This window comes from Heteronotia binoei, chromosome 6, assembly GCF_032191835.1.
Source record: "Heteronotia binoei isolate CCM8104 ecotype False Entrance Well chromosome 6, APGP_CSIRO_Hbin_v1, whole genome shotgun sequence".
Taxonomy (NCBI): Eukaryota; Metazoa; Chordata; class Lepidosauria; order Squamata; family Gekkonidae; genus Heteronotia; species Heteronotia binoei.
In genome coordinates, this window is record NC_083228.1 from 115,836,626 (window position 1) to 116,124,983 (window position 288,358).

The 288,358-nt window shown below is 43.0% G+C and overlaps 1 protein-coding gene and 1 pseudogene across 2 annotated transcripts; both read right to left on the reverse strand.

The window, feature by feature from the left end:
- Positions 1–3,955: 3,955 nt before the first annotated feature.
- On the reverse strand, positions 3,956–233,682 carry PPM1L (protein phosphatase, Mg2+/Mn2+ dependent 1L). 2 transcript variants are annotated; one of them, XM_060242431.1, is made up of 5 exons: positions 233,619–233,682; positions 231,820–232,546; positions 63,006–63,176; positions 13,860–14,021; positions 3,956–4,422 (listed from the first exon to the last, which is right to left on the reverse strand). In XM_060242431.1, the coding sequence occupies exons 2-5, from the start codon at positions 232,220–232,222 to the stop codon at positions 4,076–4,078; spliced, it is 1,083 nt and encodes a 360-aa protein (XP_060098414.1). In that variant the 5' UTR covers positions 232,223–232,546; positions 233,619–233,682; the 3' UTR covers positions 3,956–4,075. The 2 variants fall into 2 exon arrangements, with proteins under 2 accessions (XP_060098414.1, XP_060098413.1); XM_060242430.1 differs by lacking the exon at positions 233,619–233,682 and having other exon boundaries at positions 231,820–232,579.
- LOC132573447 (NADH dehydrogenase [ubiquinone] 1 subunit C2-like) lies at positions 182,768–189,732 on the reverse strand (annotated as a pseudogene).
- Positions 233,683–288,358: the final 54,676 nt, after the last annotated feature.

A 288,358-nucleotide genomic window follows, 5' to 3' on the forward strand; every position in this document is an offset into this window, starting at 1 on the left:
TTGATCCTACTCTCAGGGAAATTGAAGACTGACCTTTCAAGGACCTCTGCTGGAACTTAATGCTTATATCCTTCATGAAATCCAGTCCGTTGTCTAGTGACAGTGTCTTCCTTTCAAATCAATGAGCAATCGTGGCAATTAAAAATTATATGTGAGCCAGCAAGAGCCTTTCATAGTCAAACTCTGAATCTGCTTTGACTACTAGTGATCAAGATTTTTTGGGGGGGGGGGGGGGGCTAACCCTGTTAGTATCTGGATGGCACATGACCAGTCCTCTAAAACAGAGCACCAATCCCTATTGAAACAAAACATTTGAAGCTGCTCCCAGTGGACTGGCTCCTATTGAAATTCCATGCATGGGAACACAAGCTCCCTGTCTATGCTCTCCTACTACAGTCTGAAATGCTGCCTTGATGTTGCTCCTGGGGAATCATTGACCCCCCAGGAGTAGCATGAGGGGGGAGTTGGAGAGTTGCTGTGGAAGGGGTGGAATCACAGAAAATTGCCTCCTCCTTGTGCATGGGGATACAACCCACAATCTTCTATACCTGTCCAGCTTATTTCTTACAATACTAAGCTCATTATGTTTGTACAGTAACCACACAGTAAATACCAAAATCAGCATAGCACTGACTGCTAAGCAGAAAATACATCCCCCACTAGCAATATAATATATATTTAAAAGGACAGTCCTGAAACTCTTATACAACATATTTCACCCTGCTGAAAAACCACAGAATAGGGTTGCCAGCAGTGTTCCCTCTAAGCTAAGTTAGCATGAGCTAGCTCACAGATTTTTAGTCTCCAGCTCACACAATTTTGTCTGGCCCCAGAGTACACTAATTTATTCAGTAGCTCACAGCTTTAATGCCAGTAGCTTATAACTTTACCAGTAGCTCACAAAGTAGAATTTTTGCTCACAAGACTCTGCAGCTTAGAGGGAACATTGGTTGCCAGGTTCTTCCTAGTAACTGGTAGGGGATGGGGAGCACTTACTGGGAGAAAAAGGAAGCCCCAGGCCATGTTGTCAGCATCACACAGGAAGTGATGTCATCATGCTTTCACATACAGGCATCACTCTGGTATCTGGGCAAAAACTCTATAGTAGAAAGAGCTTTGAGATAGAGTTTTTGCCCAAATACCAAAGTGTTACCCAGATGTTGCTGTTATGATGATGTCACTTCAAGTGTGATGCTGGCAACATGGCTTAGGCTGCCTTCTTTTTACTGATAACTCCTCCTGCTGGCCAGCTGATTGGAAGCTGGAGGGCAGGGCCTGCCTCCACGGGTTGGGATCTGTCAACTCTATGGCCGTTTTCGCACTCATGTTTTACTGGCGCCATGACCCTCCTGACGCCAGCGAATCTGCATGGATTTCGCACCAGAAGCGCCGGCGCACCCAGAAGCGCCGGCTACTTCCGTCGCTAAGCCAGCGCAAACGGAAATCGCAAAGATGCAGGAAAACGTTTGCGCTGGCTTAGCGACGGAAGTAGCCGGCGCTTCTGGGTGCGCCGGCGCTTCTGGTGCGAAATGCATGCAGATTCGCCGGCGTGAGGAGGGTCGTGGCGCCAGTAAAACGTGAGTGCGAAAACACCCTATGACATAAAAGATCTGGAAACTTGAAAGACAAAAGCAATTTCTCCCCCCCCCCCAAATGTAGTATTTCCTCTCTGCATTCCAACTTAACTGTAATTAAGAATCCTGTTGCATTATTTTCTTCACCAGAAGAGATGGATCTTTTAATTAAATCTTTCAATTAAAAATCTATTTGGTATTAATATGTGCGTAATAAAATATGGACAGGTGAAGGGACTTTGCACATATACCCTCCCTGGATATCTGAATCTGGATGTTACAAGTCAATTTGTTTTGGAAACATACTCAATATAATTGAGCAGAGGTCACAGACAAGGGCAAGGAAAAGAAATCAGAAGGCTGGGATAACAGCTGACATATACTTAAGTTAGCTAAATCTTTCTCTGTGTTACTTTCAAGTCTGTCCTCTGAGAAATTACAGAACATTTTCCATGCTACCCCTGAGCACACAGCTATAGACAATGAAAACAGAAATTAAGGACTGTGTCCTGAAGCATTAGTCTAGAACACCTCCCCTCTCCACAAAACAAATTAATTAAATTCATTAGCCATGGGCCAATGACTGTGCTGAGACCCATGTGTGCAGGGTCTCCTTTTCTAAGGAAAATGTCTCTTAACAGAATGGATTGTGTGCATTCAAGTTTCCCACTTCACAGACTAGGAAGCTCCTGCAAATGTTGGGCTCCGAATAATGATTTGTAAACTGTTATTCACACCTCATGTGCATACAGACTTTTGTCTTCACTTCCCCAAAGGAAGTACTACAGATGGACAGAGATTGCACCCACAGCATTCTTCTGCCCACAGAAATGTCCATCTAGCTTTGTATGCACATCAGAGCTACTGGCGTAAAAGGCCCCTGTCCTTAAGAGTACCCACTAACCGCCAAAAGTATTTTAGATTCCTCCAAGGACATCCACAAGTCAGATTCTTGGTGAAGGAAAGCTGGCCAAAGGCGCATGTCTTGTGCAATAGCCTAAAATGACTCAGAGGAGCAAATTTAATAAACTACTACTTCTCCTTGCTATCATGATGCTCCACTGGAATACTCTTACCCATTCCTTTGAAGACACCATAAAATAATAAGTGGGGGAAGAGCTTCACAGCCAGGTCACACCTAAATTATGAATACCTAGGGCTTCTTTTGAGCAGGAATGCAATCATGGGTGCACATTCAGGGGGTGTGGCCTAATATGCAAATAAGTTCCTGCTGGGCTTTTTCTAAAAAAAAAAAGCCCTGCAAATACTGAAATCTGAAACTAGTCAGTTTTCTACAGTGCAGCATGCATGACACATAGGTTCCTAATTATAGATCAGTCTTATTGTGACTTTTCATCTCTAATGGACATCTTGGATTAATGACAACATTAACTGTCTAGATTGTCAAAACCATTTCCCCCCAATCTTTTGAACTAACCTTCTATCCTATTGAAACAGTTTTAAAAAAAAAGAAAAAAAGAGACCCAACATAATTAGGCAACTGTTTCATTTCAGATGTGCTTGCAACATTTCTGCCCCCCCATTTGATCCTATGTAAATAATTGAAAACAAAATCTCAATGTTATCTAGTTATCTCTTCTGCTAAAAAAGTGTCGATTTCCCTCATTACTGCACTCTCCAGCCACGAAAACCATCTCTGATAATTATTGAGCATTTACAGCTCTGTCCTGACAACCGGCACATCTAGAAGCAAGAGTTAACGCTGTTAGTGCAATTTCCTAACGAGCAAGAACCCTAGAAAACTATCTGTGGTTGGAGTTAGAAGGCAAGGTGTCATTAAAGGCATGTGTACAGACAGTATAAACACACAGCTATGGAGAAGCTCAATAGCATGGCCCTAATTATGTTTCAGAAAGGGTATGTTTAACTATGAAAAGAGAAAGGAGGATTGCCTGTTTTGCACCAAAAGGCTGCTCTTTTCCATTTGTCTAGGAAAAAGACAGATCAACAATTGCAAAGCCTTCTGCCACCTGCCTTCCTACGGCAGATCAGAAACAAACAAACAAACAAAACATAGCAGTTGCACTGCAGAATGAAGATCGTTACACTGCTGAAAAGCCAATGTCGTTTCCATTGCTTGCGGACTAGCATTCCTGGCTTGCCCCTGCACTGCTCATCCAAACTGTGGATTCCAGCTCTTAGACAGCAAATACTTAGGAAATATTTGAAAGTGGAGAAAATGCAGGTATTCAAAGCGGGAGTTTTCAGCCTTTACAATGGAAAAACGTGGTAAGCTTACACCCTTACGGAGTTGCAAGAAAGAAAACAGTGGTGGGAAGGGAGATTTCTTCCTTAAACATTGCTTTTGAATGGGTTTGCTGCATTGCTGTTTATAAAAAGAGTGATTTTCCTCATTTCAGGTTTTTGTTTTGGAGGTACAGTCTTAATGTGAATATACTTGCTACAGCGGTCTACTGCATTGAAGTGTAAAGGTTTGTTGAAGAAGTTCACCAAGAGAGAGGCAGAGAGACACATGACATTTACTGGTCTTCTGTTTTACCAGTACTCTTGAACTTCACCACCATGACTGTTATGTTGTCGGGGCATCCTCTGTAGAATGACTGGAGGACTATACTCTTGGCTCCGAAGTGGGGTTCATCCAAGCGTTCCTTGATGAACCGAACAGCCTCCTCATTGCTAAAAGCATCCCACAGCCCATCGGATGCCAGGATCATGAACTCTGGCTGGAGCTTGTCCAGATCAAAGGTCAGGATGTCAGGGTCTGGGATGACGACGTTCAGATTTTTCAGTGGATAATCTCCAAGGGAGCGGGACATGGCCAGGATCCCCTGAACACGCCAGGAACCATTGAAACTGATGAAGCCACCTGGGGAGGAAACAAACGACAATGTTGATGTTCTATCAAATGGTTTCTTTATGCAGTAGTTTTCTGAAGTTTCTGTGCCTGTGGGTTAATAAAATTAGTCAGATTCAGATTATTTATTATTATGGTACATAACCAATAAAAACAATTTAAGAAGTCAGTCCATTCAAATCTGATGTACAAAGTCCTCAAACATTTAGGCATGGTTGTTACAGTAGAATAAAAATGTTCAAAAAAGGGAGTTTTGCAAAATTTAAAAAAAATACAAAAAGGATAAAAACGGTAAACTTCAAAGTCCCTCCTTTACAAAATCATCACAAATTTTCCTGGGAGCCACCAGAAATCTGGCGCAATCATACATAAATTGAGGATTAGAGTCTGCTAACAATATATTTCTAGTTTTGGAGTCCAAAAGGTCCCAGCATCTCTCTAGCAAAGGATGAATATACTTGGCACGTATGCTTTTGTACAGTCCACACTCAAGCAAAACATGGCCAATTGTTTCCACTTTATCTGTACAGTAAGGGCAAACCCACTTTGCCACTGGCACCTTTCTATAATGGCCTTCTACGACTGCAGATGGAAAAATATTGCATCGCGCCATAGAAAAGGCCTTTCTGTGAGATGGTATTACTAGATTTGAAAGGTAAGGGGCTAGAATCACAACCTATCTCCTTGGAGGGTGGGGACTGGATAATAAACAAGTCAATGATTATTGGTCTTTGGATTTCTTCTTATACTTTACCAGGGCTTTTCTTGGAGCAGGAACTCCAAGAGCATACAGTAGGCCCTGTAATAAGAGCCCTGTAAGCACTTGGAGGACTGGCTACATCAGGGGTGTTAGTCTAATATGCAAAGAAGTGCCTGCTATAAAAAAAGCCCTGCACTTTCCACCCCAGACACTCCTATTCCACATACCCTGCATCTCATGTACTTGGAAAGTTCTTTTCCATAATGCACCAGTATGATTGTCGCTGAAGTATGTAGTATGATTTTCCTACAAGAAAGGAAAAACTTCACAAGGACACAACTTGGAAAAGGAGAAACTGAGAAGGAACTCTTCTCCTATGGCAAACCATCCCATTGTAACCTGCACTTCAGGGGTGGCCAACGCTAGCTCTCCAGATGTTTTTTGCCTACAACTCCCATCAGCCCCAGCCAGCATGGCCAATGGCTGAGGCTGATTGGAGTTGTAGGCAAAAAACATCTGAAGAGCTACCGTTGGCCACCCCTGCTGTAGGTCTGTGTACGTGTTAAATGTCATCAGGTTGCTCCTGACTTATGGTAACCTTATGAATTAATGTCCGTCAAAACATCCTATCTTTAACAGCTTTTCTAGAGTCAATCCATCTCATGTTTGATCTTCCTCTCTTCCTGCTGCCTTCAGCTTTTCCTAGCATTATTGTATTTCTCAGTGAGTCTTGTCTTCTGATAATGTGACCAAAGTACCATAACCTCAGTTTAGTAATTTCAGCTTCAAGGAAAAGTTCAGATCTAGAACCCACTTATTTGTACTTAATAGCATTCCAGTCTAAGGAACTGCCCCCCCTCAAGAAACTGCAAGAGAGCACAGCCTGTACTGTACCACACTATTAGGCTGGAATTGCACCATGATATGGGGATAACACTCAAAATGGTGCCTCCAAATCATATCTCCCTTTCTTCCTCAGTAAAATGTAGGGATGTTTGACAACTTATAATGTAATCACACTGCGTATTTCTCTCTCCTTTGGCTCCACTTCATTGGCTGCATCCACAAATGCAGAGCAAACATTCCTACAACTTACTTGGGAACAAGAGGGATTACTTGACATAGGGAGGCTATTTTCAGTGGGATCCCAAAGTTGCAGGCAATATAGAGTTCCATCCTAAATGTGCAATCCTCTGCACATTTATATGGAAATAAGTCATGCTAAGCTCAGTATCACTTACTTTGAAGTAACTATGTATAGAAATGGGCTCCACAAAGATGTTTTACAAGCAGAAAAAAAGGTAGTGAAAAGAACTGATGAAGTCAGAGTAAATAGATTGTGAAGACCATCCCTTTACAGCTGTTTTTTTTTTTTTAAACAGATCCACTTGAAAATACATTTCATGCTATGAATCTTGAAATCCATGGTATGCATGAAATCAAGGAAATATCCATACATGGTATTAAAGGAGTAGGACTGAATCAGTATCCCTGCCAATGCTGCTGAAACAGTTGAGTGAGACACAGATCGCTAGAGGCAAGTACATCCTTGTTTTTTCCCCATTTCCCCCCAGTTTGCCAAACATATGACAAACTGCTGAACAGGGAGAAAACCCAGGTTTCACCTCAACAATCTGCCGTACAGAAAACCAACTCTCAGCACTCCCCACTCAAGCCCTCTGTCCTCAGGTTCTAATCAAGCCCTCCGTCTCCCTTTGGTGCCATTCAAAGACAGGCTTGCGCTCATTTACAAAGATTTATGAAGGAGGTGGGATATCAGACACACTCTTCTAAAGACGATAATCTTACTCCAGGGCATTAAGAAAAAGAGAGAACACACATACACAAAGGAAGATCATTCCCTTTTCCATCAAGAGGCCTTGGTTGAGCTGTAACGCTAATGACCCAGAAAAGTCTTGTGGAAACAATCACTCTGTGCTTTGAGTTTCAGAGGAGAAAATACAAAGAAAGATGGGTGGTGGGTGGGGAAATATCCTCGTGCGGCAAGAATAGAATCCTCTCCCTTAAAGCAATGACTACAGCACCTGAGGGAGGGCTAGGAAACTGCTGTCACATTAAAACCCATGAGCAGATTTGGATTCAGTGACTCCCATTCAGCAGAGCATCTGCAGAGCTGGGGGGGTCAGGTCGGGTGGGGTGGGGTGGTTAAGGGATTCACAGTTCTTTTGAAAAGCAGTAGTAGTTTGGCAGAGAAAGGAAACAGAAAGCACTGAATAGGCCCTGCTCCGTGGCTCAAACAGCCATTCTGTGGGATTTCAACCTTCCTTAAAGGGTTCCACCTGCCAATCTCTGCTGTTGGCTCAGGCAGGGGAACAGTATGTGCAACCCCCATCCATTGTGTAGAAGGCTGATTGCTGCATGTACATAATCACATGGAGTTGTGACCTGCTCCGAGTTGTCGAGGCAGCAGGTGCTCTGCTGTATAATATGTATTTTGAACCTGTTTTGTTGGTTGGCTGCTTACCAGCAGATACAGCGTTTATTGAACTGGACAAGGCCTGAAAATCTACCTGTTTACTCCATTCTTTGCTAATCCAACGCACAAGAAGTTCTTCAACCCATTTCTTCCTTCACTGTTAAATTCAAGGAGGTTGTTCCGGAACCCAGTTCCAATCCTGCTTGTGTCTTGGACTGCTTGCGATACTGAGCAATTATAGTATGTAGGAGGAGAATGTGGATAGTTAGGAAATAGCTCTAAAGAGGAGATGCTGGCTCATAATGTAAGGGTTCATTGCCTATTGGGCCTTCCTTTTGAGTGGGTGGTCATGCAGTAATGGGCAGGAGATCATTTACATGCAATATAGATGAACACCCACCACACTGTGCATGGCAGACTAGCCAAAAGAAATATATCATTGCCTCTTATCTCTTCCTTTTGTATGTGTGCTTCTTTGTGAATGTGGATGTAAGCCTTAATTTGCTCTATTCATTCAGCTTTCCAAGACCATATAATATGGTTCTTTAGCCAAGATGAAAAGCCTCAATGTGCAGTGCTGCATTTGAACAATGTGTTCTTCCTTCAAAGAACAGACTAATATCTGCAGGAAGGCTGGTAAAGAAATATTTCACCGGGACCTGAAGATTAGGGGCTCAGAGAATGAGCTCTGATCCGGGAGGCGCCTGAATAAATCCATGTCTCTGGTGGTTGACTCTTATTTATTTATAAAAGGTTCAGGCCCATGGGTGCCTTTCAAAATAAAATAGAAACAAAACATTAGAATTCATTTGTTTATTTTTACAAGAAAGCCACTCTGCTTTAACTTCAGCTTTCTACCTGCCATACGGGGATAAAAAATACTAGCCTACCTTACAGGTCTGTTGGATTACAAGAAGACTCTGTCTGTGAAGTGATTTCAACAATGAGAGCACTTTATAAATACTGAGCATCTTAGCTTTTACATATATATATATATATATATATATATATATATATATATATATATATATATATATATATATATATATATATATATATATATATATATATATATATATATATATATATATTTGGTTGAAATTCTGTGAAAAATTGGAAATGCAGTAGGCAAGAGTAAATGTTTGAGCTCAGCAACCACCTGCAGGAAAAAAAAAATTAAAAGGGTGATATTCATGAGCTCTTTTTCCCCCTTCATCTTCTCCAGGAAAGGAGAGGGCTGATGGAATTGACTTGTGCGATCTGCTTATCGAAGCTTCCGCAGCCAGCGCTTATGCATAGAAAGTGACTTTTCACTGCCTCCGTAACGAAAAGACTGAAATCTTTACATAGCACATGTGGTGTTGCCTGGGGTTGGATGAGAAGTGTTTTCTTACAACTTTTTTCATGGGTTTTTCTTTCAGCACTTTAAGATTCTCATTATGAAATCAAAAACTGCTTTGTTCCAAGTTGTGCTGAAGAGGAAGGTTTGGAGGGTTTCCTTTTTATATATAAAAAAAGCAAAATTATTGGCATTGCGACCTTCTGTTGTCAGAAGAGTGCAAGTCAACAGGATCAAACTACGTTTCTATCAGGAACCTGTATGCAGTTTGTGGCTCTTCAGCTCAACATGATTTACTGTTCACGTGGAGCTTACACACGGCATGGCAGGAATGTAATTTGCACATGTAAATGTACACAGATCCCCACCGGAAAAATCATCTCTATATATGAGTAGGTTCAAAATGACAGCCACAGAGCTTGATGACTAGAAAACACAGAGAAAAGGGACACTAGAAACGCCAAGGGGTTGGAGAAACTTCCTAAAGAGAACAGGCTAAAGCATTACGCATTAGTACTATTACACACTTCTTGAAGTATGAATGTTTTGGTGACAACAAAACATTATATGGGTGACAAAATAATATAAAAAATACCACACAGTTTGGTATGGTAAGAATTAACTTTACTGTAGCGCTATTAAAGCAAAAGGTTCTTCTATTTCCCATTTATGTGCTGTAATCCTTAATAATATTTTCTATGAACGCACTGTTGTCTACTCTGATTAACAACAGATGTTCAGGGATTAGAGTAACACCTGCTATCTGAGTTTCATTTAAATGGATATGCTACAGACTGAACCTGGAGTTTTTGGCATGCAACACTGTAATGCTGTACTATTAAACTACGTACTATGACAGCTAAATGAAACTTCCACATATATCATGGTATCCTTTTGAATGTCAAATGCTGGGGACAGAGAAGGTCTTCTTTCAATGACTGCTAGGTGGCTGATGAACTTAGAAGGAGCTTTGATTTGACATGGAAAGACAATTCTTAAGTTATCTTGTTATGGATTCTAACATGGTCTTTCCAGTGGTGGACTAGTGCGCTTGAAGGTCAGCACTAATGTACCTCAAGAATACTAAAGTACAGACAGATTGTCAACCACATGTTCAGAAGACTCAAGGATGCTGAATTCTGCTGAGCCCCCCTCTCACTGCTGACTCCCACTTTGTCACATATACTGCTCCCAAAGGTCAACTGTCTTCCCCCACCACACAACCCTTTAGAGGAATCAGGGGACTGCAGTGGGAAGAAGGAATTATGCAATTTACTGCCTTAAAAAAAACCCCTTAAAGTCTTTGAAACTGTAAGGTTGGATATAGGCCATTGGCATTGCTATTGGGGGGGGGGGGGGGCTCACAGGGTTGTTTACATGCTTGTTATACCCAAATTAGTATCTTGCTTAATGGAACTGGTTCAAAGCATTATGTGACCCAAAACGGATGGACCCACACTCTTCAAGAGAAGTACCTTTTGCACTGATGTTGCCAGCTCTAGGTTGGGAAATACCTGGAAATTTCAGGGGTACAGCCTGAGAAGGGTGAGGTTTGGAGAGGTGAGAGACTTCAATGGGGTACAATGCCATAGGCTCCACCTTCCAAAGTGGCCATTTTCTCCAGGTGAATTTACCTCTGTCACCCAGATTGTCACGTTCTCAGGGTGCAGGCAGGCAGGAGTCCAAAGCCAGTCCAAGGTCAAAGTCCAGGAAGTCAAGCAGGAGTCAAGTCACCAATGCAGAATCACAAACCAGAATCAGAAGTCAATGTCCAAAAGCCAAAAGGTCAAGGTGCCATGGAAATCAAGCAGGTCAGGAAGGAGTGTGGATGCAAGCCAGAGAATAGACTTGTTGCTTCCACAGGGTTACCAGGTCCTGGGTGGGAGCTATATGGGAGTCTCAATCAGCCTGCTCCCTGGGTGGCAGTGACTCTGCTAGAACTCAGGGCTGAGAGATCTGAAGCATCAGCGTGCCTCATGTCTTCGCTCTGAAAGTTCTTTCCGGAGCCTGCTTTGAACACTTGAGATGGGAGGAGGAGAGCTTGGAGGAGATTGATCGTCAACAGCTGATACTGGTGCCTGGAGAGTGATTGATGGGCCAGCTGCTGTTTGTTCAGCTGAGGAACTGGCTGGCAACACTTCCAGGTCTGTTAACCCTTCCAGCTCCTCCTTGTCAGGGCTCATGACATATCAGTTTTAACCCCAGCAGATCTCTAGACCACCTGGAGGCAGAGTCAGCCCTAGACTGTCTGGCACCCTTAGCAATGCCAACTTCTGGTGCTCCCCCTCCCCGCACTGATAACATCACCAAGTCACATGGGGGTGCCCAATTTGGCACTCCCAGAAGGCTGTTGCCCTAGGCAATTGCCTAGTTTGCCTAGTGGCAGGGCCGGCCCTGCCTGGAGGTTAGTAACCCTACTTTGGATCCTTTGCAATATCCCAGAAGATGCTGGGAAGTAACACTCAGAGAGATGCAAACACATACTAAAAACGTGTCGGACAGCTGCTGACTAGTATGCTCTCTTATCCTTTTCAGCCAGCCAATATGGATAAATCAGAGATAACAGATGTGAATTACTCTGAAAACGACCCCACCCCTGCCAAAGCAACCAAAACACTTCCTATATAATTAAAAGAACAATGAAGCCAATATACCATTTTGAGACAAAATCACATAAAGCTGCATTTCCAGTCAGCAGGGGTGCCTTCTACTGATTATATAGTGAGAATTTCAGAATATTAATCTCCTTTAATGAGGCTTCCACGTCTGGATTACAATATTCAGGTTCAAATGTTAATTGCTAATAGGTGCTATGCTGTTAAAAGACTATTTTTCTCTCCAAGGAAGAAAAAAAAAAATCTACATTTCCCTCCACTCCTTGGTAAACACAGAATTACTGCCTTCTTTGACTATCTCATTATTGCAGGATATAAAGCAGCATTAGAAGCAGAGGTGTCAAGTTTATTCTGAATCTCAGCTTCATTTTTTAGTAAAGTTATCAGGTGTATAAGAGTCAAAACTAAGATGCTAACTGGAAGTTAACAGAGTGAACTGGCCATTGAAAATGTACTAGTTTTACCCTCCAGTTTAACAAAACCAGAATTATATTCATAAAGGCCAAGTTAGATTTGACTATATAGACCTGTCATGGGAATCTCCTCCATTTTTAATAGACTAAAACACCACAGGATAGAAGCTGGGAATTCAGACTGCGGTTGCTGCTCAAGGGTAGGGTGGGGGCCAATCCTTCTCTGCCATGCTGATTTCCCAACCATTTTGAGGGGAGTGGGCATGGCTCAGTGGGCGAACAAATGCTTGATGTGCAGAGGTTCAGGCAAAAGGTGATGTGAAAGTCCTCCACCTGAAATATTGGACAACTGCTGCAGTTTCATGGGTTCATGCATGGGTCCACAGAGCTGCTACTTGCCCAGCAGGGAGAAACAGAGATACCATAACACAACCTGTACATTTCACAGCATGTGATACACAGCAGTTTCTGTGGTGTCAATGAAATCAGGAACATGGTACCTCACAGTCTTGGTCCATATCTGAATATCAGTCAGTGAGTAGTACTGCTTCTTTGTAAACAGCCACCAATATGGAGAATGGAAAATGATAACATTATAGTTTCCATTCTTATAGTGAACTATGCTTGACATGACAGCTGGTGGGTGAGAAACACACCTGGAGAATATTGATCTCCATGGCAAACATGCCCAGGCTGAATTAAAAATTAACAGCAAAGGACTGTAAGTGAGGAATGGAACGGAATATAGTGTTGCTAGCTGTATATTAATAGGCTCTGTAGAAGGCAGCAATTAAAACATTTCATTTAAAGATCTCTGATAATTTTTTTGGCACTTGGAATATTTTCTCTGTTCTTCAGATTACTGGCTCAACCAGTTTTCTCTAGATTATTTCTTTTGTTCCTCTGGATCCTTAAGAGTCTTTGGGTTGAAAAATAAAGACAACACATCAGAATATCCATAATTGGCTGTCCTCAGTGTTTTTAAAAAAGTACATTTCACATCTGATTCAGATCAGGGCTACCTTGGAAGTGGAGAGGGGGCTTAAGCCTGCAACTGCTGCATCATTTCATACACCACACCCAAACACACATGAAGACGCCTTATATTGAACCGGTCCATTGAGATACATACTGCCTGCCAAGGCTTTTTTGTAGCAGGAATTCCTTTGCATATTAGGCTACACTCCCCTATGTAGTCAATCCTCCAAGAGCTTACAGGGCCTACTGTAAGATCTCGGAGGATTGGCTACATCAGGGGGGTGTAGCCTAATATGCAAAGGAGTTCCTGCTACACAAAATGCCCTGCTGTCCACTCTGACTGGCATACTGGCAACAGTTCTCCAGGCTGTCAGGAAGAGGTCTTAACATCATCTTCTACCTGGTCCTTTTAATTAATGATAGCATGAATTGAACTTGGGACCTTCTGCATGCCAAGCAGATGCTCTATCACTCAGTCATGGGCTCTCATTGCCCCAGGCTACCACTCAGTCGTGGTCCCTCCCCTATCAGATCTGTTCCCTCTAATGTTCCTATCTGTTTCAGAAGACAAAAAAAATTGTGGACCCCTCTCTTTTTCTTTCCAAGGTTAATAGAAGCAACAGGGGTGGTTGTGGTGGTCTTGATAGCAAAACCATACAGGGATGGAAGACTTAACCTCCTCCCCTCCCAATCTGAACTTGGACTGCATAACTGTACTTATACAAGAGTCTGGGAAATCCTGATTTCTGTCTTGTCTGGCTTGCTTCTTAGAAACATCAAGTCCCTCTGGTCTCCCCCAATCCTTGATGTTCTTTGTTTACATTCCAGGTCCTCAGAGACACAGGATGGCCTCCCTAAGGAGAGACTTGAGATGATTATATAACCGAATAGCCAAACAAAACCCAAGACTGTTACAATATTCAACCAGAGTGCCCAAGGAAGCAAACATCAAACTTTATAAGCTTACCAGCTCTTTTAATCCTCTTCCTCTCCTTAAGCTGATAGGGCTTGTGATCATGCGACAAAGGAATAGCATTTCCATCCTTATCACATAAGACGCCCCTTGAATCCCCGACGTTGGCCACTGTGAGCTCCTTATCTGACAGTAAGGCAATCAAACATGTTGTACCTGGAAAGGGGAAGCAGGGGGCACAAGACAATTAACTGAAAACCACGACTGCTCACACAACACTCTTCCCTCCACCTTTGTTATCTGAGTCCAGCAGCTAGTGGGAACAGCAGTTACATTTTATCTGAATGAAACATCAAGTGTTTTGATGACAGTATGTTTAAAAGGCCTTGATCAAATCTGGCAGTCAATTTTTTCCCTCCCCATGATATTTTTAGTCTATCTGATTTTTAGGCTGATATGACAGGGGTCAATCCTCCAGCACAGCCTTTCTCCTCTGTCCTGTCATTTTAGGTGTTAATTTTAACACATTGGAAAAAAACTTTTTTTTTTTCAAAAAAACCCAGCATGTACAGAATATCCATCTTTTCTGGACAATTCTAATTATATAACTGATGAATAAAATGCTTGACAAAACACACACAAAGGTAGATACACAAAATATGCAGTAGATTAACGGACTCTAGAAAAAGGCCGCAAATTGCAAGAGGCAGAGGGAAATGTATTTCCAGTGATAACCTGACAGCTGTCTTCCCCCATTGGACAAGGAGAGTAATAAAAGAGAAAATTCCTATTGACATATCGGCCTGTTCATAGGCTCATGAGTGACAGCTACTTCCATTTACAAGGTGTAGGAGGGGAAAAAAACCTACATCTGGGGCAGCTGCAGCCCACAGCTTTACGAGCAAGAACGGAAAGGCAGCTTCCATGCATGTGAATACCTTGAGCTCCATCATTCAATTAAGTAAATTATGAATTCTCTTCACAGATGCACCTGCCTCACGCTTATTCAGGCCATTGGTCTGTCAAGTCCAGAGCTTTCCATTCTAATTGCCAGTGCATCACCAAGGACTCTCAGGCAGAGCTCTCCCCCCGTCCTGTTATGTGAGATGCCATGCACCGAACCTGCAGCCATGTTCTGCTTAAGGCATATAGTGGCACAACAGAACAGGTACAACAGATACAATACTCTTCAAGTTGGTGGTAGAACAGAAAACTTCTCGCTGTTTGTAGTTCAAAAACCAACCAACCAAAAGGCAAATGGTCACTTCTTCAGATACCTGAATGGTCAAGATACTGGGATCTGAAGAAGTGAACAGTGACTTATAGAATAATAGATTCACAGAATCCTAGAGTTGGAAGGGACCTCCAGGGTTATCTAGTCCAACCCCCTGCACAATGCAGGAAACCCACAAATACCTTGATATCCAAAAAGACACCCCTGTACTGATTCCCAAGCCATGCACCCCTGGAATGTGATATTGCAATGTGACCCTAGAATATTAATATGACACAGCAATGGCCATTTGAATTGGAATGGTCTTTCTTGCACAAAAGGGAGAAAAATCCAGTTCCTTCTAGGTCTCAGGCAGGCTGGAATGATATCAAGTCTGGTTCATAGGCTGGACAAACATGGTGGCCAATGCTGAAAGCTTAAGAAGCATCCATCTTTCTGTTCCTGGAAATGAAGAATTCCGGGCCCAGAGAGGGACATATGATGGGCAGAGCTGTAAAAGTTCATTCACTTCTTTTGGCAACCTTTTAAGTCTCGTTATCAAAACATAAAAAAATAAGGGTTACCAGGAACCCTGCAACACAAATAAATGGCTTGTATATATATGTTCTGTTATTCTTCAGGGCAAGACAGCAGAAACATAAAGGCTAAAGGTTAAGTGGCCATCTTGTTGTGAATGTGTGGTATACTTGTAAACTGGTCTCACATTTCTGCCAGGGAACAAAGTTTCTATTTTTCTTTAATTATTGCTAAGGCAATCAAAGTCAACCAGTCTCCTGAACACTTGATGGATGCCTATCCATGTTTGACACTAAGGGAGAAATCTATCACTTTTGGGGAGTTTCAAAAGAATCAGTTTGGAAAAACAGGGCCATAAAAAGTCATTTGGCCAGTGTAATTAAAATTCCTCCATTGGGGTATGGATCTATGACACATTGATCTCTGATTGGATATTCCACATATGACACTCTGATTTTCCATTGGTGTGACACTCTGCTTCCTCATTGGGTAACTGAATCACTTGATGTGACGTAATTTACCCTAGAAAACAGGCAATCCCACCTGTCAAGATTAGAGTCGGAAAAAGAGGGAATTCCTCCATCCTCTCCTCCCTCCATCCCTTCCTACCCTCACCCCCCCTTCTTCTCAAAAGAAATCTCCCTCCAGAGGCCTTACATTTCCTCTGACTGAGCCTACCCTGCAAGATCTAGGTATTGTATAACTTCCCCCCACCATCCATACTTATTCAGCTAACCACTGTATTCCTCTTGTATGCTTGAAATTGTTTGATTGGGATGTAACTATTTGAAAGCCTATACCTATAATAAAATCCATTATTAACCAAAGGATTTTCAGTGGTCTATCTCCGTAAACGTAGACAGAGATCCCTGCTCACCTCACCTCTCGTAGACTCACCATTTTGAGCTAAGAAATATTAATATTCCCCAATAAAAAGTTAGTTGAGGTATAACAACCTACCCCAAATTCACAGGATCTTCATTGCTGTCAGGTGGCCATCTAGCCTCTGTTTAAAAACCTCCAAGAAAGGAGAGTCCACCACCTCCCAAGGAAGCCTGTTCCACTGAGGAATCACTCTAACGGTCAGGAAGTTCTTCCTTATGTTGAGCCGGAGACTCTTTTGATTTAATTTCAACCCACTGGTTCTGGTCCTACCTTCTGGGGCCACAGAAAACAATTCCACACCATTCTCTATATGACAACTCTTCAAGTACTTGAAGATGGTGATCATATCAACTCTCAGCCGCCTCCTCTCCAGGCTAAACATGCCCAGCTCCTCTCCAGGTTAAACATGTCCATACAGACCTCATAGGACTTGGTCTCCAGACCCCTCACCATCTTCACTGCCATCTTATGAAAGCTCATACCCTGCCACCAATTTTGGTTAGTCTTTAAGGTGCTACTAGACTCTTGCTCTTTTCTACTGCTGTAAAACAGACTAACACGGCTACCCATCTTGGTCTATCAAAATGTAAATACAGTTCTTAGATGATTTTGACATCCGCATCATAACAGAGATTTGTTGTGCAGGATGCCTTTGGTGCCCCACTGTTATCTCTGTCTATGGAAGGCCTGCCCTAGAATGGCAGGCATCAAGTTGGGGACTCCTGTTTTAGAGGGACCAAGGATGGCACCAGCACTATTGCTGGCACACCTTCCAGTGGATACATTGGTCACCAGCCCTTTAGCTCTTTGTGATATCATTCCCTTCTGCAACATGGGAATAATGCCACTGTGGTGCTGTGGTGTAGTGAGAGTTTACATAACATTGTCACGGTGCTAGTTTTGTCCCATTCTAATTTATTTGCTGGTGTATTAGATTGTAGGACTAGGCTGTGAAGGCCAAAATGAATCCTTAAAGAGAGGGATTTGGATTTAATGAGTTGAGGGAAAATGTCATACTTTATTTTGAGGTTGGTTTTTTTTAGTTACAGGACTCACAAGTTACAGGACCTCCCTTCCTTCAAATGGGTTTAAAGAACTATTAGAATGAAAGATCCAAATAGGCAGCCATGTTGGTCTGAAGTAGTAGAACAAAATAGGAGTCGATTGCACCTTTAAGACTAAGTTGGTCTTAAAGGTGCAATTAACTCCCATTTTGTATTAGAATGAAAGACCAACAACAAAAATTTCAGGGAAAAAAGATAATTGGTTTATAGCAGTAGTCATCTTACAGTCCTTGCCCAACACAACCTTCAATACCAGAAGATGCTAGCTTACAGAGAAGGGTTAATAAATACACAATGAATTGGTAAAACACCTGAATTGGTAAAACAGTCTGACAAATGATAAAGAAAAACAAATAACACACACCCTTTTCTGTGTTTCCCCCCCAGTAATCAAAATCAGCCTAAATGGTATCTATACTGAAAGGGAACTTGATTATGTGTGGTCTGAGTCAGGCGTCTTTTCCCAAATGACCACCTCCTGAGAATTTCTTTCTTTCTGTTTTTTGCCATCAAATCACAGCAAACTTATGGGGATGCCATAAGGTTTTCAAGGCAAGAGATGTTCAGAGGTTGGTTTGCCATTGTCAGTCTCCATGTCACCAACCCGGTATTCCTTGGTGGTCTCCCATCCAAATTCTGACCAGGGCCAGCCCTGCTTAGCTTCCAAGAGTGACAAGATCAGGCTAGCCTGAGCCATCCCGATCAGGGTGAAGAGTTCTTTTACAAGGACGTAAGAGAAGCAAGGAAACAAGTCCTTTAAAAAGTGGTGTTGAAACATTTCCAGGGAACACAACTTGACATTTAACTTGACTTATCTGAGTATTGCTGAAAATTAATTTATTTTCACATCACTGCAATTCATGTTCCAGTTATCATTTTAATGGTAAATAAAATTAATTTCATGGTTGCTTTCGTTTCCTTTTATGTGGGCCAGAGGAGTGCAAGGTGAATTTTCACCTCGGTTAGTTAATTTACATCTGATTATTCATAAGACTGAGACATCTGTCTTTGCATATAATGGAGACTCAGAAGAGGAAAAATTATCAACTAGGCAGGAGATTGGCTATGAAAAGCACTTCTTTATGTATGCATGAAAAGAAAGGGAATATAAAGGAATATAACAGAAATACACAGCATTCTGTGTACAAGCCTAAAAATTGTGATACCATCCCAGCCTGCAATGTGGAGACAATGTCATTGCAATGACAGTAGAATTACAGAGTTTATGTAGTATTGTTATAATGATGGTGTGTCGGATTTAGGATTAAGGTGTTCAGGACAAGATAGCCCCTTCTAAGAGGGCAAATAACTGGATATGATGTCAAGATCATGAGTCTCCAACATGGTGCCCGTGGGTGCCATAGTACCCTCTGCCACCTTTTTTGGAATCTGCCATGGTGGGGCTTTTGTCTAGCAAGGCTTCTGATTGGCTGTTCAGATTTTTTAAAATGTTGCTTAGGCAGCAGCAGCCACCACAATACAAGCATAGTCGCTGTGTGGTTGAAGGTAAGCGAAGGCAACCATTTTGTAGCTGGCCCCACCTCCTACAGCAGCCATTTTATGCCAGTCATATTGTGGCTGTGCCCACCATGCTTGCAAAGCTTCCAAAGGTGCTTGCAGGCTCAAAAAGCTTGGGGAGCCCTGCTCTAGATGGACCAGTTTGCATGCTTAGCCAGACACTGATCTTCTTCAACCAAAGAGTAATTAGCATGTGGAATTCACTGCTGCAGGAAGTGGTGGTGGCTAAAGCATAGACAATTTCAAGAGGGGACTGGATAAACATATGGAGCAGGGGTCCATCTGCAGCTATTAGCCACAAGGTCTAGACCAGTGTTTCCCATTTGCATGGAAGCCTTACTACTGGGTCACAAGAAAAGTCAAAGCTAGCCCCGCCCCCAGCAAAGTATGACCTCTGCTTGGCTTCCTTCCTTCCCCCCCGTCTCTCTGTTGTGCAGAGAAAAGCTAGCTTTGAAGACTGACACAGGTTGCAAAGCCTGTGCTCCATTTGGCTTCCTTCCTTCCCTTGTCTCTGTGTTGTGCAGAGAGGAGCTGGGCAGCCTCTCCTTCTTTCTCCCCCCCTCCCAGTGTTTAAGAGAAAAGCTGGAGTCCACTGGCACTTTAGACCCATGAAGTGTTCTTCAAGGTATGAGCTTTCATGTGCCTTGCAGTATGCTCTTTTGGGGAGATTTCCCGGGGAGGCCTGGGCGGCAAAGAAGGGTGTGTGTGTTTTTTTCAGCAGGGAGGGGCGGGGAGTGGGCATTCCAGTAGCTATTTTTTTTTTAGCAAATGACCCCTGGGCAGAATTGTTGCTGGCTGGGGTCATCTGATGTTGAGAAAGGCTTTTTCCCCCTTCCCCCCTTCTTTCTTTCCCTGCAAGTGATGCTCTGTCTGTATTCTTGGTGCTGGGAGGGGGGGAAGCAACAGTGGGAGGGTTTCTAGTGCTCTGGCCCTGCTGGTGGACATTCTGGTGCTTTTTGGGCATTGTATGAGAGAAATCTGGACTGGATAGTCCACTGGCCTGATTCAACATAGCTCCTCTTATGTTCTTTCTTTCCAAGTCTTCTTTTCCTCTCCTTCCATTTCATTCTTTCTTTTTTTCTTCCCTTCCATTTTTACTGGATGAAACTTCTGTTCATCACACTGTTGTTGCAGACATAGGAGCTCTGCCAATGAAAAGTTGGCACCCCCAGTTGTAGCTAGCTGGCCTTTCTATGAGATTTCTGTGTGAGTGAGTGAGTGTGAGAGGTGTGGGGCAGAAAGAGATTATTGGAGATTACTGCAGTATATCTCAACAGCAATGGAAGTGATGGTATTATGAACTTCACACCATTTTACTGGTCCTGCTTTTAACAGCTGTCTGACACCAAAATTAAACTCCTCCTGTAGACATTAAAACGGATGAAAGAAGTTCACTGGCTAAATATCTGCAAAACAGGTTGCTTTTAAAGGCTTGGGAAACACAGCCAGTAAAAAGCTGCAGGCCCCTCATAAATATTCTTTTTGGGATAACACAGAAAAGCTTGTATGAACTTCATATAACTGGAAATTAATCCATTAATTGCAGTACAATTCTCTTTTATAGCAATTTCCCAGTGTTTCAGCCAAAGAAAGGTATGGAAAATAGCTGTCGAAAGATTTTCTTGAAACCAAGCAAGCTTGGTTGTAGCTTGAGGCAGGGTTCCAGTACTAGCAGCTGAAGGAAGGGTCTACTAAATGTGTCTGCATATTTTGAGGTAGAACAGCAGCCAGGCCCCAGTGTGAGTGGTACAGAGTGGTGGCATCCCTGATGGCAATGGCAAAAGTGCTGTTGAGGAAGGGATGTGTAGGTGGTACAGGCAATTGAACATGGCATTAGGAGTACTTGCAAGCTGGAGAAGAACACACAAACAGATAGGTGGCATGCAGGTGTTGGAGTGGAAAGAGAGGACTGCCCACTTCCCACCCCCATTTTGGCTCAGCAGGAATTTCAGAGAGATTTTTCTGAAAATGAAGCTACACCAAAAGAAGAGGCAGGTTTGGGGGAGTGCCCTGGAAGTGACATCACAGGAAAAGGTGGAGTTTTGGTTCAGTGTGCCTCAGAAGTGACATCACTTGGCCCTTGACACCACAGGAAATGACATAATGCCTGTCTTCCGGCTCCACCTCCAAAGTCTCTGGGCTTCACCCCCAAATTTTAAGTGGGCCATGAAGGAGAAGTGTAAAAATAACGGCCACAGGAAAGAAAAGTTTGGGAAACCCTGGTCTGGACGGAAAACTATGTCTGGGGCAGTGATGCTCTATATTCTTGGTGCTTGGAGGATAACAGTGGGAGGGCTTCTGGATAGGGTTGCTAGTCCCCAGTTGGAGATGGGAGATACCCCAGTTTGTAGCCTCTCCCCTGGTTCAGGGCTATCAGAAACTGGATGAAATTACTCCCACAAACATGCAAGAAACTGAAAGCAAACACGATGTGCCTATGACACCCAGAAGTGACACAGGCATGTTGGTGATGTCAGGGGGTGAGACTGCTCTGGTTTCTAGGTAAAACTCTATGATTCAAAGCTAATTCTACCACAGAGTTTTGCCCACAAACCAGAGTGTTGCCTCTGATGTCCTTGGTGTGCCTATGTCACCCGGAAGTGATATAGGCATGAGTATATTTCCTGCTTATTTCTCCCTTCCAGTGAGTGCACCCGCCCATCCTCTGCCCGCTTGGCTGAGGGACCTGCCAACCCTGCTTCTGGAGTTCTGGCCTCACTGATGGACTTCCTGCTGGCACTTGTGACATAGAGTATTGGACAGGATGGGTCACTGGCCTGTTCTAGCATGGCTTCTCTTATGTTCTTCTGGGACATCGCATCATGTAGTGCAGCACCAACTCAGATTTTCACGGTTTCAATTTACATATAATTCCTCCAACTTTATGAAGAAGGAAAACAGAGTAAATCAGGTCTCAGTGTGGAGTGTCCAAGTCACATGTTACATAATGTGGCAGTGAGCATTGATGGGAACAATGTACTTGTTCACTCCTCCACTAAAGGACATAGATTGTTGGCAGAAGAATCAAGCCTAAAGAGGCAGGTATAGCTATAAAGATTTAAGTTGAAGAATTATACTCCACGACTATTCTGCTTGTGTTCATCAACCCAACCAGAAAATCAAGACAAAACCAGATTGTTCAAGATAATGCTCACTCTCTCTCTTTCTCTCTCCTACACACACACGAATCCTCAAAACATAATCTTTGACCATGGTTCTTTATTTGAACATTTCTACCTTGCTTTTCTCTCCAATGGGGACTGGAAAACATTTGGTTGTTCTCCATTTTGTCTTCACAACAATTTTGTGAGGGGGGCTAAGCTGAGATAATGTGACTGGCCCAAGGTTACCCAGCCAGCTTCCGTGCCACAAATGGGGATTTGAACCTGGGTCTTCCAGATCCTAGTCCAACACTCTAATCACTATTGGTTGCATTTGAAAAGACTGCCTTTTACACTATCATTAGAATAGAAGATGAAGAGAGGAAGAAGAAATTGGTTCTTCATTACTTGCAGGAGTCTCAGAGCGGTTTACAATCTCCTTTCCCTTCCCTTCTCCACAGAAGACACCCTGTGAGATAGGTGGGGCTGAGAGAGCTCTGAGAGAACTGCTCTTGAGAGGAACAGCTCTGCAGGAACCTGTGAGTGACTCAAGGTCCCACCAGTGGCTACATGTGGAGGAGTGGAGAATCAAACCTGGTTCTCCCAGATTAAAGTTCACACTCCTAACCACTAAATCAAACTGGCTCTCTGAATTGGTTTCATGTGATTTCATTTCAGAGTACAGTGGATATGTTCCAGAACCCAAACAAGGCATGGATGTAAAAAGGGAAAAATCACAAGTGCTAGCTGAAAAGTCAAACATGAAAAAAGTACATCTCTAGCCCTTTTTGTTGTAAAGATATACATTTTCCTTTATGTCTTTGCAAGGGGAAGGGCTAGAGCAGACCTGTCAAACATATGGCCTAGGGAATGGAACTGGCCCATCCATAGCTCTTATCTGGCCCATGAGCAACTGGGAGAAAACCAGTCCAACTGAAGACTAGAAGGGTCCATATTAGGGTATTATACCCCTGCTGAGGTTCCTCCCTTCCCCAAACTCAGGTATTCCCCAGTGTCTTCCCCCAGATCTTCAGGGAATGCCCAATACCAGATTTGGCAACTGTAAGGGGCATGGAAGAGCAGTTTGGCCCTGAGCTCTGCTGAGGAAGAGTATGGGTCACAGTCAGTGGTAAAATATCTCTGTACCTGACATTACATTTTACGGCACATACAGCCTGGCCTGTCAGATTTATGTCAGATCCAGCCCTTGTAACAAATGAGTTCAATACCTCTGGGCTTGTGACTTACTTAAAAAAAGAAAAGAAAGAAAGCTGGGAAATTCACAGAACCTGTTATGTCTACTGTTACAACAGTGTATTGATTTAACAATATACTAGTGCTATTATTCTAACCATTGAAATTATTTAAAAAATAAGACCTTTAGTTGTTCCTTTCCTTGTAATAGTTCCGGAAGGTGGGTTAGTTATTTGAGAGATGATGGCTTCCTCAGGGTCACTTGTGCTCATGGCAGAAGTCGAATTTAAAACCTGAATGTCTCGACTGAAGCTAATTTCAGAGGGTAGCTGCGTTGATCTGCAGTAGAACAGCTAGATTTGAGCCAAGTAGCAGCTTAGAGATCAACAAAGCTCCCTTTGTCAGATACATGATGAAGGGAGTTTGGACCCCGCCTCCCCCCAACAATAATCTTGTTGATCTCTAACCCGCTGGTGGACTCGAATCTAGTGGGCTTAGCATCAATGCTCCCTCCAAGCTGTGCAGTCTTGTGAGAAAAAAAATTCTACTTCATGAGTTACTGGCATTAAAGTTGTCAGCTACTGCATAAATTTAGTTTGCTTTGGGGCCATTTTTCTTGAGCGAAGACAACAGCTAAAAAACTGTGAGGTAGCTCACACTAACCCAGCTTAGAGGGAACACTGCCAGTAGCTCCCTTTTCCTATTTTAGTGACATACTTGCATGATTTACTGTAAGAAAAGGTTTACCAAATAGTAATGAAAATATTTTAAGCCATGTTCTGGAAAAATACTATACAGAATATTTAACGTAGTATTAGAGAAGTATGGATTTCCTGACTTCTGTGTTTTTGCTGTTCCAAAATCGTGCTCTGCTCTGCATTTTCTCAAATTTCAGTATAACTAGGAGAAATCTCTAAAATCCATTCCAGAACTTATTCCAGCATGTAAGTTCAGTTTATTTAGCTCCCGTTCCCTTCTACATTACCAATGTGTACATGTGGATTGACAGAACTTTACAAAAGAGCAACTTGGATGTGATTGCATCAAGATCCTTTGTGTGTAGTGGTAGGGAGATATGTTTTGGTCACCGATTTAAAGACTGTCCTAAAAGAATCTTGATAAAACAATAATGGCACCTAGATTGCTCTTTTGCAGTATTTTATCATTGCTTCAATGCACACTGGTTATGTAAAGGGAATAAAAATGTACATGGTCAACAGGAACTGAAAGCAGTGAGAAACAGAACATATACAGAGTTCTGTAAAAAGGAAGTTGGGTGGGGAAAAAAAACCCTGGGAAAATTGAGAGTTTGTTATTTTATGGTTCCAGTTAAGAATCAACATTAGGTAATTTGGAAATCCAGACAGTAAGAATTTCAGAAGCATTTCTAGCATGTCTAGTATGTTTGCTCTTGGGGAAGTATGCATTTATTTTCCTTTCCCCCACCACATGTATGAGAAGGGATAGGGGAAGCATCAGCAGAATGGTAATTTTCAGTGTGATTTATAGAAGTCCCTTTTCCATCTTCAGCTACAGGGTTGATGGACAGCAGGGTTAGCAACAAGCCCTTGACCCTACATGGCAGGCTGCTGTCACAAGGAAACCCATTTCACTTTGTTTTCCTTTCCCTCTGTTGTTATTTCATTCGCTTAACCTTGTATAGTATGACTTAGCTCTGCACTCTTCTCAGTTGCCTCCAAATTTAATGTAATTGTCCAATGGAAAATTCCTAACACAAAGGGTCCAAAATTGACAACACATGTTGTGCATTAGTCCCCAGGCAGCCTGCTGTGCAGTTTGAAAGGAAAAGAAGTCACCAGAAAATTTAAAAGTGAAGTTGATGCTAAAGTGTAGCTTTCCCTGCGTAGCCAAGAGAGCCTGAAAATAATAAAAAGATTAAAAGGAAACATGGCAATGTTATAGGTCAAGCTGACATCTCTTGAGTTTGTATGGGCTTAAAGAAAAGTTATGCCCCGCTTCCCTGATCTTGCTGCATCACTCACTTCATATTCATCAGGATTTATATAAGAAGCTACAGTTGTTCAGTGAGGACTGGCCAGGGTGTCAGCTTGCCCAGGGCTTTTTGGTAGTAAAAGCCCAGCAGGAACTCATTTGCACATTAGGCCACACCCCCTGACATCACCATTGTTGCACATAGAGCAGAGACTCATTTGCCTATTAGGCCACATTCTCTGACACCAAGTCAGCCGGAACTGCGTTCCTGTGCATTCCTGCTCAAAAAAAGCCTTGAACTTGCCCAATGGCAAGTGGGCCCTGCGGCTCCCTGATGAAGTGGGCCCCCTTAAACAATAGACAATATGTTAAAAGTTAATGACCTTTTAGTAGCTTGAAAATATAATAGAAGTTCCAGTATTATTACTGTAATGCAACTAAAATGTATGTTGTATTTAGGGTTGCCAGCCTTTAGGTGGGGCCTGGGGAAATCCCACTTTTACAACTGATCTCCAACTGGCAGAGATCAGCTCCCCTGGAGAAAATGCAATCTGTATTTACATTTAGTATTTACTGTATACTGCCAGTAATATGTACAATATATGCACACTGTAATTACTAAAATATATTTATTTCTCAAAAGTTTTAATGGTACCTTTTTTCTACTTACGTATTTTTTTGAAAATTTTATTTATTTCTTTCAGAAATTAAATGATAGCCTTATAGTTGTGGGTGGGCCCTCTATGTCTCCTGACAACCGATATTTTTAGACTCAGTCTGCAACTGCAGTTGTCTAACAGGTATCGGTACTGCCTCTGGTTCTGTTCCTTCCTGCAGGATTGTGAGAGAAGCCACAGCCCAGTTGTGGGTGTCTGCAGTAGTAATTCCAGTTTTGTAGAATACTACTGGAAATTGTGAGGAAGCTATCTACCCTCAAACCCTGACCTGGATGGACAGCCCAAGCAAGCTTTATCTTGTCAAATATTGGAAGCTTTGCAGAGTCAGAAGATAGAATTCAGTGAGATCTGAACACACTGGAAAAGTGGGTGGATGTGAACAAGATGCAATTTAACAAAGATAAGTGCCGAGTTCTACATCTGGGTAACAAAAATGAGCAACGCACATACTAGATGGGGGATATAATTCTGGGTAACAGTGTGTGTCGACAAGATCTTGGGGTATGGGTGGACAGTAAGTTAAAGATGAGAAGTCCATGTGATGCAGCAACAAAAAAGGCTAATGTGGTCTTGGGGTGTGTCAACAGAGGCATAACATCCAAACTGCAAGATGTCATAGTCTTGCAATGCACTGCATTGATCAGGCTGCACCTGGAGTATTGTGTGCAGTTCTGGAGGCCTCACCTCAAAAAAGGATGTGGACAGAATGGAGCAGGTGCAGAGGAGAGCGATGAAGATGATCAGGGGCCTAGAGACCAAGTGCTATGAGGAAAGGCTGAGGGACTTTGGAATGTTCAGTCTGGATGTCACGAGCTGGGTGCAGGTGTGAGCAAAGTCCAAGTCCAGTCTGAGGTCAAGCCAAAAGTTCAAACAAAAGCTGAGCCAAAAAGCCAAGTCAGAGAGTGGAAAGCGAGGTTGTCTAGAACTGGGAGTCAGAAGCCGAAGAGTCTAAGTGAGAGTGCAAGAGCCAAGTTGGACGTGCGTCGTGCCAAAGCGACTTGTTGCTTCTATGGAGAGCCCAGCTCTGAGCAGGGGGCTAAATGGGTCTCTGGTGGTGCTCCAATTAACAGCAGGAAGCTCCTGCTAATACTTAGCAACTGCCTTCCCATAGGCGTGCGTCCCTCCACTGGGCTGCTAAGTCACAGCGTAGTCAGTACCTCAACTGCACTACTCACGGGGGGGGGGGGGGGGAGGGGTGGTGAGTCAGGTGGACTCCCTGCTTGCAGCTGCGCCTCCTCCTCCTCCTCTGCTGCTGGGTCAGGTGTGGGGACTGCTGGCAGTCAACCTCAGGAGCACTAGAGGGGTCAGCTACAGACTCAGAAGCACGCTGGAGAAGAGAAGGTTGACATGATTGCTCTCTTTAAGTATTTGAAGAGCTGTCAGAGGAGGGCAGAGAGCTGTTCCTGTTGGCAGCAGAGGAGAGGACCCACAATAATTGCTTTAAATTAAGGGTGGGAAGGTACCAGCTGGGTAGTAGGAATTTTTTTTTTTATGGTAAGAGTTGTTCAACAGTGGAATCAGCAATCTAGGGAGATGGTGAGCTCCCCTTCACTGGCACTCTGATTTGTTCTGTCATTATTGGTTTGAATATCAACAGCTGAATAACCAGTGGCCCTGTGCGCAGTTACATGGTGCTAAATTCATTATTTTGTAAAATAATACTAAAAATAATACAAACAAACCTCAAAACCGCTAACATGGTGTGTTAAACATCCCATGTAATTTCTGCTAGCAAATGAAGACCTTCAGTTTACAGAAATTACACTGGTATTTCCTCTACCCCCTTTCCCTCCAGAAAAATCCCACTAAACTGACCTCACTAACACCCTAAAAACTGTACTTCATCGTTATGGCAACTAATGCTTCATAAATTACTATGATCAAGAAAAATACCTCCGGTCTTCAATTATGAGAAAGGCTTTCCCAGTTTGGGTTCTATTTTCTATACTGCTGTACTGAACTGTCTTTTTAATTAGCAAGAGTGCAAAATGGGGCAGAAGAAAAGGAGGAGATGGTGGTATTTCTCAGTGGAAGTAAGTAAAAAGAAGAAAGGGGGGTGGTGGTATTACTCAGTGGAAGTGGAAGTAAGCAAAAAGAAGAAAATGAAAGCATACATAAAGCAATCACTGCAGGGCTGTCCAAAACAGCTACATTTAAAAAAACCACAATTTTTATTTTATTTATCTTCCATCACTCAGTTTACTCTTTTTAAAAAAGTAATCCATGTTAATGGCTATTAGTAGAAGTGAATTCCATAATTAACGGCTACAAGCACAGATGCCTTTAAAAATGGGATTAGACAGATTCATGGAAGACAGGCCCATCAATGGCTACTAAACATGATGACTAAAAGGAAACTTCCATATTCAGAAGAACAGACATCAGGAGAAGGCTTTGCCCTCTATGTTCTCGTGGCCATCCAGTGCAGACAGTTGGCTAATGTGAGAAATGCAAGATTGGACTAGATGGACCAAGTCTGATGCGGCAGGGTTCCTCTTGTGTTCTTATGATACTAGCCATGTCTATGTCTGAGATCCTGAGCTTACATAGACACTTATGCCAACTACAGCATCTGAAGGTGTGGCAAGGAGAAGACTGATACTGCACAGGATTTAATAATTTTTGTTAAAATTCAGTTTCTTACATACTGAGATGTGTTTGAATGAGAACTTTGCTTTGGTATATGTTGTATGGACAATTCACATATGAATATCAAAGTAGAATTATCTTGACTGCCATTCACCAGTGACAGTCTTTTATCATCCAGTACTTGTTTCTAGAAAAATCACCACCACTTAGTCTTCATTCTTTTTGCCTTTGGGAAAGTATTCATTAATATATTTAATGGGAATTGCTAAACTATCATTCCTCAGGATTCAATGCCCTGTCAAAATCCATAGAAATTACATTTTGCATAATCTCTAGTGCCACTGCATGTACATAAACTCTAAGTTGCCACACAGAGCACAGCTTGCCATGCTGTATACTGCCACTGCTGCAATATACTTCAAACTGCTCATAACCTGTAGGAAGACTGCTGTGTTTTCCTAGTATATATTGAACCAATAGGGTTGCCAGCCCTCAGGTCCCAGCAGAGGATCCCCTGGTTTTACAGGTGGATCCGGGAGAGGGCAGGGTTCGGGAGGGGAGGGGCCTCAGCACGGTACAATGCCATAGAGTCTACCCTTTAAAGCAGCCATTTTCTCCAGGGGAGCTGATCTCTGCCAGTTAGAGGTCAGTTGTAAAAGTGGGAGATCTCCAGGTAATAGATATTAGTTCACCTGGAGAAAATGGCTGCTTTGAAAGGTGGATTCTATGGTATTATACCCCATTTAAGTCCATCCCCTTCCCAAACCATGTCCTCCTCGGGCTCCACCTCAAAAATCTTCAGGTACTTCCCAACCCAGAGCTGGCAGCCCTTCTGCAGAATGAATGAATGAACACAGTATCTTTCAGAGTAGAACCTTCAGCAATGTGTCAAAATGTGTGGACAGACAGTGATCTATTATATGAGAATCTCTGTGTTAGAAGCTGTGGTAAAGAGTACATTAAAGGATTATACAGTTAATAAAGATTTTACTGTGTTTAAGTGTGGCCATCTGCCTCAGGGTTCAGGGGGGTGTTCTGAGGAGAAGAATCAGCAACAAATACTGGAAGGAATGGTTGCAGTTGGACCTATAGCCCCAAGCTGTATAAGATGTTGAGTTCTTTCATAAGAGGCTGGACTAATTTTTTTGTGGGACCTTTCTAAGTTTCATTACCTCAGATGCATGTACCTAGTTTTGTCTGGGAAATGCTGAAGGGTACGATCTTTTGATTTTGTAAAAAAAGACCAGTGTCAGGGGCTTTAGAAGAGGGCAGTGACTTTTACAGGAACAGACTGTATCAACTCTCTGTCCTATCTCAGCAAGTGCCTCTGTATGTTATTTCTTTAAATTAAAAAAATGTTCAGTCCACTCAGATTTCTGAGCTCTGATAACTTATGAGACACAGAAGCACTTTACTGTGTCAAATTTCAAATGTGTTTAGAAGAACAAACCCCTTGACACTCCCGTGACATTTGAAAAACCTGGACTCATCCCTTCTGAGATCTTTTTCGAATGCAAGGTTTCTGCTCACTTGCCCTTTATTGCCTCTTCATTTGAGAGCGCCTGCAGGCTGAGAGAGGTAGCATGGTAATTACTTTTATTCCATTGATTGCCAAATCAGAATATTAATTACCACTGTTAACAATGAGAGCAGCACTTCCCGCTACATTGCCACTTCTTATGCTTCCCTATAGCTCTGACGTACCCAAACACCCATGAATATGTTGCATGATTCATCCCCTCTATTTGACTACTCAACACTGCAAATTAGAAGCTAATATAAAGTAAATCTGTGCCACGCTCTAATTCTGTCCCTTTAAAGGTATCATGGAATTTTTAGCGTTTGCGTTGGAAATCATGCAGAAATACTCATCAGCCTTGACATTTTGGACTCTGATATTACGGCAGGAACAAATCCAGGACTATGGAAGAGCTTCTAGGCTCTGTCTCACTGGACACAAGTCATTCTCCAAATAGAAGACAGACAAATAATTCAGCTTGCGATGGTGCCTCAAAGATATTTAGAAGTTCAATAATGAGCTGAAGAAGGAAGACAATGCATTGCTGAGTGGCCCATTATTAGAAATTTCAGGGTAAAACACAACACATTATAATGGCTAGCTTATGATTCAGTCAAGATAAGCTGTGGGAAGAAATAAGCATCAAGTCCATCAAGTCATTTTTTACTCAAATTTTATTTCAAACATTTTCCAGTCAACTTTACACCCAACTTAAGTTTTGTAAGAAACAAGAATTCCTACAATGGTATTTTAAAGTGCAGTCCCCCCGCCCTTGTGGTGTGTGCCTTGGTTTTAGTAAGTACTAATTCATTATTTTGAATGCTCTGAGGTTATTTTCGCCTCCAAAGAGTAGGATAATTCATATTGCAAGCCATTCTTGAGGGCTTTTTTTTTAAAAAAAAACAAAAAACAGTGGGATAGAAATGTTTAAATGAATTAAGCAAGGCCTTTGTATGCGACTCTGTTTTTTCCCTAACTCTGAGGTGACAGCAGCAGGACTCCTTTAATTTATCTTATTTATTTACTGTACTTTATTCTGCATCTTGGCAAAGAAGCTTAAGGAGGCCCCCTTCCTTTTATCCTCATAATCTTTTGAGGTAAATTAGATGACTGACTCAAAGTCAAAGTGAGTTTCACGGTGACTGACCCAAGGTCACCCAGTACCATTTGACAGCTCAACAGGATTTCCAGCACTCAGTATTCCTGACTCATGAAACAGATGTTAAATATTCTTGGTAGAAAGTACATGAAAAGGACCTTAACTCTTGGCCAGACTGCCTGTTGGTCCTCAAAATGTTTTTGTTAGAACAGTGCAGGGCTTTTTTTCAAAAAGCAGGAACACAGTTCCAGCTGGCTTGGTGTCAGTGGGTGTGGCCTAACATGCAAATGAGTTCTTGCTAGTCTTAAAAAAAAGTCCTGTGTGAAACAATGGTGACATCAGGGGATGTAGCCTAATATGCACATGAGTTCATGCTAGGCTTTTTTCTATGTCATCTTCCCTTTCCTTTTATGTTTACATCTTCAGAGCTCACATGCATAATTGGTAGACGTTACTGTTTACTGTTAATTTTGTGTTTTGTATTTAAATATACATTACTATTGAAAAGGGGAAGCCATAAGGCCATCAGGACTGGAGATCTACCTAACTTACACCACTGGGTGCACAAGAAATTAGTACCCTCTCCTGCCATCTGGCAAATGCCACCCTACCTCTCCATTGTCTCAGCAATGTTTCCCAGTATAGCATCTAGCCTGCCCTAAGAGTCAGCCAGCTGTTCTTTGAAATGAAGTTGTCTTTAATTAATTGAGCCTGATTAATCTCCTCTTCTCTGTTCTGCATTCCTCATCTCGCTCTTTGTTGTTGTGTTCAGTTCTTGTTCTGATTCTTTTCCCCTCATGATGCACCTGTTCTGAGAGCATCATTAAATTCCCTGCTTGCTTCTCCAGAGGCCTAAGTGGGCAAGTTGTTTGGAGATCCACAACTGGATCTTCTCAGGGTTTTAAAAAAGCAAATTTCAGTTGCATGACGCTCCAATTCTGTTTGGGGATGCAGTATGCTTTTGTCTGTCAAAACTGAACCACTAGATAGAAAAACAACATGCCTGCTCACTTGATCTTAATCCAGCTCCATAATCAAACTTTGTTCATAAGTATAGGAAGACTGTAATACAAATGGGCAAAGGTGGAATTCTAACAGGAGTTCCTTTGCATATTAGGCCACACACCCCTGATGTAGCTAATCCTCCTGGAGCTTACAGTAGGCCCTGTCCTAAGACCCCTGTAAGCTCTTGAAGGATTGGTTATATCAGGGGTGTGTGGCCTAATATACAAAGGAGCTCATGCTAGAATTCCACTCTTGCAAATAGGATAGCATAAGAATAGCTGAACTGCTTTACTGGATCAGCCCAAAGCTCTATAACGGGGTACCCAACAATGGTGTCTGCCAACACTTTTTCTGGCACCCATCAAATATTTTATTTTATAAAGTGGGCAGGCCCAGTAAGGCTTTTGATTGGATATTCAGATTGTTTCAAAAAATGCTGCTTTGGTATCAGCTGCTATCACAGCACAGTGGTATTCACTGTGTGACTGAAAGTAAGCTGGGGCAACCATTTTGTAGCTGGCTCCACCTCCTGTAACAGCCATTTTGTAGGTGGCTCCTGTAGCAGCTATTTCTGGCTGCACCCACCATGTTGTGTCAGAATTCCCAAAATGTCCAAAGGCTCAAAAAGTTCAGGGACCCCTGGTCCATAACATAATCCTTCTGGGAAGCCCACATGCAAAACATGGCATCAATAGTCCTCCTCTGCTTTAGCCCCCTCACTCCCCACAACTGGTATTCAGAGATAATCTGCCCCAGAACCTGGAAGTTCTACTGAGCTACTAAATCTACTAATTTCTGATAAATCTACCTTCTGCTAATTTGGCAAATCAGACAAAATTTGCTCTAAGTGGAAAAAAAATCAGCAAAATCTGAGGCACATTCAAATTGCTGGCGTCCCAGTAAAACCTAATATTTGATAGCAAACCTAATATTTGACATGTGCTCTTTAGTAGGGGACACAAACTCTCGTTTCTCTGTACGCTGTGGGCTAGGATGCACACACCGAGGGAGGAGCAGGGCTATGAACAGATACCACTGCTCTGTGCAGAAAGTAGGAGTGCTTCAAAATTATGATTCTGTGAATCCTCCCCCTCCCCCCCCCCTCCGAACTGGATTCTGTCCTTACTTTGGCTATGGGCCTTGTGTAATGATAGGTAAAACCAGGTACAGTTTTAATTTTAAAACCCTGTAACAGATTTGGAGATTAAAAGAGCTCCAGAGGACCAGAGCTATCAAGATTAAGCAGCATGCAAAAACTAGCTGAAGAGGCAGCCCTAGAGAAAAACAGATGCTTACCTGAACAATATGGAGTGTACCGAGGCAAAAAGATGATTACAAGCTAGGCAGAATTCCCCCTCAACCAAATCAGGGATGGGCTGGGAGGGGGGGGGGGGAGGGGAGGAAGAGGCCTACTGGCAAGCACAGTCAGGTAGTTCTTTGTGCAATCATGAAACAATAAAGAGAAAGCAATCTAGGTAAACAAATCTGCTAAAGAAAGATTAGGGATGGGGAAACAAAACACATGCCTGTGCCAGCTCAACGAAAGGGGGAAAACAGACTGCTTGGCAAGGACTACGTATGCCACCTCTCGTAGCAGAAACTCATGCACATGCAAAGCTCATGCTTCATACACTAATTTGTGTAAATGTACGTGTGTCTATTGGTTATCATGGGTGGGGGCAAATGGCTAAGCTGCAGAAAAAAAAGTAGTGAGATTGCAAACCTGCAGCTATATGTGTACAGCTGCCTACTGGCAGGTTGACTGCTCATCAGATGTACACCTGAACAGCACAGTCATCACTGCAAACAGGTGCAACTTTAGTATTAGTAGCTACACTGCGTCGTACTGGGTTGTCCCACGCTGTACTAAAACAGGCATATTATGTCCTGGGACAGTACATTCTGCAAAACTATGCAAGCCAGTTTTACAGCCCCAGCACAAAAACTGGGGCTATTACAGACTGCAGTTTTCAGCTGGGACTCCTCAAAAACAAGACTCTATTCTCATAACATTTACATACAGTGCTGAAAAGCTAGATTCCAACAATTCCCTGCTGGCTATTTGGATTCAATAGGCTCCCACCCACTATACACACAGTAAATTTTATCTCTTGGAAATATACCAACACATAACAACAAGATGCCATGCTATTGATTTTACATTTGGGTAGTTCCCCAGAATGAAATGTAGGGCTGCCAGCCTCCAGATAGGGCCTGCAGATATCCCGCTTTTATAACTAGCAGAGATCAGCTCTCCAGCTAGCAGAGATCAGCTCCCCTGGAGAAAATGGCTGCTTTGAAGGATGGCCCCTCCCTTACCCAAACCCCACCCTCTCCTGGATCCACCCCCAAAGTCTCCCAGGTATTTTCCAACACAGACCTGGTAATCCTAGTGAAACAAAATTAGAATTTGTTAGCAGTTCACTTCAGCCTGACTCTGATGAGACAAATAGCAATTTATATGAAGTTAATTTCCCAAATCATAAATGCCTTGGAAGCATAAGGTGCTATGCGAGTCCTGCATTTTTTCTGTCCATATGGAATAATCCTATCCCGCTCAGGAAATATGGGACAACACTGAGTTATATCTGGGCAAAATTTGATTTAAAAGCAGGCCAGGGCCATGCTTTTTTTCAGCACTTCTGCCTTTCGTGTACATGTGTGGAAAAGCAAAAAACTAAACAGAAAGATGTTCTAAATGAGCTTACACTAGGCTTCTGAATCAATCAATGGCCATGCATGAATTGAATCTATCGATGGCCGTGATTTAAAAGAAAATATCAACCTTCCAGCAACCTTGCCTGCATGTGTACTTTGCTCTTTTAATTTCTACATACATGTTATCCAATTTATAGTTACAGTATAGGTCAGATCAGTGGACTGTTTGGGTGAATCAGTGCTTTTAAGAGCTATTTGCTAATCCACTTAAATCAGCTAGTCAAACAATTTTAGCTCTCCTCTGTCAAATCCCCGGACTTCCAAGACGACATTGGATTGGATTTATATTCCGCCCTCCACTCAGAGTGGCTCACAATCTCCTTTATCTTCCTCCCACACAACACACACCCTGTGAGGTGGGTGGGGCTGAGAGGACTCTCACAGCAGCTGCCCTTTCAAGGACAACCTCTGCCAGAGCTATGGCTGATCCAAGGCCATTCCAGCAGGTGCAAGTGGAGGAGTGGGGAATCAAACCTGGTTCTCCCAGATAAGAGTCTGCGCACTTAAGCACTACACCAAACTGGCTCCAGTTAATAACACACTCTTGAATTTAGCAAGATTTGTTTATTGATGAACTGGAGATGCAAGGCAAGACGGGCCTTACAAAAACTGACAATGTGAGGTTGCACCCCTTCTTATACCTTAGTTTGATTAATACATTTCAAAGCTATAAGCACCAACCATTTTGACCCTCTCCCCAGAGTCCCATTCCCATGCTTTGTTGCAGCTGCAGACTACATCCGTGGGAAACAGACACCATCCTTGAGCTGCCCAGGAACTAGGCGGAGAGATACCTGTGCTTGTTACAAAGGAGAGATAGCGTTTGGCAGGCAAACAAGGATGATAGCAAAACAATGCATGAAGTTACTACAGTGCATACACTAGACCATCAGCCATGGCAAGAGACCCTCTTGACATCCTCCATGAACTGACAGTTAGTTCTGTAATATAAAAACAAGGCTGACCAAAGATATTTGGGTACCAGGTTTGGCCATCCAAGTGGTAATTCCTTTCCCAGCACATGGTACAAATGCAATGGCAAATTTGGGACGTACATTTGGCACCCGAAAATGCCATCTAATTGCAACCAACCAATGGCAATCCAGTTGAGTTTTCAAGGCAAGAGACGGCTTGTTGTTGTCTGCCTCTGTGCAGCAACCCTGGACTTCCCTCATGGTTGCCCATCCACGAACTAACCAAGGCTGATCCTGTTTAGCTTCTGATATCTGATGCGACTGGGCTAGCCTGGGCCATCTAGGTAAGGACTGCCACCTTTTAGTGGCACAGAAAATCTGCCACATGGTGCGGGCAGTCTATCTAAGATGCAGTCCTTTTACCATGGAAGAAGGGGGAAAAGCCATAACCAAACATTAAAGCTATCTGTAAACCTACCATTTGTAAAGGCATATATCACATTTTTGATTAATTTTTAAGGAAATTTACCTGGCTGGCAGTTCTTGGTACTCTATCATGTCAAAATATCAAACAAAAGGTGAGAAACATAAAATGTGGTGGTTATTCACGTAGTGGACTTAACATTAATAACCCTCCAATTTTTCTTCCCACTGTTGTTCAAGCTTGAATTCACACCATAATTAAGCAAGACCTAATACTTGCAAGCTTCAGTAATCTAAAGATCATGCAATTATTTGCAGCAACTCAAGGGAATGGTGGTGGTGGTGGTGGGGGAAGGCGAACAAATTTATTAGCATTTATTAGCTGGTAATACCCATTCCAATTATGAGCCACACATTTCCATTTAGTTTGGAGAAATTTTAGAAAGCTATTACAATGTATTACACACATGTTCTAGATCCAGATCCAACCCTATTATACCACTTATCTCTGTCTGTCTCTGAATTGCATATTAGGCCTGTATCCATGCAGTGGGCTGAAATAGTATAAGTATGCACAAAACTCCTGTGTGGATGTTTGGTTGCTAGGGTGCATTCACAGTGGCAGTGACGGGGAATGGAAAATTCATGCCATGCACATGGTGCCTAGAAGAATCACTGGTCTGATCTTGAATTGATGCTTTTGTGTTATGATGACGACAATGTAAGGTTACCAGGTCTGACTCAGGAAATATCTGGGAACTTTGGGGGTAGAGCCAGGAGCAAGGTTGTGGCAAGCATGACTGAACTTCAAAAGGAGTTCTGCCATCACATTTAAAGGGACAGCACTCCTTTTAAATGCCTTTCTTCTACTGAAATTAATGGATGAAAGCACTTTCTTTTCGGGCTCATATAACTGGTCCAAACTTTTTGAGACTTGGTGGGATTTTTTTTAAGAGAGACACCAGATGCTATGGTGAAAATGTGGAGCCTCTACCTAAAAATCAGCCCCCCCCCCCAACCTAGAGCTCCAGATACAGATCGATTCTCCATTATACTCTATGGGGACCCAGTCTCCATAGGGCATGATGGAGTTCTCAGCAGACATTCCCTCTCCCCACTTTCTGATAACCCTGAAGCGGGAGGAGGCCCTCCAAACCAGGGCATACCCTGCCCTCAACTGGGGATTGGTAGCCCTATGGCGATGTCACATTCTCTCTCTCCTTTGCATTCTCTCTCCACAAAACAAGTGTTTCTCAAACTTTGGAACTGGGGTCCCCTTCAGAACTTACACAGCTTCTCTGCATTCCCCTTCCCAACAGCAACTACACATTCCACATTCCTCCTGCCAAAGCCCAGAAACTACCATAAGAAAAAGTTAAACATCTCAAAGGAAATGGGGCAGGAAAGGGTAATGGGAGGGTAGATGCCTTCACAAATCTAGTTTGGATCATGGAGTGTCCTCTGCCAGGGGACATTCAGTCCTCTCACATCTTGCTTGATGAAGACATGATTGTTCTTCCTTTACCTCAGGATTGAATTCCTTCCTGGAACTTCCTATTCTCACCTTTCCAGTGCCTCATGCCCCCAAGGGGGACCACCCCGTAAGAAGCCACAAAGGATCATGGTATCATTTCACTCCAGTTGTAATTTATCACATACTGTTTTTTTGTTGTGTCAAAATGAAAGAATGTTCCGGAAATGCTCATTCCTGAACATGGCCTGATGTGACATATTGTCCTATGGTGCCAAAACCTTTATGCTCAGCACAGGAGCATCCGAAAGTAGCCAGTAGCATTTTTAAAGAATTAAACTGTTGTTATGAAATTGATATTCAGCAGACAGAAGGCAGTGCAATTGCCTAAATTCACTTATTAGATTATTAGAACACTTTTTTCCCCTTCACACATCAGGTAGAATTCACATTAATCCTTTTCACCTTCTGTGGTTATGAAAGAATTCTAGAAATGTTTACGGACTGGAAGATTTAAGGACTGACGGAATGTGTTTCTATAGCTTAGGATCTGTTCTTCTGATAAAGGAAATATGGATGCTCCTCCACTCCACAAGTGAGGTGGAGAGGAAAAGCTAGCAACTAACAAATCTTTTGGGTGACATTAGGTTTTATGTATCAAAGCAGGGAAAGTTAATCACTGAAAAATGGAACCACTTTCCAGCAGCCTTTCCATCTTCTGGACTGTTCGCTGCACTAGCTCATGAATATAAGGCAGCTTTTGGCACAAAAATGGATGGCCGTACAGCCCCAACATCTTCACACCAGACAAAAGGAGGGTGATTAATTACCTTTCCATTTCTCAAAAAAAGATAATACAAGAGAGCAACTGTAAATTCAGAGATGTTGATCTTTCCACTACACAGAGGGTGAAACGACATACCAGATGTAGTTTTGTAACCACTCTCTCCTTTTCTTTTATCAAGTTGCAAGCAGCTTGAGGTTCAATGCAGAAATTGCAAGGAGGGAAAACCTGCTTAAACCCTTCCCGTCATTTATTCACTCAAAATCATACCTCTCCCAGCTTCTTTTCTTCCCAAGAGGCAAAATAGATGGGGATTGGTATGAATTATACCTTCCACAAAGGAAAACAATTGTGGATGTTGACCATTGTGGGTGCCTGCTTAATTCAGCGCCACAACAGCTTCTCAAAGGATAAAACTTCATTCTAGTCTGAAAGCTACCTCAGGAGAAATGGAAAAGAAATCTCCTTTGTTTGGAAGTCTGTCTTCAATAACTTGCCACTACTTATATAACTTTTGGAATCTCCTCGGCCTTTTTGTCTGAGGCCTGGCATACACATTCAGCAGAACAAGGTGGAAATGAGGTGTTTCCATGGATTGTCACTTTAGACTCCAGGAGAGGGATAAGGCCCCCCTGCCCCAGTTATCCTAAGATGAATAATTCCCTGTAAATAGAAAGCTAGCAAAACATTAGGAGGTTGGACTAGATGATCCTGGGGATCCCTTCCACCTCTATGATTCTATGATCTGACAGGCTAGGCCACAGCCTTTCTCCCTGATCTGTTATTTGCAGGGAGTTTTTGAGAGAAAATGCTGAAGATGTGACCTTCTCCCACCTTCATTCTGAAAGGGTCTGGTCCATTTTGTTACCTGAGAACTCTACCACCTCTTTCCGCTGCAGGCACAGACAGAGCTTGAGTATGCCTTTCAGGTGATCCGTGCTGCAGATTTCTGTGGGGATTTGGAACAAATCTCTACTGTCTTTCCTCAGTTTTCAACCTTCTCTGGAGGGATTTTATTTCTACTGACTACCTATCTGGCTCTGAAGTTCTTGGCATGTCCCTCAACCTGCTTATCATCACCACAGCTTTTTATTTTTTTTAAAAAACATTTTATTTAAAAATCAGAAGTGAATATTTTCATTATTATCAAAAATCATTACACACACACAAACAAACTAACATACATATGGTGTAATCCTACTGCTTTTAAAATAACACCCGCCTGCCAAGTACAGCCATCTAGACCACTGATGAAGAGGATTATTGGGCAACAGTCACATTTGCTTTTCTGAGACCTCTATTTTGTATCTCCCATTCCTAGAAAAAGGATTAACATTTGCATTGGTTTTATATCATTAGCTACTGCTAAAGAACCAGAAGTGGCAGCCGTGAGGTGCTGGTGGTAGGAGTATATCAAGTGTGGCTGTTCTACATTTTTAATCTCCTGGATGTACTCCTACATGGAGTATGTGCTGTCTGTGGAAATCTGCACATTGTTCAAATTATTCCAATTATAATGCTTTCAGAAGCACAAATACATGCACTGCTGTAGGCAATATGGCAAAGAAGGGATTGCTTTATATATACCAGATATGTGTCATTCCCACTTAGAAGTTCATGCCCATAATGATCTGCCATTGGCTGTTAAAATAATCCAGCTCCCTAAAATCTCAAAACTTGTGACAATTTATGTTGTAACAAGATGACTGCTCAAGCTTTCAAGTGATAATGGCCCTCCACAACATTGAGAGTTTTTTCTCCTTGAGACTTTACTTCTCTTCCTAATTATTTTGGACAATTTGGGGATGCTTATACAAATCTGGTCTGCAATAATGAAGGTTTCCACCCTCACCTATAAGGTTGCCAACTCTGAGTGGGGAAATTCATGGAGATATGGGATGGAGGGAAAGGACTTCAGCAGGGTCCCATCTGGGATTAGGACATCTATTAAATGCATGTATGCTCTATTGCTCCTAAGAGGCTTTAGACGTAAACTACCAAAAGACTAAAGTTATGATATTTTGTAAAAGTGTTCCATCTTATCATTACTCATGGAATATGGGTGACCATTTTACTGAGTAGGTTAATAATTTTCAGTACCTAGGTGTCCTTTTCTCTTACAATATGTCATGGACAGGCAATATGACTGATAAGAGTTGCCAGCCTCCAGGTGAAGCCTGGCGATTTCCCGCTTTTAAAACTGATTTCCAGCTGTCAGAGATCAGCTCCCCTGGAGAAAATGGCTGCTTTGAAGGGTGGACTTGATGGCACTGTACCCTGCTGAGGCCCCACCCCTCCCCAAACGCCACCCTCTCCTAGGTCCATCCCCAAAGTCTCCAGGTATATTTCAACAAAGACCTGGCAACCCTAGATGGCTACCATGAAGTTAGCATCTGTACATTCAGCAGCCCTCCTGAGAGTCTTTTGGACTTCAGGAGGCAACTACTTACTATCTGCCATCCAGGCATTAAAGGTCAAGATAGTCCCACTATTACTATTTGGGGTACCTCTAACACTATTGCCAAAGTAAATGAGTAATAAGATTCCTGTTTAATGCTCCATTTCTTGTTTACCAAAGTATATTGGTCCAGCTATCTGTTTGGAATTTGCAGAACCATCATTAAAAACTAAAGCTTGGATTGCAGCGTTTATTTTTAAGTTATTATTATTAACATAAGAGAAGCCATGTTGGATCAGGCCAATGGCCCATCCAGTCCAACACTCTGTGTCACACAGTGGCCCCCCCAAAATTATATATATACACACACACACACACACACACACACACACTGTGGCTAATAGCCACTGATGGACCTCTGCTCCATATTTTTATCTAAACCCCTCTTGAAGGTGGCTATGCTTGTGGCCGCCACCACCTCCTGTGGCAGTGAATTCCACATGTTAATCACCCTTTGGGCGAAGAAGTACTTCCTTTTATCCGTTTTAACCTGTCTGCTCAGCAATTTCATCGAATGCCCACGAGTTCTTGTATTGTGAGAAAGGGAGAAAAGTACTTCTTTCTCTACTTTCTCCATCCTATGCATTATCTTGTAAACCTCTATCATGTCACCCCGCAGTCGACGTTTCTCCAAGCTAAAGAGTCCCAAGCGTTTCAACCTTTCTTCATAGGGAAAGTGTTCCAGCCCTTTAATCATTCCAGTTGCCCTTTTCTGGACTTTCTCCAATGCTATAATATCCTTTTTGAGGTGCGGTGACCAGAACTGCACACAGCACTCCAAATGAGACCGCACCATCGATTTATACAGGGGCATTATGATACTGGCTGATTTGTTTTCAGTTCCCTTCCTAATAATTCCCAGCATGGCGTTGGCCTTTTTTATTGCAAACGCACACTGTCTTGTTATTATTTATACTTCAGAGGAGAGCTATTTACATTTACTTGTTAGAGATGGCTTTCAGCGTTCTTGGAAAAAATTAGTCAATGATAGATTTGTTTTGTTTGGTAGTTTACAGAGTTTGTCTTTTCAGAGTTTACAACAAATGGAACACTCCTCTGCAAGTAAACTGATCAAATCCAGTGTTCCACTTTGATAAATGGAGCATCAACTGTAGAGCATATAGGGTCTCCTTATTTCAAGGTCTCTGCCTGCATACTGCAAATTTTTAACTGTCTTCAAATATAAAATATTCTTTACTAGATTAAATATTTTACTACTAGGGGAGTTAGCAGGCAGGTTCCTAGGGATTCCTTTTTCAGAACAATTTTGTGACTGCACATCAGGGAATCTGGATACTACTTGGTACCTTTTCATTGACTGTAAGAAGCATGAATTTGCCAGAGACAAATGGATCACAGAATACATTCAGAAGGGGGAATGTGTCTTGGAACAAGAAGTATTTGCAAAACTTTTGATTGATACTGATCCATTTTGCTATGGCAAAATTTAATGACCTTTTTTCTTAATCACATATTTTATATTTTGTATTGAATATCTCTGGTTATTTGGTTATCTTTTATATTAATGGATTGTATTATTCTGTATCTTTAAATTACTGAATTTGTCTACTTATATGACCTGTTTGTCTGTGAGCACAAAGTATAAAATAAAGGAAGGGACCAGGGAAGCTACAGAGTCCAGTTTCCAAAGCAGTCATTTTCTCTAGGGGGATTGATCTCTGCAGTCTGGAGATCAACTAATTCCAGGAGATCTCCAGGTCCCACCTGGAGTTTGGCAACTCTGCTCACTGAGGGAAGCAAGTGCTCCAACATGATGGCTACTGTAGGCCACTCTTTTCAGTCTGTGAAGGAAAAAAACCCAACTATACAGAGCTGCTTAGGAGTTCTTAGTGTGATGAAATTAATAACTGCAAATCTGTCCAGATGAGTCACTGGAAGAGAATGGCTAGAGAGCTGTAGGATGATTAGAAAGATATGCGCCTGAATGCCCATTAATTATGAGCCACACTGAAAGACCTTTGGATTGTCACAATTTCAGCCTAACCTGTCCTTTAGATTGCCACTCTCCAGATCAACTCCAGGTGATCAAAATCACTTCCCCTGGAGAAAATGGCTGCTTTGGTGGATGGATTCTATGGCATTATATCCTGCTAGGGACCCTCATCTCCCCAAACCTTGCCCTCCCCAGGTTCCATCCCCAAAATCTCCAGGTACTTCCCAACTCAGACCTGGCAACCCTATTTATTGCATAGGATACTTGTAAGGATGAAACAGAGGACTGGAGAAATCATGTATACCATCCTGAGTCCTTTAGGAATTTGTGTTGAGTTTCTGTTCTTTGTTGATTGGAAGTTTTCTAAAGGGAATAATATAGATTTAGGAGGGATCCCCCCCCCAAAACATTCACTGTCAAACCATGGTTTAGATTTTTTACCATAAAGTGGATTATGACTCTTGACATAAAATATTACTCAGCTCTTGAGCAAAATTATTATAAAATACAATTGGATTCATTGCTGAGTTAGGATTCTGACAAGCTCTAATAAAATCTTGAGAGTTCTGTGCAGTGATCACTTCTATAAATTTAACCTGTGGCTACATTGACCAAGCAGATTTGCAGATTTCATGGCACAAGACTTTTTCAGATAAAAGACCAGGGGAGGAACTAAAAAGCTTCACAGCCTTCAAAATGGTACATTTTAGGCATCTTTACCAAACTGATCCTAATGAGAGTGAGTGAAGCTTGGTATTAGTCAGGCCTTATTGTTTGAGAAAATGAAATAGTTATCTTTTTTAAAAAGATACTAAAGTTGGCTTACAATATTAAAATGCATAGAAAGAATGAAAAATAGATAGCAGCCACTAAAAACTTACAAGCATTCAGGGCAACATTTAACTTAAAAAGCCTTCTGGAAGAAAAAAAGGGAAAGTTTTCAGTTGATGTCTGAAACCTTCTAAAGAAGGAACCATCCACAGTGCTTATCTTTGCTTTTAATGGTATTCTAAAAACAGTCAAACTGAGCCACTGTGAAAAATAGTTTCCATATTTTCTTGATCACAAACTAGTGGGGAATTTTCTACTGATTAAATGCTGAAACCACACCACAGGGACTCAAACAATCCAAAACATGTTGTAATGGAAAGTGATTGATTCCAGTTTGCAGAAACTATTAGACGCAGAAAATTAGGAATAGGATTCAGGAATCTTATCACTCAGCACAGGGCATTTTTTGTAGAAAAAGCCCAGCAGGAACTTATTTGCATATTAGACCACACCCCCTGATGTCACCATTGTTTCACACAGGGTTTTTTTTTAGAAAAAGCCCAGCAGGAACTTGTTTGCATATTAGGCCACACCCTCTGATGCCAAGCCAGCCAGAACTGTGTTCCTGTGTATTCCTGCTCAAAAAAAGCCCCGACTGTGATTAGGGTTAATGGATTAAGCACAGAACCTGGGCTAGTAACTTTGCAAAATAACAAACATAGGATGTAACTGAAATGTTTAGGAAGTGAAATTAAGTAAACTCGGATAGTGTTTGCAGTGCAACACAACCAGATAACCATAACATAAGTCTAAGGATTACTCCAAAAAGGGCACAGCGACACTGACAATCTATATCTGAATCAGTTTAACTATCATGGCTTCCTTTGAAGAATCTTGGAAATAGCAGTTTGAGGATGCTGTATTGCACATCCCCACCCCTCCCCCTCCCCATGGCCTCAGAAAAATTCTGTTCTCAGATGTACCAGGCATGAGAGAATGGTCTTCAGGTAGTTTTATGGCATGGATATGTCTAAGTAATACCAGGGCTAGTTCATATGATCAGGTATGTATTCTCACAATGTAGTATTAGTATTGCTACTTTTTTGACCATATGAAATAGCTCTAAGGTTTCTTGACAAATGTCATATGCACATATTCTCCTATCATCACATTCCCTGATGTAAGCTGCCCTGAGCCCTATTCTTACGGAAGGGTGGCCAACAAATCAAATTAATTAAGTAATTTTTAAAACTTGGTTTTAGAGTTTCTCTCTGTTTTGTTTTGCTGAAGGGTTAGTACTGCATAATCATTATAAGCAATGTGGAAAAAAAATAGATCTGGGTCTAAGTTTTTATCTTTCTCATGACACTTCTGCCAGAAAGAAGTATTATTATACCATAAATGTTAACATGTTATATTACAGTTCTTTTATAGTACCCAAGGAGGTTTCAAATCACTAGACTCGTATAAAATGGTCTTAGTTCATGTCAGTGAATCTCCATAGCCTGCCACATAAAAATAAACATATGCAGGAGATTATTTAATAATTCTTCCAGTAAGAGAAACAAAACTTTTAGCTAGTATGCATGGGTAGTAGCCATCATGCATTTAATTTGTGAAAACCCCTGTTCCAACTCCAATGTTTTAACTGTATACATAATGCATTAAAATGCTCAAATACTGCAGAGTGACAAATGGACCAATGTTTATTGTTGTCGCTTGGGAGGTCTGGATGCTTCAGCTAGAAAAGCCAAAATATCCCCCTTGTTCAAAATGATTTATGACACTGTTTGTATGGTCTTTTAAAAGTAATATGGGGGAAAAAATCTTGCTAATTGTTCTCAGTTCCAAAAATCTAGTGAAATATATATCAGATTGAAGCGCTGAGTTAGTTATGTCGCTCTGATTACAAGAACACAAACCAGAGGAGGATAACAGAAATTAATGCAGTGGTAAACCAACACATCAAACATTTTATGCAGTTTTCACTTGACCAAAAGCCAAAGCTTGTGCTGCCTTCCAGAGATTGTGCTGCTTTCCAAAGGCTAGAAAAGCAGAGTATATCTATGTTCCAAAAAATCCAGTGATCCTCTAACAAAATCTAACATTGCAAGAACTTGCTATGTCTTAATATGCTTCTGTTAACTCTTCTATCTTAATCCAGAAGCAATTCAGTGATTTTTTAAAATTATTTTGCTATGCAAAACATTCTTGAAATGGCTTCACTGACCATATGAGATATCTGTTCCTTGTTATTCATTATGTCTGCCAATTTTAAACTGTGCATCTGGATGTCACGTTTCTACTCAATCAAATTCAGAAATGGAATTAGAATCATAGCTCTTACAATCGGGGGGAAAAATCCATTGCAGAGATTCTTCTGCCCAGGGATTTCAATCCTGCTGAAGCCCACCATTAAGATGTGGCTATATCTGGCCTTATCCTATCACAGCCTTTTATGGCAGACAGTCAGGGATTTCTGAACATACATGAAGCTGCCTTAGACTGAATCAGACTATGGGTGTTTCAAGGACAGCATTGTCTACAGACTAGTAGCAGCTCTCCAGGGTCTCAGGCAAAGGTCTTTCACATCACCTGCAACTGGAGCCTTTTAACTGGCAGTGCCAGGGGTTAAAGCTGGGATCTTCTGCATGCCAAACAGATGCTGTATCACTGAGCCATGGCCCCTCCCCTATTACTGTCTGCAAGGGAGAAATGTTCCAGATGTGAGCAGGAATTTTGTAACTCAAGTACTAAGTATCTCTCTCCAATCAGAGAAAAGGGAAAGCACTTGTGTGCACGAAAGTGTGTAGGGAAATCCTTGTTGACAGGAGAGCTCCATGTATGCCTAAGAGTTTTGAGATGCACTGAAAAGGAAAAATCTGGTCAGATGTATACATCAGGAAAAAGATATGAAATGGAAAAAATTATATTTTTATAAATTGATTCCACATACAGAAGCACACATGCACAGTGTCTTGTGTTACCTCATGCTATACTAGTTAAAACTGATCCACTTAATTGACTGAATTATAGGGCTACCTTACCAGATATCCTCTTTTTAGGGGATATGTCCCCCTTTTTTGTGTCTGTCCTCTTTTGGGTTATTTTTAAAACTTGTAAAAATTTTCTCTTTTGAGGTTGGAAGATCAGGAATATTCCTAGTTAGTAGAATTATCACAGCTCAAATGGCAAGAGCATTTAAAATGATCACTTGTTTGAAGTAGTCAGTTGAGAAATGTGTCCTTTTCATTTCAAAATATGGTAGCCCTAACATATTAGAAACAAGAAACAAACAAAAATTAGAAGAGGAATCTCTCCCATATTGTTCCAGCATTGCCTGTGGGAATTGCCTGGAAGCAATCCCACAAAATTCCTGGTGAAGAATATTTCAGCGGCACTAAGCTAAATCCTAACAACTCATTAAACAAAGAACACTGTGATGGTAATAATAATTTTTTAAAAAACAAAACAAAATTGTGTGGGATGTTATGGGTGGAAAATGTAGCATGCATACAGCCAAAAATTTCTCTAAGGATTTTTTAAATAATAAGCCAAGTATGAAAATATCCCAAATTTGAAAGGAGAGTTGGCAGAGTTCATCGTGATCCACTGGAATTTCCATTAGTGTTTTTAGACAAATAGCAGAGCCCCTCTCAGTGCCAAAAACATTTCAAGATTTGTATCTGTAGAACTCTTTTGCTTTCAAGAAGCAGAATCACAACCTGCAGCAGGAACATATTTGTGTTTTCAGCAGTGCTGATGAATGCCAAAGGAGATACAGAATGACACTTCTGTTACTCTGAGCGCTGATATGAAGGCCTACAATTTCCAGGGCAGAAAAAACATGCCTAGGGCCAAATCCTGAGCTTCAGTGTTCTGATATGTTTGTTCCTTCAATAATGATTTTGACTATAGAAACTGGTATGCTGCCTAGTTTTGTGATTTTAAAGCATTTGATTGGAATTATGCAGGAAAATAGACATCTGTGGATAAATGCAAGAGACTTATACTCAAATCCAGCCAGAGAATGCAGGAAATTAAGATGCAAGCAAAATGGGACTAAAGTACTCCAAATTAAATATGCTCCAAGGTTTACTCATTACAGTAGAAAAGCTATTATTTTAAGATTTTTTGTCAAGTGGCCTCCAATTTACATCATTAAGGGAGCAATTATGGACTTTGGTCCATGCCTAACTTCTAGAAGTATCAGTCTTTCCTGGTTTGGGAAGCCAACCTCATCTCCAAGATTCATATTACACAGAAATTAGAATTGGTGACTTGACATGTCAAAGAAGCTTTGATCTATTATTGAGAGGATACGTTTAATTATTTGAAGAGCTATCATTTAGAGGGCAGGGATTGTGAATTTTTTCAGTTAGTAGTAGAGGACAGGACTGGGTTCAAGTTATAGGTGGAGAGATATTGGCAGGATATCATAAAAATCATAACATAAGAACAGTCCTATTGGATCAGACAATTAGTCCATCTAATCCAGCATCCTGTCTCACTCAGTGGCCAATCAGTTCCACTTTTGCCCTTTTAACAATAAGCACAGTTCAGAGGTGTTTAAACAGAGATTAGACCATTATTTGTTAGGGATAATTTAGGTCAGGGGTGTAAAACATGCGGCCCGGGGGCCAAAGCAACCCCCTGAGCAACCGGTTGTCGTCTGCTTCCTTCTCCCTCTCTCTTGTTTCCTTCTGCACAACAGCTTGCTTTGTGAGGCTTGCTCAATTGCAAAGAAACAACAGAGCAAAACCTCTATTTTCTCCTTTGGCTGAGGCTCCTCCCTTGGGAGGACAGGGTGAAGGCAGAGCTTGCTTTGCCAGGCTCAATCAATCACACTGCAGAGCTACCAAGCTATTGGCTGAGGCTCCTCCCCCTCTTGCCTTAAGGGGAAGGAAGGAAAGAGTCAGAGCTTCCTTTGCACAGTTCCTGGATCCCATGGGAGAAATACAGAGAAATCACCTAGAAGAAGAAGAAATTGGATTTATATTCTGCCCTCCACTCAGAGTCTCAGAGTGGCTCACAATCACCTTTATCTTCCTCCCCCACAACAAACACCCTGTGAGGTAGGTGAGCCTAGAGAGCTCTCACAGTTCTGTGATAGCTATGGCTGACCCAAGGCCATTCCAGCAGCTGCAAGTGGAGGAGTGGGGAATCAATCCTGGTTCTCCCAGATAAGAGTCCACACACTTAACCACTACACCAAACTGACTCTAGACCAATGAATGCTAATGTTTTAAGCATGTTTTATTTTAAAGGGTTTTTTTAAAAAAATCTTTAATTGTGTTTGTCTATGTCCTTCATAAAGTTTATATCTCTGCTCCCTAATCTTAAACAGGTACTCACATGGCCTGGCCCAACATGGTCTCATTTATGTCAGATCTGGCCCTCATAACAAATGAATTTGACACCCCTGTTTTAGGTCATCTTGCATGGTGTAGGGGGTTGGACTGGATGGTCTTTAGGCCCCTTCCAAGTTTTTAATACTATGATTCAAATATTTAAGGCACTTTTAAAAAAAGCAGCAGCAGTAATTGTCAACATATTTGACAGTTATATGAATAATGCCCCCCTTCCCCTGTATCTCCCCCACCCCAATTGCTACTTCTGAGGGACAAAGGGCCCTTGAGAGCAGAGAGGGACATAATGTGGATGGCCATAGCAAGAAGGGCAAAACAAACAAAATCTCCCCTTCATTTTTTTTTTTCATGGAAAAACTCTAACACAAGGGGTGATTTCTGCTAATTCCCCATTGAGCTGGGTGGAGCTGTAGGGAGAAGGCAGAAGGAGGAGAGAGCTGTTCCGTGAAGCTCTTCTATTCATGGTTCACTGGATCCAACCAAAATAAATTAAAACTTCTAATAGTTCATTATGTTTTTTTTTAATTTTTAAAACAGGTTCTATAAATACAACTGCTCCACTGAACACCTCTTCTTGGCTATTATCGTGGAACACCAGGGTGAGACTAGAGTTTTAAAATAAAAAATATAATTTAAAACAAGAAAAGTACTAGTTATTATTAAAAACAAAAGTCAATTGCAGCCATCCATCTTTTCCAGTCTGGACTTACTTTGCAGTAGCATTCTGAACTTCATGAAATATTCTACAATATTTGCCTATAGTCCAATAATAGATGGTTGGCCTCTCATCTGAACAGCAAGTCAAACCTAATGCAAAAGCACCCACTTGAAAAGCCACTTTGGGAAAGGCTGATTAAGCAGAGAAGTGACAGGGAAGGGGGTGCTTGACCTTTTCTTCCGTGCCTCATTCCAAGTTTCCCCCAAGAGGCATCACCCCATGACATGTCCATCTATTAAGTCAAACAGGTTGACCAGTGGCAGGTGAACTATTTGGAGCAGTTAAATGGTGGTCCAAGAAAGGTTTAAATGCTTTCCTCATTCCTTGCTCCTTCCTCAAGCAGCTTTTTAAGGTGGAAAGAGAAGGTGGGTAACAGGACACCTTGAAATATTGTGCTTCAGAGGGTAGCTGTGTCGGTCTGTATAGAAGAGTTAGATTTGAGTCCAGTAGCATCTTAAGATTTTCAGGGTATAAGCATTCCAGACTCAATGAAGGGAGATTTGACCCCCAAAAGATTATCCTCCCCATAATCTTTTTGGACTCTAAGGTGCTACTGGACTTGAACATAACTCATTTGTGTGTCACGAGCTTTCTCTCTCTTTCTCCCTTTCCTTCTTTCTCCCCTTCCTTCCTTCCTTCCTTCCTTCCTTCCCCTCTTTCTTTCTTTCTTTCTTTCTTTCTTTCTTTCTTTCTTTCTTTCTTTCTTTCTTTCTTTCTTTCTTTCTTTCTTTCTTTCTTTCTTTCTTCCTCTTCTGCATAACAGCCCCCCCTGCCCCTAATGGGATATGGGAAATCACTTTTGAGTTGAGGGGAATTCCAAGGTAGATTATAATTCAATGGAGGGGAGGCGTGCTTCAAAGGATGGGGGAACACCCTCCCCCCCAAAAAATGCTGGGTTTGTTTGAGCAATATGACAACCTGAAAGTAACCCTTTGGATATGTTACTATTTCAGTGTTCTTAAGTAATATATCAAATTACACCAGTATGCTGAAAGAAAAAAAAGAGACTATAACACATGTTGAAGCAAATGTTACATCTTCTTAAGTCATTGACTAATGAAGAAGAAGATGATGATATTGGATAATAATAATAATAATAATAATAATAATAATAATAATAATAATAATAATAATAATAATAATAATAATAATAAGTTGTTTTTATTTATATCCCGCCCTCCCCGCCGGGGCAGGCTCAGGGCGGCTTACAAAAACATGATGTGGTATCATGATATAACAATACAGATAAAATCAATTCACAGTATAAATACAAATACAAATATAAATATAAATTAATGTTAAAAAGCTAAAACAATACGGTGGTGCTACAGTCTCTGAATCTCAGAGTCTCTGAATCTCAGAGCAGTCACAATCTCCTTTACCTTCCCCCACCCCCTACAACAGACACCGTGTGAGGTGGGTGGGGCTGAGAGAGCTCTTGCAGCAGCTGCCCTTTCAAGGACAACTTCTACGAGAGCTATGGCTGACCAAGGCCATTCCAGCAGGTGCAAGTGGAGGAATGGGGAATCAAACCTGGTTCTACCAGATAAGAGTCAGCGCACTTAACCACTACAACAAACTGGAGTCATGATACCCTTCCAACAGAAGGCTGCACCCATGACTGTTATGATAATGAGGTTCATTTTTTCCACAGATACTCTGAAAAGCTCTCATCCAGGTACCAAAACAAGAATGATTTCAGGGAGTGTTTCTGGATTTGCTCTATAATACTAATTACACTGAGCAGGATTTTTAAAGGATTAAACAAGTCAACTGCTTGTGCTGGGGGGTACTTGGGCCACATGCCTCTGTTGGGGTTGTGCTATTGCTGGGTCTTTCCAGCCTGTCTGCGGTCTCTTCAGGCAGCTGGGGGGAGGGGAGGAAACAGACCAGCGTTACTGCTTTTGTTTTGGAGACTGCGACAGCAGTTTGCAGGATTGCACTGTTGAAGTATTAACTTCTTTAAAATACCAGAAAGATAGGTTTGATAGCTATGCTAATTACCAAATCACATTAGTTAATTGTTTTAATTACCACTGTGAGAAAATGAAATTAATTTTGAGACAATTGACTTTAACTCAGAATGTCTGAGTGCTTCAGGGGGGCAATCAACCCTCATGGATATCCTTACAAACAAATCACTTCATAATGTAAATTAAAAAGGTAAACTAACACCCTCACAGTGAATTCCTTGAATATTTGATTGTATTAAAACAATAGCTGGGAAATATCCCAGCATTTCGTTGGCATGTTAACTGTACTATTACATTTTTATCCTGCTTTTCTTCTAAGGAGTGGGCATGAATTTCTTTTCTACATTTTATCTGCTCAACAAGCCTGTGACCTAGGTTAGGCTGACAAAAACTGACTGGTACAAGGTCACCCAGAGAGCTAGATAGCAATTCGGCATTTGACCCTGGGTCATTTAGTCTTACACTTTCAGTAACAAGCCATACTGGCTGTTGTCTACACCCACTTTCTAGCTGAGATGTGTGGAAATTCACACTGGATGTTCAGGGTTGAAGCAGTAACATGGTTCAAATGTAACCTCATCTTTATTTACTTCTGTTCATGGACTGAATCCTGATATTGAAGATAGCTTTGAATTGAGCTCCATTTGAACCCTGGCTTAGTTTGAGGTCTTTATACAATCTGAAATGTCTGGAAACACTAAATGAGCCAGGAGAAGCCCGTGATGTGCACATCTTCCCTCTTAGTTTCCAATAAGCATCCGTCTTAAGCAAGGTCCCAGCTGGTAAATCAACTCAAGGGATTTAATTAGCAGATCCATCACAAGCCATATAAATAATGACTAGTTTGTAGATGCCGCAGACATCTCGCTTAGCGAGTACCAACGTTAACAGGACACATCTGCTGGAAAATCCCCTTCAGGATTGGATATTGTATTTGACAAATTGTTTCAACTACAGCCACATTATCCCTAGGCTCTGGCAATCAGGTTTTATGAAGGACTTACACACATCAGTAGCACCACCATATATCAGATAAGCAGCTAATTTCATCAAGGCAGCCATAAATAACTGTCCATTCTCCGGCTGGCTTCACGGCACTTTCCTATAATGATTGCTTACATGGAACCCTTAGCCATAACAGCAAAGCAACCTATTAGCACACGTGTATTTAAAAGTTATTTATTTAGCACCAAAAGTGGTCTCTAGAGGAACTGAAGGAAATATGGATTGTGCAGTATAATTTGAGAAAGAGCAGAAACAGGACAGGATAAGGCAAGGGGAACCTGGGTTATGGTAAAAGCAGTATAATTGCTTTTTTATTATGCTCTTGGGCTATGTCTACACTGCTGGTTTTGCTTGGGATGTTTCAATATTGGCTTGAGGCCAATCTGCTACTTAATTGCAAGCTCTGCAGCATGTCATGAACTGAATAGCTGTATTGACCTACAGAAAAACGTAGCTGGGTTTGGCCCTACCTTACTTACCTTAAAAATCCTGAATCTCCCATTGTGATAAAAAAGTTGATCAAGATAGACTTCTTAGCTGTAACCATCCATATGCAAAAACCATATAATGCCAGTTGTACTAGCAGTAGCTTTCATGATTATTGAATTCCACTAACAGGATGGAAGCCCATTTTCTGTAGGTGACTTTTTTGTTCAGCCTTTAATAGATGACTTCTAATATTTAATATTTCTAGTTTATTTCCCCCCTCCAAATGTACAGCCCACCATTCTGTCCCTAAGCAAGCTCCTAAATAACTGGCAATATATAATTTGAAATATTTATATCCTATTTTATCCAACCTCCAAGCAATTTACCTGAATATTTTATATGTTAATGGGAATCTACTGTAATTTTTCCATGTTACACATTAGGCTCCTGGGATGGGGATGGTACCAATCTAAACAATAAATAAATATCAAAAAGAAATATAGAGCACATTGCAAGCAGAGGCAGCCCGTACATGGCCAATATACCTGCTGTTCATGACTAGCTATTTTTCCAGTTTAGTTGCAAAACAATCATTTTGGATTTAAGTCACAATTGTCACTCAAAGCAAAGCATTAACTATTCCCTTGCCCTACTGAAATAAAAGCCAGAGACAATAATTCCCACAGTTTGAAGCAAAATTTCAAAGCTAATTAATTTTATTTTATGGATGGGGCAGAGTACCAAACATTGAATATTGCTTAATGTATATCTTTTTTACACTCTCTCCAGGAAAACCACCAAATGCTAAAACTGTATAAACTCAAATACATAATAATGCATCCAAAGAAATGAACAGAGGAAAGTGTAATACTGACATGATGCGACATGTATAATGTCTTTCAGTCTTTTTATATGCATTTACTAGTTAAACTGGGTGAAACCCAAGTTTATTTTAAAATATAAACATATGGAGCAGAGGTCCATCAGTGGCTATTAGCCACAGTGTATTGCTGGAACTCTCTGTCTGGGGCAGTGATGCTCTGTATTCTTGGTGCTTGGGGGCACAGTGGGAGGGCTTCTAGTGTCCTGGCCCCACTGATGGACCTCCTGATGGCACCTGGGTTTTTTGGCCACCGTGTGGTACAGAGTGTTGGACTGTATGTGCCATTGACCTGATCCAACATAGCTTTTCTTATGTTCTTATATAAAATAGCAAATTTTAGCACTTTGATTCTGTAGCTATGATCAGTTGGATAGCAAGCAGAGCAGCTTACACAGTCATAACAATAGGGACAACAACAGGCTGTCCCTATGCTCTGTGTCAGTTTGGTGTAGTGGTTAAGTGTGCAGACTCTTATCTGGGAGAACCGGGTTTGATTCCCCACTCCTCCACTTGCACCTGCTAGCATGGCTTTGGGTCAGCCATAGCTCTGGCAGAAGTTGTCCTTGAAAGGGCAGCTGCTGTGAGAGCCCTCTCCAGCCCCACCCACCTCACAGGGTGTCTGTTGTGGGGGAGGAAGGTAAAGGAGATTGTGAGCCGCTCTGACACTCTTTGGAGTGGAGGGCGGGATATAAATCCAATATCATCATCATCATCATCATCATCATCATCATCATCATCATCATCATCATCATCATCATCATCATCATCATCATCATCATCATCATCATCTTCTTCTTCTTCTTCTTCTTCTTCTTCTTCTTCTTCTTCTTCTTCTTCTTCTTCTTCTTCTTCTTCTTCTTCTTCTTCTTCTTCTTCTTCTTCTTCTTCTTCCTCCTCCTCCTCCTCCTCCTCCTCCTCCTCCTCCTCCTCCTCCTCCTCCAAAATCTCAGTAGGATATGATGGCCAATATAAGGCTTGTGAAGTTGTGTTAGCAGAGCTGGTGTTATGGTACACAAAATGTCTTTCGGATGTCATATATGAGAGTCACAGCCTGTCTTAGGTCATTATCAATCTTCTCTGAATGACAGTCCGGATCAGTTTGCAACTCCAATGCTGTTCCATGGGTCATGACATTAGAGTCAGCATTCCTCATTTCATACACCTTCATTTGACAGGACTGGGCTACTAGGCTATTTTTCATACTGTCTATCCTTTATAGATTTCAGAATGAGCACATCAGCACATGACTCTCTGACTTATACCAAGTGAGATCACTGAGTCATCTAACCTCAGAACAGTCTACTCTGACCGGCGGTGGCTCTTTAGGATGTCAGGAATAGTAAGGGTTTCCCAACACTTGCGACTTGAGATCTAGAACTGGAAAAGCCAAGAATTAATCTGAGTACAAAATATGCACTCTGCTACTGAGCCACATCCCCCACTCATGTTGAAGTCACAATGGAATGCAAGGGCAACTCTGCAACAGTGTTGGACAAGACTGGAGGCTGCAGGCCTTTGTTATGGTGCCACTTCTCAGAATTGCTTTATGATGTGCTTTAATCTAATGCATGTGAACAGCATTTATGATGTGAGAATTGTCAGGCAGTCCCTTCATTAGGCAGCAAATCACAAATTAAAGTTATCATCATACAGGACTGGAAAAAGCAGTTACACTTGTTAATATTTTTGCTTCTAATATCTACATGAATATTTTAGTTTCCAGGCTCATTTGCAACTATTAATTTATCATCTTTCTGATCTTATGAACAAATGTAGCAGAACTGAAAAATGCCATTTCATGCATGAACTTCAGGGAACAGTTTAACATTAAGTAACAGAATCTGTACCTTTTCTTTGTTTTCATCCTAGGGATTTTAATTACACACACACGCGCAGCACACACACAATCATCCACGATCTGTTTTTGAGAGAGAGATGAATTTACTGACCTACACAACTGACATTTAATCTTGCTTGTTTTCGTCTCCAGTTATTTTAGCCACAAACTTGCAGTGCCTTCATAAATACCCAAGGGATGAGATCCAGCTAGGCTGTCATCAGTTTCCAAGGCTGCATCCAGTAACATTTAGTCATTCTAAATCTGAGTTTGAATCAGGTTTGAGGGTTAAAAATAGGTGGGCAAGAAAGACTCGATCTTTTGCAGATAGCTAAATGGACTAACCAGTTGCCCTCGAGTTCATCAAACAAAGCAGAGAGGCCAAGCCCTTCCTAGCACCAGGTTTCAGAGGCTTACTGCTCTGAATATTATTTATTTATTTAGTAGCCTTATATTCCACCCTTTCCTGTAAATGGGTTCAGGGTGGATCACAACATAAGTAATAACATTAAAAACCTACAATTCAGAGTTAAAAAAATGCATTAAAATTAAACAATTAAGAACAATAAAACAATAAATAAAGTGCATCGCAGGCAGGAATGGCACATCACACAGGATAAGCAATTATCAGCCCAAAATAAAATGATGGTAGTAATAGCATTATAGTAAGACATGATGTCGCTACAAGAGAGGCCAACTGATGGAATAATAGCTGAAACAGGATGCCCGCTGCCTCAACCAAAAGCCCAGTGGAATAGCTGTCTTGCAGGCCCGACGAAATGGCTGTAATTCAGGTAGGACCCAGATCTCCACAGGGAGCTGATTCCACCAGGCAGGGGCCAGGGCTGAAAAAGCCCTGGCCCTGGTCGAGGCAAATCGGATGTCCTTCGGGCCAGGGGTGGTCAGAAGGTGTTGTGTAGCAGATCGCAACAATCTTTGGGGCAAATATGAGGAAAGGCATATATTGAGGTTCCCTTTACTAACCATGGCTAGTAGCCAATGATGAACATATCCACGGATCTGTCTAACTCCACCTTTTATAGCCATCTATGTTCGTGGCTATAAAACAACTATGTTCGTGGCTATATAAACAACTGATTGGTTTAGAATAGGAAAAGGAGTTCGACAAGAATGTATATTGTCACCCTGCTTATTTAATTTATATGCAGAATACATCATGCGTAATGTTGGCCTGGATGAAGCAGACGCCAGAATTAAGATTGCTGGGGAAAACATCAACAACCTCAGATATGCAGATGATACCACTCTAATGGCAGAAAGTAAGGAGGACCTAAAGAACCCCTTGTTGAGGGTGAAAGAGGAGAGCACAAAAGTAGGCTTGAAACTCAACATCAAAAAAACTAAGATCATGGCATCCGGCCCCACCACTCCTTGACAAATAGAAGAGGAAGACATGGAAGTAGTGACAGACTTTACATTTCTGGGATCCAAGATCACTGCGGATGGTGACTGTAGCCATGAAATTAAAAGGCGTTGCTCCTTGGGAGGACAGCTATGGTGAATAAAAAGTAGAGACATCAGCCTGCCAACAAAAGTCCGTGTAGTCAAAGTGATGGTATTCCCAGTAGTAATGTATGGCTGTGAGAGCTGGACCATAAGGAAGGCCGAGCGCAGAAGAATAGATGCTTTTGAGATATGGTGCTGAAGAAGAATCTTGAGAGTCCCTTGGACTGCAAGAAGATCCAGTCAGTTAGTCCTAAGGGAAATCAACCCAGACTGTTCCCTGGAAGGTCAGATGCTGAAGCTGAAGCTCAAATTGATGCCATTAAATCAAATTATTTCAACCACTGCATGTTAAGGATGACTTTTAAAATAGGATTTAAACATACATACTGAGTGCTAGGTTATACCCAGACAGCCATTTCATTCGGGGTGCGGTTAGCTTTGGGCCCAGCCTGGACTTGCTTCATTTTGCAAAGCTTTCTTTGTTAAACTTTACTGGAAGTCTTGTAAACAAAACATATTTGAGCTAATTTTGCTTGGCATGCCAACTTTCTAATGGGAAAGATTTACAGGGAAGATGTTAACAATATATAGTCTGTTAAAGACACGGTACAGTTTGATGGCCAAATTAACATAATGTAAGTCATTAAATTTTCAAAGATGGAGGAGAAGCATAAATGACAGTGAAAAGTGTATTATTACACAAGTTTTGAATTATGTCTGAAGATTCTATTAGTTTATAGCATCTGCCATCAAAGATATTGGGCTTGTCTATATTAATAGCATCACATGAAGAAAACAGGCAGGGATTTCTGTTCATTGCTCTTAACATAATTTGGACATAATCAATGTCAGCTTCTTTCTGGTACATACATACTGAATACTGGGTTCTACCCAGACAGCTTTTTCACTCGGGATGCCATCAGACTACAGGCTTGGCTGCACCTCTAATTTCTCTGGAACTATTTGTTCAGGAGAAATGTGATCACACACATCACCCTAATCCTGCCTCACCCTGTGGCTAAGTGATCAGACTGCTTCTGTGCAGTCACCAGAGACAGGGTGGGTGGTCAGCTTTTTTTTTAAAAAAGCCTGCTTTGTGCACAATCACTTACTCACCCCATTGGGTGAATATGCGGTTATGCACACATCGCTAACAGAAAAAAAAAAGGCCAGGGAGCAGAAGTCAGACATCCTAAAGGGCTGTAGTGCGCTACAAAGATCAGACATTGGATGTACACAGTGAGACTGGCTCAAGCAAGAAACAGCAGACTACTTCTGGTGTTAGGGAAGTTGGGATGAAGATGGGTGGCCGACAAGTGGAGAATGGAGCACAGACGTGGCTGTATGGACAAGTACTTTAAATCCATTGGGGAGAAGCAATGACAACGGATCAAAGTGCTTGTCTGACTGTACCCCCAGTCTTGCCCCGTTCATATCTTTACTATAGGTCCTATCCCTGTAGCATCCCTATGGACATGACTTTTGTCCATGCAGGTCCAATATTTCCAGGATAGCCTTTTTTTGATGGTCAAAGGGACTTCCCTTACTTTTTTTCAAGCTGAAAAGCTGGTTGGATCCAACTCATTATGTGGAGATTTCTTCCTGCATATAGAACATTTTCAGTGGCCTGAACATGATGCCTGGCTAGCTAACAAAACCAGATTAAGTACTGCAAAAATGAATGATTTTAACTACCTTTGTATTAATTAGGCAAATACACATTGATATCATAATACATTTCTAGATGGAGTACTCAATTGTGTCTTGCAGTAGTAATCTCTCCCCACATGTTCCCCAGAGAGCACTGAGGTCAGGAACACAAAATCTCCTCACTATCCCCGGGCCAAAAGAAGCCCGTCTGAAAGCCACCAGGGAAAGGGCTTTCTCCGTTATGGCCCCCGTATGGTGGAATCAGCTGCCGGAAGAGGTGAGGGCCCTGCGGGACTTGGCGCAGTTCTGCAGGGCCTGTAAGACGACCCTCTTCCGGCTAGCCTATACCTAGCCTACATTTATCTAGGATAACAACTTGAGGAAACTGGCCAGCCATCTGTTTACAGGAAACTGAATTACTTTGTTTTAATGTTTTAACTGTTTAACTATTTAACTGTTTTATATTTGAAATTGTTTAATTTTAAGTTTGTTTAACTGTTGGAAGCCGCCCTGAGCCATTCGTGGGAAGGGCGGGATATAAATCCCAAATAAATAAATAAATAAATAAAAATAATCATGGAACCAGTCAGAAGAGAGGTAATCAATGTTATGAGGTAAGTATTCTTAAAGCCAGTGATTTCTAACCTTTTTCATTTGGTGATCCCTAAATCCAAATTTACCTGCTATGGTGACTCATCCAGGGCTGGCCCAAGGTTTTTCTCTTTTTGTGCCCTAGACAAACAATGACCTTGGTACTCATCCAGTTCATCATTCTGTCTTCCACAGTGGCAAACCAGCTGTTTTTTGAGAAACCAACAAACATTGCACAGTGGGTTTCACTGCCTCTACTGTGAACCCCATGAAAGTTCCCCAGCCTTTGCATATGGAGGTTGCATTTCAGCCTTTGACCACCCTCTCCTTCTCCATTACTCCCTCTATTCCCCCTTGAGATTCTAAGAAACTCACTCTAGTAACCATCAAGACATACTTTACTTGACCAATCAATAGGTATCTGCAGTGAAGAAGAAATTTCAAGTAATGTGTGACATGGAAGATACTTTTTCCGGGGACATTGGGAGAGTTGGCCTAAAACCCACTTTCAGAGGCTTCACAATCCATATTTGTGTCCCAACCACAGGTTGGGAACATAAGAACTTAAGAGAAACATTTGTTAAGAACATAAGATAAGACATGTTGGATCAGGCCAATGACCCATCCAATCCAACACTGTGTCACATAGTGGCCCAAACCCAGATGCCATCAGGAGGTCCACCAGCAGAATCAGAACTCTAAAAGCCCTCCCAATGTTGCTCCCAAGCACCAAGAATAGAGTCTGTGGCTGCCTATGAGCTGCGAGCCAGAAAGCACTCAGTTCAAATCTAATCTCAACTACACATAATGGTTGAAATGGCCTAAGAAACCTACAAACTGTACCAAAGAACTTTGGGAGCTGTACCTCTATTCTAAATGAACTAGTAGCAAAATGTGTTTATGAGCTAGATTTGAATCCAGCTGTACCTCAAAGACCAATGAGATTTTGTGGGTATAAGTTTTTGAGAGTCAAAGCTCTCTTTGTCATCTCAAAAGCTTATATCCCCCAAATGTTGTTAGTCTTGAAGGCGCAACTGGACTTAAATCTACCTCTTCTGCTGAAGACTGCTACCCTCAGAAACTACCTTATATATTTATTGATTTCAGTGCTCCCAAGGACAGGGCCCCATCATAGGCAATGTCCACGGTAGAATTTTCAAAATGTCAGATGTCTCAGATATTTAATTCCATGCTAGAACTCTGGCTGGCACTTAAGATAACTCCAGCTGTTTGTGATTATAGATGTTAAGCACTTGAGAGGAAGCCAGAGGATATGGATTTGTTGCCATCCTGCTGATGTACACAGAGCCTGTTATACTTCCACCTGAAATGGTTATAATTTGCTCCACTTTAAAAGTACCTTCTCTTCCCCGCTTCCCCAAGAGCCCGCCTACCGGCATACTAAGTAAGAACTGGAAATAGTTTGACCTTCTCATTAAAATGAAAGGAGTTTGACAAAGCGCTGAAGTCTGTCATGACTGGAGAATACGTGACCCTAAGAAATGTCGTGCAACTTGAATGGCTGGAGGATTCAGAACTGCGAACATCTGCTGCAATTATTATTATTTTTTTTTTAAAAAAAGAGCATACATTTTGCACAGTAGTAGTAATCAGGCCTTGCTTCAGAACAGGTAGCACCATTACTTCTCTTGTACCAAACAAGAGACTTGATTAGAATGCTAAAGCAGTGTCTTTTCCTCATTATGGGCTTAAATATGGGACTTTTGTTTGTGGTGTGTGCTTTTCTGAGGGTATATTCTTTTTTTAAAAATTGCACTACACAAAAGACTTTTATTCTAGACTTGCTTATGCAGCTCTTCACTCAAGCATGATTGCTTGTTTTAACATTAAAATTCCCAAATATTTGCTTTGAGACATGTCACATTTCCTTTCCTTTGTGCAAGCATGTATTCTCCCTCCCCCCCAAAAAAGGAGGTAGGTGGGTGTTTTTTCTTTCTTTCATGTATCTATAATTTCCTTCCAATTACCTTTTCTCTCAAAGGATTACCAATGTATCAAAATGTCTAATGCTGAATAGAGACAGACACTCAACCCATCCTGCACAGGATTTTAAAAAATACCTTTCTCCCTTTTTCCCTATCTCAAAAAAGTATAAACAGAAATGCTTTTTGCAGGTGTTTGCTGTCGCACTGGTCATGTGTCCTGCTCTTTGCTTATATAAAACTGAATTATAGCCCTTGATTATGTTACATCTATAGCCCAGATGAATAAAGACACAGATATTACAGACTGGATGGCTGGAAGAGAAAGGGGTTCAGCCATGTAAGTCAAAACGAACAGGAGAGAGACTGTAGGATCAGGCCTAGATTCATACAACAGGGGAAAAACAACTCGTAGACTGATGAAGTGGATAAGTACTCTTCAAAATATCATTTTTAGAGGGACATGCAAGAACTCATTTGCATATTAGGTCACACCCCCTGATGCCAAACCAGCCAAAACTCCAGTGAATTGCTGCTAAAAAAAAAAAAAAGTTCTGGACATGTATATTGTTGTAAGTCTGGAATCTGGTTGCTTTGAACAGGGCCTATTATATGAGCTTGGCCTAAAGGAGCAGGTCTGGAAAAAGCCAGGACTTTAATAAGAGTGCTGACTTTCTTAATAATTACAGATATATCCACAGTGGGATTTAGTTGTTCAGCAGTGGCTCTCTCCATTCAGGTTTGCAGCGGGAGACCTTTCAGCTGCACAGCTGAAGAGGGGTGAGATGTGTGTTTGTGCATGTGAAACAAAAGTAGTTTAGATTCTGGATGAGAAAGAGAGAGAGGGGGGAGAAGACAAGGCACTTCTGGTAGTTAGCTGAAGCACCCTAGGAATATAGGATCTCTCGAATCTACCCACTGCCTCCAACACAGTTCTGCTTGTAAAATAAAGCAAATATTACAAAAATGTGTATGTCTCAAAGTTCCCTGCTGTAAAAGGAACTGACTCAGGTAAGCACTGCCCCCTAAACTTCTTGCTGCTTGGAGAAGCAGGAAGTGCATAAAAATATATATAAGGATAGTCACTTGTGCAGCACTTGTAAGAAATGACAATTCTGAGCAGAAAGAAATGCAAAGTACACCTGGATATTCACAAGTTGAAAGATACTCTGTTGACTGGGTATACACATTATGAGGCTATCAAAAATGGTTAGTTTGGAAAGTTAAGAAATGCAGAGGTAAGATGGTCGGTATTGTCTGTTCTCACAGGAAGTGGCTTCCTGGGGTCTTACACATCACCTATTTGATCCTTTTAATTGGAGATGGCAGGGATTGTACCCAGGACCTTCTGCCTGCCAAACAGATGCTCTATCACTGAGTCACACCCCCTCCCACAATCCCACTTTACTATTGGAAGGAGTGACAGAAAACTGAGGAGAGCTGGAAGATGGTAGTCGGAATTTTTCAATTATTTTTTTTCCCACATACCTGCTTCATCATATGATAGAGTCAACTTTTCCAGCATTTCCCTGTCAATTGACAGAATCTGTTGTTCCAAGATGGTCTGATAAGATAATACGCTGTTCTCCTTATCTTTCTCATAGTCTTGCAGGTGCTGTTTTAGGACTTCAGGTAAGTGGGACTTCACATATTCTGCTGCTGCCTAAAGAAAAAAAAAGGTCGGTTAGTTATTTGTAATACATTACATTATTTTGGACATATGGTCATGTACTAAGGATGGGCACAAACTGGTTCAAGAGTCAAAATTTGGCACAAATTTGGCCCAGTTTGTTGTCCCTGAACATTTACCAGACTTTTGTCTGGTTCAGCTGTTTAGGTCACTTAAGAAGAATAAGAAGAGAAGAGATTGGATTTATACCCCACCCTTCACCACACGAATGAATCTCAGAGGGGCTTACAATCTCCTTTCCCTCCCCCCCCCAAAAGACACCCTGTGAGTTAGGTGAGGCTGAGAGAACTTTTTTGAGAACTGCTCTTTGAACAGAACAGTTCTGAGAGTTATGACTGACCCAAGGTCATTCCAGCAGTTGCATGTGGAGGAGTGGGGAATCAAACCCGGTTCTCCCAGATAAGAGTCCACACACTTAACCACTACACCAAACTGGAGCTCTAACCCTAACAGCTGATGGGTGCACCTACTTGGAAGAGGGGGTAAGTAAAACCAACCAGTGAAATGGCTGACAGCCATTTAAATCTAACAGCAGGGCAGGCCCACCTGTCAGCTGTTAGGTTTAAATGGCTATGAGCTATTAAAGCCTTTCTAGATGATTTCCCCACCTTTCTGGTCAGTTTGGGACATTTTTGGCTCAGTTCAGGGTTCAGTTCAGAAACTGCTCTGAACCCCAAACTGGAATTTTTAGGTACATGCCCATTTCTATCATGTACTTTTTTGCATTTCCACTTATACAAAAAAGATTGGGTAAAAAACCCCCATTAAGGTGACATTTTCACAAAATCAAAAACATTAACATGGGTGGAAATCCAGCCTCATATTTCAATGTTCTACTTTTTAATTGAATTACTCTTAATTTCTGAACTATATTTGCCTAGTTAAGAACTCAGTGTCAGACTAAAGTATTATCAGCATTTACCTACATTTCAAACAAAACACAAAACACTAGAATTTGGGGAGAGGGATAGCAAATATCTATTTCCTCATGAGGTTGGCCAATTTAAACAAGAAATTGTTTATTTGAGGCTGACTTTACGATTAGGCAAAGTTAAGTAGCCCACCTCAGATGAGAACTTTTGTGGCACCATTACAAAGTTAAAAATTGTCATTTATTTACATTCACACTTTACACAGCAGTTATGTTTATTACCTGTTTATCAGCTGAGAGCCAGTTTGGTGTAGTGGCTAAGTGTGTGGACTCTTATCTGGGAGAACCAGGTTTGATTTCTCACTCCTCCACATATACCTGCTGATGTGACCCTGGGTAAGCCATAAGTTCTCTCAAGGCAGTTCTGCTCAAGAGCAGTACTAGGAGAGCTCTCTCAGCCCCACCTACCTCACAGGGTGTCTGTTGCGGGGAGAGAAAGGGAAAGGAGATTTGTAAGCTGCTCTGAGATTTCTTTGGCTAGCGAAGGGTGGAGTACAAATCCAAACTCCTCCTCCTCCTTCAGGTCAACATTTATAGCAACTTACAACACCATTCTTTACACCTTTATTTTATCCTCCCAATAACAATCATGTGCTGTACGTTAGGCTGAGAGGGAATGAGTGGCCCATGGTTACCCAGCAAATTTCCATGGCACAGTGGGAATTTAAACCCGTATTCCCCAAATCCTGGTTTAACACCCTAATTACTATAGAACATTGGCTTCTCACAATGTTTTGCTGCCCTTTAAGTATGAAATTTAGATGTGCGCTGTGGGAATATCCACTATACTGTGGCCAACAGTGATCACCCAGTGCACATCCTTTTCATCTTCCTTTAGTTAAATTCATCTCTATTTCATGCTTTTAGCACAGAGACAGCATACATGACTGTTACAAAAGTACAAAGTGGCCCTCAAAGTAGGGTTGCTAGCTCAAAGTTGAGAAATACCTGAACATGGAGCCCAAGGAAGGTGGAATTTGGGGAAACATAATTAGTGGGGTATAATGCCATAGAATCTGCCTTCAAAAGTGGCCATTTTCTCCAAGTGTACTGTCACCTGGAGATCAGATGTAATAGTGGGAGATATCCACCCACCACCTGGTGTTTGGCAACCCTGCCTCCAAGAGAGCTTGAAGTAAACAGAAGATGCCACTCAAAATGCTATTGAGTGCTTTGTCATCACTTTGCTTTTGTGTAAACAAAAATGTACTTTCTATTTATATTGTCATGTCCTATTGCTATTCTGCAGTCCACATGTGGTAAATGAGTCTCAAATGCCCACTGAATCAATGGAGTACTGAGATGACCCTGGCACTTCACTAGGTTCAAAATTCTCAGTGTGTGTGTTGGGGGGGGGGGGTGGAACTCCAAAGTACTGCTTGTTTGCTTTCAGTAATTTAGGTACAGTTCATCCAATTAGACATTGTTTGATCCAGTTATTCAGAATGTCTACAGAAAATTGGACACTTTAGCAACAAACAAACTGTCGTTCAGTCACTCTAGTTATTAGTAATACAAAGCAGTGCTACTTGTATAAATGGCCTGGGAAGCATCCAGAGCATGCAGATAATTAAAAGGCAATTCAGATGGGTGGGCCAAATTGTCTAGATTTTGTGACAAAAAGTATAAGCAGGGATTAGAATGGTAAAATGCAGTTCAGCAAGCATGATCTGAACACGATGGGCTCAAAATACGATTCTGAGTTTTGATTTGTACGTACAGAACATCTTGAACATATCTGGCGAAACACGTAAAAGAGAAGAATAGTGAGGGCAGGGAATGAATATAAGCTAATGATATCTAATGACCTAATGCAATAATGGCTCTTGTACATTTGGCAGTGTACATCCCTGAGGCAGGGAAACAACACACTGAATCTTCTCCTGCTGCTGCAAAAGTCAAAGAGTTCACCTTGTGGCACAGGTTTTGCCACGTTAATTAAATACTAAAGTGGCAAAACTGAAAATGCTTGCCTTACCAGGAAAGGTTCAGTAAAACAGGAACAGAACAGTTCTCAGTATGTAAAGTATGCCATTGTCAGGATCAACTAAGTATCAGTCAAACAAACTTCTCTGATGAAACCATAACTAAAGTTTATCAGTACTAAAATGCCAGTGCTAATCTATACATGACCATTATTGCCAGGAATGAGTATTAACAGCTACAATGCGGTTCATAATAGGGCGGTTGAGCAGGTAAATTCAGGCGCCATTCCTCCTGCCTCCAAGACATTCAAACATATTCCTACTGCTCTCAACATATCAGTCCAAGGTTGCTATAGCCAGGAGGATATCTCTAGAAGGCCCAGACGCTGGTTGCCTTAGTAATGAGACAGCTTAGCAAGTGTGGGATAAAAAGGTAAAGGTAGTCCCCTGTGCAAGCACCAGTCGTTTCCGACTCTGGGGTGACGCTGCTTTCACAACGTTGTCACAGCAGACTTTTTTAACGGGTCGTTTGCCATTGCCTTCCCCAGTCACATCTACACTCCCCCCCCCCCCAGCAAGTTGGATATTCATTTTACCAACCTTGGAAGGATGGAAGGCTGAGTTAACCTGGAGCCGGCTACCTGAACCCAGCTTCTGCAGGGATCGAACTCAGGTCGTGAGCAGAGCTTACGACTGCAGTACTGCAGCTTTACCACTCTGTGCCACGGGGCTCTTAAAGGTAGTCCCCTGTGCAAGCACGACTCTGGGGTAATGTTGCTTCCACAACGTTTTCATGGCAGACTTTTTATGGGGTGGTTTGCCACTGCCTTCCCCAGTCATCTACACTTTCCCATCAGCAAGTTGGGTACACATTTTACTGACCTTGGAAGGATGGAAGGCTGAGTTAACCTGGTGCTGGCTACCTGAACCTAGCTTCTGCAGGGATCGAACTCAGGTCGTGAGCAGAGCTTACGACTGCAGTACTTCTGCTTTACCACTCTGCGCCACGGGGCTCTAAGTGTGGGATACACCAGAGTTAACAGCCAAAGTGACAGTACAGAAGTTCCTGATCTCCCCCACCCCCGAGTTCCACCCTCCTCCCAACAGATATTGATTTAACCAACAGTATAGATCATGGCAGTATGGAACAACCAGTATGGATCATGGCAGGCACACCTGACAACCATCGAGTCACAGTTGACTCATGACGACCCCATCTCATGGGGTTTTCAAGGCAAAAAAAGATCAGAGGAGGTCTGCCATTGTCTTTCTTGCCATTGCAGCTCTAGTCTTCTTCAGTGGTCCTCCATCAAAATATCAACCCTCCTTAGCTTTTGAGTTCTGATGGGATCAGGCTAGTCAGGGCTATGAGAGCTGCTATTAGGGCTTCAGAAATTACACTTGATTATACTCTGTTAAAATTGTGTTATGTTGAACATGAAAACCTTCAGTTAATCATAAACTGGGCATAACACTCTATGTGACATGGGTGCCAAGGATTTGGAAGGCATGGATTCCCAGGTTCAGGGGTTTTTCAAAAAATTGTACAAAGGTATATAGCAAAATTCAGTATCAGCCAAAATAATGTAATGTAGTGAGCAAACACTCCAGTGCTCCAGAATTCCTTATCAGGCTGGATGTTAGTAAAAAAATAGGAAAGAGTGGGGGGAAATCTCTCAGCATGCCCTTAAAGTCTCTGTGTCAACATCATGTGATGTCAGCATCTTTGGCATTCTTAAGGAGTTGTTCATCATGCTTCATATACCACAGCAACAGCTTTGGGAAACACAATTTTAAAATACAAACAAAACCAAACTGATTTACAGGGATTCCAGATAATGAGTTTCAGTTTTTTGGGATGTGTGTCTCTAAGATACCTTACACTATGTTAATAGCCTTTATCCAAACTGTGGAAGAATGTGCCTGCTCTTGCCTGCATGCCCTATTCTGTCCTGCCCTTCTAGGTGTTTCTCTACTCCTGGAGGGTATTTTCTTTCACTCTCAGGTTAGCTCACTGCCACCGCCTGACCTTTTTATTTATTTATTTATTTATATTGGGATTTATACCCCGCCCTTCGCACCGAAGTGTCTCAGGGCGGCTTACAACATGATAATTCAAATACTACAATTTAAAACACTTACAAGTAAAATTAAAACCATAAATTAATAAAAGCAAGATAGATAAAAACCGGCGGTCTCCAGATGCATTTTGTTCCATCCAATTTTGCCAGAATTGCCCACTGGGAGGGTCAGGACTCCCAGCTTCTCTACCAAGTTCTGAGGCCTTGCCGCTGTGTATCCTGCTGCCCAGCTCCTGGTTATCACAGGGACAATTTATTGCCTTTCATGTGCCTGGAGGAGTAGTCACTTGCCAACTGCCTGCCTTTCCCCTGATGCTCCTTTTAAAATAGTGAGTCTGAGATGGTGGAGGTCTATGTGGTACAGAGAACCACTCCTAGCATCCAAAGTTATAAAGTGTTTATTGGGAAAAAATGTTTACAATCAAATTGAGCAAGGGATACCAAAAGAAATGGGAAAAATGAAAATCCACTGTCCCTTTCTCTATACACGCCCTATCAATTGTTAAAATAGGACTGGCCCCCTTTGCTTAGGATGTTACAAATCTCTACAGAGTAGCCCTTACTCTTTGAAGCTTCTGCCAGCCCTTGAGGTGAGTACATAGTCAATATCTGCCTTGCCAGTGGACTGTGTGCTCTCTTGCACACAGCACCCAAGGAAAAGAGACCTCCTTCTTGTTGCAAGGAGATTTTATCATATCTGTTTCTCCATCTGCTGACCAGGTCAGAGAAGTGTTTCCTGCCACTTCTTCCTGGTGATTATCTAGGATTCTATCCTTTCAAATCTCTGTTCTCCGCTAGGAGAAAGGGGGAGATTTTGACCCAGCCATTATATCTCCTGTTGGATCTATTTGCATTTGAGTGAAGGTGTGCCGAGGTATGTCTGGAAAGCAATTGCACAGCAAACAGGACAAACCCTACGCCAAAGGAAAAATGGACACAAATCTGACATCAGGAATTACAGAACTGAGAAACCTGTCGGAGAACACTTTAACCTTCCTGAGCATTCAATGGGTGACCTCAAAGCAGGTGTTTTACTGCAAAGGAACTTCAAGAACAGAATGGAGAAATTGCTGAATTACAAATTATTATGAAACTTGAAACAAACACCTCCCCAGGACTGAACAGGGATATTGGTTTTTTTTATCTTATTACATATGCTAACCAACTCTCACACAGTATTTCAATGTATTTCTTTTTTAGAACAGTGTATCAGAATAATTTTTTTTCTATTGACATATTCAAATAAGGGATATGGGCTGTTTATCTCATTACATATACTAACCCACCTTCCACTATATTTTAATGTACCCTGTTTTTCTAATGGCTAATATATATTTCTCTTTTAGAACAGTGTATCAGAATATTGGGGGGTTTTTTGTATTGACATACTCAAATAAGAGATATTGGCTGTCTTATTACATATACTAACCCATCCTCCGCTGTATTTTAATGTATTTCTTTTTTTCTAATGGCAAACTATAGTGATGTTATAACCTCTTGAGTAACTATGCCCTCTATTTAAACTCAAAATTAACAAAGCCAGAATGTTACCCAGATTTATGGCACTTCACACCTACAACACCAATCTGCTTTTTATCACCCTCCAATGTTTTTTCAGCCCAGTTAACAACATTCACTAACAAACACAGACCCCAATTTGTGCTTATTTTAATCTGCTAAAAACATCCCCATGATTCTACATACTAACTCACTGCCCACTTATATTAAAAACTGCTGCCTGCCATTCCAATTTCATCTGATGAAGTCTGCTTAGAGCATATGAAAGCTTACATTCTGAATAAACCTTAGTTGGTCTTAAAGGTGCACTTGTCTACTGCTTTGTTCCTTCTCAACCTGTTCTCTACTCAAAGGGGGAAAAACCCTTTTAAAGCACACAGTGGAGGCTTTGCTCATCTGAAACCTCCCAGGAGAAAAACTGCATTCCTTCACACCAAACACAAAACATTTAACCCAAATGTCCCAAAGGAATCAAAACACATGAATGTCTCATGGGAAAGTGAGGGATTCTTAAAATAGAATACACCAGTTTTGTATGACAGAGATTAGAACCAAATGCCATAGTGCATCAGAGCTGTGGCAGAAAGTAACACAAGGTGGCATAGCTGAGTTAAGTCAAACAGCCCCAAGCTAAAATTAGGAGCACTGCCACAATCTGCCACCTGCAAAGCATCCAGATCACTGAAGTCATTCTCTGCCATGAAACAAAGGACAACTTCCAACTTCATGACGTGTAGATTGGCTTTATTTCCTTGCCTGACAACTTTCACACCCCAAGTTAGCTCCACCTTTTTTTTAAAAAAAAGTAAATAGCCATTATGCAATCGTTTTTCAGATCAACACAGATCAAACTTTCTATGCTTTCTGCCCTCTTGGGAAATCCTTTGAGTTCCACCAATATGCAGCCAGAATGGCAGAGACTACCAAAGAACTAAACAACTATTTCCCCAGATATGGCTAAGAATCCTGATGCTAACATTAATCCTCTACTGAGAAAACTGTTTTGAGAACTTTTCAAGTTGAAAAGCAACTAATAACTGTACTAAATCAATACATTTCAAACAAATGACATTCAGATGTCTGATTTGGCTCTTAGTCACAAGACAGGACATGCTGATAAATGTCTTTCAGCCTACATCTATGCATACATTCATTGCATCTTCAGCTTTTTGAAGGAAATCAAATGAACAATACTCAGAGGGAGTCTGAAATTTCCATTCCCTACATTGCAGTAAACACATGGGTGGATATACTAATAGTCATTCTTCACTGATGCATGCACGTTGATAAACATGTTGATACCTTCTGATTAAGAAATTAATGTGTTTTGGTATTGTCGCTATCATTATTTTGAAGTTTTTCATTTTGTTCTCTTTGATCTGTCTTTAGCAGACCATTCTGCATCAGTTAAAATGTAAATTCTAACAGTCTATTACTTTTTCCTCTTATAAAGCTTCCACCCCAACATCAAAAGCCCTCCAGATCAGATACTTATTACAGCTCTGTGTTTTCTTCCTCGCTGGTGATGAATCATCAAACCTTTTCATATATGACCTGATATATATTTCTACTATTGCCCCATCCTTGTGTCTACCTTTGCAGTAGCACACTATGTACACAGCATATTAACCTCAGTTCTCATGTGGGCCTCAGCAGAAAAGTGAACCACAACCAGTCTTCATGAAGATAACGGTTTGCTAGACTACATTAAAATATTATAAATACAAAGTAATACAAACAGAGCTTTTTTTGTAGAAAAAACCCAGCAGGAACTCTTTTGCATATTAGGTCGCATCCCCTGACATCGCCATTGTTTCACAAAGGGGTTTTTTTTGTAGAAAAAGCCCAGCAGGGACTCATTTGCATATTAGGCCACACATCCCAACAGCAAGCTAGCCGGAACTCTGTTTCTGCTCAAAAAAAGCCGTGAATACAAATAATGTGCGTGTGTGTGTGTAAAGTGCTGTCAAATTTCAGCCGACTTATGGTGACCCCAGTAAGGGGCTCCCAAGGTAAGTGAGAAGAAGAGGTGGTTTGCCATTGGCTTCCTCTGCAGTCTTCCTTGGTGGTCATCCACCCAAGCATTCATCCTGCTTAGCTTCTGAGATCTGACAATATTCTGCCTTTCCTCCCAACACAAATAATACAGAGTGATAAACACAAAGAACAATACTGCTACATCTCTGTTCTATAAAATAATTCTTATAGGTTCAACATTTAAAGGGTTTCCCCTCCATACATAACAAATAATGAAAAGGCTAATATTCTGAATACTTGTATCCCAACAATCAATCAATAAAAATAGATTTTCTATGAATACGAGAAGCTGATTCATTTTTGCTAACTGTTAAAGTACGTCAATTTAGACATAAGAGTAGTTGACCTAACTCACATAAGCCAGTCTTTCAGAGGAAGAGGATCTACTTTTTCTCCAAGAGAAGATGATACAATAGATCATATCAGTAGAAAACACAGTCATCACTAATACCCAATTATCGATAGTTAAGACTTTTTCAGATAACTGCACTGACTTAGTTATTTAATTACTAAGGGTTGTCTGCCCACAGCCCTTTCGACCTTGGGCATTCTTATAGACCTCAGTCATCGGGATTTGCCAATTGTATTGTAGAACTGTTTTATTGTTTTATCCTATTTATTATGTTTTAAACTTCTTGTGAGCCTCCTTGAGCCCTGTGTACAGGGAAGGGTGGGATATAAATTTAAACAATAAATAAATAATTGAGAAAGATCACTTTGGGGTTAAAAGACAAATCATCATTTCACTGTGGGCAGCCATGGATACACTGGTTGGTGGTGGTGGGGGTCACAGTATTTTCTATGGGCTCTACATCCATAACTAGGTTTGTACTCCCACACTGCCTGGGGCCACTATGAACCTTCATGTCTGCCCCTGCCAGCAGAATTCAGCTTGCCATTTGGTATCAGCACGGTAGCTGGATGGCCAATTTTCTTTCTGTTGCAGAAGGAAAACATGTAGAGAGTGTGTAGGTGGTAGTTGAGCAATTACCATGCTGCAACAACAAGAAAGTGCTCAGTAATGTGCAATTCTCAGCTCTATGCTTTCACAAGTGAATACAGGATGCATGTTGCCATTGTTTCTGGCTTTCATGTCCACTGTAATGATTTAAAGCAGAAGCTCTGTGTCCTTCTCCTATAGTACAGTTCAGAAGTACTTGGAACATTTGGCAGTGACTTTCCTGTTTCCAAGGAAAATGGGCTATATACAGCTATTCTATTTGTGTGAGTTGGCCATAACTTATCTCCTGTAAAGCAAGGCTTGTATGCTTTGCAATTTTATATTCAGTCTCCCAAACTCTACAGATAATTGTATTAGGAAACCTAAAATACTGCTGAAAGTTGCATTCAATTTGTCTGGAAGCCAGGCAATGCAGAACAAATGAAATTATTCCGTCAAATGCAAATTAACTCGCAACACAAGCACAAGATATTTAAAACTAGGTTTTAAATAGTCATTCGCTTCCAGCACTGGAAGGGAGAAGATAGACTAAAACAATTACTACATAGCCTACTATCAGCATGCCTGTTGTCAAGTTTCAGGGTTTCCTTGCAAAAGTACTTGCAATATCTAGAGGTGTTTTGTATAATTTGGACCAAATAGGATTTCCATCTAAGCACCTTTGCCTCTTCAGCCTAGTACGATATGCAGCGCTGAACAACCCAATGCATTGTACTTTTTATAGTTTTCATTTCTTGGTCACAAATATGATAAATGCAAGTTAGCTGAATGTTATCAGTGTGTCAAATTAGAATTGAGATGGGCTAAAGTTCAAAGAAATAAATGTGAGGTTTTATAGGGAAAGTCGCACCCAAATCTGATCCTGGTGAGGCTATGGAGACCTTTGGAATAGTGAGAATAGGGAAGAATATGAGATTAGATCTATACCCTGCCTTTCCCAGAGTCTCAGAGGGGCTTACAATCTTCTTCCCTTCCTCTCACCGTAACAGACACCATGTGAGGTAGGTGGGGCTGAGAGAACAGCTCTGAGAGAACTGTGGCGGCCCAAGGTCACCCAGCAGCTGCATGCGGGGGACTGGGGAATCAAACCTGGTTCTCCAGATAAGAGACTGCTACTCTTAACTGCTACACCAAGTGGGCACCATGAGGCACAACCATAAAATGCCTGCCATGGGGGCTAGGGCTAATAATCAAAAGTCTTCCACAGGTTGCAGCAATCAGTCACAAAATGCAATCCTCCTAGGGTGCAGGCAGCTGTTTCTGAATGGGTGCTCCTTGCAGTGTCTCTGAGTTCTTCTGAAGTGCCTCCTGCTTCAGTGGGTAGAGAAAACTCAGAATTTGTTATTTGCTTTAGGATGAAATATTTTGAGGGAAGAGCAAATGGGTTTCTGGAAACCCATTGGTGGACCCCATGGGTGCCATGTTGAGGATTAGAAGACAGAATAAACATAAAAAATGCCATTGCTCTATTCATGCTGCTAGTAACTTTCTTTAAGCCCTGTTAATATTGCATTTTAACAGTGAAGTCTATGAGCACAGGCAACCCAAAGTAAAGTACTTTTAAAACGTTCCTTTAAGGATGTCTGAATTTCTCCAACAGATATAAAAAGAAAGTGTCAAAGTGTCTTTTTTCCTCTCCCATTTTTTTCTCTGGGTGTCCTTCCCTCTCATTTTCCCCATTTCTGTGGCATTTTAAGCATATGCTAAGAAACCATTATCTATTAAAACTTTAAGAAGAATCCAAGTTGTTCTTTGGAATCCATGAAGAGCAGACAGATGGCAGCCAGTTGTAAAATATGTTGTCACAAACATATGGAAGACATCGAACATGATTAAATTTAACATCTATAAAGTTGCTTCCATGCGAGCCAGAATGGCAAGAAACCAGCAAAAGCCCCACAGGCTCCTGAGGTACTTCTGTAGGCCCTTCTTTGCAATAAACATTAGACTAGACTGTGATGTGTAGCAGCACTAGAGAGAGAACTCAAAGGTAACAGGCTGTGTGAATGGTTAAAACCTAAGAACATAAGATGAACCCTATGAAATCAGATTAATGGTCCAGTATCTTGCCAATCCCCAGGTCCCAGTGAGGGTTCTCCCGCTTTCCCAGGCTCCTTCCCGCTCCCAGTCAGCTGGCTAGTGGGGGGAAGTCCCACCCCCACAGCCACCATGCCCCGTTCCAACTCTGGAGGCTTCCTCTTGGGATGGTTTGTCTGTCTTGAAGACTGAACGGGGGCGGGGGGGGGAGTAGGCAGAAGAACATGGCTGTTCCTAGTGGCTATGAAAGCTGCACAGACCCTCCGTTGGTTGCATAAGCTTTTCAGAGGCCGTTTGCATAGGAAAGGTAAACTTGAACCTTTGGTTGCTCTGTGTTACTTTGAAGTAGTTGTAAGTTCAGCAACTTGTGAGTAGAGATGCCAATCCCCAGGTGAGAACAGGCCCTCCCCCGCTTCAGAGTCATCAGAATTGGGGGGGGGGGAGGGAAATGTCTGCTGGGCACTTCATTATTCCCTATGAAGATCGATTCTCATAGGGTATATAATGGAGAATTGATCTGGGGGTATCTGGGGCTCTGGAGGGGCTGTTTTTTGAGGTAGAGGCACCACATTTTCAACATATCATCTGATGACTCACTTCAAAATGCTCATTTAAAAGGTGTGTGGTTCCTTTAAATGTGATGGCCAGAACTCCCTTTGTAGCTCAATTGTGCTTGTCACAATTTTGCTTATGGCTTCACCCCCAATGTCGCCTGGCTCCACCCCCAAAGTCCCCAGATATTTCTTGAATCGGACTTGGCAAACCTACCCCAGAGTGATCAAAATTGTTCATCCCCAACAACTACTGTTTAGCAGGGCCACATTAATGACTTTCAAGGGCTCTAGACACTTTTGCATTTGTGGGCTCCTCCCACCATAATAATACCAATATTAAAATTATTTTATATAGCTTTAAATACTTCATTTTTTTCTGTTCTGGGTAAAATTTAATAGATTTCCATGAGCACTAAAATTTATTTTTTTTTCTCATGTGAGAAAAAAATTAAAATATTTTCTTTGATCCTAAAAGTTCTTTCCCCCCCTCTTCTGATTTAAAAAAAAAATTCAAACACTTTTGTGGCTCCCTAAAGTACCAGGAGCACTAAGCATTGTGCCTACTGTGCCTAATGGATAAGTTGGCCCTGCTGTTTAGAGGTAGGGTTGCCTGGTCCAACCCTGAACGCAGTCTGGGAGTCTTTTACCATGCATGCAACGTCCCAGACATGATGATGTCACTCAGAAGTGATGTCATCGCATCACTGACATCACACACAACACTCCAGGTTTGGGGCAAAAACTCTATGGGATTTTTTTTTGCTACAAAACCATAAAAAGCGTTGTCCCCAAAGCATTGTCATGTGACTTGATGTCATCACTTCCAAATGATGTTATTGCATCAGGGACATCACTTGACGACATATCTGTTTGGGGGTGGGGATCCCGCTGCCAGTCAGCTGGGGCCAGTGGTTTGGAGCCCTGAAGATTGGGGGATCTCCTAGCCAGACTGGGGTTCTGGCAATCCTATTTAGAGAAATAACACCTTTGAAGATGAAGGATCCATTTAGTTATCATAGCTAAACAGCCCAAAATGTATCTGTCTTTAATAATTTTGTCTACTTCCTTCTTAGTCAAAAGTGCCATCCAGCTGCAGCTAACTTATGTTCCCTCTAAGCTGCAGAGTCTTGTGAACAAAAATTCTGCTTTGTGGGCTACTGGCATTAAACTTGTGAGCTACTGCATACATTAGTGTGCTCTGGGGTCATCCTTCCTGAGCGAAGACAAAAATGTGTAAGCTGAAGGCTAAAAATCTGTGAGCTACTCATGCTAACTCAGTTTAGAGGGAACATTGATGCTGACCCCATAGGATTTCAAGGCAAGAGATGAAGAGAGGTGGTTTGCCACTGTCTGTCTCCACCTAGTAACCCTGGATTTCCTTGGTGGTCTCCCATTCAAACAGTATCCAGAGCCAGGAGATCTGAATCACAGAATCAGAGAATCATAGAGTTGGAAGGGGCCATACTGGCCATACAGTCCAACCCCCTGCTCAATGCAGGATCAGCATACAGCATCCCTGACAAGTGTTCATCCAGCCACTGCTTTAAGATTGGAGGGGAGCTCACCATCTCTCTTGGTAGCTGATTCCACTGCTGAACAACTCTTACTGTAAACAAGTTTTTCCTAATCAGTCAATACCTTCCCACCCTTAATGTAAACCCATTATTATGAATCCTCTCCTCTGCTGACAACAGGAACAGCTCCATGCCCTCCTCTAAGTGACAGCCCTTGAAATATTTAAGTTGTCCCCCCTCAACCTCCTCTTCTCCATTCTGAACATTCCCAAGTTCCTCAGCCTTTCCTCATAGGGCTTGGTCTCTAGGCCTCTGATCATCCTCACTGTTCTCCTCTGCACTTGGTCCATTCTGTACACATCTTTCTTGAAGTGAGGCCTCCAGATCTGCACACAATACTCCAGGTGTGGCCTGAGGAGATCCAGCCAGCTTGGGCCATCCAGCTCAGGGAACTCCCTTCTTAGAGTCACCTATACTAATGGCCATCACCACATCCCATGACAGTGAGTTTCACAGTCTGACATTCTGTGAAGTACTTTCTTTTGTCAGTCCTAAATCTTCTGCCCATCAACTTCATTGGTTGCCCCCAAGTCCCTATCACTATTCAGGGTAGGAAGAAAGCACTCTCCCTGTCTCTTTCTAAACTAATGACTAATGAAATTCTTTTAATCTTAGTTTAGAGATGTTTATGTTTAATGTTTATGTTTAATTTGATTTATACCCCGGCCTCCCCACCAAGGCGGGCTCAGGGCGGTTTACATCAGATCACAGAACAATGATCGCAATCATAAAATCAATAAAATCATTAAACCATATAAATTAAAAACAGTATGCAGTTAGTGCTAGATTAGATGTTACTCATTCTCAATAAGATAGTTGTTCCAGGATTCTTCCAGGATTCTCCTACAGTCAACTGAAGGCTTTCTGGAAGAGAATGCTCTTACAGGCCTTGAGGAACTGAACAATGTCCTGCAAGGCCCTAACCTCTTTCGGCAATTGGTTCCACCAGGAGGGGGCTGTCACTGAAAAGGCCCGATCCCTGGTGGTCGCCTCCTTCAACCCGGGGATCACTAGGAGATGCTGAGATCCAGAACTCAGCACTCTCTGGGGAACGTGTGGGGACAGACGGTCCCTTAGGTAAATGGGTCCTCGGCCATATAGGGCTTTAAAGCTAATAACCAGCACTTTGTAACAAATCCGGTACACTATTGGTAGCCAGTGCAGTTCCTGCAGCGCTAGCTGTATGTGCTCCCACTTGGGCCGCCCCAGTAGCAACCTCCCAGCTGTGTTCTGCACTAGCTGAAGTTTCCGGGTTCGCGACAAAGACAGCCCCAAGTAGAGGACATTACAGTAGTCCAGTCTTGAGGTGACCTTTGCATGAATCACAGTTGCCAGGTCGCCATGGTCAAGGAAAGGAACCAACTGTTTCGCCAACCTAAGGTGAAAGAAGGCAGATTTCACAGTTGCTGCTATCTGGACCTCCATCGTCAGGGAGGCCTCTAATAGCCCCCCCAAACTTCTGACCTTGGACGCCATTGTCAATGGCTCCCTGTCAAAAGTTGGCAGGGGGATTTCCCTGCCCAGGCCGCCACGACTCAGGCAAAGGACCTCTGTCTTCACCAGGTTCAGCTTCAGTCGGCTCAGCTTTAGCCAACCAGCCACGGCTTTCAGTGCCTGATCTAGGCTTTCTGAGACATTGTCAGGTCAGCCATCCATCAGAAGGTAGAGCTGGGTGTCATCAGCATACTGATGAGAACCCAGCCCATACCTCTGGACAATCTGTGCAAGGGGTCGCATGTAGGTATTAAACAACATTGGGGATAGAATCGCCCCCCGAGCCACACTGCAATTAAGCGGGTGTCTCCGGGACGACTCTTCCCCAATTGACACCCTTTGTCCCTGACCGCAAAGGAAAGAGGAAAGCCACTGTAAGGCTAGCCCCTGAATCCCTGCATCAGCGAGGCGGTGGGCTAGTAACTGATGGTTGACCGTGTCGAACACAGCCGACAGGTCTAACAGCATCAGTACTGCTGAGCCACCTCGATCCAGATGTCGCTGAAGGTCTCCATCAGGGCGACCAAAACTATCTTCGTCCCATGGCCTGGGCGGAAGCCAGACTGGTGGGAATCTAGGACAGAAGTGTCCTCCAGAAAACTGTAGCGCTACTGCCCTCTCAATAATTTCCCCCCAAAAGGGTAAATTCAAGGCTGGTCGATAGTGTGCCAATTTGGCCGGGTCTAAAGTAGACTTTTTCAGGAGAGGGCAGATCACTGCCTCTTTAAGAGACGTTGGAAAAAGCCCTTCCAGGAGAGATCTATTTACAATATCCCATATGGGATATGAGATTGTGATGTACCAAGATGACTATAGACCAAGAGTCAGTTTGCCTGTCTGTTTTTCCTACTAGCCAGGAACACAAAACGCAAATAAAAGTGTGTCAAACATCTAGCTGGTCATGGCACCTGCTAGTGGGCTGTATTTATTCTCTCTGCAGCTCAGATGTGTAATACCATCAACTTTTACTGGCAGAGATACATAAAACTAAGATTTATGAAGTTCTTGGTTTGGTTATTATCATGTGCAAGAGGAAAACAGTACATGTAATATGGGTTTCCATTGAAACAGTTCAGTTTATTTTAGTATACTACCTCATCAATTATCCTAGATATGCTTCTATGTTATTATTAAGTGTACTTCAACATCACCATTTTTTCTCAACTAGATCAGTACAGCTCAAGAGTTTACTCAAGGCAAATAGACCTCTGCTGAAAAATAATATGGTACTGTAGGTAGAAAAAAAATAAATTGTTGGAACAAAAAAGGCCTTTTTCTAGAAAAAAAAATCGAGACATACAAAACATCTTGAAGTTTGTCTCATTCTGCCTCCAAGGAAGTTTGTGCTCTTTTCAAATTCTCTCTTTCTTGCCTTCTCTCACTGCCCAGTCCCCTTGCCTAACATGACATTTCTCATTACATTGGAGGATAGACAAGGTTTGGTTGTCCTTGCCGAATGCCTGGCAATCATGCCACTTGGGCCATAACGATATAAACAGCTGCTGAAGTACTAACTTGAATTCAGATCTACCTTTAAAATTCCTCTTACAGTGAATATATCATTAACTTCTGACATCTGGTCTTTGGCTTTGTGGAAAAACAACATTAAGATGAACACAACAGCCAAAAAGAGAGGAATGGTAAAGTATTCAACTGAAGAACATCAAGATCTGTGGTGGAGTTATCATCTACAATTGACTGACTTGCATTATTAATGTGAACTTATTTGCATGCGTTAAGATTATAATGATTTCCCCCCTTGATTTTATAATCTAATCAGAACTATGTTTATAGTCTTCAGATTCCATAGTTACAGGACGGGGAAAAACATGAGCCAAACCTCACAATTTTTACAAGTCTGAATCAACTTTTTAAGGCATAAAGTAATGGCTGACACATAATGTTTGAATGTTTTTAACTGGCAACTGAACCCCTTATTTAAAGAAGGATGGGCTATTTTATTGGCCTTATGACTTTTAAAAGTGATATTGATGAAAAACAGAGACAGAGTAAGAACACTAGCAGGAACGAGCTGAAATGCCGTTCGGATGGTTCTGCAGATGTGCTCAGTCTTAAAACAAGTGAAAATCATGGCAGTAAGTTACAGTATATTAACAATAATATCAAATCAATGGAAATTATATCCTGAGGGGGGAATATTGTGGGAAACTCATACTCCAGCGATGTTCAGTCATTTAATTGGAAATGACATTTTATTATTTCAGTGGACAGAAAAATCAAATGTGACCATATAAACTGCCCAACTATCAATTTTTTTCAGATACAACATTAAATGGTATGTCTCATTTGAAAATGTGGATTTGTAAGAGAACTGTATGCACTGCAATTGAAAATACTCTTAATACAAGAATGTACTAGCCAGGAGGATTGTATCAGATATTTCTTCAGAAATACAAAGTTTTGCTAAATGAACAGGCAGAGTCCTGTATTCTCCAATTCCCTTTCATTGGGTTTGGTGGTATACATCATATCAACTTCCATCTTTTAACTCAAAGAAGAGCTTTGTTAAGACCTATTAACATAACCTCACATAGGCTAAAACACATCTATCATGTAGATCACACTGAAGATGTAGGGGAAAATTGGGTTGATTTTTCTGCATGAATTTTGTAAATGCAATACAATATTTTCTGGAATGTATAACTGTTCCATCTTTAAGCAGGTAACTGCTGCTCAATTCCAGCTACCACTTTATTAAGTAATCTCAAAATACTGTAGAGAAAAAACAACAGCTCATACTCAATTTGTTAATTTAAGTGATGTTATTACTTTATGGGGAAATATATTTTGTTTGCAATATCAGATATGGAACACAGGAATATTCACTATGTTTTAGAGGGTTGAGTTCAAAATGCAAAGTCCTATGCTTTGTTTTCTTTGGACCCAAAACTTATGTTCTACGCTTGCCTTTCTACATTAAGTTTGATTTTTCTTAAGTATAAAATATAACAAACAAAGGAATTTTTTTACAGGTTGGAAATATATACAAGGATTCACCCTTCAGCTGCAACATCTTACATGCACTCAATCTATTCAACATATACAATTCCTACTATTCTCAAACATTAGATTACACAGAGAAGCCACTGAAATCCATAAACACAAACACAATTTCAACAGGAAGGAACAAAGTTTAAAAATGAATAGGGAATGGCTTCCAGTCCTGAAAAACACAAAATGTCCTACAACTTACAACAGCACTACAGATAAGATTAGAATGACAATAGCCAATCCATATACAAAAGAACCTCCTCAGGTAAGCTCCTCCATTAGCATGTCACAGCCCAGGAAGCACCCACAAGATAATGACTCAGCCCTACCTAGGGTTGCCAAGTCCAATTCAAGAAATACCTGGGGACTTTGGGGGTGGAGCTAGGAGACATTGGGGTGGAGTCATGAGCAAGGTTGGAACAAGTACAACTGAACTCCAAAGGGAGTTCTGGCCATCACACTGAAAGGGACTGCACACCTTTTCAATGCCTTCCATCCATTAGAAATAATGAAGGATAGGAGCACCTTCTTTGGGGGCTCATAGAATTGGTCTCCCTGGTCCAATACTTTTGAAACTTGGAGGATGTTTTGAGGAAAGGCATCAGATGCTATGTGGCAAATTTGGTGCCTCTACCTCAAAGAACATCCCCCCCCCCCAGAGCCCCAGATGCTTGCAGATCAATTCCCCATTATTCCCTATGGGAATCATTCTCCATAGGGAATAATAGAATGCCCAGTAGACATTTCCCTCCCCCCGCCACTTTCTAAAGCAGGGGGAGGGCCTCCAAGCCAGGGAATCCATGCCCCCTCCCTCCCTCTCACACACACACTTACTGAGTTTGGTTCCTCCACAACTTTACTTGCTCTGAAAACGAAAGCAAAACAAATGGAAGGTCTGTGCTCTGACGAAACTGCTGCTGACCCTTCCCCATGAAGCGCTTCCTGTTTCCTGCTCAACTTTAAAGGCACACATTTTAAAAACGGACCTGTTTACAGGTTTCTAAACCTGCTGGAGCTCTAGAGGTACATGGTGACTGTGGGGCCGGGGCAGGGGGAAGCCTGTAAAACTGGGGGATCTCCTGCTGGGACCTGGGGATTGGGAAGCCTAGCCCTACCCCACCTGTCCGAGTAGATATAAATTACCTGCCTACCAACTTCTTCTCAATTTGACCCAGAGAGAACTCCAGTTTTCTGGGTTACATCTCTGAGGATGCCAGTCACACTGGCTGGCGAAACATCAGGTCTCACAATGCCAAGACCACGGCCACACAGCCTGGAAAATCTACAACAACCAATGTTTTTACAATGTGTTAATCTCTTGTATGTTTTTAATTATGTTTTTACTGTAATTATTCTACTGTAATTGTTTTAAATATGTTGTAAATCACCCAGAGCCCTGCACATTTAAAAATGTGGATTTGTAAGAAAACTGTATGCACTGCAATTGAAAATTTAATCAATAAATCATCAGTCATTACATAAGATGAAGATGACTAGATGGCCATGACAGCAATGAAGATCCTGTGAATTTAGGGGGAGGTACATGTGAGTTTCCTTCATTGTGCAGGGGGTTAGACTAGATGACCCTGGAGGTCCCTTCCAACTCTATGATTCTATGACTGTAGATTTATACCCTGCCCTTCTTTCTGAATCAGAGTCTCAGAGTGGCTTACAATCTCCTTTATCTTCTTTTCCTACAACAGACACCCTGTGAGGTAGGTGGGGCTGAGAGAGCTCTCACAGAAGCTGCCCTTTCAAGGATAAACTCTGCGAGAGCTATGGCTAACCCAAGGCCATTCCAGCAGCTGCAAGTGAAGCAATGGGGATTCAAACCCGGTTCTCCCAGATAAGAGTCTGTGCACTTGACCACTACACCAAACTGGCTCTCATACATACACACTGCCCCAGTCACAAATCTGTACAGTTGATTGTTGCTGTCTCCTTACTCCTCTGCACATGCTTTCCACCCCAAATAGTTTGTTTCTTCCTTAGGTCTTTGTGCTGACACTTCTATTCCTTACTGGTTACAATGTTTGTGAATATTCTATGACTCCACAGTTTCTCAGTCAAGAGAGGGGGAAGTTTCAAAGAAGCCTGCCTGCATTTACAACCACTACTGTCATTTTAAACTATTTTTTCAGCACATTTATGCACACAATTTTTGATTAAATCAAAGGAAATGGATTCCTGAATTACAGTTAATAGTTTCATAAGAGTCTCTCTAGTGGGACAGCAATCCTGGCACCGCTCATAATGCCTGCAGCATGAACAGTCTATGTTGGGCAATTACAATGATTCAGGGCGGTCTTTTTCAAATTCATTATGGATGCAACTGCAGTTTGTAGATCAGAAAAGTTCTTTTGCTTCTTATATATAACATGGTACAACTCTCACCATCACAGAATTGTATCAATTATTTGTCTTGCCTTTAGCCAAGCAAATAGATCAGCAGAAAGACCAACGGGGGTGATTTAGTTTCATTTAACACCATCATAGTTTTTTAGTGAAGCTAAAGAACTTTATGCAGGCTGTCTGTTAGGCTTACCAGGTGCCCACTAATGGCGGGCAAACTCCTGGTAATTGTTGCAGATGCCCACCGATGCTCATCTGATTGGCAACCAGAAGCAGGTTGGAAAAATGGAGAGGGGATCTTTGCCGCTATGCAATGTTGTCACTTTTGATGTGACCTAGAAGTTGTCAACATTGCATTGGGACACAGAGTTTGGGGCTAGTGCTAGACTGTTACCCAGTGTGAGTTTGGTGTGGTGGTAAAGTGCGTGAACTCTTATCTGGGAGAACCAGGTTTGATTCTCCACTCCTCCACTTGCAACTGCTGGAATGGCCTTGAGTCAGCCATAGCTATCGCAGGAGCTGTCCTTGAAAGGGCAGCTGCAGTCAGATCCCTTTCAGTCCCACCCACCTCACAGGGTGTCCGTTGTGGGGGATGAAGGTAAAGGAGAATGTGAGCTGCTCTGAGACTCTGAGATTTGAAGTGGAAGGTTTGATATAAATCCAATATCATCTTCTTCCCAGTCACACCAAAAGACTACTGCCTCTCCAATGAGTACTCATCTTCTCACTTCTCCCATGTCTGGCAACCCTGTTGCCTGTGCTTGGAAAGCTAGCTGGGAGGGACTAACGATTATTTTACTTAATGTGCATTTTTACCAACAGGGTAGTTCCAGTCATTCAGTAGTGTGTGTGTGTGTGTGTGGGAATGGCCTGAGAAACAGTCTTTCTACATATGTATGTGTCAAGCTGCAACTGATTTGCGGCAACCTCAGTAAGGGGCTTTCAAGGCAAGTGAGAAGCAGAGGTGATTTGCTGCAGAGGAAGACAATGGTTTTCCTCTCCAGAGCCTTCCTTGGCTGTCTCCCATCCAAGCACTGACCCTGCTTAGCTTCCAAGATCTGATGAGACTGGGTTATGCCATGCTGCCTTCTGTCTGACATTCCTTCTAGCAAACAGAGGCTAGATGGCCATCTGACAGCAATGAAGATCCTGTGAATTTAGGGGGAGGTGTTTGTGAGTTTCCTGCATTTTGCAGGGGGTTGGACTAGATGACCCTGGAGGTCCCTTCCAACTCTATGATTCTATGAAGAGACAATGAAAGGAGTTCACTACCACAAGGCATGCTCAATGGTAACTATGTTCAGTGACCTTTAAACAGGATTAGAAGAAAAGCATGAACAGTGTGCACACAGGGGCTATTAGTCATGTTCGATGGTGGTGTATCTCTGAGTACTAGATGCTGGGGACCGGTAAAAGGAAACACCTATTATGCCTTGCTCATGAGCATGCAATGACAGTTGGCTGCACACTGTTGAGAAAACAGAATGCTAGTCTAGATGTGTCCCTTTAGCCTGCTGCAGAAGAGCAATACTGATGTTCTTATGACAGATGACTATTTCACATCAGTGCCCAGAGAGATAGCATTTGACCCAAAGCCACACAAACTGATAAAAGATGTATATATTTCAGATGTGTGTGTTCTTACAGTTCGTGACGTGTATTCCAGAGCAGCACTGTACCTTGTTAAAGCAGAACTGAGAAAAGAAATCCTTTGTGAAAAGGTTCTGCTTTGGGAAATATCTGAGGCATGTGTGACAGATCACTCTGGTTCATGGCTGCTTGTAAAACGTTAACAGATTTTTAAAATGAAGCCGGAAAGTGACTGAGCTTTTTACAGATGTGTCTGGTGATGTGTGAAGAGTATCTGCTTTTCTTTTTCATTCCATATTCCACTGTACAGTGATCCAGTGCTGAGCACTGAAGACGTTTCTCTTTATTACACAGACAGGAAAACTGGAAAAAAATGAGACTGGTTACTATAAAAATGCAATTATGTTTGGGGAAAAACCCAGATGAAAACACAGCAAGTCAATCTTCTTTGGAGATGTGGCCCTGGAGAAACTCATACTCAGGTTTAATACTGTTCAAGGAAACATATCTGTAGTTCAGCCAAACAAAACCCACTTTAAACAGCCTTGGTTCTTACAGCTGTATCAATGAACCTTACTCTGGCTTCCCATTACATAGAAAAAAAATCTATTTTATAACTTCTGCAAAATCAGACACATCTTTTTGGTTGTTCTGTGACAAAAGGAGTCCCACCGACTAGACTGAGTCAAACCAATTTTGAATCCTAGTCCCAAAACCCGCACAGAGAGATTTTTTAAATGCCTGAATGGGAATGAAAACTGAACCTAAAATCTCTTGGTTGCTATGGCCAGGTTCAACAGATTTTAGGGTTTATTATTGGGGAAAATGTATCTGAACATTTTTAATGCAAAGACTGACATTCTGAAACTGTTTTTTAATTAAAAAATATATATCTGCTACGGTTATCACTCAGTAGTGGTAAATGGCAATTTAAACTAATAGAGAATATATGACCAAACCCCACTGGGTAAAAATGTAATTACAAGCTTAATACAGAAGTAGAAAAACTGAACCAGATCATTTAAAGATTATTTTTGTAAGCAAAGTCCATTAGTGTGCAAAGCACTAAACCACAATTAACCAAAATACATTACAAGTCACTGCAGCCCTAGCCAGAGACGGCTCTCCTCTTGGATTAGCCATTGCGACAACAGTGTAGTAAGCCACTAAAGAATGTTACAGCTGTTTCTGAAAGTTGGGCATTTGACTGGATGATATTGGTGTCTGACCATTCCACATGTCAGCTGCGACCTCAAGGAGGCATGGAGCCAAGAGGAAGTATTGCTCACTAAATTACACATTTCTCCTTAGTAATTTCAAATCAACCTGTTATAAAAGCCTCACAGGGACATCCTGTAATACTTGCACTTGTAATAGTCTCCATCTGAAAGGTAATTAAGTGTCCTTCAGCTACAGTCTATTTTCCTACATCATGTCTTTTTGCTTAATGAAAAATCTATAGTCAAACCAAAGGAGCTTTAAAATCCATATTAATTCATTGCTGAAGATCAGTACGCTTTGTGCAGGGAAGCAACGGCAGGGCTTAGAGTGACTCACACCTCCCCCGTATATCTATTTGGGAAGACTAATGGGGTGACGGAAAGTGGCACATCTATGTTAATGGTGTGTGTTCTGGCAGCATGGACTGCAAGAATGGTCTTTTGTTAGCAATAATTTACAAAGCATTTTTCAATAATTTACAAAGCAAAGTTTTTCACAGATTTTTGCCATGTCTACCTTCGCAGGTAGGTTACTTTTTTAATCTTACAGGAGGAATACTAAGGATAAAAGACAGCGATGGACCCAAGACCACCATGGAGATTTGAGAAAAATTCTGTCTATCGAGGCTTACCATTAGCGAGCTGGAAGGACCCTCATAAACCATAGAGCCTGTGGTAGAACAGTCCTGCTTTGACCAGCAAGCCATATTCCACTGTTCCCTCCAGAGGCTGCCCAAGGTCTTCATCTGACACAAGTCACCCACTTGATCTTCCCAGCACCTGAAGGTTTTGCTTAGTTCAAATCTCCAAAGAACAATGCATTTCTTCACAAAGTCCAAACCCTTGCTCAGTGTAGGAAATTCAAATCTAGAGCAATCCCAACAGATGGCTGTTCAGCCTACCCATCCCCTAGGAAGATGGCAGTGTTGATAAACTACTCACAACATTAGAAAGTTTCTCCAAATGCTGAACCAAAATCCACCTTCCTGTGATTTTAGTCCATTAGACCTAGGACCAATTTAGACAACACTTAGTTTCCAAGACTGTTATGGGAACACAGTGCCATTAAAAACAAACAAACTAATATGGAGGCCCCAGTCCTTCTGGGGACTATGGTACAGGGGATATCATCTACTTTGTTCCTTACTTTGCCCCCCTCTGACACAGCAAACAACAAATCTTTGCCTTCTGTGCAACAGACCTTCAGATATCTACCTTTCAGATGCTCTCAGGATAGAACCTGAGCAATCCTCAACAGATCCAGGTATGGGAAGCCAGGCCACTACCCAACAGCAGTGAAGTGGAAAGGAGGGGGGATACGATATGCAGTAGATAGTAGGAGGGGATGCTTAATCTACCCCCCCTCTCAGCACTTTTCTCTCACCACTTTCTCTTCCTATTTCCCCTCCTCCAGCTAAGGTTCTGGATATGTTTCTCACATCATGGGAAACCAGTGGGAGGAGAAGGATCAGGTATCCCCACACCAAAAAAGTCATTTCTCTGGATCAAAAATACATCTTCCCCTTACAGTTTTGCAGCTTCCTGGCTGCACCTTAGGTTCCCAGAGCAATCTGATTTGGCTCAAAGTTACTAACATTCAAAGAGCAATTTAGCTATTACTTCAATCTGGAAAGTAAACGTCCATTCACCTTTAAATACACAGGTCATCTCTGTCATGTAGCTTTCTAAAACATACTGTAGCAGAGGGGCAGGAAGGAAAGGGCATCCCTCTGTAGCAGAAAGGCTAATATTGAACGTTTCTACCTTTTTCTAGTTCTTTTGGTGTTGCTACTGGTTTGTTTGCTTCCTCACCATTTGCCCTGCTCACTCAACGTCTCAAGAGACAGCGACAAGTATGTCTTCAAAGAAGATGGCATGTAGAAGATGATTGGGTTCTGAAAGGCTGATTTCTGTGTATAGCGTTATTATCCACTGCCTCCACCTCCAAGCCACAAGTAAAACAACACTGCAGAGAAAGCAACTTAAATTACATAGGCTTATTGGTGATATCTGCACATGATACACAGATCTCAAGTGTACATTCAGTAAGACCCTTGTGCTTGATGGCTACCAGCTAGGGATAGGCACGGACCAGGCAAATGTAGCATCTCTGTTCAAATGCAGGTTTATTGGTGATATATGTATATGATACACAGTTCTCAAGCATATGTTCAAGACCCTTCTGCCTGATGGCGACCAATTAGGGATGGGCACAAACCAGGAAAATGCAGTTCATTTAAGTTTGTGGTTCACTATGTGCCCAGCTCATGAGCCACAAACTGTCACAAACTTTTAGGCGACAATTGAACTGGTTCAGTTTGTGAGGTTCGTGATGCAGTAGAACAGCCCGCAGCATGCTAGAGATACCAAATGCACAGGATATTGGTGAGGATTGGATTTACAGGGTCTGAGTTACAGCACCTCCCCACCCAGATGGTGCCCCATAAGAAAGTGTTTTCTGAGGAAATTAAAGGTGCAGGTTTAGGAGTGTATACAACAGAACCTATGGACGTTAGAGACAACATATTCAGAGTAGACCTCCCCCTGGTGCTCATCTGCATGACCTCTAAGTTATGTGCAAATTAGAGAGTCCAAGTTATGGCCCGTAAAAGAAGATGCCCCCTGGAAAGTGCTTTTGGGGGAAATGTCAGGCACAGGTTCAAAAGTGTATAGAATGGATCCCCTGCAAGCCACACATTCCAAACACACAGGGAACATCACCCCGGCATCTGCTCCTCTACAGTCTCTCAAAGTTGGGGGCAGACTACATTTCTGGAGTCCCAGTTACAGCTCCCCCCCCCCTCCCCGGTCTCCTCAGTGCTCTCTCTGGAAAAGCTAGCTGCAGTAATAGAAGTCTACGGAATGGCTCAGGAAAAAGTCAGGGATACCAAACTCACAGGGAAACTTCACCTGGACAGACCACCCCCACCCCCAGCCAGCCACTGGAAGCAAGGCAAGCAACCACCCTACACCTGCAGCTCCCCCAAAGGAAGGTTCTGAAGGACAGAAAGGCAGACATCCCCAGAGTTCTGACAGGGGCTCCTCAAAGTAATCCCATGGCAGCTTGGTAGGCATTCTAGTTACACCCCACAATAGAGGGAAGCATGCTCACAGCCCCACCCCTCTGGGCTGAAACACACAGGTCCAGAGCACACCTATCAATTGGGGTATATTCTTCTATGCAGCAAAGGAATGGAAATGCATGTTGAGCTGGCAGGACCACCCCCAAGTCTCCAAAAGTCTGAGGGACACAAAGGCAGACATCTCCAGAGTTTCAAAGCAACCCCACGACAGCAGACCATTTGCAAGCACCAGAATGCAAGCACTAGATGATATCTTCTGTAAATGGACTATCATGGCATAGGTGGACTACCAGAGGATGGGTAAGTCCAGGCTTATTCCCCATTCCCTGCCTCTTGCACACAGACTTGATGCTGCACAAGAAGTAGTTATCCAGGTGCCAGCAGGTCTTGAGCAAGGACTGCATCTTGAGGGTGGCAGCATTCCAGACGGTCTTAACAGTGCTCCCCAGCCCCGCAGCATCCTTCACCGCCAGGTGAAACATGTACACCAGGCAGATGATGTCCTTGAGGTGCACAACATTCATTACTGCCAACATGTTGGCGTCTGTGACCATGTAGTTAAGGGCAATGTTGCTGCTGCTCACCCACTGCCTCTGGCTACTCTGTATCACCATGGCAATGTTTTGCACTATGTGGTTTGCATCCATTCCCTATGCATGAAGCAGAACCACTCTGTACCTGGAGCCTGGACTGTCCCCTCCTGTGGCCTGGGCAATGCCCTGGCAGTCCAGACAGAGTGGTCCTCTGGTTGCCATCAGTGGGCAGTGAGGGAGTGTTGCTGGCTGCTCCAGAGGTGCACCATTCTACCTTGCATTCTGGAGAGCTGAGCCTTGACCATTGCCACTGTGGAGCAGTAGATGGGAGGAAAAAGTTATCAGCTCATAGTTCTCTACAAGGAGACAGAGTACCAGGGAGCCTTGTGTTGCAGCATCCTTCCTGGGTCATTCTCATAGCCCTTTTGATTGACAATGTCAGCATCCCTGGAGGAATGACTTCTTGGGGAGTGGCCTGCCTTGATGTCCCACTCACAGCACCCCGAGTATGGGAAGCCTTTCTTGGAGGGGCCTCCTGCTCCCCCTCTGCTTTTCCCTGCTGAGAGGGAATGGGCCTCTTCTTTCACCCACTGGCTGCCACTCTTTCAGCGGCAATATACTGGAGTGCACTCTTTGCAGGTGCCTGCAGAGGATGGAGAAGGACAAGTGTTGGCAATTTGCACCTCTCTGGATATGGGTGTGGCATACCTGGCACTCTGCAACACAGGAGTCACTGGGGAGAGTGCAGAAATATGTCCAAATTCTGGGCTGCAAATGGGGTTGCAGGATTAGGAAAGATGGGAGGCACGGCTGCTTTCTGGTGCTGGGCTAGGAGGGGCCATGAAGGGGTGTAATCAAGGCGGGAACAGCAACAGAGGGTTGGGATGTGGAATCATTGCTGTCAGAGTCCTCTTGCCCAAAGACTGTTAACAACTGCTGGTGTCTGGGCAGTGCTAACAACTCTTTTGCCTCTGTGGATACCCCAGGAACAGAACTGGGTAATGAGGCTCTGAGACCACTGGTGACGCCCTGCTAGGGCTGAGCTCTAGTGGGGTTTGCAGGATAGGTCTGATGCCCAGGAATGGGGGTCTGTGGTATGCAAGGAGGAGAGGACTTCTTCCTCCCATGATGAGCACCCCTTGCACGCACTTTCACTCTTATGGTACACAGAAGTGTTCACAATCAGGAGGGGTGAGAAGGTATAAATGCGGGTCCTCAGCCAAGGCACCTAGTAGCTAAGCCCCTTTGTTTGGTGTGAGCAGAGATGGGGTTGCTCACAGCCCTGAGTCCACATAACATCCAAACCCCACCAGGGAAGAGATGTTCACAATCAGGAGGGGCGGGAGTATAAAATGTGGGTCCTCAGCCAATACACCCAATAGCTACACCCCTCAGCTTGGTGTAAGAAGAAAGACAAGGTGGCTCAGAGTCCTGAGTCCACCTGACACCCAAACCCCACTAAGGGAATGTTGTTCACAATCAGGAATAAATGAATTGCTCTGCTTTTAACAAGTTCCCTGACCTTCTGTCTAGCTGCCAACACCCAACAGAGGAGACCCGAGCTGAGAGTATATATAACATTCTGACCCCATAGTGCAGACTGGGAACTCTGTTATTGGCAGCCAGTTGTGCCTGTTAAGCTTTGGAGAACCTGTACTGATGTTTCCAAGGCTGGAGAATCCCACCCCCCCCCCCATGCTTTGAAGCTTGGTAAACATTTTGCTTAAATGGAGACAGTCTGTCTAGAAATGTATCCATTCACAAACTGCCATAAACATCTTGAAAGTTTGTGGAAAAGTTGTGTCAGCTGACCTGTCACAAACTTCAGTTCACGAACCATGAATCACTCAAAATTCGTGCTCATCCCTACTACTAGCTGTTTGTGCCCATCTCTGCTACCAACTGTTATATTAGGTTTGATTCCTCTTCACTGCGTGCTATTTTTAAAGGCCTCAAGGAGAAATATAGGGATTTTATCTTCAGAGCTGAGTAAGCAGTATAAAACAACTGACAGAAGTCATTGCAGCTGGGGAGAATGGGCTGTCTAAAATTCCAAATGCCTCCCATTCGTCCCCCAAAGATTTGTAGATCAACCATTGTGGGATGCAAGGCTCCATTGAGGAATCCTTAGCGCAAGCTGTTTGCTTGTCCATTTGTGCACAGCACATTACCCTTTTTCTGTATAACAATCTAGAATCACCAATCTGTTAGGAATTCACAGACTTCTTTTGGGTGGAGAAGGAAAGAGGTAAAATGTTCCTAACACACAGTATAGTTGCAAATGCCTGACCAGCAGCTTCTCTGAATCATTAAAGCAGTAATATACTCAAACTATGTCCTAAGGCGCAGGACAGAGCTCTACGGGAGCTGAAATAAATAAACATGCAAAGGCTCCTGGGAGACCAGAGTACAACAGAGACTAGAGTACCTTGTCTCTGCATAAATCACTGTTCTTGTTCTGAACACCTATCAACTAGCTTCTGTTTGGGATGGATAATTCTATTATACTTCTGCACTGGATGTAATTGGATCATTCAATCAATCCTAATGTAAAACAATCAGTCAATCCTGATGCAAAACCACTCCCTTCTCCAAGAGGATGCTACTTTTGTGTCTCTGACTGAGGGACTTTTTCACCTTTAGCTGGTTCCAGTCAACCTCTGTAGTTACATCTGTGTATTATATGTAATTGGATCATTCCATCAAGTGATAAAAAGGCTCAGCAAAATTACCTGACCCCCAGGGGCCACCTTTGTGTTCACTTAAGTGACTACTGTAGCCTTGTCTCCCGTCCAAATTCCAATCAACCTCTGGTGGGAATGGGCAATTCTTCTGCATCTCTGCATCCCATTGATCACATTACAAAGATGCAGTAAGATTACTTACATACAAAGGAGGCTGCTTTCGTGTCTCTGCTTAAGTAACTGCTTTGTCCTTCTCCTTCCAAAGGCACATAAAGATTAGTGACTCATATAGGAGTGTTTAACTTCTGAGGGCAAATACATCATTTTTACACATGCTAAAAATAAACCTGGTTGGGTAAAAGAATGAAGAATGTCTCCAATTTTAAATTAGAAAAAAGAGAACCAGTTATCAGCATTCTGGGCAACACTACACTAAATGGTGTATAACAGGATAGAAGCTGACCTGTCATAAACCTTCATGAATTGAACACGGTATAGGGATCTAATAATAAAAATATCCTTTTTAATCACTCCCCATTCCTACCGGGTAACAGCTGGTGAGTTACCGTGAAGTGTAAATGCTGGCTACACAACGTAATTAGGAAGGAAGGAGTATATTATTAATGTCACCTACAAAAATGTCTATGCATGGCTGACAGGGGCAGGAGAGCTAATTTTAGAGAAAACTGATGCATCCTGCTTCCTTTCTGATATAAACAACAGAAACAAATACATGATTACAAGAAGGATGCTAAACTGTTTCAATTTTCCAGCCTACATAAATAACTCCCAAAACACAGAGGTTACACAGGAATAAACAAATCTATCAAGACTCTGGTGTTGCGTGTGTGCATGCTGATTCTTTGTGTTCACAGACATACACTCATCATATATACATACACACGTGCAAGTGCATCATTTTTTAACTGCTGCAGGAAACCTTTACAGTAAGATAAGATTGATGTTACATAAAGTACCTGAAGGCACTAATTAGAAGGAAGATGGGTCATGTTTTCTAAAACAGATTTTCCTGAATCAGAAATGGGCAATGCAGTTATTCCCATTCCGACAGCCCTCACACCAAATTGTGAAGATTATTTTACAAACCACCCTGCCCACCCAGTGACTGTGTCCTGCAAATGAGTGAATTAATTACACATCATTAATCCAGATGCTTAAAAAAACATGCTTTTCTTGGTTGAAATTACCATTTCTTTTTTCATCTTTCATTCCTATTCTGAGCAGCATATTCCATCTCCCCGCCTGCTCCCCACAGCTTTACTTAGTTGCTATTCTGAGGGGTTCATAATGGGAAATATTCACTATATTCATGTTTCTATCTTGACCAGGCCTATAAATATTGATGAGTCACAAGCTCACCTGATTGATACTGGGAGAAAAATACTGAGTTGGATCTGACCAACTTTGCTGTTGGTGAAAAAGGGGCACCCTCTACAAAGAAGGTTATGCTGGGAACTGTGGGATCAGCATGGGCAACAGCTGCAGTGAGGAGGAGAACTGGGCTAGATTGTCTTATAAGTTGGTTAGTTGCGACCCTATGTATATTTTACACCTAGGCAACGGTATTTGCAAGAATTGGGGCATGTTTCAAAAATATTTATAAGGTAGGTAAGTGCCTACCATTAGCAAGGCATCAGGGCTTTTTTTGTAGAAAAAGCCCAGCAGGAACTCATTTGCATATTAGGTCACACCCTTTGACATGTAGCCTGCCAGAACTGCATTCTTGTGCATTCCTGCTTTTTTAAAAAAGCCCTGTTAGGCATTAAAAACATTACCTGGGCATTTTCATTAACAGAGATATAGCAAAGAAATTTTTTAAAAATACATTTCATAATAATATCAAAATTAAGGTCATAGTTTGTGAAGCTGTGCTAAGACAATGTCTATAAAAACAGTTGTTTCTGTGAACAGAGGAGAAGGGATGAATGGGGCCTATGAGAAATTAACAGCAATTATTTCTTTTCTGATTTTTTTCATTTCTTGTCTAGTTTTCCAGATAATTAATTATAAGTAAGCACTGTCAAGCCACAACTGACTTATGTTGACCTCCTCATGGGGTTTTAAAGAGATAAGCAGAGGTGGTTTGCCTTCCTCTGCAGAGCCTTCCTTGGTGGTCTCCCATCCAAGCTGATGATGGCCAAGCCTGCTTAGCTTCCAAGCTCTTAACAAACTCAGGCTAAATTACTCTACTTAGGCTCCTACCTTGTGGAGGGATGGAGGAGGAATAGCTTGCTTTGACAGGCTCTCTCAATCGCACAGTAGAGTTACTGAGCCAAGTCTCTTTTCCTTCTATTGGCTGAGGCTCCTCCCCTCCTGGTCCCCTGGGGAAGGAAGGAAAAAGCCAGAGCTTCCTTTGCCCAGTTCCCTGGATCCCATGGGAGAGATATAAAGAAAGCACCTTTAAGACAACAAGTGCTGTATAAATCGATGGTGCGGTTTCATTTGGAATACTGTGTACAATTCTAGTCACCGCATCTCAAAAGGATATTATAGCACTGGAGAAAGTCCAGAAAAGGGCAACTAGAATGATTAAAGGTTTGGAACACTTTCCCTATGAAGAAAGGTTAAAACGCTTGGGGATCTTTAGCTTGGAGAAATGTCGACTGCGGGGTGACATGATAAGAGGTTTACAAGATTATGCATGGGATGGAGAAAGTAGAGAAAGAAGTACTTTTCTCCCTCTCTCACAATACAAGAACTTGTGGCCATTCAATGAAATTGCTGTGCAGTCGGGTTAGAACAGATAATAGGAAGTACTTCTTCACCAAAAGGGTGATTAACATGTGGAATTCACTGCCACAGGAGGTGGTGGCGGCTACAAGCATAGTAAGCTTCAAGAGGGGATTGGATAAAAATATGGAGAAGAGGTCCATCAGTGGCTATTAGCCACAGCATATTATTGGAACTGTCTGGGGCAGTGATGCTCTGTATTCTTGGTACTTGGGGTGGAGAGAAGTGGAAGGGCTTCTAGCCCCACTTGTGCACCTCCTGATGGCACTTGGGTTTTGGTTTTTTTTGACCACTGTGTTGTTGAAAATAATTAAGGCCAAAGTCTGGCTCACTCAGAAGAAAGCCCCAAATGCAAAACCGCTGTGTATGTTACTCATAATTGCTCCTATGTATTGGAATTGCTTGTATATTGCTTATCTGTAGGTGTTTTTTTTAAGCCAAAGATGGGAGTGGAGTTGCCTTGGAAACCGTTAGGTTAAAAGTGCAACAATGCAAGGGAGGGGGAGGTTTGCTGGGACGGGACGCTTTAGGATGCTTTTGAGCATGCGTATCTAATTGCTAGACAGATTGTGAAGGGGCCCCACCAATTAGTGGGTTCCACAGGAAGAGAAACCTTAGAGTTAACCAATTAGTGTGGAATTTGACTCACTCAGGAGAGATGAGGTAATGAAGTAATACGTATCTGTGAAGTGCTGTTTTGCGGCCAGGAGTAGTTAGATTGTGCACCTTGTGCCGACAGGGGGAGAGAGGGGGTGTGTGTGCGTCGGGAATGCTTAAAACAACAGCTTGGGCGGAAAACGGCAGAGAGACAGCCTCTAGTCGTCGCGTCTCTCTCTCACAATTGCAATGTGATATTTTACAAATAAACCTTTTGGATTTTGAGCAAGAAGTCTCAGCCTGGTAAATTGTTTTGGGTTTTAGGGCCATGGCCCAAAACTGGTTAACAGTGTGACACAGAATGTTGGACTGTATGGGCCATTGGCCTGATCCAACATGGTTTCTCTTCTGTTTTAAGTTGGCTTATTTTACATTTTTAAAAAATCTTTGTGTTTGTGTCCTTTATAAAGTTTATATCTGCAACTTGGCATTACATTTTATGACACACAAGGCCTGGCCCAACAAGGTCTCATTTATATCAGATTCGGCCCTCATGAGTTCGATACCCCTGGGCTATACCCCTGGATGCTCTAGGCCAGGGGTCCTCAAACTACGGCCCGCGGGCCAGATGCGGCCCGCTGAGGACGTTTATGTGGCCCGCCAGGTTATGGCAAAATCAGACCAGAAGTGACGTTCGACCTAAACTCGCGTTAGCAACGCACACTTCCGGCACTGGGCTGAGGCGGCGGAGACAAAGTGTGAGGCGATACCGAGGTGAAGTGAGTTCCCAGGCCGGGGTGTGTGGTGTGGGGAAGGGAGAGAGATGCAGAAGACGGAGAACTGACAGCCCGCGGCCTTGTACACTGACGGCAGTCCGGCCCTCCAACAGTCTGAGGGACAGTGAACTGGCCCCCTTTTTAAAAAGTTTGAGGACCCCTGCTCTAGGCTGATCCTGCACTGAGCAGGGGGTTGGACTAGATGGCCTGTATGGCCCCTTCCATCTCTGTGATTCTATTTGGTTAAAGAGAGATAAGTTCTCAATGAAACTCAATTTTTCAGAGGCTTCTGTACCACCACTTTCTGATATTTTTTCTCTAGCAAGTTGGGCTATAAGCTATTTTTTACCCTTTCTGTGAATAAATGTGTCATAGTGTTTTGAGGGAGAGGTGAAAAGGTCAACTGAATCAGGTCAAAAGGACAACAGAAGGCATGCAACTGCTGAGAAGCAATGAAAGCCCTGCATGCTCCTCTCAGGAAGATCCGTATCCTTCTAAGTACAGAAATGCACCACGGATTTAAGAGCTGTGTATATATACAGCATACCCAATTTGTCTTAAAATCATGTCACATTCTAAAGGAAAATACATTTCATAGAAGTTTTTTTTCCAGTACTCCCCAAATTTCCGATTTTTCCATTGGAAAAATGAAAAAAGTGTGTGGCAGGTGGAAATGGGAAAAACTTATCCCCCACTTTTCCATTCTTTCCCTGGGCCTTCACATCTCTGTTTCCTCCCTTCAAGGCAGGACACTAAACTGAGATTAATCCAAGATTTTGAAGCCTGGTTTCTGGGAAGGAAAAAGTTTTCATTGACACAGGTACCTGAATTTGAACATCATGCTGAATTGGACCATTATTTGAGGCTATCTAAACCCAGAAGTTTACAATTATGCTCTGTGTATGAGGTTATGCCTAAAGAGCCAGGGGTCAGCATGTGACCACAGCAAATGTATCTGCATGTGACCATAGCAATGTGTGTTTGCACCAGTCATAAAAATCCCCTTCATATGGTCTGTTTAACCCAGTTTGGATTCTCAAGGCAACTGGATTTTTTTAAAGGTTTCACCACAATAACAACAACAAAAACTGGAGCAAACCAGGTTTTAGAAAAGCTGGATTAAAGTGTCACTAACTGTGGGAGAACAGTGTTTTATTCTTAAGTGTATGACAATATAAAAGAAATCTGTCTGTCTTCAGAAACCAAAGTGGGTTAAAGAGCCCCCATGAAAGGAACCAAGCAAACACTGGCTGAGATCCAGACTATAATTTCTGTGGGCACGAAGATTTTTGCCTTTGCAATATGATTTCTCCTCTTCCCCTTCAAGATGCACCCAGTTCCTGGAAAGGATGTCAGGGGGCATTCCAAGCTGTCAAGGGGGGTGGGAGAGCCAATGGACTTCAGAAATATATATATCCAATTTGAATTTCTTTCAGAAGGAGCTGAGCATTTGAATTCGCAGCAGACTGAATCTGCCGTGAGGCAATTACAGGTCAGTGTTGCTCCTTCACAGGAAAAAGTCAATTGAAGTTAATGGAATTACACTGGAGCAAACCTCCTGTGAATTGAAAAGAAGAGCAGGCTCTTGGTAATACTTTTGAAGGCAAAACCCTAAAATATTAAAAACAAAACAAAGCAGTACACCCTTTGGAAGAAAGTAAAATCACTAGGGAAGACATTAAGGAGAGGCTGCAAGGAATGTTTGTGCTTCAAAGGAAAGGTTTAAAAATAGTTATGTGGGGGGGGGGAACTTTCAGTAAGAGCACTCCCTTGATGCAACATTTATTTAGCATATTTGGTATGATGTCTAGAAAGGAAGATGTATTTTCTGCAGTTCAGCTACTTGTCCTGTTTTTCCATAAACAAGAAAGTCCACTGGTTGAGGGTGTTGTTTGAAATCCCTCTTGGAACAGCCTCCACAGCAAAAGGCCATGACCTCAAAGCCACAGCTCAGAAATTCTCTCTACAGGCCTTCCCAAGATTTAGGGTCATTGTACACTGATCCTATAAGAGCCCACACGCTGACTTTCCCCAGTCTTTATTTTGATCTGAAATCATGGGGAAAAATGAATCTGGTTCCAATGAGACGTATAAAATCTGAATTAGTATTCATGCTGAAGTGTCAAGGATATATTAAATCCATAATTACAGTAATCCACAGCTGCTTCAGTTGTAGAAAATAATGAATTGACCAATGAGAACTGGTGTCCATGAAATGGAAAGAAAAGGCCATCTGGTGTAGGACAGTGCTCTGGCTTTATGCTTTGAACATGGAGGGCTTGATCTTCCTCGACGCAGGCCATTTGTGGATTTATAACTATTAGCATTTCCAGATAATACCACTGTAATGCCCAACTGTAAGGCAAAACAGAATGAAGTGGATGGAAATGCTGATGGTCATATGTCCACAATTCCACTTGTCAATCTTTCTTTGAAATGGCTCTTTTATTTATTTAAGGCATTAGCATAATTAGAATGATGAAGGCTAGCTATTCTGCTTTTTTATCCTTACATGAGTCATAAACATAGTAGCGGAAAATGCATCCAAGCTATTTGTGAGCAGGATAATGGAATGGATCCAACCAGGTTTTCCACTGATGAAAACAGGAGGAAGGGTAGGAGGATGAAGTCCTGTCAAAAAGGCTGTGTTGGGGATCATGGGATGTACCTGAACAAAAGTCAAGTGAGACTGGGGCTGTAATTTGGTAAAATGTGAGCTCAAACTAATTAGACATACCAGGTTGCGGTTCTTCTGCCCTTCCTCACAGTCAGAGGGCAGCTGTGAGGAACTTATTTTCCCAAGTACCACAGGGCATGATTTGGATGAGGACACAGTGCAGCAGGGCTCCACCTTTCCCTATGTGCCATCTTCTCATACTCAGCCTCAGGGACATTATTCTCTACAAGGTCCTGTCCATGTACTGAGTGAAAAAGCAGACTGACCGCAACCCTGGACATACATCACTTCCAGTAAAAGTAAATCCCAAAGGATTACTACACCATACTGGAACTCTCTTGAGCAATGCCTATGACTGTATAGACAAATTAAAAGTGTCCAAATGGAAGCATTGATCATAAATTTTTACAGTGAAAATAGTAATTTCCTCCTGATTTAACCCCTTCACCATCAAAAGTCTTTTGTACTGGGATGATTTGGCATACTTGGTTGGCCTATGACACTGGCAGGCACTGAAAGGATCAGGAAGGAAGTCTGAACCTTTCTCTACAATTTTCTGAAGCTCCCTCAAGAGGCCTGCTTCTCATCTTGAGAGTGGTTGGGTACAGGAGAATTTGCTAACAGGAGACAGAAAGAATAAAAGGATACAACAGTTAACAGAACAGCTGTTGTGACTTCACCAGACTTTTAAAGCAATAAGGTGAAATTGTTCTGCAAAGTAATGGATTCACATGGTTGTTTACAATGAAATGTTCCCATGTGGTGTAGTGGTTAAGTGTGCGGAATCTTTTCTGGAGAACCAAGTTTGATTCCTCACTCCTCCACTTGCACCTGCTGCAATGGCCTTGGGTTAGCCATAGCTATCGCAGGAGTTGTCCTTGAAAGGGCAGCTGCTGTGAGAGCCCTCTCAGCCTCACCTACCTCACAGGGTGTCTGTTGTGGGGGGAGAAGATATAGGAGATTGTAAGCCACTCTGAGTCTCTGATTCAGAGAGAAGGGCAGGGTATAAATCTGCAGTCTTTTTCTTCTTATATGGCAGCGCTGTAAAAGATCGGTATAAGCCAGTTTGGTGTGGTTAAGTGTGCGGACTCTTATCTGGGAGAACTGGGCTTGATTCCCCACTCCTTCTCTTGCAGCTGCTGGAATGGCCTTGGGTCAGCCATAGCTATCACAGAGCTGTCCTTGAAAGGGCAGCTTCTGGGAGCGCTCTTTCAGTCCCACCTACCTGTCTGTTGTGTGTGGGGGAAGGTAAAGGAGACTGTAAGCTGCTCCGAGACTCTGAAATTCAGAGTATAGGGCAGGGTATAAATCCAATATCTTCATCTTCTTCTTAATTGTGCCATCAGATAGACCCCAATGTGGATATTAAGAAAATGCCAATAAATCCTCTGAAATTATTAAGGAAGTGAAGGCTGAAATATTGTAACCTTGTCAATGTGCAAATCTAGAAAGAGTGATAAATTTATTTAGAATTCACAAACACATGACATGATTTGATTTCTGAATCAGAAGATGTAATGGCACCACTGAGAATAGATATGCATCAGTGGAATGAAGTGTGGCCCACACTGGATCAGTGTATGATGAAAAAGGAGGACAGGAGAAGAAAACAAATGATATATCATCATGAAACGGCTAATAAAGTCTCCTTAATCCTTGTTAGGGAACTGGGCTCTATACTCTGCAATGGCTAGCATAACCAAAACATGGATGTTACTGAATGAAGTGGAAAACAAAATGCTGGTTAATAATATGCATACATAATTAGCATTATTTGAACAAGTCATTGAGGCAAGAAACGCAGTTTTCTAAAAAAAGAATAGAAAAAAATTATACAAATGCTATATGAGCACCATGAAATGAAGGATCTAAATAGAGCCACATAGGTGAGACAGAAGCACAGCAAACATTTTCATAACTAGGAAGCTTTCACCGAACCTATAAAACAATTCTAGAAATACACTTTATCATTTGCAGTGGAAGGACACTGTTATTATCTTTTTTTAAATTGTGATTATATTGCAGTCCTAGGTGACTGGTACTATCCCTTACACATTAATAGAAGTGATAAAATCTGTTTGTTTAGTGCCTACAGTTTTGGCCTTTAGGACAAGAGAGCAGTGCAGAAATTACACTTTGCACTACAGACATCTTTAAATTGTATGAACTAAGGGCACCATCTCCCCAAAAGTTTTCCTGTGGAAATCCTAATTAACTGGAAGTTCTGCCAAGTTCTCCTATAGTCTTGTGGATGGAGCCTTTGAGATAGTCTCTGCATGTGGTTTTTACAAAGGGAACCAAGCATACTCACAGGACTAGATCTAGTACTTGCATTATAGACTTCCTCTGAGCTCAGCTTTTGCAGTCCTCAGCTGTGTATACAAGGGCAATGGCCAGTAAGTTATGGGTTCCGCTGAGATACTTTATCATTTGTTGCTGACTCTGTCTTTATTAGTTTCAAACTGCCGTACAATGCTTCAGAAGCCATATTCATGGTGAGAAAGTCAGAAATACAAATATGAAATAAATTAAAGGGAAGGTTCTTACGCTGTAAAGGTAAAGGTAGTCCCCCTGTGCAAGCACCAGTCATTTCCAACTCTGGGGTGATGTCGCCTCATGATGTTTTCACGGCAGACTTTTTATGTAGTGGTTTGCCATTGCCCTCCCCAGCCATCTACACTTTACACCCAGCAAGTTGGGTAATCATTTTACTGACCTCGGAAGGATGGGAGGCTGAGTCAACTTTGAGCCGGATACCTGAACTCAGCTTCTGCCACGATCAAACTCAGGTTGTGAGCAGAGTTTGGAGTGCAATCAGGGCTAGCCCTGCCACTAGGCAAACTAGGCAACTGCCTAGGGTGCTGGCCTTGTGGGAGCACCAAATTGGGTGCCCTTCATGTGACTTGGTGATGTTATCAGTGCCGGAGGGGGTGGGGGGACCAGAAGTTAAGCATTGCCTAGGGTGCCGGATAGTCTAGGGCCGGCCCTGACTGCAGTTCTGCAGCTTACTACTCCGTGCCGCTTATGCTATAGGTTATATCTATTAACACCATTTCCTAGAGCTTCCAGATTAATAGAGTCAATTTGTAAGGACTAAACACTCCCATATAGATATGCTCAAAGATTATTCTAGGCTCTGAATGTGAAGCTGAGGTACACAACGGCAGCACAAAAAAGGCCAGTCTAGCTCCACCCTGCCCAAAGAAATGTATAATTAACCTACAGAACTCATTGCTGAAGGATTATTGGACAGTTGAGGACATGTGACTTTAAAACTGATGGTGGCTGGCTTTTAGGATCACTACTTTCAGACATTAGGAACTGGTTTTGCACCTTCCCACAGGGGTTACAGCTTGCTTTCATCTGTGTGCAAGTTCTCTCTGCCCTAATACAGTAGATGGGGGGCCAGGACAAGGTTTGTAGCACCAACATTTCCAGAGAGCATCAGCTACCAGTGACGAAAATGCATTAGATAAATTATGAAGAACTGGCCTATTACTGGTTATGAACTACAATAACTAGCAATGAGACTTCTAACTATTCAGTTAAGCAGAATGCTGAACAAAAACTTTTAATATGGATCAACCTGGCAATTATTACAATATTTTTGTATTAACAAGAAAACTTTTTACGAGCTGTTCATTTCTTCATCTACACTCCAGCTCCTATCCATTCTCCACTCAAAACACAGCTAAATGTTAAAATAAAAATGTTACATTTTTAATATATATAAGCACAGAGGGTGGAGGGAAGGAGACGGAGACGGGTAGACAGTTTAAGAATTTGTGCCTGGGACAAGACTACCATATGTTGCTGACTCTTACAAAATGTTGTCTCATATTTGACTAACAGCATTTATCAGCAAAGCTTCTTGAACAGCAGATGGTGATAGCAATTAAGGCTTATATAGATTTGTCCAATAGATGGAGATAGGCAAATGTTGGACATGGAAGCTTCTGAATTACAAATTACTCAAAGGGATATGAGTGTTTAAAAAAAGGAGGAAAACCCCCACTTGCAGTGGCTGCTTTTGAATTTCGTATTTTAGTTTAGGAGAAAGAGTATTTACTAGCTGGAGAAACAAAAGAAAGTGCAGATATCAAGGACATTGTAAACTATTTTTTAGTTGACTCTGTTTTTTAAAAATTTAACTATGAAAGTTTCCTGTTTCTAAAGTCCTTAAGATAAGGGCCTGTGCAATGTTTTGTTACAAGAAAAAAGACAATGAATGGCCAAGGAACCTAATAAAGAAGAGCCGACTGTTCTTTCTTTGAGTAGCTCATGCTGACTCATGAACCCAGGAGCAGAAGAAGAGCCTGGTTGGATCAACCCAATGGTCCAATTAGGCCAGCAGCATCCTGTTTCCCATGATGTCCAACCAGTTGTCCCAGAAGGCCACAAACAGGAAGACTAAAGCCTCCCCTGCCTTTGCTTACCACCATCTGACATTCAGAGATACACTATTTCTGAACTTGGCAATTAAATTTAGCCCTCATGAATAACAGCCAAGGATGGAACTACCCTCCATAATTGTAGTCTAAGCCCTCTGAAAGTCAGCTGATTTGCCAACTGATTTAAGGGACCAAACGGAATCACTACAAGAGTAGTACTTCTGGCAATGCTTCAGGAAAAGAGGTCATACTGAGGAAAGTTCTGAATTTAGCTGAGCTGTCTTTGTTTTCCGAGTGTTCAGTGATGAATAGCATTTAAAGATAGGAGTGAGGTGACATTTTACAAAGCCAAAGCAATAAGCTTCAAATGTATTAAAACTAGGGTTTAGGGTTGCCAAGTCCAATTCAAGAAATATCTGGGGACTTTGGGGGTGGAGCCTGGAGACTTTGGGGGTGGGGCCAGGAGACATTAGGGGTAGAGCCAAGATCAAGGCTGTGACAAGCATCATTGAACTCCAAAGGGAGTTCTGGCCATCACATTTAAAGGGACGGCACACCTTTTCAATGCCTTCCTTCCGTAGGAAATAATGAAGGATAGGGGCACCTTCTTTTGGGGCTCATAGAATTGGACTCCCAGGGGAAATATGGGGCTAATTGGAAAAAATGGGGGCGCTCCGGCCAGGGTTACTGGGCAGAACTTGCCCAGGGAAGCCCCAGAGCTGCAGTCTTCGCTCCCAGACCCGTGTGCACATGTGAATGTGACATCGCTGGCGCTGGCCCGGGCCGGAGGCGAAAGCAGTGGGAAGAGGCGCCTCGAGGAGGGGGGGAGCTGGTACCTGCTTGGGGGGCATGCAGAAGGGGGGTGGGTTGCAGGTGCAGTCCCCGGCAGCAGCAGGCGACAAGAGCAAGAGACCCTCCCTCCCTTCCTCGCAGCAGCAGCAGCCCAAGCTCCAACCCTGGCTCAGAAGGCGCGGCAAAGCAGCCCCGCGCAAGGGGCTTCTTCCAAGCCCCTGCCGCCTCCTGGCCCAGCCGCCGCCTGCTGCTCCTCCCCAACCCCCCAGGGCCCGGGCGGGCACCCCAGCAGCAGCAGGCCGCGCAAGGCCCTCCTCCTCCTGGCCGCCGGGCACCTTTGCGCGCCTGGTCGGGAAAGCAGCAGCAGCAGCGGCTGCATCGTCCCGTCGCCCCCGCGGCCCTGCTCGGCCTCTCCCTGCCTGCCTGCCTGCAAGCGGTGAGTAGCGGGGCGGCACAGACAGAGCGGGTGACAAGGAGGGTGGAGGCAGGCCAGGAGCGTGGCGAGCTGCGAGTCTGGGTCCTAGAAGGACCCAGATTTGTGGCTCGCCATGCTCCTGGCCTGCCTGAAGCCTCCCCTTCTCTGATTTTAACATCAGAGGCGGAGCGGGCGACGCCGCTGCGCTGCCGCCTCTTCTCCGTAGCTGCTTCTGAGCCCATCTCGGAGGAGCAGCTACGGAGAAGAGGTGGCAGCTGCGCAGCGGCTTCACCCGCTCCGAGAAGGGGGGGCTCGCCACGCTCCTTGGCGCCGTTCCCCCCTCCCCCGCTTCCATTTTTGGGGGGAGCGGGGGTAGAGGCTGGAAAACCTGGGGTCCCCCGCCAGGGCGGGAGGGTTGGGACCCCTACTAGGGTTGCCAAGTCTAACTCAGTAAATATCTTGGGACTTTGGGGGTGGAGCCGGATTTTGAAATTCCCTAAAATAAATAAATAAAAATGCAACAGTGCAGTTCCCCTGAATAGTCTCCATTTCCTCATTCCTGAGCAGTTGCACATCCCCCCTCTCTCTAACACACACGCACACACACAGTCCGTGACCACACTTCTGTGATCTTACTAGGGCAATTTACTCATAGAGTTGTTGAATGCAACCATCTGCTATATATTCAACCAAGTCTTTCAGATTAACATAGGGAAACCAAAGGTTCTAGTTTACTCTTTATTCTCTATTTTACTGTGCAAATTACTTCGGAAAGGAATGTAAAGCAACCTCTCAATTCGTTGTGTTGGTTTCACTTACCTTCTAGCAATTCACTGGGAGCAGCCATGCTCGCCCTGCCCCCCATTCAGCTTGGCTCCTCCAGATTTAAAGACACATACACCTTCTAAAAAAGCAAGCAGCTTCCAAGCTTCTTCTAGCCTTCCGAAGTGGAAAGGCACATGGTGACTGTTGGGGGCTTTTCCCTGCCGGCTGGCTGACTGGGGGTGGGAAGGAGCCTGCAAAACCAGAGGATCTTCTGCTTGGACCTGGGGATTGGGAAGCCTAATTAAAACCATAAATGCAAAAATGCCAGTCTCACAGACAGATATGAAAGGCACGGGGTGTACTAAAGGAGCCAAGAAAAGCATACAGCTGAAGTTTGTAACAAGCAAGAAAACACCATTTTAAGAGCTGAAAAGATTAAATGTTTTTGCTATCACTTGATGTATGGTTCACCACAGACAAACAATTATAACAATATTATTAGATGGGAGTTTCATTTGTCTCTCAGATTAGATCTAGGACAGATTTCTGCCTTTATTGCAAACATGGGTTACATGGTTATAAGACATGGAAAGCGTACAAAAAAACTAGTATCAAAGCAAAAGTTGTAATATTGCAATTAGCTGGCCCATTAAAAACGTCATGTTTAAGTTTTTTTCTTCATCTGGGGTGGTTTTTCATAATGGACAACAAATGGGCAGATTGAGGATTAAGGCATGGACTGCACATGACCCTCGCTCCTTCCCTGTTTAGCAGTGCCATCCTTCCTAAGCAGTTCTACTTAGAATACTACCCAGGTCTATTCACCGGGACTTACTCCCAGGAAAGTGTTCTTAGGACTATAAAAGATTAAAATAGACAATATGTTGGAGATCTCTAATCAGAATAGGGGAGAAGGGATATTGGATCATAATTGGGTCATGTCACTGGGAAGGTAAAGGGAAATCTCCCCATGTCATTTTCCTGATGTCAACCACCCTTCATACTCCCAAGCTGCTATTTGTCCCCTCCCCCCGCCCGGATAAACCTTGTGGGTATCTGAAATGTTTTACTCGGTACAACAAAAAGCCCCTTGTACAATAGGATGGGTTACAATGGGAAAAAACACTGGGTTAACTCAGATCTTAATGCCCATTCAATGTCCTATTCAGCCCCCTTGTGGCTGTTTGTAAATTCAATTTAGAGGTGAAAGATTTAATTATGGATCTTCTTCTCCAGTTTGGCCCAATTCTGAATCAAATTGGTTTCTCAAGTTAGTTTAGGAGTATGTCTAGATTCACATCTGAATTAACAAGAGGAACGCAGGAAGATTCCCCCCCCCCCGGGCGAGGGACATTTGCAGAGAGAAAGTACCCACAATTCTGGAGCTTTCTCCATATACCTAAAGTCCAGTGAACAGTACATTTGTGTTAGAACAAAACTCTATAAAACCTCAAAGCGAAGGCCAAACATTCTACTATATCATCATTTTAAATGGAGACGATGCATTGTAACAACTGTGTGAGTGGTTTTTTTGTTTTTGTTTTTAAAATCACCTTTATGGAATTACCAGATGTTCCTTATTATAAGGAAATGTCTTTCACTCCAGAATTACACAGCTCATCTTTGCAATAAAAGCACAGAAATTAAAACCAAAAATTTCATCTCTCCTTCTGTGCTCTTCCTAAATTTTCTAGCAAGGTGACTCCAGATAAGAAACCCTGACTAGGCTTATTAGAGACGGCCCTTGTGCCATCATTACCATCAAACTGAAAACAATCTGTTTGAGCAGCTCAATAAATTCTGTATGTGTCACATGAAAACGTATGTCTGCAATTTTTAAAACAGTAAAGATAAAATGTTGTTAATGCAGACGCACAGTGGAACTTAAAACTACCTCACACTGGCAGATCATTGGTTCGTCTCAATACTGTCTTCTGCAATTGGAAGTGGTTCTCAAGGATCTCAAGCAGGGAAAGATCTTTTCCCAGTGACTGCTACCTCAGATGTCAGTGATTAAACCTGGGAATCTTCTGCATGCAAAATCATGTCCTTCAACATGTAGCCCCAATCTCATTCTCAATCCATTTCAGGATTTAAGACATGCCAGGATCCACAGAATCATTAAATTAGTGGCACATAACCAAGATTGAATTGGACTCTATGAGCGAACATAAGAGAAGCCATGTTGGATCAGGCTAATGACCCATCCAATCCAACACACTGTGTCACACAGTGGCCAAAACCCATGTACTTCATAATGCCTCATTTTGTGTGTGTGTGTTTTTAAAAAGAGAGTTTTAAAATAAAGCATTGAAGTGTGTTGTTTAAAAAGAAATTAAAAGTTAGAAACTGCTGTGAGTGAGCACAGATTGCTGAGAGTTCATTTAAAGCAGTTTTTTGCTTCTGAGCTTTAGGATATGGAAAACCTGCAGGTGAAATACAGAATAGTTAATTTTTTTCCCTCTTCATGTCCATTTCTAGAATGCAAGAAATTTATAAATATGAGACTCCTGCTGGACAAAGTGCAGTTTGTACCTGTCTTCAAGCTTGAAGACCCCCTACGGTCTGCAGTAGCTGTGCCTATCGCTTGCCAAGAATGATCAAGGAAAAAATTTCCAACAACTGGGTTTTGAAAGGAATATAGCACAGCAGCTAGATGACATTTCCCTTTAGCGGCGTACATGTAAATTAAATATTGTGCTGGTAATAACTTTTCTGATTCACTGAGTTCTGCTTCATCATAATTACGGCTCCTTCCTTGATGCTCATTCTTCCTTGCAGATTCTTTCCTTCCCGAAGGCCAGAACATTGACCTGTGCTATCAAGAACAAAGAAGCTCTTTCATGGGGAGAAAAATTGCTGCTTTGGTCTTTTTATCCAAGGGCAGGTGCAAACCACACACCAACCAAGTGAAAGCAAAGCCATTGACACTGAAAGGCAAGACTTCAATGGCCTCGTCAATCACTTTCCAAATCAACGAACAGCTATCTCTGGGTTCAGAGGGCACTGTAGCTGCAGATGCGATGGGACCCAATGCCAGCATAGGTGGGAATGACACCATGATTGGTTTGAGCTGGAGCTGTTTGTCACATGACCCATTGAACTCGCTACTGCCAATGCAAAAGACCAACAAACATATAGGACTGAGACATCCTACATTAGATTCAGATGGGTAGCCATGTTGGTCCAAAGCAATAGAACAAAGTTTGAGCCCTGTGGCACCTTTAGACCAACAAAGATTATTTCTGGGTGTAAGCTTTTGTGTGCTACCCAGAACTAAACTCTATTGATCTTAAAGGTGCCACTGGACTAAAACATCCTACATTACTCTGTGTCTACTAGTTACAGTATTTTGTGCATACTGTTAATATATAGCGGGAAGATTTTAGAATGGTGGGATTTCCGATTTGTTTGTTTCCTCTTCCCATGATTCCCTCACTCCTCCCCCCCTCCCCTCATGTTGAAACCAGTAATAACTAAGTTCAGGAATACAACACATTTATAGAAGCCAAGTTTTAGCTGTGACACTCCAGCTTCCCCTTCTTCCTTCCCTAGAGAAGCTTAAAACCTTGCACAGATGGTTTGATGTCACTGGAAAAAAGCCATTTTAAGAGTGGGATCACTTTGTCCAACCCAGCAGAACAATCAGCATCTCTGAAATGAAGCTTGCAGCACGAACAAACTATTAGCCAAGGTCCATCACAATCTTGCTACACACTGAGTGCAATAATGGCCACATGCTGTGAACTCAGCGGTAATACCATTACAGTATGAGTTATAACCACCACATTTCATAGTGGAGGTATCACTGTATCTCTCAGCTCCCCAATGAACAATGAACAACTCCCACCCCCAAAATTTCATCCGTGTCACTCTGGCAGCAACTGCAGCATGATCAAATTTATTTCACACCTATACCAAAGCAACTCACTCTAAACGTAAGAGAGTTGAACTATTCGGCAGAATACATCTTCTGCAATTTTTTGCTTCAGTTTAATGGTTTCTAGCTATTTCAGAGAGCAGCAATAATGTGCATTTAATAGCCATGATATCGTGGCAGAGAACTTCAAAGACTCGATGGGAAGTTGTGCTGCCTTTTCCGCAAGATCCTCCTTGAAAGAGCTCCTGCTCTGATGAGATAACAGCACCACTTTGATTTCAAGCCTTTTGTATCACTCTCTGTGTTCGTGTATTTTAACCTGGCACAGCCTGAAGTTTTCATATTTCACAGCAAGCCCTGAGATTACAGAACGCGTGTACCTTTATCAGAAACATGTAACAAGGCAACTGTTGGCAAAAGAGCTTAACATTTTGGAAAGTTACCAAAGATATTTCACCTTCCCCTCTTCTCACAAAGTTTGAAGAATTTAAATAGGGTTGAGCCAACATGAAAAATAGATGGCAGATGTCGACAGCTGCAATGAAGCACAAAGCCTAGATGGTAGAATGCTTAAGTGGCTCAAAAGTGTACAGCCTTTCCAGTGAAGGAATCCAAGCACTGATGTTGCAATAGATCATTTTTGAGTCTATGGAGTTCAGACGTCCAAAATAGAAAATAAATAAATTGTATTCTTGTGGTGACCCTGGATTTCTAACAGAAAGGGGTTGGAGGGCCACATTCCCCACCTAACAGTCACTCAAAGTGCCTATGCCCATTATTTCTTTCACTGCAAACTATCAGTTCCTTCTCAAACAGAGATTGCATTGGAAAATTTAGATTTTCGCCCCTTGCACGTGTGTCAACATATCTGCTTTTAAAAGATTGATGCTTGGAAATCCATCCCCTTTTTTATCAATACCATTAGCTTCCTAGACTTGAAGATGGACTGTTTTAGTGAGATATAATCAGAGGTGCTGCAGGCTGTACTGGGTACTTCTAAAAAACCCAATAAAACCTCTGGGTCTTCTATTTGATATCTCAGTTATGAACATTGTCTACTGTGCACAGAGATCATGAAGGTATACACTCTGCTCAAAGGGATACCCAAATATTTTAGACTATTTTATTAATCTGGGATGGAAGGTGAGGGGGATGGTCCAGGAACAAGGTTGGAGCTGCAAACAAGAGGGAAAAGCTAGGCTTTGCTTAAGATATGATCTTGAAGAAAGACATGAAGGAGGAGAGAGAAGCAGCCTAATAATGTTCAGCCAGGAGAGCTGTTGCTGACATATGGAGTATCATGGGAGTAAGCAAAAGGCAAGAAATGAGAAAAGAAGACAAGGGTGGCAGATGAATGAGTGTATTTACAACCTCAACAGATGAAGGACAAGAACCTTAATCACTCTTGAGAGTACAAATGGAAAGACTCAAGCAAAGTAGCTTGCTCTGAATGCACAATGGAACAGCTGGAACAACTTAGTTTGCTTGCAGTTTTTCACCCCAGCATATCACAAGACAATTCATTTCCCCAGAATATTGCAAATGGAGGCAACAAAATGGGGACCCACAAGAAATCATGAAAGAAGGTAACAATTTAGAAATTTTTGCTCTCAACATTATATCCATTCTAGAATGTGTTTAGTTCTCATAAAGCTGTTTTATGAGCATAAGAAGCTGCTTTTTGCTGAATTAGACCCTTGGTCCATCAAAATCAGTTTTGTCTACTCAGACTGACAGTGGTTCTCTTCTCCAGGGTCTTGGGAAGAGGACTTTCAAATCGCCTCCGACATGATCCTTTTAACTGAAGATACCAGAGACTGAATCTGGGACCTTCTGCATGCCAAGCAGATGATCTTCTACTAAGCCATGGGCCTCCTCCCTGAAAGGGCTTTGTGGAGGGTTAATTTACAAATGAATAGTTTTTATGCATACCCAAGGATTTCCCTGCGTAGACAGAGACTGACATCTTGTCTTTTGCTAGCTCCATCACGTGACTTTCATCTCAGAGACTGAGCATTTTAATATTAGATATAGTCATGTATGGATGTTGATTGTGTTGGGAAATTAACTCTCAGTTGGCCAAGGAGGTTAAATTCCTCAACAGTTGCTCATTGTGTACACTGACTTACACAGACATGATACTGTTGATCACTTAACCATAGGCTGGGGGGTGGACTGTGGGACCTAATACTCGCTCCTCCACCCTTCTCCAATGAACCATATCACCACCCTTTCAAGTCTTAACCATGATTTAATATAATATTTGCAAAGTTAAAGCCAGCAAGGCAAGGCTGTCCTTGAACACAGGCAAGGGCAGAATATGCAATGGTCTTCCATTTGGTTTCGGGACTGGCAATGATAAGCCTGTACTACATATGACTTTTTTATTTCAAAATTCATCAGTCATTTATAATGGTACTTAAAAAAATAACTCCAGATCTCATTCTTACAGTCTTTGGGAAGTGAGAAAAACAAAACAATTTCCCCTCCCCCATAATCATTCTTGACAAGCACCTTGCACAGGAGTGGCAACTGATCTCGTACTGCTAGTTCTGCATTTTCTATTTTGAGGAAAGTGCATAATTCGACCTTCCTCTGGGCCTGAACACAGGTGCACAGACACCGAAAGATACAGCATTTCTCAGATTCCTATCACACATAGTAACAAAGTGCAATAAATTTCTTCCCTGTGAGTGAGATTAATGAAAGCACCAAGTAATTGAGCATACGGTTTCCATTTTCTAAAAGCTGATTGAAATAACAATCCCATGTGAATGAATTACTGTTGTTTCCATGATCCCACTCCCATTAAACCAGTCAAAAGCTCCACTTTAAATATTCTCTGCTTTAAATATTCTCAAATACACAAGACGGTGGCAAATCTAAAAAAAGATCTTCTCCTTAGCAGCAAAGATTAGAGGCAGGTTCTCCAGGGTGACTGATACTACACACTTTGGCCTGTTTTTTTCATTCATACCCCAATGAGAATCCATGTGTTAATGCATTTATGGTGCAGTCCTAAAGAGAGTTAAGCAGATTGCACCATTAATCTTGACCGAGACACATTAGTCTCTCTCTCTCCGTTATGTTTTACATGAGTTTGGCATGGAGATTTATAGCCCATACTGCGTGGCTCTGAGTTTCTGGTGGCAATTCCATCAGGCTACACAGGACTGATTTGGATTGGGGCAAAATGGCTTGGGGGGTTATTTGCCCTGCTAGGGACTGCATGTGCACTATCTGTTTCAGTTTTAGAAAATGACATGGGGGTCAGGGGCCCTTCCACCAGCACTGCAGTCCTAAACCAAATTGTGCTTCTGCAGCACTCTTACACAGAATTACCACTGGAGAGTCACAGTGCAATACATAAATTCTATATATGTAGATATAAACAATATGCTTGTTAATTTCTAAAATCAAAAGAGCAAAACCTGAACACTCTATGCAGTATATAGTCTATGAAATACTTAACAGCAATCTACATACTGGAAAATGATTGATGAGATTACACCCCACCACTGCTTTTCCAATAGAATGTCAAATAAAAACAGCAAAAAGTCAGTTAATAAAAATACAACCCCCAACCCCCCCCCCCCAAAAAAGATACCTCCCTCCCTGGAATATCCCCCCTTTTGTAAACTGCTTTGACCTTGACCTGGATGGCCCAAGTTAGTTCAATTTCGTCAGGACTCGGAAGCAAGTTTGGTGTAGTGGTTATCTGGGAGAATCAGGTTTGATTCCCCACTCCTCCACTTGCAACTGCTGCAATGGCCTTGAGTTAGCCATAGCTATCGCAGGAGTTGTCCTTGAAGGGCAGCTGCTATGAGAGCTCTCTCAGCCCCACCCACCTCACAGGGTGTCTGTTGTGGGGGGAGAATATAGGACTAAATCATCAGTATACAGAAGCATTGGTAGAGGTTGGATTGCTAAATATGGTACAAGAGCATTATTTTGAAGATTTGGGAAGCTATATAAAAACTGAATAAGTATGGAGCTAAGGGACATCCTTGCCATGCACCTTTTTCAATTCTTATCGATCTCAGAGATATATTCATATTGAAAGTTTTTAACTGTAGAACATTCCCAATATATAAATTCTTAATTAGGGCCAACACCAGTTCAGGAATAGAGGTGGAGTTCAACTTTCTCCGTAGATGAATATGGGATACTGAATCAAAAATTTCTTGGTCAGTAAAGGCAGCAAATATAGATTCTTCATTCACATTAATATATTTGATATTTATTGAGTTGATTATTTATTGAGCTGATTATTTATTGAATTGAGAGTTGATGGGATCAAAGAGTTCTGTATACATTTACAGCCTTTCTGAAAGTCAAACTGTCACTGAAAAATTTTATTGTATTCTTCTACCCAGTCTTTTAATTTATTCGTTAAAAGGCATCATACATTTTGTTCAATACAGGAAGTAGGCTAATTGGCCTATAATTGGTGAGATCCATTCTTATCCTCTTTTTGTAAATAGGGGAACTTAATGACAATTTCCAGGTTTCAGTTTGGTTGATTTCTGTAAATAGAGGGGCTAATAATTCTGCACACCATATTAGGTCAAAGAGTTCAACTGGAAGAAAGTCATGCCCAGGAGCCTTTCTAATTTTCATTTGTTTAACAATTGCTAGAACTTCTCTAGAGGACACTGCAGGCCGATCAGGTAACTGTGAGATGTCCATGTTGAAAGAAGAGGTCAAACCTCTCACAGTTTCTTTAAACATATCTTCAGAATAATGTTCCCAGGTGGACAGTGGGATAGCAGATGCTAAATTGTCACCTCACTGAAAAGATCTAAGTACTTGCCAAATGGCTCCCTCGTTCTTCTCTTTAAGTAATTTAAGAAGCCTGGAGAGACCTACTTCTGCATGCTTCCTCTTTTTTTGCTTGAATAAGTTCTTATAACAACATTTTGAGAGAAGGAATAACCTTCTTTAATTATCCACAGATGGGGGCCATGGATGGCTAACTGTATACAGACAAGTGGGGACCTGCAAGAAACTTGAGGAGAGGGGGCATTCCCCTTCTTTGTCCCCCCTTCTCCACAGCAAATTCTTTCCTAACCTCCCCACTGCTCTCTGTGGCTTGTCTGGAGGTGCCAGGACTTTCAAAGGTTAGTGTGTTGTTTGCATGTGAAGACAACACTCTTTTTATTTGGGGAAGGGTTTGAGAACTCACCAATTTCAAAAAAATCATCAGGTCTTGCTGCAAACTTAAGAAGTCTCCCAAGTTTGCTGAATAGTTGTTTAGAGCAAGCATGTCCCCTATCTGCAGATAGGGGATATGCTTGGGATGGGAATCGGCTATATAGTTAAGTCAACCACGCTCTCTTGTTCAAAGGATGCACTGCACCTAGACTTTTTGCTGCTTAAGGGCTAACACTATTCATACAGCTTCTCATCTGGAATGAGTTTGAAGATCAGATGTTAACAGTGCTGACAGCATAATTGGCTTCCAAGTTGTTTTCTGCAGGCAAATCCATAGATTATTGAGATTATTCATTGTCCTATTATACATTAGGGCACATAAGAAGACAGTGATTCCTTTATAGCAGAAATTAACTAACCCCTTTTGAAAGAACCAATTTTTGTGGCAATGGCTTTTTTTCAGAGCTTTTTTTCTGGAAGAAGAGGAGCCAGAACTCTCAAGAGGGAAATGAAGGAGTAACACATGGGTGCCCCTCATAAACTTTTTAATGTTTTTTTTGAGAATTTTCTTTCCATGAAGAGATTCAAGAACTCTGTTGCACAGTGTTCCCCCGGAAGAAAAGCTCTGGATTCTTTTGTGGGTATCAGCAGTGGCAAGCAAAACTAGACTTTTGGAAGTAAACATGGGAACTAGCAACATAAGCATAGATATTTGCTCACAGAAACAACTTCCTCTACTTAGTCAGGCTTATAATGTCAATGATTGCTCAGTACAGGAAAGCCAGATTCATTTGCCTAGTCTTGGCCTTCTAATCAAACCATGAGTACTGTTAATCTATCCTGGTACAAAACAAACTCTCTTGACATCTTGCCAAATAAATATTGAGCTTGCATGATTTTCATCTGCAGATTTAAAAATGAATTTTAATGGAAAAATCCAGAGAGGAAAAAAAATAAAATATTAACTAACCAAATTAGTGAGATGTACTGCACTTAATTCAAGCATTGTTTCCCACCTTCAAAAATAGTTCTTTAAAGCAACATTTAATTTCATTTTCCACTTAACATGCTCCACAACAAATTAAAAGAAAAGCCTGGGAAATTTTAATCAACTCCTTGCTTCTGAAGTTCTAATTTCAGTGTATGTTCATCTGCAGAGACTGCTTGTTAAAGCACAGACAAGCAACCAGGAAGAACAGAGAATTTTTGGAAATGGAAAAGCCAAATTTACTGAAGAAGGGATGTAGAAATGATTTAAAACACAACAACCCCCCCCCCATTTTCCAATTTTCATACCCACAGGCAGTGAAAACTATAGCATACACATTTTTAATGGCAGATGCTTTTGTTGTCTTTTTAAGAAATTGTATCTCACTGAAATTGCTAGGATCTATGTTAAAAATCATAGACAGTGACTGAACAGTATCAAGATCTCAGAAAATAAAATTATGGTGATAAACAAGAAAATATAAAAAGAGCAAGAGATCTGATTTTATGCTACCAGACAATAGTTCATAAAATGTTCATAATTTTTAGCTCCCATCATGGCTGGATTTGTTCCTATAAAAGGATCATCATTTCCATTGCTTACTTCTTATTTCCCACTTTCAGATAATAAACCAAGACAGCATCAAATTTTCAATCTTTGTGTTTATGCTGCCATATCTTAATGTCATCATTCAACCTTCATCCTATTTCTTAGAAATTATCCTTTTAAAAAACAACAAAAAACCCCACCCTCAGTTTCATACTAATTTCCCCCTCTGGCACATCTCTTTCAGATATTATCTCTATTACTGAATTACTTTGCAGTGAATGCATGGAGATGCCTGATATTGAAGTTGCTTCATCGGCAACTCAGTGGCTCTTCAAGGTCTTGGATTCCCTGCTACCTCTAGGGTTGCCAATCTCCAGGTGCCACCTAGAGATCTTCCAGAATTACAACTGATCTCCAGACTATAGAGATCAGTCCCCCTGGAGAAAACAGGTGCTTTAGAGAGTGGACTCTATATAGCATTATAGCCTCTCCTCAGAAGAACATAAGAGAAGCCATGTTGGATCAGGTCCATGGCCCATCCAGTCCAACACTCTGTGTCACACAGTGGCCAAAAAAACAAAGTGCCACCAGGAGGTCCACCAGTGGAGTCAGGACACTAGAAGCCCTCCCACTGTGCCCTGCCCCACCAAGCATACAGAGCATCACTGCCCCAGACAACGATAAACTGTGGCTACTAGCCACTGATGGACCTCTGCTCCATATGCTTATCCAATCCCATCTTGAAGCTGTCTATGCTTGTAGCCGCCACCACTTCCTGTGGCAGTGGATTCCATGTGTTAATCGTCCTTTGAATGAAGAAGTACTTCCTTTTATCTGTTCTAACCCAACTGCTTGGCAATTTCATTGAGTGTCCACGAATTGTTGTATTGTGAGAAAGGGAGAAAAGTATTTCTTGCTCTACCTTCTCTATCCCATGCATAATCTTGTTAATCTCTATCATGTTGCCCCTCAGTTGATGTTTCTCCAAGCTAAGAGCCCCAAGTGTTTTAACCTTTCTTCATAGGGAAAGTGTTCCAACCATTTAAACATTCTAGTTGCCCTTTTCTGCACTTTTTCCAATGCTGTAATATCTTTTTTGAGGTGCGGTTATGTTTGTTAGTTTGGCTCACTGACAGCCAAACTAACATTAGCTAGCCCTTGTAGCTACGCCATCTCTCTTGCCAGACACACTGTAGGAGTTTAGTGCTTGGAATTTAATTCCACGGTTTGTGGACTTGATTTGGTTTTACTCAAAACAAACAAGGTTTTACTCAAAATGTGTAGTAGGACATTTTAATTGTCAGACAATCTACTGCATTAGATAACAACAATTCCTGTTTATTGTGCATATATACATAGTTTATAGTGCATATATACATAGTTTTCAAGAATATCTTTGTTTAAATGTAAATAATTTTGGTATCCATTTATGTTTATATTTCATAATACATTATTAAATAATTCATTGATTTGAATGTTATAAAATTTAGCTTGATACCCAAATATACTGATATACCTATCTATTGTGACTGTATGAGTGTTTCTACTAAAATAATACATTATTTTGTTTTCTACATAATCTGTTTTCTACTTTTAATGCTGTTCAATTGGTAAAAGAAGTTTAGGCTTGTTAAGAAAGTAAGAATTGCATATATTTCAATTTTCCTCCAAATTCCCCTTCCCCCAATCCCCCCCAAAAGCGTTTTTCCCTCTGCGGCTTCAAAATTGCTGGAAATTCTACATCTCTAAATGAGAGTGACATGCTCGAGTCTGCTAGAGAGAACAACCTGAATGTAAGACAAGTACTGACAGTGCCAGGACAACTCTACCTCCTAGACTGCTTTGTTCCTTACTTTCATTTTTTCTGTGTTAGTTTGAAAAAGTTGGTTGAAACACAGACTGTTACATTCAGGAACTCTGTGAGTATATTGCCCCAGTGAGATCACAAAAGTATGGGCTTGCAAACTGCATTTATTTTGGCTGCTTTGTGTGTGTGTGTGTCTTAATAAAGCCATGGCAAGGGACTTGTGGGGGTATGACAAATTTCACTTTTGTTTAGTGGAAGTGCAGCTGCTAGGGAAGCCTTTGAAGGTAAAAAAAGAGGATAAGCCAATGAAGACTGTATTCAGGGGAACTACACAGCTGCATTTTTTGGGGGGATGAGAAAGTCTTCTGGTTCCACCTCCAAAGTCTCCAGGGTCCATCTCCCAAATCCTGAGGTATTTCCTGAGTTGGACTTGCAACCCTAATTTGAACTCAAACTTTCCTAATGTTCAACACCCTACTTCTCTTACTACACAGGCTCTCTGTTGAATTACAGGCCTTAGCTTGAAGATATCAAGTCTCAAGGATGAAAGAGACCAACACGCATCACTTTTCCAAGTAATAAATATTCATTCAGTAATATATCTTCAAAGTAGAAATATGGCTTGGAACTTCGAATAGGTTGTTTTTCATAATGGCCAGTTTTCAGTGGCTGGTTTCTTTCTCGCATTTCAAGTGTTGTTTTTTAAAGTTAACTCTAGCAATTTACATTTCCATAAAACATCCATTTTGTTGTCAAGGAGAAGGAAACTAAAACCCTCTCTCAGTAATTATTCTGTTTAATGTCTCTATGTTCCACAGACACCTACTGATTTCAGCCCCTCTATCAACTTTGTTTAAATAGAAAATTATGAATTAATATATGCAAAAACTCTTACAGGCTGGGCCAAGTTTCCAGGGGCTTTATAGCTAAGCTAAAGACTTGCTGTTAGAATGAATAGAAATGGCAGAACGGAATATCTCGGCCCTTAAGAATGGTAATGAGGCGCCTTTCCATTGACTTCAAGCAATGAGATTTAAATAAATCTACTAACATTAGAACAACAAAAATTTTCTATACCTTGATTTATAGAAGCCATTTTGTATACCAAGTAGGTGATTAGTCTGCAGCACTGACTCGCCCTTTAATTAAAAAGCAATCCCAAACTGGCTGTTTCTTTTTTTCCTCACTCTAAGGACAAGCAAAGGTCTTCACGGAGCTGATTTCAGCAGATGGTTCAGTTGTCAGCTCTTTACAGGGTTTCCAATCCCTCCATTTCAGTAAAAAGAAGGATCTGAAAAGTCTGCAGATCTGGGACACCTAAAGGAAATATGCTGTTGGGCTTGCATATCCCACTAAGATTGCAATATTTCCTTTCTAGAACTGAAGGAGCATTTGCCCAGACCAGGGAATATTTGGAAATATGGGCTGTGCAAAGAAAGCAGGAAATATTGTTGAGTCTAGTCCTTATGCAATGGAACCCCGTCATACCAGGAAGATGTGTTTGCGGTGCATAAATATAATAGACATTGAAATTGCATCAGGATTTAGTGGGAATGGCATACACACACAACCACCACTACCACAACTATAACCCCTTGACTTGACTCCACTTTGTTTGGCTGCTGTTTAAGGTTCAGTGAACATTGTGATGGCCATGAGTATAGATGGTTTGGGGCAGCAGGGGGATAGACAGATTCATGAGGAGATGTCTATCAGTGCTTTCGAGTTATGGTGCTGGAGAAGACTCTTGAAAGTCTCTTGGTCTGCAAGAAAATCAAATTAGTCAGTCCTAAGGGATATCAATCCTGATTGTTCCCTGGAAGGTCAGATGCTGAAGCTGAAGCTCAAATACTTTGGCCACCAAATGAGAAGGAAGCACTCACTGGAGAAGACCCTGATGCTGGGAAAGACAGAAGGCAAAAGAAGAAGAAAACGGCAAAAGATGCGATGGCTGGACTTCGTTACTGATATAACCAACATGAATTTGAGGAGACTTTGAAGGATGGTGGAAGACTTTGTCCATGGGGTTGCAAAGATTCGAACTCAACTGTGCAACTGAACACCAACATCTATCAGTGACTACTAACCATGGTGAGTAAAGGAAACCTCAATACACAGAGGCAGCAAGCCTCTGCCTACAAGTGCTAGGAGGCAGCATTGGGATGGGCCACAGGTGTGGTCCAGCAGGCTCTGCTTATGTTCTTTTACCATATTAAGAGAGCAATCCTGAACAGAACAATGTCCAGTGGCACCTTTAAGACCAACAAAGTTTAATTCTGGATATAAACTTGAATGTGCATACACACTTCAGATATTTTGAGTTCAAATAGAGTTACACTCGTCAAAGCACATCAAAGGATTAGAGGGGTGTAACTCTCCTCAGGTTTGCATTGGAAATTACATACATAGACCAGCCACACTGGATTCTTTGCAGTGTGAAAGTTCAGAGTTCACAGTTCATAGCTGTACAACTCCTCACCCCTTCTAGAGAATGTTCTATAACTACTTTATGGTCACATTAAACAATAAAAATTGCCAATGGTTCCTCAGTTTGTCATGATCATTTCTGCCTTGTTTTGGATGAGGTATGTTGAAAACTTGAGTTTTAAGACTATTCTTATTGTTGTCCAAATTTCTCATCAAGAGATTTTCCCTTTCAACAAATATGAATCTATGGGCAAACATGGAAATTCATGATTGGCAGGTTTGTACCCCTCCTGTAAATTCAGGTAATCAGATGGTTTTTCAGTGGATTTTTTTTTTTTAAAAAAATGAATTTCACTGTTTTCTGCATTATTTTCGATACTACTGAATATCTGCAGAAAATCTTTGATTTTCCAAAAATTGCAGGTATTCTACCCTCAAACATAGCAAGCAGTATACTATACTACTTAGTATTACAGATGACGACAGTACTATAAAATTAACTAATAGTAAGCAAAGAACAATTCTGGATAAAAAATATACTAATGGTGTTAATTAAAGAAGACATCATTTTTAGATTGCCAGACAAGCAAAAATAGAATAAAGTTCAGAAAAAAAGTCTCATTTGGAATCTTAATGAGACCAGATCTGCAACCATGAAACCAAATCCATTTCTGCAGCATTCTTTAATAGGGGACAAATATATGTGGACTAATTGCACATCTAAGTACAGTGGGGAAAGGAAGAGATTTACAGCCAAACTCTAGGCATGTTTACTCAGAAAGAAAGTCTCATATATTCAATAAGACCCTCTCCTGAGTATATGTGCAAGAGACTGAAGCATTAATGTGCTGTAAAAGAGGAAAAAATGTACTTTTGGCATATAAAGTCCAACATGTTTCCAAGCTGCACAATAGACATAAAATTAAAGGAGTCTCTTCACATTCAGTTTGTTTGCTCCAGAAAATGGGACATTATGTATTATTTTAGGAAATCAGGTCAGGAATCTATACAATTTACCTGCTCAAAAACAGGCAAACTCTTCACACACCTGCTATATTCTCTTTGCCAACACAGCATAATGGGATGTGTACATAAACTAGAATCCAATTATTCACAGAGACAGCACAGTATCTTACCATCAGAAAACTCTAGGAACATCCATTAAATATCTCCAATGCTACAGTGCTGTGTGTGTGTTCTCTGTACAAGTTTTTATGGACAAGCTTGCACTGTTGTCACTGAACCTTAGCAAATCCTATCCATATTTCTGCTTGGAAGCTTCCTTCCTTCCTTCCTTCCTTCCTTCCTTCCTTCCTTCCTTCCTTCCTTCCTTCCTTCCTAACGGCTTGATGGAATCATTCTCCAGTTTGGAGAATAACCTCAAAGACATCTCAAGCCATTCACCATTTTCTAGCAACAGGAATCCTTCCTCTGAACTTTTAAATAAAGAATCAGGCCAATTTACAGTTCAGTGAATAATGACTAAATAACTACAAAAAGTATTCAAAGACATTCAAGCTAACAATTCAACAAATAACAGAAAAGGACTTAGAATCTCAATCGGTTCTTCATTCAGAATGCAAAACATAAGTGACATAATTCCAGCCCCACTGGGTAATCTGAATAGAAGAGGACCAATTGAAAGGAGTTTGTTGACAGAAAGTCATACGCCAATAGAAGAACACTTGTTTACAAGATCAAGACAGAAGAACTGCAGATAAAAGAATGTGCCAAACTGCAGACATTCTATGATAAAAAGAGAACATTTATTATTCATGGCCAACCAGCTTTGAGACATCCACCAGTCATGTAAAACAACAAAAAAAAGAGTCATTTCCTTTAGTCCATCGGGATAGGAGACAATTTAAAAATCTAGTGACAGCTTTGGTTTAAAACAAAGACACTTCTGGTCAGTGGGACTCCAAAGCAACACTCTGAGCTCCTGTGATGAAAATGCTCATGCGATCTTGCAGATTTGTATAGTGGCCCTCTGTGTGATTGATTCTGTTTCGTAGTTTGCAACAGCATTACAGATTATGCCATTCTGCAACAGAGAGTTAGATCCGTTCTGATAATGGGGTGCTTTGTTCTGGCTCAAGGAGCCCTCCAGAGATACATGAAGATCTTCTGCTGGTGGATGAGCCTCTTGCGTCAGGAGATGGCTCCATGCGCAGGAAGGAAGTGCCACTGTTAGTGGAATGGATCTGTGGAATCAACAGCACAGTGATCCTTCCCTGACAGGAGAAAATGTGCTGTTTTATTCCAGGGATATGGAAGTTACACCCACAACTTTATATAGACAGGAGTGGGCACACCTGTTAGCGTCCATTGGTGACAGTGGGCACAAGCTGAAATACCTGCTCCACCTGCAAAAGAAAGGAATGCAAAAATGCCATAGGCTTGCTCTCTTCTCTGCATAAGAAGCTGCACTGGTATTGTTTGTGGTGGGAAGGCAAATTTGAAATCGTCCACACAGTTTTGTTTTTACTTATTTTGTTGTATCTCTGTGGTTCCTTCCAGCGTGACCCTGACTAATTTCAAGTCCTGCGTTATCATGCATTTCTTATATCAACACTTCAGTGCGTACTCTACACAGGCTTCCGTTCTCTAATTAATGAAACTTCTGCATGTCTTAAGGAGCTTCATTTCCCCTGTCACTGGATTAAAAAAAACCCCACATTAGTCTAGGCTCCCTCCCCCTCAATAAACTTAATAAACACAAGGTAAGGCATGTGCCAAGAGTGCTTGGTATTCCCAAGCCTGACTGTCAAGTGATTTATAACACTTTAAACCTTTTCACATCATCACCACTATCACAAACCAATCACGGGAAGAGTGTATTACTTTGACACCACTCCTCATTAAAAATTAGACAGGAAATTAGGTTTGATTTTTTTAGCACCCTTCTAAGACATTGGTTCCGACCCATCCAATCTTAAAAAGCTCTCCAGGAATTGCTAGTCAGCTGCGTCCTGCAGGTATGAAATGAAATGACAGGACGAGGAGATGCCCAGATCCCAAACCAACTGGAACTTGCCCTATACTGTGGAGAAAGGCAAGCGTCACTGATTGGATGAGAGTGATAAAAGCTGTGTATGCTGAAATGCCTTGCATCTGCTCAGATCTGGCTGCCCACATTCCCTATCCTGCAAAAAAAAAAGAAAGAAAGAAAGGAGAAAAAAGAAGCAGCTGGCTAAAATATCCTGCTCAGAGCACCTCTAAATGTGCCTTACACCTAGTCAGAACACTAGTATGGCTTGCTCATTATGATCTATTCTTTCCCAACACTTGCTAGAGACACCAGGAATGAAACCTGGGAACAGAATCTGTGCTAGTCTTGTGCTCTTCCACAGAACCACAGCCTCAGCCCCTTGCTTTTACCCAATAGTTATTTGTTTTAAAGTTTTGTATTCTGCACCATATTGACTTCTGGCCTCCTGAACCTGCCTGATTTGGTCATTTTTCTGGTTTCCTCTGCAAGACCTTTTTCCCTTTGGCATGCTGCCTGCCCTGAAGTTCTATCTATTTGTTTGCAACCTGCTTATTTTTCATGGGATTGTGCAAATGCTGTTCCAAGCCAGTCTTAACCCGACACATTGATTTTTGTAAGCAAATGCTCCTTTCAGCTCCTGGTATTACAAAAAAAATATAGAGTTGTTTAACCTCATGTTTCTCCTATGACATCTAGTCCTCCCCTTGTTTCTCAAATCGCTCAAGAGCATGAGTTTTACACGTTAGAATATGTTACGAAATGGCAAAGTGCTCTACAGAAATAAAAGAACCCTTCAGAAAGCACTCAAACATACACGAGGTTCTATTTCAACACAGGGGGAAACTATTTGCAGTTTAAGAACTCATCAGGCTAGGAAAAAATGCCTAGCACTACACCAGAATTGTGAAAGTATGTTATGCAGTATTTAAAATTAATTTAGTTGTAAGTAAAAAAATAAAACCAAAAAATGTAATTGAGGTATAACCACAGCTGTTCATTCCAGGTGATCTCATTAAAATAAAGGGGCTTTATTATATCCAAATTTGCTCTATTTGTCAATGGTTTGCAATGAACTTCCTTATGCTGAAAAACTTACTTTGATAGCAACCCCAAGTGTCTGTCAGAACTGCCCAAGGTGCTATGATTTTGTTTTAAACACATCTAACAAAAGAACAAGCAATAAAGAATTACCTTATGACTTTAGGTACAGCGCCATAGTTGACAAGCATACTAAACAATGCACTTTCAAACCTCTTTCAATTACCTTTGTGACTAAGTTTTGCTGTGTGAAACAGCAAAATCCAATTGCAAACCATCACTACAATGCACTGAAAGTGGATTAGTCAGTGTGTCTGAAAGCAGGTGAGAGTGATTCTAACTGAATACATATTGGCACTTTCCACATTACCTGTTTAAGCCAGATGCTATGCATTGTTGGCCCAATTTCAAGTAAAACAATACAGGGATGGGGGTTTCATACAGCAAATTTCCTTATGTTAGTGAGCTGTCTCTGAACTGCTATAGTCATTTCTAACAGTGCCACTTTCCCCACCTACTATTTTTCACTGCACAATCTTCCTCAGACCTCTTTTTAATGTTCTAAGGTGACTACTAAAGCAGTAAATTGCTACAGCACTGAAGTACTATAGCAGCACCGTTAAGTCAATGCAACTCAAGGATGCTGCAGTAGTTTAGCGCTACAGCACGTACCTTAGAACGTAAAAAAAAAAAAGTCAGTGGAAGACCACATGATGCAAAAGGATGGAGGGGAAAGAAGCACTGTAGGAAGCGCTATGGACAAAACAGCTCAACCAATGCTTTGCTAACCCGATGCAAGTGCGTTTGTATGAACAGGTAAGTAAATTCTGCTAGCAGCCAGTCAGGTCTGTCTGAAATGACCAAATAAATCCATTAGTAACCAGTAACTAAAATGGAATACAAAGGCAGTCTGAAAAGGGACATTGTGTTATCTTCAGTTCTTTACTGATAGTGGGGGGAAATGGGTACAAAGTGCAGCTATAAGCAAACAAGTTGGAAAACCTCTTAAAGTGACATTGGCACATTGACATTTGCATGTTTTTGGCACTACTGAATGACATTTGTCCATTATTGACATTACAGGATATTGTAGGAGTGACAGGGTCAAACACAGACATGCTAGGACTCGGGCATGCAATCCAACTAGTGTTGACAACTCCAACTAGACCGACATCAGTCCTCCAGTACTTCACATCTGCATTAAGGCCAAAGAAGCTCCTTTCTCTCCAGCAGAAAGTGATTAGCATCACCGACAAACCCAGTTGCCCCATGAAATATTTTCTCTGACATTTACCTCTGCAAGAGCATCTGTTTACAACTAGCATCTTCCATTATCTCCAGTACAACACTGGTGACAGCCTTCTGTCAGACTGCCAGTGTGATAACTACCTTGATTCCTCCCCCCTCTAGCAGCCTCCTCATGAACAACTAAAGTGCTAATTAATCACAGCAGCTGAGAGGTTTCACTTCAGATATTGTATTACAGAGGATTAAGCATCTTTCCTCTCCCCATCAAAACAAGCTGCAGGGGTTGAGGAAGTGTTTGAAAAGTGAAACACAGAACTACCTCTGACACAAGCACAGCAGCTTTTTTTCCAGTATCTCATCCTTCCAGTGAGATATCACATAATGGTGCATTTTATGTCTTCCTTGGCCTTCTTGGAAAGTGAGACAAGTGCTTGAAGAGCAGTTGGACAAGGGGACACACAAGAAGGACTGGGAAGATGTTTGACTGGGAAACTAGAGTATGGGAGAAGGAAGGAAACGGAGATGGAGGGGAAGGCAAGTAGACTCAAAGAGGTGGGGGGCAAGAAGGGGAGAGAATGGGATGTCACCTTTCATGTCATTTCATTTATTGGATTTGTATCCCACCCTCCCCACAAGGCTGTTACCAGTGTTGTACTGGGAATAATGGGAGATGCCAGTTGTAAACAGACGCTCTTGCAGGGATAAATGTCAAAGAAAATATTTCTGCATGAGTCCTCCTAGGAAAAGGCTTTGGCCTTTATGCTCTGTTTATTTGGCTTTCTGCGGGGAAACAGTATGCTGGACTAGATAGATCACTGGCCTGACCTAGAAAGTTTTACTTCTGCTCTTATCTTGTGATAATATAGAATCATAAGAGTTGAAAGGGACCTCCGGGTCATCTAGTCCAATTCCTGCACAATGCAGGAAACTCACAAATACCTCCCCCCCATGCCCCCAGTGACACCTGCTCCATGCCCAGAAGATGCCCCCCCCCCCCGATCTCTGGCCAAACTGCTTGGAGAAAAATTGCTGCCTGACCTCAGAGTGTCAATCAGCATTTCCCTGGGTGTGTAAGAAAGGGCCATGAGAACTAGGCACTGATGCAACCCATCCTGCCCTTCTGCTCATGATCCGCCTAAATTCACACAAATCAGCATTGCTATCAGATGGCCATCAAGCCTCTGTTTACAAATCTCCAAAGCCCACCACCTCCCGAGGAAGCCTGTTCCACTGAGGAACTATTCTAACTGTCAGGAAGTTCTTCCTAATGCTTAGTTGAAAACTCTTTTAATTTCAACCCACTGGTTCTGGTTCAATCTTCCTTTGCATTTTCTCCGTACCTCCACAGTCAGGGAGATGGAGATTGAGTTCATGTTTGAAACAGGAACACTAGATTGTGTCCTGACCACACACAGGAAGGAAGGAAGGAAGGAAGGAAGGAAGGAAGGAAGGAAGGAAGGAAGGAAGGAAGGAAGGAAGGAAGGAAGGAAGGAAGGAAGGAAGACCATTGATCAGGGTGAGTTAAGCCAAAGGCCTCACTTTTCTATTCCTTTACTGCTATTTGGCTATTAAGATCAAAAGTGCACAATGCAAAGGTCTGCCTGAATGCATCCTGAAAAATGCAAACTATTTCTGTTCCTAGATCCAAATAGGCAGCCGTGTTGGTCTAAAATAGTAGAACAAAATAGGAGTTAATTGCACCTTTAAGACCAACTTAGTTTTATTCAGAACGTAAGCTTTCTCATCTGAAGAAGCGTGCATGCACACAAAAGCTTACGTTCTGAATAAAACTAAGTTGGTCTTAAAAGTGCAATTGACTCCTATTTTGTTCTATTTCTGCTCCTGATTGAAGTATACTACCCAGGAATGAGAAGAATGTCCTCTTTCTAAATCTCCACCTTATCATGAACTAGGTCACTGCAGGGGTAAAGTCTATTCTGATATTTGAATTTAAGGGCTTACTAACAAATGGCCTGATTGTATCTTGAACTTGGCAGAGGAGATTCTTTCATGCCAACCAGGCCCATAAAAGGAAAAAATATGAGCATGCAGTTGTTTGTGTGTTGACAATACAGATCCTGTTTATGTGACTGTGATCTCCATCTCTGGTATAGCTCCAAGTCAAGTAATGAAGGCTTTTTTTTTTCCAGATTTATTTGCGGTGGTGGTTACTGGATACAACCAAGGACAAGCATTGTTATATAGGTAAGAGCAGAACAGTTGACCGAGAACAGTAAGAAAAAAGGAGGACATAACGTGTGTGTGTATACACACACAGGTCATTCTGTAGAAAAATAGGTGGTGGAGCTCATTAGTATAACTCATTAGCATATGTCGCCTCCCCCAGTCAAAAGCAACCCAATGCAAGAAAGGAGAGCTCCGGGCCAATGAGGCCTGCTTGGGCTGGCTAGAGTTCCAGCCAGCCCAAGGAGGCCTCACTCACCTGGGGCTCTCCTTGGCTGCCCCCCCCCCCCAGTCAATAGGCCAGCAAGCCACTGGCCGCCCAAAATCACATAAGAAGTGGAGAAAGGATGGTGTGGGCTTTTCCAGAGCTTAATGAGGGCTGCTGGGGGTGTGGCAAAGCTTGTGGTGGCTGGCTGGCTGCCTGCTCTCCTAATCCAAGGATTGTTATGCAGCTGCACCTACTATTCAATGGAAAAGGTACGTAGGTGTGGAGGAAGAGTGGGCATCAGAAAGGTTCAGGAGCTGTGCTCCTGAGAGCTCCTGCTGAATTCAAGGCCTGTATGTACACATACAGACAGACAGCACCTCAGAATGCTTCCTCTGAGCGCCTAGATACAAAGCAGCGGCTCAGTGCTTGCTTCCCTTTCCCTTGCTTCTTCAGAAAGAACTGTACAGCAAAGGTCAGCTCAGGCACAAACTACACATTATTTTACACCTGAACACCATGAGGACTTGCAAATGTGAGTTCCCTGTTGTGATTCAATTTAGAAACTCTGCAAGGGCTTAATTCAGATTACGGCTCCACCACAAGGGGAGAAGGGGCTTCTGATTTTCCCTGTGCCATATTCTTGACCTGAAGTGGCCCTGGGTGGCATTAATTGCACATGCAAGCATTCAGCACTGCGAGACCCTGTTAGGTCCACATACTAATGTGTAGTTTGGTCCTCAGATATCTGGTGGTTGGCAGTGAGGTCTGTGTCACCAGATAGAGGTCTACCCCTACCAGCAAGAATATTGGCAAGGAGAAGATCAGTGGAGCTTCAGGCACTGGATGGAGACAACATTTGCTGTCAGGAGACAATCTGAGTGTTGTTGTTGCTATCTAGTCACAGGTGACTTATGGCGACCCTGCAGGGTTTTCAAGGCAAGAAATTCAGAAGGGGGTTGCTATTGCCTGCCTCCACATAATGACCCTGGTATTTCTCGGTGGTCTCCTATCCAAATACTTGCCTGGGGCAACCCTGTTAAGCTTCCGAGATCTGACAAGGCAATCCAGGTAGTTAGAAGGGAGTGAATGCAGGCCTGAGGCATAGCCCTAGTTGTGAATCACAATGTTTGATAAGGTCAATATGTCAACAATGCACCTTAACAAAAAGGTACATAACGCCCCCCCCCCCCCCCTTTTCCTAGGATTTTCTACATTACCTTCCATTAAGATGCAGGAGGTGAGGTTTTGTTGTTTTATTTAGCTTACTTTTTTCTTTCTATTTTTTTTAAAGCAAGGCCAGAATCTCTCAAGCTACTCATCTTCTCACCATGCTGAAACACCACACTGCCTCCAGTAAATACTGCCTTACTACATACCTACTGCACATTTTAGGTTACAGTACTGTAACATTATCGCAGGCAGATGTAATAAATAGTGAGTGGACTGGTCTTGCAGGAGATTGCTGTTTTCTAGGTTCTAGGGCCAAACAGGGACAAACCAAAAGGGATTCTGAATCAGTCTTATGGGTTCTTATTCAAGATACTGCATCCAGATGCTTTGATCTACTGATGCAATCTATACACAGTCTGTCCTTGGAAGGGTTCTTTATATAGTATGCAGAACAGCAGCCTTGATTAATATAAAAGGTTTGCCGGTCATTTTTTCCATAGTGCTGGGAAACAAGTTTTAGTTCAGAGCCCAGGTTCCTGCTTCCAGGCAACAGTTCAGTCAATGCCGCCAATTCTGACATCTGATGTATAATCAATCTGCAGAGTTAAATGCTGATGCTTTTCCAGGACTGTACCACTTCAACTTGAAGGTGGGGTTGTATGAACAAGTTTTGCTTGTTTGAGCAGGGACTTCTGGGGACGCTTCCTTACAAATGAGCATGATTGATGACTGACCATACAGGCATACTTTCTGTTATGATCCCCACCTTGTGACATGGAGGTTTCCCACCTTCTGTCTTTCCACAAGCTATGTAAACCAGAATTATTCAGGAGGGCACTTCTATAAAGCTAACAGGTCTATATTACAATGGAAAAGTAAAGGAAGGAACTTTTTACAAAGTATGAAAGCATGGCCAATGGCTGGGGCTAATGGGAGTTGTAGGCAAAAAACATCTGGAGAGCTACCGTTGGCCACCCCTGGACTAAAACACTATACATTAGGTGTTTGCTCTATGTATTATCCTTCTCCCACCACATGTCTTCTACTTAAGTAATACCAAGGGCTTTTTCTTTTGAGCAGGTGTGCACAGGAACACAGTTCTGGCTGGCTTGGTGTCAAGGAGTGTGGCCTAACATGCGAATGAGTTCCTGCAGGGCTTTTTTTTTTTTTTACAAAAAAAGCCCTGGTAATACCATTTCCTGCACTGTAAGATACCATGTTTAATGCTGAATTAAAAGGGCCAGGAAACAGATTATAGGAAAAGCCTTTGCCTGAGACCCTGGAGAGCTGCTACCAGTCTGAGTAGACAATGCTGACTCTGATTGATCAGTGATCTGATTTAGCATCAGGCAGCATCATGAGTTCATGTGGTGTGCGGTCTTTGAAAGTGATGGTTCTGAAAATGAAATGGCTGGCAGTTCATGATTTATTTTAATCTATTCTATTTTTAACTAGTCTGCTTTGAGGGCCCCCATGACAGAAAAGTGGGTACAAATATGTTAATAAATAAAATACAGTTGAAAGGAAGGAAGGAAGGAAGGAAGGAAGGAAGGAAGGAAGGAAGGAAGGAAGGAAGGAAGGAAGGAAGGAAGGAAGAAAGAAAGAAAGAAAGAAAGAAAGAAAGAAAGAAAGAAAGAAAGAAAGAAAGAAAGAAAGAAAGAAAGAAAGAAAGAAAGAAAGAAAGAAAAAATTCCCACTTAATTCAGCAGATGGTACAAACTGTCTTGAAAGGTATGCCTGTGACTGAGGTAAATAAATAAAGCACAAGTAACCAGCGATTAAGCTCTCTCTCCACAATCACATAGCAGGCCATTAAACAAATGAATGAATAATTAAAAAGAACTAGCAGCTTAGAAGTATTAACAGAGAAAAATTAAAGACATTAGAGCTGCAATTCTAAGAACCCTTTTCTTGGGAGTATGTCCTATTGAATAAAATGGGGTCTTTTATGAATGGGACTCACCCTGATGCTAAAATAATACAAGTTTCTTTGCTGGAATAGGAAATCAGATCCCCAGCTGTCCTAGAGGAAAAGATGCGGCATATGATGCATGGCTTGGGAAATATGGGCAGAATCCACTAAGGTATCATGTTCCCTTCGATGGAAGATCAGGCTGCTGCCTTCTAGAGGGAAAGAATCAAACTGTACAAACACCAAAGTAAAGGAAGGAAGGCAAAAAGCTTCTGATCTATAGCTGGGAATATTACTAAGTAATTGGTATGTGACAGGGAATAGAGTGAGCCCCAAAATTGTGACTGGAGGAGGCTCTAGGCTGCAATCTAAGATATAAAGGGAAGGCAAGCATAGGGTTTCCAACTTCCAGATGACGAGGATCACTTTTCCTAGAGAAAATGGTTGCTTAGGAGGATGGACACCAGTGTTCCCTCTGAGTCAGTGTGAGCTAGCTCAGTTTTCTAGCCTCTGGCTCACATGTTTTTGTCTCAGCTCAGGAAAAAATGGCCCAGAGCAAGCTAATTTATGCAGTAGCTCACAACTTTATTGCTGGTAGCTCCCAAAGTAGAATTTTTGCTCACAAGACTCCATAGCTTAGAGAGAGCATTGGTGGACACTATGACATTATATACTGCTGAGGCCCCTCCCCTCCCCAAACCTCACTCTTCTCTAGCTCCACTCCAAAAATCTTCAGATATTTCTCAACTCAGAGGTGGCAATCCTATGGAAGCATGTGCTCCTTTTAAGGTTGCCAGCCTCCAGGTGGTAGCTGGAGATCTCCTGGGGTTACAACTGATCTCTAGGCAATCAAGATCAGTTCATCTGGAGAAAATGACCTCTTTGGAAGGTAGACTTTATGGCATTGAATCCCTCCCCTTCCCAAACCTTGCCCTCCCCCTCAAAAAATCTCCATGTATTTCCCATCCGGAGTTGGCAATCTTAGCTCATTTGCAAGGCAATCAGTCTAGTTTTTAGAAGAAGATATTGGATTTATATCCCGCCCTCCACTCCGAAGAGTCTCAGAGCTGCTCAAAGTCTCCTTTATCTTCCTCCCCCACAACAGACACCCTGTGAGGTAGGTGAGGCTGAGAGGACTCTCACAGCAGCTGCCCTTCCAAGGACAACCTCTGCCAGAGCTATGGCTGACCCAAGGCCATGCAAGCAGGTGCAAGTGGAGGAGTGGGGAATCAAACCCGGTTCTCCCAGATAAGAGTCTGCACATTTAACCACTACACCAAACTGGCTCTCTGGGTCCAGCCCTGAAACCTTGGGGGAATGAACCCCAGTAAACATTTTCAGAGGTGAGGCAGAGACTAACCCCTCTTTCAACACAATAAAGATGGAGGATATTCAGTGGAATGTAAGATAACTCTAGCTAAGAAAAATAATGTCACAACCGACTCATGGAGACCCCAACCACTGGCTGTTCAAGCCTTCTCAATGCCTTTCTTTGCATAGTAACCCTAGCCATTAGCCCCTAAGTTCTGACAAGCTCCAGCTAAGTTGGGCTATTCAGGCTTCTTAATTCCAATTCTCTTATGCTTATTTTTCAATAACCAGCTTCCCTCTATATTTTCATCAGCTGTAAAATATTTCATAACTCTCTGTTCTTTCTGCTTCATTAGACATTTAATAGAATAAGCCTGTTTTTAGAGGGGAGGGACGGTGACAAACTAAAGCTCAGAGCCAGTTAGGGGGGAGGGACGGTGGCTCAGTGGTAGAGCATCTGCTTGGGAAGCAGAAGGTCCCAGGTTCAATCCCTGGCATCTCCCAAAAAGGGTCCAGGCAAATAGGTGTGAAAAACCTCAGCTTGAGACCCTGGAGAGCCGCTGCCAGTCTGAGAAGACAATACTGACTTTGATGGACCAAGGGTCTGATTCGGTATAAGGCAGCTTCATATGTTCATGTTCATATTTTTAATATACAGTTTTTATTTTTAGACAAACAGAAACAAAAACAAAGCACATGAATTTGGGGAGAAAGTGGATTCTTTTGAAAAAACAATTCCAGCCCACCTAAGCCCAAGGGCCATTAAGGCTACACAAAAACACACATCCTAGCAGAAATGCCATCTCTCATGAGATAGACACCTATAAGGGAAGGGAAGGGAAGGGAAGGGAAAGAATGAAATCTGGGAAAAGTGAGCTCCACAGTCTCTCTTTCTCTCTCTCGAGGTGGACCAGAAACCATATCTTATACTATTATACCAAAAAAAAAAGGACTCTGAACATAACAGTGCTATTGGCCCCTTTAGCAAACTTTGATATGAGCCAATCAAAAATTAGATTTTTTTCAGCCCTCCTTCAACACATAACTAGAACAGTCCAGTAGCACCTTTAAGACCAAAAAAAGCTTTATTTAGAATGCAAACTTTTGTATGCATGCATACTTCATCAGGCAATGGAATGGGTTACAGTCAACAGTGCTACATATAGCTGATGGGCAGTGGTTAAGAATGCAAAGTGGTATAAAGTTAGAATCCACTGGCAAAACAGTGAAATCCAGCTGGGTGCAAAGAGCCCACAAATCCCATCAACTTGGTGATTAAGCTCAGGTGCTAAGACAAGGTGGTGGGTGTAAGGGAGTTAGCCAGTGGAGAATGAGGCAGAACTTACTGCGCAGTAGACCTGATAAAGATTAGGGATGGGCACAAACTGCATTTTGGGGGATCAAGAACCACAAACCAACACGAACAGATATGCTCATCCACAAACCAAACCCATACGAGCCATGTAAAGTTTAACCACCTGTTTTCTGCTCTCTGCAAAAGCAGCAGAGAGCAGAAAGCAGGAGTTCAAATGGCCCAGGGTCATTTAAACCCTCCGGTTCTGCTCCCCCTCTCAAAATGGCAGGAAATTGAGAGGGTTTAAATGATTGTGAGCCCTTTAACCCTCTGGTCTGCTCCCCACCACTTCAAAGCAGGAGGAGCAAAACCAGATGGTTAAATATAGCGCTGAACTCCCTCATGAGGGCACTTCACCCCTCCTGTCTGCTGACCATGACCACCAAAAAGTTGGGGGTTAAATGCCGCCACAAAATGGCATTTAACAACCTCCTTTCCTTTACAATCTTCCTTTCTGCTCCCCGCAGCTTTTCATGGGAGGCGGAAAGCAGGATCATTTCTGCTCCCTGGAAAACCTGTGGGGAGCTAAAAGCAGGGCTCTTAAACCACTTTTTTTTGCTTCCTGCAGAAAGCAAGGTTTAATTGGCTCTGAGCTTTAGTTTGTCAGTAGGCTCTGAGCCATTTAAACCAAAAAGCTGAGCAGTGAGGAGCTCCCAGCTATTCAGCTGTTTCTCATGTTTTCTGTTCTTTATAATCAATCATGAGCCACCAAAATTGTTTGGGTTAGGAGTAAGCCAGAATGTGGTCTGGAAATGTACAATATAAACTAAGATGGAGTAGGACCACACAAAATGGATCCTAGCAACAAAGCACAAGTCTGACTTGTTATTCTGGGAGGTGGCTTTAGGGCATCTTCAGGCATTAGGTCCCCACCACCGCTAAAACAAGAGGTATTCTGCATTATGGAGCCCACAGAAAAGGAAAAATCACTCCTTATCACAAAAGTCCAACACCTAGTCCCTTCCTGATTCAATCACCCTTATTGATTAATTGAGTAGCCTTTTCTTTCCAGCAATCTAGGGGGCTGCCAAGTCCCCAGTCCAGGTGGGGAATCCCCCACCTGGGAGGTTCCCAACCCGCCGGTCCATATTGGGCTGGCGGGGGGGGGGGACTCCCTCTACATCACTGGTGCGATGACGTCACCTGGAATTGATGTCATCAAAATGGCGGCACCTGTGCGTTTCTGGGGAAACTATGGTTTTCCTGGATACTCTAACCATTTGGGAGGGAAAACTTTATGGTTTTCTCTATGGCGACGTCATTGTGCCACACACACGAAAGTCCCCCACTCCGGGAAGTTGGGGACTTGGCAACCCTAATCTAGGATCATCAGCAAATATTAGCATGCTTACCTTCTTGGTAAAATTGCATCAAGACATGGTAGCAATTCCTGCTTACACCCAGAAATCCATCCCTGCACATAGATGCAAATATGGCAACCTCTTTGTCATTTTCTGTAAGCCCCACTCAGCATTCCCCAGCACATTGTTTTACTTCTGGTTAATCCCATCAGTACGCTGTTTTAGTGGGCAGGTACATCAGCATGCCCCCAGGTAATGTTTTCGCCTATATCTAGACTAGTACTTCCCATTGTGGGTGTGTCTTGTCTTGCTAGAGACTTGCATTCCAAAACTCTGTTTGGTCCACTTTCCACAGTCACATCCTCTGCTCCATGGACTCCTGGACCTCTGAATGGTAACTATACTCCCCCCAAATCTCTGCTATAATCCCTCTTACCCCTGTATTTTCTGTTGAATTTATGTGTTTGGTATTCTGTGTGCATTTATTCTCTGCAGGTGTGCATTATTTTATTATTTTCTGTTAATAGAACAACCTCCTTTGGTTAAAGCAACAGTCTAGTTAATTCTGAGAGCTTTCTAAGGAAATATATCCTGGCATATAATCTGTGTAAAAATCCCCTGTTAACGCCTCTTGCTAGCCAGAGTCTCCTAAGAGCTAATATTCCCCAAAAATATTAGGAGATCCCCAATTCTGGTAACAGCACCACTACCAGCAAGGAATGTAGTAAGCTTGGATGTTTGGCAGAGAAAAGGGATGCATATTAATAAATAATTTTTATATTGGAAGCAGATGATGAAGACAGAGAGTACAAGAATAAAGACCATCAGGAGGCCAAAGTCATGTAACTACACAATAGGCTCTGATAATCAGAATCCTTGGTTATCATGGTTAGCAATCCTTATTAGCTTAGCGAATAACTGTTCTCCAAATAAAAAAATCAGAACACAGTTTTTAGATGTTAGCTTTCACCAGGGCTCTTTTTGTAGAAAAAGCCCAGCAGGAATTTATTTGCATATTAGGACACCCCCCGCCCCCAACATCAAGGCAGCCAGAACTGCATTCCTGTACATTCCTGCTCAAAAAAAGCTCTGGCTTTCACACTTCTTGATAAATTCACTATCTGCTCACAAAGTTTAAGGCTGTTCACTGGTTCAATTATAGTTACATGTGAGCTATATGTGAAGCTGTGACTTCAATTTTGGCTGTGACTTCAATATTTGCTGTGGCACAAGAAGACTTGCTTAAACTCATACTTACCTCAGATTTATCTGAAACCAGATCCTCTCATGTCTTGAGATGGAGCTCAGCCATAAAATGTAGTTGGCCTGCAGCTGTGTGGAGTACATGCACTCTTTTGTCCACTGGGCTTCCATCTACAGGGAGCCACAAGAAGATCTCTGAGAAACCTACAAGCAACGCACTAAAACTGCTTGATTTGTGTCCTTGAAGATGTCACAGTAGTCAGGTTACTATATATTTTAGCTTAGGCCTCTCATTGTCCTCATGTCTGCCCTTTCAGAAACCATCAATTTCTTTTAGATTGCATGTCAAGAGAGAGTCTGTTTTGCAAGTAACAAATGGACCTGGCAGGAAATAAATTGATGGCACATTTTACCCCTGCTTTGTACCACTGAAGGGTTTGTACAAAAGAATCTAACTACAATTTCTTTTGCAAGGTACGGAAGGGAATTCTATTTTTTTAAAAAAAATACTGCCATAAAAATGCGGCAACTGTTCTTGGTTCTATAACGCTCCTCCAGGCACTGTGTAGGAACTATGCTGCTATGAGGCTGTAGCAAAGAATCCTCTTGTATGAAAAGAAGCAGTTCCTGGTTTCTAAGCATGAATGGAACAACCATTATGAATGTGGCAATCTGTGTACCCATCAGAGCAACACAATCCACACCAGAGCTGCCAGATCATAATGAATGTGCAACAGTCAAGTCCAGCTCGTAAGAGCAACCAGAGTGGTTTCTGGTGGGGTTTGGAGGTGGAACCCAGTGCAGAAACTCCCTACAAAGAGGGTTGCTAGCTTTTGAACTGGTTCCTCTAGTTATCCCTTTAATATCTGCAAGCCAGTAAGTTATTTAACTTCATTTTGAAAAGCTTCAGCTGCTTACTGTCCACCCATAAAACCTCTATTAAATGAGCAAGGCACTTCCCCACCATCCAGCTGACAAGCTTATCTACATACCTAAGGTTATATGGCTTCCAAAAAAAGGGTGAAAAATAGCTTTGCTACCTTTCTGGTAACTGGTCTGTAAATGAAATAAAAATAGAACATTTTTTTCACTGGTTAAGAGCAAAAGAAGTATCCCTTTTTCCCATTGTGGCCAACGAGGGAGGTCAACAAATAGGGCACAGAGGCCTACAACTGGAAACTGAAGTTTCCAGAACAATGACATGGAATTGTTGTGGGTATTTTCTACTAATGACAAACATGTTTGTACCTCCAACAGAACACGAATTCTACAGAATCTAAGGAATATGACTTCTATTCATTTTACTTCTCCCCTTGCAGAGATATATACTGAACTCTTGTTTCAAAGGCAGCTGTCAGTAGGGATCATATCTCACACACTTCCAACTCTCTTCTTTTTCATTCATCTCAGTACTTGACCTCCTCCACAGTCTTTGCTCAAGGTATATTCAACTAGCTTCCAGAGAGCAGAGGTAGACTTTGGTGACTGTGTTCAAAAGAGATGTGCATTAAAAAAAGAAAGACACCTAGCCTTTTGCTCTGAAAGCAATATGCTCCTCATATTATTTTATTTATACAATCTCAAATGAAAAATCTATGTCAAGCTATTTACACAGAATGAGTTATCTGGATCCTCCTATCATCAGCTTTGGACTGAAGTTCCTCACTAGCAACTGAGGCTTGCACAGAGCTGCACTCATTTGGTGGATCTTGGGAATGAGCCCAAGCACTCCTTATAAGTAAGTCCCATTTTCTTCAATGGGACTTCTTCCCAGAAAAGAGTTCACAGGGACACAGCCTCAGCTCTCTAAACAGCTCATCTGCTTAAGGGGACATAGAGGTCATCAGTGTGGAAACTGAAAATACATGAAGTAATAAGACAGAGCATTTTTTGGGATGGATGGAATACATTTCTGCCTTCCCAAATAATCACAGCCAGCCCAGACACCGCTAGAATGAAGGGATAAGGAGGACTAGATTAAATAAATACGAAGGGTATACCAACACACTTCTCTTGAGAAAATGACCAGACATGAAGCTGTCATATACTGACTCATGATCATTGTTATTTCAAATTTGGTACTGTCTGCTGCAGCTTACAGGAGCTCTCCAGAGTCTCAGTTAGAGGTCTTTTCAGTTAGAGATCTTTTCTATCACCTACTACCTGATCCTTCTATAACTGGAGATGCCATGGATTGTACCTAACATTTCTGCATTCCAGGAAGATTATCTACATCCCTCATTTATTGACACACATTTCTTACCTTATGGAATTTGAGCTGTCATTCATGGGGTTGCCAATTATTCTTCCTTCAAGACAATGGCCAGGCCTAGGAAGTTTCAGCAAGGTTGCTGAATCATTCTCCAACCATGCTCTGAACTCTAAGCTTCTTCGATATGATATATTATGTACATTTGCTGTTAACCACCTTGATTTCTTAGATACAGCAACCTCTATCCACAATCTAAAAACATCCTTTTGGCTTTAAGGCACACATAAGTGTTTGCTTATGCAATTAGGACATTTCATTTTCCCTTAACAAAGCAACGCCATGACCTTTATCACAATATTTTTGAAGGTGCCCCAGTTAAGGGTAACAGTTTATGAGGGAGGCTGATGACAGTTAGATGAGGTTCTGAAACTCAACGTATGGACTAGGAACTTTATTTATTGGAAAACTTCTATGTCACCTCTCCAGGGAAACTGCCCAAGGCAGCTTACAAAATTAACAGCATCATAAAACATTGTAAAAGTTACTAAAACTATATTTTGAAAAACAATGGAACACAAAACAACATAAAAACATCAATCAGTTGAAAACTGGTCAGCTTTAAACCTAATAACAGCTGGATAGGCCAATGGGTGATTTCATATTCTGCACCTATGGATTTATAAAAACTCCTCCTTTCCACTTTTGTCAGAGTACTTCCACAGACTTCCAGAGAGAAAATTCTGTTACCTGCACTTGTTAGTTTTGGGTTACTTATACTGGGTTGCTGTGATTGTGAACTTCCTCCAGGGAAGCGGAAACATACTTCTCAGTTAAAGTGCCCTTGCACATTTTGGGACTATCAAAGCATTTTTAAAAAAAATGTCCTAAATGGATCACATCAGTAACTTAACAAACCACCCAACAAACTGAAATATGAAACTAATAAGAAAAATGTGGCAGTACCAGATCATTAAGAGTGTAACAGCGGAACAAAAGAGAGAATAAAAAAAAAAACACAGGCAAAATCAGAGCAAAACCACACTGCCATGGGCAAGGCACAGATTCAAACTGAGCAAGTTCAACTGAGGAAAAAAAACACCCCAAAAACCCCTTTTGTCCACTGTCTTTTTTGCTGGCATTAAGGTTACCAGATGAACCTTGTGAAAAAGGATGTTCCAGAGATGCAGCATTATAACTGAAAAGGTCCTATCACTGATCACAGCCTGCCTCACTTTTGTTAACTAGAATTACCAAGATGATCTTAGCAAAATGAATGGATTCATAGATAAAGAGGCAGTCCTTCAGATAACCTGTCCTCAGACCATTTAAGAATACAAAAGTCAAATCAATGCTTTGAATGGCATCCAGAAAGCGTGGAAGACGAAGAAATTCTTCTGGCACAATAGTAGTATGCCCACCATAGCATGTCTTTGTCAAAACCCCTGCTATAGCATTTTGGACAATCTGGTTTCTGAGAAGTCTTCAAAAGCCCCACAGAGTGCATTACAGTAATCTCACCTTGATGTGACCGGTGCATGGATGCTATTGCAACATAAATAACTATAAAGGGACAATTTGGAGTAGGAAATAGAGTACAATACAGAGTAAAAATAAATCACAACAAAGATGCAAATATAGACAGAGATATAGCTTTAGCAATACAATCCCTCCTTCTTCCATACTGGGATACTTGTATATATTTCCTTTCACACATTTACTGAAACTCATATGTCGTTACTACAGTGAAAGAAACACTGCAAACAAAATTAAATGAAAATGAAAAGTGGAAGACATTCCAACAAAAGCACATCCATAACTTGAAAAAACAAGCTTATTTATCTCTAGCATTGTTTTTAAACAACCAGAAAGGTTACAAATTAATCCAATAAGTATGAAAGAATTTGTTAACTTTAGAAACCATGCAACATTTCCCTTAAATAAACTACAAGCCCACATCATCTACACAGAAACGTAATTTATATTAATGAAGGAACTAACATGCCGGAGGCATTTCTAGAGATTGCTCTGGTACCAATTTTAATGATCTGACTGCACAGAGAGGGTTTTGAACATATTAGTGGTTCAGGATGCTTAAATGAAATAGCTTTTTAATTGTAAAGAATCAACTGAAAATCACATAGCAGATTTACATCTTAAAGCTGGCATGCAGTTCTAGCCACATGGAGCTGATAAGAATTTCAGCTACAGGCTTAGCACAAACACTAATATCTCACTCTGTCAGCTTCATCTGATGAACTTTGTGCTAAGCTTTCCTTAGTCTGTGAACGAACATGTACACTTTTTACCTCAGACACAACCTGTTCCAGGCCTCCCTGGTCTGCTGCATGCAAAATGGCTGCCATTTGGAAGCCATATGGAATGGCTTTATACCTCATGACGATTACTATCATGTAGCTTGCTTTCATGTACCTTACCATTTATCACATGGGTTTAGATTACTGCAATGCTCTCTGTGTGGGGCTGTCAGAGAAGACTGGCCAGAAGTGATAATTGGCACAGAATGCAGCAGCTAGGATCTTGACTGGAGTTAGGGTTGCCGGCTCCAGGTTGGGAAAGACCTGGAGATTTGGGGGTGGAGCCTGGGGAGGGCAGGATTTGGGAAGGAGACTATATGGTAGTATATAATGCCATAGAGTCCCCACTCCAAATCAGCTATTTTCCCTAACTAATCTTGGTTGTATGGAGATCATTTGTAACAGTGGGAGATCTCCAGGTGTCAGCTTATCATAGGGACCAGTACAGTGTTGTTCCAACTATGGTGGCTTCCAAGCTTGCTTACAGGCTCATTCCATGGTGCTAATACTGACCTTTAAAGCCCTAAATGGCTTCAGCCAGAATACCTGAAGATCCACCTTCTCCCATGTGAACATACCTGTCCACTGTGGTCAACTTTGGAGGCCCTATTTTGGGCATTCTGCCATTTCATGCTCGGTGAGAGGCAACCTGAGAAAAAGGCTTCTCTGCTGTGACTCCAACACTCTGAGAAAAATTTTCCTGGGAGAGAGTTTATCTCCCTCTATCATTATTTTTTGCCAGCTGAAGACTTTTTTGTTTTGCTTGGCATACGCTCAATAACTGTTATTGGCCCTCCTCCATGGATGAGTTGTTGTATGTGTTTGTGCGCTTATACATTTATTGAATTGCTTAAATATTTTATACATACTCTCTATTTAAAACGCTGCTTTAATGTTGAAATGTTTTGATGTTTGCTGCCTTGGGAAGAAAGTTAGTGCAGAAATGTTTTAAATAAATAAATACTAGATCCAATGGAGGAATAAGCTTATTATCAAAAACCTGTAAATTAAAAACAAAACATACAAACCCTATTCTGATCATTTTACGATTTACAACCTATTTTGAAAGCCAGTGTAGGACTAATTATTTCACAGAAAACGATTGCCTAATATATCAGGAAGAGAAGAGCCATTAGCAGTATGTAATTGGAGGTGCTTCAAAAGAGGCAAGGGAAGGAAGATCTCAGATCTATTTCAGGCTAACAGGCTAAAATGGATGTAAGCCATTTCAGTGATCCTTCTTGCTCTCTGCTGCCTCCTGGCTTCCCAACATGAATCCCACAAACCTCCTTAAACCGCATGGAAGGTCATAGGAGGGCTGTGGATAGGGATGGGCATGAACCTCCAGTTCACAAACTATGACCCAGGAATGTTTGTCAGGGAATTAGGTCTGTGATGAGGTTCATGCCCATCCCTAATTTATTAAATTACTACTAGTCACATTAAAGCACATATACTGGAATGCAGCTAAACATCCAAACTCTTGTCAGAATCAGAGGGCAGTGAGAAGATAGCAAAGTGGTCTGCAACATGTTTCCTGGTGCCCACCAGCTTCTTCCCCAAAGCCAATCTTTCCTCTTAACCATTGGAGTAGGAAGTGCTTCAAAAGAGGCAAGGGAGCAACTGTTTAGAAACCACTGCCACCATCATACGAGGATGTTTGTTTTGGAATCTCCTAGCCTTTTGTGTGTGTGTGTGTGTGTAACTTCCCAACTTCTTATGACTGAATGCAGCTCCCATGGTGACCATTTTGAGATTGCTCCCACACCTCTGTGGTAAACATTTTGTGTGGCACCCACTGCTGCCTGTTTTCAAAATTCCAAAGAATCCACAGGCTTGGGGACCCCTGTGATAACATACAGAACTAGAGATGTTGCTGAAGTTTGCCATTCCTTGGCTAGAAATATGGTTATCAGTGACTCATGTGCTTATACCACATAGGGAAGAATTACAGCCCAGCATTCTCGTCTGGCTTGGATATTAAACTGAAAAAAGACAATAATTCCTTCCTTCTACCCACTTATCTGGCTGCTACTCTTCTGGATGAGCTTTCTTTCTCAGTTCTTCAACCACCTCCTCCACATTGTCAATGCATGTGGCTACAGCTCTCTTCTCCCTCCCACTTTTTTCCCTTGTGTCTGGCATACTCACAATGACAACATCAGACACCCTGTGAAAATTATATGCTCTATGATTCCTAGCACCTGGAAAAGTAACATAGCAGCATTGCAGGAATGAGACAGAAAGCCCCATCTTCTGGATTTACCAGTGCAGGGCGGAGAAATGAAAACCTAGGGTATGCTGAAGCTAGAACAGTGGTCCAGGGCCATAATCATGTGTGCTCTGTAATACACAGCAAATGATGCTCCATCACCTCTTGCACTCTCTAACTGGTATGCACAAGAGAAAGAAAACACCAGCAACTATTTGCAAGGAACTCACAGTGAACCTTAATACTTAAACCAAGTCTTTTTCTGCAATAAAAATGAAAGCAATGCATAACAAATATTTTGTGGTATCAAACCAAAGCCCATCATGTTAAGGGACCACTGAGCAAGTTCTGGAAAGTCCTTAAAGTACTTTTAACTGCAACAGAAGAAAGTCCCTAAAACTCTGGGAACTACTCCTGTATTTTAGGAGGAAAATTCCAGAGCATGAATGTGGCCATGTTCTCTCGGTATTCATTTTTCTATGTCACTTGCTCAAAACGTAATTCTTTTGTCTCTTGCTCAATACATAACTAAGAATGTTCAAATTATCTTTCACATCCGAGCATTAGGAAAAACGTGTTCAAAAACAACGGTCATGCAATACTTTTCATTAGGACTCATGAAACTTTCACAAAAACCTGGGTTGGGTCTAAGGAGGCACATCCACAGGTGTAACGGAATTTCCACCAGTAGCACAACATTACCACTGTGTGTGTCTGTGTATGTGTGTGTGGTTTTTGCCAATTCCATCCTTCTGCTGCAGACCATGACCTTGCTTCTTCATGTTGTTCATGAGGGTCCCAATTCCTAGGAGCAGAATTCCAGGGGGATCGCTGGGCTTCAGCAGAAGGTTGGAAAATCCCATTATACAAGCTTTGCCCCCTCACAATACTTTGAATCCAACCCACTGAATTTTGTAAAACATTAGGACAGATATTTGGTACACAAATGGGAGGGGAGACAGTGTTTCAGGGCATGATGCCAAGACCCCAAAATGTAGCTTGGAGAGTGTTATAATGGAATAGAATAGGATATGGTGGTGCCAGATACAAAGTAGGTTTCAAACTACACCAAAAGCTGCTGGGACATAGAATATAAATGCCAACAGTTAATCAGTCATTCTGAGACTAATTTCTACAACAGGAGGCCCAGTTCAAATCTGCCAAGAAGCTAAACTTTCTCAAGTCTATACAAGCCCTATGAGGAAAGGTTGAGGGACTTAGGAATCTTCAGTCTGGAGAAGAGGAGGTTTGGGGTGAGGGAGGGAATGACTGCTCTCTTTAAGTATTATGGGAGGGCAAGAAGTTGTTCCTGTTGGCAGCAGGAGACAGAACTCACAATAATGGGTTTAAATTAAGGGTGGGAAGACACCAGCTGGATATTAGGAAAAGCAGCAGCTGGACAAACACTTATCAGGGATGCTCTAGGCTGATCCTACATTAAGCAGGAAGTTGGACTAGATCAGGGGTAGCCAAACTTGCTTAATGTAAGAGTCACATAGAATAAACACCAGATATTTGAGAGATGCAAGATATGAACAAATATTACACACACATCTTTATTAAAACTCTTAATACTTTATACAGAAAGATAAAATGCGTATGTATGCACTTTACAACACAGCCATGCTAGAAGGAGACTTTTAAAAAAACAAAAGCTGGGAATAACAGTCCCCATAAGACCAGCATAGGGAAAGGTTAGGGAATAATTTTTTGGCTCCAGTGGGAAAAGAAAGCATACATGTACCATAGAAATCGCTGACCACCATTTCATAATTATGCATCTCTCTTTGCCTTGACACCACGGTTAGTAAATACAGCTCCTACAAGAGCTATGAAACTAAGGGGGAACCCTGCACCACCCTCTTTAATTCTATCCCTCCTTCAGTGACTCCCTTGGCTCTTGTACGTTCTTTCCCCACTCTAGGTCTTCAGGTGAGGTCTGTGGTGGAGGAGAAGAAACTATGTGTTGCAAGCCTGCCTATTTCCCCCTCCTTCCCCACTTCACACATGGCAGAAATAGCCACCTATCTATGGGTCAACACTCAGAGGTTGACTGAGGTCCTGATGCTAAGCACACTTACTAGAGAGTAAGCCTGCATTAAGTTTCTCCGAGCCACATGTGGCTCCCAAACCACAGTTTGGCCACCCCTGGACTAGATGGCCTGTATGGCCCCTTCCAACTCTGTGATTCTATTATTCTATACATCTCTCAGTTCAGGGCTCATGGTGGTTATACTGCATTTAGAAAAACCAAACATTTTATAGCTCAAAGGCACTTCCATCATTGTTACGACTTCACCAAACTTTAGCCATAATCAAGTCCCCCACACACCAAAAAAGCAACCACCGCAAGTCTAGACACAAGTAATATATGAGACCTTCATTACAAAAACATAATACAATTTCTGAATTCCAATAACTCGAAACAGTGATTAAGCTCTGCACATAAGCAAAAAGTTCCGATAATGAATACCACACATTTCAGAGGTTACCCTGCCCTGGCTGTCATTATTTCCCACGACACATGTTTTATTTTTAGGATGCAATCTGTCATGTACTGCTGCTGTGCAGCCTCCATTCATCAGAGGGCTACTGTAGCATGGTGGCTTACAGGCCCGAGTTTTGAACCAGGAGGATTTTGGTTCACAGCTTATTTCTGATGTGAACTTGGCAAACAGCCGTAAAAAATGCTCTCTTTCAGCTGTAAACCCACCTACCTCATTTTTATATGCAAAAATGGACCTAATTTTCAAGTTGTAAGGATTTTCTGACAGCAAAAATAATAGGGAGGGAATGCAACATGGTATACCTTGGTCCCATTAGATCTCAGAAGTTAAGCAGGGTCAGTACTTGGATGGGAGACCACCATGGAAGAATCTGCAGAAGGCAATGGCAACTTTCTCTGCTTTTCAATTGCTCGGAAAGCCCCTTCCTGAGGTCACTACATATTGGTTGAAACTTGATAGTACTTACGTATGCAGGTACATGTGATCTTTTTAAACTGCATTTTTCAAAATTTTACTGAATGCAGCCACTGGGCCTATGATTAAAGGGATCAGCTCAGCTTATAAAGAGTAGGGTTTTTAAAACACCCACCCCATTAAAATTGAAGACATCTGAAGCAGAGGGGCTTTTTGAAATGTTTCCTCCATGCTGTTTTCTTGCTAAGATGTGCACCCCCTCCTGCTTTTTGGTATAGATTGTCAGCTTTGGGCATGAGAATTCTGGGGAGGAAAAAAATACCCTGCATCCCAATTTTCCCCACTACACTTATGGTGGTTGCAGCTGTCAAGCATGGTAAAATTCCATTGGTAATTGATTGTTTTAGGGTCCTCCATGAAACTGGTCTGTGAAATATCATGGAGGACCAAGGTCTGTTAGCTCTGTTATTCTTTCCCCTCCCCCTTCTCGCTTTATTGCTTGCAAAGTAGAAGCAGAGAGAAACGAAACTAACTTGAGAAAAAGTAATCAGCACCTTCCCATACATTCCTGTTAGGGAGTGCGACACATCTGGGGAAAGCAAGGACGGAGTCCTGATAACGCCATGAGAATGTAGACACTTATGATAGTTTAAGTGTGAGAGCGCACCCCTCGCCCCCACCTTTTGGAATCCTTTTGAAGTTAGCCTTAAAAGTATTGTATCAATGTATCTTTAGCATCACTCTCAAGAATCTGTTACGCTGAAAGTATCGGTCTATCAATAAACGTAGTTTGTATCAAACCCATCTCGTCATTGAAACTGCATGCTTGACAGCAGCTCAATGATACAGCATCTGCCTGGCATGCAGAAGGTCCCAGATTTAGTGCCCAGCATCTCCCCTGAAAAGGATCAGGTAGTTGGTGATGTGAATGACCTCAACCTGAGACCATGGAGAGCTGCTATCAGTCTAAGAAGACAATACTCACCTTAATGGACCAATGATCTGATTTAGTATATAGCAGTTTCATGTGTTCATAGCCCCAACAGGTACGTTTGGTTAAAAAAATGTTTGTTAAAAGGAACATGGAACTACCTGCAAACATATTATTCTACACTAAGATTATGAATGCATCCAGATGTCATGATAAACTGTGATTACATCAAACCCTAATTAGTTACGAAGTCTGAATGTAGACAACTTAATGAACTAGGGTTTGCTGACTGGCAACAATTCGGAATTTCAAACTGGGGTTTGTAAAGACAGGTTGCTTACCTGTAACTGTGGATCTTTGAGTGGTCATCTGTGCATTCACACCCATGGGACAGAGTGCCTGCGCCGATCCCCGAATCGGTATCTGAAAAGCCTGGGATTATTCTGCGCTCGGCGCCAATGGGCATGCGCAGGCGTCCCAGTACGCATGCTCACCGGTGTCAGCACGGGGATCCCGCCAGTTCCTTCCTGACCGCTGGAAGCCCCTACTGGAGGGAGACCGTCAGCAGCAGGGAAAGAGGGCGGGTAGTGTGAATGCACAGATGACCACTCGAAGATCCACAGTTACAGGTAAGCAACCTGTCTATCTTCTTCGTGGTCTCTGTGCTTCACACCCATGGGAGATTAGCAAGCAAGACATACCTGGAGACGGGAAGATGGTCAACCAGAAGAAACAGCTTGCAACACCGCCGTTCCCAACCGAGTCCTCTGCTCAGCATGCACGTCCAGCACGTAGTGCTTCATGAAGGCATGCGGAGAAGACCAGGTGGCAGCCTTGCAGACATCAGAAAGGGACACACCTCTCAGGAACGCCACCGACGTGGCCATCGCTCTTGTGGAGTGTCCACGAACAGGTCCAGGTAACGGCTTCTTTGCCAACAAATAACAGAGTTTAATCATCTCAGTGAGCCATTTTGAGAGCCTCTGAGACGAAATCCTCGGACCTATCTTGGGAGCAGCATACGAAACAAAAAGCTGCTTGTCCTTACAAAAAACTTTTGAACGTTTCAAATAAAACAGCAAAGCACGCTTAACGTCCAGAGCATGCAACCTACGTTCCTCGTCTGAGGAAGGGCTAGGGTAAAAAGTGGGCAACCAAACTTGTAAATTGAGGTGGAACTGAGAGACCACCTTCGGAAGAAAACTAATATCCGGAGCCAGGAAAACCCCAGCCTCTCTAAAAACAAGTTAAGTATAATCACACCACATCGTTGTGAGCTCCCCAACACGACGTACTGATGTGATGGCAACCAAAAATGCAGTCTTCTATGACAAGAGCTGCAAAGAGCACGTGTCCATCGGCTCGAAGGGGCGCCAAGTTAGTTTGTCCAGCACTAAAGTCAAGTCCCACAACTGAGGGGGCGATCTTGACGGTGGGTGCAGCCTAAACAACCCCTTCAAAAATCTTTTGGACTGAGGGTGTGCGAAAACAGAGTACCCCTCCACCGGATCATGGAAGGCAGATAATGCCGCCAAATAAACTTTAATGGAGGAGAAAACCAGGCCCGCATCCACTAGTGACAACAAAAAGTCAAAAATTGCCGCCAATCCCACCCTGCTAGGTGAGACCGAAGGGTCAACTAAAAACTTGGTAAATCTTCGCCACTTCCTGTCATAGGAAGCGCAGGTCGACGGTTTTCTGCTGTTCATAAGAACTTGCTGGACCCTGTCAGAGAACCCTACTGGTCGATGAACCACGCTGTCAGCTTCAGATGGGGCACGTTGTGATGAAATACATGCCTGCCCTGAGCTGACAGAAGGTCCGGTTCTGCCGGGAACTGGTAGAAGGCCCCCCTCAAGAGTTGGAGCAGGATCGAGAACCAGTTCTGGCGAGGCCACCAGGGAGTTACCAGGATGCAGAGTGGTCTCTCCCTTGCTATTTTGTCGACCACCTTCAGAGGCGGGAACATGTAGAGGAACCGGCCCTCCCAAGGAAGCAGGAGCCCATCTCTCAGAGATGCTGGATCTGCTCCCCCTCTGGAACAGAACCTGAAGCATTTCTTGTTCTCGGCCGTGGCGAAGACATCCAGCTGTGGGTACCCCCAAAGCTGGAATACAGGCTTCAGAAAACGCCACTGTAGTTTCCACTCGTGTGGGGAAGCCCCACCACTGCTAAGGGAGTCTGCCTGAATGTTGAGAACGCCCGGAAGATGTGCCGCCTTCACGAAGATATCGTACTGGAGACACTCGAACCAGAGATCCATCGCCAATGCGCAGAGCCGACGAGACACTGTCCCTCCCTGCCTGTTGATGTAGCACAGGGCAGTGGTATTGACCGTAAGCAGCGCTACAGTCTTCCCCGCCACTAAGGGGCGGAAAGAACGTAGGGCAAAGTGAACCGCCAGCAGTTCTAGATAGTTTATGTGGAACTGAGTCAGTTTTGGCGGCCACACACAGGCCTTCCATGTGGGCCCTCCAACCCCACAAGGAAGCATCTGTGGTGATAGTCATAGTAGGAGTTGGAAGTTGGAAGGGAGCTCCCTGGCAGATGTTGTTCTCTGACTCCCACCACTGTAGTGTCTGAAGAGTCCCGGCTGGGATGGTGAACCTCTTTCGAGGTGAGTCTCTGAGTGGGCGAAACTGGTGAAGAAACCACAACTGTAGGCCTCTCATTCTCAGTTTCGCGAAAAGTAGCATGCTTGTCGTCGCCGCCATCAGCCCCAGCATCTGCTGAAGCTGCTGTGCTGTGTCCCACTTTCGCCTCTGAAGCAGTTGTACCAGACCGACAATGTCCTTTGCCCTCTGTGAAGGCAGGTATGCACGATGCTGGTTCGTATCCAGCAAAGCCCCTATGAACTGCACTGTCCTTGACGGAGTAAGGTGAGATTTCTCCAAATTGACCTGCAACCCCAAAGTGTCGAGAAGACATAGAGTGATGGCAATGTGCATTGACAAGCTTTCCCTCGACTTCGCCACAAGGAGCCAGTCATCGATGTATGGAAAAAACGACAACTCCCTGGAGACGGAGAAGGGCAGCCACAATGCTCATCATCTTCGTAAACACCTGAGGTGCAGTGGACAGGCCGAACGAAAGGGCTTTGAACTGGAAGTGCTGGGAACCCACTGCAAACCTGAGGAAACGCCTGAACTCCGGATGGATGCTGATATGGAAGTAGGCATCCTTGAGGTCCAGGGTCGCCATCCAGTCCCTTTGATTGATGAGGGGCAGGATTGTTTGCAGCGTGGCCATTCTGAACTTCTGGTACAGAATACATTTGTTCAGATTCCAAAGATCTATAATTGGTCTTAAGTCCCCGTCCCTCTTGGGGACCAGGAAGTAGCGAGAGTAAAAACCTCCCGTCCTGGCCTCTGCCGGAACTCTCTCTATGGCTTGTTTCTGTAGGAGGTTGTTCACCTCCGCCAGCAGAGGTGGGGAAGGGGGAGTGGTGATCACCACGGATTGGTTCGGAATCTGCACAAACTCTATTTTGTAGCCCTATTCTATGATGGACAGAGCCCACCTGTCTGTAGAAATCAACTCCCAGGCAGGTAGGAAAGGGCGGAGGCGGATAGATGTTGAAGTGGGGGCGATGACGCGTGCTACAAGAAAGTCAAAGGCCCTGCTTTTGAGAGCGAAGACCCTTAGACTTGCCGGTGGCCTGAGAACCAAAGTGGTTCCTGTTGTTGCCTGAGTACAATGGTCTGTCAGGCTGGTGGGAGTGAGGTCGCCATTGCTGTTCGGGCGAAAACTTTTGGTAAGGCTTTTTGGCCCACGGTTTGTGCCACTGCTTCGCCTTAGGAGCCCTGGAGGTGACCTGCACACCCAGGTTCCTGGAGGTCTTGAGGCTCTTATCGATTTCCTGCAGTACACTGTCTGTGGTGGTGCTAAACAGGCCATCCCCCTCGAAGGGCAAGTCCTCGACAAAAGCCCTAGTGTCCTGCTGCAGGGCTCTTGATCGTAGCCAGAAGTGCAGACGAATGCACACAGCGGACGTGATTGCCTTTGCCGACACGTCCACCATGTGCTTTGCTGCAGCCAATTGCTGCTTGGCCACAGCAAAGCCTTCTTTCTGCAGCTTCCTGGCAGCAGCCTTTTTGTCCTCGCTCAGGGAAGAGAGGAGAGGGGTGAGTTGTTCCAATACAGAGTACTGGTATCTAGCCATGCAAGCCGCATAGTTAGATACCTTTACTCCTAGGGCCCCTGCAGAGTAGACCTTTCTTCCCATATTGTCCAGCTTCTTTCCCTCCTTGTCGGGTGGGGATGAGTGGACCTTTCGTGCCTTGGAGGAAGAAGAGACGACCACTAAGTTCGGTTTCGGGTGGGTGAAAAGGAACTCAGCCCCCGTCTCCTGGACCCTGTACATATGGTCCAGCCTTCTGGATGACACTGGAGTCGAAGATGGTTTCTTCCATGGCTCCTTCACTGCCTGCAGAATCACTTTGGTGACCGGCAAAGCGATTGCTATGGATGTGTCCCTCTGCATAATGTCAAAGACACTATCATCCACGACGGGTTGTGGTTGCGTCACAGGCAGGGAGAGGGAGGTTGCCATCCTCTTCACTAAGTCACCATAGGACTTCAGATCCTCCGATGGCGAAATCGGGAGATCTTCGGTCGTCTGGGGCCTTGGCGAAGGCTCCAAAGCACCTTTCTGGGTGTCGGCACCGCTCTCAGAGTTCGATGAAGAATACTCCCGGTGCTCCGAAATGATCGGCGTCGATTCCCGGGTCGGCGAGCGGATCGATGTCGATGGCCGACGATGAGTCTCAGCTGCTGATGTAGTGCACCTCTCCGGAGGGATCGATGCCGATGGTCTTCGAGAATGGTGCGACAGCCTTGACATGCAGGACGCCTCGGACTGTTGATCCCATTCCGCAAACTCCCTCGGTGGATACCACTGATAAGAAGAAGAAGAAGAAGAAGAAGAAGAAGAAGATATTAGATTTATATCCCGCCCTCCACTCCGAAGAGTCTCAGAGCGGCTCACAATCTCCTTTACCTTCCTCCCCCACAACAGACACCCTGTGAGGTGGGTGGGGCTGGAGAGGGCTCTCACAGCAGCTGCCCTTTCAAGGACAACCTCTGCCAGAGCTATGGCTGACCCAAGGCCATGCTAGCAGGTGCAAGTGGAGGAGTGGGGAATCAAACCCGGTTCTCCCAGATAAGAGTCCGCACACTTAACCACTACACCAAACTGGCTCTCCAGGAGGGTATGGATAAGGGTATGGATACGGATAAGAGGGCGGCATTGACGCTGCTCCCACGATGGTAGCGGTGATGCCATGGAGGGCTCTAGCTCCCGTCTGCCTCTGGGTTCCATCGGGGGAGACGGATCCATCGGCACCGAAGCCTCCACTTCCGAGATCGACCCGCTCCTGCTGAGACGCCGCGACTCAGATGACGAGGATCGCTGGGTGAGGTCGATCTCCTGCTCGGACATCGAGAGACGGTGTTGTTGAGTACTACCTCTCGATGCCGATGGGCTGTGGCACGGGGATGCCAGGATCTTCCTCGGCGGGGCCGTTGGTGCCGAAATGTCACATGATGGCGATGGAGTGTGGGGCCTCTTCTGCTTCTCCTTGGCCTTCTTCGGGGCGGATGCTCAGGTCCCCGAGTCATCCCGGCGCTTCTTAGCGGGCATTTCCACTGATCCATCATGGGATTGTTTTGTGGAGGAGCCTCACTCAATCGGCATTTCGGTCACGACTGGGGTCACATCGGTTGATGTGACCGTTGGGGCCGGAGTGTCTGCCATGGTCGATGCCGATTTTTGGGGGCGGAGTGCCGATTCGGTTAGAGCTGCTGAAAGCCGTGCCGCCCGGTTCTTCCTCGTTTGCTTGGAGACACGGAGGCAATGTGGGCAGGACTCCACATGGTGCGCTTCACCCAAGCAGAGAAGACACAGCGAATGGCCGTCTGGGGGGGCAATCTTCTTCCTGCAGGAACGGCAGCGTTTGAAAAAACCCTAGCGACTTTCCATAGACTCCAGTCGCTAAAAACCCGCTCAGAGTCCTCTGAGGGAAAAAAACTTCGGGGGAAAACAAACTGGGGGAAAGCCCCGGAGGGCAGTCCGGCAGACACACACACAAACTTTTTTTTATCTATCTATCTATCTATCTATCTATCTATCTATCTATCTATCTATCTATCTATCTATCTATCTATCTATCTATCTATCTATCTATCTATCCATCCATCCATCCATCCATCCATCCATCCATCCATCCATCCATCCTAAGAAAAACAAACGGGCTATTTACAACGATAAAGGCAAAACCCCCAATATCTCACCGACTGGGGACACAAAAGGCAAACCTCTCCACGCAGCGGTCAGAAAGGAACTGGCGGGATCCTCGCGCTGGCGCTGGTGAGCATGCATACTGGGACGCCTGTGCATGCCCATTGGCGCTGAGCGCGGAAAAATCCCGGGCTTTTCGGATACCGATTCGGGATCGGCGCAGGTGCTCTATCCCATGGGTGTGAAGCACAGAGACCACGAAGAAGATCTGGTTTGTTAGCACAATTTGAATTATGGTTTGTTGTGACGTGAATTCACTAAACTATGGTTTGTTGAGCAGTGCTACCCCTCGCAGCAGCCAGACACAGACATAACATTTGGAGAATGTCCTTTCCACAGGGAGAAAAGAAAGAAGACAGATCTGGGTTTAAGAGCAAATTGATATTTCTTACTTTAAGCTGGTAGTTGTTGCATCAACCACAGTTTAAAGAAGGCATAGTTGCCCATGACATCTGAATCTACAGAAGTCCCTTGAACAGTAAATAGTGTTATAAATACTGAATATTAGCTTCCACTATGTCCTGACCTGGATGGCCCAGGCTAACCTGCTCTTGTCAGATCTTGGAAGATAAGCAGGGCATTGGCCCTGGTTAGCAGTTGGATAGGAAACCACCAAGGAATTTCAGGACCTCTATGCAGAAGAAGGAAATAGCAAACCACCTCTATAAATCTCTTGCCCTGAAAACCCTATGAGGTGGACATAAGTTGGCTATGACTTGACAGCACTTTACCCATATGCTCAGTACTTTTTAAGGCACATTCTGGAAACTGAGAGCCAGTTTGGTGTAGTGGTTAAGTGTACAGATTCTTATCTGGGAGAACCGGGCTTGATTTCCCACTCCTCCACTTGCACATGCTGGAATGGCCTTGGGTCAGCCATAGCTCTGGCAGAGGTTGTCCTTGAAAGGGCAGCTTCTGTGAAAGTCCTCTCAGCCCCACCCACTTCACAGGGTATCTGTTGTGGGGGAGGAAGATAAAGGAGATTGTGAGCCGCTCTGAGACTCTGCGATTCGGCGTGGACGGTGGGATATAAATCCAATATCATTATCATCATCATCATCATCATGGAACACAATGCTGCCATAATGGAGAAAAATTGTATGTGTGCTACAAGATTTCCCATGCCAGCACGACTGGCTACATGTACTTGTATCTGTCATGCAGTCAAACAAAGGAACAAGCTGGCTCAACTGTAGCCATACATCCAGTGTCTCTTGGATGTTCTGAACATGCCACAAAAGTTCACAGAAAAGGATGGATGTTGTTGAGCCAAAACCACCAGACCAACTTTAAGACCAGATCTAATGTGTTTTTTAAAAAAAGATAAAACAGCAGCAAATACCATCAAATATAAATTCTAAATTAAAAGAAACACATAACCAATGTTTCACCGCTGACTGATTCAATATAGCAGAGATAAGTAAATAAAACACTGACTCGCAAGCAATTACCACAGATCCAAAATCCATTAATTTCCTGTCCTTCTCTCCTTATGGCAAAACACACTTCAGTGACATTTACACAGTGCTAAAGGAAATAAAGCTGGCATGCACCTTTTCCTTCCCGGGCACTGAATGAGAGCAACGTATCTGAAATCTCTTGCATACACACACTGCAGAGAATTTAAACAATTGTCCTCCTCTTCACCTTTTTAGAAGGCATAAAATCAAATCACCTTGGGTCTACAAAAAAAACAAAGTGCAGAAGGAAAACATACGCTCCAAAGGTAATGCAAGGTAATATAAACAATGCTGCCAGCTACCTTGCTGCTCAAAGGGTCTGAGCTAAAAAATCTGGAAACTCCCTAAAATCCCCTGCATATTATTTGGCAAAGGAAGGAAGAATTGGAGCCTTACACTCTGTATAAATAGGCCACCGGAACAGTAACAACCACTGAGGTGAGCAACAATCAAAATGTTTAGCCTGCCCACACATATAATTATTTTTTAAAAAGAAGTTCAAAACAATTTGTTTCTCCTTTAGAAATTCTTCATGCTAAAAAATTCCAATTACTTCACAATCACAAGGTCACCCTTTGTTAGTTCTGGTTAAATTGATTTCAACACCAGAGTAAAGGGTAAAATTGTATGCCGGCTTGCTGAAGCTTATGCTGGAAAGGTTCCATTAGAGGAAATATACAAGACCCCCAAAGGCACGGAAGATGAGGAAAGAATATGTGAGGGGGTGGTGGTGAGCGACTGGGGAAAGGTGACTCAGAAGTCATGGATGTGCGAAGTTCGGCACAGCATTAGCAAAGACCTGGTTTGGGTCAATTACACATCAGTAGATTAAAATTTGTTACATGTCATAGGTCCACATCAACACCTTCCAGCATCCAGTTTTTCCTTCTCACCAACAGAGACCTAGGTTTTAACTACCTTACGGTTCAGGTTTTATTGTAAAGGGAAAAACTCTCATATTGCCTTTAAGCATGGATGTTGGGATAATATGTACTTTAGTCACTTTATGATTTTTCCAGACACAAACTCTGCCCATTTCTGGCACCAAAGGCTGCCATTAGTCCTAGTAGAGCAGGGATGCTGAAATCATTTGTTGTGAGGGCTGGATCTGACGAAAATGAGACCTTGTCAGGCCGGGCCATGTTTGTCATAAAATGTAATGCCAGGTAGTAGATATGTAAACTTTATAAAGGACAGAGGCAAAAACAACTAAAGATTTTTTAAAAAGCTTAAAATATGCTTAAAAGATTAGCACTCTTGCAAAATTTGTTTAACAGTTTCTGATAACTGACACCTCATGCTCTGAATTATTGCATCAAAATCTGAAGACAGTGTCTGTGCTGTAGCAATCATGAGAAGACTGTTCAGGTGTGTATCTGTAAGTTGCAAACCTGCTTTTGATTTATTGACATTACAGAAATCTCACAGTCAATGCTTTGAGCCTAAGTCCCAGACGGAAACATGAAATATTTGGGCATTGCAAGCTTTGTACATAAGTTGCTTCGTGTGCTGGTCAGCCAATGGAGAAAATAAGAGCTCTGTAGCTCCTGTGTGACTCAGTAAGCCTGTGATGCAGAAAAAAGCAAGAGAGAGAGAGAAGGAAGCAGATGACAGTGAGTTGCTCACGGGCCTGATAGCAGCCCTCTGGGGGCCTGATCTGGTTTTCAGGCCGCACATTTGACACCCTGTGATCATCTGCTCTGCACTCTTAAGGCTCCATGCTCAGCATCTCCAATTAAAAGAATCGGATGGTAGATGTGTAATCCTCAAGACCCACTGACAGTCAGAGTAGACAATGCTGCCCTTGATAGACCAACAGTCTGAGTCAGCATAAAGCAGCTTCTTGAGTATGAGACTAATGGAACAGAATGTTATGAAGGTGGTATAAATCATTACATGGAGGCCACTGCTAGCATTTTTCATATGAAAAAGCTGGTGAGTATACTGACCCTAAGTATGTAAGCATAAAGGATACAAGGGAAAGCTGCTGAAATCTCGGAATCTTGGGGCTGATTTATGCAACCAAACTGGTACTTGAGGAGGAGTGAGCAGAATCAATAAAACTTGGATCCAGGGTGAAACCATCATTGCTCTCGGCCTATTATTGTGCACATAGGCAAGAGGAAGGAAGAGAGTCTTTTAAGCAAAATGCATTCATGCAGTCAGGCTAGTGAAGTTCTTATTTGGTCATGCATTTCACAGATTAGACATGAAGGCATTTTTAGCAATCAAAAGACCACCTAGGCAAAAAGGACAGCCAGCTTCACTTGCATTTCTGCTGACCTGCTAAAAGCTATTTTTATGCTGTTCCGTTTGATCTTTCATGGGTATCACCTAAAAGTGAAACATACATTGCTCCGGCAGATCTAGAAAAGCTGAATGTAGTGTCAGGAAAGCAAGCTGGAAATGACCTGTAGGCCTGCTACAAATGTGTCCTAAAAATACTGTTCCAATCAGGACAGGTGAGTGGAGATACTGGAGCTAAATAAAGAGACCTGGATTTTTGGTGTTGCTTTTGTATGGACTGCTGATCTATCCTCCACATTCTGCTTTGACCATGCTGACAATACTTCCAAAAATGAAGTGTACGGAGAATCACTGTGAAAGCTCTTGAAGGATTAACAGTACAGTCCTAAAGAGAGTAATACCCTTCTAAGCCCTTTAACTTCAGTTTGGTGCAATGGTTTAGTGCGCGGACTCTTATCTGGGAGAACCGGGTTTGATTCCCACTCTTCCACTTGCACTTGCTGCAATGGCCTTGGGTTAGCCATAGCTCTGGCAGAGGTTGTCCTTGAAAGGGCAGCTGCTGTGAGAGTCCTCTCAGCCCCACCCACCTCACAGGGTGTCTGTTGTGGAGGGAGAAGATATAGGAGATTGTAAACTGCTCTGAGTTTCTGATTCAGAGAGAAGGGCAGGGTATAAATCTGCAGTTCTTCTTCAAGATTTAGAAGGGTGTAACTCTGCCTAGGAGTGCACTGTAATAGTACTTCTGAACCCCCCAGGGACGCCAGCATTTGATCTTGCCCAAAAGATCCTTTGACTTGATCACCAGGAGCCTGGATAAAATATGCAGTTTGATATCAAGATGGCACTCCGGCAGGAATTCCTCTTGGACTCTCCTCGATGGAAGCTGTCCAACTCCTGGAATGTTCCAGAGAGCACACTGATTAAAGGTCTGGAAGGCAAACCATAAGGTACCCCATGGGATGTAAACAGAAAACTATGACTTGTGATAAAGCAGAAGTCTCAAGTCTATTTATTTATTTAATATGTTTGTCTCCTACCCTTGCTCCAAAGAACTCAGGATAGCATAATATAATGCTCCATTCTTTCATCTTATTCTTACAATAGCCCCCTGAGAGTGAGTGGTCCCTAATGACTCAGCAAGCTTCATGACAAGTGGGATTTGAACCTGGGTCCCTGAAGACCCTAGTCTAACAATCATTCTAAGCACTACACCACACTTAATCAATAATGAGATGCAATGTGCTGCAGTAGGAAACGGGACTCAGTTGAGAGGGCCCATTCTTGTGCAACGAGTGTGCTCAAGCATGGAAGAGGAAGGTGATTTTTCATCCCCCCCCCCCCCCTCTGTTCCCAATGCAGTTTCCTTTGTCACATCCAATGGTCCCCAACCCTCAGGAATGGCTTTATAAGGAAAGTGCAAATGGCTTCAGAAAGAAGAGGTGATGGCAAAACCCCCTTTTCTGAGCTCTGATCTGTTTGCAGTAGTCCAGATCCAAATGGAAAGACCCTCCAACTATTTTAAACTACATGGTACCACCACCCACAAAGCCCCATATACTGTCTGGATTTCCTTCTGTTGTTTTGCATGCCAGTCCCTCCAAGTTGTACTTCTGCAAAGGAGGCAGCAGTAGTTTTGTTTTTAAATGCATAGAAAACTAGCATGTGCTTGGATGTGCACAGATCATTTATGTGCTTCACCTCTGCTGGTGTTCTGTTCTCATTCCTTCACTCATTCTGATAAACTCATGTTTAGCATTATACTTGAACTTAATTGTGGCTCAGCTGATTATACAATCCATGTTGAGAAATCTAGCTATTTTAAAAAGGGCGGAATGAGATGCAGGATTCGGCACCTTAACTTGTACATCCCTCCGGTCACGTAAATCACATAGTTGCATCCATTAGTTCAATGTGATTGAAGCAGGTTTGTATTTATAAATGCAGGTCTCCTGCCACAGTTTCCTCTACTTGTGTTTTTATTTTTATTTTAGTATAGTATATGTTGTGCCAAAGCTGTGTTGCTCCCAGGTAAATCTATACCACTTCATCAGGATTAAGCGCTCTAATAATTTTTGAAGATATTGTACTCTATGTGCACTATTTGACAGTTCTGCTCATCCAAGGGTAACTATAGCCAGGTCAGTAACATGGAAGGCTGGCTGGATTCACTGCACTTCACTTTGCTTACAAAGCAGCCCACCTCAGGGGTCACATCACAGTTTCTCAAAACTCCCTACAGATGACTGGTTAATGACCCTTACGTCAATGGTTCATTGAATGTGGATTTCCAAGAAAATAAAGGTGGAAAATTTCCTTTGTTGCTTTAATAACACTGAAGCAGTAAATAACAAGTCGTACATGATGTGAAACTTAATCTATCCTGACCTATGAGTCTCATGAAAGCTTCTCTGTGTTGCTGTATTCACTGTGCATGGGGATTTTTTAAAAATTCCAGTTTATCCACTGAACAAACAACAGGGGCTGTAGCTCAGTGCAAGAGCATCTGTTTTACATTCAGAAGGTTACAGGTTCAATCCCTGCTGTCTCTAATTAAAAGGATTTCAAGCAATAATTTTGTATTTCAGGGAGGAGAACAGTTCAGGCAAAAGACCCAGAGAAATGCTATTTCAGAGAAGCCAATACTGTGTAAGATGGTGCAATGGTCTGGTTGAGTATAATGCAGCTTCACATGAACCAGACCTATCTCTAATAGAAAGAATGTGATAAAGGCTTGCATAATGGACTACTAGAATTAGTGACATACAAATGACCCTGAACTAGGCAGGAATAGGTTTATTTTTTAAAACATTTACCTGACATCTTTAGTATGCTAAATTCATAAAATGCTTACCTGCTTGACTGAAATCTGTGGCTCTTCTTTGGTGTAAACATACCAAGTGTTCAATGTGGTTCTCACTTAGGGAAATTCAACTTGCATTTAAAGAACTATTTGTCACCCCCTCATACACAAATCTGAAGGTTATTCACATGTGTGGCTGGTCTTATACCGTTTATCTGATTGGAATCCCTACATTACCAATCAAGTTGCTAGGTATTTCCTAGCTGCTATGAGGATCTGTGGGTTAGTTATGAATGATCAAGAATAACTGTATCTTTCTTTTATACAAGTTCACAACCATTTATCAGAGTGCTTTCCGGTGTGTACATGTGTGCTAAATGGCTATGCAGTATTTTATATTATTCAGTATTTGTAACAAATGCCTGTGATGATGATGATAATCCATGGGGACGGCGGTGGGGAGAATCAGCACTGATGTTATGCCAGAATCAGTTCTAACTAAACCGTACTATGGTAAAGGTTTGCAAAAGAGAAAAAGCAGGTTCACTTCATAATAAATGGCACAAAAAAACTGTTTAGTTATGCATCAAAGGAATCCTAATTGTCTATGTGCCTAATTTTGGATGTGAGATGCAAGCATGAATGCATTCACATTAATTATTTCTGCATCACTGTGGAAAAGGTTAACCAGGCCAGCAGAGACGGCAGCTTCTGCTGGCCTGTCTGATGCTCAGTATTTCTGCCATCAGAAAGAAATTTAAGGGTCGTCTTTGTGAAAGATTGCTGGAAAACACTGAACATTTAAGAAACAGATGCCTTTTTTATGAAGAAGACTGTATGCATAATTTCACTTATCAACATGGGATAATGACAGACCTTAGAAGCTACTTTCACTCTGTTTGTGCCAACTTCCTGAAAGCTCCAATCACATAACAATCTACCATCCACTGTGCAAGCTATTCTTTGGAGACAAGCTAAAAAAAATATGCTCATCAAGCCAAGCAAACTAAAACAACACTGTATTGGCAGTTTTGGTTCTCCAAAGAACAAAAAAGCTAATGTGACAAAATCAATGAAAAATATAAAATTGCATCCACACAAGAAAAATGGGTTAAAATTTTGTGTTCCTCTCACAACCGGTACAAGTTATTTGATATTTTACCTTCCTCTACCTTCCTCCCCCACAACAGACACCCTGTGAGGTGGGTGGGGCTGGAGAGGGCTCTCACAGCAGCTGCCCTTTCAAGGATAACCTCTGCCAGAGCTACGGCTGACCCAAGGCCATTCCAGCAGCTGCAAGTGGAGGAGTGGGGAATCAAACCCGGTTCTCCCAGATAAGAATTCACACACTTAACCACTACACCAAGCTGGCTCTTGTCCAAACTGCCTCTCTTTCTTTTAAAAGAAAGTTTATTTAATATATTCTCTCTCTCGGCTTGGCTTCGCGAACGAAGATTTAAGAAGGGTGCAATAGTCCACGTTTGCTGCAGGCTCGCTGGTGGCTGACAAGACCAATGTGGGACTATATATCAACCCACAATTTAAAAAATTTGGAAATTTACTGGGCTATAGAGTAAACTTTAAGAGTAAAGTTTGTAAGAGCAGGTACTTATATACAGTCAAGAGAAATATCAACAGAAAATCAGGGCAAGGAAGCTCAATAACATATCTCAAGTCTAATCAGAAAATGGCCCCCACAAAATGGTTTGGAATCTATCCCATTCCAACCCATAAAAGTTTGTTTCTACATATTACCCCACTGGAAAAAAATAGAAATTTACTGGGCTGTTGAGTGAACTTTAAAAGAAATATAGGATGTTTTAATCCCGTGGCACCTTTAAGACCAACAAAGTTTAATTCTGGGTAGCACACGAACGCTTACACCCAGAATTAATCTTTGTTGACCTTAAAGGTGCCACTGGACTCAAACTTTGCTCTGCTGCTTCAGACCAACACGGCTCCCCACCTGAATCTGCAATAAATACATTAACAGTGCAAGGACACTTCCTGAGAGTAAGTCCCATTGAACGGACTGTAGTAGAATTCAGAGCAGACCCTCCTTAGGATTGCTCTCCAACTCTTTAAGATGCTTCAAGACAGTTGCTTTTGTAGCAAAGGACTAACATGACTACCCATCTGGGATAACTGTGGAAGCCAAGAACTAAATTTCAAAGCACATTGCAATTTAATGAGTTTGGGAAATATTATTTTTACAAAAGAAATCTATTCCAGCTCAGCAAACAGCAAGCAAGAGCTCCCAGAGGAAAAAGGAATTTCAGAGTTGTTAAAACAGAAATGTTTTCTGTTAGACCTAATCAACACAATTGTAATGCTTGGTAGTTTGTAATAACATGATAGTTTGTAATGATCATTCCTTTCCTACCATCATAGCAATGCCACTAATAAAAATGTTGTAATTCATATATGAGAAATGTAGATCAAATATTTAAAATCCTGCTAATGTAGAACGGACCTTTGGACTTACAGTGAGGGGTCCTTCTCCTCTGAGCTCAGGAGGACATCTGTTTGGGAATTCCCATCATTCCTCTTGGAAGGCAGGAAACACTTTTTCCCACTTCCCTTTGGCACCCTTGGAATACCCTCCCCTTAGTTCTGGAACTCCAAAAGCAGTAGATGGAACAACAGTCTCTAAAACTAGACTAATGAGAAAAAACTGCATCAAAAATACCAAAACAGGTAGCAATAATAATCTGCAGTAGAAGCATAACAGCAACAGAGAAAGGAAGAAAGCAACACAGAGAATAAAAGGAGAGATGATGAAAGGGAGAACCCAGATGTCCTCCTGAGCTCAGAAGAGAAGGACCCCTTATGGTAAGTTCAAAGGTCCATTCTCCCTCTGAGTCAGAGGACATCTGCTTGGGACCTCCCAGAGCAGTAACCTTTTAGATGGGTGGTTTTCATCTTCCACTGAAGTCACAATGTGTTGCAAAACCTTTCTTCCAAAGGCTGCTTCGGCTGAAGCCAACGTATTGATCTTGTAATGTCTGACAAAAGTAGAAACTGACGACCATGTGGCGGCTCTGCAAACTTCTTCTACAGATGTGCGGTTCAAAAAGGCAGCATTGGTGGCAGCAGTACAAACAGAATGGGCTGTGATACCTTTGGGAACTTCCAGACCCGAAGTCTTGTATGCCTCAACTATACAGGCTTTGAGCATGAAGGTGATTAAATTCTTGGACATTTGCATCCCCAACCTAGGTGGAGAAATATTTATGAACATGGAATCTGTCTTTCTGATCAGTTCAGTTCTGGCAATGTAAATTTTTAGAGCTCTTCTGATGTCCGAGGTATGCCATGCAAATTCTTTGGGGTGTTTAGGTTGCGGACAAAAATTTGGCAAATAGATCTCATGGGATCGATGAAACAAGGAAGATGCCTTAGGAATGAAGGAGGGATCCACTCTCAGCACCACCTTGTCCCTTGTGAAAAATACACAGAGTAGACTTTATGGACAGAGTGTGAAGCTCAGACATTCTGCGCGCTGAAGTCATGGCCACCAGGAATAGGACCTTCATGCGCACCCACTTGAGATCTACCTGTCTAAGAGGCTCAAAGAGAGATTTCATCAGCGCTGTCAAGGCAGTGTTTAAACACCATGTAGGGAAACAGTGTACCTGAGGCGGAGCTCTGAGACCAGCTCCCTGCAAAAAAAAGGAGGATGTGAGGATGTCTAGTTAATTTGTACTCCCCAATCGTTGGAAGTACAGTGGACAATGCTGCAGTCTGTTTCCGGAGTCTTCAACCCCGAATCCAAACCATCTTGAAGGAAGGACAGCACTGAAGATGCAGACAGATGCAATGGGTTCACCTTTTTTCTCATACACCAATGAACAAATGCCTTCCAGGTAGCATTGTATATCCAGATGGTAGATTGATGTCTAGAAGATATCTTGAACCCTGGCAGAATAACCAGTGTCTTGAACCCTGGCAGAATAACCTAGTTGAGGTAGGTATCCTCATTCAGTCTCCAGGCGGTCAAGCATAGCCAGTCTGGGTGGGGGTGTCAAAGGGGACCCTGAATAAGCGTGCCTGGAGTTATTGGAAGTGGTAGAGGAGGTTGAACTGCCAGTTCCTGCAGAGCTGAGAACCACAGCCGATGTGCCTATCTGGGTGCTACTAAAATGACCTCTGCCTTCTGTTCCCTGACATGACAAATAGTCTTGGTAATGAGCAGAATTGGAGGAAAGGCAAAGAGTAGCCCCATTGGCCATGGAGCTGTCAAGGCATCTGTTGCCTCCACTTCAGGATGGAAAAATCTTGTGAAGTACCGACTTAGCTGGCGATTCACCAGGGAAGTGAATAAGTCCACCAGGGGATGTCCCAGATAATGGCAGATGAACTTGAATACCCTTGGATGCAGTGACCACTCGCCTTCACTGACAGTTTCCCTGTTCAGCCAGTCTGTGTGCATGTTCTGGACTCCCTTGATGTGCTCTGCCCTGATGGACTGGGGATTCTTCTCTGCCCAAGAAAAGATTTTCATTGCTTCCTGATGTAACTGATGAGACCTTGAGCCACCCTGATAGTTGCTGTATACCTTTGATGAAATGTTGTCCATCCAAATCAACACATGTTGGTGAGACAGCTGAGGAAGGAAATGATTCAGGGCTAGGCTGATGGCTCTCAGTTCCAGAATGCTCCTTGAGCGACCACAACCCCTGAGCCAGAGTCCTGTGAAGCATAGCTCCCCAGCCCTGGAGGCTGGCATCCATGAATGACTTCTGATATTTGGAAGAGTAGAATACCTTGCCCTGACACAGGTTGTTGGTGCAAGTCCACCACAGGAGGCTGTGTTTGATCGCTGCTGGAACCTTTAGGGTTAGGTCTCTCCTCTCCATAATGGGTATCTGATATGGACGAAGAAAACGTTGAAGAGGTCTTGAATGGAGACGTGCCCATTGAACTGTGTTGAGGCAAGATATCAAAACTCCCATTAACCTGGAAAGGCTCATGAGAGAGGATGATTTGCTTCGAATCACACCTGAGGCTGCCTCCATGATTGTCTTGATGTTCCCGAGGCAGAAACAGAGAGCTGTGGACAGTATCTATGAGAGCCCCCAGGTGCTCTATCCTCTGGGAAGGTTGTAGAGAACTCTTTGTCAGGTTTACTAGAAATCCGTGTTCCTGAAGGCAAAGGAGAGTCTTATTGTCCGTACAGCCTTCAACTGGGAACTGGAATGGATAAGAAGATTGTCCAGATATGGATGGATGTGAATGTCTTGTTTTCACAGATGAACTACTGGATTGATTAGCATCTTTGAAAGAACTCTGGGGGCTGTGGACAGTCCAAAGGATAGAACTCTGTACTGAAAACGACTATTCTGGACAGCAAAGTGGAGAAACAGTCTGTGTGCTGGGTGGATAGGAATATGGTGATAAGCTTCTGTCAAATCTACTGATGTCAAAAAATCAACAGGTTGCATTGTCTCTCTAACAGATTTCAGAGTTTTCACTCAAAAGTGACAAAGCTTGATGTACCTGAGGAAGAATTCAAGGTCCAGGATGGTCCTCCAATCCTTATTTTTCATGGGGATAGTAAATAGAATGGAATAAACCCCATCATTGGTCCTCCACAGGTACCGGTTCTATGGCATGAATGTCCATCAAGTGTTGCAAAGCCTGGTTCATGATCCTTTGCTTGACTTTGGATTTGCAAATTGGAGACTGGACAAATCTCTCTGGGGGTAGGGTTCAAAACTCTATAGTGTAGCCCATGGCCACCACTTCTAAACTCCAGGCATCTGCAAGGGAAGCCTCTCACGCAGGAAGAAAATGTGAGATTTGAGCCCCTACTGGAAGGTTTGCATAGTCGAGCCTGTTTAGACTTAGGGACTCGTTCGCTGCAATCCCCTTTGTTGAAGCCCTGTCTGTTGAACTTTGCTTCAGAATTGGTCCACTTAAAGGAAGACTTGGATGAATCCCAGAACTCTTCTTGGAGTCTTGGCGAAATCTAGGAAGAGTGTGTTGGCTACAAAAGGACTGATTATTCTTTCTATCAGAACGTTGAATGGACTGAGGCATGGCTTTCTTTTTGTCTTGTGTCTCTACTAGGATCTTGTCAAGAGAATCACCAAACAGCCTGTCACCCTGAAGCGGATATCCGGAGACGATAGATTTGGACAGGGTGTCTGCCGGCCAAGCTCAAAGTCACGAAGACGTCTGGAGACTGTTGCAGCCACCAATGCTCTGGAGGCGAAGGTGATGATGTCAAGAGTGGCGTCAGCCAAAAAGGAAGCTGCTTTTAAAATACAACTAGCCCCTTCTAATAGATTGCGGTCATTCTTAGGAACAATATCAATCAGCTTCCATAACCAGACTATGGAAGCTCTATTAGCGATGGATGCTGTAGTAGAAGCTCTTATAGTCATAGCAATTGCCTCATGTACTCTCTTGAGAGTAGACTTCACCTTTTTGTCCAGGGAATCATGTATGGAACCATGTCCATCCTCAGACAGAAGACCTGTCGATTGGAGTGCAGCCACCGGGATGTCCACAGGAGGTACCTGTAATAACTCATTGGCATAGCTGGGTAAAGCATACAGTTTTTTAACCAACTGGGGAAATTGCCTATTGTTAGCTGGCTTGTCCCATTCAACTGTAAGTTGACGTTCAAAGGACTGAGGGAATGACTGCTCTGAAGTCACATTGGAAGGAAAAAATTCTAAATTGCCACTGGCTGGCAATTTAAATTTATGTCCTGAACTCTCAGAATTAGAGTCTTCTGAAAGAGACTCATGAATATCTAGTGCAGCCAGAGCTTTAGATAAAAGGAAATGGTAGTCATCTATTTGCAAGTCCTGTTCAGGGATTTTAGCTTCCTCATCCTCAGATAGGAATTCCCCCTTCTCACACCCCTCCTGTTCAGAGGCTGAAAAACCTTCTTCTTGTATGGATTCTATGCACCTCCTTTTTGAAGGCGGGGGGGGGGGCTTCTTGGAGGCCTTAGTTGGCCAGGAATTCAGATGTTGGGAACCCAGTAGTGAAGGCTAAAGGGAACTCTGGGAGGGCAACCCTACCCTAGCACAAAGGGAAGAAATCCCCTCTTCCATGGCTTGTCTGAAGGCACACATCAGGCTAGCTGTGTCACACGACCCTTGAATGGGTACATTACCCCGGGTTGCAGCCCTGGAATTGCCACTCGGAATGGCTGGTGAAGAACCTCCAAAGCCTCTGGAATCGCTATACAGCTGGTACAGAGTGGGAGCGCCCTCAAAATGGCCACCACCAGTAGACTTCAGCCTGGATGGGCCAGTCTCTTCAAGCAGGCATCATTTCTGAGTGAGCCAGTCCACCGTGGCATCTTCGGTCCTCGGGTGGACGGCTCGCGCAAGCCTCAAAGGCATGCCGGCCCCACTGGAAAATTGTGTGCCCGCCGCCGTAGCAACAGCACAAGGTTCAGACTCCTTGTCTGAAAAAACTTCTGAGCACTCTGCCACTATAATGGCAAAAGAAAAAAGGGTGGGAATGCACCAGACGTCCTCTGGTCTTCACTTCGCGGGCCAAGAGCCAGCTAGAAAGAAGGTAAAAAGAGAAGGGGGTGGAGGACAGAGTAAAGCACGGACTAAAGAAGGGAAGGGAAGAAGAGGAAAATAAATTAGAAGGTAGACAAGGCTAAGCCTATACTACACCCTGCTACTCCGATCAGAGGCAGGAACAGAACTAAGGGGCAGGTCTTCTGAAGGTGCCAAAGGAAAGTGGGAAAAAAGTGATTCCTGCCTCCCAAGAGGAATGATGGGAATACCCAAGCAGATGTCCTATGACTCAGAGGGAGAAAGGCAGTCCATGTATTTCTGTAAACTAATTTCACAGTTAAAACGTTGTGCAAAATAGAAATAGTCTTCTAAAACGGTTTGATCTGGCAGAGAATTTTCCATTTCCATAGCACCATCTTTTTTAGATTAATGTGTTTCATTACAGGTATACCACCCCACAAGATGCTGAGCTGCTTATACAAGAGTTTCAGGCAGTCTCTCATCCAGATGTCTTCAGACTATTCCCAGAGCCATGTCTTTGCAGCCCAAGCCACAAATCAGAAATAAATGTATTTAAACAGATTTTCAGTCCTACTGCAATCAGTCCTAACAGATTTAATCCAAGTACTTAATTATAACCAAACAGTTGCAGATACAATCCAGTGTTGGCTTTCATTCCCCATGCAAAATTGGACAGGTTTTTTTTAAGTACTTCTAGAGATGGTGAAGTTTTTTCTTTTCCCCAGATTACATCTTTATTTATAGCCTGTGCTTAGGAACTGACAAGTGTTCCAGTTAAAATACCCAGCACTTTCAAGTTCAAGTTGTTTTGCCAGCATAATGACCAATCCTCCCACTGCTCGGAGGCAGTATGTCAAGACAATAAAGTAAATTCCTGTCTCAGCCTGGACATTAGCAAGTGTTTGGATAAACTTCACAACTACCTCAGAGGAATCATATTTTGTAGCATGAACAAATGTCTTAATTTTTTTTTAAAATCCCTTTTAAATGAGCAGTGTGCATGCAAAAACTATATTGCCTCGGGAAGTTTGACTGAAATCCTATACAGAGTTTTAAATGTGAAAACGTTACTCATGAAACATCTGTGAGCTCCTAAACTAATGGAACCTATGGGGACCTATATCTGTTGCCTGTTCTTTAATTTTCATAACACAGTTATAAGCCTGACTTGAAAGTAAGGCATAGTGTTTCAATGCAACTGAATTCCAAATAAAGAAAGACTTAATTTTAAGGAATCACCCAAAGTGGGGAAATACACCCACAATGTCCGACTATGAGCTCTGTCAGAAAAGGTATTAACCAATTTCTGGATGAAATCAGCTTCTGAGTCTTGACAATTTTTTCTACTTTTCGTTTGCTGTTACTATCAACATAACCTTTAGCATTTGGATATTCTTAGGCTCAAAACTGAGAAGCTCATGATTATTTCCAAAATCACATCTAGAAAATGGCAGGTAAAGGAAAATCTAGAAAATGGCAGAATATCATTCACCCAAGACAAAGCACCTTTGAATCCCAGTGATTTTAATGGCAGAATAAGCACATGCACTTACACTACTCCCATCAAAATAAATGGAATTTAAGATGCTCAATTTTGGTTGGATCATGCTCCAATTCCAAACAAGTTACGTAGAACTACTGGGGTGTAAGCATATATCTGATCTTTTGTTAAGCACTCACTCCTTCTTACTATTTCCGAGTAGTTCTCAAAAGAGCTCTCTGTCCCACCTACCTCACAGGGTGTCTGTTGTGGGGAAGAGAAGGGAAGGGGAGGGAAGGGGATTGTAATCCGCTGTGAGACTCTGAGTGAAGGGCGGGGTATAAATCCAATCTACTATCACAATCACCAACCACTGGACTCCATTCTCCTTCCCTTTAGGATCCTAGTCTCTACTATGACATTGGCTGCTTACAGACCGCTGGCTCAGGGTGGAATCAAGCCAACCCAGAAGTGAGCTGGCCGGAAAAGGAGCACCCAGGAATGTGCAGACGGCATGTGGCCTGCCCCCGGAACAGGGACTGGTCGCAGGTGCCCTTGTGGAGTATCCAAAGTGCTCATGTGTCTGTCTGCTGCTCCCTGGGTGCTTCCCAGCCATCCAGACAGCCAAGGAGGCACCTTGGAGCTGCCTTAGGTTTTAGGTACCACTTTGGACATGGTACCTTTCTGAGGCTACTCCCAGCCAGACCACAACAGGGTGAGACCAGGACAAGGACAGCAGGCAGATGTGCGTGTTTGGATGCACTTTTTAGATCCACTTGCCTGCCATCCCCGGAGCAGCTTAAACCACCTGTCTGTAACCACACATTGAGTCTATGAACTTATTTATAAAACATGACAGCAATCAAAGCCAGAGTCCATTTTTACCACTTAAACTAGTTAATTTTTGTATCCTAGTTTGGAGACTAGTCCCCTCTATTTTTAATTCCTGGAGGTAGTAGTAATACTTTTAAACACGCCCATCCTGGAACAAAGTCTATAACTGCACTGCAATGGGAGATAACCTGCATCAGTCAAAGCACTGCTGGTTCACTTCATGGATGGAGAATGCCATTTGATTCTGTACTACATTTAAGGGGACAAAAATCACCTACACTTTTTCCTGTAAAAGGAAGCTCACAACAAATTGTACCCATAAAAATTCTTGCTTCCCCACTCACTGCATCCTATTATACCCCCCCCCCCCCCAGGGATTCTGAGAACTGCACTGGGCACAATGAGGATCTGCGAGGGGAGGGGTGGGGGGACAGGTAAAAACTGTGCCTTTTCACTGGCACAAGTGTGCTTCCCCCCAAAAAATGCAAGTATTGGATACAATCCAGTGTTGGCTTTCATTCCCCATGCAAAATTCTAATGAACCAGACACTAAGTCCTTTTTTGGCACCTATGATTTGGCACCCTCTATGATTAAAACTTCACAGTACCATCTTTCCTCTGAGATTAAGTAGAGCAATGAGGCAAAAGGTGTCTCAGTATTCCAGTCGGAATCAGTGAATAGCATTAAAGCATATGATGCTGTTGATTCTTTAACATTAGAATAAAAGGAGGCTTTCACTTTATTTTACATAGCTTTTAAGAATGTTCTGGTTTAAGGAACAATCTAAGTTTAAAGCACAATGTGTTGCACAATGCTACATCAGCCAGAAATTGCCCAAGGATGAATGACAGAGGGAGAAAGAGTAACTGCCAAGTGAAACATCTCATATGCATTATGAAAGCATATACAGTGCATTTATCCATTCATTCAGTTTATATATTCATAAAGGAACATAACGCAACTGAAATACTTCAGATGCAATGATAGATCTGTATTAAATATGAATCAACTGTAGCAGAGATAAGAGTCAAGCCTCTGGAACAAATGCACAGAGATACAAGGGGTGTAATATACCATTCTGAAAAGAATTAACTTCTGAACATTGCTCCAGGAAGAATGAATAACAGCTCCTTTAATAGTCACAACAAAGACAGAACATACTTTATTGTCCTTGAAAGATTCCACCCCCCCCCCACGTAATCCATTGGTCACAGAGGTGACAGTATATTACAATAGAGAATCTCAGAAAAGCTTGTTTTTACAGAAATAATATATAACATCAGGAAAGTGCTCATTAAGGAAGCCTGGACTTCAGAATTACAAGCAGTCCTTCTAGAGTGTCACCTCTTTTCTGGAATGAAACTTAAGGGAGGGGGTAATGAAATATGTGGGCTATATGGAAAAGTGTTAGAAGAAGAAGAGGAGGAGGAGGAAGAAGAGGAGGAGGAAGAAAAAGAATGTAGATTTATACCCCGCTCTTCTCTCTGAATCAGAGTCTCAGAGTGGCTTACAATCTCCTTTATCTTCTTCCCCCACAACAGACACCCTGTGAGGTAGTGAGGCTCAGAGAGCTCTCACAGAAGCTGCCCTTTCAAGGACAAACTCTGTGAGAGTTATGGCTAACCCAAGGCCATTCCAGCAGCTGCAAGTGGGGGAGTGGGGAATCAAACCCAGTTCCCCCAAATAAGAGTCCTCACACTTAAACCACTACACCAAACTGGCTCTCTAGTTGCTTCTAGTTTCTTTCTATTTACATCCTCTCAGGAAGAAACTAATAACACCTCCAATTTCCCATTTCTCAGATACCAAAAACTCAACCAATTCTAAATAATAATTATAATGATAGCACTTAAAGCAGTGATGGGGAGAGGAATAACAATGGGACAGAGTCATAACAGTAGACAAAAATAACTGCCTTAATACAGTTATTACGTTATTAATACAGTTATTAAGTAATAAATTCAAAATGATTTTCCTGGGGGTCAGTAGAAAGTGCTGTCAAATCCCAGCTGACTATGGTAACCCCATAGGGTTTTCAAGGCAAGAGACATTCAGAAGTTGTTTTCCATTGCCTGCTTCTAAGTCATGATCCTGGACCACCTTGGTGGTCTCCCATCCAAACACTAATCTTGGTTGACCCTGCTTCACTTTTGAGATGCTGAGATCAAGCTAACCTGGGCTACACAGGTCAGGTCCTGTGGTTAAACCAAATTAAATGCACCGGGGTAGATTCTGAGTAGACCTGCTTAGGAGTCAGACTGTTTTCTTAGTGTAAACTGAAATACACAGATGATTAGTTCTGGGGAACGGGAAGATGGTGGGACAGTTGCCACACAGAATTTTTAAGACATCTGGGATCTTCCAATTTAAACGCTGGCTATAGGTCAGGCTTGTAAACTTCTCTGTTCACTGGTGGTGAGTAATAATATTTGACTCCAGGTAACTAGTTCAGACTATATGCATTTGTAAAAGAACATTTGTAACAAGAAATCACTCATTTACACATTAATTTGTAGAGTAAAGTGGATTTATACTGTTGGCCACATGTGTATCCCTAATAGTCCATTAAGAAAACGAGGTGACCATACTTATATACTTCTACAACAGCCATGTGATGTAGGTTAAGCTGAAAAATTTACTTCCCCAAGACTACTTGATAAGCTTGATGGTGGACACAATATCCAACTAAAACTAGCACTTTAGCCATTATATCACATTGGCTCTCAACATAAAAAGTGTGGTTTATGAGTAATACTCAGAGTCAACAACACTGTACTCATGGCCAACTACTATGTGGTTGGCCAACTAGCAGGACATTGTTGCCATACACAACATGGATTATTGGGGGGGGGGGGAGTTGTAGCCCATCTTGACAGGAGGAGTCCATAACTGAATCATTATTGGAACTCAAATCTACCCAGTCAAAAAACTATATGACCACAATGGAATCATAGCCATGCATATTTGAACCTTTACTGCCTTTGTGTGCTATGTTGTTGCTTGCTCCCAGGCTCAGAAGGAGTAGGCAACTCCAGCCCAGCATAGGCTAATTTTATATGTACAATAATGTGCATTTAAAAGGTTATCTAGACTATGGCATCACACATTTTCTATCCAATGTGTTTATTTCTCAAATATTAAGCCTCTTTTAAATACAGTAAAAGCAGAATAAGATAAAATGCAAATACAATGTAAAAATAAATTATTACACGAGTAAGTGCCACACAATCATCATGTTTGCTTGTGACACAAGCTTCTTCAGTACAACATGCACCTCTCTATTATTTCTTTGCAGCCTCTCCAGAGTGCTTAGTCCTATTTGTGCTGAATCGTCTGATTGTTCCAGGGAAGAAACAACCTCCAAACCACTAGAAAGTCAGAACAAATTAATTTCACTTGAACTTTGCATGCCACAATTCAAGACCAGTCTAAAAAGGTACAAATCAAGAGCTTTTCAACAATAATGCGCGTAAGGCTTAACATTTGGGCTGTTGTTCATTTCCATTATGGAATATGGTCTTTACTTTTTTATGCATGATGAAAGGAAAACAAAAAAACATAAAACAAAACACCAAGCTGTTATATAGATCTCACAAGGTATTTCCATGCACACTCAAGGAAAAGCAATAGGCTGAATCGATAAAAGTGAATTTCTGTACTTTTTACAACAAACGTTAACATGACTCTAGAAGATCCAAAGGGTTAGTGAATCAATGGAGAAGGGAAAAGAAACCTCATTTTCTTCTTTCTTTAAATGTATCTGCCCAGACTCCTCTCCCACAGTAATTACTTGTAAAGCTCCGAGTGAATTCTTTTAAAAGTTGTTTACTACTGTCAAATTAGAGTGCAGGAACACTGGGTGCTAAATTTGACGGATGGCACAGAAAGAGGCTTGCCTGTATCCCCTTGAACAGTAAGCAGTCTGAACTGTCCTCAGATCTGCCAACAAACTAATCCCAGTTTCAGAATTCAGCTTCTTAAAAATTGGTACTAGAATATATTCCATTTTCTATGTTAATGAGTTAATGAGTGTGAGGCTGGGGAGGACTTGGTGCATGGAAATCACTAAAAACAGAGAAATCTCCCACCCTATACATACACACTCCACTGGTACGGTAAATCCCTGGTCTCCCCAGGCAGCAAAATGATGAGGCAGAATTCTGAGATGGAAGAATGGGCTGTGCTACTTCAGAGTTCCATGGCACAGAGTGGTAAAGCTGCAGTACTGCAGTCCAAGTTCTCTGCTCACAACCTGAGTTTGAACCCAGCAGAAGCTGGGTTCAGGTAGCCAGCTCAAGGTTCACTCTGCCTTCCATCCTTCTGAGGTTGGTAAAATGAGTACCCAGCTTGCTGGGGGGGTGGGGTGGGGAAGTGTAGACAGGGGGAAGGCAATGGCAAACCACCCCATAAAAAGTCTGCTGTGAAAATGTCATGATGTGATGTCACCCCAGAGTCAGAAACAATTAACTGGTGCTTGCACAGGGGACTACCTTTACCTTTTTACTTCATACTGTCACATTTTAATGTTCTTCATATCTAAAATTTACAAGGACTCTTAACTACTGGATGGAGCAGGAAGAGCCCTTGAACATCTTTGATCCTGAAAGGGGGAATTAGGTAAGGGGATGCACTCTTGATAGCACACATCCTCCCCACTCTAATTTCTCCCCACTTGTCCAGCTATTATAAATCATTATAAAATTCCTCCATTTTTGCTGTATCACTCCCCTTCATGGCAAAAGGTTAATATAGTGTGGAAGGAAGGCCGCTTGCCACTGATACCTGTCAAAGGATTATTTTAAGCTGCCAACATTGCACAGTTCTATGCATTGTGCAAAAACTGCCAAGGACAATTTAAGTTGCAAAAGTTAATTTAAATAAAGGTGGCTGATTCCCTTTAATACCTTGATGGTTTGGAGCAGGCAATGCATGTTTGATGGTACACAAGCCCCACCATGTTCTATCACCTCTGATCCCACCCCTCATCCAAAGAGGGTATATCAGGTCTCAACATTTTATCTCCACAATGTGAGGTAGATGAAACTGAAAGAGAACGACTGGTTCAAGGTAAAAGAAGAAGACTGTAGATTTATACCCTGCCCTTCTCTCTGAATCAGAGTCTCAGAGCTGCTTACAATTTTCTTTATCTTCTTCCACCTCAACAGATACCTTGTGAGGTGGGTGGGGCTGAGAGAGCTCTCACAGAAGTTGCCCATTCAAGGACAACTCCTGCAAGAGTTATGGCTGACCTAAGGTCATTCCAGCAGCTGCAAGTGGAGGAGTGGGGAATCAAACCCGGTTCCCCAGATAAGAGTCCACACACTTAACTTGGGGGAGGGACGGTGGCTCAGTGGTAGAGCATCTGCTTGGGAAGCAGAAGACCCCAGGTTCAATCCCCAGCATCTCCAAAAAAGGGTCCAGGCGAATAGGTGTGAAAAACCTCAGCTTGAGACCTTGGAGAGCCACTGCCAGTCTGAGAAGACAATACTGACTTTGATGGACCAAGGGTCTGATTCAGTATAAGGCAGCTTCATATGTTCATATGTTTAACCACTACACCAAACTGGATCTATGTAAACTCTATGGATGAATGTAGATATTTGTACCCTGCTACTGCTCATGACCTGAGTTTGATCCCCAGAGGAAGCTGGGTTTTCAGGTAGCCGGCTCGAGGTTGACTCACCTTTCCATCCTTCCGAGGTCAGTAAAATGAGTACCCAGCTTGCTCGGGGGAAAATGTAGATAACTAGGGAAGGCAATGGCAAACCACCCCATAAAAAGTCTGCCGTGAAAACGTTGTGAAAGCAACGTCACCCCAGAGTCAGAAACGACTGGTGCTTGCACAGGGGACCTTTCCTTTTCTTTTCCTACTCTCCCTAAAGGCAAAGCATCTTACAGCAGATTCCTCTTCTCCATTTTATCCTCACAATGACCCTGCAGGTTAGGCAGAGGGAGTGTGACTGGCTCAAGGTCACACACCAAGTTTCCATGGAATGAGCAGAGATTTGAACCTGGGTCTCCCAGATACTAGTCCAACATTCTTAACCACTGCACCACACTGGCTCTCTGGATATCCCAAACATGCTTTGTCTTCACTAATAACGCCTTGGGGGGGGGTGTCCCCATAAATTTAATAAATATAAATATAATATTTTTACTCATATCTGAGAATTTCCCAATCATGAACACATGCTCCATGACTGATCAACCCACTAGAAGCATCCACTTTACTATATAAGAATGATTTTTAAAAAGGTAAAGGTAGTCCCCTGTGCAAGCACCAGTTGTTTTCGACTCTGGGGTGATGTTGCTTTCACAACGTTTTCATGGAATGATTAGGATAGTCAATAAACAAACTAGAAACATGTTAGGGAGAAAAAAGGCTTATTTATTTCTCTCAGCCTTTGTCCTTGGTACCAATATGCCCATCTCTGTTTAAGAAACGGCTCAGTTCAGTCACCAAGGAGTGGTAAAATACAGCCTTGTCAAACACTGTCATTATGCTATCTTAAGTGAATTCAAAATGACATGCCAGCACCCATGATTTATATCATCGTAACGTGAACACACACACACACACACTGAGCCTAACAAACAGACCTTTATGTAGAAACTGTACTTGTTATGCTTGCAGGCATTACTGGAAGAGCCAGTTTGGTGTAATGGTTAAGTGTGCGGACTCTTATCTGGGAGAACCGGGTTTGATTCCCCACTCCTCCACTTGCACCTGCTAGCATGGCCTTGGGTCCGCCATAGCTCTGGCAGAGGTTGTCCTTGAAAGGGCAGCTGCTGTGAGAGCCCTCTCCAGCCCCACCCACCTCACAGGGTGTCTGTTGTGGGGGAGGAAGGTAAAGGAGATTGTGAGCTGCTCTGAGACTCTTCGGAGTGGAGGGCGGGATAGAAATCCAATATCATCATCTTCTTCTTCTTCTACATGTAAGCGTGACAGCATGGCTCACTCCAGATGATGAGATATAAATTAAGTGTGAAAAATAAGGGCTTTCTAGTAGTTCTCTCTCTCTCCCCCCACCCCCGATCATTATCTTAAATCCTCTTTCTCCAGCATGCAATCATCAAGTCTTTCAGAAGCTGTCTGGTGGAGGCTATGCTCTTCTAAACTGTGGCTGACCAGGCATTTAACATGGAAGAGCAGAAAGCACTTTAAGCAAAACTGAAAACTTGTGCCATTGTGGACATACTGGGTGCGCGGGAGAAATAAGCTTTGACTGTGCAGTCATCTTCCTTGTGCTTGCAAGCCATTGCTTCTACTACTGACTCGCTGGAAACTATTCAGACCTCTTACACTTCAGCTAATAAACATGAGAAGAACTATAAATAAGAGACCAACTGAAGCAGTTGGGTGCCCCTAACCTGCATTGGTCAATTATAGCTACTCACAAAACCTGCAGCCCAGATTGCCCTTACCCACTGAAATTTATAAACCAGGGAATGCCTTTTTATGTTTACCTTTTATGGACCAAGTCAAAATGAAAGACATGAAAGACATTCTTGGTGCCAGCCCTTCAGGGAAATCCAGGTGTTTAGCTTTTTGTGTATTAACTACAAACCACAAGTTTGGTTGCCAAAGACAAATGAGATTGTTTCATAAGTTAGTGTAATTAGGGATATATTACTGCACGGCATAGAACCCTTGGGATGGTAAAGGTTATAAATTAGATATTTCCATTGTTCTCCTCCCTGAGCACTGTTGCAAACAAACACAGCCATGTCTCAGGTCTTAAGTCTTCCCGCAGCGTCCTGCAAGAGCTTTTCCCTGTGTATTTGTGCTTGATGAAGGTAGAATAATTCACTGCATTCTTTAAAAAAAAAAAGCTGGAGTCTTAGAACAGCAAAATGCCTTGGTGAATGCCAGACATGAATAATCTCTTGCCCTTTAAACAGAAGCCAAGGAAGTGGGTTTCGCTATTCCACAAAAGAATGTCAATAAGAACTCCTTGAATGAAACAATTACTTTCTTCAATGGAAGCTTTGCTAAGTGGATTGATTTAATTTTTTTTTTGTTGGGCTGCATATAAAATCTATCATTGTCGTATAGTGTTGTCTCCCCGCCCCCACAACCCTTGTCTCTTGAGCTTAAAGGAGAGATGGTGACTATGGATACTTCGAGAACAGTGATATATTTGTTCAATTATCCACAGATCTACAAGCCTCTTCATCAAATTAGCTGATCTCTATTTATAGCTGATTATTCTGTAGGGGTGAGCTAATGAGAAACCCATGGAGTGATGAAGCACTGCCAGGGTCTTCCCTTTGTTTCTCTCCCCCCCCCGCCCCCCATCCCTCACCAGCATTTGCTCCACATCAAACAGCCTGACTAGGAGGAGTGTGTAACTATAAAGCAGAAGTGTTTGGCTTAACAGCCTGTAAACAAAGAATCTGAAAAGAAACATAACTCCCTTCTGCATGATGAGTGACAAATCTAACTACTCTTCCCTCTTGTATGACTGTACTGCACATCTGCACTGCTTAAGTGATAAAGCAATATTGTAAATCTAATTAGGCACCAAGTAATTACTCTAGCAGTAAGGAAATAAATCAGGGATGAGGAGCATAGCCATGCAAAGGGTGTTGCTATAGATATGTATTGTTAATATATAAACATTAGACCAAGAAATCAGAACACTTGAAGATTCTTCCCCGCCCCCCCCAAGGTTTTTTTTTTTTAAATAAGCCCCAGGAACTAACCTCTTCTATCATGTTTTGCAATTGATTAGGTGCTCATTAGGGCCAAATCCTCATGCTATGACATTGTGACCTTCCCACATAGCTCTGTACGGACAATGCACATATCCTCCCAAAGGCAACTGCAGTCTTAATCAAAAGGCATGCATTACGTTGTCTCATTAATACACTTTTTAAAAGGTTAACGTGTTTTGGATGTGCTTTAACATCTCTCTTGTTCTCTGTGGTCGTTTTTGCACTCACCTCCAGCCGGCGCGACCCCCCTCTTCACCGCGCAGGATCTGCGCGGATTTCGCACTAAATGCCGCGGAGCAGCCTTTTGCGCCGGAAACTCCCAGCGCAAAAGCTGCTCAAACGCCAAACTGCTTTTTGGCGATTTACGTTTGAGCGGCTTTTGCGACGGGAGTTTCCGGCGCAAAAGGCTGCTCCGCGGCATTTAGTGCGAAATCCGCGCAGATCCTGCGCGGTGAAGAGGGGGGTTGCGCCGGCTGGAGGTGAGTGCGAAAACGACCTGTGTAAAAAAAAAAAAGGAGTTAGTAAGTGAAGTTCAACTGTATATATGCTCAAAATATTTGCCCAGGAAACCAATACCAAAGAAGGGACCCTTTTCTCCCCCCTAAAGTATCTGTCATGGGGATCATGGATATTTTCTTTAAACAATGTAATTTGCTTCAGATGTATACAAGTCAGGCTTTCAGATGCTTATATAGCAATCTGAAGGATTACCACTGCGGAGTACAATTGACTAAGGGCTGCATCCTGAATCCTCAACAGAATATATGAAAAGGTTGCTACTGTAGCACTATGCAAGAACATGGCTGTTTAAGGAGCAGGATCTACCTCTTCACGGAACACATGAAGCTACAGGATAGAGTCAGATCACTGGTCGAGTAAGGTCAGTACTGTCAACTTTGACTAGTTTGGCTGTCTGAGTTTTCTTAATTTGAGATGCCAGAAACTGGGACCATCTGCATATAAAGCAAGATGCTCTACCACTAAACCATTTAGCTATGTTGGTTGGTCATTCTCTAGTGTGTCTCAGTCTGTCTCAGTCTAGAACAGGAGTGGCTAAACTTGGCTTGGGAGCCACATGTGGCTCTTTCATACATATTGTGTGGCTTTTAAAGCTCTCACCACCCCACTGTCCAGCTTGGAGAAGAGATCTGTCTCTTTAAATCACTTCTTCAAGCCAAGCCAACCTGGTGGCTTTCTTTCCACCTTTCCCTCCACATCTATTTTCCTTCCTTCCTCCCTCCCTCCAACATCTGATGTTTATTCTATGTGGCTCTAACGTTAAGCAAGTTTGGCTACCCCTGATCTACACTTTATCTCCAGCAAGCTGGGTATGCATTTTTCCAACTTCGGAAGGATGGAAGGTTGAGTCAACCTTGAGCCAGCTACCTGAACCCAGCTTCCATTGGAGTCAAACTCAGTCATGAGCAGAGCTTGGACTACAGTACTACAGCTTACCACTCTGTGTCATGGGGCTCCAAAAAAGATCAAATAACAAGCCCCAAATCCCCACCCCATTAAAACATGTCTGCTGTTCAATCCCACCCCCTCAAAATGAGAAAGCGAACAGGCAGGCATTGTAGTGCCTTCTGAAGATCTCCAGGGAGGGGATCTCTCTTCAGGGAGCCCATTCCATAGAGCTGGAGTCATGATGGAAAAGGCCCAGGCTCTGTTCAATGCCAGACAGGGCACCCTGAACAGTGGGATATCTCACAGACACTGCTGGGGCATCGGTGGCTGATCACACAGACACCTTTCTTTCATCTTTCTGTCTCCTCTGTTTAAATGAGTTTTGTATGTTTTTTTGAAGCACCCAACAAACTCAGAACCTTTCCACTAGAGTTGTTAGAGGGACCTGTGTAAAGATCTCAAAAAAAATTCATGCCTTATCCATGCACCTTCACCAGTTCTCTGAAACCACAACATCTCTATCACAACTAACCTCTCCTAAGGCTTCTTTCTATGACTAAAAATGAATATACTCTCTTCTTCTGCTTAAATACATTCTTAGTGCATTGCTAGAAATGGCTGCAGTCTTTTTGAACCTGATAATTTGTTGCCTGATCTTACTAGCTTGCAATTTTACTATATTACCAGCATAATAAGCAAAATTTACTTATCTGCATCAAAAATTAGTTTTATAAATACACCGCTAGGTTGCAAACTGTATATTGTTCTCACAGACTGTATGTTCCAAGGAGGAAGTTCATAGCAGCATAACAATTATGCCATCTGCTCTTGCAGCCAGATAATTCTTGCCACCATTATATTTTAGTTCTGTTTAACAGCCTTAAATTTGTTATATTTGCAGATGATATTAAATTGGGAGGAGTAGCAAATACAGTAGAAGATCAGGATACAGGACTATCTTGACAGGCTGGAAGACTGTACTAAAATAAATAAAATGAAGTTTAATGGGGATTTTACAAAAATCAAATGCATAACTACAAGATAGGAGAGACTTGTCTTGGCAGTAGTTTGTCCAAAAAGGATCTAGCGATCTTAGTGAACCATACACTGAACATGAGTCAGCAGTCTGATGTGGTAGCTAAAAGGCAACTGTGATTTTGGGTTGTATCAACAGACATATAGGGTCCCCCAGACTACAAGTAGCAATGGTATCTTTTTACTCTGTTCTGGTTAGACCTCACGTATAGTATTATGTTTAGTTTTGGGCACCACAATTTAAGAAGGACACAGACGTGCTGGAATGTGTTAAGAGGAAGGCAACAAAGATGGTGAAGGGTCTGGAGACTAATTCCTATGAGGAAAGGCTGAAGGAGCGCAGTATGTTTAGCCTTAAGAGGAGACAACTAAGAGGTGATATGATCACTATCTTCAAGTACTTTAAGGGGTGTCATATAGAGGATGGTGAAAAGTTGTTTTCTGTTGCTCAAGAAGGTCGAACCAGAACAAACAGGTTGAAATTAAATCAAAAGAGTTTCCAGCTAAACATTAGGAAGAACTTCCTGACACTTAGAGTAGAGCAGACTTCAATGGGAGGTGGTGAGCTCTACTTCCTTGGAGGTTTTTAAACAGAGGCTAGATGGCCATCTGACAACAATGCTGATTCTGTGAACTTAGGCACATCATGAGAAAAAAGGCAGTGTTTAGTTCTCATGGCCCTTTCTTACACACCCAGGGAAATGCTGTCTGCCATTATGGGGTCAGGAAGCAATTTCTTTCCACGCCAGCTGGGCCACAGATCCTGGAGGTTTTTTTTGCCATATTCTGGGCATAGAACAGGGGTCACTGTGTGTGTGTGGGGGGGGGGGAGGGGAGGTATATGCGAATTTCCTGCATTGTGCAGGGGGTTGGACTAGATGACCCTGGGGGTTCCTTCCAACTCTATGATTCTAAAACTGATATCCTGAATTAAAGTAGATAACTTTGTTTACCTCCTTGCTCACATTCTTCCAAGAGCCAACATGGTACAGCTGTGGTGTGGTGTAGCGTAGGGGTTAAGAGCAGCCAACTCTAATCTGAAGAAGTGGGTTTGAATCCTCACTCCTCCACATGAAGCATGCTGAGTGACCTTGGTCCAGTCACAGTTCTCTCAGAACTCTTCCAGGCCCACCTACCTCATAAGGTGCTTGTTGTGGGGAGAGGAAGGGGACTGTAAGCCACTTTGAGACTTCTTAGGACAGAGAAAAGTGGGGTATAAAGATCAACTCTTCTTCTGAACATGATGAAGTCAACGGGGGCCAAAATCACACATGCACTTGAGTTATTACTTTGGAATCTCCCCCTCTTCCGTTAATATTATTTATTTATTTATTTATTGCACTTATATTCTGCCCTCCCCAAACGGGCTCAGGGCAGCTAACACAGTCACAATTCGATGATAAATTCACATTGTAACAATAAAACATTGTTAAAACATTAAAATATTAGAACAATTTAAAATACAGCTCAATTTCAACTCAGATGGTGTTCTGTCTATGTCGAATTAATTTGTCATGATACTATGGGGCAGATGCTACTTCCCCGTAGATGTTAAAAGTACCTCCTTTTAGGTCTTAAAAGCCTGCCATTTTATTGACCCAATGATGGTCTTCATGTTTCAATCAGGTACTCTGCCTGTATGGTGAGATACATTCTCTGCAAATCCACAGGCGGGGGGGGGGGCGGGCATGGGAAAAACTCAGAGAGGGGTGTGGCTGAATGAGTCACTGTAGCTGTTTGCCAAGACTTCAGCGAATGGGTAGAAGTTCTCCAGAACTTCAGCCACGGTTTTCTTTTCCTCGTCCTTAAAATCCTCGGGATACCGCTCGATGTACTCGAACATGTCTCGGTCCCTTTTCGCATGGTAATAAGCAGCTCGCCTTTTCAAATAATGGCCAATGTAAAATCCCACGGAAGCATAAAGGAGCTGTCGGTGGATGCCCGTGGCCAGGATGGGCCTGTGCAGTATGCCGTTGTGGGTCAAGGCCGACGCCCAGCCAATGAAGCCCATCTAGAGGGAGTCGAAGTTGAGGAGCGGCAGGGGCGGCAGCGAGCGGGCTTCGTCCAGCAGTGCCAAATGCAGCTGGTAGCTTATGGCGCCCGGAGTCGGAGGCCTGCAGAGCGGCGCCTGCCCGGAAGAGATACGGAGCTGCACAAGGCCGCTGCGGCTGGAGCCTTAAAAGCCTGTCTGAACAAATACCGGTATGTCTTACAGGCCGCGGAATCGTGACAAATCCTGCAGGGCCCTAGTCTCCTCAGGGAGGGCATTCCAGAGGGCAGGTGCAGCCATGGAAAAGGCTCTTGCCCTTGTAGTGGTCAGACGGGCATCCTTTAGCCCGGGGATCTTTAACAGATTTAACGAGCTTGATTGTAGTGCTCTCTGGGGCTGATGTGGGGAAACGCAGTCCTGAAGGTAGACAGGTCCCAAGCCAGATAGGGCTGTAAAAGTCATAATCATCACTTTGAATTGGGCTCGGAACACTACAGGCAACCAGTGCAGCTCCTCCAGTGCCAGTTGGATATGCACCCATAAAGGCAGCGCCAATACCAACCTGACTGCAGCATTCTGCACCAGCTGCAGTTTCCGGGTTCGAGTCAAGGGCAGCCCCATGAAGAGCGCGTTGCAGTAATCTATTCTCGAGTTATGCCCATCAAAGTTATGCCTTTTCCCAGCTAAGTAGTCTATTCTTGAGTTATGCTTATCAAATTTATGCCTTTTCCCAGCTAAAATGTCACCACATCCCATCCAAGTTAGCACACAAGACTCTCCCCACCAGTAGCCTATCCTGTCAAGTGGGTTGAAATTCTAAAATACAGTGTATTGTAACTCCACCTCACATGGGAGGGCAATCTGGCCGCAACATCTGTCACCCCACTGATCACCAGGGTTGATTCGGCTGATCTGGCTGGCTAGACAGGTGTCCCCTACCTCCCTCACTGCTATATGCGGTCACCTCGATAATAGGCTACTGCAATGCCCTCTACATGGGGCTGCCCTTGACTGTGACTCAGAAACTGCAGCTAGTGCAGAACGCTGCAGTGCGGTTGTTAATTGGACTCCCTCTATGGGAGCACATTCAACCAATACTAAAAGAGCTGCACTGGCTGCCTATTGTGTACTGAGTCCGTTTCAAAGTGCTGGTATTGACCTTTAAAGACCTACATGGCCAAGGACCTGCCTATCTATGGGACTGCCTTTCCCCATATCTTCCCCAGAGAGCACTGCATTCGGAAACTCAAATTCTGCTATCCATCCCCAAACTCTACGTGGGCCAGGGCCTTCTCAGCGGCAGCACCAATGCTGTGGAATGCTCTCCCAGAGGCCATAAGAGCCCTGTGGGATCTCTCCCAATTCCATAGGGCCTGTAAAACTGAACTTTTTCAACAGGCTTATAATAACTAAGTGGGAGAAGGTTGCCACATCTATGCTGCTGAGCAATACCATCAGAAGGACCACTAACAGATAATCAGAAGAACTGTGACATCAAAAATAATCCGATCCGCCTATGTCAAAATTCTTGTATAGCACCAAATATTGAGTTTTGAATTGTTAAGTTTTATTGTTTTAAAATTGAAACTGTAATTGTTGTTTTAACATGACTGTTCGCCACCCTGAGTCTGCTTGTGGAGTGGGCGGCATATAGATCGAAGGTAAATAAATAAAATAAAATATGTGCGTCCCCACCAAAGCTCTGCGCTTGGCGGAAGAGGATGACCATCCTTGATTTGGACCGAACATTCTGGAGTAAAATTCAGGGTTTGATGGTCTATGTTGAGAAACAGTGTAGTGCCAGACTAGGATCTGGGAATCCCAGGCTAGAATCCACACTCTGCCATGGAAGGTTGCTGGCTGAACTTGGGCCAGTCACACACTTGTAGTCTGACCTACCTCACAAAGTGAGCATAACATGGAGGAAAGGAAAAATTTATACAAGCTGCTTTGGATCATTTCAGAGAAAGGCAGGGAGCAATGAAACAACTAAATAAATGTTGTGCTGTACAATGGAATACTGAAGGGAAGTAGGTGGGGATAAGGATTAGGCCTTTTGGGAGGGTATGTGGAAAACTATTGGAAAACACAAGGTAATGAAACTAAAGGCAGTTATGTTCTGACAATGGAAACAAAGAGGAGGCAATAACAAGGAACAATAGAGTATGTGTGGTTGTAGTTTTGGAAGACGTCTTGCTTGTGGCTTGCATTCATAGTGATATGGATAAACCTGTAAACATTTTATCACATTTGAAATGACCCTCATAATACCACATAGAATACAAAATACAGACTGGATGGAAAGAAAGATTAGTTCTACTTACTTTAAAACTTTCCCATCTGTTTTCTTTCCCAACCTGGTAACAATATGTTCTATTTATTCAGGATTTTCCAAATGGCTCCTCCTTTAGTTTCAAGGTTACAGTAAATTCAGAATTATGTATGAACTGCAACATTCACATGGAACTCCTGAAATGGGCAAGCTTGCCTGCTCCCTTCAATAGATCTGCCTGCTCTTGGGAGTAACCCCTGTAGGGTTTACATATCAGAGCATCTGCACATCAGTCATTTTCTTCTTGTTTAAAATCATGTACTGTGATGAAACCTTTTAAACCTTAAAAAAGATATTCCTGCAGGCCAGCAGGTGATTAGACAATTAACCTGTTAACTGTATTGTGTGACAACTGTATCCCTCAGAAAACATTAAGAGTTAAAGAAGAATTATGTTATGAGACTTGAAGGATCACTAATCAGCTGGAAATATTCCAGATCTTAGCCAAAGGGCTATTACCCCATTTAAGAAGGGAAACTGTAGCAACTGGCATACTCCACCCTTAATTCATTCTTCAGTTCATACCCAAAGGGGACAAAAATAAACTTTACTGACTTTTTAATCAAAGTGAGAGACTTCAGAATATATAGAGAACATGTGGTTATTAAAACAGATTACAGAGGACACCAGGTATCATGAAATAGTCTGTTCTTCCATTTCACACTCCATTCATCTGACTTGCTGGCTAGATTTTACTTGGAACTTGTTCCCTCTCACTCATTGTTCTGTCCAGCAAGTATTTTGCATTCTTCCCTAAACAAGGAAGGATTCTCCAGTAATCTAAAATGCCCACTTTGGACAAGGCCTGCCTGCATGGCCTTGCTGAAATGCTACACCTGTGAGAGCAGACCTGCTTTAGCAGACCAAAGGGTCCATCTACTCCAACATTCTGTAGTCATCCAAACATCTGCGCCATTCTCACAAGCAGCAAACAGAAGTCCCATTTATGTCAACAGATCTACAAAATGGATGTGGCTACTTTTAAGAGCCATGTGGTCTTCGCCACATCCTGCAGTGGTGAATTCCTGTAATATCATGAAGAAGTATTTTCATTTGTCCTGAACCTGCCAGTCAGTTATACTGTGCAAAACAAAATGTGTTAACTTTTGTTTGCAGAAAGCAGACATCGGCAAATGCATATAGAGTAATATGGTAGTTCATAAATTGCAACTGGTCTCCTTATCTTTTATAACATATTTTTATGTAGACTGTGAACTTACTAGCAGGGATCTCATTTACTTTTAAATATGTGCAGCTATTAGTATGTTTTGGGTGCTTTAAGCAAGCATCAAGTACTAGAGATTACAATGATGCCCAAGCAGGTGAATAAATTGTTTCAAATGCTGATCATTGCAATAGAAAAGAGTAAGAGTCTAGTAGTACCTTAAATACTAACAAAATTTGTGATAGGGTATGAGCTTTCGTACTTCTTCAACTGTGACTCATGACAGCTCACACCCTACCACAAATTTTGCTAGTCTCTAAAGTGCTATTGGACTCTTTTTTACTGCTACTGACAGTCTAACACAGCTACCCAAATTGAGCAATTATCACAGTCTTTGGAAGACCAATGGTTTAATTCAGTAGTTTGGTCTGCCAGATCAGCCTGCCATCTTGTTTTGAAGGAAAAGTGCAAAGCATGGGCTGGGACCCAACACTGTGTTTTCTGGCATACAGAATGATGTCCACTCATGAAGCATAATTTGCTCACCTCCTCCCTCTGGCTGTTGCTCAAAATGCCCCTCCAACACCATTCTTGAGAACAGGGGACCCTCAATGTACTAGTATTTGAGGATATTTTGGGCTGCAATGGGGGCGGGAGAAAGACATGTCTCACAGAAGAAATCATTCTGTCCATAGAAGCACTCACTGGATTCAAGTCATGGCTTGCCAGTTTAGATACAGTTGCCAAACAACTCCAGACTCAAATGTTTGAACCAACTTAATATAAAATAGAACATTTTTCTTTAATCTAGATCAGGGGTGGGGAACCTTTTTTCTGTCAAGGGCCATATGGATATTTATAACATCATTCGTGGGGCCTTTAAAATTATCAACTTAAAAAACAGTGCTCCGCCGAGGGAGAATGATTAAGGTCAGCCAAATTAATGCAAATAATTGTTTTTCTATATGAAGTAATGCAGGGAGAGCCTAATCTGGCCCACACACACACACGGCTCGCCGCCCTAGGCAAATGCATACATCCAGGGCTTCTTTGTAGAAAAAGCCCAGCAGGAACTCAGTAGCATATTAGACCACATCCTCTAATATTAGCATATTAGGTCACACACTCATTAGCATATTAGGCCACACCATCTGGGATAATCAAGTGCAAACTGAACTGTGACAGAAACTTTTCCAGGCACTGCAGCAATTCTGGCCATCCAGCCAGGCCCCAGTAGAGTTGCCAAGTCCAAATCAAGAAATTTCTGGGGACTTTGGGGGTGGAGCCAGGAGACTTTGAGGGTGGGGCCAGAAGCAAGGTTGTCACAAGCACAACTGAACTGCAAAGGGAACGCTGGCTGTCCCATTCAAAGGGACCGCACACCTTTTCAATGCCTTCCCTCCACTGGAAATCATGAAGGATAGGGGCACCTCCTTTGGGGGCTCACAGAATTGGACTAGCCCCAGGCACTACCCCCCAAATCTCCCAGCATTTGTTGAAACAGTGTTGGGAACCCCAGTCTTATGCCTGGTCCAATCCTTTGGAAAATTATAGGCTGTTTTGAGGGGAGGTCCAATGCCTGGTCCAATCCTTTGGAAATTTATAGGCTGTTTTGAGGGGAGGCATCGGATGCTGTGCTGAAGATTTGGTGCCTCTACCTCAAAAAACAGCCCACCCCCCAGAGCCCCAGATACCTGCATATCAATTCTCTATTATACCCTATGGGAATCGTTCTCCATAGGGAACAACGGAGTGCCTAGCAGATATATCCCTCCCCCCCCCCGCTTTTTGGAAGCAGGAGGAGGGCCTCCAAACTGGGGGATCCCCTGCCCCCCTGGGGATTGGCAACCCTGGGTCCCAGGGAGGCTGCCACACCGTACATCTGGGCCCTGTGATTCCTGCCTGGCCCTGGGGAGGCTGCTGCACAGCGAAGCTGGGTCCCACGATCCTTGCTGGCCATCCAGGCCCCAGGAAGGCTGCCACATGGCTCAGTTTGGTCTAGCAATCCCCGAGGGCCACACCTTTTTTACTTCTTTGCTGTGACTACGGTGCTTTCAAGACCTCATTTTAACCAACACAAAAGAAAAACCCGAACATTCAGCATCTCTAGAACCAGGGCTTTTTTTGTTGCAGGAACTCCTCTGCATAGTAGGCCACACCCACCTGATGTAGCCAATCCTCCAAGAGCTTACAAGGCTCTTCTTACAGGGCCTACTGTAAGCTCTTGGAGGACTGGCTACATCAGGGAGGTGTGGCCTAATATGCAAAGGAGTTCCTGCTACAAAAAAGCCCTGTCTAGAACTAAGATGATGATGAAATAATATGAAATTCATACATATATTACAAAGTTATTTTACTCTACAGTCACCACTGATATGGAGAAGATTCTGCTACAATGCTTGAGAATATCGTTGTGTGCATGACGCATGGGTGCAGGGCAGGTATTTCTATGCGTGCAGATGGAATTAGTAATACTGTTACAAACAGCTTTGGGGAAGACCTGAGGCAGCTTGCAAACTTCCTCTGGCCTCTCTTTCTGAGCGACTTATCAGAGAGCCAGTTATTCCCTAGCAGCCTCCCCCCAGGCTAGGCATTTGAATACATTTCACAAAGTCTAGAAACAGGGAAAAGAGAATTTGTACCGCATTTGAGGAAGAGGAACATTTCGCTGGGTAAAAAGAAAAGCAGGTTTTCAGAAAACAATAAGAATATTTTTTTTAACAAGCCGAGACTGTAGTAGTCCCCAAGCTGCCTGCAATTTATAATACCGTATTTGCCGGCGTACAAGACGACTTTTTTGGCCAGAAAAACATGCCTCCAAGTGGGGGGGTCGACTTATACGCCAGGTGCAGCGGCAGCCAGGTCTAGGATCCGTGGTGAGACGCCATCAGATGAACAGCCGGAGCAAGGCAGGGACAGGGGTTGCCGGGCTTCTTCAGCACGGCCCCTTTCCCAGCAAACGGGGGAATGGGGGCGGGCAGGCAGGGCGGAGACTGAAGGAGGGAGGGAGCGAAGAAGCGGAATCCAAAGGTCCGAAGAACGGCTCTAACTCGGAGACGTGGAAACCCGCCCACGCATTAGAGCAGAGCCCGAGCTGCGAGGCGGGAAGCCGCCGACCTGTGCCTCTCCGTGGCGGTCAAGACGGGGGTGCTCGGGCTGGCTGAACGCCTGATGCATGGAGGGAAGAGGTTGGGAAAGCAACCCGGTGCCTCTGTGGAACAGACCCTTGCGCCTTGGTTACAGCGAGAGAAGAGCAAAAGAAAGCAGCCATTGACTTTGCGTGAGGCGCTGTCGCTAGGAAGGCAGCTCGGCGAGGCGGCTTCTGCTGGAGCTCTTCTCCAGCGGAAGCCGCCTCGCCGAGCTGCCTCCCTAGCGACAGCGCCTCACACAAAGCCAATGGCTGCTTTCTTTTGCCCGCGCAGCCAGGCGGGGGAGCTGCTGCTCTTGTCGCCCTGTTTGGATCCTGCCGGCAAGGAATTCAAAAAGATATTCTATATTTTGAATGGAAATGTTGGGGGGTCGTCTTATACGCCCAGTCGACTTATACGCCGGCAAATACGGTACTTCAAAGTGGGAAAGTGATCATTTTTATACAATATCCAATTTGTAATACAAAAAGCTGCTTTGTACTACATTGACCATTCACACTCATCATGGTCAGATGTTTCTACTACAGCGTTGGAGCTTTCAGTGATACTCTCTCCTTCACAAACTAATTCAGATTTAGAACTCATTTAATTTAGTTTAGTCGTTTTAAATAAAAAGAATACCCAGGCAAGGTCTTATTTCTGCAGTCTCTAAGATCAGTCTTTTGAATATGCTACGCAGAAGTGATTCAGTGTCATTGATTCCTCTATGGGAACCATCCTGCCTATGAAAACAAAGTGAAACAGACTGGAGTACCTTCCTGAAGCACTGCAAGAGCTTCTTCTCTGGATTGGCTTTTGATGGATAAAGTGAAAGGTGGGGTTTTAATGGATGTTTTCATTCACTCTGACTTTAATGGCAGCTCTCTCTGTGAGTATGCATTATCCACCTTGAACCTTCAATGGATGGGGCAAACTACACACTCAAATGAATAATTTTCAGTACTACAGAAACCATTAAGATAAAGGAAGAATTTGGATACCTGCAAACAACAGGCAGTGCCATTCTGTTGGCATACAACTCTCAGTGAATGATAGGTCACACTGCTTTTGTTTATCAAAAGCACTTGGCATGAGAATGCACAACACAGCTGATTTTAACAGATTGCAAAAATCACCAAGCAATGCTTTTAAAACAGCATTTGTCAGAATCCAGAGTTGTACTACTTTTTTGCCATTCTTATTTGGTTTTAGGCAGAGACCCCATCTACATGGCACCCAGGCAGCTTACAAAGCTAAAAACACCCAGCCTTCACTTACAAAAAGTGTATATTAAAATATTTTTATTGATATCCTTCCTTTCTCCCACTATGAAGTTCAGGGCAGCTTACATGGGATTCCTCAGAAGATTCAAGCAGAGCAAACCTGTTTAACATAAGTAATGTGGCTGTGTCTTGTGTCGGCCTCCCATTTACCCACTTGGGGCAGGAAACTACCCACCCTCAACCTCAATTTCCCACCCCTGAGGAAGTGAGCAGGAGAAAAAAATTGGCCTCACATATTTATCCATGGTAAAAACCATACAGACTTGAGTAGGCAGCCTAGAGCATCACCCAGAAGCAACATTACATTCTCCCCAGGCACTACCCCCCAAATCTCCCAGCATTTGTTGAAACAGTGTTGGGAACCCTAGTCTTATGCCTTCCCATATACGCTTGTATTTGCGTTTGTAAGTAGCCCTAAACAGGAGAACCAAATATCACAGAGTCCTTATACAGTTCCTTCAAAGAGTTTAAGAGGAAGGAACAAAGTTCAAGAAGATATTTTTATAGAATGTTTCCTATGCAATTGTGTTGAATTTCAGTACCAATTTTATGTTTAACCTATCTGCAATTTCCTATATTATGGTTTCAGGACACAACTGCACTTTGGTAAGTAACATCCATGTGAAGATAACAGATATAGGAAAATATATGCTTCTCAGCCTAGAATCATTGAGAATAAGTACATTTGAATTTAACAGGTCTTACTTATCAGCAATCACATGTAGGACTATGCTAAAACTTCGAGGGAAATCCGCAGGTGATAAGACTCTGGATATGACCCCATGGTTGGCTCAAATACCTATTGTGGTAACTATGGAAACTTATCTCTGTCACTTCAAAGAATGAGGAACACTTGAATAAATAGTGTCAATTTAATAGCACAAGCCACAACCTAGCTCTGATGAAGGTTCCAAAGGGCATTTAATGAGTTCTCCTCAGCATCATTTGAGAAGAAGAGAATGGATATAAGTGGAACAAATGGAGCAACAAAGTTTCATTGACTTCATGTTCACAACTTATTTCAAAACTGAGCATATTCATTCCATTGGTTGCCTCCATTTAAAAAAAAATGTTTTACAAACCTTGATTCTCAGTAAGTCAAGCAGATTATAAACAAATTACATATCCTGTCTACAATTCAGTAAGTTTGACTTTTAAATACAACAGATTCAGTGAGATAAGTTTGACTATTAATAAAACTACACATTGCATTTAAAAGATTCAATGAGATAAGCCGACTGTAAATACATACTGAATATTAATTTAGGCACGCAGTATAAACTCTCAAGTTCATTAACTCTCTGAATCATACTAAAGATGGTGCAATGATTATTCTCAAAGAAGAGACAGATAACACCATCATTACCATAATTCATACAGTGCAAAAGAGATGTAGTTTTCAAAAATCATTTATCACATTGGTGATGGTGGAATGTGCTGTCAAGTCACAGATGACTTACTGTGACCCCACAAGGTTTTCAAGGCAAGAGATGCTCAAAGGTGGTTTTCCATTGCATGCCTCTGCATCACAACGCTGGACTTCCTTGCTGGTCTCCCATCCAAATACTAACCAGGGACAAACCTGCTTAAGTTTTCAAGATCTGACAAGATCGGGCTAGCCCAGGCTATTCAGCTCAGGGCATTTATTACATTGTATAGAGTTAACGCTCAATTAATTATATAGAGTTAATGCTCAAGTCATTATATAATTTAGAAGATCTTAAGATACAATCTGAACCATGAGAACAGGATAAGTAAAAGTTCTTGGTCCCTTCTCATACTTGCCTTAAAAAAAAAAAAGTTTGTTATCTACTGTACACAGGGAATAATTCAAGCCTACTACTGAAAGGATGGGCAGTCTACAGGCTTCAAACTAGATTTTCCAGAGTGCAAGTCATCCAGTCACTTTTCCCAAAAGAATATATATTCCTCTGATGCTGCAGCATCCACACAAGATTACTACAACCACATGCATTCAACTGGTAGCAAGAATGAGCACAATCAGTGGAACTAGACTTTTTACAATTACCTTAATACACTTAAGGGAAGTTGTTTTCTTGTCTTACACAGGCACAGTATGCCTCTTTTGGAGATCTTGTACACTGTTCTATGCAATACCAGAAATCCCTGAGCTGTTGTCCCTTTCTTAGTGCTTGCCCACAAGCAGCTATTTCTTTATTAAATTTCATATTACTTCTCTCAGACTGCCCAATCTACCAAGGTCATCCTTATTTGTAGCCCTGTCCTCCAGCACTTCCTACTGCATTGCCATTTTATAGTGCAAAAATTTGGTGTTCTAGTCTTTTTTATTATTTATTTATTATCTTAATACTGTTGACTATTAAGGACTACCTGACAAAGGACTACCTGATGTTATGGCACAAATCAAGTACACCAGAAATATTTTTAATACTAAACATTTATACAAAATGATAAACATACTGTTAGAAAGATAACGTTTATATTCTAATATATTTTAGTTCTGGTGGAAAAAAAGAACAGAGAAGTGAAATCTTGATTGCATCAGATAAGTGATGTGGCTGAAGATGAACAACTCATAAAACATTATTGATAAGCAATCTGACAAATGGAGCTCTCTTGTACAGGTAGGCATTTCTTCAGCGCATCTGGTCAAAATCTCTTTTCAGCATACAGCTGCACAGCGTATAAAGCCCAATTTATGAAATGAAAATAGCACTGCCCATGGCAAATTCAATTCACAGGAAAATGAGTTAGGAAGGAAATATTTGTGCCTATCAGTATGAAGGACTGGACATTTTCAAGGGGAGGAGTTACTTTATCTTGCTGTATGGGATATCTTAAAAACAGCTCTCCCTTCCCCCCACTGCCTTATTTTTTTTTATATTAGGGACATGCCAAACGGAGCTAAAATATTTTTGTAAGGTTTCAGCCAAAGCATACTTCTTGAACTAAAATCAGGAAACTCCCCCCCCCTCCCGATACAGAGAGGTTTATGAGTGACAGACATTTAATCTCAAAAGTATTAAGATAATAAATATCTTTAAATAAGTCTTTTTCTACAAAGATCATCCAATAATGATAATTTGCTGCTTTTTGTACTCCATATTTCCTCACGCTTCCAACCCTGAAACACTTCCAAGAAAAGAAGTCCTAACCTAAACTGACATGTGGGAAAGGAAGGGAGGTACACAGTGAAAACCCTAATTCCCTCCATTTTGCTCCATTACATCCATTATCTATGACCGCAAAACCTCTCTGGCTTTTTATCAAAGCCTCTTCCCTAGAGTTGGGGAAATCTGCAGCCAGCTTTTTAGTTAAAAACTCCCCCCCCCTTACAGAGAGCTTCTCCCCTCACACCCTTTTCTGTCATCAAATCGTTGACCCCAATGGTTTTTCAAGGCAAGAGATGTTCAGAGGTGGTTTGCCAATGTTTGCTTTTGTATAGCAACTGTAAACTTCCTTGGTGGTCTTCTATTAAAGCACTAACCACGGTCAACCCTTCTTACTTTCCAAGATCTGACAAGATCAGGCTAGCCTAGGCAATCTAGTTCCTTCCCTTTTCGGCATTAATAATTCTCTAATAAAATCTGAAATTTTATTAGATGCAAAGGCAGAAATCTGACAGCAAAGAGAACTATGCTTCTGCTTGCCAGTTGTTCAAGGCCAAAAGCAGTATGAGAAATACAGGCTGCTAGATGGTTACAAGGGTTCAAATGAAAAAGTGGGAAAGCACCCACATCCTTGAGGCTTCCCCCCTCCCCCCGGCATTAAAATATTTTGATTTCTCTTCCTGGAGTGAATGGCTTAGCTAAAAAGCTCCTTTATGTCTGCCTAATGTCACTAATGGTTATTTCTGCAATAGACGCTGTGAAGCATCTTTCACAAAACCTAATGGAGAAAATAGCCTGTTGTAATTTATTTCTGAAAATCATGTGATTAATTGAATGAAGGCTCTAATTTTTAAAAAGACACTGAATAAAAGCCCCAGCTAACAATTCAGTCTTTCACAAAAGAGTACTTAATCTTGACAAGTGTGCCCTGATGTAAGAATCAGCCTTTTACAACCCACTCTGCATGCCTAAGCCAACATGGACTTTCTGCCCCCAATGGATTTCATTTACTGATATGATCTTGTAATGCTTCAATAAGTCACACACTCCTCTGGATGTAACATGCTCAGACTTTCACAAAACCACTTTGTTTTAAAGCTCTGTCCTTCACACATGCGAGGTAGTTTTTCCTCCTTGAAGTAGTATAAAGAGATTTCCTAATCATCAATAACGATTAGAAAACGATTAGAAAAAAGTGATTCTCTCACAAGTTCTCCAATTGCAGATATTAGCAACAGTCTGTGTGTTGCTGGAAGGGAGAATGGATGGCTTCCTTGGGGCTCTACTGTAGCGCCACCAATGCAGATGGCCAGAGAGTGCTACTGCAGCTACCAATATAGCTGGAATCAGATAATGAAAGGCTCCAGTTAGATTCTCCCTCTCTCTGGCTTAGCTCCCAATTTGCTGCTGCTGAGCTGCTGTCAGACCACTCATCCCTGATTCCTTCCAGGCCACAAACCTTGATGCAGCAACAGAAAATTTATCATCTGAGCATACACCTGCTTCTACAATTGCCATTTCTATTTATTTTTGTATATTTCTATTCCGCCCATTCCCGTAGGGCTCAGGGTGGAGTACAATATATGATAAAACAATAAAATACAATAAAAAACATTCTATAAACAGACAACTCAATAGCACTCATTACCAAGTTATCACATATTGCCCAGCCTAGCTGTCTCACATCATGATATCTCATAGAGATGGCAGTTTTTATTCCATTTCCTAGCACAGATAACAGTGCTGGCCACGGCAGCCAACCTGATCAAGAATAGACACCCACAGCCTCAGCTAAAAGCCTGGCAGAACAGCTTTGTTTTACAGGCCCTACGGAAGGCTAATAAGCCAGGTAGGGCCCGGATCTCAATAGGGATCTGATTCCACCAGGTCGGGGCCAGGACTGAAAAAGCCCTGGCCCTAGTTGAGGCAAGGTGGGCATCTTTTGGGCTGGGGACGGCCAACAGATGTTGGGCAGCCGAACATAATGACCTCCTGGGCATATATGGATTTCTAACATCCTCTATGCAGCCAACAGCATAAAGTTACATGCCAGTCATGTACTGCAGCCCTGTTATGAACCTGATAAAGCCACGGGGTTGCAAGGCCTGCTTGGAGCCACAATCATAGAATGATAATCAAGCAACTGGCAGGTTGCATATGGCCACAAGCCACAAGCTTGACAGGTTTGCAGTATCTGAAACATTAAAACTGCAGGGAGCTCTTGGCTAACAAGAAACAGTAGCCTGCCTGTCTAACCAGTCAATATCTATCTTTAAAATATGATAAAGGCCGATCTTTGTCCAAATTTCTCTCACCAACTGCAGCAGGCTCTCCAGGCATGAGCTGTGTCTGCCCTATTGATCCAGGTAGTTTCACGTAGACTACTCAGACTGGGGGTGTGGGGGGGGGGACAAGCCTGATGATGTTAAAGGTTTGTAAAACCTGAAGACTACTTTCTGATCCTTTCCCCTCCTGTACATGCAAGTCCTGGATCCAATTAATTCTTGGTCTTACAACTCATATGTTGAGTCTTCACAGAGAATAGAATTTTCCTAAATGGGTATCAATTCTACATGAAGAAAGTTGTCTGTACAATACATGTTCAACAATTATCTGATGAAAGCATAACCCTTGTGCCCTACAAACTGTGACCCATAAAGAGGCAGCCCAACTTACTTGCTAAATGAGGATTTGATCAGCACTAGCAGCGTAAATGTAAAAGAGAGGGAGGGCGGGATAAAGGAAGGAAGGAAGGAAGGAAGGAAGGAAGGAAGGAAGGAAGGAAGGAAGGAAGGAAGGAAGGAAGGAAGGAAGGAAGGAAGGAAGGAAGGAAGGAAGGAAGGAAGGAAGGAAGGAATCTGTATTGAAAGAACAGGGCTTGCTAGCTCCCAACGCTGACTCCTAATTTGCAGTCTATGGTTTGCAGGAAACCAGGGTTACAACTACACTGGATCAAAACTATGACTAACTTTTCTTGCTGCATGTATCTTGAGAGGATACCTGAGTCCACATTGCTTGAGTACATAGCAAAACACAAAAGCATGTTCACTGGTTACATATTATGGTATATGTGTATTACCTTGAAGGAATTACCTATGCATGATTGACATCTTGTGAAAAGTGGTCCTCAGATTCTTTCTAGCCCCAAACTTTTAATGTTTAATTGATAGAGGGCAGAAGTCACTACAGGGTTTAAGCCAGAAGGGGAAAAAATAAATTATTCAGCCAGCACACATCTGTTTTTCTTCAAGCATAGGTGGTTTAAAATATTTATACGTTCCACTTTAGAGGCCAACTCTCAGCAACCTTCCTAGCATGGGATCAAGAGAGTATTCTAATGCCCTACTCATTTTTCTCTTTTTGCCAAGTAGAATCTATATAGATGAGGGGAAATGAATTTAGATTGCTTCTGAAAGACTAAGCCATCAGTACATAAATGACAGAGAAATGAATGATGCAGCCGTTCTACTGATTTAAGATCCACATGTAAGCAAGAACAGCTCTGATACCGCAGACTCCTGTGCTAACCTTTAATGAAATGTTTTAATAAATATATTTCTAGATATAAAACACATACAACAACTGATCTCGGTGTAAGCCATGTCACCTCTAGGTTAGCATTCATGTTACTCCTATGTATACACCTTGGGGCAGTCTTTCTTCCTAAATTATTTTGGCCCTTGCTTTCAGTATGGATGAAGAGGCTGACCTGATTGTACCAGAGACTAAATATGGAGGACAGGTTTTCTATATATTTTTCCTGAATAAAAAGTGGAGGTTCACTTCACTTGCAATCAAAGCTATGTGGATACCCCAGTTAACATTTCCCCTTGTCAGTCTGAACACCTGATGTTCACTAAAATCAAAATTTATGGGCAGTAGTAGTACTTGTGTTGTAGCCACACTAGTGCCAACTGGTAGGAAGTTCCAGGACATCCATATTTTTATTTTATTTTTATTTATTTTATGACTTCTATCCTGCCCTTCCCAACAAGTGGCTCAGGGCGGCTTACAACACAGGAATCTGACATAAATAGGCGTTAAACATAGAGCATTAAATTTAAACATTAAACCATTTAAAACATTGAACCATTTAAAACATTGGGGGCAGCAGACATCCAGTATAACTACACTCAGTTTCTTGTACCAGCTAGTCATAGGCCAGCCGGAAGAGGGTTGTCTTACAGGCCCTGCGGAACTGGGCGAGGTCCCGCAGGGCCCTCACCTCTTCCGGCAGCTGGTTCCACCAGGAGGGGGCCATAATAGAAAAGGCCCGGTCCCTTGTTGATTTTAAGCGGGCTTCCTTTGGCCCGGGGATATCTAGGAGATTTTGAGTTCCCGATCTCAGTACTCTCTGGGGAACATGCGGGGAGAGACGGTCCTTCAGGTAGGCAGGTCCTAGGCCATATAGGGCTTCTCCTTTAGAATGTTCTCCTTTAGAATAAAGTGACTACTAATATATTGGTGAGAGACAGAAATCAATGCTCCTCAGAACCTTCTCACTATGAAAGACACAGAGTGGATGATAGCTTAATTTTTCAAGGCATAATCAGGGCTAAGGGGAAACTAATGGTACAAATTACAGGAGCTCATGAGGCTCACATAAAGCACAACTGGAAGACAGTAGCAACCTAACAACAATATCTGTCCATCTGTCTTTTCATCAATCTATGGCATACATAACTCATCAGAAAGAAGAAGACAACGACACTGGATTTATATCCCGCCCTCCACTCAGAGTCTCAGAGCGGTTCACAATCTCCTTTATCTTCCTCCCCCACAACAAACAACCTGTGTGGGTGGGGCTGAGAAAGCTCTCCCAGAAGCTGTCCTTTAAAGGACAAGCTCTGTGATAGCTATGGCTGACCCAAGGCCATTCCAGCAGGTGCAAGTGGAGGAGTGGGGAATCAAATCCGGATCTCCCAGATAAGAGTCCACACACTTAACCACTACACCAAACTGGCTCTCTTCCTACACCAAGCTAAGAATCTCAAAATTGTCTACCTGCTTATGATAATGGTGGAACTGTTATAGTTTTTACAGTTTGACATATTGTTTTAAACCAATGCTGTAACCCTCCCTGAGTCCACTTGCAAGAAGGGCAGGAGAGAAACTAAATAAAACAACCAAACAAGCAAACAAACATGAATGGAATCAGACCATCACGGCACAGATTAACCCTGCAATATCCCTCTGCTATTTGCAATGAAATCAATCGTTTCCTCGCTAAAAAGGCAGGAAAGTGCAGAGAGCGCTGACAGGAAGGGTGGGAAATATTCCCTTTGTGACAAAACGAAGGGGAGTTAACAACTTCCTTGCCCTATGAGAGCCCATGTCATTTAATTGGTGGAATGTCTTAGTAGGATCCAGGAGATACAGATTCAAAGGCACTTCTGCTCATTCGCTGCCTCGTGGAGGGTTTTTTTTGGTAGAAAAAGCTCAGCAGGAGCTCATTTGCATATTAGGCCACACCCCTTGATACCAAGCCAATCAGATCTGCATTCCTGTACATTCCTGCTAAAAAATAAAGCCCTGGGGGTACATAGGAAATCAGTGTTTGGTGATGTCCTTAGCACCCTTGGCCTCATTTCAGCCCTTTTTACACTCACACTAGTATGTCCCCAATACATACACTAGTGTAAGTTTGTCAACAGCCCCATGTCCTCCTCTTCTCTTTATGTTGCTAGGAGAGCTAAATCTAAAGGCAGCAAAAGGCCACAATTTCTGCTGCTGTACTCCCGAAGTGCTTTGCCAGTGGTTAGGACCAAATGCTAAGACTGCAGCCCTAAGCTCTTTTCAACTGAAAGAAACTTCTGTTCAAAAGAATCAGATGTATTCCAAGCAAATTCATTTAGAACTAAGCTACCAACTGTCCTCGAGATAACCTATAGGAAAAATTTAAGAGTGACCATGTTAGCAGCAGCAGCAGTAGGTGGGGGGGGGGGGGAAGGGGAGACAAGATGACACTGTGGTACTTTAGAAACTGATTTATTGTGGCATGAGCATTTGCTGGACTGACAAAGGAAGCAAAAAATATCACTGAATTTAAAGGTCTCTGGTGGTAAGACAAGTGGGCAGTCTAAGGCGAGGTAGAGAAATGCATTAAATCAAGAGCCCAAGCAAATTGGACTGACTTTCCAACAAGCACAAGGGAGAAAAAAGGAGAATGATGAATTTCAGCGCATTCCAAAAAGAAGGGGAAATTGACGAGAGAAGGTGACAATATCCCCACTCCACTTATCAGAGATGCAAGGCTACACCTACAAGCAGAATGAATAGAGCAGGAAGGCTCAATGTCAGTTTAAGGAAAGGTTTAGATGCAAGTAAGTATAATAAGCCAACCAGATGCCCAGAACACAGGATTAAATAACATTAATAATTGGAAGTAAGAATAGATCATGCGAAATTGTGACCCACAGATGGCTGAAGCAACAACAGCACAGCCAAAGTTTGATGGAAGAATAAATAGAATGGCTAATTAAAGCTCAGGTTATAATTGGCCAGTCAGTGAGATGTGAGCAGTTAACAGGGTCACAGAAGGTTGTGTAATCCAACAAGCCAACAAACAGCCATGGTGAACCCATACTCTGATAGCTGAAGTTTATTTCACTCACACACTTAACTTTAATCTCAGTTCCTCAGAGGATCCCATGCTGTCTTGCTGAATGAATTGCTGGTCTGGGTAGAAGACAAGCCCAGAGCAGATAATGCATGCAGGTAATGGTAACTTTGAAGCCACAGTAATTCTAGTGCTTGTCTGTGTCAGGCATGAATAAATGCAGCAATATGGCAGAATATTCCATGCCTGATGGAAGCCAGCTGACCAAAGTAATGAAGTATTTATAAATATAAACTAGTACCCATCTCTGCCAAAAAGGCTACTATGAGCTCTCCAGAATCTTGAATTATTTCTTGCAAGTGCATTAGCAGTTCTCTGGCAACACACTCCAGCCCACAGTTTGGGAATTCCATCTCTAGAGACAATAGCTACCTTCATGCCAACCTACTGACGCACCAAGCCCTTCTAATGCTTAACAATTGAAATCTGCTTCCCACATTACTTTCTCTCACATGCAATTTGTCCAAAGACTCAACTGGAACCCAGAAGCAACTGGAACCCAGATATTACACTCTAACGGTCAAACACAGGTCTCAGTGTTAGAAGTTCCAAAGATTTGTATTTTTGATAGCTTCCATGTTTACCCTTTAAGAACATACACATGGGTGAAGGAAACATATAAAGCATCTTTGTGATCAGCCACAGAGTGCTCCATTGGCCCCATCTAGGATTCACTGAGTTCTAAAAATATCCCATTAGCTGATCTGTAGAATGTAGCCTAATGATAACACAAGGGAAAGCATGCAAAAGTAGTGGGACTGTACCTTCCTGCCCTGGACACAAATGTCCTTTCAAGACTGCCTTGTACATCCATATGCATTGGAAATAATGTGTTGTTGAAGGTGCCAGAGATCCTGAACCACAAACTCTAGCAGCCTGACTCCAGTGCCTTACTCACCAAGTCACTGGGGCAGTTTGCAGAGGGAGAACTTTCAGTCTTTGGCATGCTGCAAATGTCTTTTCTTCAGGTAGCTGGAGAGTCTTTTGCAGAAGGGCTACATGACTTGAGTTACCAGTAAGATCGCATCTGAACTTAGTGAAATGTTGAGAGGCTGAAGGAGCTAGGAATCTCTATGTTGGAGGAGAGACACTTTTGAAGAGATATGACTGGCACCGTATGATACCTAAAGAGATGCCATCTGGAGGATGGGGCAGATACGCTTTCAGTTCTGTTAGATGACAGATACCAGATATAAACTACAAAAAAGGAAGTTTTGTCTAAATTTGAGGAAGAACTTCCTGATAGTGAGGTATGTTCATTAATGGAAGTCTCTCACATAAGATGGCGGATTCTTCATCATTAGAGAGGTTTCTAAGTATCAACTGGATATCTGCTTGTTGAGGGTATTATAACTGTAGTTCCCATATTGGCAGGGGGTTGGTTAAATAACGAGACCCTGAGATTAAACAAAGCACCAGCTTGCTTTAGTCCTGGCAACAGAGTCTCAACCTGTATTTATTTATTTTAAATATTTTCACGCTGCCTCTTCAGAGACAGTTTGCAGTTTGCAAAGTAAAACAATAGAAAAGTCAGGAAAATCTTTGTAATTACCAAACCATTAAAAACCCAGCCACTAGCAACTAGAGTACCTGACCATAAACAGAATTCTGGAATTCCAACTGATCCCCAAACTACAGATACCAGTTCCCCTGAAGGAAATGGCGACTTCAGAGAGTGGACCTTATGGCATTATATCCACTGAGCCCCCCACCCACCCCTGGGCTCTGGTGGGCAGGATGTACGGTATCACATTCCTGCTGAGATCCTTCCTCTCCCCAAGCACTTCTCTCATTAATCATCACTTCCGAATCTCTAGGAATTTCCCAAGCTGAAGTTGGCAACCCTAGTCATAGGCAATGTTCCCTCTAAGCTGTGGAGTCCTGGGTGCAAAAATTCTACTTCATGAGCTACTAACCATTAAAGTTGTGAGCAAGTGATTTGGCTACTGCATAAGCTAGTGTGCTCTGGGGTCATCTTTCCTGAACTATGACAAAAATGTGTGAGCTGGAAGCTAAAAAACCGTGAGCTAGCTCACATTAATTCAGCTTAGAGGGAACATTGATCATAGGCCCAATAATTTACAGTTTTTACCACCACTGCTGATTTTGCCCTGGAAATATCACCTTTTTTTTTTTTGCTGTCAAGTCACAGCTGACTTATAGTGATCCCACCAGATTTCCAAGGCATGAAACATTCCAAGGTGGTTTGCCATTGCTTGCCTCCACATCACAACTCTGGTATTCCTTGGTGGTCTCCCTTCCAAATGCTAGCCAGGGCTGACCCTGCATAGCTTCTGAGCAATGTTCCCTCTAAGCTGAGTTAGTGTGAGCTAGCTCACAGTTTTTTAGCCTCTATCCTAGTACATGCATTTTTTTGTCTTTGTTCAGGAAAATGGCCCCAGAGCAAACTAATTTATGCAGTAGCTCACAACTTTAATGCCAGTAGTGCACGAAGTAGAATTTTTGCTCAGAAGATTCCACAACTTTAGAGGGAACATTGCTTCTGAGATTTGATGAGATCAGGCTAGCCTGGGACCAGGGCATCCTAGGCAAGGCTAACTTATGAAGCCTCCCCTGCCTTGATAACCATGTGGAGGGCACCCTAGGCAATTGCACCCTAGGCAATTGCCTAGTAAGCCTAGTGGCAGGGCCAGCTCTGCCTGGGACTATCTAGAATGGGGTATGATACCTTATATTATTGACCTATGTGCATAGGCAGAGCCAAGACTGGCGTGACCAGGCTGCACCACTTCTTAATTACACACTCTTTGCCCTACATGTTAAAAGGGCCTTTGCTAACTTTTGAATTCATGTCACAAAGCCTCAGTCTGGCTCTTCTTCCAAGCCCAAAAGAAGCAGCATATGCCTTGCCATCTCTAGAAAGCCTCCCTGTTCAAAGACAGCTTCTTTGTCTTTCTCTTAACCAGAATGTATTTACCGATTCAGGAAGCATTCTCAACGCCCCATGATAACCATTTCATTATGTAAATGTGCACAGAGGCTCAGGCAAAGGTTGCAAGCTTTTTATAAATAAGAGTAATAGGTGCATTACTTGATTACCATTCCCTCTGTAGAGAGACACTTGTGGCAGGTATAAATTAGAATAAAAGGGTCAGAACCATGAAAGCTGGAAAGGGGGGGGGGGAGAATCCCTTTTTATGAATATGCAGAGGACAGCAGAAAGTGCTTAGAGGCCTAGTGACACAGGTTTGGGGGACTGAAGAGTGAAGCCCTGTTTTTTAAACAGGCTCCTCTGCTTGCATGCACGAACACAAGAGCACTTCAGATCCACAATTCATGCATAAATAATGCCAAGCATTTGAAAACATAGTAGTGATAGCTCACAAAAATGGTTAACTAATCACATCAGATAGCATTACACCAAAATCCATGTCGCTTCTAAAAACTTTTTTTAAAAAAGCATCTTCATTTATCCTGATGCCTTGAGACTAATTTTGCCTTAAAGACTCATAAGGAATCACTGGCTGCCATCTTTCAGCATACTCTGCTGCTCTCAAGGGTGGAAGAGCTTTAGTCGATTGTGGCAGCTGCTTGAACCCAATTCATTTTTCCTTCTCATTTGATCCTAAAACTGTGGCCAGTTGGTTGGGACACAGAGGCACGGCTCCTGGACTGAAAATCCTGCTGTCTCCACCTGAACAGCTACAGTGATGAACGAGGCAATCACTGCACTGGCCGACTGCTGAACAGCAGCTACATTTTAAGGTTATCGGGTTCAAGGTCCCATTCTATGGGTCTTCTGATTTGCACACTTTGCAGATTTAATTTCCATATAATTTACATGTTGTCAATAATTTATGGATTCTTGATTATATTGCTTGGATAAGAGAATGGGGGTGGGAGAATGGGAGGAAAATTAGTTCATCAGTTCCTGAACACATCATATTTTAATAATGCTTGTTTAGGGGATAGTGATTATTTCTCATAGCAAGGACAGGATACAGGCACTCCTTGGCATATTTCATTCATATATCTAAATATATTACCTCTCCAGCCACTACTTAAAGGTAGGCTTCAGTGCCAAAAAAGATAATACGGAACACAAAAGGTAATCAGACAACTATGTAACTTCTGCTGCCCAGATCTTAAAAAATGTATTCATCAAAGATGAAAAATTCTCTTCCATGAGGTAATGGGGGAAAGACAGCTAACTTCCTAAGCACAGAAACTGGATGTCATTGTGCAAATATCTGTTCTTTGAAGAGCCATTTAAATAAACAGTAGCCAATATCCACTTAAGCTTAGGCATTGTACAAAATATCCTTCCAATGATTCAGTACTGATGTAGCAAAATAAGGATGGTCACTCTACCACTATTAAACACACTATCAGTTTCAAGGTGAACTGCAATTAGCATGCAGCCAATTCAACTCCAGTTAAACGTTTACAGTACTCATGACTGCAATCATTCACCCTTTCCAGCTCCAATTTTGTATTCAACAACCACCTAGTTCTAGAACCTTGTCTGTTGGCATTAAAATCATGAACACCCACAGTACTCCAAAGCACACCGAGCTGGTCATGTTTTTCAGTCACAATGATCTCAACAAGCAAAAAACTATTTTGATAATCAGTTTAACTCCACTGGCAACCCCCCAAAATTCACAAAAAATATGGGGCTGGATCTTGTGAAAAATGCTGGCAGTTGTAGACCTATCCCACATTTACCTATCCCCCATCAGCAATCCTGCCCCAGAAAAGTTTACTCCCAGGATCTCAGGACCCATATGGCCTTACAGTCACATGGGCCAGAAGACTGCAATAGGTAGGGCGAGGGGAAAAAATTACCCTGTCTCTTCCATTGGCAAGAAATCCAACCCATCAGTCTAGATATCCAAAAAGGCTATGTATAGAAACATCCACAGGGGCAACTGTTACCACTGGGATATTTGAGTATACACAGTTTCCACAAGTACAATCTCATCCCTAAATGCTACTAATTAATTATAATAAACATACATATTGCTTTTCATAGAGCCCAATAAGGCTTCTGACTGGTCAGTGGGGATTTAATGGGTTGTGCAGATTTTTAAAAATGTTGTTTTGGCACCAGCTGCCACCACAGAACAAGAATCTTCACTGTGTGACAGAAGGTAAGCTGTAGCAGCCATTTTGTAGCAACCATTTTATGGCTGCACCTACCCCCCTGTGTCAAAATTCTAAAGGTGCCCATAGTAACAGAAAGGTTGTGAACCCTAGTGCAGAGAATTTTAATTTTTATAGCTATCCCCCCATTAGAGGGCTTGAGGTGGATCACAGAATAAAAAGGTGACAGCTTGCATTCTGACACTCCACTCAGCAAAGCTTGAAGGCTTACTCTGTATCCATGAGCCATGTCTGACAGAGAAAGATCTTCTTTGGCTGGAGAAAGGCTTCAAACTTGGCTGAGCAACTTGGCACAACACAAACCAAGACAATCTATCAAACTCTGAACACATAATTTCAAAAACAAACAACATAGAGCAATTAAAACAGCCATAATTAAAAAGTCACTTAAAAGTAAACAACAGAGAACAAAAGGAGGAGAACAGACCAAACAACCATCCAGCCACTAAACTGAAATTAAAAAAAACATCTTGGCCCAGCAACAGAAGTTAAAAAATGACGGCACCAGGGAGAGAAGGAAGGCATTCCAAAGCCAGAGAGGCCACCACTGAAAAGGCCTCCTGCCTCTCCACAGAAGGTGGGGAGATGCATGGGAACGTTAGGGGTCCAGGTTTCTGCCTGGGATTCCCAACCCCATTAGGATTTTTTTCTGTGGGTGGATGGAGTCTGGCTAGGGAACTCAGGCCTCCAGAGAGAACACTCGCCTTTAATGAAAAGTATTTATTAATTCTAAAACCATACACAAATAATGCTGAGTAGCATATATTCAATATCAATACCCAACAACATACAGAAAATTCCAATACCCGATATAGTGTACACTTCAAAAAGAACAAAGGATATTCCTGGACTGTGGACCAAGTCCTCACTCAAGCCTAGGTGGGGTGTTGGCCAAACAGGCACAAACAAGCCCAAAACCTCCTTTTTATACTCCTTTATGCCAGCAGTAGTAACCATTAAAAATGTATCAGACTTGCCAAATACCAGCCCATTCTCAGTTGATAAGATTAACTTTTGTTAGTATAAACTTCTGACCAGATATATTTTATTAACTGCGATGTCAAAAAGAGCTAGACAGATATGTTTAGTCTTTGGAGCCTGGCACTTGGAAGCCAGGGAATGTCAGATGTGAATTTGGGCAAAGGACACTTACAGGGCAAGACTTTAGTTTTTACACCTAGGCTGCCAGCAAAAGAGCAAAGGCTTCTGGGACTACAGGACCAAAGCAGCAGTTAGCTATAGCAAGTCCTTACATAGCACAGCATAGCATAACATAGCATAGAACAGAAAAGTCCCAGGCTCTCTCAAGCCCAAATTCTTCCACAGGAGATACAAAGGAAAGCATAAGAAGAATGTAGAGTTCAGGGTCATTCAGTCCCTTAATAAGGACAGGTAGTCCTTTAAACACCCAAAAGTAGTCAAAACAGAAAGCCGAGCCTTCTCTCTGAATTAGAATCAAAGTAAGCAATCAGATAGCAAACATCTTCTCACATGGAGTGATACACTATGTGTAGCCCATACCAGCCAGCAATCGTGTTTCAGCATTCAGAACTAACTGAAACTTCCAAACTAAGGAAGGACCATAGCTCAGTGGTAGCACATCTGCTTGGCATGCAGAAAGTCCCAGATTCAATCCTTGGCATCTCCATTTAATAACAGTCAAGCAGGAGGTAACATGAAAGATCTCAGCCCAAGAACCTGGAAAGCTGCTGCCAGTCTGAATAGACAATACTGACCTTCATGGACCAATGAGCTGATTCAGTATAAGGGAGCTTCATATGTCCATAAATTGTCCTCAAAGGCCAGACCAGGGTTTGGGGGTAAGTGTAGCTGAAACAAGATTAGAATGAGTACTCCCCCATCCCAAGTACCGTTAAGTCAGCTGCTAGGAAACAGGCAGAAGGTACTAATCTGTTGATAAGGATGAGACAAAAAGGACAGATTCCTAATCATTTATACCAGACCCAGCCAATCCAAAGACTTCAAAACTGGCTGCCAATCATAGTGGTTAGTGTTGCAACAACCTTATAAACATCTGTGCCTGAAGATAGCATTAAAGCCTGAGCATGCACCACCCCCCATAACTCAGTAGGCTAGATCCTAGCCTCAAGTTCTCAGCAGAAGCTCTGAAATCCCTGAACACCACCCACCTTTCTCCAGCAATGCACATCTGTCTAGCACTGAAATGTATCTGCTGCTCCATCCTCAGGTCTCACACATATGAATATTTGTAATTGCAGTTATTGCTCTGTAGCATTAATTTCTATTGGAAGAACTTCACTCAAGCCAGTTCTGGGAATTTTGCTCTGTGTGCGCTAAACAGATCATAGGCACTTATTGCAACACCTTACATTTGACCAGGGCTTTTTCCTGGAAAAAGAGGTGCTGGAACTCTCAAGAGGGAAATGAAGGAGAAACACATGAGTGCCCCTAAGGAACTTTTAAACATTTTTTCTGAGAATTTTGTTTCCACAAAGAGGTTCTGGAACTCCGTTCTGCCACGTTCCCCCAGGAAAAAAAGCCCTGTATCTGACAGTTTCTTTTTCTTTTTACATGTTTTTTAAAAGCCCACATATGGGCAAACTCTACTGTGGAATTTAGACTTCCAATACATTCTAGAAACAGACCACCTTGCTACAAATTTATCTGTCACCCTGGTAGATTTATGATCTCTTTGATGGGAGTCACCAAAATAGACTACAAACGCCCACAAATCTGGCACAGTTTCAACCTGCACAGAATTTCAAGCACACACCTGTGTTTCCATTTCTCTTTCAGTAAAAGGAGATTTCAGCTTGGGATACTATTTTTATAACTCTGTCTTTGCCTTGCTTTTGGAAAATTCACCATCCTTTCTTTCAAGGCCCTGAATAGGTATGTCACCTAAGCCTGTAACCAGAGCCACTGAATGTGCAGGACAATGATACCGATTAGATTGTCTAAGGATCATTAGCTCCTCTCGACCTTTCATTTAGAGAGGGAAGTGCGTGCAGGTCAGATTACAACAGTTCTGTGACATTTCAGATTTAGGCTCATCGGAAAACTTGTATTTTACTGGTTCCCAATTCAGTCTACATGAAATGAGAGTGCCCTTGAGTCTTTTTTTTAAACCATAGTTAATAGACTGCTGCAGGTAACTTTTTCACACTAATGTATTTTTACATGCTGTGACTGTTCCTTCGGAAATGAAGGGCAGTCATTTATTCCCAGAGAAGACCCTCACGAAGAAATCCCTGAGGTTATTACCAGTTCAGCCACTGTTGTCTTTGTGGGCATTTGTCCCTCTGTTGTGAGCAAAACAAACCCTCCTACTGCTGGCAAAATTGCTCCTGGTCAAGCTAGAACACAGTCATGGCAGTCACATGCTCAGCTACTTCTGTTAAGGGCTCTGCAAAGCTCTTCTCAAATGAAGCTATTTTGCTTTGGCTGCCAAAGAATCATAATCCAGAAGCACATTTCAGCACACCTGCTTTTCAGAGGCACTTTATCTACAGCAGGAGTCCATACCCTTGTTGAGTCTGTAGGTGATTTGGAATTGAGAAAAAGACTGAGTTGGTGCCATTGGGCAGAGCCAGTCAGAAAGTGTTGGGAGGTTCCAAGCCAAATGTTCTCTTACAACAGAAGTAGCTGTTTCCAAATGTGTATTCCCTATAGATGCAAAGATGAAGGCTCCTTGGTTCCTCTCCAACACCCTTCTCTACTGAAGCATTGGGAGGAAAGCTAAGATCAGAGGTTTGCTTTGGGAAGAGACACTGTTTATTTTCAGATCCAAAAGGAAGATCTTCTTCCTGCTGAAAAGCCACATGATCTTCTGGCTTTTGGCATAGAGGCTGAGGTCTTCCCATGATGTTGCCTCCTGGCTCTGAGATTCAGAGGATTAGTGTCTCTGAAAATGGAGGTTCTCCTTAGTCACCACCGCTAGTAGCCATCGACAGACTTTTCCTCCATGAATCTATCTAATCCCCTTTTAGTAGCCATCGATAGACTTTTCCTCCATGAATCTATCTAATCCCCTTTTAGTAGCCATCGATAGACTTTTCCTCCATGAATCTATCTAATCCCCCTTTAAAACTGTTTATTCCTGTGACCATCACTAAACACATGAAATTGCCATATACTGAATCAGGCCCTTGGTCCATCAAAGTCAGTATTGTCTACTCAGACAGGCCATGGCTCTCCAAGGTCTCGTAGTATTTCCGTCTGTCTGTCCAGAACCTACTGCCCAACAGCTTCATTGGATGCCCTTGAATTCTAGTATTTTGGGAGAGGGAGAAATGGATGTAGAACATGGAAATTCAAAATTTGCACCCTGACCTGGATAGCTCAGGCAACCCCAATCTTATCAGATCTCAGAAGCTAAGTAGGGTTGATTGTGGTTAGTATTACTACTTGGATGGGAAACTTGAAATATCCAGTTGGGAGGACAGAGGCAGGCTTTATTCAGCCACCTCTCTGAATATCCTTCAGGCCCCCAGTGGGGGGTCAGTCACCAGAAGTCAACATAACTTCCAGGTGCAGACACCTCAGGGACACAAAATACACATAAAAACATCTTTCTCAGCCATTCTCTTCACAGAGATGCTAATTCCAGCAATGTATGATCTCTCATTTAACTCTGAATAAAAAAACAGACCTCCCCTCGACCTTTTTAACATAACCGCTGCAGAATTAAGACAGGCAGACTGTGTCTTTCAACTGTATTACAACCTTCACTACAACCTACATGTCTTTGTAACCTTAATTCCATTACTCTTCCCCCTTTCTACTTCATGAAATACTGCTGTTATGCCTTGCATCCAATTTCCAATTGTCAACACTGCCCACAAGTTCTACACTTCATCAAGTTCTTAGCATACAAGGCATAGAAAGTTAATCAAATTTGCAGCAGCTGCTGTGCCCGCTTTGGTCATGCAAGGTCATTCTCACGGGCACCTATGGGAAGTATAGTACATGGAAGGGAAAAAGCAAGTGCAGCATGTGAAGAGGCTCTCTCAGAATGGAAGAGTTTAACATAAGGATCCCAGACATTTGAGCAAAGGGTCAAATTGTCATTTTGTCCCCACACAGGGGCATGACCCCCTCCACTCCCTAAGGTGACACAACAGCCAGAAGAGTCCGCTGGCATCCCCCATGCAGGACTGAGCTAACAAATTGCTGCAGCAAGATGAAAACAGCATGGCTTCAGCAGTACAGTGCTAAGTAGGGCACAGCCATACGCCTGGCACAGGATCCACTCTCAGCGTAGAACAGCACAAACCTCTGGCAGATGAAAACACCACCGGATTAAGGTGTTTCTTTCTTTCGGTCCTGAGGGAATATTCACTGCTTGCCCCTGGTTCATCTTTTATCTGGAAAGCTGACTGCCCTTTCCCTTGGTCTTTTACTAGGTTCCTTCGGACAGGTATCGGAGCTGCGATTGCATCTGAAAATGGCAACAGCTTGGGAATGCAAATATTTGCAGCTTAGTCTCTAACTCAACTGCCAAATATGTAGGCGTCGATGTTTTTTCAATTTGGCTTTGCAGCCTTATTCGTAAAACTGCAAACAGGGTTTTGCAGCCACCCTACTGGAGTAAAGACTGACTGGTGGCTTTTGTTGCAATATCTGTAAAACATCTATTAAACCAAGGAATTTATAGTCTTTGGTCTAGTATGTCACTCATTTGAATATTTATATCCCACCTTATCTCTTTGGACCCAACCACCACTTGAACACACAAAATTGCCTTATCTTTTAGACCACTATTGTCTCCTCTGATTGGAAGTGGCTCTCAAGGGTCTCAGATAGAAGACCTTCCTGGTCTCTTTATCTAGAGATGCAGAGGATAGAGCCTGAGACCTTCTGCATGGAAAACATATAACCCTACCACTGAGCCACAGGCCCCAGCTTGGAGTGGGAATGGCGCCTCCCCCTCGCTCCAGGCATGCGCAGTCGGTGCCTGCTCCCCAGAGCGGGAGGGAAGCGCACCAAAAAGCGCTATAGGCGAGCTATTAGAGACTCCGAGGTATGGATCCGTTGCCTGCGGCAAGACCCATGTGTGTGACTGCACAGAGACCACGAAGAAGATCATATAATCCTACCACTGAGCCACAGGCCCCAGCTTGGGGCATCCTTTGGCTTTTTCCCCCCACCACACACATAGCAATTAAAGACTTCTGTAGCCAACCACAGCTCATAATTACACTTCAACCACGAAGTACAATTTACTGTCTCATCTACAAACCAGAATCCCATACCAAATGAATGAAGGAGGCAAATCATAATTTGTGGTTCAGACAAACTGTGTTTTCCCATGAAAGAGGAAGTCTTTTATTAAACAGCCATTTACAAGGGGAGAAAGGAACAGCATGCAAGGCCCAGGGTTCGTCACATTGTTCGCAGAATGACGAACAACAGTCTCACACTGAAGAATTGCAGATTTATACCCTGCCCTTCTCTCTGAATCAGAGACTCAGAGCAGCTTACAATCTCCTATATCTTCTCCCCCCACAACACACACCCTGTGAGGTGGGTGGGGCTGAGAGGGCTCTCACAGCAGCTGCCCTTTCAAGGACAAACTCTGCCAGAGCTATGGCTAACCCAAGGCCATTCCAGCAGGTGCAAGTGGAGGAGTGGAGAATCAAATCTGGTTCTCCCAGAGAAGAGTCCATGCACTTAACCATTACACCAAACTGGCTCTCTGAGAAAGCAGCTCTAGAAAGCACAGGCTGGAGAATCTGTTCCCCTCTTCCCCTCCACCTAGTAAAATGCCTGCTCCTTCCTCACAATAAGAAAGAATATAACGGAGGGACAACACTGTAACAACTGCTGGGAAGATAATCAGAACATGTTCCAGAGAAGTTCTCGAGAAGTAGCCACCTTGTTAGTCTGCTGAGATCTAAGTACCAAAAGTCTTGCAGAACCTGAAGCTGAATCTTGCGGCATCTGGAGGACTAACAAATTTACTGACATCATTTTCACAAGCCAGAGCCCATTTTGTCAGATGCATGATGTGTTAGACTTGGCAGAGAGGCACAGTTCCCTGCCAACTGGTAACACTTCATGCAGCTGGAGAAGAGGGTTATGGCTTCTGAAAACTAATGCTATGAAAAGGCTTTTCTTCTAGTAAGCAACAGATAGCTAGAGCACACCATGAAAAGCTACAAGCAAGTAGCATTGATGGACTTTATCAGTTTTTCCCTAAAATAATGATTCGGATGTACAAGGAGCTGCTGGGTTTAAGGACCACGCATGCCATTCTCCCACACTGCCCCTCTTGTACATAAATCCCTGCAGCCTTTAGTCCACACATGCTTAGCCATAGCTAACCCTGGTTAAAACCAACCCATATATACTAATCTTCTTTTGAGAGCCTGGATTAATTATCAAAGTAAGCTTAGAATCATATCTAAAGAGTTGAGAACACAGTGGAAATTGATGTACAACAGGAGAGAGGCAAAGGAAGAGCGTGTGCAGCCCAAGTCTAATCCCACACCCTTCAAATCTGATCCAGAGTCAAGAGTAACTCCGAATCATTTTGGAGGGAACTGCATCACAGCAGACTCAAATCCATCCACAGAACAGTTTGCAACACCACACGATCCTAAGTTAAATTAAATAAGACACTTGCTGTTGATGCAATCCTTTTAAATTATTATTTAATTTTTAATCAAGAAATGAATACAGTCTCAAATGCTAGCTTTTCTGGAAACAGGCAGCACCAAAGCCATGGTGGAGCCACACAAGGCACAACTGAGACAGAGGCAGATGCATTTGTAATATACTGTATTTGTGTCAAAGACAGCTTCTGTGGAGAAGACCTCAGCCAAAGCAATGGGCAAGCTGAAACCACGAGGTAAGCACTGGATCCTACAAATACCCCCCTGAATTAGGATATTTCAAAAATACATTGTTCTGTGTTAGATTGTTTCCTGATATACCCAGTCTTAACTACATAAATGGAAAACATTTTACCACAAGCTCATACAACAGGATTTTTACTGTGTCTACCCCAGGGCAGAAAAGGCAAAGAGCAGTTTTTAAAAAACACTAATTTATGCACTCCACTGTATAAACTTTAAAACAGTTGTGCTGAAACCAAAATAAAAAAATGTGGATGAGGTAAGTAGGTCAGCCAGAGCGTTCCTGACAAACCCTGAGCTCCTATTGAAAATGTACCCTCAATTAACACTGAACGTCTAAATATGGCTCGACAACAACTGGGGTAGTCAAGTTGCACCTCATGACTAATTCAGTTTGGACAATTCCCCCATCTTGCCGCTTAGCCAGGTTGAGGGAAGCTGGCATAGCAGTGGTATAGCCCCATATCACTCAACAAATTCAGGCAAGATTCAGCATAAAGATCTAAAATATTCTTAAGGGACACCGAACAATGAGCAATATTGCATGGAAAAGAAATATTGGGGACCCAACATAACACAGAAAGGAAAAGCAGAATATCCATGAAGGCCCCCAGATTTTTGAAATATGTTCATCATAGCTTTTGCAGCTTTTTTTGTCTCTTATGGTCTCATTAAGAAACATGGTTCTCCAGGCTAGGAAGCAGCTCTTTGTGGAAGCTGAGGGATTAGAAGGAAGCAAAATGGGAAGGGGCAAAAGGGCCAGATTGTCAAACAATGCTGATTGACAGCAGCAGAGATTCAATTCTTGCCACCTCTGTTTAAAACATCTCAGATGACAAGGCTGGGGAAAGTCTCCATCAAAAACCATGGAAAGCTACTGCTGATCAGAGAAGAGAGTCCTGGAGGAATGGTCTGACTCCACACAAATATATGCTGAAAATTGTCTGTATTTGCTTTTGATTTGGCAAAAGTGACAGTGTTCAGCGCACTGGCTCTGCATAATAGACAGACGGGCATGAGAAAACAAAATGTCCAATCCCAGATGCACCGAGGCCCATGGCCAGCAACATCACCATCATAGTTGTAAGGCGTAACCATCAAAGTATTCTAATTAGGCAGCTTTGAAAAACTGGAAAAGGTACTCTGCCAGCTCTCCACAAGCGGAAGCTGTGCAAAGATACTGTGCGATGGAAATAAGGGTGCAGCTTTCTCAAGAACAACAGGATTGCAGCCAAAGCTACGGAAATCCACCTCTCAGTCTCTCAAGAGATTATTCAGCTTTTCGACATAAACGAACAGGACACTAGTAGGCTCTTGCAACCCAGGTTTTGCAGTCAACAAGGAAGTATGAACGTAAGTCACATTTTCCAGCAAGCTTATAGAAAACAACTCAAGGTTCCTAACCTCTTAATCCCTTTTGAAGTACACATTCTGAAACACAAAAGCGTCAAACCAGATGAGATGCTGGAAGATCTTAAGCACGTTTTTTAAAAAAATAACAAACCAAAGGAGTCCTATTTGGACAGAAGTTATGACCAATACTCCTTCTAAGCTGTGGAGTCTTGTGAGCAAAAATTCTACTTTGTGAGCTACTGGCATTAAAGCTGCGAGCTACTGCACAAATTAGTTTTTCCTGAGCTAGGACAAAAATGTGTGAGCCTGAAGCTAAAAAACTGAGCTAGCTCACACTAACTCATCTTAGAGAGAACACTGGTTGTGACTCAAGTTAACCCTTTGCTTGTGGTAGAATGTGCTATCATGTCATAGCTGACTTAAGGCAACCACATAGGGCTTTGAAGGCAACAGCTGAATAGACATGTGCCATTGTGCTGCATGAAGAACCCTGAACTTCCTTGGTGGTCTCCAAACCAAGTTCTAACCCACTTTAGATTCTAGTGCTAACCTAGCTTAGATTCTGAGGTCTGACAAGACTGGGCTAGCCATGGCTATCCAGGTCAAGGCAACCCCTTCCCTACAGCTGCCATTTTCTTCAACCTCAACCAACCCTTTAGAGTTGCTATTAGCCCACCCAGAAAAACATAAGTACATTCCCCTTCATGGAACAGCTTCAGCATGTACCATGAGGACAGGAAAGTAACACCTGGGAGGAGAGTCAACTCTCTTCAGTTCTTGGCCCCATTCCAAATTAGAGTCTTTATGACTGCTGCTTAACAGTTTTTAGAAGTGCTCAAAATCACATATCTTCCACTATCTCATCTAGCTTATCCCTGTGCTTGTCCCTCCTCGAGGAGGTGGTCAGCCGGGGGGGGGGGGAGCTTTACAAAGCCTGAAATTTACCAGAGGTGGAGAAGGGAGGGAGGATGCGGGGGGGTCGTGAAGCCACGGTGGGGAGGGGAGGCATGAAGGGGGCGGTCAGGAGACGGGAGGCTCTGGGGCCTGGCATTGAGCCCTGCTGGGCCCGGTGCTGGGTCCTGACCCTGCAATTGGGAAACGGTGAGATAGAGGATGGTACAGAATTATTTTCTGTTGCCCCAGAAGGTTGGACCAGAACCAACAGGCTGAAATTAAATCAAAAGAGTCTCTGGCTAAAAATTAGGAAGAACTTCCTGACACTTAAGAGAGGTTCCTCTTGGAACAGGCTTCCTCAGGTGGTGGGCTCTCCTTCTTTGGAAGTTTTTAAACAGAGGCTAGATGGCCATCTGTTAGCAATACTGATTCTGTGAACTAAGCCAGATCATGAGGAGGGCAGGAAGGGTAGCATCAGTGTTTAGTTTCCATGGCCCTTTCTTACGCAGCCAGGGAAATGCTGTTTGCCATTCTGGGGACAGGAAGCAATTTTCTCCAGGCTAGTTTTGCCAGGAATCCTGGAGCATTTTTTTTTTTTTTGCCATCTTCTCAGCTTGGAGCAAGAGTCACTGGGATTGTGTGTGGGGGAGGTACTTGTTAATTTCCTGCATTGTGCAGGGGGTTGGACTAGATGACTCTGGAGATCCCTTCCAACTCTATGATTTTATGAATACAGAGGGGACCACTCACCAAGCAGACTGCCCTGGCACTGAAAGATCTCCATGCCATGCCAGCATACATCAAGATGCTAATGGTTTATGTGGTAAATCACTGCCAGATGTTTTGGCAAGGGGCTGTAGATCAGTTTTTCCAGCTATTCTTCTGCTTACCTGAGTAGAAAGGATGCCAAGTCATACACTAACGTGGGTGGACAACAGAAGAAGAGCTCTTCCTGTGACTCTAGGACTCATAAAAAAACCCAGAGTAGTAGATTAGTAACCTTACACTAGTGGTCCTTAAGGGAAGGATTCTATTTTTTTCCAAAGTCTTCAGAATGGGAAAAGAAGAACTTCTGAGTAGAACTGCCAGAAATTGTTAGGAAGGAAAGAAGCCAAGACATGGCCTGGCAGAATGATGAAAGGGAAGCCTAGTAAATTTGAAATTATTCTGGCTGCCTCATAATTCAGTATCATATGGGATAAGTTTCAGACCCTGAGAGGACTGTGCTAAGTGCCTATTTAGTGTTCCTTTTGCTTAATCAGTCAGACAAGTTTTGCTCTACCATGTATTTCCCCCTTTTAAAAAAACAATGACTTTAAAAGGAATCTTATCTTAGATGGAGGGAGGGTGGAATAAGTCTGGACAGGTGAGCTCCTCATTACAGTCTAGTTTTAGGACCTGGCTTAATGGAGTGATTCTCTCTACTTCATGATAAAACAAGGTGCTGTAGAACGGGACTGCTCTTTATTATTTTTGGAATATTTCTATGCTGCCTCTCCAGGAAATCTGCTTGAGGCAGCTTTTGCTGCATGGTTATAAAAAGTACTGTCTAAAGAGGCCTACAAAGAAGAAATGCAGACAGTGGAATAACTAAGAGGCTTTGCTAATCCATGCTCATTTACAATATATTTCAAGGCACATATTTTCAATTCTATTGCCCCAGAAGGTTGGACAAGAAGAAACAGATATGTGGAGTCCTGAATCTGGATTTATCCCAAACCACTAACCCTGTAATTGGTTATGGGGCAGGAAGCAGATAAATTGCCTATCTAGACAAGCTGTAAATAATCAACTACTTGTTTAAATACAACCTTTTATCCCCCTTCCCTGTTTCTTTAATGCAACTACAGCTGATCAGAGAAATACATTGTGAGTCTTATCAGAAGAAATATTCAGTGCCCTGCAGCAGTTTTATAACTGCTAGGAAATGAAAAAAGTAGAGATTTACTAGACAAAACTTTATTGGTTGGATGAATTCAGTCCTGCATGACAGTCCTCGCTATTAAAAATGGAAGCCTAATATAATTAATGTTTACCCCTAAAGGCATGGGGTTTTTTAAAAAAAAGAAAAGAAAGTATTTGCCAGTTTATTTATGACGACTAGAAAACATGTAAAGGGCAAGAGAAACTCAAACAGTGGAAATAAATGAAAGTATATATTGGCTTCTCCCAGGGAACCTTGAGGTTTGCCTGCATGACGCGAAAACGATAATTGCGCTGAGGTTTAGCAGTTAACACACGTCCTTTGATTGTCTGGCTGAAGATGTCAGCTGCTCACACAGCTGTGAATCAGGCAAGGTCGGAAATTATGAGAGCCAGCAATGTTTCAGCATCATAATCAATTTGCACCATCATGATTGGTGTTCCGTGCTGCCGCCCAGCTCTCTTGCAAAAGTTCACTAGAAGCTCCCATCAGGAGGAAATATGCCCTTCCTCCTCTCTTCCGCATTTTAAGGCATCATACAATCAGTTTTGGCTTCAGTACTCACCTGGCAACTCTTATCCTTGGCCTGCCTTCTTGGAATGAATTTTCTACAAAACAATGAACTTTCAATCAGAGTACCTCTGCCAGTCTGAGTAGACAATACTGACTTTGATGGACTGAGGGTCTGATTCAGTATAAGACAGCTTCATATGTTCATATACCTTAAAGCTTTCAAAAAAAACCCCCATGCCCCCCCCCCCCGGTCTCCTGGTGTGACTAAGCATTCTTGCTTGTTAATCAAGGTAGAATCCTGGAGATTCTGACTTTTGAAAAGGAAAACAAGAACGCTGCTAATCCTCAGATGAATATATGAAGTCACCTTATACAGAATCATACCATTCATCTCTCTAAGTCAGCAGCCTCTGCTCTAATTGGCAGTAACTCTCAAGGTACTTTCCAACTTCTGTTCACTTACTGGGGCACCAGAGCTAGAACTTGGGACCATCTCCATGCAGAGCACACATTCTAACCACAGCCATCTCCCCTCCCCCCCCCCCCCCCAGCAGTGTAGAAAATACGTGTGTGCTTACAATGTCTGTCCTAAAAATATAATACTCAAGTCACTGGGGTAACTGTTGTACACTTTTTTTTTAATTGGGCCACAGAGGCCAAGGAAGGTTCCTACGGTTAAAAAAGTGTACATGGTATAAATTACCATAGAAAAATTGGTGCCTGCAATTGTTTGAAGGAAGCAGCAGACACTTTGCAGTAGAGCAAAGAATGATTTTAAGTCTTTTAACCCATCTGATTCCCAAAAGGTATCCAAGGCAGGTTTTAAAAAAAATGCTAACCACAAGTAACATCATAGTATATGAAAAGACAAGAAAACAGGACGTAAAACCACAAACAATTCACAAACTGTGAAATACTGCAACCAGAACACCACACACAAATATCAGTCATTTAATTGACTAACCAAGTAAATCGATGGACATATATTAACCTTTAAGGACCTTCAAAAGCTCTCTTTAAAAGTTCTGCTTTGCAGGAGATAGATTAAGATGGGGAGCTGTCTTAGTCTGTCTATAGCAGCAGAAAAGAGCAAGAGTCCAGAAGTGCCATAAAGACTAACAAAATTTAGGGCAAGGTATGAGCTTTCGTGATCACTAAAGAAGTGAGAACTGACTCACGAAAGCTCATATTCTGCCACAAATTCTGTTAGTCTTTACAGTACTACTGGACTCTTGATCTTTTCTAATGCTCTGCAGGGTTTTCTAGAAACCAAAACTTATTGAATGTTTTCTGACAGGCCATTCCACAGTGATAAATCAACCACCCCAAATACCTGACACTGAGAAATAGATCAAACTACCCAGAAGGAGAGGACAAGCCAAAGGCTCCACTACACAAGGAAGGGCTGCATGTGTTCGCATGGTAAGAGACAGCCCTTCAAGCATACAGAAAGGCCATACTCATGGAGTCACAGGAGGTATTGTATGAAAGATGGTGAGGAAAAGGTAGAAGGTGGTGGGGGATGAAGTAAAGCAGATAAAACCACAACGGCAAGGAAACAAATGGCTCAACAACAACAAAACAAAAAAAGGAATAAGTGTGCATACAAATATTCTCTCCCTTTGAGATACAATCAGGTAGTCTCACTTGGAAGCAGATGTGTGTCTCTGAAGCAACTCCTACTTAAACTACAATATTACTAGCCTTGCCCCACAGGCTGAGAACGGTAAAAAGATATTTAGGGCACAGTGGAAGTGAGACTGCAGTAAGATTATACCCTAAAGCAGTACAAATACCTGCCTCCCCCTTTTCAAAAACAAAGGAAGGATGGAGATTTTTTTTTTTTTTAAAAGAGAAAGATCAGTTCTCCTTCACGACTCAACCAATTGATGAAGGGCAAACTGTTCTTCAAATGGGCAAGGTGGTGCTGTGGGAAAAGGACCCGCCTAGGGTTACCAGGTCCGACTCAGGAAATATCTGGGGACTTTGGGGGTGGAGCCAGGAACAAGCATGATTGTGACAAGCATGATTGAACTCTGAAGGGAGTTCTGGCCATCACATTTAAAGGGACCATGCTCCTTTTAAATGCTTTCCTCCATTGGAAATAATAGAGGATAGGGGCACCTTCTTTGGGGGCTCATAGAGTTGACCCCCTGGTCCAATCTTTTTGAAACTTGTTTTTTTTTTTGGAGAAGCACCAGATGCTATGCTGAAAATGTGGTGCCTCTAACTAAAAAAAAAAAAAAAACAGTCCCCCAGAGATCAACATAGTGATTCTCTATTATACCCTATGGGAACCAATCTCCATAGGATATAATGGAGTGCCCAGCAGACATTCCCCCCTCCTGTTTCTGCTAACCCTGAAGCAAGGGGAGGGCCTCCAAACCAGAGGATCCTCTGCCCCCAAATGGCAACTGGTAACCCTTGACCCAACTGGTAATTAAAGGATTACATGTGGACATAACACTGTTCATTGTTCACCTTTTAAACATAACTTTTAATTTTCAAATGCATAATACCACAAACTAGTATGGTGCTCTGTTATTTTGGTTGGTCCTAATAAAAGGTATTATGTGGCTTTCAGCTTCAGACAAACTCAGGTACCTCCTGCAACCACTTAGAGGAAGTGACTTTAAAATATTTATAGATGTATTCAAAAACAGGTTCCAAACTGTGCACACACGGGAGGCAGATTGGTTGACTTGTCTGTAAGGAACTCTTATTTAACAGGTACCCATGACAGTATCTAAAAAACAAACAAAAACAGTGGGGCAGGGAGTGGGGAAGGTCTCCAGAAAAGTATAGCACATAAATCAAACACACAAATGTAAAGGCCACATTTCTGCAGTTGGAACTTCCCACACACCCCCGCCCCCTTCATCTTTGTCCTTCTTGCTGGAGGCGCTTCAGAATGCCACTTGCTGACAGCAGCCAGGAAGGGAAAGCTACTGCAGCTATTTGTGTGGCTAGCTACAAGCCCCTAGAACACCTCCTCTGCTTTGCCTAGCCCTCATTACCTCGCAACAGTCAAGCAGGCAGATACCACCTAGGAGCTGCACAAGCTCATGAAAGGAAGATCAGGGCCAAACAGCATCCAGCCTAACTGACAGGATTCCGGTAGTACATGAACAGCTTTGCCCAGTCTGACTTCCCAGCTGCCGTTGCCATTGTTACAGGGGGGGCTGTGAACTGCTAGGACTAGGCTGAAGCAGGTACTTCACAGTTTTTTAAACCTATCATGTATGATATGGTCAGAGCCTAAATACAATCCTTATTGTAAAAAGAATCCCCACAGTACAATCAAACTTCATTTTATGTACAATAAGAACACTCAGTTTTCGTATCCAAACTAAAAGAACGCATTCCATCAGTTAAAATTATACAGAATGCAGACGTTAGGTGACTGACTAATACTTCATCCTGTACTGAAGTCTATTGGTTTCTGCATCAAGTTCAATGTGCTGGTTCTCACCTTTAAAGCCCTAAACGGTCTGACCTTTATAACTGTGACTTCAATATGGTTGCAGTGCTTGCAAAAATTCTCTCAGTATTTGTCCCACCGGTATTGAATGTCTGCACAGTCCGTTTCGGTCCTTTCTCAAAGGAATGTGAATTCTTTGAGTATGTGGTGTCTTCATTGGTGTCCTCTGTCTTGCCCTACCATATCTCACTGCACTGACCAGCTCAGTTAATCACACTCCACTTGTCCTTTTAGTACATCATAATTCAAGTGTTCTGTTCACTTTTCTATGTACAATGGCTTTCTCTGTTACAGTTTATAAAACTGTAAAAAATTGTATACTATTTAATAGACACAATAATTTGCTAGCATGGTTTTTTTTTTACAGCAGCCTTAGGTTTGGTTATAGGTGCCAAATCATTATGTTTTATTCTAATGCCTCAGCTAGTGTGCTATTTTATGGAGAGGAATTTAATATTCTTGTAAGTATGTTTTATAATCTTTATTTATAGAATGTTTCACTGAATGTTTGAGCTGCTACAAGCCCTGTGGCCCACTGGAGGGGCAGAGCATAAGTATATAAATAACACGTGTCAGCTTTTGGGGGACTAGTTAATGGCAGAAAATGGAAAAAATGATGTAACAGTGATATCTATTTAAATATTTTCTCCCAGCACTAACACCAGATACAGATTGTCTCATTAAAGACAGAAACCCCGTCCCCCCATAAACCGGAAATCTCAAAAATATCCCAAAGGTATTGCTCATATGATTTGTGACCATGTTTATGATGTTTTCTTGGACAGCAAAAGTGACAAACAAACAAGTATTGGAGTGCATAAAACCAGACATGTCACTGGAAGGAAAAAAAATCACAAAACTGCAATTGACTTATTTCAGCCATGTCATGTGGAAGACCTCATTAGAAAAAGCAATTATGCTTAGATTGTTTAGCAGCAAAATGAATCCAGGCCACCAAAGAACACAATGGCTAGACACCATAAAAGTTGACATCAGCCTGAGCATCGAACAACTCAAAGAAACAGTACAAGATTGGAAAATGTGGAGAGAGCTGGCCCACAGAATCACCAAGAGTTGAATCCAACTGAAAAGTTAACAGCAATTATTTTTAATACACTTCAAGTTTTAAGTGTGTGAAATACACACTCTCCAAAGCAATTTTAAAAACTCTAAAACATTACACGTAAAATTAAGAAATCCACTTTAAAAAAAAGGTTTGAAACTGCACAGCATACTTAAGCAGCTAATGGGATGTGACAGAATCAGGTGAAAAGAGTATCCCTTGCTAATAATTATGTCACAAATTATATCTAGCAGATATCTGATAGAAACAGACAAGCAACTGCATGGAAGAAACCTTGTTCCCCGAATATTACAAGTTACATCCAAAGTCTTACTGGGAAGTACAGTCTTTGTAGAGGTTTCAGACTCAAATGGGTTGGACAGCCAATGATCTACACCAAGGAAGACTCAGGAACACACAGCCAATTTAATACCTGCCAGAATTTAACACTAAACCACCTCAATTCCACCTCAGTTTTGTGAGCCACTTCTTGGGCAAAACGGAAAGCAAGGAATGGGTACAAATTACATGGGTGAGTACAGATTATATATTTGGTGCCTAAGGCACTACCTGATTCCTAGTGTTAACTGCTATGATGTTGTAATTGTTTTAATCTACTATTACTTTTAATCTACTAATCTACTTTGTACCCTGCCCTGAGGATGGGTTAGAAGTCCAATAAAACAAACAAATAAATTTCAAATAAATAAATTTAGACACTAAAAATTGAAGGGAAAGGGGGAAGAATCAGGAAGTATTCCCAGAGTTCTGAGAAATTGTGTTTTTAAATACCACCAACATATACCATGTAAGCTACCTTCCCATCTGTCACTGCTCCCTTGTCAACATCTCCTACCCTGTTCTTGTCACTTCAACCCCCCCCCCCCCCCAAAAAAAATCTTCTTCCTCAGTTCAGAATGCAGGTCAGGAAACTCTGCTATTTTCCCTTTCCCCCTCTAAAAATAAATAATAGCCCCTTCCCTGAGATCAGTTCTAAAATTCAGACACTACTACATATCCAATGTTGTCACTAAGCCCAACAACAGAATCTGACGACATTCAGGCTGATGGTTCACATGTTCTGTAGGTCTAACCCAGGCAACAAACACTACTAACACGCTCCTGCATGAACCATGGAGAGAATTCTCCCCAAAATTCGTATTTCTACAGAACAACGAGATTTCCAAAAGAAGCCTCTCCTGTAGTACAGGGAGGCAGCTTGTTAAAACACACACAAAGCAAGTCTAAAGCTCCCCTTGGGCCCTCTGAACTAGTTTCATTATTCTTACAATCCTGGCCCATATATTCCCTGACAACGAGTCAGAATCAAAACACAGCAATGCACCATCATAGCCATCATTTATTCATAGCAATTTTATGAAAACAGCCAGCTACCAACACTGCTACTAACACTTACAGTAATCAGATACCACAGAGCAAATCGCAAAAACTGGGGAAGTGGGTGTTTTTGTTCACTTGCACATGGTCTTTTTTTTTTTTTTTAGTGGGTCACCAAAGCAATTCTATTTAGACTTGTGCAGATCACCATGCCAAAAAGATTACGAACCACTGCCACAGAGGACATGTCTTCTGTACCTTAAATGGCTGTGCAGAAGGGATCAGGTAAGGAGATGGCGGGGGGACATACATCACAGCAGCAGCTGGCATATGCTTGTTGGCAAACACAAGAATATTGACGAGGGAACCTGGGCCGGATGCATATTTGTATCACTGCAGCAACTGAGTGCCTGCAAGATAAAGTTGTTAAAGGAGCTCTGCAACATCTTCAAACCCGTGTTGCAAATTAGCAACCAATATACTTAAGGGGGATGGTGCATTCCTACCAAAACTTAAACTAGCCGGGATAATAAGAGGTTACCAAGACCCTTCAAACTTCAAAGCCTTTTTTGGGGGGGAGAATCATCCAAATAGCAAATTTGTTTTTCCAAACAAGTTTTTACATAAGTCATTCAGAAACTGGCTGTTATCTAGCAGGCCTCTGAAATCAAGACAATGCCAGTAGTCTTGTCCTTGAAGTAGAAAATGAAGTCTTCCAAGACATGTCACTTACTGTAACCTGACCAAGATGGGTAGCCATGACTGTCTGCTGCAGTATGAGATGAGAACACTTCAGCTAGTTTTTAAACTTTTATTCTCTACTTTCATCTCCCACTCAGGCATTCAGAAAACACATACACAAAACTACTGAACAATGACCAAGGGGAAATATTTTCCTCTTTACAAAAGAATTTGTGGTGCTCTTTTTCTTTTCCACTCAGACTGTTCAAATAAAGAAAGCTTCTGTTGATAAAAGCTACTCTTACCCAATGGAAAGATTTTAAATGTCAACCACATGTACCAGGTACTTTGTTCTGATAATGCCACCTTTTTGCTTTTACACAGACATTGGGTTTTCACCTCCAAAAGCTACATACGCACAAACTGCTTAGGACACCAGCATATGAAGAAGGAAGGCACTACATTCACAGAAGGAAAATGAACTCCTAAATATTTTCTAGCTTGTCATGTAAAATGTAAATACAAAGTCATACAACTATTTTATGAAAGACCTCAAGAGAGCCTTTCACAATTAATCTGAATTTAGGATCATGTTATAGAATGAAGACTTTCCCCAGCACATATGGATCAATTCAGTTTCTTAGAACATAAGAAGAGCCCTGCTGAATCAGACCAGCGCACCATCTAGTTCAGCGTCCTGTCTCAAACAGTGGCCAATTAGTTCTTCTGGATATCCAACAACAGAGCATAGAGTCCAAGGCCTTCTCCTGATGTTGCCTCCTGGCACTGGGATTCAGAGGTTTGCTGATTAAGAACATGGAAGTTCCCTTCAGTAACCATGGCTAGTAGCTATTGATAGACCTATCCGTCTAATCCCCAATTCCACAATAATCTGTCTAATCCCCAATTTCACAATAAGAAAATACTTCACTGTCCCAAAATAATACGGAGTGTCAACCAAAAATAATACAGAAAGTAAATTCAAATTATAGTTGTCGCAAACTAATCATCTAACATCTTGTCTAGCTGATTTCTGATGGCCCTGTGCATGGTGGTATACAAAGAACAAGCTTTGTCTCATGCTTATCTTTGTCTGCCAAATGCAACCTTAAACAACAAGAATACACACATGACCTACGCTAACTCCTGGGCTCAAGACAGGATCACCACAGCAAACATTAAAGTATCCTGAAAGATGGCCAATTTGAACTAGCTGTACTACAAAAAACCAACATGTGGATCAAAAGTCCCTATGAAACAGAAAAAGTACATATCCTCAGTTAAACTTTGGGCAACTGTCTACATTCACCAGAGGAACACCACTAAAGATTGTGGACAAGTAGGTGTCCAAGGATATCTTCCAACATTACTTTCAGATATATGGAAACCACCACAGAATTATTACTGAGGTCACATGGGAGAAGAAGACACCAGGGTTCCTTCCTTTGCCAGCTTTGCTCTAGGGCAGGGGTCAGTAACCTTTCATCACTGAACAGGCAAACTGTGACAATATGCAGAGCCAGAAAGCAATAGAGGGGCAGTACAAGAGAGCCAATCAGGATGACTGCTTAAGATGATTAATAACTGGCATGGTGACCCAGCAGGGTTTTCAAGACAAGAGATGTTCAGGTGATTTGCCATTGCCCTGCCTCCGCATCACAACACTGGTATTCCTTGGAAGTCTCCCATCCAAATATTAGCCAGGGCTGACCCAGCTCAGCTTCCAAGATCTGATGAGATCGGTCAGAACATAAAACCTCTGCATCAAGTTTATATATCTCAAGAATCTGTCAAAGTGGTGAAAGGACGGTTCCCCCTCATGTGCACTGTAATCTATATTAAACTTTATTAAAAGGTACAAATGTGGAATACTGGATGCTTATATGTAGGTGAATGCCTTTGTTTCAGTTTATATCACACGGTGTATAAATAATTCATTGACTAAACTACTATGAGGTGACATCTGGTGATTTAGCAGACTTTCAAAAGGGTTTAGACAGATTTATGGAGATGGAAATGTCCAGGAGTAGCTATGACCAAAGAGAACCTCCATGTTCAGAGGCAATATACTCTTGAATGCAAATCTGGGGGAGGGACAATTCTTTGGGTGACTGTTGCCATCATTCCCTACTGGTGAGATTCCCAGATGCATCTGGCTGGAGAATGTGCAAAATAGCATAATGCACTCTGGTGCAATCCAGCAAGCCTCTTAATTTATTCTTATGAAAGGTACAGGAGCACGTAGTTATCCTATCCTCATTTTTGCATAAGTATTTAGAAATATTATTCAGTGATCTCTCTATTTTCTCTGCATCTTTAAGCATGTTACTGAATTATTAAAGCGTGAGGGAAGAAAGGAGACAGTAGGGGGGGTGGTTTACCGTTGAGGAAAAGCCCAGAAGTATTTCTCCTCCAGAATTCAGCTCATGGTGAAAACAAACTCTTAGTCTACATCCAAGTAAGATCTTTGCACAAACTGAGTAACTAGAAGAGGCAGGGTACCATGTTTGTCTATTGTGGCAAAACCAAAAAGGAATCCTGTGTGATTAAAAACAACAACAAGAATCACATATTGCTGTTCCAGCTTTCATAGTTAAAATCTAGTTCAATGGATGCATGAACTAAATTCTTAGCCTGCAGATTTTGCTATGGGGACGGTAGAAAGTGCCATCAAGTCACACCTGACTTATGGTGGCTCTGTAATATCAGTATACACATGGGGAGGAAAAGTCCATAAGTAAGGAAGAAAATTATAATTATAATTATCTTTGAAATGCATATTGTGGAGCTATACTGTAATGAATATTATATTCTAAACTTCATGTTTAACATGCAGTTAAAGCAGCAAACTGGGGATAAGCTCCATTGACTAAAATGGGACTTGTTTCTAAGATAAGTGCTGAGGATTACTGCCTACTCTCTGATCAACCTAATCAGGAGCATGGAAATTAGTTCCACGGTAATTTCAGTTGCCCATTCTGCCCCTGCTCTCCTGCCTTCTTTTTTCCTCTTTCCTGAGATAGCAGCAGCAAAGAAGGAAATGAAATGGAAAGAGAGAGCTGGAGCTAGTTGGATTGCAGCATCCAAGGGGTAGAATCATTTTCTAAAGTTAGTGCAGGTGCAGGAAAGCAACACCTTTTGGACACCTGGCTCCCTTGCTTCCTCTCCCTGGATGATATCAGCTTCCCACATCTCCCAATTTAATCATCACTCGAGTCTCCTTTTTTGCTTTGCTTTGTTTATTTCAGGTCAGCAGAAACATTTTTACAAGCCTTTTTGCAGTTCAGTACTGTGAGATTGTTGTCCCAACTTAAACATAAGAATATAAAATGAGCCCTGCTGGATCAGACCAATGGTCCATCTAATCCAGCATCCTTTCTCACACAGGGACCAACTTAAATGAGGCTTATCCCAGGTAATAAATATCATACTATTCACAGTAATAGAAAGCCAAGCGAGTTGTTTTATTATGATATTTGTTTTGTAGCCCAGGTGGAATTTTTTTATCTGAGTGCTCATGGTGGCTCTGGGAAGCCCTGTCTACAGTTGCTGTTAATGTGAGTCAAGAAATACCTGCCACCTCATTACTCACCTGTGATGCATCAAAGGATATTCACACAAATAGTTAAAAAACCCACCCCATCTTTCTCTCCCACATCAGCTGTTCACCAAAATTCACCCATGAGAATCCCATAATCTTGTGACTTTCAATTCCATCTGCTTACTACTGACTCTACAGTACTTGACAGAGAAAGAAGGAAGCCGGAAACCAAAGTCCATAGCCATATGTTCCTGGGGACATTCTAGCTGCCAGAGATTAACAGCATTGATAATACAACAACCAGTAGTAAACCTTGCAAACAACACCCAACACAAGAGAAACCAGTTGATTTGCTATGTAAATATGACTTTCAACACTAGACATTCGAGTATGCTGTATCTTGTGTCAGAGGGAGCTATTACATTCACCAATTTCAATCCAACATCTGTGGCAGTGGCAGCAGAGGGGAAATGTTCCACCTTTAGGAGATGAAACAGTGCGAGTAGCTCTCATAAATACCAGAATCCTCTTCCCGCATCAGGATCAATTCAGATTGCTCACTTTTCATCTCTGAAGTCCGTTAATTTAGTAGCAAACAAGCGGGTTCAATTTTCTCCAACCTGTTTCCAACCCTGATGCTACCTCTTCCTCAAGACATTCTAGTTTGAGGAAATCTCACTTTATGGCCACATAAACACAGCTGCATCTCCCCCCACCCACAATGGATATTAATAAATCCAGACTAACCACCAATACTTAATCGAGCACTCAGAATTTTAAAAGACAACAGAATCCCCGTTCTGCCCCCCATGCGAGCATGGTTTCAAAAGGAACAAACAGGCATATCAGTTTCCATTTTTAAACCAAGCTGATCTTGAAGCAAAGAGTCTACATAAAAGGTAATTAATACACATCAAGCTGTTTTTGAGATTTTTGTTCAGTATAAACAACGAATCAATAGTATGCATTACATTCATACAAAACACTTCCTGGTAATCTTACATAATTTTTAAATAATGGTTTCTGAGGTCAAATACACTCAGCATTAACCAACACAGTTTACCCTTATGACCCAAGTATCATCCAAAAATAAACAGAGCCAGAGTTGTTATTAGGTATTGGGCCAGAGGCAAATATCAGTATTAGGCTTCTATCTACAATCATGCTTTTTAAACAGAACTCAGATACTGTTCCAGGCTTGGCTTAGTTAGCCAATGAAGGCAGGAAGAAAATTATTCTTTTAAAAATGCTGGGCAGAAGCAAGTGTTTGGGCAGCTTGTATTTCTGCCACTAATTTTTAGCTGCAGTGCAAAACAAAATGTACAGACTTCCAGGGGAGGAGTTTCAGCTTCCAAAGGGCACTCAAGACATACATTTTTATACAGATTAATTAAAGAGGCAGAATCTGCAGGAATTCCTCCTGAGCAAAGACTTAGGAGAAATACCATTAATATGTTTCTGTCCTGCATTCTGAGCATTTCCACTCCTGCGACAGCTCCTAACATTATTAGTTTTTTTAAAAAAACAACAACACACATACTATGTAGATAGATCCAAATAGACAGCTGTGTTGGTCTGAAGTAGTAGAACAAAATAGGAGTCAATTGCACCTTTAAGACCAAATTAGTTTTATTCAGAACGTACGCTTTCTCGCCTGAAGAAGTGTGCATGCACACGAAAGCTTACGTTCTGAATAAAACTAAGTTGGTCTTAAAGGTGAAATTGACTCCTATTTTGTTCTAGGAAAGGAAAGGTCCCCTGTGCAAGCACCAGTCGTTTCCGACTCTGGGGTGACGTTGCTTTCACAACGTTTGCATGGCAGACTTTTTTTTACGGAGTGGTTTGCCATTGCCTTCCCCAGTCTTTTACACTTCCCCCCCCAGCAAGTTGGGTACTCATTTTACCAACCTCGGAAGGATGGAAGGCTGAGTCAACCTACACACTAACACCACTAGAGTTCAGGACTCCCACTAACAACAACAAAAAGCAGCACTAAGAAACGCATGAACACACTGCAGTGTGTTCTTTCACGGCACTCATTCATTTTAGTGGAACCCATACAACAGAACTTGGGAAACTAAGGCAACTCATCTCCGCTCATACACTTCCATGCTTGGACAGGTAGGGGAGAGCAAGCAGGTCTGTCCGACAGAAGATTGCCTGACCAAACACTTTTACTACAAACTGATTTGAAATGTAACTGATATCTGCAGTCATAGCGGAGTCCTACAACCCCTGCAGAATGGGGATGCAGTCCCATGCTGCACACTTATTGTTTGGAAGAAACACTGGTGGGTTCAGTGGGAATTGTTTCCCAGCAGGCATGTACTGGGCAGCCTCAGAGGCCATTTCCCACTATGTGACTCCTCTGCACACAGAAGGGTAGCAGAAGACGCTGCACACCAGAGAGTTATAGGAACAGCTGCTTGCCTCTGGCAGCGCAGTGGGTGCCTGCTCACCGTCAGAGCTCTCCTTGTAAGTTTGACTCGGCAGAGCAGCTGCAGGAAACCCGAAGACCCTCGTCTCTGAGCACAGCAGCAAATAAAAACAAACTGTGTGCCAAGTGCTTCAGCTGGTACAAAGTCTGGAGTTTAACTTTAGCATCCTGCCTCTCCTTTCCTCAACATGTCCCAGCCAGCCCTTTCCAACCAAAACAAAAACTTCTCTCCTCATCATCTTGCTGAATAACCAACACGGGGTATAGAGTGGGACTGAGAATGTCACCGACACACCTGGATTTCCCCCACACACACTTTGTGAAGAACTGCAAAAGCTACCAGGAACATAGACTTTCTATGTATGAACTGCAAAAAAGAAGGAATACTAGAAATGCCCTCCGAACTGCTGTCTGAGACAGAAAAATCTGCCTTGTCCAGCTACAGAAAAGTGGTATGAAGAAAACTTCTAAAGTGGCAGAGGGAACATGGTGTAAAAAAGGGAGAACATAAGAATGTGGTTCTTCCAGTAAGAAAGAACATTTTCTAGCCTTGTTTGTTTTCCCCAGAGAAGAACATCAGGCTCTCTGAAATGCTTTCCCCTTGTTTTGCAATGAAACATGCCTCCTATTCTAACCACAATAATGAAAGCACCCACAGAATTCACTCCTCAACAGACCCCACCATCTAAGCACCCACTGCTTAACTCCAAGAGCTTATTCCCAACAAAAGCTGGCGTTTGTTACCTGTTTTTACAACAGAGGTCTAAGTCTTCCCCACTTACTGCAGATGCACGCTTTAAGCCAGAGATGCTAAATGCCACACAACATTAAGCATGTTTCTCCCATTTCCACCCAAACCTTTGCTGCCCCCTCCCCGTAAGTAATTGCAAACTGTAGGGTGGGAGAGGTTACAGACAATCCCGTTCACCCAAAATGGACAGCTGGAAACTTGCCTCTCCTCCATGCCCATCAAATATCCCAAATATAGAAGGATGGGTCTTGTTCACCAGGTCTGTGATCACTTCAAACCTGTCCTCCATGTGGTCTCTCCGGCCTTGGATGGAGTAGACGGCCACGTTGTGGTTCTTAAACTCCCATGTCTTGGAGAACTCTGCGTCCAGCACATCCAGACCCCCGAGCCGGTCGTTCTGCATGATCTCGGCCACCTTGCCCTTCACCATCTTCACCGCATCCCTGCTGGACTTGACAATGGTCTTGACTTCATCCGTATGGAAGAAGTAGCTCCAGAGGGCCAGGCTGATGCATAGCAGGAAGAGGGTCTCTGGTCTCAGCAAGAAGTAACGCATGATCCGACCCAGCAGAGAGAGCAAAGTCATGGTATCCTCTATCATTTATTACAGAGAGAGTGGATCCCCCCCACACCATGCACCACACACCCTGATGACTGGGATGGGTCTAAAGACGAGGCAGCAAATCAGTGCATGCTCCGGTAATACAAACCCACGGAGGGCAGGGTTAGCTACCGGCTGCTGAAGCTGCCTCCCTCCTCCTCCTCCACCTCTGTTTCAGGGAGCTCAGGCACAGATGGCTGGGGTGGCTCTGATGGAGAGATCAACACACTCTCCTCTCCGGTGCAGCAGCCAAGGGCAGGCTTAGCCGTCTCCTGTTCTCACTCCTTCTGTTCCCAAGCATACGGCTCCCAGACGGAAGATCAGCTGGAAAACAGCAAGGATCAGCATATGAGGGGACCAGCGCTACAAAGCCAGCAAGGAAAGAGCGTCAGAAAGCCTGTCAGCATTTGGGTGCTCTTGCAAAGCTTTTCATCCAGCCAGGCTGGAAGGTTTGGGGGTGGGGGGTGGGGAGAGAAAGAGAGGAAGCCTGTGCAAGCTAGGGCACAAAAGAATTCTTCCACCTCCCTCCTCTTGGTGCTTGTTTCCCGGGTGCTCAGTCCCAGCTGCCCAGGGATGGCTCGGAAGTAGGACAGTAAATCAATCGCTACTCGGCTAATGCAAATTTGGCTGGAACATTTGGCCCCTCTGCAGTCCGGGAGGGCTGCTGAGTCAAGGGTCCAGGAGCGGCAATGGGCCAGAGGAGAAAAAGGGAAAACAATGGAAACACCAGTGGGTTTGAGGAGGGAAAGAAAAGGCACCCCCCCCCCGGAGCTGTCTGAGCTCCAAGTGGAAAGGCGCGGGCATTGAAGCCCTTCTTCTCCCAGGAGAGCGAGAAGCAGAGAAGAGGGCTGAAAGAAATGAAAGAGGGACGCCAGTCACTTTCAGAGGATGATTGACAGCAGGGCACTTGGAACAGATCATGGAAGAAAAGCAGGGGAAATCACTCCCCCCGCCCAAGGAAGCAAACTGTCTTTAGAGCCTCCTAGAGCTAAAATAACGCTAAAAAGAGAGAGAAAAAACCCAATAAGGGCGCCTTGCTTGCCTGGCAGGAAACGGACCCCACAGGTTCCCCTGCTTTGGGTGTCTAAGTTCGGTTTCTAATTTGCCACCTTTCCATTGACAACATCAGACAGACATCCACCGCCTCCTACTCGGGTTCCCCGAGGCAGTCCATCCCCTCCAGCCCTGCTGGAACTTGGGAAGCCCCCCCCTCCCCCGCCAAGTCCCTCTCCAGAGGTAGGGAAGGGAGCGCGCCAGCTCTTGCTGCTTCGGGCACAGGTTTGGGTTTACAGCTTCCCTTCCTCCCCGCCACCCACCCCGGGGCGCTCTGCGACCCTCACGACGTGTGAAGGCGGGAGGGTGAAAAGGACTTCCCTGAGCCAGTCCTCCTCCTCACCTGAACGGGACTGGTGCAGAGATTTACATGCAAAGACTCACAGCAGGGAAAGAGCACCTCGTGCCTCTTCCCGGCTGCTGCAATCCCGGGTCTCCCGCCTGGCGCGCGCGCCCGCTTCCCCGAGCACTCGCTTCCCGCTTCGGGGGGCCCCCACGCCAGCCAGCCCTCCGCCCTTTTCCCCTCCCCAGCAGCAGTTGCAGCCGCCCCCGAGGTACCTGTCTCTCCCCTTTTCTCTTTCGCCTGTCCCTCCCACTGGGCTGGGCTCGACCGCCGCTGTGCCGCCTCTTCAGGCCGCCGCGGCCTACAAATCCCGGGAGCCTTCGCGCTGAGGCACGTTCGTGGGATTGGCAGGCAGCCGACCAGAAGGGTTCTGGAGCTTGTAGTCCCTCTGGCGCAGCCTGGCTCTCTTGCGCCCTCTGCCGGCGAGTTGAGGGGGGAAAGAAGTCTACTGCTTTGGTTGTGAAATGAAACAGGAGTCATAGGGTGTTTTTACATTCAGTTTGATCCAGAGTTTTAGAGTCTTCAGATCTCCTGCCATTATTCCACTTTAATTATTTTCCTTTTACATTTAAGCGTTACAAATTTAAATTACTAGCTGAGGCAAGCAATGATATGTAAAAATTTCAAGTGCTGTCCGTTCTCATGCAAATTACTGCACCTTGTGGTGGCTTTTGGAGGAGTCTTTTAAAACGCACGAAAACTTCTACAATACAAGTTTGAAACTCCTGTAGAGAAAAGACCAGATCAAAACTAGTGTGGAGAAAAACGTTGCAGCAGCAGCAGCAGCTCCAAAACTCATCTCACTGAAACAAATGTAGATGTTTCGGGCAGCAATGATGCAAAATAGTTGTGAGAACGTTAGATAATGTAAAAGGTGAGTTTCCAATGCGGTGATAGAGAGTATAGGTGTAAAAACACCTATAAAGACTATCACTAGGACAGATTTTTAAAAAAAAATACGTGCCAGAGAGCATTTTATCTGATGCAGTTTTGACTGACAAAAGCTTTCGCTGGATTCAATTTTGGTTGGCCTTAACGTGCCACCGGATTCCAGTTTTAGCCCTGTTTTAGTTTGCTTTGACAGACTTCACACTGCTACTCATCTCCTCCTAGCCCACTGATGGACCTCCTGATGGCACCTGTTTTTGGGGGGCCACTGTGTGACACAGAGTGTTGGACTGGATGGGCCATTGGCCTGATCCAACATGGCTTCTCTTATGTTCTTATGAAACTGGCACCTTGAGTAGCAACTAAAGCCTGCAGTTCTAAACAAACGTACGGTAAACCCCACTGGATCCAGTGGGTCTCACTTCTGAGTAAATATCCATGGGCCATAAGTGGGTCTCACTTCTGAGTAAATATCCATGGGACATAAGGTTGCCAACTCCAGGTTGGAACATTCCTAGAAATTTGGGGATAGAGTCTGGAGACGCTGTATGGGAAGAGACCTGTAGAACATCCTCCAAAGCAGCCATTCCACCCCAACCACCCCATGCCCCAAAGAACTGATCTCTGTAGTCTGGAGATCAGATATAATTCTGAGTCATCCTCTCCAGGCCCCAGGTGCAACTTCATTATGAATATACAGGAGTTGTGTTTATACTCTCAAGTAAGTAATTTATTTGGGGGGGGGCTCCCTCTTGGGTAACCTGCCCCCCCAGGGAAAGTGTATGCGCAATACATAGCCTCTCCTCTCCCGGTGTAGTGAACACCGCGTGGTCACTGTCCGGCTATGCCTGGCAGATGGTCACTGCAATGGCCTCTCCTGCATTACTGCATCCGTGGCAACACCTTCCCGCTGGTCCCCCCCGTTTCTCACAGAGTTTGCCACATCATGGTGCGACCGAATGTCCGGCGGTATAACCGGATGGGCAGGCTGGGCTCACCAACCTCGCCAGCCAAGAGAAGGAAAACTCTAACATCAAACCCGGGCAGATAGAGCTCGTTAATGTAACACCTACCTCCTGAAGGACTCGCTGCCGGCGTCCCGGCTTACTGGGCCATGGCAGATGACCCCAAGGTGAAAGGGTGGAGCCAGTACCGCGCGCACTGTGCTTCACCTAAAAATTCCTCTGCGCAGGCCTGAAGGGCATATCCACATCCACAACCCACAACACACCAAGTCCTGCAGCGATGGGCAAGGGGCGAAACGGCAGGTGGAAGATGCCACTGGAAGCCGCAGTCCCGATCCTGCATGTAGGCGGTTCAGGGTATTGGTCGCCTGATGCTGACCCGGAGACGAAAGCATTTTTCGGCAGCACCCTGAACGACCAAGAAGCCTTATCTAGGGACAGCACTGCTTGCTCCACACGGAGAGGGGCCTAGAAAAGGTGGCCTAAACAAAGCTCGTCTCCCCCACCCCAGTTGGCTAGCCGCGGTCAACGGGCATCCTTACTTCTGTTCCCTGCATTTCTCTTGGTGCTGCCGAAAGATGCTTTCGTCTCCGGGTTAGCATCAGGCGACCAATATCCTGAACCGCCTACATGCAGGATCGGGACTGCGGCTTCCAGTGGCACCTTCCACCTGCCGTTTCGCCCCTGATTTATGGGGGGTGGTGGGGGGTGGGCTCCCTCTGGGAATCCTACCCCCCCAGGGAAAGTGCATGCGCAATACATAGCCTCTCCTCTCCCGGTGTAGTGAACGCCGCGTGGTCACTGTCTGGCTATGCCTGGCAGATGGTCACTGCAATGGCCTCTCCTGCATTACTGCATCCATAGCAACACCTTCTCGCTGGTCCCCCCCGGGCAGATAGAGCTCGTTAATGTAACACCTACCACCTGGAGGACTCACTGCCGGCGTCCCGGCTTACTGGGCCATGGCAGATGACCCCCAGGTGAAAGGGTGGAGCCAGTACCGCGCACACTGCGCTTCACCTAAAAAATTCCTCTGCGCAGGCCTGAAGGGCATATCCACACACACAGCCCACAATGCATCAAGTCCTGCAGCGATAAATCAGGGTATTATTAGGCTGTTATTTAACAGCTATTATTTAAATTCTGTTCACACTTAAGCACTATCTCAGCATAGCACAAAAGGAATTCACTTGTAAATTCACATTTACAAGTAGGGTTACCAACCTGTGGGTCGTGGCTGGAGATCTCCTGGGATTGCAAATGACCTCCAGGTGACAGAGAAAATAGCCATTTTGGAAGGTGGACTTTATGGCATTATGTCCCATTGAAGTCCCTCCCCTCCCTAAACCGCACTTTCCTTAGCCTCCACCTCCAAAATCTCCAGGTATTTCCCAATCCAGAGTAAGCAACCCTATTTACCGAGGCTTTTTTTGTAGCAGGAACTCCTTTGCATATTAGGCCACACATCCCTGATATAGTTTACAATAGGCCCTATACTAAGAGCCCTGTAAGTTCTTGGAGGATTGGCTATATCAGGGGTGTGTGGCCTAATATGCAAAGGAGTTCCTGCTACAAAAAAAGCCCTGCTATTTACAAGTGCATAAGTCACATTGAACTGAATAAGATTTACTTCTACAAATTCATGCTTAAGATTGTACTGTAAATCTGTATGTCCTCCTTACCACACTTGCTTTTTTATAGATGACTCCCATATAGCCATTTTCTTAGAGCAAGGGACAAGGGGTTTCTCTTCAAAAGCAGGCCAAGCTTAATCCAATGTAATATTTTGTCTCTTTCTCCTTTCTTTAACCTATTTTCTAACCTCAGCTGTACATTTCCAAACTAATTTTGTTAACAGTGTTGATAGGCAAACCCATGATTTTCTATTAATTCCAGTTCACAATTAAGCACAATCTCAGCCTAACACGAAAGGAATTCACTCTTTCTTGCTGAATGCAAATTATAAAATAAGAGGGTAATGATTTCCCATTTGACATAATTAGGGAATGCCACTGTTGGGGGTTAATATTTCTCAAAAATTTCCTACTCTAAGATTCCCCACCCCATTTTGGCCACATGGTTCTGATCTATGTGAACATAGAAATTTGCACACCAGCATGATCCTACCAAATATTCAGTACATCAGGACATCATAAATAGATCTCTTTCAGAGGGCTCTTTTCCAACACCCCTGAAAGGCAGTGGTCCGCCCTCTCCTGAAAAAGGCTACATCAGACCCGGCCGAATTGGCTCATTACCGGCCGGTCTCAAACTTGCCCTTTTTGGGCAAAACTATAGAGAGGGCTGTGGCGGTGCAGTTACAGGATTTTCTGGATGACGCTCCCACCTTAGACCCATGCCAGTCCGGCTTCCGTCCGGGCCATGGGACGGAGACAGTCTTGGTCGCCCTCATGGATGACCTCCGGCGACATCTGGATCAAGGCGGCTCGGCGGTACTGCTGCTGCTACACCTATCGGCTGTGTTCGATGTAGTCGATCATCGGCTGCTGACCCGCCATCTCGCCGACGCAGGAATTCAGGGGCTAGCCTTACAGTGGCTCTCCTCCTTCCTTGAAGGTCGGGGACAAAGGGTGGCAATTGGAGGGGAACTGTCTCAGAGACACCTACTTAATTGTGGGGTGCCTCAGGAGGCAGTTCTCTCCCCGATGTTGTTTAATAATAATAATAATAATAATAAATTTTATTTGTACCCCGCCCTCCCCTGCCGAAGCAGGCTCAGGGCGGCTAACAATACGGTGTTTAAAATCTATATGTGCCCCCTTGCCCAGATTGTCCGGGAGTATGGGCTGGGTTGTCACCAGTATGCTGATGACACCCAGCTCTATCTATTGATGGACGGCCGGACTGGCGATGTCCCTATAAATCTGGACCGGGTGTTACAGGCCGTGGCTGGCTGGCTCAAGCTGAGTGGACTGAAGCTGAATCCAGCGAAGACTGAGGTCCTTTGTGTAGGTCGCGGCAGGCCAGGAGGGGAGATCTCCCTACCAGCCTTTGATGGTGCGTCATTGATACCAGTGCGCAGGGTCAAGAGCTTGGGAGTGCTACTGGAGCCTTCCTTGTCAATGGAAGCCCAGATAGCTGCCACTGCTAAATCCGCCTTTTTCCACCTTAGGAGGGCGAGGCAGTTGGCTCCCTTCTTGGAGCATAGCGACCTGGCAACTGTGATCCACGCAATGGTCACCTCGAGGCTGGACTACTGTAATGCCCTCTACATGGGGCTGCCCTTATACCGAACCCGAAAACTGCAGTTAGTGCAGAATGCGGCGGCCAGGCTGTTAGTGGGACTACCTCGGTGGGAACATGTGCAGCCTAGGCTGCGGGAGCTGCACTGGCTGCCAGTTGTGTATCGAGTTCGTTATAAGGTGCTGGTTATTACCTTTAAATCCCTATATGGCCGAGGACCTGCCTACCTTAGGGACCGCCTCTCCCCATATGTTCCCCAGAGAGCACTGAGATCTAGTTCCCAAAACCTTTTAAAAATCCCTGGACCAAGGGAGGCTAGATTGAAAACAACAAGGGAGCAAGCCTTCTCAACAATGGCCCCCCAATGGTGGAATCAACTCCCAGAGGAGGTGCGAGCCCTGCGGGACCTGAATCAGTTTCGCAGGGCTTGCAAAACCGCCCTCTTTCAGCTCACTTTTAAGATGGAACTCGGCTAAATTGATTTCTAGCCATCCTATACATGTTTCTGAATTGTAGCACCTTAACTAATAACTCATAATGGCTAACTGTTTTATCTAATTTTTAACTTAATTTATAAATGTAATTCAACTGTATTTTAATCTGTTTTATTGTAATGATTGTATTTATTGAAATCATGGTTATACCATGTCCTGTGAGCCGCCCTGAGCCTGCCTTTGGCAGGGGAGGGCGGGATACAAAAATAAATTTATTATTATTATTATTATTATTATTATTATTATTATTATTATTATTATTATTATTATTATTATTATTATTATTATTATTATTATTATTATTATTATTATTATTATTATTATTATAGTACCATCCTAAGAACACTTTCCTGGAAGTCAGTTCTATTGAATAGACCTGAGTACAGTTCTGAGTATACCTGTTGAAGACTGCTTTACACTTAGATTGCCATCCTATCTCCAGTTTAGTATAGTGGTTAAGTGTGCAGACTCTTATTGATTTGATTCCCCACTCCTCCACTTGCAGCTGCTGGAATGGACTTGGGTCAGCCATAGCTCTCGCAGAGCTGCCCTTTAAAGGGCAGCTTATGGGAGAGCTCTCTCAGCCCCACCCACCTCACAGGGCGTCTGTTGTGGGTGATTGTGAGCCACTCTGAGACGCTCAGATTCAGAGTGGAGGGCAGGATATAAATCCAATATCATCATCATCGTCTTCTTTTTCCTCTCCCCCTCCTCTCTGGGAGTAAGCCCCACTGAATATAGTGGACATGAGTAAAGCTGCCAATTCTGGATTGAGAAACTCTTGGAGATTTGGAGTTGAAGCCTGGGGAGGGACCTCTGCAGAGAATAATGCCAAGAGCCACCCCTCCCTCCAAAGCAGTCCTTTTATCCAGGAGAACTGATCTCTGTAGTCTGGAGATCAATTATAATTCCAGGGGATCTCCAGGTCCCACCTGGAGGTTAGCTGCACTAACAAGGAAACCACAGTGTGGGTATTCAGTGAGAACCCCGTGTTGCAAAGTTACCATGTTTTAAAATGTCAGTATTTTTGCTATTTCCAGTCCACTGTTTATGTATCCAATACACAAACAACAAACCGTCGCCAGCCTACTAAAATCCACCTTGTCGATCGCAGCAAAGTGCTGTCAATTTCAAAGTAGTACACGTGACTGTTGTTTGTATATCGGATACATAAATGATGGACTGGAAATAGCAAATATACTGAAATTTAAAAACGAAAGAGAATGAAACAATTTTTGAACAATTTATGGCTTAGTGGTAATTTTGTAACACAGCATTCTCACTGTTTTTGGTGAAAACCCACACTGTGGTTTCCTGAAATCATGAGTTTAGGAGGCAGCGCTAAGCAGCTCTACTCAGCAGGGAAAAAAAAACACCTTTTTATTCAATAGGACTTACTCTCAGGAAAGCGATCTAAGGACTGCAACCTTAGATTGGAACCTTAGTTTCTCTTTGAGAGCTCTAACTCAGGCTGCAATGCTGTTCACAATTACCTCTGAGTAGTCCCATTTAGCCTAAGGACACATAATTTGTGACTAAGGATGCACAGGATAAGGCTGCCTTTCACACCTAATGCATCAGCTGGACCTAAAGTGTTTAACCTGGGACAAACTGTGCCCTACGTTTGCTGAACATCATGTTCATTTATCCCATACAAGATAATATGGTAATCCCTGGCAATTTTTCTCAATACACTTTTTGGTTCAACATCCAGCTCTTTTAAAGGAAAATGTCATGGGAAATGTCATATTCAGGGATGGCAGCAGATTGAAGCAAACAGCACACATCTAAAAATAACTAGCACTATTTTAAGGATGCTTGTTAAGTTCACTGGTTCTTGCACTCAGAACCTCCCCCATCAAACGTAGCGCTATTTTATTTCAACAGGTCAGTCAAGAGCAACACCGTTATTTAGAGAAAATGACTCTGCTAACTGCACGGGCTTCTAGTTTGTGAACAGGCCGCATCTGAAAAATAACTTTGTGATTTTCCTAAATAGGGGCTGCTCTCTTGTTATCACAAAGGAATAATTTCCCTCGTGCTCTTTTTGTAAGTATACAGGCATTCTCATGTTCACAGTCATTTTCTTTCAGCATAACTGTCACAAACCAATTACTAAGGACAGCGGCATGGACAGAGCCCACAGAGAATAGCAGAACCCTATTGCAATATTTTTGAAAAAGCACTGAATACGATGGCAGCTATTATCCCCATCTCTAATATTGCCATTGCTATGCTGGTTGCCGCTGCAGACTGCAAAGTCTCTTCTTAAGTCAGTGCAGAGTTGCAGAGGCCCCAGCAAGGCAGTCTCTAAAAGGTACTAGTCATCATTTGTTTTTGAAATACTGACCTGAACACCTAGACACATATGCAGGGGTCGTTTTGTAGAAAAATAGGTGGTGGAGCTCATCCAGGGACTGTTATGCCGCTGCAATACTATTCAATGGACAAGGTGGTGGAACTCTCAGAAAGGTTCAGGAGCTGTGCTCCTGTGAGCTCCCACTGAATCTGAGGCCTGCACATATGTGTTTAGTGGTTGGAAGTGTAACCCAGGAGTTTGAAATAAGGGCAAGTTTCAAGACTTTTGGCCTCCTTTTTTTAAAGCCTCCCTCCCACTCACACACCTTGACTTAAGCAAAGTATTTATTACAACAAGGAAAATACAGTTTTGCACACAAGGTATGGTACTCCCCAGGGCTTTTTTTGTAGAAAAGTCCCAGCAGGAAGTTTGCATATTAGGCCACACCCCCTGATATCACCATTGTTTTGCACAGGGCTTTTTTTGTAGAAAAAGCCCAGCAGGAACTCATTTGCATATTAGGCCACATCCCTTAACACCAAGCCAGCTGGAACTGTGTCCCTGTGCATTCCTGCTAAAAAAATGCCCTGGTACTCCCTACCCTCAAACTCCTTTCCCTCCCCAACCAAAGGTCTAGTAGCCAGTGTTCCAGAAATAGTGTTTTCTTCTTGAAGCTGGTCCAGCAGCAGTGTCTCAGAAGCAGGCCTCCAGCATGAAGAAAAGTTCTCAGGGCCTCCCTCCTAGGGTTGCCAGGTCCAACTCAGGAAATACCTGGGGGCTTTGGGGGTGGAGCCAGGAGGCTTTCCCATTCCCTAAAAATAAACATACAGCCACACAGTTCTCCTGAATACAGTTTTCATTACCTCATCCTCTTTTTTTACCTTCAAAGGCTTCCCCAGCAGCTGCACTTTCACTAAATGAAAGTGAAATTTGTCAAATCCCCACAAGTCCCTTGCCATGGCTTTATTAAGAGACACATAGCAGCCAAAATAAACACAGTTTGCAAGCCCACACTTTTGTGATCTCACTGGGGCAATTTACTCACCATGGGAGTTGCTGAATGTAATAATTTGCTGTATTTCAACCAACTTCTTCAGACTAACACAGGAAAATGAAAGTAAGGAACAAAGCAGTCTTGGCAGTGGAGTTTCCCTCCATCCCATAATCAGGTTCTAGTTTACTCTTTACTATCTATTTTACTATGCAAATGACTACTGAAACAAATGCAAAATAAATGGAGGGACTGTGCTCTCTTACTTTCTCACAAGTTCACACATTCACCAGGAAGAGCCACATGGCTCTGCCTGCTTGTCCTGCCTCCGTTCAGCTTTCCTTCTACTAAAATTTAAAGGCAAATACACTTTTCAAAACACAAGCAGTTTCCAAGTTTATTCTAAGCCAAGAGATCTCCAGCCAGCACCCAGAGGCTGGCAACCCTGCTTGTAAATATGAAAGAATTCACTTATCACAGAGGAGTTAGCCCCCAGACCATCTGTCTTTGAACTAAAGCTGATTTATTCTCTCAGACGGTGAGGTCCAGGTGGGGGATCTCTCGGTTTTGCAGGCTCCTTGCCACCACCAGGCAGCTGACCAATTGAGAGAAACCTTGCCTCAACAGCCTTTAAATCACAGCATAGCACAAAAAGAATTTGATTCCTTCTGATACAAGAAGCTATTAGGTGTCTACAGTGGCAAGCAGGGTATGGTGAAACAGGCGTGCTCTGGCCTGCAGGCCCTGTTCTACCCTGCCTTCCAAGGTTTCCCAACACCTGGAGAGGCTTTTCGTTCTCCTGCGGGTAACCACAGCCACCACCTCACCTTTGTAAATAATTGGTTGCTGGGAGGTAGGGTTGCCCATTCCCAGTTGGAGGCTGGCCATCCCCCAGTTTGGAGGCCCTCCTTCTGCTTCAGGATTATCAGAAAGTGGTTCCAATAGGGTATAATAGAGAATTGATCTGTTGGGCTCTGGGGGGGGGCTGTTTTTAGAGGTAGAGGCACCAAATTTTCAGCATAGCATCTGGTGCCTCTCCTTATAAAACCCTCCCAAGTTTCAAAAACATTGGACTAGGGGTTCCAACTCTATGAGCCCCAAAAGAAGGTGCCCCTATCCTTTATTATTTCCAAATGGAGGGAAGGCATTTATAAGGCATGCGGTTGCTTTAAATGTAATAGCCAGAACTCCCTTTAGAGTTCAATCGTGCTTGTCACACCCTTGATCCTGGCTCCACTCCCAAAGTCTCCTGGCTCAACTCCCAAAGTCCCCAGATATTTCTTGAGTTGGACCTGGCAACCTTACAGGAGGGTCAGGACTCCCAGCTTCCCATCCAAGTTCTGAGGCCTTGCCTCTTTGTCTCTTGCTGCCCAGTGTCTGGTCACCACGAGGGCCATTTACTGCCTTGTGTGCCCCTGGAGGAATAGCCACTTGCCAACTGGCTGCCTCCCCCCCTGCGCTCCTTTTAAAATAGTGTGTCCAAGATAGTGGAGATCTATGCAGTACAGAGAACCACTCCCAGCACTCAAAGTTAGAAAGTATTTATTTAAAAGAAAAAGTTCACAAATATACTTTTAGCACAGCACCAGATTGAACAAGGGATTAAAAAAATGGGTAAAACAGAATTCCTCTGTCCCTCTCTTTATACATGCTCTATTAGATGTTAAAATATAGGACAGGCTCCTAAATTTAGAAAGGTACAGATTTCCACAGAGTTGCTCATTACCTTGAATTTTCCTCCGGCTCTTCAGACCAGCACATAGCTAATGGCTGCCTCCTTCAGACCTCTGTTAAGAGTTCTGTCTGCTCTGACTCCACACAAAAGAGACCTTCCTCCTTGTCTCCAGGAGTTTTATTACCCCTCTTTCCCCCACTCACTGACCAGGTCAAGTCAGATCAAACAGGCTTTTCCTGGAGATTCTTCAGGAATTCCTTCCTGAAGTGTCTCTAGTGTTTAACACTTCCAAGTCTATGTTCCCTGCTTGAAGGGGTGGGGGGGAGCTTGACTATCCTATTGTCTACCTATTAGCATTCATATGAAGGCGGGCTGAGATAAGTCTGGAAAGCAATTGAGCTGACTTTTCCCTTTCCTGCATGATCAGAGTGAAAGTTTTGTTCATTTCAGACCCCCAAAGAAAAGATGTGTTTCTTCACACAGGGTTTCCAGTAAGTTTCCCAAGGTGATAGAAATGTTTGTGGTCTTAGCTAAGATGCTCAAGTCCAGTTGGGATTTCTTTGGTGAAACAAAACTAAGAAAATGGATCGTCTCAGTTCAAAGAAGTGCTGCTGTAAACATAATTGTAATTTTTTTTCACTCCTGCGTTGACAACCAATCATTTGGCCCTAGTTTTTCCTGACTGAAGTAACTCAGTGAAAAACAGTAGGTGCATCAGTACACCATTAGGTTATATGTGACTATCACTTTAATGCCAAACAGTGAAGCATTTCACGTTAACAATCACTGGCCCCAGTCCAGTATAGTAAGTAAGAGCAAACTTGGTGGACAACAGCTTCTTGACATTTTGAAAAACTTCAGCATGCTTACAAATCCATTTCCACAAAACTCTTGTATCCAGCAAGCAACCAAGGCCTCCTTCTCAGGTGGTTTTATTTTTCAAAAGTTGTGACAGCACTACAGTAGACCTAGGAATGCTTGAAGTTCTCGTTTGGAGTTTGGTAGAGTGGTAACTTGAGCTGGATCTGATGCAAAACCTATACTGATGGAAGGGGTTTCCATCAGAAGAGCAGGAGTTCTCTGCCTCCCTATTCTACTTGCTACCCAAAATATTGTCTGAAATGCTGCTCCTGTGGATTAGATGTCAAGTCTCCCATGAAAAGCATGAAGGGGAGAGCCTGCAGTCTGGTGAAACTGGCTTTCCCTTCCATCAGCAGAGCAGTTCAAATAGCTGAGCTTAGCCTAAGCTCATTGGGAGCTACGCAGGGCTAGCCACAATCAGTACTCCTACACAGAGGAGGGCAAGGGCAAACCACCTCCATCTGTCTCTTGCCTGGAACATTGCATGGATGAGGGTCCTTATTATTAGCTGCAACTTGACAGCATGTTCTTCTTCTAATGTCAACAGAAACTTCCACTGGATCCAACACCTTGTGTTGTTCTTGCAATGAAAAGATCTTATATGCATCTATATACTATCAGAGGAAAGACATATTGAAAGCTCTAAGCTGTCATTTCTCTTTCTTGATTAGCTCTTGTTTGCTCGGTGGCTGTACAGCTTTGATAGTCCACATGGAGTTTCTTTCCCTATTACCCACCAAAGTGTTTTGGAAGTGGCTCAAAGATTGTACTGAAACAATCCCAGAATGCAGGCGGGAAGACCCTGGGACTGGATCATATGCTTCATTGACAATGTTCAGTGTTATATAAATGATAAACAGCAGGTCCTCTAAAATGGGAAGCATTTGAGTAACAGTTCAGATTGCATTATTTTAAAAACTGCAATCTAGGGTACAGTCTGTTTATTGGAGTAGAAACAGCTCGTTGCCGCTCTCTGACTTTATTCTGGGTATTTTCAGAATAAATCCAATTTGAATTGTTTATTGTATTAGTCCTGAGCAAAATGCCTCCATCTGGTCTAGCAAGATTTGTTCCAAAATGATTGCCCTTGTTTTGTTTTTAATAACTACTAATTATGAGTTCTCTCTCAAATATAATTTAGTTAAATTTTAAGTTTCAGGAAAGCTTTAATAGAATTCTTTCTAAAATATGGAGAATGATATTCTCCACTGCTGAACAATTCATTGTTCATATATAAATGCATATGGTCCCCTCTGGACATCTCTTTTTTAATTTTTTTATTAATGTTTAAAGGAAACATAAGGGGGGGGGGACCAAGGATACATATACAAGCACAAGCACACCCCTCTCCCAAGAATAAAGAAGGGGGAGAGAAATTATACACACATATGCACATACTCATAAAAGGAAGAGCCAAATTACAAAGACCATAGAACAACAAAAAAAGTTCACATAGGCTGCTAATAGACTGGCACTTTGAGTTGACTCAGAGATGCCCCTGAAATCGACCCAAAAATTCTTCCATACACTAACATCTGCTGCCCGTCCTTGTCCCATACTCATTCCAGCCTACAGCCTCTGCAGTGTGACTCAAAAAGCTACCACTTCCAAGTGGTAGCAAATTTTTGAGCTGCACGCCAGTTGGCTGCTTGGCATCTGGAAGTAGAAGGGTGCAAGCGAGGTGCCTTGGCAGTGTGAAACTGTATGGGGAAGCTGAGTGATGGGAATGATAGGCAACAGCCATCTGAACACACCCATGTCACCCCATGGATGGGATGGGGACGGCTCGCGGGGGAGCATGTGGAGGCTTCAGGACGGCTCTTTTTGAGCCGGCCCAATTCTAGACATCGCCTAACTGCCCCAAAATGCCGGTCTGTTATCACTTATATTGAAGCATCGATAGAAAGCTCAGCATATATACAGAAAGAAGGATTTCTTTGTTTTAAAATAAAACTTTAAACAAATATCATTGAAGAATGGAGAACTTGATGTTTCTGATTACATGAAAGTTGGGTCTCTTTTGTTCTAATTTGGGGCTACAAATGTCTGTAAAAATCCAATGGCAATTCTATGATCTATATAAATTTGTAACAGAACTGTAGCACAGGGCTGACGTGTGGGAGTAGATCAAGTAGGTGACTGCCTAGAGTGCCACCTGGCTTCGGGGCACCATGAGGCACCCCCTCTCCTCATGGCCCGTGACTACTGCCATCCTGACTTCACCGAGGCTTCCCGAGGCTTGGGAAGCCTTGGCAAAGTTGGGGGCATGGCAGAGAGCACGCTCAGAACCCAGCTCTGAGTGTGCCTGCTGCCTTCTGGACTTTGCCAAGGCCTCCCAAGGCTCAGGAAGCCTTGGCGAAGTCAGGGGGCGTGGCAGCGAGCACACTTAGAGCCCAGCTTTGAGCGTGCCCGCTACCTTCCAGACTTTGCTGAGGCCATCCGAGGTAGTGAATATATCCCTGGTAGTGAATAAAAGTTAATTTAATCCTTTTTCATTTATGTCCAGGGTTGCCAGCTCCAGGTTGGGAGATACCTGGAGATTTTGGGAGTGGAGCCTGATGGTGAAGTTTGGAGAGGGGAAGGGGTGGAATTCTAGCAAGAGCTCCTTTGCATATTAGGCCATACACCCCTGATGTAGCTAATCCTCCAAGAGCTTACAAGGCTCTTATTCCAGGGACTACTGTAAGATCTTGGAGGATTGGCTACATCAGGGAGTGTGTGGCCTAATATGCAAAGGAGCTCCTGCTAGAATTCCGCCCCTGGGAAGGACTTCAATGGGTGTAATACCACAGAATCCACCTCCCAAAGCAGCCATTTTCCCAAGTGAACTGATGAATTGTAATCCCAGGATATCTCCAACTACCACCTGAAGTTTGGCAACCCTGTTTAATGGCGTCTCATGTGAAATAACTTAATGTAGAAGGTCTACAGAGCTACACTATTAGGGTTGCAAAGTCCCCTGCTTCTCGTACCTATTGTACCATAGAGTTTCCCCTCCCAAATGGCTAGAGTGTCCAGGAAAACCATAGAGTTTCCCCTCCCAAATGGCTGGAGTGTCCAGGAAAACCATAGAGTTTCCCCAGAAACGCCTTGAGCGGCCCCGCATGCGCACCACCATTTTGATGACATCACTTCTGGGTGACATCATTGCACCAGCGACATAGGTGAAGGTTCCCCCCACCGGCCCAATGTGGGCTGGTGAGTTGGGAACCTCCCGGGTGGGGAAATCCCCGCCTGGACTGGGGGCTTGGAAGCCCTATACACTACCTCAGTCTGAATGAAATTTAAAACCCTGATCTTCATAGAGGCAGGTGAGGCATCAAGTTGCATAGAACATAACTGCCTACACCAACCATGGTTAGTCTTGTATGTTTTGAACACGCTCACTTGTTCAAAGGGAGCCACATCATGACTAACAAACACAGAACTCTGTTTTAGGGTTTGAAATGATCATCAGATCCTTTTTCATCCAAGGCAGCAACTGCTGAAATATGTAGAGCCAGTTCTGGCATTAATTGCAGCATTTGTCCCAGACTCTATTTACTGGGCCATTGACTTCACAGGAGGATTGACTCTCATTTTCCTGTTGATTGACTTGCAAAGAGAATCAACATACAGCTCATTTACTCCTTTCCTCCTCTTCTCTCCCTCTCCCCACATCAGATAGGCCCTTAGCTAACAGCCCGGCTGCAGGACAAGGCCAGAGAACTATTGCTGAGCCAAAGACTCACTGGCTCAGCCCAGATCCCTGAAAGGCAGCACTGCTGGCTACTTTTCAGAATCCTACTCACTTGGAGTCCAAAAGTCAGTGCACAATGAGCGGATCCCATTCACAGAAGGAGTGTTGAACTTCGCAAGTTAAACTAACAGGGTTTTTTGTTGTTGCTGTTGTTAAAACAGAAAATTGTACTCTATTGCTGTAGTTAATTCTTATTTGTTTTTCATGCACCCATAAAAATCTAATATGAGTATTTGTGGGAGAGCAAGCCAATAAAAATGTAGTATTTGTTGGTGAGCTGAAATGTACTATATAAATGGTTCCTGTGCTGGCTTCATCACAGATGATCCTGAGAAAATTGTTATTTACTTTTCTCTTCCATTAAGAATCTCGAGGCAACATGACCTCAGTTCCCAGGTCTCCCACTGATCGACTCGCTTAACTTCTGCAAAGCTGCTGTATCCAATGCCTTCTAACTACACTCTGGGTGAGACCAGAGGGAAAAGACTAGCCCTACAATCTGAAGAAGAGTTCTACTCTATTAACAGTGCAATCCTAAGAAGAGTTACTCTGTTCAAAGCCCATTGAAATGAATAGGCTTAGATTGGAGTAACTCTTCGTAGGATTGCACTGTAAGTCTACTGAAGTCAGTGGGCTTAGAAAGGTGCAACTCTGCTTTGGATAACACTGCCTCATAGTTTAGAAAAATAAAAAACACACCTCAGTGCATAATAACATATACCCCGAGGATGTCTGCCATACCATCAGGGTTGGGCAAGAACAACAAATCTTCTTGGAAGCCTCAGACTAGGAAATGGAAAGGGTTAACAACACCCCATGTCTTTCTCTTCTCTTTCTATTTCCCTTCTCTGCAGCTGGTTAGCTAGCAGGAGGGATAAACCATCCAGGCATGATAAACCATTCCTAGCCCTTATGAAGGAGACTCCTGAGTGTATGCCCACCTCCTTCCTCTTCTTGCCCACCTGAGGGTTGCCCCACCATCCTGAGTTGATTGACAGGGGCTATTCCCAATTGCCCTGCCTCCCTGTATCCAGCTGATGCTCATCCATTAACGCTCAGGGCCACTGCACACAGCTGCTGTTCCTCTCTTGCATAGCCCTGCTGGGGTGGGCATGTCACTGGCCTGTTGGGCAGGCCCTGGTTCAGTGGGCCTGCTGCCACTTGGAGAACAGACTGTGTTGACTGACAGGTCAGGTTGAATTCAGTCGTATGCCGGTCATTGCCAGGAAGGCTGCTCCAGATGAGCCTTTTCTCTTTACCTCTGGTAAGTGTGGAGGTGCTGAGACTACCCCAGACATACCCCTTGTTTACAAGGACACATTGAACAGAATTTTCTGCCTTAGATCTGTGAAAATGGACATGGCCTTTTTTGCATGGAGAAATTAATGAATAAGTGGTGTACACTGAATCCATGGCAAAGTCAAATCTTGATGGCCTTACTGTATACCAGCATCAGGGTTTTTTTTTGTAGCAGGGACTCTTTGCATATTAGGCCAATCCTCCAAGAGCTTACAGGGCTCTTCTTACAGGACCTACTGTAAGCTCTTGGAGAACGGCTAAATCAGGGGTGTGTGACCTAATATGCAAAGGAGTTCCTGCTACAAAAAAGGCCTGACTGGCATCAACCAATTGGAATTAATGTTGAGACTACTTGGACTACATTTTTTTTTGTATGGTCCCAAATCTTCATTGAGGTATTCAAAGAACAGTTATGAGACACCTGGGTTGGTCTGAGTGTTGGTTTGAGCCAGCAAAGTTCCTGAAGGGAGAATGGGGCTGAAAAATCTTGTCCTATAGCAAGGGTGGCCAAATTTTGGCTCTTTCACACATATTGTGTGACTCTTGATGTCCCCACTGCCCTGTTGGCTGGCTTGGAAAAGGCATTTAAATCACTTCTCCAGGCCAAGCCAGCTGGCAGCTTCGAGCATGCATTTAAAGTTAAAGTTACTTTCCATCTCTCCCTCCATCTATTTGCCTTCCTTCCCTCCCTCCCTTAAATATCTGATGTTCATGTCTTGTGGCTCTCAAACATCTTATGTTTATTCTTTGTGGATCTTCTATTAAGCAAGTTTAGCCACCCCTGTCCTATAGGTATCCATCTCTCAGGAGAATTCCCATGAAGCATCTTTATAACTTGTACTAAATTATACCCTTTAAAATTAAAACCCATGTCACCATCAGATGAGGCGTCACCCAAGGTCTTAAAGGGGACTCTGGGTTTCCTATTGGCCCACAAAAAGTTGGTATGAGCCTTTAGCCATCCCTTCAGTGACCAATCTGTGAGGTTAAATGGGAGTGTCTGAAATAAATATATAAACTTTGGTAGCAAAACGTTTTTAACCAAGTGAAACCTGTCTGACCATGATAGTCTTAATGGGGGCTTTTTTTTAATGCAGAAACTCCTTTGCATATTAGGCCACACAACCCTGTTGTAGCCAATCCTCTAAGAGCTTACAGAGCTCTTAGTGCAGGGTCTACTATAACTCTCATCTACGGCTCCGAATCGTGGGTTTTATACCGTCATCACCTGCGACTCCTTGAGCGCTTTCATCAGCGCTGCCTTCGCACCATCCTCAACATCCACTGGAGTGACTTTGTGACCAACACTGAAGTCCTCAAGAGGGCGGAGGTTACAAGCATCGAAGCACTGCTGTTGAAGACGCAGCTGCGCTGGGCAGGGCATATTTCTAGGATGGAAAACCACCGCCTTCCCAAGATTGCTCTGTATGGCGAACTTTCCACCGGCCATCGAAATAGAGGGGCACCAAAGAAGAGGTACAAGGACTCCTTGAAGAAATCCCTTGGCACCTGTCGCATCAACCATCACCAGTGGTCTGACCTAGCCTCAGATCGCAAAGCATGGAGGCACACCATCCACCAGGCTGTCTCTTCCTTTGAGAACGCACGCATAGCTGGTCTTGAGGACAAAAGGAGATTGAGGAAGAATCGCACTGCTACAGCACCAACCCCAAATCAGACTTTTCCCTGCAGCCACTGTGGCCGGATCTGCCTGTCCCGCATTGGTCTTGTCAGCCACCAGCGAGCCTGCAGCAGACGTGGACTACTGCACCCTTCTTAAATCTTCGTTCGCGAAGTCAAGCCGAGAGACTATAAGCTCTTGGAGGATTGGTTACATCAGTCTCAGAGACACGTAGCCTAATATGCAAAGGAGTTCCTGCTGCAAAAAAAGCCCTGATCTTAATTTATTCCACCCTGTTATCCGCATGCAGATTTCCTTTACTATCTTGTAAAAATCATATGAATCAGTAATATAAAATCTAAAGGTATAAAAACCCCTAGGTGGCGCCATACTTTATCTACCCAGACAAATTTCAAGAGAGATTTTAAATTAGAGGCAGTAGATCGTTTCAGGTTAAGAGGGTATATCTCTGACCTGCTCTGAGGTATTGCTAAGCCCAAGATCTGACCGAAAGTCTGAAAGACAGAGTGCAAGGTTCTGTAAGACAGAGGACCAAATTGTCAGCATAGAGGGTCTCTGTCTCTTCATCATCATCTAGGTGTCTTTGCTTGTGGAACTGCACCCTCAACCTGGGATATTTTACCTGCTCGCCTCCTCCTCCACTTGTCCCCCTGCAACAGCCAAGCAGGGGGACTCAGTCTCCTCCTCCTCATCTAGGTGTTGGTCTCCTTGCCCATGGAACTGCACCATGCAATCTGCTTTGGGGCCCCCATAATTCAGCCCCCCTAAATCCCATCCTCATCAAACTTGGAGGGTAAGTAGAGGATAGTCAGCTGGAGACTTGCTGTGAGTGTGGCATCTCTAGCACGTGGGGGGGGGGCGGTGTTCTACCACATCTCAGAGTCATGAACTGCACAAACTGCAGACTGGTTAGTTAAATAAAAAGGTCTGTGAAAATTCATGGCCTGTGGTCTGTGAAAGTTTAATGGAGGGTCAAGCTGCCTATAACACAAATCATAAAATGTATGACATTTAATATAAAACATACACAAAAATGAATTTTAAAACATTGTCTGAATAAAGAGATCTGTGAAAATTCATGGCCAACATTTTTATGCGAGGACTGCATAAAATTTGCAAGCCATATACAATTTCACATATACATTTGATGGATTTCCAATCACTGCAATGACCCTACATGTTTCTGCCTTTAAGGGCCTTCCTTAGTGGTCAATATATAAAAAATGTACAAAGACTCATATTCAGGAATAATAAATCATGTTTCTCACTTTGGCTTTTGAGTTAGTGACTGATTCATTTGCCTTATATGTCCAAGAATCCATATCGCATGATGTAGTAATAGATAAATACAGCACGTTAGCACCTCTCAGATTTATCTTCTAATTAGCAAACTGTATATCATGACACCTGGTGGTATATGTATAGAATGAGGGCTTGTTTATCTGCAAGGACTTGAGGTGTGTGCACAGGCAGCACACACGGGAATAGTAAACCTCTCAGCAGGACTCCAGTCAATGGAGGTCCCTTCCAATTCTATGATTCTATGACATTTGCAGCCCTGTGTGGATGGCTTTGAAATTTTGGCACACAATTTCTTGTTCTGGTTGCTTGAATAAAAGACTGACTCCTGTCCTGTAAATATGAAAACTATAAAGTGTCTGAAGGTTAGCCTGAAAAAAACCTAAAAAGGGTTTCATAATTCCAGAAATTAACCTTCTTTTTTGGATTAACATATACATTGCAAACTGATGTTGTGAAACCTTAAACAGACATCTCTCAGCAATTATTTCTAATGATTAGATGCACGAGGAAATAATCGGGCTGTGTTTCAATTAACTTGAGCTGCTACTTTTAATGCCAAATCACTATAAATAAGACATCCAGATACTGTGGTGACTAATCAAATTAACAACACACGAAAGAGGGTGTTTTTTTTTTTTTGAATGACAGAAAATATTGAAATAAAACCCTCTTTACACCCTTTCAAGTTTCATTTTGCTACATTTTTATGTTGGATAACAATTACCATTCATCATTAATTTTCATGATCATCAGAATTCCACAACTGCCTAAAAGGCTGTGAAAGCAATTTGCTGTTTGGTATTTAATACCAACCCAATAATGCACTAATTTTCTACATGCTCTGCTGAGATGTAAATTTGGATTCCTCAAATATGAATTAAAGCGTGTGTGGATCTAATTTTAATAATTATTATTATAATAAAAATGCAACTTCATTTCATTTACTCTGAATACTCACAGAGGGCATCATCATTTTGCTCTGGGGAAGACACATAAAAATGGAATTTGTATGCTTTGCACATTACTGCTTAGCATTCAAAACTGAGGAAAATCAACTAGCAGCCCAAGGAAAACAAGTCCAGTGTGTTGTGTTGAATAGAATGAAGGCCTTAAACTTGGAACACCTGGGTCAAAATGAGAATTTTGACTGACATGAGAAAATCTGTTGACTAATGGGATAAACGCTGAGATACAGTGATGGACCCCATGGATGCACTAAGGTTGGGTTCCTCTTCCCCTGATTGTCAGGTATAGTAAGGGAAAGCATCACAAGCCATAACTAACAATGGGAGGCCCTATACAAGGTCCAGAGACAGGGTGAAACCCTAACCTGAAAACCCTAATGTGACAGGTCAGGGGTGGCCAAACTTGCTTAGTGTAAGAGCCACATAGAATAAATGTCAGATGTTTGAGAGCCACAAGACAGGAAGGAAGGAAATAGATGGGGGAATGGAGAGGTGGAAAGAAAGCAATTTTAACTTTAAATGCATTCTCCAAGTTGCTGGCTGGTTTGGATTGGAGAATTGATTAAATGAGACAAATGCCTTCCCCAAGTTGACTGAGCCTGAGGGCAGGGGGGGGGGCTTCAAGAGTCACACAGTATGAGTGACAGAGCCACAAGTGGCTCCCGAGCCACAGTTTAGCCACCCCTGCTATAAACCTTCCTCTCAGTTACCAGGTGTTCTAAAGGTAGTGAGTTTGCTGCCATGAAGTAAGTTTTGTGGTAAGTAATTCAGTGAAACTGATGGGCAGTAGGTTTGGAATGGACAAAAGGAAATACTACCTTGCACAGAGAGTGATGAAAATGTGGAATTCACTGTCAGGAGATGTAGTGATGGCCACAGGAATAAACAGCTTTACAAGGAGATTAGATAGATCAATGGAGGATAAGACTATCAGTGGTACTAGCCATGGTGACTGAGGGGAACCTCCACATTCAGAGACGCTAAGCCTCTGAATCCCAGAGCCAGAAGGAAACATTAGGGGAAGGCCTCTGCCTCTATGTCCTGTTGCTGGTTCCTGTGTGAGACAGGATGCTGGACTAGATGAACCATTGGTAAGATCCAGCAGGGCTCTTCTTATGTTCTTATGAGATTAGTGAGATGAGAACTGTATATTAACAAGACAGAAGATTTATTTATTTACACATTGGTTTCAAATAGCAGATGAGCAGTTCAGATCTCCAGGTAGACAAAGGAGAAACCTGATGGAAGCACATTTATTTACATTAGTTATGACATCAGATAATAGTTTGAATTGTCTTTAATTCTTTCCGGCGCAAACACGCTTTTATTGACTAGCCACTAGGATGGATCCTCTCTCACACACAGGATTCCACCCACACAAGCCTGCCCTTTCCCAAGAGTCAGACTAAATGGCACAAGGTCTGCTCATTGCTAGAGACAGACCTAACAATTGGGTACTCTGTTCTCTCTCAGAAGTAGAACTAAACCACTCTGCCACACTACCAAGCAGAAGTACCCTTCACTGTGCTCTTTTCCTGAGGCAGAACTGAGCTCTCCCTGCTCTCTCCCTGAACAAAGTTGGAGTCCAGTAGCACCTTTAAGACCAGCAATGTGAATAAAACTTTTATTATAAACTGAGGCTGGAACATTTCTTCTTTGAAAACAGTAAGTAATTTATTCAGCTGACTCACCTTTTATTTTTTTATTTTATTTATTTATTCACATTATATTCATATCCCGCCCATTCTGTACAGACTCAAGGAGGCTAACAGCATAAAACAGACAGTAAACAAAAACAATAATAAAACAATAAAACAATCAGATAAATTACTATTTTCCCCTCTTGTACAATGTTTCTGTCACCTACCTCCAGCCCACTTTTTTTGGGGGGGCGGGGAGGAGTATTTTTATATTTTCTTTGTATGTGTGTGTCTGTCTGCACCTGAAGTCATGACAACTTCTGCTGACTGACCCCTACTGGAGGTCTGGAGGATATTCAGAGAGGTGGCTGAATAAAGCCTGCCCCTGTCCTTCTGACTGCTGGTGTTCAAGGAAGTCTCCCATTGAAGTACTTGTCTGAGTCGACCCTGCTTATGAGATCGAGCTTGCCTGGGCTATCCAGGTCAGGATTAAAAGAGACACACTGCAAATAACAACACCAAATTATAGTCTACAATTCTCTAACAACTTAAACCAGGTGTGGCCAAACTTGCTTAACATGAGCCACATAGAATAAACATCAGATGTCTGAGAGCCATGGCATGAACATCAGATGTTTGAGAACTGCAAGAAAAGAAGGAAGGCAAATAGGTGGAAAGAAAGGGGAGAGGTGGAAAGATAGGGGAGAGGTGGAAAGAAAGCAACTTTAACTTTAAATGCACTGTCCAAGCCACCAGCTGCCTTGGCTTGGAGAAGTGATTTAAACAGACAAATGCCTTCTCCAAGCCAGCCAATGCGGTGGTGGTGGGAGCTTTGAGAGCCACACAATAGGTGTGGAAGAGCCACATGTGGCATCTGAGCTGCAGTTTGGCCACCCCTGACTTAAACACTAATTATATTAACATAAAGGACTGAAAAAGTCTTACAAATCCAAAAGTTCTAAAGAGATTCAAAAGTCTTGTAAAAGAATTCCAAACAGTGTTAACGTTTGCAAGTGAATGTGCACAGTTGATGGAAGCTCAGGATGGCTTCACAGATGGTTGTCGAAACTCAAAGCCTTTGTTGGCAGCAACAGCCAATCTGAAAAACTTGCAGATGAGATGACATCTAGTGAAAACAAACTTATTTAGGTCATGCTGGGTGTACAAATATTCGATCAGTCAGCAGCCCAAAAGCAAACGTCACAAATTAGAAGCAGCCACAGAAATCCGGTAAACTACCATTCCAAATAAAAGTTCTTCTTCAAAGCCAGTCAGCAGTGATTATTATTTTTTATCTGGAACGAAATCATATTAACAAACATAAGATAGATACTCCAAGTAACTTAACAGTACTCATTAAAATCAAAACATGCTTGCCCAAGTGCCTGCAAGAACAATCTTAGAAGCAGCACATCATTCATCAAAGATTCACAATGAGCAAGGCGCCTTGTTTTCCAATAGCTGAAATAAGGCGTCTATGGTGGCACTGGTGATGACAGGACCTTCCTTGAAAATCCTGATTATTTAAGGCATATAGGAAAGAAAATAACCTAACTTCACAACTAAGGAAATGCAGAGAGAGGGCAGATGAGCAAAAGAACCATGCTCAAATGAATTCCGATGCTTAGAATCATAGAGTTGGAAGGGACCTTCAGGGTCATCTAGACCAACCCCCTGCACAATTCAGGAAACTCACGAATGCTTTCCACTAAATTCACAGGCGATAGAGCCCAGTGGAGCAGAGTGGTAAAGTTGCAGTACTGCAGTCCTAAGCTCTGCTCACGACCTAGTTCGATCCTGGCAGAAGCTGGGTTCAGGTAGCCGGCTCGAGGTTGACTCAGCCTTCCATCCTTCTGAGGTTGGTAAAATGAGTACCCAGTTTGCTGGGAGGAAAGTGTAGATGACTGGGGAAGGTAATGGCAAATCACCCCATAAAAAGTCTGCCGTGAAAACACTGTGAAAGCAACTTCACCTCTGAGTTGAAAATTACTAGTGCTTGCACAGGGGACTACCTTTACCTTTTTAAAAATTCACAGGATCCTCATTGCTGTCAGATGGCCATCTAGTCTATGTTTAAAAACCTCCAAGGAAGGAGAGCCCACCAACTTCTGAGAAAGCCTATTCCACTGAGGAACTGCTCTAACAGTCAGGAAGTTCTTCCTAATGTTGAACCAGAAACTCTTTTGATTTAATTTCAACCCATTGGTTCTGGCCCTACCTTCTGGGGCCACAGAAAACAATTCCACACTATCCACTATATGACAGTCCTTCAAGTACTCGAAGATGGTGATCATATCATATTGTGGGATTGATTGCCAAGAAAATCAAGAATAAGTTGAACATGTGGAAAAGCTCAAAGTCTATAAACCTCAGACTGCGGGGGGATTAGAGGAATTTATTGTGTGAACTCAGAACAATCTTGCGTTGAGTTTCTCTGACCACAGGAGCAAATAGATTAAGGAAAGAATAATTTATAACATGATGGCCTCCACTGAAAAAGGAAGGTGTCTAACCTCCTGGCTAATTTTGGAATAACTTTAGTCAAGAGAAAGGTGAATATGATCTCAAGTTCAAGGCTGACAGGAGAAAGAAGAGAGATAATCAAGGTTGAAGGTGTAATATTTTAGATAAGGCAACAAGCAGGAATTGGAGCAGCAGGAGATGAGATCTTGCACACTGTGGAGAAAGATGCAAAAACACCTGTGGCACAGTGGTGGAAGGAATGAGTAAAGCAGGAATTGCCATGTTCTGCAGGTAGAAGTGATCTTTATTTCCTAGAGAGGAATGTGGGAAGGAAACAAATTTGGTTAGAACTGTTCTGTGTCTTAGAACACAAGCTAATTTTCACTGAAATGTATAACATTTACTCACATGGATAGATCACGTGTCCAGGTCCAGGTACACTGATACAACAGCCAGGAGCTAACATTAATGAAATAAACACACAGGAAATAAACAGGTGAGAAAAAACAGTTGGAAGGTGAATTTGTTGGCAGCATTAGGGTTGCCAAGTCCAATTCAAGAAATATCTGGGGACTTTGGGGGTGGAGCCAGGAGACATTGGGGCAGAGCCAGGAACAAGGGTGTGACAAGCATATTGAATTCCAAGAGAGTTCTGGCCATCACATTTAAAGGAACAGCACATCTTTTTAAAATGTCTTCCTTTCATAGGAAATAATGGATAGGGGCACCTTCTTTTGGGGCTCATAGAATTGGACCCCCTGGTCCAATCGTTTTGAAACTTGGGGAGTACTTTGGGGAGAGGCACTAGATACTATATTGAAAATTTGGTGCCTCTACCTCAAAAAACAGCTCCCCCAGAGCCCCGAAACCTCCAGAACAATTTCCCATTATACCCTATGAGAATCGATCTCTACATAGGGAATAATGAAGATGTTTCCATCTCTCCGCCCCCCCCCCGCCCGTTTCTGGCTAGTCGTCTCTGAAGAGGGGATTGGCCTCCCTACTCACGAGTTGCTGCCACATGAGGTGCAAAAGCACATGGTCCTGGGGCTTCCCCTCCTCCCCCCCCCCCGTTTCTGGCTAGTCGGCTCTGAAGAGGGGATTGGCCTCCCTACTCACGAGTTGCTGCCACAGGAGGTGCAAAAGCACATGGTCCTGGGGCTTCCCCTCCTCCCCGTTCCTGGCTAGTCGGCTCTGAAGGGCGGATTGGCCTCCCTACTCACGAGTTGCTGCCACATGAGGTGCAAAAGCACATGGTCCTGGGGCTTCCCCTCCTCCCCGTTTCTGGCTAGTCGGCTCTGAAGGGGGGATTGGCCTCCCTACTCATGAGTTGCTGCCACAGGAGGTGCAAAAGCACATGGTCCTGGGGCTTCCCCTCCTCCCCCCCCCCCGATTTCTGGCTAGTTGGCTCTGAAGGGGGGATTGGCCTCCCTACTCACCAGTTGCTGCCACCAGAGGTGCAAAGGCACATGGTCCTGGGGCTTCCCCGCTTCCCCTCCCCCCCGCCAGCCAGCTGATTGGGGCCGGAAGCAGCCTGGGAAAACGGAAGAAAGGCTGCTGCGATCCGGCTGAGTGGGAAGGGAAGGGCAAGGAGAGAAGCTGCTGGGATCGGAGCTGGGTGGGAAGGGCGGCCATTCCACCCCCCCTCCCCCTCCTCCTGCTTTCCAGATTGTTGGCCAGCGGGGGGAGCAGGCTCCAAATCGGGGGTCCCCCGCCCAGGCGGGAGATTTGGGAAGCCTAAGCAGCATAGTTGATTAAGCCAAGGTAATAAAAAAGAACACCCAGAGAAGGAAAATGTCTGCAGAGCAATCAAAATAGGAACATGAGGCTCAAGCCAAAGCATCAACCACCCCATAAAAAGTCTGCCGTGAAAGCAACGTCACCCCAGAGTCGGAAACTATTGGTGCTTGCACAGGGGACTGCCTTTTTTAATTAAGCCCCACTTATGGTCGAACTCTCACAGCCATACATTCCCAGTAGTAATGTATGGCTGTGAGAGTTGGACCATAAGGAAGGCCAAGTGCAGAAGAATAAATGATTTTGAGCTGTGGTACTGGTGAAGAATCTTGAGAGTCCCTTGGACTGCAAGAAGATCAGATCAGTCAGTCCTATGGGAAATCATCTTTCAGTATCTGACTGTTTCCTGGAAGGTCAGATGCTGAAGCTGAAGCTCAAATACTTTGGCCACCAAAATGAGAAGGGAGCACTCACTGGAGAAGATCCTGATGCTGGGAAAGACAGAAGGCAAAAGAAGAAGGGGACAGCAAAAGATGAGATGGCTGGACAGCGTTACTGATGTAACTAACATGAATTTGAGCAGACTTCAAAGGATGGTGGAAGACAGGAGGGCCTGTGGTGACTTGGTCCATGGGGTTGCAAAGAGCCGGACTTGACTGTGCGACTGAACAACAACAAAAATTTGCAATTTTTTCTCCATCCTCACACTTGCCTGCTGCAGAGGCTCTGCTGAGTCAGACAACTCAACCAGGGGCTGTGGAGGTGAGGTCATGCTAGAAAGTGTGCCAGCAGCAGTATCACAACCTGGCAGGCCCAGTGTGCCTCAGGAAGGAGGCAGGGTTCAAGCAGCAGGCTGCACCTGAAAACAGGTCATACAGGAAGGCTGGCTGCAGCGGGAGCCTCCTGAGGCCTGATAGGACAGTAAAGCAGCTTCTTAAAACTTTAGGAGATGGCAGGGGAGGGTCTGGAGAGGATAGGGCTCAGCTAGGGAGTCTTCTGACCCAGATTCCCTTCACTCACTGTGGGTCCACACCTGGATCTTGGACCTGCCTATCTACAGGACCGCCTTTCCCCATATATCCCCCAGAGAGCACTGTGATCAGGGACAAAAAATCTGCTGTCTGCTCCTGGCCCAAAAGAAGCCAAGCTATGCATAACAAGATCTAGGGCTTTCTCGGTGGCAGCACCAGAACTCTGGAACACCCTCCCAGAAGCTATAAGGCCCCTGCGGGATTTGTCGGCGTTCCGCAGGGCCTGTAAGACCGAACTGTTTAAACAGGCTTTTGTGGTTGATTGAAAATGGGCTGCCACCGAACATCCCACAGAATACTGGTGAGCATAGGCAGAAGTCAATACCGCCTAGATTGGACTGAGACAGCGCTAATAGTTTTTAAATTGATAAGTAAATTATGGTTTTATATGTTTTATTGAATGGATTGTTTTTATGATGTTGTGAGCCGCCCTGAGTCCGCTTGCGGAGAGGGCGGGATATAAATGTAAAGTAATAAATAATAATAAATAATAATAAATCAGCTGTCAAGAGTGCCTCTTGCCATAAACTGTGGAGACAGGAGTTATGTTTGTATGTAACCTGTAGAAATCTTTCCCGCTTAGCTGCTATCTCTTTACTTTCACAAACTGATCTGTTGTGTCCGTTATGTATCTTTCCACCTTGCGAACTAGGCCACAGACATTATCTGGTTCACGGAGACTCTCACAAGTTTTGTTTCTGCTAGGTTGGGGGTGGGGCTTGCATTACTTATGGGAGGAAATGATGATTGGTAGATTTTGGCGCTTTGGCTTTTGAACTGTGTAATGGACGGACCCTAGGTATATCTGTGCAGGCAGAAGCCATTAACTCCAGTTTCAGCAAGACCTGCCTGCCTGCCTGCCATGCCTTTACTTAGTCAAAAATGCCTTTAATGGAAACAAAGGTGTGTTGATTGGTAAAGAACTTGCAGTACTTGACATCAGCCAGTCTCAAGACAATCCTTTACCATTCCAGGAAGAGCTGATGATGGGCTAGGCCCTAGAGGATATTTATCAGTTGTTTGATCTGATAAAGGACACAGAAACACGGGAAAGATAAGTGGAAACACGTATCGTCTTCGGCTTACACATTTTTAAATCACATCCAGACCCATAAATGGAATGAATATGAACTTTGTATGAACTGTTTGTAAGATGTGTGGAGTCTAGGACATAATAGATGTAAAGGAACTGATTGTATACTGCTCTGATTGTTTGTGCATTGGTTTGTGTATCTGCCTGAGAGTGATTGAGACTGTTTCTACTCTTGACAGAAGATCCTCTTGGTGTGCATTTAAAATGTTCATCTACATTGCATACCGCTGTCACTTCTGTCTTACTTTGCATTATTTTAAGTTGTATACACTCATTTTCTTGAATTGGCACCAAAAGCAGTTTCACCCCAGAATTGCTCCTCACTTTAGAAGAGTACTTTTGAACAAGAGTTTTCTGCAGGCAGATTCAATGGTCATAAAATCAGAATCAACCCTGAGTGTAGAAACAGCCTAAGATGACTGAGGGCATTTCCCAGTAGCTGGAGCCATCACTGCCAGCTCCATGTAATGTTACTTTGAATGAATTCTCTATTAAAAGAGTATATAATTTATTTGTATAGAGGTTGTTAAATGAAAAGAATCTTTAATGGTGTTCCTCAGGGATAACTATTGTTTTGGTTTACCTTACACTGAGTGTTCCTTTTGTATTTTGGCTGAAAGAGTTGTGTGGCAGGGAGCACCTCCCTGCTGTGCCGCTGTTTTCCAGGTCAGCTGTTTTTTAGACTCCACAAACCCTATTGAAAGGGACAGTGGTTTGAAGGGCTACAAACTGCACAAACCACTTTGGTTCATGAAATAAGTCTCCTGGTTCAACTCGGTTTGTGGTTCAGTTTGTGGTTCAGCCATGAACTATGAACCGAACTGAACTGCATTTTTCCCAGTTTTTGCCCACTCCTATTCAGAGCCAACAAGGAAAGGAAATGTCTGAAAGTGAAATTGAAATCAGTATTACTGTAGAACATATGCTTATATTCAGTTTTATACAAGCAATCCCTGAAGAACTTCTAGTCTGGGTCCAATTCCTGGTTCACACATGAGAGTTAATGAGGTTCTAGAACACTAACATGTGTAGAACTGATGCTACTACTTCAAAAGATGTGTGATAGACTTCCTCTAAAAAAAATCAGGGAGGCATATGTAGTTTCTCCCCACTTGATCCCCATTATGATCTCTGAGGGAGATGATACTGAGAGGTGTTTGTCTCACCCTGGGCCATCTCGGAATGCCAGGGGCATGGGAAGTTATCCTGCAGAGATTGTTCGAGGTTAATAATGGGTTTTCGGATTTGTTTTTGGCATGGGGCATAATTTTAGCATGGTGGTTATTTCATTCAAATGATGTCCCCTGGGAAACCTGAACAGGTTCTGCCTGAGAACTGTGACACCTTAATTGTGCATGCTTGGACTGGGCTTCAGACTGTCACCATGGTTTAGTGGCACAACTAGCATCAGCAAGGTACTTCTGAATGGTAACCTGTTCTGACTACTGCTGCAAGGTCCTATTTTCCATTATCTTGCAGATCAAGACAACATTTTAGTCAACATTTTAGATATATGAGGCTTACTGTGATTTCTTCCTAGCTACTAAATTTACTGGAAGTACATACAAGGCAGGTCTCATTATAGCTATCATTAAAAGGTATTCTGGGTCAGTCATAGAATCACCTTAATGGTCCACTGTCTGTTTTCTAGTGTTACAGGAAGGTAGGGAAGGAACCTCTTATGCTGGACGTGTGCTGGACAAATCCCCTGAAACCACAGTCCTTTACAGCTCCTTGGCACAATGTCCACTGTGTGCTCATCAGTCCCGTAGCCAGGATTTGAAGAATTGGGGGGCCCTGATTTTTTTCAGGGGGCACATAGTGGCCCCAACCTCCATGGCCTTCTTTCCTACCACCGCTGTGGAGGAAAGCTGCCAGCTCGCTGCCATACAGCCTTCCCCCTCCCCACAGCTGCCCCAAGGTGATCCCTTTCCACCCCTCTTCCAACAGCTCTGGTGGGGAGCCACTCAGAATGTTTAGATACATGCCACACGGTCTCCTGCCCTTACCTGTAGCATGATCTAGCTAGGAAAGCTTGGTGGGACAAGGGTGTGTGTGTGTGGAAGGCGCCACCAAGTCACAACTGACTTCTGGGGCTACAAGAGCTCCAGTTCGGATTTCTTCCTGTTGGAGGGTGAGCCAAGGCTGCCTAAGTGCAGCTCCCACCCTCTCTCGGGTGGCCAGCGAGACCAGGCCAGAAAACCCCTGCAGGTGAACATCACCTCTCCACTGATCTCCAGCCCTGGACTGTAGCCGGAACCTCCACTTGTGTGCGCCAGCCTACCCTACCCTGCCCTGTCTGCAATGGAGCCATCCACCCCCTACCCCCGCCACCCCACTTGAGGACCAGAACGGCCTCTTCTTTCAGGTGCCTTCTAGCCCGTCAGCCCAATGTGAAGCTTAACTTTCAGTCCTGGGCGCTAAAAGTGCCCCGTTGTTTCTGCTTGCTGAGGGGTCAGAGATTTCTTCCAGCCCCTGAGCAAGCAGAAGCAACACAGAGCTTAACTTTCTGTCCTGGGCTCCGAAAGTGCCCTGTTGTTTCTGCTTGCTGAGGGGTTAGAGAATTCTTCTGGTCTCTAAGCAAGCAGAAGCAACTGTGTATGATGACATCCCCTAAGCAAGCAGAAGCAACAGGGAGCTTAACTTTCAGTCCTGGGCTCCGAAAGTGCCCCGTTGTTTCTGCTTGCTGAGGGGTCAGAGATTTCTTCCAGCCTCTAAGCAAGCAGAAGCAACTTTGAGCTTAACTTTCAGTCCTGGGTGCTGAAAGTGCCTCGTTTCTGCTTGCTGAGGGGTCAGAGATTTCTTCCAGCCTTTAAGCAAGCAGAAGCAACAGGCAACTTAAATTTCAGTCCTGGGTTCCGAAAGTGCCCTGTTGTTTCTGCTTGCTGATGGGTCAGAGAATTCTTCTGGCCTCTAAGCAAGCAGAAACAACTGTGTATGATGACATCCCCTAAGCAAGCAGAAGCAACAGTGTATGATGAGGGCAGAATGGAGAAGGATGCAGCCGAGGTACTGGAGGCCGGTTAGGGGCTCCAAATCAGGGGGACCTGCCTAGTAGTCAGGGGGCTGTGCCCCCACAGGCCCCCTCGTAACTATGGCCCTGGTGCTCATGTGAGTTTACAAACATTTGCTTGCCCTTAAAAATGATGGCACTCATTGGGAGACACAGAGATCAACAAGGCAGTTCATTCCCTGTTATAAATATGAAATGGCTCAAGCATAACTGCCATTGTGGGATAATGCAGTGGTGATGTTGAGGGCAGGAAAAAAAGATACACAGAAAACACTGCCTGTTTTTCTCATGTGCATCTCACCTTTTAGAGGACCTTTTCAAAGTGGTGTTGCTTTCATTCATAGGTTTTCCTGTAGTCTTATGTTTATAGTCAAGGATGGGTGCTCAGATATAACTGAGACAAATATATATCAAAAATAATAACAAAATGGGTCCAAAAATTCTGGAAATATATGAGAGTAACCAAAATATTGGGAGTTTGTATTTGCAGGATCCCAGCTAGAACTGGAGGGGTGGTGGTGTTTGGTTGTTTTTTCTCTTTTCCCCTCTCCTGGGTTATGGTATCAGCTTGTCAGACTGTTTTAGGTAAGTTTCTGTTAGTTTCATGTGTTTTAGCTGTGTTTTAAAAGTTCTTTCTTTGCTAGCCTTGGTTTGTGTCAGGATCTTGTGCTTTACATAAATTTAGATTCTAAGGTTTTACATTGGTTTGCCTTAGCAATAGCAACAGTTTCCTTAGGGCTTAACAATAGCAATAGTTTCCTCAGCAATAGCAATAGTTTCCTTTGGAGGAAAAAAAATCCACAAAGAATGTAAAACCTGATAATCTCCCCTATAGGAAGGCTATTTTTTCCTCCATAGGAAACAATGGAGGAAGGCTGGGAATACTTTGTTCAAGGACCCATTCTCTGCAGTTTTCATGCTAGTACCTTTAAAAACACCCTCCAGTCTCCAAGAAAGTTTCCCCTTAGAGCAGAGGTGTTGAATTCATTTTTTTACAAGGGGCAGATCTAACATAAATGTCACTTTGTTGGGCCAGGCCATGTGTACCATATAATGTAACACAAAGTACCAGAGATACAAACTTAATAAATATAATTTCAGATGCTGAATGGCAATAGCAGGCATGGCTGGATTAGGTGAGATATGCAGAAGGGTAGTAGGTGTGGAGATAGCAGCATTGGTAATAAGACAGGATACCTAGGTCTCAATTTGCTTCAGGAGGATTCAGTCCAGGAGGATGCAAAGAATAAATGGAAATAAGCCTGAACAAGCTAGCTGTTGTATAATGGTATACAGAGTTACCTCATTCCTGTTACCTGTTTACTTGCCAAATTTAAACCTGACACCTACCTGACCATTTCCTCATTAAAGTGAAATAAAGCAGTTCTGTTTTGAATGACTGTCAGCTGCTCTTTTGCCATAATTTTACATATACAAACAAAGGATTTTTCTTGGTTCCTCAGTTCCCTAGGATGGGTCAGCATGTATCTATATACATTTCCAAAACAGGGTTGGACAGACAGAAACAAGGAACAAGAAAAGAGACTGCCCAGCAAAGAAAAGGGGAAGCAGGGAATCATTATAGTGCTCAGAGTGAAGAGCTTAGAAGACATGAAGCACACATGACCTGCTATTCAAAGCCAGCCTAGCTGAGGTTTGAACAGAAATGGTCTTGCAACAACCCTATGCTGAAAGGCTTACCATGTATGGAGGAAGAAGGAACAGGGTTATGTCTAACCTCCTTTCCCTTCTGTTCTGAAGTCCTGGTCAGAGGGAGAATAAAAACTGTAGGCTGAGCACAACCTAGTTAACAGAGAAGCAAGGTTTGGACTCTTTGAAGTGGCCATAAAAGCCAACTTTCTCACTAAATGTTTTGCATATTAAGCACAAACAGAAATCATCAACATGTTAAAGTAATTTTCTTTCTCATTATTTTTTTACCCAGCATGACAGATATTTTTTCCTGTTGCGTTGTGAGAGTTTTTAATTAGCATCATACATGATGTGTAATTTTGATCTTCGACTTTCCAGTTCTCTTGTCTTTAGGGTCACCTGAGTGAGCTGTAGTAATAAAGAGAACAAACTGAAGTTGTCTTGTTTGAACTGAATGGGAAACCATAGAATCACAGAGTTGGAAGGGGCCATATAGGCCATCTAGTCAATGCAGGATCAGCCTACAGCAGGGGTGGCCAACGGTAGATCTCCAGATTTTTTTTGCCTACAATTCCAATCAGCCCCAGCCAGCATAGCCAATGGCTGGGGCTGATGGGAGTTGTAGGCAAAAAACATCTGGAGAGCTACCATTGGCCACCCCTGGCCTAGAGCATCCCTAACAAGTGTTTGTCCAACCTCTACTTAAAGACTGTCAGTGAGGGGGAGCTCACCACATCCTCTGTAGCTAATTTCACTATTGAACAACTCTTACTGTAAAAAAGTTTTTTCTTATAGCCAGCTGGTACCTGCCGGCTTTTAATTTAAATCCACTATTGTGAGTCCTACCCTCTGCTGTCAACAGGAAAAGTTCCCTGCCCTCTAAGAGATAGCCCTTCAAATACTTCAAGAGAGCAATCATGCTCTCCCCCTCAGCTTCCCCTTCTCCAGACTGAACATTCCCAAGTTCCTTGGTCCTTCCTCACAGGACTTGGTCTCCAGGCCCCTGATCATCTTCATTGCTCTCCTCTGCATCTGCTTCTTTCTATCCACATTCTTCTTGAAGTGAGACCTCCAGAACTGCACACAATACTCCATTTGCGGCCTGACCAATGCTGTGTACAGTGAGACTATGATATCTTGTGATTTGGATGTTATGTTTCTGTTGAAACACCCCAAGATCACATTAGCCTTTTTTGTCACTGCATCACACTGGCTGATGTATAACAACACTTATCCTTGTTAAATTGCATCTTGTTCACATCTGCCCACTTTTCCATAGGGTTGCCAATCCTCAGGTGGGAGCAGGGGATTCCCTGGTTTGGAGGCCCTCCTTCCACTTCAGGGTCATCAGAAAGCAGAGGGGGGGGGCAGGAATGTCTGCAGGCACTCCATTATTCCCTATGGAGACAGATTCCCATAGGGTATAATAGAGAATTGATCCGTGGGTATCTGGGGCTCTGTGGGGGCTGTATTTTGAGGTAAAAGCACCAGATTTGCAGCATAGCATCCAATGCCTCTTCTCAAAACACCCTCCAAGTTTCAAAAGGGTTGGAACAGGGGGTCCAATTCTATGAGCCCCCAAAGAAAGTGCCCCTATCCTTCTTTATTTCCAAAGGAAGGAAAACATTTAAAAGGTGTGCAGTCCCTTTAAATCTTATGGCCTGAACTCCATTTGGAGTTCAAGATACTTGGCCTTTCACCAGTCGCGGACTAGCGGGCAGGGGGGAGGGGTGGCACTGTTCATACGAGAGGCTTACTCCTTCCGGGCCCTCCCGGCCCCGGAGATCAAGGGCATTGAATGTGCCGGTCTGGCGTGGGATGTTGGGGAGGGGTTGGCGATCTGGCTGGTGTACCGACCGCCTAACACACCGGCCAGCGCCTTACTATCCCTGATGGAGGCCGCAGCAGGATGGGCATTGGAGCACCCGAGGCTTCTGATCCTGGGTGACTTCAATGTTCATGCCAATGATGCGACCTCCAATCAGGTGATGGACCTGGTGTCTTCCATGGCGACACTAGGACTCTCCCAATTAGTTACAATGCCCACTCACCAGGCGGGGCACATGTTAGACTTGGTCTTCGCGGCGGGAGTTTTAGTGAACGATCTTGCTTCTATAGCAGTGCCATGGTCGGATCACTATGCCCTCAAGGCTCGTGTGGACGTCCCACCCCAAGCCCGTTTAGGCGGCGAGCATATTTTAGCTCGCCCGCGGAGCCTGATGGACCCAGAGCGGTTCCTGATGGCCCTGCGGGATCCCTGGCGATTCCCTAGATGACCTGGTGGAGTCTTGGAATGACAGGCTCTCCAGGGCCATCGATGAGATCGCACCTAGGCGTCCTCTGCGCCCTCGTTTAAAGCCGACACCTTGGTATAACCAGGAGTTGCGGCGTTTGAAACGGGGACTCAGACGACTAGAGAGGCAATGGCGGTGTACTCGAGACGAAGCGACTCAAACATCTTATAGAGAATTTATGAAGTCCTATGAGATGGCAGTCAAGGCCGCAAAGAAAACATACTTTGCGGCTGAGATTGCGTCTGCAACTTCGCGCCCGGCACAACTGTTTAATATAATTCGGACTCTTACAACACTGCCACAGGGCAGACCAAATTCTAACGAATTGGAAATTGGCTGTGAGGCTTTTGTGAATTTCTTTGCGGATAAAATCGCTTCGCTCCGCTCCGACTTCCCTGCCATATTAGATACAGTTAGCGAACCTGAGGCTCCGTGCCTGTCTTTGGATCGTGTTCTGGACGGCTTCGATGCTCTCAGCCTGGAAGAAGTTGACAGGATCCTCCTATCTGCATGCCCAACAACTTGCAAATTGGACCCGTGCCCCTCCTGGCTTATTAAGACCTGCCAGAGGGAGCTGAGATATCCTGTACGGGATATCATAAATAGATCCCTATTGGAGGGACATTTTCCATCAGCGCTTAAAGAAGCGGTGGTCCATCCCCTCTTGAAAAAAACAACGTTAGACCCGGCCGAATTGGCACATTACCGGCCGGTCTCGAATTTGCCCTTTTTGGGCAAACTTATTGAGAGGGCAGTGGCGTTGCAGCTACAGAGCTTCCTGGAGGACGCTTCTGTCCTTGACTCCTGCCAGTCTGGTTTTTGCCCGGGCCATGGGACGGAGACAGTGCTGGTTGCCCTGGTGGATGACCTTCAAGGGCATCTGGATCAAGGCGGCTCAGCGGTGCTGATGTTGTTAGACCTATCAGCAGCGTTCGATACGGTCGACCATCGGTTGCTGGCTTGCCACCTTGCCGACGCGGGGATTCAGGGGCTGGCCTTACAATGGCTTTCCTTCTTCCTTGACGGTCGGGGACAAAGGGTGGCGATTGGGGACGAACTGTCCCGGAGACACACGCTTGATTGCGGAATGCCTCAGGGGGCGGTACTTTCCCCGATGTTGTTTAACATCTATATGCGCCCCCTTGCCCAGATTGCCCGAAGGTATGGGTTGGGTTGTCATCAGTATGCTGATGACACCCAGCTCTATCTACTTATGGACGGCCGGCCTGCCTGCGCCCCAGAAAATTTGGACCGGGCGTTACAGGTGGTGGCTAGGTGGCTTAGGCTGAGCGGGCTGAAGCTGAATCCGGCGAAGACAGAGGTCCTTTGCTTGGGTCGTTGTGGCCCGGGAAGGGAAATCCCCCTACCAGTCTTTGACGGGGCGCCGTTGACAGTGGCGCACAGGGTCAAAAGTCTGGGGGTACTATTAGAGCCTTCACTGACAATGGAGGCTCAAATAGCAGTTACTGCCAAGTCTGCATTTTTTCATCTTAGGCGGGCGAGGCAGCTGGCTCCTTTCCTGGAGCACGACGACCTAGCAAGGGTGATTCATGCTACGGTCACCTCAAGGTTGGACTACTGTAATGCCCTCTACATGGGGCTGCCCTTGTACCGAACCCGGAAACTGCAGTTAGTGCAGAATGCCGCTGCCCGGCTGTTATTAGGGCTCCCAAGATGGGAGCACATTCGGCCGAGGCTTCAGGATCTGCACTGGCTGCCAATAATATTCCGAGTCCGGTACAAGGTGCTGGTCATTACCTTTAAAGCCCTATATGGCCTAGGACCTGCCTACCTTAGGGACCGTCTCTCCCCACACGTTCCCCAGAGAGTACTAAGATCGGGCTCGCAAAATCTGCTAGTAATCCCCGGGCCAAAGGAGGCCCGTCTGAAATCCACCAGGGATCGGGCCTTCTCAGTAACGGCACCTTACTGGTGGAACCAGCTGCCGGAAGAGGTGAGGGCCCTGCGGGACCTAGGGCAGTTCCGCAGGGCCTGCAAGACAGTCCTCTTCCGGCTGGCCTACAACAACTAATTATCACTGAGAATTTTTGGATGGAGCTAGAATGCACTTGACAGACCGCTGGTTTTTATGTCCTATGTTTTATTAATTTATTGTTTTAACCGTTATTATGTAATTGTTTTTAAGCCAAACCTATGTAAGTTTTATGTGTTGTGAGCCGCCCTGAGCCACCTCGGTGGGAAGGGCGGGATATAAATTGAAATATAAATAAATAAATAGATAAATAAATTATGCTTGTCACACCCTTGCTCCTGGCTCCACCTCCAAAGTCTCCTGGCTGCACCCTCAAAGTCCCCAGATATTTCTTGAATTGGACTTGGCAACCCTACTTTTCCAGCCTGTTCAGATTTCGTTGAATTCGATCTGTATCTTCTGGTGCAGCATTTCCCATTTGCAGGGTCGCGACCTGGTACCAGCCCATAGAAGCCTCAATACCAGGTCACAAGAAAAGCCAAAGCTAGCCCCGCCCCCCCAAAAACATGAGCTTTGCTCTGCTTCCTTCCTTTCCCATCACTCTGTTGTGCAGAGAAAAGCTAGGCTTGAAGACTGACACAGGTTGCAAAGCCTGAGCTGTTTTCCTTCCTTCCATCCCCCAATGTCTCTGTGTTGTGCAGTTAAAAGCTAGGCTTGAAGCTGACACAGGCTGCAAAGCCTGAGCCCCGTTTTGCTTCCTTTCATTCCTCAATGTCTCTGTGTTGTGCAGAGAAGAGCTGGGCTGCCTCGCCTTCCTTCTCCCCCACTCCCAGTGTTTGAGAGAAAAGCCGAAGTCCACTGGCACTTTAGACCCATGAAGTATTCTTCAAGGTATGAGCTTTCATATGCCTTGCAGTATGTCCTTTTGGGGAGATTTCCCCGGGACGCCTAGGCAGCAAAGAAGGAGGTGATGTTTTTTTCAGCTGGGATGGACAGGGATTGGGCATTCCAGTAGCTTTTTTTTTTTTTTAACTTTTAAAGCTTTTTTTTGAGCAGAATTGTTGCTGGCTGGGGTCATCTGATGGCGAGTAAGACTTTCTTTCTTTCTTTCTTTCTTTCTTTCTTTCTTTCTTTCTTTCTTTCTTTCTTTCTTTCTTTCTTTCTTTCTTTCTTTCTTTCCCTGTAAGTGATACTCTGTATTCTTGGTGCTCGGCGGGGGGGTGGTGGTGGTGGTGGTGGTGGTGGTTAGAGAGCAACAGTAGGAGAACTTCTAATGCCCTGGCCCCACTGGTGGACATTCTGGTGGACATTTTTGGGCACTGTGTTAGAGAATTTTGGACCGAATGGTCCACTGGCCCGATCCAGCATGGATTCTCTTATGTCCTTTCCTTTCCTTTCCTTTCCTTTCCTTTCCTTTCCTTTCCTTTCCTTTCCTTTCCTTTCCTTTCCTTTCCTTCTGTCCCTTTCTCTTTCTTTCTTTCCTTCCATTTTTACTGGATGAAATTTTTCTGTTCATCATACTGTTGTTGCAGACTTAGGAGCTCAGCCAATGAAAAGTTGGCACCCCAAGTTGTAGCCAGCTGGCCTTTTTATGAGATTTCTGTGTGAGTGAGAGTGAGAGGTGTGGGGCAGGAAGAGATTTTTGGAGATTACTGCTGTATATCTCAACAGCACTGGAAGTGATGGGACTATGAACTTGGCACCATTTTACTGGTCCTGCTTTTAACAGCTGTCTGACTTCAAAATTAAACTTCTCCTGTAGATATTAAAAAGGATAAAAGAAGTTCACTGGCTAAATATCTGTGGAACAGGTTGCTTTTAAAGGCATGGGAAACACTGCCAGTAAAAAGTTGCAAGCCCCTCATAAATATCCTTTTTGGGATAACTGCAGAAAAGCTTGTATATACTTCATATAATTCATTAATTGAGGTACAATTCTGTGCTACCTATCACAGCAATTTCCCAGTGTTTCAGCCAAGGAAAAGTATGAAAAATAGCTGTCAAAAGATTTTTTTGAAACCAAGCAAGCTTGGTAGTAGCTTGAGGCAGGGTTCCAGTAGTAGCAGCTGAAGGAAGGGCCTACTAAATGTGTCAATATATTTTGAGGTAGAGCAGCTGCCAGGGTCCAGTGTGGGTGGTACACAGTGCTGGCATTCCTGATGGCAATTGCAACAACACTCCCAACTGCATACATTAGCTAGTGCTTTTGAGGAAAGGGTATGTAGGTGGTGCAGGCAATTGAACATGGGCATTAGGAATGCTTGCAAGCTGGAGAAGAACACACAAACAGATAGGTGCATGAAGGTGTGGGGGTAGAAAGAGAGGACCCTGGGAATGTATGAAAAAGTTGCAGACCACCCACTTTCCACCTCCATTTTGGCTCAGCATGAGTTTCAGAGAGATTTTTCTGAAAATGAGGTTACTTCAGAAGAAGAGGCAGGTTTGGGTGAGTGCCCTGGAAGTGACATCACAGGAAGAGGTGGAGTTTTGGTTCAGTGTGCCCCAGAAGTGACTTTACTTGGCCCTTGACCCGGAAGTGTCACCACAGGAAATGACATAATTCCTGTCTCCTGGCTCCACCCCCAAATTCTCCTAGCTGCACCCCTGAATTTTAGTGGGCCATGAAGGAGAAGTGTAAAAATAACTGGGCCACGGGGTGGGAGGAAGTTTGGGAAACCCTGCAGTGGGTTGGGGGCTTTCCATGTTTTACACTGAGTGCCACATGTATGACTATCTGCCCACAGGACAGAAGTCTGGGGTGTGTGCTCGATGCAAGGAGCTCCTGGTCCTCAGGGAATGAGTTCGTACCCTTGAGGCCGAGGTGACTGATCTGGAGAAGCAGAGACAGTCAGTTATGCACTCAAAGAAGACTCTCGGGGACGTATTAGATGAGCCCCACTCTGAACGTGGCAGCCCCATTGCTGCCAGGGAGCATGAGAGTCGAGAGGAAAAAGGGCACCGGGCTGTGGATAAGGGGGATGTGACCTCAGAAGGGACCTCTTCTTCAGTTGGTGAGTGGGTATCCTTTCGGGCCAAGGAACCATCCCTGGGCAGGGAGAGAGGGGGGGTCTTGATAGTTGGTGATTCGATCCTTAGGCAAGTAGACAGCTGGGTGGCAAAACCGCGTACTGACAGTATGGTGGCTTGCCTGCCTGGTGCAAAGGTTGCGGACATTACACGTGTAGTAGATAGGCTAATAGACAGTGCTGGGGAGGAGCCAGTGGTTGTGATGCATGTTGGCTTCAACGATGTGGGGAAATGCAGTTGTGAGGTCCTTGAGGAAAAATTTAGGCTGCTAGGCAGGAGACTTAAGGCCAGGACCTCCAAGGTAGCCTTCTCAGAAGTGCTACCTGTTCCACGTGCAGGGCAGGATATACAGGCACAAATTAGAAGTCTCAGTGTGTGGACGAGACAATGGTGTAGGGAGGAAGGGTTTAAGTTTGTTAGGAACTGGGATGCTTTCTGGAACAAGCGGGAGCTGTACAAAAGAGATGGTCTCCACTTGTCCCCAGATGGAACCAAGCTGCTGGCGCTTAAAATCAAAAAGGTGGCAGAGCAGTTTTTAAACTAAATCTTGGGGGAAAGCTGTCAGGAGATGAAATGTCTCTGGTTTGGGAGGACTCATCTCAAAGAGATGAAGGGTTAGCTGTTACTTTTCTACCGGGTAATGGATCAGAGTTGTCCACTGAGATGGTGACAAACAGTATGGGCTGCCTGCCAAAGTCTCGAGGCAGCAGGAGGAAGGTTGAGGGCCTAACTTGCCTGGGAAATTATAGATGTTTGTATACAAATGCTAGAAGTGTTTGAAGCAAAATTGGTGAGTTGGAATGTTTAGTGTTGTGGGAAAACATAGACATTGTGGGAATTTCAGAAACTTGGTGAAATGAGGAGAATCAGTGCGACGTGGTGATACCTGGATATAAGTTATATCGGAAGGATAGGGAGGGAAGTGTTGGCTCTGTATGTTAGAGAGGGTATACAGTCCAGTAAGACTGAGGTCAAAGAATTAGATTCCCTTCTAGAAATGCTTTGAAATGAAATAGAGGGCCCAAAAGGAAATTTAACTATGGGAGTTCGTTATCGCCCACCAAATCAAAAGATGGAGGATGATTATAATATGATGGAAGGATTAAAGATAGTGCCTAAGTGTAAAAACTGTGTCATAATAGGTGATTTTAACTACCCGCAGATTGATTGGGTCAATATGTGTTCTGGTCGAAAGAAAGAGTTTCTAGACGCTCTCAATGACTGTGCTATGGAGCAGATGGTCACAGAACCTACCAGGGGTGAGGCAATCCTGGATCTGGTCCTAAGTAATGCCCAAGACTTGGTGAGAGATGTAAAAATGATTGCACCGCTTGGGAGCAGTGACCATAATGTTATTGATTTGTATAAATAAGGAGTTGCCCCAAAAGACCAGCACAACCACGCTTAACTTTAAAAGGGGTAAATTCTCTGAGATGAGGAGGCATGTGAAGAGGAAACTGAAAGGAAAGGTAAATACAGTCAAAACCCTTGGGGAAGCTTGGAGACTATTTAAAATTGCAGTCCTAGAAGCTCAGATAAAATACATACCACAAGTTAGGAAAGGCACAAACAGGTATAAGAGAAGGCCTGCATGGTTAACAAACAAAGTAATGGCAGCTGTAAAAGGTAAGAAGGACTCCTTTAAGTGGTGGAAAGCTAGTCCAAGTGAGATTAATAAAAGGGAACACAGGATGTGGCAAATCAAATGCAAGACTGTGATCAGGCAAGCAAAAAGGGACTATGAGGAGCATATTGCAAAAAACATAAAAATTTCTTCAAATATATTAGAAGCAGGAAACCAGCCGGGGAGGCAGTGGGGCCCTTGGATGACCAAGGGGTCAAAGGATTACTGAAGGAGAATAGGGAAATGGCTGAGAAGCTGAATGCATTTTTTGCCTCCATCTTCACTGTGGAAGATGAGAAGTGTTTGCCCGCTCCAGAACCACTAATTTTGGATAGGGTGAAAGACCTGAGTCAGATTGAGGTGACAAGAGAGGAGGTCCTACAACTGATTGACGAATTAAAAACTAATAAGTCACCAAGAGTTCTGAAAGAACTGAAATTTGAACTTGTGGATCTCCTGACAAAAATATGTAATCTTTCATTGAAATCTGCCTTAATTCCTGAGGACTGGAAGGTAGCAAATGTCACCCCCATCTTTAAAAAGGGTTCCAGAGGAGATCCGGGAAATTACAGGCCAGTCAGTCTGACTTCAATACCAGGAAAGTTGGTAGAAACCATTAACAAGGACAGAATGAGTAGGAACATTGATGAACACAAGTTATTGAACTTGGGTTCTGTAAGGTAAGATCTTGCTTCACTAACCTGTTACAGGTCTTTGAGGGGGTTAACAAGCATGTGGACAAAGGGGACCCAATAAATGTTTACCTTGACTTCCAGAAAGCTGTTGATAACGTTCCTCATCAAAGGCTCCTTAGTAAGCTTTAGAGTCCAAATCAAGAAATATCTGAGGACTTTGGGGGTGGAGCCAGGAAACATTGGGGGCAGAGCCAGTAGAAAGAATGTGACAAGCATAATTGAACTCCAAGGGAGTTCTGGCTATCACATTTCAAGGGAAAACACACTTTTTAAAATGCCTTCCTTCCATAGGAAATAATGAAGGATAGGGGCACCTTCTTTTAGGGCTCATAGAATTGGACCCCCTGGTCCAATTGTTTTGAAACTTGGGGGGGGGGGTATTATGGGGAGAGCTGCTAGATGCTATACTGAAAATTTAGTGCCTCTACCTCAAAACACAGCCTCTCCAGAGCCCCTGATACCTCCAGATCAATTCCCCATTATACCCTATGAGAATCGATCTCCACATAGGGAATAATGAAGAGCCCAGCAGACATTTCCCTCCCCCCCACTTTTTGTGACTCTGAAGAGAGGGACTGGCATCTCTATTAATGAGTTGCTGCCAACTTCTTCAAAGTAACACAGATACACCATCCCAAGAGGAAGCCTTTCCAATCGGAGACTGAAGCCTCTGGATGTGGAAAGTCACATGGTGGCTGTGGGGGCGGGGCTTCTCCCCGCCCCACTGGCCAGCTGACTGGGGGCAGGAAGGACATGGAAACAACAAGCAAAAAGCCCCACATGAACCAGCATCTATATCAAATTACATAACAAGAAAAACCATTCTTATATAAATAATTGTATTTAACCCACATATATTGCTTTCATCAAAACAACCATAATACTCAGTCCTTTGAATAGGAAGGAGCCTGGGAAAGCGGTAGAACCCCCACTGGGACCTGGGGATTGGCAAGCCTACTCCCATACCCGCCATTACTTCAGATGCTATTTCTGATTAGTCTGAGGTACTGTGCCTTGGTGAACCTCAAGATATGTAGTTCCAAGATTCAGATTGCAGGGATAATTCAAATTCTGCACTGGCTTTCTTCTTCATTCTATTTGGGATCTCACGGAATTTCCTCAGAACAAAACACAGATTAATGGAATTTCTCAGAATCACTTTGAAGAATCACTGTAAGGATTTCTTCTAATGTAACTCAGAATCCTACAGGCCAGCTCAATGAGGATTAGGATTGCATGGCATGCTAACTAGACTCTTGAAATTAGGAAACTCAACATCCACATTTTTTATATTTAGTGATGGTTTTACTGTTTGATAGGTATTTCTTGATTGTGATTTGTATTTTTAAGAATGATTTTATTTCCAAAAACTAAATTTCTGGCCAAAAATATGCATAAGGAGCAAATTATGCAATTATAAATTAGATCTGGATTTAAACATGAAAAGAAAATTAGATACTTAGGTGTCTATTTAACAAACGAGCTGAAATCTGTCCAACAAGATAATTACGAGAAGATCTTAAAAGAAATTGGATTAGATCTGGATAGATGGAGAGATTTGCAAATTTCTCTTCTGGGGAGAATAGCTATAGTCAAGATGAATATCTTGCCCAGAGTCTTGTTCCTGTTTCAGATGGTTCCAATCAATTTACCTAAATCCTTCTTCCAAAAACTTAACAAAATGGTTATGGCTTTCATTTGGCAAAACAAGAAGCCGAGGATAAAATTAAAAGTGCTGCAGGAGAGTAAGTTAAGAGGTGGCCTGGCATTGCCGGATTGGAGCTTATACTATAAAGCATGCTGCTTAGCCTGGGCTAAAGATTGGCTCTTATTAGAAAATAAAAGATTGCTAGTACTTGAAGGTGCAGGGTTGGTTAAAGGCTGGCATGCATATATCTGGTACCAGACCCCCCAAAGAAATACTATCTTTTTGAATCATGAAGTAAGAAAGGCAATCTATAAGGTCTGGATGGAAATTAAAAGTAAACTTTATACTTATACTCCACTTTGGGTATCTCCGGTAGAGGCGGCCATGCATCCAAACTTATATGATTGGGGAAACTCTTACAATTATGGTACGTTGCTGGATATTGGAAATAACTTAAAATTAGAGGGTAATATAATATTGGACTGGTGGGTCAGATGTCAAGTAAAATCAAGGTATCAATCTGATAAAGAATCAGGTTTTCCCAAAAATTCGGAATTAAATGAATTTGATGCATTGATCCATGATCCCCATAAACTCATTTCGAAAATTTATAATTGGTTATTACAGGTCAAGATGCAAAGCGAATCTGTAAAAGAAAGTTGGATAAAATGGTTAGAGGATTTTGGTTATACTATTGAATTGGTGGAATGGGAAAAGGTTTGGAAACAAAATATAAAGTTGACTAAATCATCGGTTTTTAAGGAAAATTTATATAAAATGATGTATTGATGGTACCTCACTCCGGAAAGATTGGCTAAAATGTATCCAAGCTATACAAACAAATGTTGAAAATGCAGGAAAGTTAAGGGGACGCTTTACCATATTTGGTGGAGATGCGAAAGAGCCAAAAAATTTTGGACTCAAATTAACATTTGGGTTCAAAGAATTTTAAAAAGAAGGTTTAAACACTCGCCGGAATTGTGTTTATTGAGTATATGCAAGGAACATTTACCTATATCTGAAAAAAATATTAATTTATATTATTACTGTTGCCAGAATTCTATACACGAAGTATTGGAAAGTCCCCCAGATTCCTGATAAGGAAGAATTTCTATTTAAGTTATTAGAAACTGCTGAAGTGGATATTTTAACTACAAGGTTAAGAGATGGGAATTTGCAGGAGTGTAAAAAGACTTGCGAACCAGTATCTGTATGGGCAAAAAGTATTGGATTTGTGATGAGACAATAGAATTTGTATATAGCAATGCCCTTAAACTCCTTGTATGAGTGGGTGGGTAGGTGGTGGTATGGGTGACGGTAGGTGGTTTATATGTTTATGTATTGTGTTATGGTATGTGTGTGGTTTTTTTTTTACAATAAAATCTAAAATAAAAAAAGAATGATTTTATTTCCATTTACTGCCTCAAGGATTGTAGAGTTTGATGTTTTTTGTTTGTTTATTTTGTTATTAAGAACATAAGAGAAATCATGTTGGTTCAGGCCAATGCCCCATTCAGTCCAACACACTGTCACACAGTGGCAAAAACAAAACAAAAAAGAGGTGCCATCAGGAGGTCCACCAGTGGGGCCAGGGCACTAGAAGTCCTCCCACTGTTGCCCCCCTAGGACAAAGAATACAGAGCATCACTGCCCCAGACAGAGAGGTCCATCTATACCCTGTGGATAATAGCCACTGATGGACCTCTGCTCCATATGTTTATCCAATCTCCTCTTGAAGCTGTCTATGCATGTAGCTGCTACCACCTCCTGTGGCAGTGAATTTCATGTGTTAATCACCCATTGGGTGAAGAAGTACTTTGTTTTATCTATTCTAACCCAACTGCTCAGCAATTTCATTGAGTGTCAATGAGTTCTTGTATTATGAGAAAAGAAGAAAAGTACATCTTTCGGGGTTTCTGGGTTATGTCATCATGCCTTCAGGGGTGTCCGCAGATCATCCTCCTGTGGCACCTCTGAATCTGGTTGTTGGAGGGGCTCCACAGATATGACGCCTCCATAGGAAAGCCCTGGAGGGGTTTTTCTTCAACATGGGACTTTTGCGGGGAGCTAGGGGTACAGCGGCGGCTGCCCCTGTGCTTCCTGCATGCCCCGAGGGTCTGCAGCCATGATAGCTGGCACAGCAGCAGAAAAAGATGAATGCCCGACTGCTTTCTTTCGCTTTTCTCAGTAAGCTTTTGATGTAGTATCTTTCTACTTCTATTGTGGCAATTCTACTTGACAAGTAAGTGAACTTTCAATTCCACTGGCTAATGGGTCGTTTTTCATAACAACGAGCGGTTAGCTCAAAGGAAGGGATAGAGGCTGATTATATGCCTACTTCCTTTTGCAATTGAGGCCTTGAAAAGTCTACGAGCAATCTTAAGTATAAGTAATTACTTGAATTGGATTGAATACAAATATTTAAATCAACCTGGATTATAATTGGAATATGTTAAAGAGACTATTATTTGGCTGCAATATGATCTGAACATAAATGAGATATATTCTAGAGAGATCTGTCCCTGTTGTCTGACTGCATTTGAAATGATAACATTTGAAATCTCAGCTGGAGCTGATGTGGAATGTTGATTTAACAGGATCTTGAAGCTACTTTTCAACTTGGATTAAGAGACTGAGTTTGCTGACAGAAAAAAATGGCACTGCCAAGCGAAATGTCTTATAAAAAGATATCTTATGGACTATTACTTCTCTGAGACAGGATCTTGGCTCAATAATGCAGCTGATTAGAAAGCAAATGGGAGCTTTTATGCTGAAAGCTAGCAAACTTTCAAATCTACAGGAGCTGAGTGCTAAAGAGTTTCTGCTGATGTCTACAGAATTAGAATGGGAAAGTGATCCGCTCCGAAATGAACAAAAGAAAACCAAAGTGGATCTCTATGGCGCACTTACAAAACAAGACTGGAAATCAAGATTGAGTGAAGTCATGCTGAGAGGAAGAAATTACGTTGAATTCTTCTCATTATTGAGAGGGCAGGCCACATTGAGAAGAGAGAATGTGCATTCTGACCAGCAAATTAAGATGTGGAAATCTTTCAGGAAGAAGGACTCTTGAACTTTTCCCCTTTTTGTGGATGGTTGGATATGGAACCCTCAATAAGAATTGACATGCGATTTTAAAAGGCAAAGTGTGATGTCTGGGTTACATTAAGTTGGTTTTTTCTGGTGTAATATGGATATAGAAACTAAAGGAATTCAAAGGTTTTTAAATTTTGGGAAGACGGACTCCTGAGTTTTAGTTTTTTTGTGGATAAACAAATATGGAATTATTAATAATGAATTGATATGTGATTTTAAAAGAACAAGGGAGATCCTAAGGAAGGAAGGGTGTTGTTAAAATTTTAGATAAATATACAGTTTATTTGGATCAATGTTAAAGAGTGCAGACAACACATTTATTTTTACATAGCAGATTGCTCATAGTGATGTAAGAGTTGGATTAATTGTTAAGAACACATAAACATACATATGAAGCTGCCTTATACTGAATCAGACCCTTGGTCCATCAAAGTCAGTATTGTCTTCTCAGACTGGCAGCAGCTCTCCAGGGTCTCAAGCTGAGGTTTTTCACACCTATTTGCCTGGACCCTTTTTTGGAGATGCCAGGGATTGAACCTGGGACCTTCTGCTTCCCAAGCAGATGCTCTACCACTGAGCCACCGTCCCTCCCCAGGCAGATAGCACAATTATTTTGTAATCTGATAGATTCTGTTTCTAATATGCCCCTTTGGAGAAACTGTTTATACTGAGATAGACAAATTATTAAATTGTATTTCTTTTTAATTTGTTAAGGATAAATATATGATTTTTATGTGCTTATTTTTATGATATTGTAAAACCAACGAATTAGTTTGTGCTTATAACAGGGTTAAGCTAAATCAGACAAATTTGTGTTGAGATGGTTTTGAATTTTTTTAACTTTATATACTTATTTGTGTTCAAGAAGAATTGTTTAGATTCATATTGCTAGTATTAGTTTAGTAAAAATTTTCTGTAATGAAAGAAAGGATGGTAAAATATATGGAGACCTTTATACTTGTAGGTAGAATGATCTGGGTATTTTATTTGGAGGTAGAATTATAACTGATATATCTGTACTTTTTTCTGTTTCTGGTTTTTTCCCATTCTGTAAATGCCCCTCCCCCCCCTTTTATGTATCTTTTGCTCTGCTTTTTTCCCCTTTGTAGTTAAAATCAATAAAAATTATAAAATTTGAAAAGTACATCTTTCTCTGCTTTCTCTGTCCCATGTATAATCTTATAAACCTCTATCATGTCACCCCTCAGTTGGCATTCCTCCCAGCTAAAGAGCCCCAATTGCTTTAACCTTTCTTCATAGGGAAAATGTCCCAACCCTTTAATCATTCTAGTTGCCCCCTTTCTGCACTTTCCCCAGTGCTATAATATCTTTTTTGAGGTATGGTGACCAGAATTGTACACAGTACTCCAAATGAGGCCACACCATTGATTTATACTCCATCAATTTATTCTTCTGCATTCCACTTATATTCCTTTAATTTAATTCTAGCAATTTAGGTAATAAATGCACTGAATAAAATACCTATCTGTCACCTTGTCTAGCCATGCTTCTGTCCCAGAGTATGGATGGTGACCATGAGATACAGCAACTTTGCTGAAACCAAGCAGATCTAGGCCTGATGACTGCTTGCATGGGCTGCCATCTGGGAACCCTTCAGATACTGGAGAATAAATGCATTAAGTCAACGGTCTTATTGGCAATGCAGTTCAAGCCCCTGTTTATAGGTATGGGAAGCTTAACTGACTTTCCATTAAACTGGCAACCATTTTAAGAGTGAAATTAAAAGCTCTCTTGAAGCTAACATTTCAAGGAAGTGGGTGGAAGTAGGGTTGCCAAACCCCAGGTGGGGGCAGAGGATTCCCTGGTTTGGAGGCCCTACCCCCACTTCAGGGTCATCAGAAAGCAGGGGGGGATTTCTGTTGGGCACTCCATTATTCCACATGGAAACGGATGGAAAATTGATGTGGATATATGGGGCTCTGGGGGGGCATGTGTTTTGAGCTAGAAGCACCAAATTTGCAGCATAGCATCTGATGCCTCTCCTCAAAACATCCTCCAAGTTTCAAAAGTGTTGGACCAGGGGGTCCATTTCTATGAGCCCCAAAATAAGGTGCCCCATCCTTCATTATTTCCTTCATTATTTCCAATGGAGGGGCATTTAAAAGGCATACCGTCCCTTTAAATGTGATGGACAGAACTCACTTTGGAGTTCAATTATGCTTGTCACACCCTTGCTTCTGGCTCCACGTCCAAAGTCTCCTGGCTTCACCCCAAGGTCCCCAGATATTTCTTGAATTGGACTTGGCAACCCTAGGCAGAGGGCATTTTATTCATGCAGCTTTGCTAAATTTAAAAACAATTTTTTTGCTAAGAGCAGGCTTTTTTTGTAGAAAAAGCCCAGCAGAAACTCATTTGCATATTAAGCCACGCCCCTGACATCACCATTGTTTCACACAGGGCTTTTTGTAGAAAAAGGCCAGCAGGAACTCAATTGATTATTAGGTCACACCCCCTGACACCAAGGCAGCATTCCTGTGCATTCCTGTTAAAAAAAGCCCTGGCTAAGAGATTTCTATCTCCAGAGTCATACCTGAGGTTCTTTTACAATTGAAATCGATTATTAATAATAAAAAACTTAGACCACAAGTAGACCATAAAACAACTTGAAAGATAAAAACCCTTAATCAAAAGCCTGGATAAAAGTTCTGTTTTGTGTTAGCTCTAAAAGATAATAAAATATGAACCAGGTGGTCCTCAAGTGGGAGAACATTCAAATGGCAAGGTGCCATTGAGCCAGTTTGGTGTAGTGATTAAGTGTGCGGACTCCTATCTGGGAGAACCGGGTTTGATTCCCTACTCCTCCACTTGCACCTGCTGGAATGGCCTTGGGTCAGACATAGCTCTGGCAGAGGTTGTCCTTGAAAGGGCAGCTGCTGTGAGAGCCCTCTCAGCCCCGCCCACCTCACACGGTGTCTGTTGTGGGGGAGGGAGATAAAGGAGATTGTGAGCTGCTCTGAGATTTGGAATGGAGGGTGGGATATAAATCCAATATCATCATCATCATTGAGGTCTGGTGCCAGACTTTTTAGCGCCCTAGGTTTTAAGTCAAAGGGCTTATTGGCAATGCAGATCAAGCCCCTTTTTATAGGCATGGGAAGTTTAACCATCTTAAGAGTGAAATTGCACCCCCGTCAAACCCTACAGGCTCAAACTGGTTTGGGAACCCCTGCTGTAGACAATGCAGACAATGTAATACTAAAAATTCAATTGTTCAATCTACAAGGAGTTCTCCATGTAGCCAAGACACTATGCTGCAGTTTGGGAGAGATGCTAATAACACTTAATTAGAACATCTGCTTGCATTCTGTAAGCCTGTATCAGCACAAAAATTTGATTCATAAGAGCACAGCCAATCACCAACTCCTTCAAATGCGGAGACAAGCAGCTTCTGATGTATTTATGAATCCTGAGTGGTTTATCTATTTTGAGAATATGTTTAGCCTTCAAGGTTAGAAAGAAACGAGGTCTTCCTGTGTCTTTTAAAGACTGGATCATTTTAAAAATTCAGAGTAAACAAAACAAAACCTTCCGGGCCACCTCATCTGGAACATGACTCAGGTGGATGATGACCACGAAATGTTGATTCCAATCAGAATTAATCACACTATGGTCCGTTGCTTCAAACACTAACTCATTCATTCTAACACAGAGATTTATGCTAATCTGAAAAAGTCGACTATAGTGTTTGTTAAAATTCTAGGCAACCTGAAGCAACTAATATGATTACCTGCCTGGGGTCACAAATTGCTCAGAAGAAACGCAGGCATATATGTACATTATGGAGTCCATTCTATTCTATGGGCCATAGAATGGGCCCACAAGGTGGCGTCATTTTAAAATCTTGTCCCACCCCCCAAAAAACACATGTAGATCCAGTCCTGCGTATGAATAGGAAGGACAACAGACTGGTAAAAATTCTGCTTTAGAGTACAGTAGGACACAACACAGAGGACTCAGACGAATAAAAGTTTTTGAAATCGCAGCGCACTGTGAACTAAATAGGGCCATTTCTCTCTCCCATTCCAAGTGATTTCCACACAAATGAGTTTTCTGGTCTCTCCCTCCAGAGCAATATGAGCCACAAGAAACCAGAAAGAATTTGGATGCTGCAGGTTCAACCGTTTTTGTGCCTTGGAGTTTTGCCGTGGCTGTTATCACTAGTTCTCAGGCACCAAGCCTGGTATCTCCCCGATTTGGAACAGATGGTCAAATCGGGGGATGAACATGAACATATGAAGCTGCCTTATACTGAATCAGACCCTTGGTCCATCAAAGTCAGTATTGTCTTCTCAGACTGGCAGCGGCTCTCCAGGGTCTCAAGCTGAGGTTTTCACACCTATTTGCCTGGACCCTTTTTTGGAGATGCCAGGGATTGAACCTGGGACCTTCTGCTTCCCAAGCAGATGCTCTACCACTGAGCCACCATCCCTCCCCTAATGGGGGATATGTCCTGCTGGCCTCAGAAACTGGGACAGGATGCGACCCCAAACTACCCACAGGTGCTATGTTTGTGAAAGGTGAGCCTTGTGTCTAGGAAGCACCTCTGATTGCCCTGCCCTGGGGATCTTGCAGTGTCTGGGCTTCAAGTGGAGCCATCTGTTGTTGCTCCTGTGCCAGCTCCTGGATGTTGGGGTGTGGGCTCTGTGAGGAGGCTGAGCCACCCTGTGCACACTCTTGCCTCCCTAACATAAGGTGCCACTGATGGCAGATGCCTAGCCTGAGACTGCGCCAGACACAGCTTGCTGGGGCTCTACCCCCAACGTTCATCTGGCTGGCCCTGGCCACACTGCTCAGTCCGCCCGCTGAGGCATGGTGGTACAAACAACTGGCTGACCCCAGCTACTATTCAGTAGGCAGAGCCTTGGGACTGCCATCTGGTGCCTACTACTCAACCTACTGCTCAGATGACAGCAGCACTGCCAACAGCAGTGCTGAGGGCATGCCCACTGCGGTTGCCTCTTTCCTGATGGCAGAGTCACACCAGAGCCCCAACAGGCTGTGCAACATGGTGAGTGGCAGCCATGTCGGATAGGGCAATGCGTGCCCATCCACAGGCTGGCAACCCTGCTACTCCTGCGGCCCAGGGCAGTGGAAGGAAGGAGAGGGGTAAAGAAGAAACCTCCCTGCTCAGCCCCAACACTGCCTCTTCTGCCTCATCCTCATGGGGTTCTCAGTGCCACAGCCTGCTTTGGCTGAGGGTGGAGCTTACTGTGTGGGCGCTGGGTGCACACTTCCTCCCCACCCACTCTTGCTCACTCACATGTGTGGCGTCCATCTATGAAAAGGTTCCCCTGCTCTGTGCACTTCCTCCTTCAGGGTGCCCCTGAGGCCAGATACCACTCTAGATGGTCGCTTACCCTACTGACTCCTTAGTGCCAGCCCTGGTGCCATCACAGACAAAGTCCTGTCTCTAATTACTATCTACCTCACATCAGAAAAGATCAAGAGAACAAACTTCCAATTATCTAATCCTTTTAGTGTTTTGGAGTGGAAACATAAATCTCATCTCTTCAGAAAGCTGGTGGCATGGAGAATGCATTTAAAGCTAAAGTTGCTTTCTTTCCAGCTCTCCCTCCCCACATTTCCTTCTTTCCTTCCTTCTGGCTCTCAAACATCTGAAATTCATGTCTTGCGGCTCTCAAACATCTGCTGTTTATTTTATGTGGCTCTTACGTTAAGCAAGTTTGGCCACTGCAAATACATGATCAGGAGTCAAGCATGAGTGGTGAAGTAGCCAGGTTTGCACACTGCACCCGAATTATTCAGAATAACATTCAGACTGTTAAGAACTTCAGACTGAGTGAATGGACCATAACAGCAATTGACATTCCTGTGAAAGACTTCAAATGCTGAGCACAGGGCTATCTTAACACATGGGCCTGATGGGCACTTGCCCATGGGCCCCACGAGCATAGGGGCCCCATACTAATCTGTGTATGATGCTGTACTAATGACCATTTACATTTTTATTCCTGTGAGTAGCTGTCATAGGGGCCCAGTACACTGCTTTGCCTGGGGCCCAGAATGCTGTTAAGATGGCCCTGGCTGAGCATCAACTAAATGGAAGCAGATGCATAGTTATTATTTTCCAAGGAAACTGGACCAAACCCTGAAGAAGCATCCAGTAGTAAAATACTTGTAGATACTGGGACATCTTGTAGAACTATTGCACTTTCCTATCTACCAAAAATCTAGAGGAAGTAGTTTGACTGTGGGGAAAAATACAGTAACAGAAGTATTGCCTTGAAGGAACTGTACTGATAGTACACAATCTCCCTCCTCTGTCATTTGGAAATGCTTCCAAGAAGAAATTGTTAGTAATCTTTACTGACTTATTGTTCTGTCCTTTGAACTCTTCATGTTTGCTGATCCAGCTATGAGGACTAATGAAACCTGACAATAAGACAAACGCCAATGCAGAGAGGTCACCTGTGTACCAAAGACAGGCAATCCTTCATGTGCATCAGTCAGATCTAATATCACCTGCCAGCTATTCCCATCATCCCTTTTAAAACTAGATAGTTTAGCTGACTGCTTTTTCTCTGTAACTTTTCCTTTTCTGGTGCCAAGTGAACAGAGACATAAATCATGCTATTATTCATCTGTTTATTTGCTGCTTTATACAAGTGCCAAAGAACACCCATGTAGCAAATGGCAATTAGCCTTTTGGTTGGAAAAGGGCTGTAATTCTGCTCACCTGTATACACGGTCTTGGTTTGTGTCTGTTATTAGAGATGGCAAGATCATAGCTTCAGATCTACCTCCCCCATTCAGTTCTGGCTGTCGCCATTGCACTTTGGCTTCTCATCTGCTTAGCACAATATTGGAAACAGGGCAATAGCTTTGTTTCATTGTATTCCAGGTGTATAGGACAGCCAGGATTATTATTTGCAACAGCCTGGCTGCTTGAGCCATCTGGGATAGGTATTTTCCCGTACTAGGCTTATTCCTTTTTTTTCAGCTATAAGTCTCCATAGCGATGAGGATAGTGTGCTGGTCTCCAGATTATGTGATATGAGCAGTTTGATCCCCTACTCCTCCACATGAAGTCTACTGGGGGACTTTGGGCCAGTCACAGTTCTCTCAGAACTCTCAGCCCCACCTACCTCAAAAATTGCCTGTTGTGGGGGGAGGAAGGGAAGATGATTGTAAGCCTCCTTAGGGTAAGGAGAGGTAGGGTATTAAAACGTCTACCTCCTCTTCTTCCTCTTCCTTCAGACCCTCTACCATCTTCCTAGTGTTTGCACTTTCTTGTTTTTTGTACTTCAAAAAATAATTTCCTTGGTCTTGTGCTATGTTTTGTGCTGTTTTGAAACGGGATTAAAAAGGCTTACACCATTTGGTTCTTCTGTCTTGACTTGTTTTCAGAATTTTTAACTGCTTTGCTTTTATTCTGTTCCTAAAAATGTTTTTAATTTTTAAGGCTCTGTACTTTTGGGGAGGTAATT

Bases quoted from the DNA above. Each gene is read 5' to 3' on its own strand.
- PPM1L (XM_060242431.1), bottom strand. From the start codon at position 232,222: ATGATAGAGGATACCATGACTTTGCTCTCTCTGCTGGGTCGGATCATG. The intron at 63,177-231,819 runs GTTTCCAGCTGT...TTCTTTAGGCAG, and splicing joins TGGGCATGGAGGAGAGGCAA to CAGCAGAATATGTGAAGTCC. The intron at 14,022-63,005 runs GTATGTGGGAAA...TCCCCTTTCCAG, and splicing joins TCTATCATATGATGAAGCAG to GTACAACATGTTTGATTGCC.